The 288,358-nt window shown below is 37.2% G+C and overlaps 2 protein-coding genes and 1 pseudogene across 5 annotated transcripts; 2 read left to right on the plus strand and 1 right to left on the minus strand.

The window, feature by feature from the left end:
- The first annotated feature begins 7,775 nt into the window (after nucleotides 1–7,775).
- On the plus strand, nucleotides 7,776–9,261 carry LOC104670919 (annotated as a pseudogene).
- Nucleotides 9,262–23,328: 14,067 nt separating this feature from the next.
- On the minus strand, nucleotides 23,329–25,163 carry C2CD4A (C2 calcium dependent domain containing 4A). The gene is made up of 2 exons (XM_010374224.2): nucleotides 25,052–25,163; nucleotides 23,329–24,559 (listed from the first exon to the last, which is right to left on the minus strand). Exon 2 carries the CDS (start codon nucleotides 24,528–24,530, stop codon nucleotides 23,421–23,423), a length of 1,110 nt encoding a protein of 369 aa, XP_010372526.2. The 5' UTR covers nucleotides 24,531–24,559; nucleotides 25,052–25,163; the 3' UTR covers nucleotides 23,329–23,420.
- A 6,718-nt stretch (nucleotides 25,164–31,881) lies between these two features.
- On the plus strand, nucleotides 31,882–221,948 carry VPS13C (vacuolar protein sorting 13 homolog C). Of its 4 annotated transcripts, none has more exons than XM_010374226.2 (83): nucleotides 31,882–32,068; nucleotides 45,166–45,209; nucleotides 48,196–48,238; nucleotides 54,490–54,585; nucleotides 56,328–56,429; nucleotides 66,331–66,440; nucleotides 69,624–69,683; nucleotides 71,933–71,992; nucleotides 72,808–72,888; nucleotides 73,745–73,802; nucleotides 75,338–75,465; nucleotides 77,168–77,274; nucleotides 78,454–78,625; nucleotides 80,272–80,334; nucleotides 89,023–89,152; nucleotides 89,748–89,842; nucleotides 94,899–95,041; nucleotides 95,892–96,084; nucleotides 97,472–97,586; nucleotides 98,234–98,370; nucleotides 100,933–101,056; nucleotides 102,764–102,881; nucleotides 105,482–105,611; nucleotides 106,276–106,354; nucleotides 107,032–107,171; nucleotides 110,293–110,446; nucleotides 111,384–111,463; nucleotides 113,016–113,075; nucleotides 114,285–114,447; nucleotides 115,188–115,304; nucleotides 116,282–116,385; nucleotides 116,597–116,764; nucleotides 117,247–117,551; nucleotides 122,053–122,200; nucleotides 122,928–123,036; nucleotides 127,239–127,375; nucleotides 129,281–129,437; nucleotides 130,225–130,304; nucleotides 130,828–130,887; nucleotides 131,616–131,778; nucleotides 133,941–134,057; nucleotides 135,155–135,258; nucleotides 135,686–135,853; nucleotides 139,397–139,701; nucleotides 140,667–140,814; nucleotides 144,670–144,823; nucleotides 146,736–146,848; nucleotides 149,809–149,978; nucleotides 151,297–151,544; nucleotides 153,142–153,371; nucleotides 154,906–154,998; nucleotides 157,385–157,750; nucleotides 158,122–158,208; nucleotides 159,503–159,652; nucleotides 159,819–160,083; nucleotides 160,698–160,858; nucleotides 161,892–162,013; nucleotides 162,522–162,816; nucleotides 164,131–164,520; nucleotides 166,762–166,866; nucleotides 167,568–167,732; nucleotides 169,253–169,381; nucleotides 169,966–170,099; nucleotides 171,708–171,834; nucleotides 183,255–183,490; nucleotides 189,479–189,620; nucleotides 190,923–191,063; nucleotides 191,843–191,924; nucleotides 192,040–192,109; nucleotides 192,719–192,830; nucleotides 192,950–193,063; nucleotides 194,905–195,044; nucleotides 196,611–196,692; nucleotides 197,835–197,948; nucleotides 198,746–198,821; nucleotides 200,287–200,450; nucleotides 201,679–201,724; nucleotides 204,044–204,167; nucleotides 204,877–204,991; nucleotides 210,169–210,257; nucleotides 217,561–217,684; nucleotides 219,096–219,179; nucleotides 219,813–221,948. In XM_010374226.2, the coding sequence occupies exons 1-83, from the start codon at nucleotides 31,969–31,971 to the stop codon at nucleotides 219,912–219,914; spliced, it is 11,136 nt and encodes a 3,711-aa protein (XP_010372528.1). In that variant the 5' UTR covers nucleotides 31,882–31,968; the 3' UTR covers nucleotides 219,915–221,948. The 4 variants fall into 4 exon arrangements, 2 of the variants coding, with proteins under 2 accessions (XP_010372528.1, XP_030785908.1); XR_749202.2 differs by having other exon boundaries at nucleotides 31,884–32,068; nucleotides 205,704–210,257; XR_749201.2 differs by lacking the exon at nucleotides 210,169–210,257 and having other exon boundaries at nucleotides 219,813–219,958.
- Nucleotides 221,949–288,358: the final 66,410 nt, after the last annotated feature.

The raw sequence follows: 288,358 nt of genomic DNA on the forward strand, positions 1-288,358 counted from the left end.
CAGAAACAAAATGGTACTTGAATAGCTAACAACTTTAGTTAGATTTTCTTTAATATCTGATATAGCATCATGGCCCTGTTGAACACATTTTGACTTGGCTTTGTTCTTTTATGACAATGGAGGGGGGGAAATACCAGAAATGTGAAAGGACATCTATGCTCTACTCCAGTGACCTACAGGAAAGAAATCATCCAGGCAGTTGCATGGTAACCTAAATCCTTCCTCCCTAATTCCTAAATGGCTGAGCAGTTGTAAGATCAAATTATACACCACTAATTAAAAAGTTAATATGGACATGGGTCACTTTATTACTTCACACAATTCATGTTTCCTCTACTTCTGCCAAAGGCTGTCCCTCTTTTATTGATTACTTCTCAGGTTATTGGAATAGAATATAGCCCACCTGGGTAATTATAATGCTCAAAGAGATCATACATCAGTTTTACCAGTAAGTCCAGAGCTGCTATGAAAGAGATTTGATCAGTCCGGTGTGGTGGCTCCCGCCTGTAATCCCAGCACTTTGGGAGGCTGAGGTGGGCAGATCATCTGAGGTCAGGAGTTTGAGACCAGCCTGGCCAACATGGTGAAAACCTGTCTCTACTGAAAATACAGAAATTAGCCAGGTGTGGTGGTGAGTGCCTGTAATCCCAGCTACTCAGGAGGCTGAGGCAGGAGAATTGCTTGAACCCAGGAGGCGGAGGTTGCAGTGAGCCGAGATCGTGCCTTTGTGCTCCAGCCTGGGCCACAGAGTGAAACTTCATCTCAAAAATAAAAAAAAAAAAAAGCTTTGATAATTGCCAATCTTTCCAGCAGAGGCCTCAGAAGCTTTTGTCACAATCAGCAAAGATAAAGACCTGTCACAATAACTGATAGTCCTTTCACATCTGTCTTCTTTTTAGTCGAGAGGATGGGAAGGTCTTTGTCAGAATTATACATTATAAATCTATGGGGCTGTTGTAAGGTCAAACGAAAGTTTATTTTTCAAACGTTTCCTACAACAGAAAATTTGTCTTTTCTTCTATTTACCAGACTCAATGTTTTTAAAACCCTTTTACTGTAAATACAACATGTATAGAGAAAAGGGCAATAGCACAAAAACGTACAGCTCGATGACTAATCGCAAGGCAAACTTATATGTCTACCCCCTACCCAGCTCAAGAAATGGAACATGTTTTCACAAAAACTAATGTATGCTTACTTACAGTATGTCTTCATGATCACCAATGTCCTTCAATTAGTGAATGAATGAACAAGCTGTGGTATGTCCATACCATGGAACACTGCTCAGCGATAAAACAGAACTGTTAATATTGGAAGAATATTAAAGTGTTTATGGGAGGTGAAAGAAGCCTGTCTCAAAAGATCACACACCATAGGATTCCATTTACGTGACATTCTTGAAAAGACAAAAACTCTAGTGGTGGAGAAAAGATTAGTAATTGCCAGAGGTTAAGGGGTGGGAGAGGGTGTGTTGTAAAGGCCAGCAGGAGGGAATTTTCTTGGTCGTCGGAACCCAAAACCCCCCTGTGTGGGTGATGATTATACAAATATATATACACATTAGTCCATTCTCACACTGCTGTAAAGAAATACCTGAGACTGGGTAATGTATAAAGAAAATGGGTTTCATTGGCTCATAGTTCTACAGGCCATACGGGAAATATAGTGGCTTCTGCTTCTGGGGAGGCCTCAGGAAGCTTCCAATCATGACAGAAGGCGAGACACTTCACATGGCTGGAGCAGGAAGAAGAAAGAGAGAGCGGGGAGGTGCTACATACTTTTAGACAACTGGATCTTATGGGGACTCGCTCACTATCAGGAGAACAGCACCAAGAGGGATGGTGCTAAACTGTTCATGAGAAACCACCCCTATGACCCAGTCACCTCCCACCAGGCCCCACCTCCAACACTGGGGATTACAATTCGATATGAGATTTCGGCGGGGACACAGATCCAGACCATATCAATACATGTGTTGAAATTCATAGAACTGTAAGGAAAGTAAGGAGAAAAGAAAGAAAAAAAGTCAATTTGACTGTAAGATAATTTTAAAAATTAAATTAAACAAAAAGAAATAGGACATGGCCAGCACCCCAAAGCCTTGCTGTTCCCCTTCCCAGATACTGCATCTCCTCTGCCTGAAGAGGTCATCATTTATTCATCGACAGTTTAAATGTCTTACTTCACCTGTTTGGCTTATTGCCTTAAATCCAGTCTGATTGCCATCAGGTGTCTGGGATTAAGTTTTAAGTCAAGAGACCACCCAACAAGTCATCAGAGTTCCAGGGCTGGGAAGAATGCTGACTTGTTTGTGCTTCCTACTCCAACAGCTTTCATTCAAATTGGTAAAAATAACATAGTAGAACCTCAAGAAATATTTAGGGAATCAAATAATCAATATTTGACAGATGGTACCAGAAATATTCTCGTTACCTGTATTACATGACCACTTTACCCCAAATTGTCAAAAAGATAAATTATTTGCAAATTTGCTATGAAAGCATTATATACCAAGAAATGAGTTTTTGGAAGCATATTCTTTACAAATTTTGTTTCTGACAACTTGCATCCCTGTATCTGTAGCGGAATGTTTTCTCCCTTCCCACATAAAAACAAAATGGCTTAAGGAACTCCATAGGACAAGAAAATGTAACATGACCACAACTTAGAATAAAAGCCTAGGAAGCTGAAAAAATAAAGTTTTAAAATTAACAATAATCTGATTAACATTTTAAAATATAATTTGTTTTATATATCTATTGGCAGAATATATATGTATGATATATATAAGGCTTATTTATATATGCTTTTTTGTTGCTTTTGGTTTTAAGCTTCCAAGTTGGTTTATATAACAATTTTTGTAAATCACAAAGAATGTTATTTGGTTATTAATAGAGTGATGTACTCATGTGTGGCCAAAGCAGCTTATTTTCATGTACTGAGAGTGAGTGTTGTAGGACCAACATCTGTTGTTTTTGTCTTGGCAGCACACCTGTCCTCTCTCTTCCAGGACAGCATTCCCATCCCCTGAGGAGCTCCCCTCCACTGCCCGGTGAGGTTTTGTTCAACAGCCAACAGAAGTACCCCCTTCCCTTTGCCACTGTGATTGGCCCTGGGAGGGTCCCATGATTACGCTGGGCCAGTCAAAGCTTCCCTAGAGATTCTGTTGCTTTTCTTTCCTCTGAGGTCACTTAGGCTAGTTTGATATAAGTTGGAAATGTTTGCAGCATGGCCTCTGCCTAACAGTCCCTCCACTTCACAGAAGACGTCTGATGACAGTAGACTGGAAAGAGAGAGAGAGAGCGAGAGAGAGAGAGAGACAGAGAGAAACAGCGACTTGCTATTGCCAAGCACATTTTAAAGATCCAACTTCTTGCCCTGCTTGACAATACCCTTGTGCACCCCTGTTGCAAGTGTGAAGGTGACAGTTGTTCATATCCTATACCCAAATGTAAACAGTAAGAGTAATAACAATAACAGCAACTACTTACTGAGCTTATACAATATAATACTAAGCTATGCTAAACCTTTTATCCCCAGTGTCATATTTTGTTTTTACAACACTCTAGGATTTTTGTAGGCTCAATTACAATACCCAGTTTATAGTTGAGGAAAGCAAAGTACAGAGAGGTTAAAAAGATATGTCCAAGGTCACAAAGTTAGCAAGAGGTAAAGCTGGAATTCAAACTGAGGAAGTCTGATCCCAGAGCCTCAGTCAGGTTTCCAAACTTTCAGTGAGAGAGAGATGCAAACACAGGAATTCGTGCCTCCTCCATAGTGCCCTCCCTCATTACACAGGCCATATTGATTTCCCTGTGTGCACAATAGGCACTTTGGGTTAAAAACTTGTGGGTGAAACCTGTCAGTGTCTCCTCTTGCGAGCTTTATGAATGATGCATCAGGCAAAAATGCGTATTTGAAATTTTGCTTCTTATACCCTACATTCATCAGATGTGTGCCAGTGGAAACCAGCAACTAAATGTTTCTTCCCTATAAAGATCAGAAATGCAGATCTAAAAATTTGGCACATTTTCTGGAGAACTTTCCACTCCTGACTCAGCATTTGGGAACCTGATTTTTCCCAGCAACCACTCTGACAGGAGGTGGCTTGGGGAGCAACAGGGAGGGGAGGAGGCTGGAGAGGAAATGTGGGCTCTGAGAAAACAGTCATTACTTTCAAAATATCACGGCAGTATGAGGCACATCACGTCCAGCTGACATTTCTATTTTATTGAAGAGATGCAAACAAATGATTGGGTAAGGGCTTTGGCCTTTATTGAATCAGTGTTAATTGCCCTCGGGGCTTTACTTAGTGAAATCACAAAGATCACCAGGCTTAGGCTACTAGAGTCATCTTTGAGATGAACAGCTTCATCATTTGTCAGCTGGTGACATCCATTTGTTGGTAATCTCCCCTTTACAGGAGGCTGTGTTTGAGCTGAGAGGTCCCATTGCAAATGTTTAAAAGAGGGAAAGAGCCAGGTGCTGCAGGTGGGCAGAACTGGATTCAGAACCTCTGTCTGCTACCCGTAGCAGTGTGACATCTCAATCCCTTCTCTGGAAAATGGAGATAAATCATACATACTTGCTGGGTTGTGGTAAGAATCTGACATATTATATAGAAAGCACCTAATTGTGCCTTGCAAATAGTGGGTGCTCAAAAATAACTTGTATGATGCCAAAAAGCAACAGACAAAACAGCTGGGCTGAATGTTACCAGATTTGCATACAACAATTCCTAACAACGTTACCAGATTTGCATATAACAATTCCTAACAAAGCAGATTTGGGCCAGGCTACCTCCAATTAAAGATTCAGGTACATACTTAAGAAATAGAGTTTACTCTTTGAGACATACAGAACATATGAATGGATATTCAACTTGCTTCATTACTGGAACTCTTCCTGTTCATGTTTGTATTTGAACTGGCACCTTCTGAATACAGGGACTTTTAACATAAAATAAAAGCTTAAAATAGGGATAAAATGTATTAAAAAATTTTCTCATCCTGTGGCCATAGCAGACATAACTAATCAAATACAGTTCTTTTTTGTTGATGTTGATTTTGTATGTTTCTTTTCCATCCTCAACACATTGTTCCAGACAGACTTTACTAATTGATCACATTTGGTATTTGAGATAAATCCTATTCAGCATCCTGGCCTAAATTTGGATGATTCCAGAAATAGAAGCCTATGGGAGGAGATAATTTAGGTAGGTGGGCCCTCTGTGGCCCTCAGATCGTATCACAGGCAGCTACCTATGAGATTTGGCTAAAGTGAACAGAAACATACATCCACCTTGCAACTCTTTGCAATTTTGCTGTTCATAATATTGTTTTTATGTGGAGTTATTGTCACGGATTTGAATCAACACTACCTATTTCCTTTGAGAACTCACTGTATGTAAAATCCTAAGTTATGAATATCACAGTGCAGACAGCATAGAGGTCATCTTGTGGAGGGATTTGGGTCTTGGGGTCCCAAGAGGATGCTCATCTCTGTCATCCAGAGAAGAGAGTTGAACATACGCATAAGGAAATGACTGCACATTTGAGGCCTTCACTGAACTTCTTGCCTGCAGCCAAAACATGAGGCCAGAACGGCTGGTGTGAAAGTGGGCTTGGGATAGAAACTGATGATGATTTATAAGCTAAAATATTTCTCATTATTCAAAATGTAAATGTTTTGGTTGGAAAAAAAAATTAGGCCCAGCAGATCATGCCATCCTCTTGTAGCTCCTTGAACATTAGTGTTCTGGATCCCCTTGGAGCTGGAGTCCAGAACCTGAAGGGAGACTTGCAGGTCATCAGACCCATGGATTTGCAAACTGTGCTCCTGGAAGTCTCAGGGATTCCAGGAGGTCCCCAGAAGCAGCTATGGGAATGAGGAAGAGGCTGAGGGGTGGGCCTTGAAACTATATCCAGACCCTTGATACATTTCTCACTGCCTGTTACTGCTACTACCCTGGTGTGAGCAACCTCACTTCTGGCCTGAATCAGACACTAGCCTCGTAACTGGCCTCTTTGCTTCCCTTCTCATAACTATCTAGTCTATTCTCAATACAGCAACAAAAGTGATCCTGTTAAAACGGAAGTCACATCAGGTCTCTCCCCTGCTCACAACTATGCAGTGTTCTCCATGTCACTGAGCATAAAAGCCAAATTCCTGACAAGACTCTGCAAGGTCTTGCATCATCCAGCCCCCCGGTTCCCCTCTACTCATCTCCCATGACTGATCTCCTGGTTCACTGTACTCCCGCCATCCTGACTTCCTTGCTGTTCCTCCAGCGCACAGATATGTTCACGTGGAAAGCCTTTGCTCCAGCTGTATCCTCTGCCTGGGAAACTCGTCTCCCAGATATGTGCTTGGTAGTTCCCTCACCCACTTTTCAGGTCTTTGCTCAAACCTCACTTTCTCCCTGAGGCCTTCCCTGACTCCCTTCTCTATAGCATTTACCTCCACACCAGCTGGACACTGTGGACTTCCCTTCCCCTAGCTTACTTTCTTTATTCTTTTATATATATCGCCTTCTAACTATCATAGAATTTGTTTGCTTACCATGTTTATTTACCATCTGCCCACCCCCCACCCCCGCCACCATGTTTCCCAGGCAGTAAGAATACTAAAAAAATTTCCAAAAAAAATTTATTGTTTTGGTGTATCTGTGAATGAATAAATAGGTTTCTGGGTCTGCCATCTCATCATCAATCAGAGCAACTTCATCTTTAAGATTAGAGTGTGGTGCAGTGACACACACGTGTAATCCCAGCTACTCAGGAGACCTGAGACAGGAAGGTTGCTTGAGCTCAGAAAGTTCGAGGCTGCAGTGAGCTGTGATCAGGCCTGTGAATAGACAATGTACTCCAGCCTGGACAATATTGCCAGATACCACCTTTAAAAAAATAAAATTACCTTTGATGTAGGGCTTCTGTGTAAGATACCACTTAAATAAAAGGTTCAGCAACAAATTGAAAATCACTAGAAACCACCACTCTGGTCCAATCCTCCCTTTCCACAGATGGGGAGAACCTGGGGCCAGAGGATTCGCACATCTGGTTAAAGCATACAGATAAAGCATATAGATAAAGCATATAGAACTGAAAGATAACTTATCTCTCCTGATTTGTATGCTCGGCCTTCTTCAGTCTTTTTCACACTCACCCTCCCTACTTAAATGTCTTTCTCCTTTCCTGCCATAAAGGTTTACGTCTGCTTTTAAAGAAGCAGTATTTTACAATTAGCCTAAACAAGACCGTCACTGCTAAGAACTAGTAACAGGACTTTACCCTGAAAAGTCCCTCTCCCTTTTTAAGTTCTGATTACCACAAGTGACAGGCTTGTAAGAATGTGATAAGCTGGGTTTTCTATTTCCAGCTCAACCACCCCAGGTGTGATTAGGCTTATTGATGCTGTTATTTACTAGTAATTAGCTTTTATGTGTTTTTTTCCTTCTGGCAACACCCAGTTCCTAGAAGTTTCGCAAGCATTTCTCACATATGCAAAGGTGAATGAAGGAGTAAACATCACCATCTGTTCTGTATTTTCCTCCCCAGCAGGTATTTTTTCCCCTTTATGGTATATTATGGGGAAAACAGTTGGCCAATCATCCAGCCAGAGTCACAGACACACTTTATGGACTTTGTCCTGTTTCCAGATTTAAATAAGAGAGAAAAAGAAACCGGTATGATTCCAACCTGTGCAGCTGTTCTCTGGAGCAGTAATCCTTTATCTCCACTCCCCTCCTCTCCCATCTAAGTGTGTGCCGCCACCCTATGGAAGATTTGATGGACATGTACTTAAGCCTCCTAAGGCCCAGAACTATCCTTTTAGTTGGGAACTAAAGGGTGACAAAGGTTGTCACTTTAAGGTGGATAATGATACAAATGAGCACCAGTTATCTTTAAGAACCACCAGTTTAGGGGCCGGTGCAAAGGATGAATTGCACATTGTTGAAGCAGAGATCATGAATAATGAAGGCAGTCCAATTAAGGTAACACAGGCAACTTTGAAAACATCTGTACAGCCAACAGTTTCCCTTGGGGGCTTTGAAATAACACCACCCATGGTCTTACCGTTGAAATATGTTTCAGGGCCAGTGCATATGAGTGGACAATACTTAGTAGCTGTGGAGGAAGCTGCAGAGTCAGAAGACAAAGAGGAGGAGGATGGGAAATTCTTAAGTATATCTGGAAATCGATCTGCCCTGCAGGTGGTAGCAAGTTTCCGCAGAAAAAAGTAAAACGTGCTGCTGACAAAGATGATGATGATGATGAAGAAGGTGATAATGATGATGATTTTGCTGAAGAGGAAACTGAAGAAAAATCTTCAGTGAAGAAATCTACAGGAAGTATTTCAACCCAAAATGCAAAACAACAAAACCAGAATGGAAAAGACTCAAAACCATCAACATGAGATTAAAAGGTCAAGAATCCTTCAAAGCACAAGAAAAAACTTTTTTTTTTTTTTGAGACGGGAGTCTTGCTCTGTCGCCCAGGCTGGAGTGCAGTGACCGAATCTCGGCTCACTGCAAGCTCCGCCTCCCAGGTTCATGCCATTCTCCTGGCTCAGCCTCCTGAGTAGCTGGGACTACAGGTGCCTGCCACCGCGCCAGCTAATTTTTTTTGTATTTTTAGTAGAGACGGGGTTTCACCGTGGTCCCGATCTCCTGACCTTGTGATCCGCCCGCCTCGGCCTCCCAAAGTGCTGGGATTACAGGTGTGAGCCACTGCACCCGGCCTAAGAAAAAACTTTTAAAACACCAAAACGACTTAGTTCTGTAGAAGACATTAAAGCAAAAATGCAAGCAAGAATAGATGAAGGTGGTTTTCTTTCTTTTTTTTTTTTTTTTGAGACAGAGTCTCGCTCTATCTATCGCCCAGGCTGGAGTGCAATGGCCGGATCTCAACTCACTGCAAGCTCTGCCTTCCGGGGTTCACGACATTCTCCTGCCTCAGCCTCCCGAGTAGCTGGGACTACAGGCGCCCGTCACCTCGCCCAGCTAGTTTTTTGTATTTTTTTTAAGTAGAGACAGGGTTTCACCATGTTAGCCAGGATGGTCTCGATCTCCTGACCTCGTGATCTGCCCGTCTTGGCCTCCCAAAGTGCTGGGATTACAGTCTTGAGCCACCTCACCTGGCCGATGAAGGTGGTTTTCTTCCCAAAGTGGAGGCCAAGTTCATCAGTTATGTGAAGAATTGCTTCCGGGTGACTGACCAGGAGGCTATTTGAGATCTCTGGCAGTGGAGGAAGCCTCTTTAAGAATAGTTTAAACAGGTTGTTCACATTTTTTCATCTTATTTCATTGTGTAACAGTTGATATCTGGCTGTCCTTTTTATAATGCAGGGTGAGAAGTTTCCCTACCATGTTTGAGAAATGTCTGGATTCCATCGCCGAGAATGTGTTGTCTAAAACACCTGTTTAGTATTTAAAGGTAGAACTCTGCCCTTTGCTTGGTTTTAAGTATGTGTGAAATGTTACTACGGGACGTGGTAGTAGTGATGGTCAGACATGGAAATCGTGAGAAGACAAAACTAAACATGTGGAATACACCCAGTATTTGAAGAAAAAATAAAGAAAAGCTTTCACAAAGACGTAGCTAATGTTTATTTCAGTGAGATTGGTGTTTAGGAATGAACAGTTTGACACAGAAGGACTGGTGACAGGGAAGAGCACAAAACCTTTTCTGGTACCAGTGGTCAGGGCATTCATAGTGATGGTTCTCTCTGCCTAGATGCTCTGGCCCCAGGCCTGGCAGAGTGGCCCTGAGCTGCCTAGCATGAGCTCCATCTACTGAGACAGGCCTTGCCTGACCCCCAGTCTCCATCATCTCAGTCTCTTGTATTGTCATCATGTGACTGCACGTGAATTTCCCTTGTTTATCTTGCTTTATGTTTAGACTCTTCATCTTTTTTTTTTGAGATGAAATTCCATTCTTGTCGCCCAGGCTGGAGTGCAATGGCATGATCTTGGCTCACTGCAACCTCTGCCTCCTGGATTCAAGCGATTCTACTGCCTCAGCCCCCTGAGTAGCTAGGATTACAGGCACGCACCACCACGCCTAGCAAATTTTTGTATTTTCTAGAGACAATACAAAAGAGTATTGTAGAGACAGGGTTTCACCATGTTGGCCAGACTGGTCTCAAACTCCTGACTTCAGGTGATCTGCCCGCCTCAGCCTCCCATAGTGCTGGGATTACAGGCATGAGCCACCGCGCCTGGCCTACACTGTCTATCTTTAACCCTACCTAGGATGTGGACCCCATGAAAGCCAGGGCCTCATTTGTCTTGTTCCTTCCCATAGAGCAGTGCCTGAAAGAAGGCTTGTCATGAGTTGAGTACACATTTTCATTTCACCAATAGTTTATAAGCTTTTTGCTCACCTAGAGCTATTAATCTGTGGGTTACCTCACGGTCCCTTTTGTGCTGTCACAGTCCTTCCAACCCTGTGTAAGCAATTCATTCTATTGACTTTGTTTGAAATACCCAGAGTGGTTTCTGTTTTCATGACTTGACCTTGTCAAAGGGTGATGAGACCAGCCCTCAATATCTGGGGTGAGTGGGAAGTAAATGTATTGCTTACTATTGAAAGGGAGAGCTATGTTAGTCAGGCACATTCTCTCTGAGCAGAACCTTCTGCTAATATTATATAAGGCTCTGGGGAAGCATGGATTTCAGGGATTGGAGGACATTTAGAGACATAAATGTGTTGACAATATCTGCAGAAGCACTCTCTGAGACTGTTGTTGATTGGCACTCAGAGGCATGTTTATTGAAATGAGTCCATCCTGCCTGGCTGACATGTAGAAGTGAGGGTTGACAATGATTGGTTGGCTTGCAAAAGCAGTCACTGAGACAAGTCGTTGATCAATAGAACAGGTTTAAAATCAGTTTTGGTGACTTCTCGTTACCATGGTTATATAGAAATCAGTCTTTCTGAATTAGTGAACACTTACTTTGTTTTTACGTTCAACCCTGACTGATAGACCTACCTTAGTCCAGGTTTGGACTCTAGGTCTTTTATAAACTATGCCCCTTATTAACTTTGTGACATTTCTTGAATAAGTCACTTAACTTTACTAAACTCCTCATTTATCAGATAGGGCCAATGATGCCTACCTCTCAGATTATTCTGAGATTAAGTGTTATAATGGTTATGAACACCATAAATTACAAAACATTCTGAAAGCATAAAACACATTTGAAAGCCTCTTAAACTCTAAAGTGCTATATAATTATAAATATTTACATTATCTTTTCAGTATTTAGTATTGTTTTAGTACTCATATTATTATCACGCCCTGGTCTTAAGTCTCAGCTGAAATGTTTTTTTCCTCCAAGAAAGTATCCTTAACTACTCAAGTCTTTATTGATCTTCTTTTTTTCTGGTTTTGATATTTATCATATTTACTGAAAAAATTAGCCCTTATACTTATTTTATCTTGATTATTCACTGTAATTTGTGGTTATTGGTCTTATCTCCCCAACCCAGATTTTAGGCAAGAATTTTGTCTTCATTAACGTCAACAAATATCAGAGCTGCTGAGTTCATGAGACCAAGGTCAGTAAGTAATAGCACATGTATTCCCGCTCCATTGTGAACCTATAGAGACGTAGCTATGTTATTGAAGAGTGTTGTCCTCCTAAGCCCACACATTGCCTTAGGATTATTTTCATCACAGCACTCCAGGCAGTCACTATAAGTTCAGTGGTATTATATCTGAGATAAAACCTACCGGCTATGGTGGATCTATGTTAATCTTCTCATTTTCCAAAAGAGGAAATTAAGACCCAAAGAGGAAGTGATTTACTCATGGAGCACAAAGTCAGAATGATAACTCATGTCTCCTATTCCTTGTCGTCACTCTTTCTTCAACATCATGAAACATGCTGCTTGTCAGTCTCCCCAAGGTGCCTGACGCAGTGGCTGAGGTCGTACTGAGTGCTCAATAAACACCTGTGGCTAACTTTCTTAGGGCTGAATTTACTCTGGTATTTGGAAAGCAGAGCGTTTCCACAATACTGTTGACATTGTAATTTAATATTGTTGGGTCTGCCTCGGTGGCAGCTTAATTCATGATTGTGAATTATCTGACCATTTACTTCAAATTTGTAGTATTCAAACACTTTTTCTTCTATGACGATGTCCACAAAGGATATCCCAAATCTGCTAGCATGCATACCCACTCCTCCACCTCACTGCTTGCCAAAGTCTACAAGTTATACAAATGGAATCATAATTGCACAAAACCTTCTTGGCTAAATATGGTAATGGAAAATACATTAATCACATTCATAATGAAAATTCAGTATAAAAAGTGTAAGTCTAAAAATATGTTTGCATGAAATTAGTTTATTCTCCTCTCAGTAATTTAAGACTGAGTTTGATGCATTTGAGCGAAATTTTCCTCTCAGTTCTCTCTCCTGGGCATTTAACTGGGCACCTAACAAACCAATTTTTAAAGGCAGTATGTTTTTTAAACCCCAGTGCCAATAGAATTTTTGCTGTTTGGAGGTGGTTGTTGTAAACTATATCTCGATGTCTTGAGAAAGGGAGTCTTTGCTCACTAAAAGTCCAGACCACCAAATTCCTTCAGATAGAGTTCGTAATATGCATTAATCCATAGCAATAATAGCTGTTACTTACCATTGTAACCAAGCCAGCCTCACTCTCTTTCATTTCCTATGTTATCTCTGGGAAAATAGTGGGTATTGTGCCTTCTACAAACAGGTTCAGGCCCGTGAAATTTAGAATTGTACCCCCTACTCCCACAAGTCCTTTCTTACCACATTTCATTTCGTAAAATAAAATGTGACCAACTAGGAAAGCCAATTTATGAATACTCTAATAGTAATGTTCATAGGGGCCATAGAAATGTTTATAGGTTTTGAGACTGAAATTTCATCTCCTAGAATTTATTCTAAGAAAAGTTCAGGCTGGGCATGGTGGCTCACACCTGTAATCCTAGCACTTTGGGGGGCTGAGGTGGGTGGATCACCTGAGCTCAGGAGTTCAAGAACAACCTGGGCAACATGGTGAAACCCTGCCTCTACCAAAAATACACAAAATTAGCCAGTCGTTGTGGTGCATGCCTGTAATCCCGGCTACTCAGGAGGCTGAGGCAGGAGAATCACTTGAACCCAGGAGGCAGAGGTTACAATGAGCCGAGATTGTGCCACTGCACTTCAACCTGGGTGACAGAGTGAGACTCCGTCTCAAAAAAAAAAAAAAAAAAAAAAAAAAAAAAAAAAAAAAAGGAAAGAAAAGAAAAGGAAAGAAAAAACTCAAAAAAAGGAAAAAAAATAAAATTGGGAAAGTGACAAAATGTCCAACTATAGGAAAATAATTATTCATTATATGTCTACCTCAAGGGCTGTGACACCAAAGGCTAATAGCAACGTAAACAGCTCTTACATTACGGTCATAAATAAAAAATAGAAAAAATAGTATATAGATGTGTATTATTGTTCAGATCATATAAATATAGGTATGAGTGAAGACTGGAAGGTAGTGAACAAAGACAAAAATGATTTACATCAGAGTGGCAGGAGAATGGTGGTGTTTTGGTGGTGATCATTTTTAAAATGTTCTTTAGTAATGCAAAAAATTAGTAGTATACCAGTAGAGTTAGTATTATGGTATATGAAAGCAGAAAGAACACTAGTTTGGGAGTCAGAAAATGCTACCAACTGGTAATGTAAACCTGGAAAGTTATTTTGCTCTCTGATCTCATGTTTTTCATCTATAAAATGAGCAAGTTAGACCGAGTACAGTGGCTCACGCTTGTAATCCCAGCACTTTGGGAGGCCAAGGCAGGCAGATCACGAGGTCAGGAGACCGAGACCATCATGGTCAACATGGTGAAACTCCATCTCTACTAAAACACAAAAAAAAGTAGCCAGGCATGGTGGCACATGCCTGTAGTCCCAGCTACTCAGAAGGCTGAGGCAGGGGAATTGCTTGAACCCGAGAGGTGGAGGTTGCATAGAGCCAAGATCACACCACTGCACTCCAGCCTGGGTGACAGAGCAAGACTCCGTCTCAGAAAAAAAAAAAAAGGAGCAAGTTATTTCTAAGTTATGTAGTTTTAAATTATATTATATCATCTTTCATGGATTTACTTACTTCTTTAAGTTGTTGTTTAAAAGTGTTTGAAGATTTTTAAGGATGGTAAATATTTGTTAAATTTCAGGGTCTTGGTTCCAGTAAAGAAATTCTCAGGTTTCAGTTTTAAGCTTAGCAAAATGGGTTACACAAAATAAAAAGCAATATATCTGTCTTGTCTCAAAACCAGTCTTTTTTTTTAGCTTAAGAATTTGTAAGAATTTGATGTACCCACTTTTCAGAAAAGCTCATACTTTTAACCTGCTACTGATTACATAATTAACCAGGCAGAAAAATGTCTTTGGAAGATGGAGAAATAGTATTATTCAAGGACAATCGGATAGTGTGAGTGAATAAATGGAAGTTTGACTGCCCTCTTCTAATTGCTGCAAGACACAGTGATATGTATATTTTCATTTTATGTGCTAACAAGTCAACAAATAAAGATCCCCTGTAGTGGCAGTATGTTCATCAACAAAACCTTCCCTAGAAGTGCTACTTGGAAGCTGTTGGGTGCCTAAGAATCAGTGTTAAGAACACATTTTACTTAGCTTGGCTCCAAAACTTAGTTCCTTTTCTAAGGCTGCCCTTCTCCCTTTCCTCTGCAGATGCAAGTCCAACCCACCTTTTGGGTATCAAAGGCCTAGCAGAGGCTTTGTGGTCACATCTACATGGGTCTAAATCATTGCCTTCCCCTCACCAGCTGTGTGGCCATGCTCTTCTCTGAGCATCATGATCTACCTATCAAGCCCTTCCTTACATAGCTGTGGCACAGAGAACTAATACTTAATGTCCTGGTATAGTGCCAGGAATTTGGTGAGTATTAAATAAATGTCGAGGCCGGGCATGGTGGCTCATGCCTGTAATCCCAGCACTTTGGGAGGCTGAGGCAGGCAGATTGCCTGAGGTCAGGAGTTTGAGACCAGCCTGGCCAACATGGTGAAACCCCGTGTCTACTAAAAATACAAAGATTAGCCGGGCGTGGTGGTGGCGCCTGTAAACCCAGCTACTCAGGAGGCTGAGGCAGGAGAATTGCTTAAACCTGGGATGTCGAGGTTGCAGTGAGCCAAGATGGCGCCACTGCACTCCAGCCTGGGTGACTGAGCGAGACTCTGACTCAAAAATAAATAAATAAATAAAAATAAATATTGAGATGTTTCTCATTTTCTGATTCCCTCTTTTAAGACTCCTTGTCTATAGTACTGTTTGTAACATTTACTTTGGCACCACATATGTTTCTCAAATGACTCATATAACTAGTCTACTAACTCTCTTTGCTATAGGATCTGGCTCTAAGATAAGCATCCATTGAACATGCTAGAAGCTTGAAGAGAAATCCAGTAACATCATCTATTATGAAGCAAAAGGTAGAGCTAATATTTACTGAGTGGTTCTAAATATTAGCCACTGTGCTGAGGACTTCTAATGTATTATCTCCTTAAATCCTTACAAAAATTTCATGTGGTAGGTAATATTTATTACTCCTCTCTACTAATGAAGAGATGGCATTTAGAAAGGCTAATTCATATGACCAAGAGACACAGTTAATAAATGACAGCTGAGATCTGTAACCCACATTCCTCTGATTTTGAATTTAAACTCTCTTTAAGAAATGAATTTGTTATCGACAATGACACTTGTAGAGTTGCTACAGAGTGCCCAAGGGCCCACAATCCAACTCCAGATTTGTAGATGGAGTGGTGCCTTTGACTAATGACTGTTCGAATCTGGCTCTGCAGCCGTATTCTAGCTCTGATGTCACTACATGGCTCATATTTCTGCTCCACCAGCTGCAGGATAACAAAGAAAGGAAAGGAGGGATTGTCGGCTCCTTGACAAAAGTGAACTCTATTAACCTACCTAGAAGAAAAGCAAGAGAGTGTCTAAGCCCCATCTCTAGTCAGACTTTTCTCAGATGATATAATTGTTATCTCCTAATTGACTTTCACAAAATTTGATCCTGCTCTATGATAGATGTTTTTTTCTCTTATATCTGTATTGGTTTTGTTTCTGTTTAGACGGAGTCTCACTCTGTCGCCCAGGCTGGAGTGCAGTGGTGTGATCTTGGCTCACTGCTACCTCTGCCTCCTGGGTTCAAGTGATTTTCCTGCCTCAGCTTCCTGAGTAGCTGGGATTACAGATGCATGCCACCACGCCTGGCTAATTTTTGTATTTCTAGTAGAGACAGAATTTCACCATGTTGGCCAGGCTGGTCTCAATCTCCTGACCTCATGATCCACTCGCCTTGGCCTCCCAAAGTGCTGGGATTACAGGAGTGAGCCACCGCGCCCGGCCTATCTATATCAGTTTTAAATGGCTAAATTAATGACTTTTGGAAAGAAACACAGTAACTCTTACTGAACACTAAAGCTACTGAATCATCGCTGAATATTTAAAAATCTTGATATTCCAGGTTTCTTTAATGGACCCACATATTTTCTGAATATTTTATACCAAGATAATGATGATTATATTACATGAAAATTCGAAAGTAGTCTCTATTGAATGCATATCGCTTGCACACCATTGTGAAGTCAAAACATTGTTAAGTAGAACAATTTTAAGTTGGGGACCATCTGTATGTTTCCTTCAAAAGTTCCTTATATGTGCAAGTGTTGGTGAGGGTGTTGAGCAACCAGAACTCTTACACCTTGTCGGTAAGAAAGTAAACTGATACAACCACTTTGGAAAAGAGTGTGTCAGTTTCTGAGAAAGTTAAATATACGGCTACCATACAATGACCCAGCTGTTCCACTCTAGGTATTCACCCAGGAGAAATGAAATCATACATCCATGCAAAGTCTTGTACATGAATTTTTGTAGCAGTTTCATTCATAAAAGCTTGAAATTGGACATAATCTAAATATCTATTAGCAGGAGAATGGATAGTGATTCTGGAAGCCTAACTTCCCGAATGGGGTCAGCCTCCCTTCTTTAAGCTTTTCTTATAATGAGCTCCACCATGTGAAGAGCTTGAAAGTTGTCATTCTCATTCTTACAATAAGAAAAAAAAAATGAACAAACTAAAAATTCATAACTGTTCTTAGACCTGTCAGAAATTTGATACAGCAAGGCAAACCACCGCCCTGAAATCTGGAGGAACAGGCTGGCACGGAGAGTTGAGCCAAGATCAGCTTACCTGGAGCAGAAGCTACTGAAGCCATAAACTGATGGGAATACTAAATAGTTATTTTGACAAATTCCTGGAGGCTGAGTATGGACTAATGTGAGCATGAGATACTCCTGGGATCCACAGTCTTGGGGTTGGGGGGAGGCTATTGTAGGTGGTACACTTTCATGGGTTATTCCCAGAAGCCCCACGAGGTTCTCATGGTGAAGAGCTAAGAGAAAACTTAGCAGTAATCATTTTGAAATACTCTCAAAGCATTTTTCCATAACAAAAATCTACTCTTCTTGAGAAAAGGACTTTACCAGAGTCTTATGAGCTTAGGAGAGGGGCAATTCCTCAACTTAAGCCCTGCTGTCCTTCCCGTCTCACCTGGAGAAAAAAGGTTAAGAAACATTTGTGAAGGTCTCAACCCAGGGACAATGGTCCACTGCTAGACTGAGATTTAATCATAGCGTTATAGACTGCTTTCCCTTCCCAACATTTACACCATATCAACAGCGGTACAGGACATCAGTGGCTAACAGTTGAGAGTTTCAAGGCAGATAGTTTATGTCAGAAGGTGCTCTTAGGGATACTCAAGACAACAGAGGAGATAAAAACATGGACATTAAAGGAAACTGGCCACAGATACTTACAGCTATAGCAAAGAGCAACCACAGCATAACTTCTCCAGATAAACATAAAGCCTCACATTTACCTCATTTCCTAGTATCGGATTATTCATGTCCAGCTTTCAATAAGGCACACTAGGAGACAAGAAGAAAACAATCTGAAGAGACAAAGCAAGAGAACCAGACTCAGATATGACACAGGTTTTAGAACTGTCCGACCAGGAATTTAAAATAACTATAATTAATATGTTAAGGGCTAGAATGGGAAAAGCAGACAACATGCAAGAACACATGGGTAATGTAAACAGAGAGAGGAAAACCTTAAAAATGAATCAACAGGAAATGTTGAAAATTTAAAATGGCTTCATTAAAAATTGGGCATGGCCAAAGAAAGAACTAATGAACTTGAAGACATGTCCATAGAAATTTCCCAAACTACAATGCAAAGAGAAAAAAAAAGAGCAGAATATCCAAGACTGTGTGGTGATTTCAAAAGATGTAACATACGAGTGACTGGGAGGAAAAGAAAGAGAGAACGAAGCAAATGAAATATTTGAAGTAAAAATGGATGAAAGTTTTTCAAAATGAATGACAGACACCAAAGAACAGATAAATTAAATAAATTACAATGTGTTAAGGGAAGGGAGGGAGGAATTGGGAATACCCTATTATAATGTAGCTACCTGCCCATGAAGCAGTACAGTGTGGGAGTATCCAATCTTTTGACTTCTATGGGCCACATTAGAAGAATTGTCTTGGGCCCCACATAAAATACACTAATAATAGCTGATGAACTAAAAAAAATAAGCAAAAAAAAAAATCTTATAATGTTTTAAGAAAGTTTACAAATTTGTGTTGGGCCGTATTCAAAGCCATCCTGGGTTGCATGCCGTCCATGGACTGCAGATTGGACAAACTTGGTATAGTGTTAGTTGAAAGGGATTTAGATTACTTGCAAATGCATAGTGCAAACACTAGGGCAACCACTAAAGAAGTTTTAAAAAGAACTATGATTGATATGCTAAGAAGGAAGGTAAAGTAAAAACCTATGAAATGTTCAATTAAAACCAGAGAAATCAGAAAAAGAGAAGGGAAAAAAGAAGCAAATAATGAGTGCAAGGAAAACAGTTACAGACAAATAAAGGGATAAAAGAATTGGGGTTTAGTCATTCAATAGTCCTATCCATTCAGCAATATAAAGAATGAACTATTGATATAGGCAACAAAATGGATAATTCACTCAATAATGCTGAGTGAAAAGAGCCAGATTCCCCCCAAAAGAATACATACTTAATTTTTCCATGTATATAAAATTTTACAAAATTTGAACTAATCTACAGTAATAGAAAACAGAATCAGTAGGGCCATGGAGAATTCCTAGCTAAGAATTGTATTATGGGCCTATAATGACTATGACATTAATTTGATGGGATTTTGCTATGGGCATGTACAGAATAGTAAAACTTGGGTTTGAAAACACCATGGGCTGTCATGCATCTGCTCTATCTGTGAACTCAAAAGCCTGGAGGCAGAACAGTTTCTTACATGCCATGGTTAAACTAAGTCTGTGAATTGTTGAGGTGTGTATAAAAGAAAATTAGATTCAAAGAAATTATCATCTGGGAATATCTGAGCCATACTGAAGCTAGTATTTTAGGTGTAGATTACATTATCTTTGTAAAACCAGTGGACAATGCAGTGTTAAAATTTTTACTCAACTGATGCTATTTAAACTGGCATATTCTGTTTATTGTGTAGGTCTTTTCTTTGAATATGTTCAAAGAAAAGATATTTAAACCACAAAGGCAAGATCATGCCATATCATTTATGGAGAAGATGTGAGTACTAAAGCTTGATGAGAAGAAACATGAGAACTTTTAAAAGCAGTTTTCTATAACATGCCATTGCCACACACTCCCAACTTCATTATTACTGGAAAAAGTTTTCCTCTCTTTATCTAAATCTAAAATATTTTTGGCACCTTGTGCTCTCAGATAGGTGTATTAAGTTACTTTGCAATGTGAATCTTCACTACAATCTAATACTAGCAAAGATCTTCAAGAAAATAGGGACCTGGCATTAGATTGACCTTTAGTTGAAATGGTCTAATGGTAGAGGTAGAGCCAATTGACCAAACACTTGAGGGATCCACTAGAGGGCAGTAAAGTGTAAATGAAATTTAAATTTGCCCCAGAAAGGCTAATGTTATCACAAACATTTGTATTGCAAATAAGATTTCTTGAATGCAGAAACATTAGATTAGATTAGTGATGTACAGTGTTTCTCTTTTCCTGGAATTAGTAGTCGAAGAGTCATTAAGAGCAAAATGAAAATCAAATTGGTTCTAGTCTCAGCTCTTTTTACTAATTGTGTGCTTTGGGGCAATCTAAAATTTGCTTCTCTGGTCCACTTCTATGATATAGATTTGCACAAAATGATTATTTTAAAATTTTTATTTATTTATTTATTTATTTTTTGAGACACTTTCACTTTGTTGTCCTGGCTGGGGTGCAGTTGCGCGATCTTGGCTCACTGCAACCTCCACCTCCCAGGTTCAAGTGATTCTCCTGCCTCAGCCTCCTTAGTAGCTGAGATTACAGGTGCGCACCACCACGCTGGCTAATTTTTTTGTATTTTTTAGTAGAGATGGGGTTTCACTATGTTGGTCAGGCTGGTCTCAGACTCCTGACCTTGTGATCCGCCCGCCTCGGCCTCCCAAAGTGCTGGGATTACAGGCATGAGCCACCGTGCCGGGCACAAAATGATTATTAAAGTTCTTTTCATCTCTAAAATTTTGTGATTTTATAATTTATGATTCTATCTCAGCCCCTTTAAAACCTTTTTGATGAGACTCAGATTATTTGATCAACCATAATTTGCCATTAATGGAGATTCTGTCTGGAAATCACCACCAGTATTTCATAAAAAATTTAGATCCCTCAAATGCATTGATTTACTTTCATGAAAAAAATCTACTTAATAAAATGACACGTATATAATCTAGTGACAATAGTTATTGCAACATCTTCTGGAATAAAAACTTGTGCTATTTAAACTGTCAATGCAATTTTTTATTTTAAAAACAAAAATTAAAACCCACAATGATATTATACGTAGCCAAGTTGTTTTCCTTCTCCACTTATTTTCCTTTTAAAGTGCTACATTTGTGAAATTATTAGTAGTTACCCTACCAAAATTCCAAAATAATGAAGAAGGTTATACATAAAAAATGAATGTTGGCTTGAGGGCCAAGGAAATATGACTGATTAGATAGAAGAGCACATGATAGATCTGAACTACTGTATGTCATCATTCATTTGGTTAACCACTGCAAGCTTCTGGATGTGGCTGATTTTGATAGAGTTATAGAATTCACAGTATTCACATTTGTTTAACGGTCATCACTATAAATACACATCACAATAACCCCAATTTGTGACTGAAACAGAAACTCTTTTTTTTCTTCGAATTTTGTATAATATTTATTTTATCTTTTCTAAATAGCATTTTTAATGAAGATGAATGGATAAAACTGTGAGCAATTTTAATAAAAGCAGAAACTGGCCGGGCATGGTGGCTCACACCTATAATCTCAGCACTTTGAGAAGCCAAGGTGGGATGATAGCTTGAGTCAGGAAGTAGAGGCTGCAGTGAGCTGTGATTGCAGCACTGCACTCCAGCCTGGGTGACAGAGTGAGGCCTTGGTTCTAAAAGATAAAATGAAATAAAATAAAGCAGAAACCATTTCTGAATCCAGATAGATAATGGAGTCATATTTAACTCCATCCTGTATATTTCAATGTTTTCAATTTTTAAACCCTCATTTAGGATGCATTTTCCTATTTGCATAAAGAAAAAAAAATGCCCTGCTGGCAGTGAATTCAAGGGATGAGGAAAAATCATCCTCTAAAACAGGATTGTTAAATCTGGAATTATTATCAGAAGCCAGATGTAAAACCATGCAATCTGTACACTCTCCACTGTCTATTCCAGCAGATTAGCTCACCTGGTTACAACAAGGCTGGCACCCATTTCTGTGATTCTGAGGCCAGTTAGCTTCCTCCTCAGACCCTTAGACACATCAGCTCATCTCAATGCCTGACGTTATTAGCATGAGATAATAAATTACTCATTTCAAACAATTTTCTTTTTCACCAAAAGCAGGATGAGGAATGCAAGTAGACACGAACTTCAGAGTCAACAGTTTCAGAGAGAAGCTGCACAATTCTCGCAACTTTAATAGCGAGCCCTTTAGACACTGTGGTATTACCTACGTAGGAGAAATGAGTGAAATACTGATTGTCTAGGTTCAAATTCTGACTCTACTCTTTGTGCCTCAATATCCTCATCTGTAAAATGGGCATAGCAGTGCCTCCTTTTGGGGACAGACATTAACAAATTAACACTTGTTTTTTTTTTTTTTTTTTTTTTTTTTTTTTTTTTTTTTTTTTTTTTTTTGAGGCGGAGTCTCGCTCTGTCGCCCGGACTGGAGTGCAGTGGCCAGATCTCAGCTCACTGCAAGCTCCGCCTCCCGGGTTTACGCCATTCTCCTGCCTCAGCCTCCCGAGTAGCTGGGACTACAGGCGCCCGCCACCTCGCCCGGCTAGTTTTTGTATTTTTAGTAGAGACGGGGTTTCACCGTGTTAGCCAGGATGGTCTCGATCTCCTGACCTCGTGATCCGCCCGTCTCGGCCTCCCAAAGTGCTGGGATTACAGGCTTGAGCCACCGCGCCCGGCCCAAATTAACACTTGTAAAACTATTTATTATTATTATTATTTGCAGACAGGGTCTCACTCCGGTTGCCCAGGTAGGAGTGCAGTGTCACTATCTCGGCTCACTGCAGCCTTGACCTCCCAGGCTCAGGTGATCCTTGCCCCTCAGTCCCAGAGTAGATGGAACTACAGGTGCATGCCACCTCGTCCGGCTAAATTTTCTATTTTTTATGGAGACGCAGTCTAGCCATGTTGCCCAGCCTGGTCTCAAACTCCTGGGCCTCCCAAAGTGCCAGGATTACAGGCGTGAGCCGCCAAGCTTAGCCTATTATAACTATTATTTAAGCGTAGAACATTAAAATGGTTTCATTTTCTCCAGTGGTTTTCCAGTAAGATACAGCTAGGAGTATCAGACTGGAGTTTCAACTAATACTTCACTGTTGCTCTTGGACAAGTCACTTCACCTCTATTGCCCTCATTTTCTTATCCGGGGTCTTAAAATGCTTCAAAAGTAAATGCTCCAAGATGGTCTTGATGCATGTTGTGGAATGCGCCAATTTTAAAATGAGGTGATCGGGGCAAATAGATCGCCAAGACACTTTCTAGTTCTAACACTTCATGTGATTCATTATTTCCCAGGAGTGTGTGGTACATATGGTATGCAAATAGCTGTCTAAAGAATTCTGGAGATATCTATGGAAAATATCGTATCTTTTACTGGGATAGTTAATCTATAATCGTCTCTGCCAGTGTTGGACTGAAACAGGCCTGATGAGAACAACAAATACACGTTTATTTTGTACCACGCGGCTGTCAGTGTCCGGAGTCCCCTGGCAGAGCGCCCCCGGGAGGGCTGAGCCCTCAGATCAGCAGGAGGGCGCCCAGGGACAGCTCACCCTGGCCCAGCAGGCGGCCCCGCTCCCGGCCGCCGCCTTCTTCCCAGGCCTTGACGCGAACAGCCAGGCGGCGCACCTCGTCCTCCGAGAGGCCGTCGAAGCAGAAGTCCTGGTCAAAAGAGGCCTTGCGGCTGCGCCCCACCACAGTGCTGCATTGCCGACGCGCGGTGCCCGGCGGCCGCAGGACGAGGCTGAGGCGGCAGCGGATGGCGCGGGGCCCGGGGACGCCTCCCGCCAGGCCCTCGGCGCGGAGCAGCCGGAGACGGAGGCGCCCGGTTCCCGGACAGTACTCGGCGACCAGGCGCAGGGCGTCGCCGGCGCGTCCCAGAGCCACGGTGCCCTCGGCCTCCAGGCGCTCGGGAAACGGGACCCGAGACAACGGCGGGCTCGCGGAGGGGGCCCGGGCCGGGGACTGGGAGCCCGCGCGGCGCTCCTCGTCCTCGTTCCCGCTGGAGACGGAGCGGGCGCGGGCCAGGCGGCGACTCCTCCTGGCCCGCAGCGCGCGGCTCAGCAGCCCGTCGGGGACACGCAAGAGGCGGCAGCCGCGGGGCCGCGGGGCGAGCGCGTCTTGGGGAGGGCGGGGACCGCCGGGGGCCGCGGGGGTGGCCGGGCCCTGAGCCCGCGGGAAGCTCAGGGTCCCCAGAAGGGCGTCCGGGCCGCCGCCGACGCCGTAGGTGTGGGCCCGGGGTCGGGGCGCGGGCGCGTCCCCAAGCAGGAGCGACTCCTTGCGGCGCGTGTGCGGGCTCTCGAGTAGCACGCAGAAGCCATAGGCGGTGCGTACGCGGGGCAGGTGCGGCAGCGACAACGCGGCCTGCGAGCGCGGGTCCCAGTCCGTGCGGCCGGCGCCCTCGTCCATCTCTGCTTCTTCGACCCAAGAATTCCGGAATGCAGCCAAGGTCAGGCGGGGCAAGAGCCGCGGTGGGATGCAGAACTCGGGGATGCGGTCCGGAGTGAGCACGTTTGAGCACGCGGCGGTGGTACGAGACTTGGCTCTGCGCGCCCGAGGCGGGAGAAGCCAGTCTCCGCTCCGCCGAAGGCACTCAGGACCGAAGCGGAGTCGCTCCAGGCACCACATCTGGCCACACTCTGCTGGAGCTTGTCTGCCTGCAACGCACAAAGGCACAAAGATCGTCAGAGCGAGCCCCTCGGGGTGCAGTAATTCCTGTCCCTTTTCTTCTATTAATACTTTCGGGGTGTTTCTTCCTGCCTTTCCCGAAACAAGTCAAACTGCTCTGCATGCCGCTGTTGCAAACTATTTTTCAGTGAGCGAAAAACAATTGTTTTTCTCTTGTCCTATCTCAACGCCGTTGTAATACACACTTTGGAGCTTGTTTTAATCTCTATCCGCCTTCGCTGGCCCAAGGCAGAGATTCACAAAATACTGGATTGTAACTTCAGTCGCTCTGCTCTCTGTGCCAACGATTGCCTTGCAATCGTTTCCTGACTCTGGACTATAGCTGTCTAGTCCTCAGCTAGAATTAAAATAATTGTTATTCCTTCCGGGAAACTGTGGCTTGTTCTCCCCTTGCAGAGGCAAAGAGCCTCAGACGAATTCCCCGGGGAATTAAGAAAGCCGATGGGTCCCTCCTGAAATACCTGAAGTCCTGCGTCAGATGGGTCTCTGCACCTTTCTGCCTGGGACACCGACCAGGAGACGCGCTTAGCCGTTGGGAAATTCAAAGCGCGCGCGGCAGGGTTCAGCACCAGTGTTCAAGGACAGCCGGCCTGAGCTTTTATACTTGCTGCCGGGAGCGCGTGCCAGTGGGCCGAGCAGAGGGGCGCTGCCTGGTAACCTGACGCCAGGCCCTCCCCTTTCCCTCTGCCACGTGGCTGGATTTGCTTGAGCAAGGCCTGGAGACCCAGTTCTTTCTCTCTCTGGCTTCAGGTGGAGGTGTTTTCCTCGGAAACCCCGAACAAGTTTCTGTTTCCTCACATGCAAAATGGTATTAAGTCTCTACTATACCGCAGAGTCATTGTGAGGATCGACGGGCGTAATGAATGTGAACACGTAGAAGTACTCTACACTCACCATTAAAATGAAGACAAGACCGGTTTGTCTTATTCTTGCCTAATACCCTTCCCCAAATCCAGCTTCCCAGTTGCCCAGCTTTCGAAGTTCTTTACTTGCTTTCCTGTTGTCAGTTCTGATTTTAGATGTTCTTTTCTGATTACAAACCACTCTGGGTTAGGAGGAACATTTCATGTCTTGATCGGGGTGGAGTTACAGAGGTGTAGCCATATGTAAAAAAAATCAACTAGTGTACACTTAAGATTAGAGCACTTTATTGTGTGTATGTTATATATCAATTTAAAAAATCACAACCTACTTCTTAAGCCATGTGTGCTGATTTTTCATTGGGAAAATGTACACTTGCATGCATCTGGGCAGTTGGAATCATCCTTTGGAGACGCTCTGACCACATCTGGCCTTTCTAGGCTGTGCCCACCAGAAAGACCCTTTTCCTTCCTTTTGAAAACTAACCTGTGTTCATTTTGTAAGAGTTGCTTCCAGTTAGCTCAGGCTGAAAGAGATCTGAGGCATTTTGTTCAGCGTTCAGGCAGATGTTTCTGCCTAAGATACTGCCTTGCAGATTATTCACTTATCTAAATAATGTTTAATGAATTAAATTGAATTCATGCAAAAGTGATTTCAGGATAGGGCATGTGCATTTTGTTTCCAGGACACACAGGCACTGTGCTAGATGATTTACATATAGTCTGTAGAACTGTCACAGAAACCCTGCATATTCCGATCATCCTTCTTTTATAGATGAAAACTGAGTCTCAGAGGTCAAGTACCTTATCCAAGTCACATAATGATGGGAAATGGAGGAAATAATACCTACTACTGGGTATAAATGAGCTGTTTGGGGAATTAATATAATAAAGTAAAATACTTTGCACCATGCCTGTAACATGGTAAGTGCTAAATACATAGAACTGATTATTATTAATAAAAATAGAAGGAAAGGAAAGTTGTAAAGTATAGTGGTTAAGAAAATTGGATCTGAAATCGGATCTACTGTTAATGCCAGAATAGTGGCTATGTGACCTTGAGCAAATTACTTAACCTTTCTAAACCACAGTATCAAATTTAAAATTCATAATAGTGTCAACCTACAGGGTTATCATGAGTATAAAGATAATGAATATGAAGAGTTTAGTATAGGGCCTAACATACACAATGTCAGATATAATATTATTATTACAGAAGACAGCAAATGCTCATTAGTTCATTCATTCAAAGCAATATGTACTGAATGTTTTCTGGGTTCCAGCCACCATGCTAGGCAAGTGGATACAGGTTGGCTGTAAAAGATCATATCAGCTATGTAAATCCATAAATGATGGAATAAAATGATGAGGATAAACTATTTGAATTCCATCTGGGTGAGGCAGGCGTGAGAAGAGACTACTGAACTTTATTTATTTATTTATTTATTTATTTTGAAGACAAGGTCTCTCTCTCTTGCCCAGGCCGGAGTGCAGTGGTACAGTCTTGGCTCACTGCAACCTCTGCTTTCTAGGCGCAAGCAGTCCTCCAACCTCAGCCTCTCAAGTAGCTGAGACTACAGGTATGAGCCACCACACCCGACTAACTTTTTTTTTTTTTTTTTGGAGAGATGGACATGTTGACCAGGCTGGTCTTGAACTCCTGGGATCAAAGTGATCTGCCCACATCGGCCTCCCAAATTGCCAGGATTATGGGTGTGAGCCACCGTACCTGGCCTGAACATTACTTACATGTTTCTAGTAGGGGGCAGGATTAATGGTTCTCTGGATTCACTGTGCCCTTGACTAGCTATGCCATTTTTTTTTTCTTTTGAGATAGGGGCTCACTCTGATGCCCAGGCTGGAGCGCAGTGGCGCAATCAGGGGCACTTCAACCTCAACTTCCCAGGCTCAGGTGATTGTCCCATGTCACCCTCCTGAGTAGCTGGGACTACAGGCATGCACCACCACCTGGCTCATTTTTGTATTTTTTATAGACATGGGATTTTGCCATGTTGCTCAGGCTGGTGTGAGCCACTAAGACCAGCCTACTTCTTTGTCTTGAAATCACCGCTACTCTTTGCCAAAATTCTTGGGCCAGGGCTAAATCTATGGGAAAAGTTTTACCAAATTATATACTTGAGGGCCATGTGCATGTGTTCTGACTCAGCTTTTCTTGTGAGAAAAGATGTTGTTAGCCCTGTTGAGAGCCCTTGTTTAAAGTGATTAGGAGCACATATCAGAGTTTACAGTCTGAGAAGCTGGCTGAAAAGTTGTTCAGCAAGTTAATGAACCTGTTTGAGCTCAAGTTATAAAATGAGGGTAGTAATACTGACCACATAAGATTGTTATGGGGGTTAAAAATATATGCATGAAAATGCTTGGCTGGCAGTTAAGCACTGGCTAACAGCTATTATTATTACTATCATTATTTTATTATGAATGTTTGCTTGGCCAGGGATTAGCTGATTCACACATGGATTCCTTTAGAAACATTTTTCTCCTCAGGCAAGCAAAGCAGATTTACTTTGTTTTTATTAATGATTCACCTTCTTTAGTAACACCTTAATAGCATTTCCTGTACATGATTTCTTGAAAATAGCAGAGATTTGCCGTTGCGTGGCTGGTCCCTGTGACCCTGTTAAGCCTTATGTTTTACTTAACTCGGAAGCATGAGCCAACCACCCAGTACTTGGGAGATGGTGTAACAGGGTGCCCGAAACACACAAATCTACTTAGAGGAAGACAGTCGCTGTTCCAAGCTCCCAGCTGTAGCTGTGGGAACATCCAGTATTGGAGCTGGAAAACAATTCTGTAAAGTGAGCATAAATAGATCACATACCATTGAGAACAGAGGTGCTTTAAGAGTAAAAGGAAATTAAACATTTTACAAAATATAGGAGGTTGAGTGTCAAGGAAAGCAAGAAGAGAGATTACAACCAATAAAATACCAGTGTTCTGACTTATGCACCTTGTTCAACACAACTAGTATGGAGTACTGCAAAGAATACAGAGCAGGGAGTCAGGACACTTGGGTTTGGGATTTTGCTCTGACAGTCACTAACCTGTGGGACTTTGGGCAAACCCTTAATTCTCCCTGGCACTCAGTGTCTCCATCTGTCAATTGAGGGGGTTGGATTAACAGGATGATCCTCCCTCTGGCACTAACATTTTACAATCCACTCCCGTGCTTTCTTCTAGTTAACCTCCCTAACTTTTCCTGCAGTCCATGGTGTCATGGCTTATACTCCAGCTTTCTCCTCCATTTCCTTTCCCCCAGATTCTTTGTGCTTTTCTCCAAAAACTCTGGGGTTAGGGAATAGGGTATGGGTGGTGGTTAGTGTGAAGTTTTTTTTTTTTTTTTAAACATTTTTCAGTTAATTTTTAAGTGTCCCTAACCTATATTTTTGTTTTTAACAGAAGTAATATTTTGCTCATCTGTTTTTGTTTAGTCCCTCATTGAAGTTTAGTCTTGTAATTTCCTTTGTTGTCATTCACATTGTTCTTAAGCCAGAATGAAGGCAAGAACTAGAATTAATTAGAATGCTCATTTTCTTTAACCTCTGTATCCAAATTGTTTCTGATATAATGCCATACATAAGGGTGCTAATGGTGTTTCTTGACATTGGTTATAGTTTGTTTTAAATTGGGACTGTATATTTCTGACTTGTTAAATAATGGAAGATTTGGGGCATTATTGAATGCACATAATCGATCCCTTAAAACATGCTGAAAATGGAAAATGGTAAAATTTAAAGCTTTTTATACTATATGGGACTAGCATTTTTTTTGTACCAAAAATTTAGAGCCAAATTTTCCACCAAGATTTATTTTTTCTGCCATGAACAGTTCAAAGTAAGATCTCTGAGAATGGCTAATAGCCCAGTGTTGATGAAATTGTATAATTACTGAAAGAGAAAAGGGTGGCAGTGCTCAGGGAAGCAAAGGAGATTAATATCTGCCGTGTGATTTTGGGTAAGGCACTTAACATTCCCGAGCTTAAGTTTTCTATAAAACGAGGACCATACTACCTGCATTATTTACCTCACAGATCTTATCTGAGGATTACACGAAAATGCCTACCTTCGCATGATGACATGACGCCTTATGAAGTGTAAATGAAACATAATAAAATTTAATGATGCATATGAAAGCACATTTACACATTATTCTTTCAAAATTATAAAGTCATACCATAGAACTGTAAGGAATTACTTTATTAGACAGAGCATTAGTGTTCCTCACTTCTCCCGAAAGATTGTGCCTGTTATTTCACCTGCTTGACCAAGCTATGTTGCCTGTGCCATCTTTCCTATCATCTTATACTGTTATTCATACATCCTTGGATTGGTTTCTTTCTTAACTTTGTATGGTACATGCCTTACGTCAACCAGAACATATTGCTTCTTTACATTCCTCTTGGTGCAAAGTCAGTGTGAATGTAAAAAGGAAGCGGGATTGTTAGGGTGTATGATGAGAAAGAATCTGGAGAAAGTTTGAAGACAGTGTTCTAAACACTGGGAAGTTACTGGATGTTTTTGAGCAGGTGACCAACTTAAGCTCACCTGTGCTTTGGGAAACCAAGTTTGGTGTTCATGAGAATAGACTGGAGGAAGGAATAACTGGAGGGTAGGAAGTGAGTTTCAAGGAGATGGCATGGTCCGGAAGAAAAACATGGAGAATTTAGGAAGGATGGCGAAAAAAGAGGCCGGGCGCGGTGGCTCAAGCCTGTAATCCCAGCACTTTGGGAGGCCGAGACGGGCGGATCACGAGGTCAGGAGATCGAGACCATCCTGGCTAACACGGTGAAACCCCGTCTCTACTAAAAAATACAAAAAACTAGCCGGGCGAGGTGGCGGGCGCCTGTAGTCCCAGCTACTCGGGAGGCTGAGGCAGGAGAATGGCGTAAACCCGGGAGGCGGAGCTTGCAGTGAGCTGAGATCTGGCCACTGCACTCCAGTCCGGGCGACAGAGCGAGACTCCGCCTCAAAAAAAAAAAAAAAAAAAAAGAATAGACAGGTTGGGCTGTTACTTGGTTGTGGATGGTGAAGAAATCCAAAGTACTTACTAGTATTTTGTCTGTGTGACCAGCAGGAAAAACAAACGGTTAAGGATTTATCTTCTTAAAGAAGACTACAGTATGCAGGAGTGGGAGAGGAAAGTGATCTCGCTCGTTAGAACTGACTGCGTCTTTCTTTGTACCTTAAATTTTATTTAATACACAACACCAATTGTAGCCATTTTTATTTTCCTTCTTCTCCAGTGGACCTTGAACTTAAGATTTTTCTTTGTGATCCTGTGCAAGCCTAGGTTGTTTAAGAAAAATACATGAATATTTTCTCAGACACTTCCTCGTCGCAAAGCACTTAATAAATGCTTGTGACTACAAATAATCAGCATTTCTTAGGTTTCTTTCTGTTTACTGTATCTCAACAACTTTTGGAAGTATATTTTAGGAAAAAATGTCCAGTTCTCTAAAGAGGTGAGTGTCAATGGGTGGTTAAATTTCACAAGGGTTGAAAGACCTTGTGGTATAAAAAGTTCTGCTTTTAAGGTCGTGCTACATCAAAGACAGTTCAACGATAGCATGGAAGAAAGTGACACATAAATAACAAGTAACTCATACTTAAAAAGGCACTACTACGTTTTGTTTTTTATTTCTGTAATGAGATAGGTAACTAGTCAGTGGCTAGTGAATTAAAAGCGAATCTTAGAGAAAGGGAAAAGAATTGAGTTTCCCACAAAACGCGTATATTCAGTTCTCATTCTATGATATCTGCCATTTGATGTGGTTCTGTTCCCCTCCTCCCACTTTTAAATTATTTGTCGCGCGCCAGTGGTCCCAGCTACTCGGGAGGCAGAGACAGGAGGATCCCTTGAGTTCAGGATATCAAGTCTGTAGTGAGCTATGATTCCGCCACGGGATTCCACCCTTGGCAACAGAGCGAGACTCTGTCTCGAAAAAACAAAACCAAAAACCTATGTGTTTCAAAGAAGCAGAGACCAAGCCCCAGGCGGAGTCGAAATCTAGCAGCACAAGAACGCAGTCGGTCCTTTTCCCCCACCTGATCCAGAGGTACCAAGGGTGGTTGCCTAGGTGACGCTCAGCGCACACTCCAGGCCCGGCGGCTCCGGACACAGCGCTGCGGCCGGAGGTCAACAGCAGGTGACGGCGGGAAAGCAGAGCGGCCACATAGATGACCCTGTGCTTGGTAACTCTTGCCCTCCCTTATTCTTCTCGAAGGTCCTTTTTTTCTCGTGCACAGCTCAAGCTAACTTCCCCTGCGCGCCTCCGTCGGTCCCCAAAGGGCCGGGGCTGCGACGCCCACAAGGCCTCGGGATCACCACAGGGCCTCCGCAGCTACCGGCCTGGCGACGGCGCGCCTGCGCACAGGCGGGGTCACGCGCGCGGCGCCGGGGTGGGCCGGCGCCGGAGGGGCTGTCATTCGCAGCGCTGGTCGCCGCCCTCAGCTGCGCCGGGCGGTTCCGGCTCCTCCCTCCCAAGCTGCCTCAGCCCCACCATGGTGCTGGAGTCGGTGGTCGCGGACTTGCTGAACCGCTTCCTGGGGGACTATGTGGAGAACCTGAACAAGTCCCAGCTGAAGCTGGGCATCTGGGGCGGTAAGCGAGAGGGGCGCGGCCGGCGGGCTGCGGGCCCTGAGGGCCCAGCCGAGGGCTGCTCGGTCCGGGATCCTGCCCGGGCCCTGCTCCCTCTGCCGCCCGAGACTCCCCCTCCCGGTGCGGCAGGTGCTGTACGCGGGAGCCTCTGCCGCCCGCGGATTCTCGGGGTCCCAGTCCCGACCCCGGCTGGGGAGATGCGGCGGGATCCCGCCCGCGCTGCCAAAGTTCCCACCTTTCTAGTCCTCCGAGGCCAAGCCCTGGCCCTGCTGTCCCCGCCCTGCCCCTGCTGTCCCCGCCCTGCCCGTCTCTGTGGTCCTCTCGCTGCACTCAGCGTGGCCCGTTTGGCCCTACAGCATAAAGACAGAGCCCTTTCTGTTTCGATACCGCGTGGAGTGAGCATGGTTGTCTGGTCATATACGCTCGAAGTGGCACTAAGGAAAAAGAAGAAGGAAATTGCATTTCGCAGTTATCTTCACTATCATTTTACAGGGAGCAAGAACTGGGTTCCTTCTCTTTAGGATTACCGGGTTTGGAGAGGAGTAGGCAGATCTTTAAGAAAGGCGTGTGCTTAGGGATTCTTACTCTTAATGCTTTCAGCTCCTGTGAAAATGATTTCTTCCTTTAATATTTACTTTTCCGTCAATACGAAGAGGATTTTGAATTTTGTTTTGGAGCAATAGAGAGAAATTCAAGCCTCGACCAACATCGTCATTAATTAGGTGTCTGCTTGGTTGTATGCCCAGGAATTTATGCCAAAGTTTTTATCCTGGAGATTAAGTGTATAGAAGTATTCAATAAATAGTGTACTTAAACATGCACTCTTCAACAAGCTTAATCGTTTGCATGAATTACGTGTTAAGCTTTGAGGACTTTGGGGCTTTCTCACTCCACAAAAGATGTGGGAACTTTGTCAGCTTTGGAGGAAGATTCAAAAAACGACTCAAACGTATGGATCTACTTTTAATTCAAGGAGCAACAAATAGCTATAGACTTCCCCTGTCCACTAGGGTAACCACTAGCCACTGTAGCTGTTGAGCACGTGATATGAGGTTAGTGCTAATTGAGACGTGCTGTTAACATGAATTAAAACATCGTTTTGAATAAGTGTTACTCCTAAAGAAGTAGGAGAAAAAATATAATACCTCTAATTTTTATGTTGCTTATGTGTTGAAATATTTGAATATATTGAGTTAAATTAAATATAATATTAAAATGTATTTCCTGTGTTTTTTAGTTTTACTTTTTTTCTTTTTAAACCTGGCTTCTAAAATTTATAATTACATATATGGAACATATAGGGTGCAATGCTGTTTATAGAACCGTGAGTGATACCCTGAATTGCGGAAGAGCCTGTTTTTTTTTTTTTCTTGTCTTTTTGAGACAGGGTCTTGCTCCGTTGCCAAGGCTGGAGTGCAATGGCAAGATCATAGCTCACTGCAGCCTCCAACTCCTGGACTCAAGTGATTCTCCTGCCTCAGCCTCCCGAAGTGCTAGGATTACAAGTGTGATCTGTAGTGCCTGGCCAAGAGCCTGTTTTTAATAGGTGGCTGATCATTTGATTGGTTCACTGTGGTTTGCCCAACAATACAATAGTCCCTTGGTATCTATGGGAGATTGGTTTCAGTACCCCTGACCATACCAAAATCGGAGGTTGCTCAAGTCCCTTGAGTAAAATGACCTAGTATTTGTATGTACCCTATGCACATCCTTCTGTATACTTTAGGTCATCTCTGGATTACTTATAATACCCAATACAAGTAAATGCTATGTAAATAGTTGTTCTATTGTTTTTTAATTTGCATTATTTTTATTGCCGAATTTATATTTTTTATTTTTTTCCCCAAATATTTTTGATCTGCAGTTGGTCTGCAGTTAGTTCAATCCGTGAATATGGAGGGCCTACTGTACATACTTTGTTTATATCTCCCCACCACACTCAATACAATGTAAAAGAAAGGGAAGTAAAGAAAGATAGATTTAAGGAATTAAATGACCAGCACCTTCTGCAGAAATCAAGTGTTTCTTCAGAATACTGGCAATATCATTTCCAGTGATTCCTTATAGTTTGTAAACATTTGAAATTTGAAAATGCACTGGAGTTGCAAATCTGAAATCTGAATAGGCCTAGTGAATGGTGTGCTGTGTTGGACAAGCCACTTAACTTATTGGGCCTTAGTTTCTTCATCTTAATTTAAACTTTTATAGAAAAAATATTTTAAATTCTGAAAAGTTTATATATAATAATATTTTAAATAATATATTTTAAATAAAAGTTTAAATAATATAATATTTTCATGTAATTACTCATATTTTAATGTTATATTATGCCATATTTACTTTAGACATTTTCTTTTTAAGAAGATAAAACGTATGGATATAGTCAAAGGTTCCGTTGCCATCAAATGTTATTCTCCTTTATCTTTAAAATTGGAGTTTGGAGTAGGTAACATCTAAGGTGATGCCAATATTCTGTTCTTCTAATAATGGTTTTACGATGACATTGAGGAGTATACTGCTTGAAGATTTTGAAGTTTTTTCACAACTGAAATTAAAAATGTTGTAATTTTATGTTATTTTCCCTTTTGTCTTTTTTTGGTGAAATCTAGAAAAGGAGACTTTCTTTCATCTCATTAAAAAATTTTTAGAATAAGGTATTCTGCCAGTGGCCAACATTAACTTTATAATAGGTCTGAGCAAATAAACCCATTTCTTTCGCATGTTATGTCCAGTGAGCATCCAGTCAGGGATTCTCCTAGCTTTATCAGCTCACAGCTCTGCCTCTATAAAGTTTTGCTGCCTTTTATTTTTGTGGTTGCTATAAAGAAAACTAGAAGTCACGAGCTTTTATCGTTATTGCACAATCTGTTGTTGATAACCCTAATTTCTCAATAAAATTGGAAGGCAAGATTTCTGAGTTGATTTTGCCTGTTCTTTCAAAATATTGCTAAAGAAATTTGTCTTCAACTTTTTTGGGTATACAAATGGGAATATTAATTTAATAAAATAGCTGATATTTTATGATATCCATGATGTTGACAAGTTTTACAAAAAATTGAAAATTCTATCTAATCTTGTTTGACAACTATTTGCTTTAGCAGATAAGGTTTACAGTTCACAGAGTTTTTTGTTGTTGCTGTTGTTGATTTTTCAAGTCTTGAGAAAGGGAAGAATAATTCATCTTGTAAATATTTTACATACCTGATCTTACTATTCTTTAGAATCAATTGATAAACTACTTTGATACATCTTAACTGGAATATCTAACTAGCCTAAAGCAGTGATTTTCAACGGGAGGTGACTTTGTACCCAGGGGATATTTGACAGTGTCTGAGACATTTTTGGTTGTCACACTGAGGGAAGAAGTGTGCTATTGGCATGTAGCAGATAGACCCTGGAGTACTAAACATTCTACAATGCAGAGGACAACTTCCTGCAACGAAGAATTGTCCAGCTCAAAATGTTAGTTAAGAAACCCTAATCTAAGGAGAAGACTGAGATTGTCTTCTGCATTTGTAAGGGAACTCCTGGGTGCTGAAAAAATTGTAGTAAGGAGTTGAAAAGGACACGGAAGAAGTAGGTTACTCTTATGAAATCTATAATTCGAGAGAGAAATTGATATCTTAAGTGACTGAAAGGTATCATGTCAATAAAAATACATAATCTTTGCTTGGGTGATATTTGGAAGTAGTTTTAAGAATTGAAATATTGTGTTAACATGATTTGGAAAAGATCATACTGTGCATATATTCACATATATATATATATAGACATTCATAATGAAATTTACAATTAAAAAAGGTTGAGAGGCTGGGTGCGGTGGCTCAAGCCTGTAATCCCAGCACTTTGGGAGGCCGACGTGGGCAGATCACGAGGTCAGGAGATCGAGACCATCCTGGCTAACACGGTGAAACCCCATCTCCACAAAAAAAAAAAAATAACAAAAAATTAGCCGGGCGTGGTGGCGGGCGCCTGTAGTCCCAGTTACTCAGGAGGCTGAGGCAGGAGAATGGCATGAACCTGGGCGGCAGAGGTTGCAGTGAGCAGAGATTGCGCCACTGTACTCCAGCCTGGTGACAGAGCGAGACTCTGTCTCAAAAAAAAAAAAAAAAAAAAAAGTTGAAAAGGTTGGGGAAAATTACTGGAATGTCCAGAATCAGGAAGTATACTTTAGATGTTGCCTTTAAATTTGAGAAGCAAAGCAAATAAACATTGTCTTTCTGTTTCTATTCTTTATAGATTTAATGCCAAGCAATTCTTATGTATTTTTAAAAGTAATTTAAGCAGAATTTCCTTTTAAAAATCCTTGCCACTGTGGATAATTGAGACCTTGATTATTTATTAGCTGTGGGATCCTGGGCACAACATTTCAATTCCCATCTCCTAATCTGTAAAGTGGATATATAACACTCAATGTATTTGTGAGATAGATTATGTCAAAATCTTTTGTCATTGTTGATGATATTATAATAATAATGATTAACAAACCTAACTGGGTGATGGAAAACAGTCTTTGTTTTATTTTCATAAGGATGTTTCTTCTAACTTCAGACTTTTAGAGGTATTAATATTCTTCTTTTTTTTTTTTACTTTTAAGTTCTGGGATACACGTGCAGAACGTGCAGGTTTGTTATATAGGTATACATGTGCCATGGTGGTTTGCTGTACCTATCAACCCGTCATCTAGGTTTTAGGCCCTGCATGCATTAGGTATTTGTCATAATACTCTCCTTCCCCTTGCCCCCACCCCCTGACAGGACCTGGTGTGTGATGTTCCCTTCCCTGTGTCCATGTGTTCTCATTGTTCAAATCCCACTTACGAGTGAGAACATGTGGTGGTTGGTTTTCTTAGAGGTATCAATCTTCTATTGAGTGATAATTTTGTGTAGAGCTATCATTACGTATCTAAACATTTCTTATTTTCCAAACAAATTTCTTTAAAATAAAACCCCTATTTGCCTTTGAATTTATGCTTATACTTTTACAGTATTACCTGCCAGCTAATTTGTAAGTCAGGCTTTCAAGGTTCAGAAAAGTGCCTGGTGCGTATGTACTGCCTACGTAAGTAGGAAGGTTCATGTAGATTTTTGTTCGCCACAAACTGGTACCAAGAGATAAATTGCATAGCCCTTAGCTATTGAGATGTGTCCAGGATATAATTGTTTTAAGGGTAACATATTTGAAAAGGTATGTTGAAATGCCACATCTTTTGCAATTTGATTTGAGTAGTATTGCTGCAATGTAGAACCTTCGTCAGTTTGATTTTTCAAAATGATTTTCTGTGCAGTCAGCAGGAAAATCCTCCAGAACTCAGAACTCTGTTGTTGTCAATTGCACTAGACAGGTGGAGTCAACATAGAGGCTGTGATATATTAGATACCAGGGTGACTCTGGTGACCAGGAATAGAAGCCAAGTGCAATGCCCTCAGAATCTGTGGCCCTGCAAACAGGACTGAACCTGTGCTGTTTACTCTGCTGTCCTTTATCCCACTCCTGACACTTCCCCTTGAGCTGCCAGGTATTGTTGGAGCAGCGCGGCTTAAGAAAGGAGAATGAGCACTGGACTGGGAATGAGCAAACCTCTTTAATCTTATTCCATCTCTGATTCTGTCTAGTTGTGTGGCTTTTGGCATGTCTCTGACAAGTGGCCCTTGGCTGCTTATCTATAAGTGAAAAGGTTGGACAAGGTCATCTCTTCTGTCTTTAAACTTTTGTGATTTGAGCAAGGCAAGAACAATGTGAGATCCTTCATTGGATGAGTGGTACCGCCACTTCCTCCACATTCATAGTGAGAAAAGGTAGTTAAATAATGTATCTTTATCTTTCATTTTGCTCTTCAACCAATATTGGTGAGTAAGGAGCCACAGTCAATGACAGTGACAAGATAAATGAAGTTCCAGGCCCATGCTAATATACTGTATATATATATCTAGTATATATTAGACTATTATATATATTAAGTATATATTATATATTATATATATGAAGTATATATACTTAATTAAAGTATATTAGATATATACTTAATATATCATATATATAGTGTAATATACTGTAATATATTGTCGTAAGAGGTACCTACCTGTAGGGCAGCTTGAGAATGAAAGAAAAGGCAGCTCTTTTTGCTTTTTTTTTTGGCTTTTACACATAAAAGATGGCAGTATCTAGGTATTTCTAAACCTGTAGAGGGATTTTCTTTAGTTTTTTCCTCCCAGCCAACACTTAGTGTAGTGGAGGCCACATTTCTCATTAGCTTGTCCTATAGCATATACAATACACAATAATGAAAAGGTCGATAGTGTAATATATATTTAGGCTCAGTTACTACCAGTTAAAGCAGTGCGTAAAAATTTAAATTTAAGCACCTTTTCACATACGTAAGTAGCATTACTAATTAGAAAAATCACTCCTTTTCTAGAACTAGAACTGAGAATTGGTGCTTTGGTAACCATTCTGCTAGGAAGCTCTACCACACTACTCAATATTATGGGATCCCTGAAGTGAATTGAAAGGGAGAAAGTTCAGTGGTGATGTTGCAGCTTTCTACCTTTCTTTGCCAAAACTTCCTGTTTCAGTAGGGAAATGGGAGGAGTGAGAGTCAAGAGTTGTTTCCTTTCTTTTTCCTGTCTTCCTCTCTGAAGACAAAGTCACTGTGAACTCGTTAAAAGGAGTCTAGATTGGTTAATTTGGGTTGACTAGCTAGATTCATTTGAAATGAATAGCTGTAATATTTTCTTTGGTATTCTTTTTTTTTTTTTTTTTGAGACGGAGTCTCGCTCTGTCGCCCAGGCTGGAGTGCAGTGGCCGGATCTCAGGTCACTGCAAGCTCCGCCTCCCGGGTTTACGCCATTCTCCTGCCTCAGCCTCCCGAGTAGCTGGGACTACAGGCGCCCGCCACCTCGCCCGGCTAGTTTTTTGTATTTTTAGTAGAGATGGGATTTAACCGTGTTAGCCAGGATGGTCTCGATCTCCTGACCTCGTGATCCACCCGTCTCGGCCTCCCAAAGTGCTGGGATTACAGGCTTGAGCCACCGTGTCTGGCCTGGTATTCTTTACTAAAACATAAATCATTAAAATAATTTGATTCATGCTTTAAAAAACTGTTCAGTCATCTACTTTAGCTCACCTCCTTGGAAAATGAATGTGTCAGAACACTTGGATATGCTTTCAAATAAATAATGTTTATCTTATAGATACATAAAATCTTAAAAAATAAGTACATAGCATTCTTTGTTTCACTATTCTTTATATGCAAAGCTAGTTTCATGGAATATGGCATGGTGTTTGTTGGATGGTTTTTGTGTTTAATTGCAGTTTTGGATTAACCTCTATGTTTTATATTAAGAATGTTAACCTGGGAGTCGGGAGACATAGATTCTATTCTTAGTACTGCCACAAAAAAAAATTGTATAACCTTGGATAAACTACCAGATCTCTTTAGACTTTAATTTCTTCGTGTATAAAGTGAGAGGGGCTTAGATTTGAAAGTCTTTATGGTCCCCAGTAATTCTAAATCATAACTTCAGAACTTATGTCTTTTGAGAAAAAAAATAGATTTTTAAAAAGTACTAAAATGACCATTTTGTAATACCATCTCCTGCATCTGTTTTCCCCCATGGCACTATTTTTTCTTCTGGTTATGCTCTGAACATAACCCCCTTGACTGTATCCTGCCTTTCTGCCTGTGCCCTTGTTACACTAATTTTAGTTATCCTTTTTGTTTTGGATTTTTTTACATCTCTTTGAAAATACAGAAACCAAAAGTGGAACCAACAACCACACTGGCCTGTGAATGCTGAGTCTGATTCTTTTATGGCATTTTTGTTTTCCACGGAGGTAGAATTACCTTCTAAATTAAAATCCTGTACCCTTTATGCTCTGCTATTTGGGAGAACAGTGTTATTCTGAACACAGCATTGAGTGTTGTAAGATTTGGGCCTTGGGACTACCACTTACTATTAGGTTGCCATAGAATTCTTGGGCTAGTCTTTTAACCTCTCCAAGCCTCAGCTTCTATTGCTTAATATATACAACCTGTTTCTTGCCTAGGAGGCTGTGAGGATCAAGTAATGCTATATATCTGAAAGTGTTTTCTAAAATATAAAGATTTATGATCTTATTGTAGTTGTTTCCACCCCAGTACAATATGCATTCTGAAGTCAATATTTATTGAGTACCTACTCTGAGGAGAATCAGTAAGAAGTTTATAATCAGAGTGGGGATTTATATAAAGTTAAGTGTTAAGTACCATAAGAAAGGTATTGCCTGAGTTTCTGCAAAAGTTTAGAGAGATTATTTCTGGTTGGAGGTATTTAACAATAGGACTATATTTCTTACATTTATTTTGTAGGCCATTATTTAAAAAGCCATTCTTGGACTTAGGCAGGCTTTTCCATATTGTGCCAGTACCATTTGATTTTTGTTTATAAATATACTATGGTTGTTCTCTATAATTTAGCAACTATTTCTACTTTTTTTTTTTTGCGATGACTCCAACTCTTCGTGTCATTTGCTAATTCCATTTTCATCTTCTGGTTCATTGAAGAAGAATACTAAATTTTGATACAGGATTTACCCTTTTAGTTTTTTTTTTTTTTTTTTTTTTTTTTTTGAGACTGGGTCTTGCTCTGGCTCTGTGGCTGAGGCTGGAGTGCAGTGGCATGATCCTGACTCACTGCAACCTCTGCCTTCCTGGTTCGAGTGATTCAGCTGCCTCAGCCTCCCGAGTATCTGGGATTACAGGTGCCTGCCATCATGCCTGGCTAATATTTGTATTTTTTAGTAGAGACAGGGTTTCGCCATGTTGGCAAGGCTGGTCTTCAACTCCTGGGCTCAAGTGATCCAATCGCCTCGGTCTCCAAGTGTTGGGATTACGGTCATGAGCCACTGCACCCGGTCCTTTTAGTGTATTTCTTAAAATATCTTCCAAGATTGGCCTTGAAACTATGGTGACTTTCTAGCAGTGTATGCACATCCAAAATATTTGTAGTTTATTAATGAGAATCATATGGGGTCTGTTCTGAAGCACAGCCTACTTACTAAGCGTATTGTCTACCCTCCTCTCATGGGCCTGTCAGTCCAGCATAAGGAGATCACTTCACAGAATTTCCTTGTCTGTCACTTTAGTCTGTTTAGACTTGGCAAGATTAGAGCCACTTGATTGTGGGATTGGCTTTAGAGCTTTCCTTGCTGGCAGAGTTAAGTTTATTCATCTCCAATTATTAGTCACCATATCCCTGTTTTTTTTTTTATTTTAAGATTAGACATAAATATTTACCCTTCCTTTAGTTTTTTTGAGAACTTTCTATGACTCCTACGTGTTCTTAGCCCTGATCTGGCTATAGCAGTAAAGTTATTTACATTGTATAGTATTATTATGTTGTCTTAAGGTAGAAAAGGAAAATGAAATCTTTTTCATCGGTGTTCAGTTAAATATAAAATGGTTGATTTTTAGGGGAGATCTGGTTTAATCTTGGTCTTATAAATTCTTTTTCTTTAAACAGGATTTCTGGAATTCATAGGATATGGAATGACACTGCTGCATATTTGTCAGTCAGAATAGCATGCAGTTTAGTGGAGAGTACTTGTTAGTCCAGTGCCTTACCAAGATAAGTGCTCATCTACTGGTTGCATGAAGGAATGCACTTTTACCTCTTTACACTGGTGCCACTGTTAATCTGAATTATGCTGCTTATTCTTTCCCTATTCTTTGTATTAGAACCAGAGCTCCTCCTTCAGTGCAAATAACTTAGAGAATGTATTATGCTTATTTCACTGTTATAGTTACTGTTTGTTAGATAACATTCACATTTTCAAAGAGGAAGTATGCATTTGTCGGACTGAGTGGCAGAAATAGATACTTCTTTTTTTGTTTTTTTGTTTTTTTTTTTTTGAGATGGAGTCTTGCTGTCGCCCAGGCTGGAGTGCAGTGGCACCATCTCAGCTCACTGCAACCTCCGCCTCCTGGATCAAGTGATTCTCCCGCCTCAGCCTCCCGAGTAGTTGGGATTAGAGGCTTATGCCACCATGCCTGTGCCCGGGGAATTTTTGTGTGTTTTTTTTTTTTTTAGTAGAGACCGGGTTTCACCATGTTGGCCAGGCTGGTTGCAAACTTCTGACCTTGTGATCCACCTGCCTTAGCCTCCCAAAGTACTGGGATTACAGGCGTGAGCCACCGTGCACCAGCCAATATTTCTTTGTTATTCTTATGTGTCTAGGGGTAAGGCAATACTAGATATAGAAAAAATTTATATAAAAATATTTAAATCATATTGACATGTGAATTTACTTTTGTTTTATTTCCGCATTTTCCTTCTTATAATTTCCATAATAATTTCATGTAAAAATAATATCTACTCATAAAAACTAGAAAATACTGAAAAACATTAATAAAAAATCTATCTTTAATTCTACCACCCAGTAGTAATAATAAGTACAATGTCTTTTTGTCTGCCAGTCTGTCTAAATATACTTGTTTAACTCTGTTAGCCATATTGGTAGTTTTCAACATTTCACATCTTAACTACCACCTGCTCTCCTACTACTTGATCAAACAAGTAAAGTGTCACTGCAACAGAAACAGCCCATTTTTTATAAGTATATTTATATTTTTACAAACATTATGTTAGTGCCTTAACAATTGTTATAAAGACTTCATCCCCAATGCAGATGATTTCTGATCACTCCTGGTGACCCTTGGCCCACCAATTGAGAATGACTAGGTAGAACAGTCAGAATTTATGAGCAGGGTTGAAAGTCTGCATATGGGCCTTAGATCTTATTAAACTAGTTTGGATGGCTTCAGATAGGCACTACCATCTGTGCAGATTACCCTGTGGGCTAGAATAGACTTCTCAATTGTAATTTTGTGTCATTCATCATGTGACAGATTTGAATCCAGGAATATTTGTCTTTATGTAATTTTAGTGCATATATAATATGTAAGGACTTTTTCCCCCCTGGTTGCTGAACACACTAGTCTTCCATGACTACTTTATTATTCCTACATCTGGGCAGTGATGATATCCTGTCAATTCTGCCTCCAAAATAACTCTTTACTGTGACTCTACCTCTTTGATCCTGAAGTTACTGCCTTATTTTAGGTTTTAATTTCTTTTCAGTGTATTATAGAAGTTTCCTGACTGCCTGTATTCTTTCATTTCCCTCCTACTATATACTATAGTATTTTCTTACCATTTGTGAAGTTTTTTCCTCTTTTCTTCCTTCATTATAGTTTTTGACAATTTATTTTAGAAAATTTGAGAACTGTACACACACAGAAAATGAACTTTATTACATAGAAATAACCACTGTGAGCATTATGGCATCTTTTTTACAGTTTTTCATTTTTTTCTGTGTATGTGTGGAATGCACACACACTGTGCATGTATAGATACTTTTAAAATTAGGTCAGTCTGGGCATTCTTTTACTTTTTAAAAAAACTCAATATTCTATGAACATTTCCCCATGTCTTTCTACTTTTTTTTTTTGTTTGTTTGTTTGTAATATAGATGTATTGTGAGTTACGCCTTCTTGCTGGACATTTAGATCTTTAGGTCCTTCTTTCCTTCCTTTCCTCTCTCCCTCCCTCCTTCTGTCCTTCCTTCTTTCCCTCCCAATACTGAAATATCCTTGTAGCTAAATTGCTTGGACAGATCAATAGTTACTCCTTAGGACAGTTGAGTAATGATTCTAAAATAACATAATCTCTGTTATATATATTTTGTCTCTTTGTTTTGGTGGGTCTGGAATTTTTTATCCTGAAAGCTCTTCATTAGTCTGGCCCTTGCCTACCTTTCTGAACTTATCTTGTATCCTTTTCTTATACCCTCCAGTTATACCAAAACATATGTGCTTTCTAAAGTATGCCTTACTCACACTTAACTATTTGCCCTCTTTTCTTATCCACCCAGTAAATACTACTTAAGCCTTCCAGCCTAAACCTGTGTGTGTTCTTGATTTCCCTAGGCAGTTAGGTGGCTCCTCATTTTCGTCTTGTGTACGCTTCTATTGGAATATTTCTAAAATTTTAGAGAATTGTTAGGTTGGTGCAAAAGTAGTTGCAGTTTTGTCATTAAAAGTAATAGCAAAATCTGCAGTTACTTTTGCATAGTCCCCTCTACTAAGCTGTTTGAGTGCCTTCATAGCAGGGGTATTGTTCTAGTAATCTTTCTGTTTCTAGCACCTAACATATAATGGGTGCTTAATAAATGTTTGTTTAATAATTTTGAGATCTGGGAAAAGCAGATCTCTAAAATGACATAAACAAATCAAATATACTTTTAAATTCACTCCAAAATACCCGGAAGAAAAAGTTACTTGATTGAAAAAGATTAATGGGGAGTATAGCTACTATAGGTTTTGAAAAATAAATATGTCATAAATGATTAAGAAAACAGATAACAGTAATTTATGCCTGCATTTAATGTTGAAACTATAGTTTTATTGGCCTTAACATAATTTAAGTGAAATGAAAACTTTTTCCTTAAATTTTTATGTGAGCATGAATATTTAACTATTGTGTATCAACAAATATAGGGATAGTGTTTAAAATTTGAGTCATGTAATAGTATTTTTATAACTTAGCATATGAATATAATAAAAGTTGGACTGATTAAGAATATTAGAAGCACATACAGTAATCATTGGGAAGGTAGAATGTTTGGAGACATGAAAGACTAACACCATGTTTCTGAAGAAAATGTTAATTGATGCCATATTAAATAACCCAGGATGATTGATCTGACCTTGTAATCATCTCTTTATATCTTGAGATTTTGGCTTAATCATTCAAAATGATGGCTACTTTCTTTGTCTTAAAGTTCTTCTGTCCAAAAAGCTCCCACTTCTTTCCCATTGTTAGCTAGTTTAATATTTTATAATTTCTTTTACACTGGATTAACCTATAGTATGCTACAATTAATAACTCGTGAGCATATATAGCAACTGTTTTGTGCTGGGACCCTCTTAAGTCAGCTTTGTTTATCATTGTATTCTTAACACTTAGCACAGTTTCTTAGTGCTTGGCACTACATTATGATAGATTTACTAATTAGTATGTTATTGTAATATTTTTCTCTTTTTCTTTTTTTTTTTAAAGGAAATGTGGCTTTAGATAATCTACAGATAAAAGAAAATGCCCTGGTAAGTTTTTTTAAACTATGCTAATAACTCACTTAATTTGGTAAGTTCTTAGAAACCTTTGCTTACTAGGCATCTGATACCAGGTACTAGATAAAGTGATGGAATCACTCAAAGGATTACTTGTTTAACTATTTGCTGTTGGAAAATCTGAGATTAAAGATTTATAAATTGTTTCCCCTAATAATCAAAATAGTATCTCTTGGAAACGGAGTGTTTCTCCTTAATCTAATTTGACTATGTAGTTTTGTAGTTGACTTTTTCCTTATAGAAATATTTTTCTTCGGAAGTATCTTTACATATTTTTGAGATAAATGAGGGCTTGATTTTAAATAACATAGCTAATAATTATATTTTGGAAATATATTGACAGTCTGGCCTTATTATAGTAATATTAAGAGGTAAAATAGGATTTTCTGGACTCCAGCTCCAGAAAGTAATTTGTGTCATTTATTGTTGAGTTGAAAACAAGCAAAACAATGCCCTCCCCCGCCCAATTAGGTTTATATTTAGCTTATTCGGCTAAATGTGAGTTTATGAAGTCACTTAATGAGTTTATTGTTTAAGTTTTGCAGGTTTCTAACCTCTTATTTTAATTTTTTAATTTTGTGAAATGGAGTGTCAGTCTGTTGCCCAGGCTGGAGTGCAGTGGCATGATCTCAGCTCACTGCAACTTCCGCCTCCCAGGTTCAAGCAGTTCTTCTGCCTCAGTCTCTCTAGTAGCTGGGATTATAGGCGCGTGCCACCACACCTGGGTAATTTTTGTATTTTTAGTAGAGATGGGGTTTTGCCATGTTGGCCAGGCTGGTCTCCCAACTCCTGACCTCAGGTGATCCACCTGCCTTGGCCTCCCAAAGTGTTGGGATTACAGGCGTGAGGCACTGCACCTAGCCTAACTTCTTAATTTCTTTGATCTTTTAGCATGAGTTTAATCATCTATACAGTGGAGTTAATTAAAAAGCAATTTAATATCTCTGTGTCTTTGTGGCTTGAATAAGATGAGAAGCAGAGCCTGGCCCATAGTAGGTACTCAAAATATTTAAATATTTTTCTCTTTTTTATATAGGGTGCTACAACTTTTTAATTTTTTTTTTTTTTTTTTTTTGAGATGGAGTCTCGCTCTGTCGCCCAGGCTGGGGTGCGGTGGCTGGATCTCAGCTCACTGCAAACTCCGCCTCCCGGGTTTACACCATTCTCCTGCCTCAGCCTCCCGAGTAGCTGGGACTACAGGCGCCCGCCACCTCACCCGGCTAGTTTTTTGTATTTTTAGTAGAGACGGGGTTTCACCATGTTAGCCAGGATGGTCTTGATCTCCTGACCTCGTGATCCGCCCGTCTTGGCCTCCCAAAGTGCTGGAATTACAGACTTGAGCCACCGAGCCCGGCCAACTTTTAAAATTTTGAACAAAAATTTAGACTTTCTTATTCTGTTGTTATAGATTGAAATAGAGGTTTTATTTTTCTCTATTTATGACAATATAAATAGAATTGTAGTGACAGGATATATATCTAACATACTTAGGAGACAAATTATTTGAACTCTGTTTTAGCCTAATTCAAGTTTTGGTTATAATTAAATATAATAAACTATTTTGTAATTTATATTTTTAATTCAAAGTAGCTTCTTTCACCAGTTAAACCAAATTGATGAGTTTTTAATTTGATATGGGTTCTTTACATTTATTTTGTGTGAAAATTATTTCAGGAGGATTAAAATGAGCATGAGACCATGTTTTTGTAGTTTGCCGTTTGTATCCTGTATAATGCGAATTCCCTTGAATTTATCTTTCCTGTCCTCCCGGAGGACAGAGCTGCTCCTATTGGCAGCAAAGAATTTTTTTTTTTTGGTCTAAAAAAGACTTTTTATCTAAAACTGTTATAATAGTATTCTGTTCAATTCCTGTTTACATAGAGTTCAGATGTAATCAGATGATCAGGTAAATTGATTATTTTAGTTAATTATTACCTATATTTTGGTGGTCAGATTTTTATAGTATTAGTATATATTAAGTTACAGCTAACAGAAAGGCTGTACTGACTGGTTTAATTTTTAATAATTCTAAAGACTTAGATGATCATTATGGATATCAGTTATTGTTTAGTATTCTTTGAACAAAAAAAGTTATTTGAACTTTCTAGTTGTTTGGAATATAGGTAGGTGAAAGTTTATTATTATTTGTTGATACGTGTCTGTAACTTATCTAAATGTAATGCTAATTTTGTAAATAATACATTGGGAATCTAGCTTTTCTTTTTAAGATTTTTTAATTTATTCATTTACTAAATATTTGAGAGAGAACTGTTGTTCAGTATTGTTTTCAACTAGTTTATGCAAAAAGACTCTCTTCTTTTTTCTGTTCTAGAATTTCAGATAAACATTGTCCATGTGTTTAAATTCATTTGATTTAATTTAATTTCCATTTGATTTGGTTTACTTAAAACAAGTAACCAGTTTACCTGGTTATTTACAAACTTTTTCTATTTTTCCTATTTATCATTTTGTTTCTCTTGTGAATTCTTTCTTTAAAGTCAAAGCTTAAGTTATAAATTATTTTTTTGAAACAGAGTTTCGTCTTCTCACCCAGGCTGGAGTGCAATGGCGTGATCCCAGCTCACTGCAACCTCCGCCTCCTGGGTTCAAGCGATTCTCCTGCTTCAGCCTCCTGATTAGCTGGGATTACAGGCACCTGCCACCCCACACCAGGCTAGAGATGGGGTTTTCCCATGTTGGCCAGGCTGGTTTCGAACTCCTGACCTCAGGTGATCCACCTGCCTCGGCTTTCCGAGTGCTGGGATTACAGGTGTGAGCCACCACACCAGGCCTATAAAATGTTTTTTTGGGCTATAAAACATATCTTTTATGAGTTACTCAAATATAGAAAAAAATTTTTTTTTCTTTAGAGATGTGTATTTAAATGATCACACAAAAGTGATTTTTGGGTTGGCTTAATAATTTAAGATGTCCTTTACATTTTCTCTTTCTTCTGAAGAGTGAATTGGATGTTCCTTTTAAAGTCAAGGCTGGCCAAATTGGTAAGTACTTTAGTCTTCATTTGAATTATTCTTAGTCCTTTCCGTTTTCTATTTTGCTTATGTTATTTAACATAAAAAAATTTGACTAAAAGTGTGAGAGATTTTTTTTTGCTTATGTTAATTAGAGCTTGTAGAGTTCTGAGCCTAATGTATATTATATATAAAACGTACATGCTTCTTATTTTTTTATGACCAGGTAGAAAATGGAAGGATATTTGAACTGCAATTGCATTCTTCAGGCTTTGGTTCCACCACACAAAACATACCTTCGTTTTCAAATTAGATTTCCAAGTTTTATGTGCTTTTTCTTTAAATGTGAAAGTAGTATACTTTGCAAACTCTAGCAGATAAACTGTAAATGTAGCTTATTTCCTTCATGTTTTGTTCAACCATTTTCACTTGATATATTATGCAGCAATGTGGTATGGAGGATATGTTTTGGTAAGTACAAAGTCTCTCTCTTTGCAGTTAAACTCCTACACTAAGACCATCTCTAAGTAAATATATATCTTTGTTGAATACATTTTTCAATAGGAAATGTAATCTACAAAGTCTTCCCATCTAGTCCATGCTATCTGGTTTTTATTTTTATTTATTTATTTATATATTTTTAAATTTTGGATTTAGGTTGTTGATGTGTATGTTTGTTACATGGATACATTGAGTGACAGTAGGGATTGGGTTTGTAGTGCATCTGTCACTCAGATATTGAACTTTGTATCTAGCAGGTAATCTTTCAACCCTCACCCCCTTCCTTCAATCTCTACCCCTTTTTGGAGTCCCCAGTGTCTATTATTTCCATTAAATTTTTTTGTTTTTAATTTTTGTGGATGCATAGTAGGTATATATATTTATGGGGTACATGAGATATTTTGATACAGGCATGCAGTGTGTAATAATCACATCAGGGTAAATGAGGTTTCTATCACCTCAAAGTGTTTATCCTTTCTTTGTGTTACAGATAATCTAATTAATACTCTTTTATTTTTAAATGTACAATCAATTATTGTTGACTGTAGTCACCCTGTTGTGCCATCAAATACTAGGTCTTATTCATTTCATCTAACTTTATTTTTATATTCATTAACCATCCTCCCCTGTTACCCTTCCCAGCCTCTGGTAACCGTTGTTCTACTCTCTGTCTCCATGAGTTCAGTTGTTTTAATTTTTAGTTCCCACAAGGAAGTGAGACCATGTGAAGTTTGTCTGTTTGTGCCTGGCTTATTTCACTTAACATAATGACCTCCAGTTCCATCCATGTTGTTGCAAATGGCAGGATCTCATTCCTTTTTGTGGCTGAATAGTACTCCATTGTATATATGTACCACATTTCTTTAACCACTCATCTATTGATGGACACTTAGGTTGCTTCCAAATCTTGGCTATTGTGAATAGTGCTGCATTAAACATGAGAATACAGGTATCTCTTCAATATACTGATTTCCTTTCTTTTGGATGTATACCTAGCAGTGGGACTGGTGGATCATACAGTAGTTCTGTTTTTTTTTTTTTTTTTTTTTTTTTTTTTTTAAGATGGAGTCTCACTGTATTGCCCAGGCTGGAGTGCAGTGGTGTGATCTCGGCTCACTGCAAGCTCCGCCTCCCGGGTTCACACCGTTCTTCTGCCTCAGCCTCCCGAGTAGATGGGACTACAAGCGCCTGCCACCATGCCTGACTACTTTTTTGTATTTTTAGTAGAGATGGGGTTTCACTGTGTTTGGATGGTCTTGATCTCCTGACCTTGTGATCTGCCTGCCTTGGCCTCCCAAAGTGCTGGGATTACAGGCATGAGCCACCGTGCTTGGCTGGTAGTTCTATTTTTAGTTTTTTGAGGAACCCCCAAATTGTTCTTCATAGTGGCCGTAATAATTTACATTCCCACCAACAGTGTACAAGGTCTTCCTTTTCTCCACATCCTCGCTAGCATTTGTTATTGTCTATCTTTTGGATTGAAGCCATTTTTACTGAGTTGAGATGGTATCTCATTATAGTTTTGATTTACATTTCTCTGATGTGATGTTGAGCACCTTTTCATATACCTGTTTGCCATTTGTATGTCTTCTTTTGAGAAATGTCTTTCAGATCTTTTGCCCATTTTTAAATCAGATTATTAGATTTTTTTCCTATAGAGTTGTTTGAGTTCCTTATATGTTCTGGTTATTAATTCCTGTCTCTTGCTTGCCCTGGCAGTGTCTCTGTGGAGCTCAGTGTACTGCAAAGGCCACTATGCATCTTTATGTCTGTGTGTACCCATTGCTTAGCTCCAACTTACAAGTGAGAACATGCAATATTAGATTTTCCACCTTTGACTTGATTTACTTAAGATAATGGCCTCCAACTTCATCCATCTTGCTGTAGGGGACATGATTTCATTCTTTTTTTATGGTTGCATACTATTCCATGGTATATATGTATCACATTTTCTTTATCCAGTCAATTGTTAATGGACGCTTAGGTTGGTTGCGTGACTTTGCTATTGTGGATAGTGCTGTTATAAACATATGAGTGCAGGTGTCTTTTTATATAATGATTTATTTTCTTTTGGGTACTCAGTAGTGGGATTGCTGTTTCTATTTTTAGTTCATTGAGATATCTCCATACTGTTTTCCTTAGAGGTTAAACCAGTCTACATTTTCACCAACAGTACACAACTGGTCCCTTTCCTCTGTATCCATGTCAATATCTGTTATTTTTTGGTTTTTTAATAATAACCTTTCTAGCTGGTGTAAGATAGTATCTCAGTGTGGTTTAAATTTGTATTTCTCTGATAATTTGTCATGTTGAACATTTTTTCATGTGTTTGTTGGCTGCTTGTATTTCTTCTTTTGAGAAATGTTTGTTTATGTACTTTGCTGTTTTTAATGGGGTTGTTTTCTTCTTGTTCAGTTGTTTGAGTTCCTTGTAGATTCTGGATATTTGTCCTTTGTTGGAAGCATAATTTGCAAATATTTTCTACCTTTCTATAGGTTGTCTGTTTACTGTGTTGATTATTTCTTTTGCTGTGCAGATGATTTTTATTTTTACTTTTTAAAAATTAATTAATTAATTAATTTAGAGACAAAGTCTTGCTGTGTTGCCCAGCCTGGAATGTAGTGGCACAGTCATGGCTTACTGCAGCCTCAACTTCCTGGGCTCAAGGGATGCTCCCACCTCTGCCTCCCAAGTTGCTGAAACGACGGGTGTGTCACCATGCTTGGCTCACATTTGTGTTTTTTGTAGAGATAGGGTTTCATCATGTTGCCCGTGCCATTCTTGAACTCCTTGGCTCAAGTGATCTACCCGCCTTGGCCTCCTAAAATGCTGGGATTACGGGTGTGAGTCAGTACGCTTGGCCTAGAAGCTTCTTAGTTAAGTCCCACTTGTTTAATTTTGTTTTTCTTGCATTTGCTTTTAGGGTCTTTGTCATAAATTCTTTGCTTAGGCTGATGTCCAGATGAGTTTTTCCTCTAGGAATTTTATAGTTTCAGGTTTTATGTTTAGGATTTACTTTAAAAAATATATAAATTACAACCCAAAATGACTTACTCTTATAATTTTACTTATGCTACATCCTTTCTCCCAGCTTCATCACCCTGCTATTACACCATATCACTTTTATTCTTTATTCAATATTCTGTATTATAGGAAGGCTTTGTCTTTCACTACTCTAGCATCTCTTAGCAATTGTTTGGATAATTCTGTTTGGGTCATTTTATATGACATATATGTTTCCTTTTAATATATAAGAATATTTTTATGTTTTTGTCTCTTGAAACAGGATAAATTTTCTTAGATGAAAAGCATGTTTAGGCATGTGTCATCTTTTTTGTTTGTTAAATAGCTCTGAATGTGGTGGTGATGTGTAGCAGTGCTCTAGAAGTATTGTGGCCCTATATGCTTAACTGAAATCCTAGAATATAGAAGTTGTAGCCATTCATTTATTATTTTACTTTTGAAATATTTATGCACATGTTATGTACAAGACTATGCAAGTGCTGTGAGAGATGCAAGGATGAAGGTGATATCTTTGTCTTCAAGGAAGTTATAGACATCTAAAATTAGAACATAGATGAAAATTGTATTTCCAGCGTCTTAGATGAATTATAGCTGACTAAAGAAATTTTGCGTTACTTATTATATTCTTACAACTAGATTTATATTTTGGAGGAGGATTTCTATTGGTTCAGAATTTGTTCTTTTTGCTTTTAAAGTACACAAAGATTTAATGGCTTCCTTCAGTGTTACCCAGTGAGTTAATGAGAGATCCTTTACAAATAAGTATGCAAAGTATATTGTCTTTATAACTATCTTTTTTTTGGTTTACAGAGCATTTATATTAGTTGTTAAATTTCTCCTTAGGTTAAAATATTATACCTAACCTGTAGGGTCAGTGTGGCTTAATGAAGCTCAAGGTGATTTGTTTTTCTAAGAGTTAGACATACTTGTGGGTGTCCTTGAGTTATCCTTTTTCTTAAAAATTTAAAACATTTAAAAAGTTTCCTGATCTGTAATAGGAGGGGGTAATATATAAAAAACTCAATTCTAGGACGTTTATGAGAGCTGGGGGGATAATGAGTATAAATGTATAGAAGAAAAGGTTTAGGGAACAGACAGTCCCTTTCTGGTGTGCTAGTTAAAAGGACATTTCCCACTTTTTCAATCTTATGCTCACCAAGAAGGCAATCAAATAAATTTTGTTAGGAGATTTTGAGATAATTACAAATGTAACAGTACCCATTGTAAATATAAAATCATTGGACTTAGAAATGACCCGGAACGTTGTAGACTTCCCTTGACATGCAAGCCATTTAAGAAACTCAGCAGGTTTACAAGCTGAAGAGAAGTGAAAATCTAAATGGAGAAATCATTTGATATTTTAACCTTGGAAATAGATACCTGGCAAAACTGGCTTTCCTACATATCCATCTAGGTGACCTCAAATATTCTGTCTTACATTGCATTATTTTATTTTCTCTTTAGTTTGTTATACTGTTTTTCAGTTCTTTGAACTTTGAGCATTTTCATTTAAAAATGATTTTACATGAAAAACCACCAGTGATTCTGGTGGTGTAAGCGACTTAATTACTCACATACAAGCATGATTTAGTTGAATCAAATTCTTTTCTTCTGAAAATCTTGATTAGTATCTCTGAGAGATCTATAGATTTTAAATATAATTTTAAAAATTATGATGAAGGAAGGTATTTTATTTTGGAACATGTAAAACTTATGTGTAGGAAAGGTTTGGATAGAATTGCTATAGTAAGGCAGATTGGGGACATTTTGCTGCCTGGAGACCTGGAAAGAGGGAATACTAGAGATTAGGGAAAGAAACATGGAAAGATTTGATAGGTTTTGCTTGTTTCAAAATTTAACTGAGAGCATGTCCCTTTGGTCTTCTCTTGTCTGCCCTGAACTGGCTTTTCCCCCATAAAACCCCAAACTTGGGACAGTAATATTAGGGCCATAGTTCATCTGTGTCATGAGTGAAAGTTTTTGTGGGCTCACCTCAGGAGGACCTGACATGAATACCATTGTTTCCAAGAGAGAACTTGGAGTTCTGTCTTCTAAGTGATTTATAAGCAGATATTTGGAATATAACTGGTCTGAGTTGCCTGTGACTCATAACACTATTCATAATACAGTATGCCTTGCCTTTAGAGCTAGCCTCTTCCTGTTGTGACAATTTGGTATGCTGTCAAAATTCCATTTGCACAAAGTTCCTTTGCATCTCTTCTCTGTGTTACTGCTTCAATTCCTGGTAGCTTGTGCAGATATTATTTTACTGTTGATGTGTAAAGATTTATTTGTTGATGTGGATAGAAGAGCATGTGCAATATTAAGACTATCAACTGTTGTTGTGCACCAAATCTGGTTCAGCATCCTTACTAATAATCTCATCACTGCTTAACTCACTAGATAGACTTAAGCAATTAATTTAACTTATCTAGGGCCGACTGTGCTTTTTTTCAGGATTGAAATAATAGCTGACTTATTCATTTTACAGTTTTTGAATATTAAATGGATAATGGTTATCAAAATATTTTATATTGAAAAATAGAAATTACAATGTGAATATTCACTTAATAGTAATATTATGTGGAAAAGACCTTTGTAAACTTTAGTGTTGGAGTTTTTTCTTTTTTTCTGAGTGATATACATACTATACGCATGAAGAGTTTTTTATGCTTTTTCTCTTAATGGAAAGTGAGAAATTTATGTCTTCTTGAGCAGTCAAATAAGAATTTAAGGTTGAAATTATGTTTCTTTAGATAAATTAACTTTGAAGATTCCTTGGAAAAACCTTTATGGAGAAGCAGTTGTTGCGACTCTAGAAGGATTATACCTGCTTGTTGTCCCTGGAGCAAGTACGTTATTTTAGGTTATAACCATTCAGTAACATCACATTGAAATTAAATTGTTACCTGAGTTAAGTATTTTAATACATGTATTTATTAAGATAGAAGGTAATTTAAATAAATGAATCATACATAGATGCACATATATGCATACATTTTATATATGTATGCACATATATCTTACCACATTTGTGTATAAAGTAGTTTTGTTGTTGAAAATTTAATTCATTTTTGCAATTTATTCTATTTTCTATGAGTACTTGTTTTGCAACTAAGGCTTCCTGTTGAGCTGCATTAGGCAGATTTACTGATAATAAATGAAGTAAAATAAATCTTTTTTTTTTTTTTTTTTTGAGACGGGAGTCTTGCTCTGTGGCCCAGGCTGGAGTACAGTGGCGCAATCTCGGCTCACTGCAAGCTCCGCCCCTCGGGTTCACGTCATTCTCCTGCCTCAGCCTCCCGTGTAGCTGGGACTACAGGCGCCCGCCCCTACGCCCCGCTAATTTTTTTTTTTTTGTATTTCTAGTAGAGACGGGGTTTCACCGTGTTAGCCAGGATGGTCTCGATCTCCTGACCTCGTGATCTGCCCGTCTCGGCCTCCCAAAGTGCTGGGGTTACAGGCGTGAGCCACCGCGCCCAGCCTAAATAAATCTTTAAAAATATCCTGATGTGTTAATCTCCAGATTTCAAGATTCAAAAATTTATTTTTTTTCCTATTTTGTTGCTTCTGATTTTGAGTGAATGTTCTCTCAAAAATGTGTAAAATTGGTAATTTTTTCCTTAGAAATGATAGTATTTTAATTTTTAATGTTTTAAAGTAGTGATGTTTAATATCTTTATTGTTATTTTTTCATTTATAGTAACAATTTAATGTTAAGAAAAGTTTGGATGTTTTAGGGAAAAATTAAGAACGTACAATTGCTCAACCATTGTATAAATAAAATTTTTATTTTTACATTTTGCTCTTCAGTCTTTAGCTTATGCATACCCGATTTTCAGTAGCTGTTACCACATTATATATACAACATTGACTTGGCCTTTTATTATATACATTTTTGATATGTTTCACAGTTTTCATGGTGACAGTGACAGTTTTGAAAGGCTTTATGGTATTCTGTTGTGGGCTACCTACTATTTTTTGCTTTATAGTTAATACTAAAAATACTAGTAAATACTGTAGTCAGTAGTATAAATGTGTCATTGTAGTCAATACTATAAATACGTCATTATAGATCTTTTTTATTCTTTTGTGTTATTTCTTTAGATTGCATAATCAGAAATGACATTACTAGATAAAAAGGGCTTATATATTTTATGATTGTTGATGCATATTCTGAATTACTTTCTGAAAGTTTAAAAAATCAATCTAAATTGATCCCAGGTAGTATTGGATATTAAATTATTTTGTAGTTACTCAAAATTTACCACTGACAGAGCAATATTCTGGTGTACTTTCTGTCTTCCTTCTGTTTTACTTCTTATCTTTGTTCTCACCCTTCTCCTCTCTCTCTTTTTCCTACCTGTCTTTCTACCTGTAATTTCTTTTCCTCCCTCCTCCTTTTTGTATTTAAGTTTTTTGTAAGTGAATGGAATAATTTGTGTTTAAACATTTCATAAAACTAAAAATGTGAAAGTATTTTTGTATTGCAGCAAGATTACATACTTACATAATCATAATGCGGCTGAACTTTTTCCATTTGTTTATTTATGAATTCCATTTATTTTTGTGTGAATTGACTATATATTTTTAGGTATTAAGTATGATGCTGAAAAAGAAGAAAAATCCTTGCAGGATGTTAAACAGAAAGAGCTATCCCGAATTGAAGAAGCCCTTCAAAAAGCAGCAGAAAAAGGTAAAAAGTTTGTTTGAGATAAACTTAGACATACCTGTATTTTAGATATATTTAATATCCTTTAAAGAAGATGCTTTCATAAGCCTTCATAAGTTGAAGTTCTAAAGAAATAATTTTTTTTTAAATCTCAAAATATTGGTTATATTTTCATGGCTCACTTTTAGGAAAAAGTAATTGCCTTTTTTCTGTAAGTGTTTTATCATGTTGCTAATTTGATTTTTCCACTTTTCTTAATTAGTCATTTTTATTGTGCTACTTTAGGAGACTTTCCAAATTTTCTGTATTTGCACATCTGTTTATTTTGGGCAAATGTTAACAGTTTCTTTGTGTGCATGTTTACCTGTGTTCTTGCTGGATAATGAGGTTAAGCATAATGCTATAGTGAAATTATGTTTAGAGGAAATGCTGCTGTAATTCTAGTCCTAGCTATCTCCCTTCACGTTGTACAGGATATTAAAGACAAAACAAAACAAAACAAAACAAAACTTGATTCTTCAGGTTTTAACAATTTAACATCTTGTCTTACGTTTACATTTTTGTTTTTATCTAAAAATAAATCTGATGACTTTGATTTGGTTTATAGAGCAAGAACAAGGATATGATGAAAAAGAGTAGTCTATAGAGTGATGAATTGAAGGACTTTTCCAGACATTTAATGTTTATCTCTTTTAAGTCAGTTAGCAATTGCTGATTAGGATTTATGAGTTATTAGCATTTTATATAATTTTTGTGTTGTTTGGTGGCATGTGTATGTATTTTTATGATGAAGATGATCTCTCTCGAAAGATAAAGCAAATATTGAGTTAGAAATGATGTTAATTATATTTAGATATAATAAGATTTCTTTTCCTAGATTAAGCTGTTGTCATTTAATTGAATCAATTAGAAATCTTTTTTAAAAATAGCTTGTTCCTCAAAGTTTTTAATCAAAGTTTTAAATTCTTGCTCCAAGTATTTTTTTCTTATGCAGAAGTATTGATTCTTTTATTAAAAGTTACTAAACTATTTAAAAATACAGAGGTTACCGTAATGGAAGAAATTTTCTAAAAGCCTCAACATTTTTTTCCCTTATTTTCACACATAAGCTTATTTTGTCTTCCTGCTGAAGCTTAAGTATCTATATTTTTAGGAAAACAGTTTTCTTTATTTGTATTACTTTTGCATGGCAAAAAAGCAAACTGAGAATGGTTTTGTTTCATGACAATTAAGTGTGATTTTTTTCTTTATATTCAGTTTTGGCTAATATATGTAAAAGTAGTCCTATAAAAATGAAGACTGGAGCACTAGAATTTCATTTTTTTCTTGAAACTATTCCGATTAGGATATTAACATACGTATATTCATCATTAGGTATATATTGATGTATACTTAGATATATTGATATAACATATAATTACGCATTTATCATTTACAATTACATAATGTTACATATATTATTTAGAAACAGATCTTAAATTCCTCCTTTTTTAAAGATGGAGCATAGCTTGTATTTGTTTAAAAAATATTTTAGTGTTTTCAGTCACCTGTAAGAAAAGGCGTGGTATGTAGTCTCGTTTGTTTTCATGATTGACTGTTTAATTGGTAATGTGATTATTATGCACACATTTTGTACTCAGACTTAGGAAATTTTGACTCCTGGGTCTTCAGTGCTGAGAAAACAGACATTTGGGTCTGACAAAGAGGCTATTATGAATGGTTTGATATAAAGGATGTACATCTGTAGTATTAATTTTGTATAAATAGAACTGTTAGGCGTATGCTGTATATAGTAATGACATTGTAGCTTGGATGATAAAATTTAAGTTTTTTTCATATAGAATTAAAATTCAAAAAGTAAAACTTTTAACACTCAGTTTTAACATGTTATATTTGTCAAAAAAAGTTTTGAGACTAAAAGATGAATTCAGGAATTGGGAAGTATATTTAAATTTTCTTTCTTAACTGTTAAGAAACACATTTAATAATGTTGCAGTATTCTTTTCTCATTTCTATGGATATGAGTCATATCTTCAAATAATATTATTCATATGAATGATAGAGGACAACCCTGACCTTTATATATTTCACATTTTACCATTATTAATAGTTATTATTTATACTTTATTTTTCTACTTGTTTATTGATATTAAAAGCACAAAAACACCATTGCACATGTATAGGGACTCAGAGAGGGAAGGAGAGGTGATGATTCAACTCTAAGCAGCAGATGATAAAAATGAAAACAAAATTATCTTGTTAATCTGCTCATAAAAAGGATTTTGACTTAGCTTGTTTTATTTGGTAAAAATATACCATTTCCCACTATCATATAGGAATAAAAATTGAAATAAAACTATGAGTTCATTTCTAGAAAATTTGCTTAAATGTAAAAATAAACTCTGATATTTTTATCCTTTTATTTCACTGGAGTGAGTTTATTTTTCTGGAAGGCTATCATAAAGAGAAAGATTAAATTCCTAGTAAGGCCAAAAGATTCGCAAATGCTAGATTCTGTACTTAAGGTGTTGGATTTTATCAAAATAATATGTACACACACTTGAAAATCAATAGTTTTGCGAAAAGGACACAATAAAAAATGGCAGTCCCTTGTTTCATCCTTTGCTACTCTCCACACCAACTCCTTTGAGTTAGTAATAGTTTTTACCAATGTTAACATTGTGTCATTAATCTAGTTCATTAATATAGGGCATTATCTAGGACTTCCTGTTATGGTAGTACAGGAGTATACTTCTCTTGCTATCTCCTTGCACCCTGAATTCTCCTTCCCATTTTCTCATAATATGGATACATCGTAATTTTTGGCCATTTACTAGTCACTACTTAGATTACTATGACAATGCGATTATTTTTCACTGTGCAGGTCAGATGATGTATGTGTTAGGCAGTTTTTGCATTGCTATAAAGGGATACCTGAGACTGGATAATTTATGAAGAAAACAGTTTCAATTGGCTCACAGTTCTGTAGGCTGTATAGGAAGCATGATGCCAGCACTTACTGCTGGTGAGGGTCTCAGGAAGCTTTCAGTCATGGCAGAAGGTGAAGTGGAAGCAGGCATGGACCCACCCCCATGATCCAGTCACTTCATGTCAGGCCCCACCTCCAACACTGGGAATCACATTTGAACATGAAATTTGGAGGGGACCGATAGCCAAATCATATCAATGTACTACGACTGTATTTTCTTTCTTATACAACCTTTTGTTTTTCTTGAATTTGTAAATGCTGCTTTCTTATTTGCTTAGTCTTCTATGTAAATTTATCTTTCATTCTGTTTCACATGCTACATGAAATTTGTCTGCTATATGAGTATTGATAGTGTTTTCCAATCGTGTAAACCCATCTGTTGGTACTTTCTACCACCCTGTTGTCTCTTGGAGTTCCCCCTCTGAACTGATCGTTTTTTAGACCAGCTGCACAGTTGTCATCTTAGGACTGGTCTTAATTGCTCGTCTATATTTAATTCCATGTTTCCTGGGCCCTTTGCCTTTTTTGCTTCCTTAGTTTACTCATTTGTTTTCCTAGAGTTTCCTAGAGTACTTCTAGAAGCTTTTAAGAATGGATGCACTGGATATAATTTCGAAAATTCTTTCAAGGCTGAATGTCTTTGTGTTTTACTTCTACACTTGTTTGCTTTGTCTGGGGTTGGAATGCTAGGTTAAATATTAGAATTTTGAAGGCAATGTTTTCTAGCTTCCAGCCTCTTTTGAAAAAAGTCTGATGCCAGTCTGCACATTGTTGGAAGAAGAAAAATTAGAGACTCCTTGGACCCTCCTGTCAAAGACCTTACATTTTAATTGGGCAAATAAGAAATTTGCATAATAATAAGCAAGAGAAAGTGTTGAGTCCCATCAAGGAGGTACAGACAGTTTTATGGGAGTTCAGAAAGAACATGTCATATTCGGCCAAAGAGATCAGGGTAGACACTGTGAAGGTGTATATTTCAACTGGATTTAAAGGATGGATCTGCAGAAAGAAGAGAAGGCATAGGTAGAGGAGACAGTGAAGGTGGGAATCATAGAGCCTCTGTGGGATCAGCTAACAGTTTGGGAGTGTGATAGAGAGTAGTTGGATGTAGGGTTGGAAAGCTAAGTTTAGGTCAATTTTAAGAGATTTGCATGCTCTGATGATGTTAATGGTAGTGACAGTGAAAGTAGCTGACGTTTATTGAGCACTTACTATTCACCAGTGACTCTTCAAAATACTTTATATGAATTAAGTGAAAGTTAAATAACTTGTTCTAGGTCACACAGTTAGAAAATAGTAGAGCTAGAATTTGGACCCAGTCTGGCTCTAGATCTTGTATTCTTAACCCTGTACAATGTGAACTTTGATCTATAGCCAGCCGGGGAGTAAGTATTCCTTTTTCTTTCTTTAAGAGTCCAAGGAATGACATGATTAGAGCTATGATTTAAGAAAGTTAAACTTGCAGTGTTATCTAGAATAGACTGGATTTGGAGAGCGAAGTGGAAGATGCTATCTAGCCATCATTAATGAGAATGGATATAAAGGATTCAGACAGTGTATCTAAAGGGACCAGATCACGCTAAAGTAAGATGAGGTCATTTCAGCCGACTCTAAAATTAGTGTGAAGTGTCACAGTAATATTTTATTCTGAAAATGAGCAAAATGGCATGCAAAAAGAGAACAAAAATAGCAGACTTTGCACTGTTTGAAAACTTGTCAAAAATTTCAGTGAACCATTAGCTGTAATTGATATTTACCTACCTCACATAATTTGAAATGATTACTATAATTTTAATTCTTAAGAAGTTTGTGTGTTGAAAGAACGAAAATGGTGTCACTGTGAATATTTCCTTAGAAATAGTTTTGGTGTCACCAAATTTTAATTATCCCGTTACATGATTTCTAATTATTTGAAATTAAATTTAGGTTTATTTTACATGTGAAATTAAAGGTGTCTTTAAATTGCTTTGCATTTTGGTTATTGCTGCCATGTGGATGCAGGCACACATTCAGGGGAGTTCATATATGGCTTGGAAAACTTTGTTTACAAGGACATCAAGCCTGGTGGGTATGCATGATTAATTATATTCAACTATATAAACATATTCTTGTGTATGCTTGTACTTTTGGTAGAGTCCATTTGATGGCATGCCATCCTTTTAGAAAATATGGAAATGTAATTTGTGTTTTCCCCCTTTACCATTATTTCCTTTTCCTCACCTGTAGTCATTTATTCATTCACTAAATATTTGAGTGTCTTCTTGTGGCAATCACTGTGCTGGATGATGCTGGATGTTTGTAGGGTAAACAAACATGATTCACTGTTCTTACGAAGCTTAGAGGATGATCTACAGATAACTTTCAGATTTGGGTTACCCTTTTGACTTTAGTTCTAGAGTTCATTAGTTTCTGAATTAAGCAGTTCCTCTCTGATAGTGGTGGTTTTGGAATGTAAAAAGCAATAAAGTGGATTTTTTCTTTTGAATTCAGAACCTTGACAGGAGATGTTCCTCTGAGCTTTGATTTGTTTCACCTCTGTTGTAGCTCTGGAGGTACCTCTAGACTACTGTCCTGTACAGCATATTGAAATTTCAAGCTTCGCAAAAGGCAAATTAAAGGCTTACTGTTTGTATTAGGATTTATAATAATGATTCTTTTATATACTAGGAAATATACCAAATACATTGAAATAATACTCTTTAGTATTTTACATAATCTGATTTGTTAAACTTTATGTTTTATATCATACTTCAAGAGCTTGTTATATTCACTCAATCACACTTAAATTTGTTTTCATTAAATGGCAATTGGGTCTGTATCTTGAAATTTATAAACAATAAGCATCATGTTAGAATTATCTCTGTAGCTGGGAACTTTAATATGTTGATTCATGTGACCAATGGTAGAGAAATTTTCATGACGGATTTCACAGCATTAGGTGAAATTACCCTGAAAGCAGTTTCCGTTCTAATAAACCTACTCCTTTTGTAAGTGTGCTTGTGTTAATTTGTCTTCTAGTTACCTTGCTTAATATAAAAGATAGCATGGAGATACTCATGGCTCACTGTCCAGTTTTGTAGGTTATAATCAAGCCAACTTACTGTAGTCTGGACAGCATTATTAAAAACAGCAGACTATAACAGCTGTCACTATAAAAGAAAACATCATTGATTCAGTTTTTTTTAAAAGGTACATTAGTGTAGATAAAAAATGAGTTCCAGAATGTTGGTGCTTCTGAAATGAGAATAGTTTATTATGTTGATGATATCTTCATTCAACTGGCTAGGACTTAACGTGTGTTTCATGATCATTTCCTCCTTTCAGTTTCTGAGTGTATATTATTTCCTCATTTGATGTTACTTCTTGTTTTTGTTTTATTCTAAATCATTGGTTCTCAAAAAGTCAAAATGATTTTCATAATAATACTAAGCATTATTTGATTTTTCCTTTTGTTGACATTTACATTGCTGGTGCAAAAGCAATGGTGGGTAGGAATAGCTGGCTGCCTTAGCATGATTCAAGGCGGTGGCACCAGACTGTAGTAGTAGTCACTGTGTTCTTCACTACCATGCACTCACAGTAAGCAAAATGAAACAAAAAAATTGCCAGTTTTTACTTAAGAATTCCCTTGATGAAGTAGGAAGTTTTAAATTTTAATGAACTTCAACCCTTGAGCATGTCTCTTTAATATTTTGTGCAACAGCCGAGAAAGTATACCTGCAGCATTTCTGCATACTGAAGTAGGGTGATTGTTTCAAGAAAAGTACTTGTGCAGACGTTTGAGTTGTGAGCTGAGCTAGTTGCTTTTTTCTGGAAAACCATTTTTACTAGGAAGAATCACAGACTATCATTATTCAGATTTGGTTGTTTGGTAGACACTTCAACAAAACCACTTCAAGGAAAAGCAACCGGCAATACTTGTTGCCAATGATAAAATTTGAACTCTTGAGTAGAATTTTGGAAAACTTGTATTTGTCACTTTGAGATCGACAGCTTCCCAGTAGTACTTTAAGACTTTTCTGATGAGATTGGTGGTAATATTAACAGATGTGAGTTTTGATATTAAATAATAAAATGACTTGACATTTGGAAGATTTGCATAATTCAATAAAGCAATATTTCCAATGGATGATAAAAGACATACATGTCTAAAGGGTTCATTTAAAGTGCAAGATGGACTAATTGATTTTAATTTGTATGAAAAATTCATTGATAGGGTTTCAGATTCCACGATGCAACTATCTTTAAGAAACCTCCACTTGTTGACTTTGATATAATACCTATAATTTCATGAAAAGGCAATGAAAATGCTCCCCCCTTTTCCAATTGTATATCTATAGTGAGATCAGATTTTCATCATGTACTTCAATTAAAACAAGGTATCTCAACAGGTTGAAGGCAGAAGCAGATATGCTAATCCAACTGTCTTCTACTAATTGAGACGTTAAAGAGATTTGTAAGAATGTAAAACCATGCGACTTTTCTCACTACAACTTTTTGTTTAAAAATATAGCTATTGTTATAACTATATGTTATGTAATGGCTTATTATTTTTAAATGAATTCATAATTTTTTCAGTTTTTATTTATAATATGGCAAATGTCAGTAGTTATAACTCACATAAATCAGAAGTTCTTTAGAGTCCTCAAGTTGTAAATGTTAAATGGGTTGTGAAACCAAAGTCTTTGAGAACTGCTTTAGTTTGTGATTGAGAACCATCGATTTATTTTTTATTGGATTAATTAGAAACTTTCTCTAAAGAGCTATATAGCACTAAGAGTAGATTTAAACTGTTTAAAGAGGTTTAAACATGATGTATCTGCCACTGAGATGAAAGACAGAACATGGGGCTAGAACAAATATGAAACCAGAAAGATAATTGGTCAGGTAAGAAGAGAATTTAAACCGAGGCAGCTGAGTCTGTCTTTGAAAGCTGTTCTAGCCAAGTGAAATGGTTTTCAGGGCTAGTCTGGCTTTCTTACTTGTTTCTTTTCAAATGGTATTTCTTTGAGAACTCATTCTTTTTATATATGTTTGATTTATGAATAGAACAGAGTCAGACGTTCACAGTGGCAAGAATTATTGGTATAGCACTATCCTGATTGTGTTACATTACTTATTAAATGTTTTCTTCTTGAAACTGAGGGTTTTATTTTTTGTAGTCCAGGATTTGTTTCTTAATTTTTGTAGTGGCAGAACAATTTGCTTTTAAAAATCAAGGAAGAACAAATTAAAAGTTTCAAGCTCAATTGCACATATATTCTCTCAACTATATATAACATTAATTTAGTTGGATCTGGATTTTTAAAATTCATTTGAACAGATAAGTATTGTATGCTTTGTGCCCAGATATAGGATAATTTCTGACCTAATGAAGTCTCCTGTCTGATGGCAAGACAATTGAGCAAACACTTCAAATATGGTATAATCACTGTTTAATGCAATTCTCTGTAAGGTACAGGCTCTGGGGCTACTTGGAGTAGTTTAAGAAGGCTTTACACAGGCAGTAGTGCTGGACCTGAGATTTAAAAGCTGCCTAGGAGTTCGCCTGGTGAAGAACTTCAGGGAGGGCGACACAAGTTCACAGAATTACATGTGTAGAGGCATTAGGCATTAGAAAATGTGGCTTATTTGGGAAAGTATAAGTATTATTTATGTAGTATCCAGTGCAAGGATGCACAGCAGGAGATAGAACAGGACAGGGACATAGGGGTCACATCATAAAAGGACTTTCTCTATTGTGTAAACACATTTTAATTATGTCTGGGAGGTTGCAGAGAGCCTTTAAATAATTTTGAGCAAGAGATCAACAGGCTGTGATTAGTATTTTAAAAGACATCAATCTGGTAACAGGGTAGAAGGACCTTTAGTAGGAGCTGAGGCTGGAGACTAGAAATCAGTAGATAATACAGAGACTGCCTCAAGAGTTCAGGCTGGAGGTGATGCCTGATAGGAATTTGAGTATGAAGATTTGTAAGTTGAGTAATACAGGTATTGGTAAATGCCAGAATGCAGTGAGGTAGTGTTGAAAGAGAATGAGGTTTTAAAGGAATTCCTGATTGAATTCAGTGTACAGTCCAATGTACATGTTATGCCCACTTAATGTTCTTTATATCCTTGAGTCATTAAATAATTTTGCTCGTGAAGTGTATCATCCAGAGGAAGTCATCTGTGGGCAACTTACCCTTTCATTTCATTTATGTGTCTGTGTTCCTACCATGTGTTTATCAAAACCTACTGAAAGTTTTATATTCTGTCATTGTTACATTTCCAATATTTTGGTAATATTGAAATTAAAGTGTAACTTTGTGAAGTCATTAATGTTATAAAAAGCATTGGGAATGGAGATTTTATCCAATTTTAGTATAATTACGCCTGCCAATTTATTGTCTAGATTAAAGAAGGTTATTCTTTACTATAGAACGTTATTCTAGACTAAAGAAAGTTTGTAAATTTGTCTTTATCTTGAAGTAACAGGTCAGTTTAGAATAAGGTAAGGTGAGTTGTGCCAAAATTTGCTGTTAGGAAGAATTCTCTTGTTTTCTTTTCTGTCCTGTAGTCTGCTAACTTGAATTTTATCCTTTTCTCACTAAAATGCTTCCACTGAGAAGGACGTAAACGTAAAAAGCACAAAAAACATTTTAAGAAACCTTTTAAAGGTCTTGATCGTTCAAAAGGTAGGTAAAAGTAGTTTTATGCCATGGTGTTGTTTATACACATTGCCACTTTATTTCTGACTTGGAATGTGAAATGAATGTCAGATAACAGTGTAAATTCAAAAACAAGTTTTAAGTTGGACATGCATATGAAAATATAAATAAAGACACTATTGGCTGTAATTTCCATTGAGTAGTGCCTTAGCTGTCCTTTGGTTATTAATTTTGAGGTATATGAGAATTTCAACTCTTGAGCTTGTATTTTTCTGTTTTTTAATAGATAAGCCAAAAGAAGCCAAAAAGGATACATTTGTGGAAAAATTGGCAACTCAAGTAATAAAAAATGTACAAGTAAAAATCACAGATATTCACATTAAGTATGAAGATGATGTAAGTAATTTTTATTTACTAAGTTTAAGTTAATAATTAAATACATATTTTATAATATTCTTGACTTTTCTATATATGGATTATCCCATTTTTAAATCCAAGATTGATTTTTTTCTTATGAGTACACTACCATATCTTCTTGTGTTAGGCTAGTTTTATTGGGCATTTACGTACGTAAATATACTGTAAAATTATCATGTATTCCTTTCTGAAGCTGATATAAGAGGTTTCTGGATTGTCCTCTGTTATTTTTTTTAAATTTTATTTTACGTGTTAAGACTTACTCTAACTTTAAGAAACTAATTATTGCTTTATGCTGACAAGTTAATTCTAAAAGGTGATGAAATAACTAATGGTATTGTTAATTGGCCAAAAAGTGACTTAAAACTCTGATCACGGCCGGGCGCGGTGGCTCAAGCCTGTAATCCCAGCACTTTGGGAGGCCGAGACGGGCGGATCACAAGGTCAGAAGATCGAGACCATCCTGGCTAACACTGTGAAACCCCGTCTCTACTAAAAAATACAAAAAACTAGCCGGGCGAGGTGGCGGGCGCCTGTAGTCCCAGCTACTCGGGAGGCTGAGGCAGGAGAATGGCGTGAACCCGGGAGGCAGAGCTTGCAGTGAGCTGAGATCTGGCCACTGCACTCCAGCCTGGGCGACAGAGTGAGACTCCGTCTCAAAAAAAAAAAAAAAAAAAAACTCTGATCACTTGACTTGGTCTCATTCTCTTTTCATTCCACTGAGTTGGATTGAACACCCACAACTGTTCACACACATGTACAACAGTAGTTACACGGAGGAAACCAAACTTCACTCATAACCAAAAGTGTAACATCAGCTGATTAAGAACTGTTTAACTGACTAATTTTAATTAAAGTACAAGACATATTTTGAACAATATGCATTGCTTTGTTTAAAAGTTTGAAACATGTAAGAACTTAAATTTTTTCATTTATCTGGGAACCTGGAAATGTTCATTGCTTCTAAAAATGAGTTTAATTATTTTTGCTTTAAGTTTGAATTGAATTAAAGCAATACTGACATTTCCAGAATTTCTTTTTCTTTTCTTCGTAAGTTCCCTATTTAACTTGATAGTCAGCAAGACACATTTGTAGATTTTCAAAAAATACCACCTCTGTCTTATGTTGACTTTATTTATGGAATCATTAAAATGAATTGTGTTAACAAATAAATGTCTTAAAAAAACCTCACTCATAAATGCCTTTGTTAATAACAAACTTAAGAAAATAAAGTATACTCAACACATCATGAAAGGGGAGGAGTTACCATTAAAATCCTATGTGGAGATAAGTGAACCTGGGTACACTGTTGGTGGGAATATAAATTACTTCAGCCATTTTGGAAAACAGTGTGGAGATTCCTCAGAAAACTAAAAATCCAATTACTGTATGATCTAGCAATCCCATTTCTAATTTGTAAAATTAAACTTTATCATAAGTATGTATATATAGGAAAAAACCTAGTATATTTAGGGTTTGGTACTATTTGTGGTTGCAGACATCCACTAGGGGGCTTGGAACATACCTCCAGAGGATAAAGGGGAACTGCGGTATATAGCCAAAGGAGTTGAAGTCAGTATGTCAAAGAGATGTCTGCATTCCCTTGTTCATTTCAGCACTATTCACTATAGAGAAGATTCCCCATCAGTGGATGAATGGATAAATAAAATGTATATATACACAATGGAATACTGTTCAGCCTTTAAAAAGAAGGAAATTCTTTCATTTACAAAATTATGTATTAAGAAATGGGTGTAGAGAAAATATAATAATTTATCATAAAGATGCTCACTGGGTAAGAGCTGTGGTTTATAGGTAGTACATTAGCAACTGAGGGTTGTCTTTAATAAAACAAATGGGTTTCTTCAGAAAGAGCTGCAAGTTATTTTGAGCTAGGTATCTCTAAGTGTAAAAAGATGAGTGTGAGAATAAAGGAAAATATTTTGCCACAAGTCATCATATGTCTGATGTTAATTAAAATGACTTATAAAGCTATTCGTTCTTCTCAACTATACCACATGGATTTTTTTCTGTTTAGAAAATTGTATGTGACTAAACTCTGTAGTCCCAGTTGAACGATTTAGAACATTATCCATTTCCCTTCTCCCTAGTTTCCTTAATTTCTGACCAAACAATTCTATAAGACTATAAGACTATAAGACTATAAGACTATAAGACTATAAGACTTTTCTTTAAGATGTCTAAAATAGTGATACTGTGCACATTGTGGTATAGTTTAAGCACCGTGGATTGCAGCTTACATATTGAAGATCAGAAATAGAACAAAAACTTAATGTTGACAGATTTTGGATATAGAGACTAAAGAAATTAAATATTAAGGATCTAGAGATTTTCCTAGAAGCATTTTGAAGTGTTAGACAGTTCATAAAGTATGAAAGCCTTTTTTTTTTTTAATGTGTAAATTTAAGGAGTGCAAGTACAGCCTTGTTACATGATACACTGCCTAGTGGCGAAGTCTGAACTTTTAGTGTCTCCATCACCCATAATATACATTGTACCAATTAATAAATTTCTTACCATTTACACTACTTCTCACCCACCTGATGCTTTCAAGTCTCCAATGTCTATAATTCCACAAACTGACCATGTGTATTCATTATTTAGCTGCCACTTATAAATGAGAACATGCAGTTTGTGTTTCTGCTTCTGGGTTGTTTCACTTAAATGATGGCCTCCAGTTTCATCCATGTTGCTGCAAAAAAACCCAAACAAACATGTTCTCCTGTTTTTATGGCTGAATAGTATTCCACTGTGTACCCTAAGTGTTATTAAAATGACTTCACAGCAGTGTTATCTGTAACACCTTTTGAAATTTATCTGTGAAAACATCTTCGATGATACACATAAGAAGATTATTCCTTTTTAACTGTCTAGAGAAAAGTCTTGTTAGTCATAGTTAGTGAGTCATCTTCTAGTATGAAAAGAGTTCCACTGGGAAAGGATCTTACTGGTAGCATAGAAGTGTTATGTCTACAAAATATGGATAATCACAGCCATGTTACTACTTGCCTCCCCTGTGTTTTCCACATATCGAATTGGGTTGTAACCTGTAAACACATTTCCCTCTGCTGCCTATTGTAAAGGACATGGATTTGCCTTCACCATCAGCATATTTTACTGTTATCTTTTCTTCTTTGGTAGGTCACTGATCCAAAGCGGCCTCTTTCATTTGGTGTCACGTTGGGAGAGCTCAGTCTACTGGTAATGTTTGCTTTATTTAAAACTTCTGTGGAATCTGTAAAGTATTATTCTGAAGTCACAGGGTGAATTGTCTAAAATCAACTATTCTACAAAGAACTATAGTTTTTTAAATGTACTATCGTGCTACACAACTTTCTAGAAGTTTAACATTAGTGATGCTATTATTACATTTTAAAATTATTTTTAATTGTCTTTCCATGTAACAAGTATCAAAATATCATCATCAAATAATTTGAAAGAAATAAAAGCTGTATCTTAAACATGGGGAAAGTAGGGGAAGATGAATTTCTGTAGAGTGAAAGATATACATTTTTGATATAGGTAGATGGAATTTCTAAATAGCTTATATATGTACATATGTTTATATATGTGTGTGTATGTGCGTGCACTCATCTCATTGGGCTATATGTAAATTATTTTGATTATTTTATAATGAATTTTTCTTTTAATGGTCTTTAAGGGTAGACAGTTGTGTGTGTGCGTATCTATACACACACATATATATATATAGGCAGGACTTTTTTTTTTCTATTACAGGCAACTAAGTAGTAGGAAACATGTTTTGGGGCATGTAAGTGAAGACAAATAGCTGAATTAGGTTTTGCTACAGAGAAGAAGATGTGGTTCACTTCGATACTTTTAAAGTTAAGGACTGAACCATAAATCCTACCAGACAAGTTTGCCTTATGACTACTTATATGGAGGGGGCCTCAATAGGGAAAGAAGAGGAAGAAGAATGGAAGGGTGGTAGACTGGCAGAAAAACAGGAAAAGAAGGACATGGTTATGTGGAAGGCTTAACAATGTTATGGGCATATAGAGAAGTAGAGATACACACGGAGTTGAAGAACAGAGCCGAAACAATAAAGAAAAAGAGCTAAAGAGACAAAGGAAAGGGAATGAAGGAAGCTAGTGTTTAATATACTGTTTATCCTTTGCCTGTTTCCAAAATGAATTTGAAGTAGCTTTCGACCACAGAAGTATACAGTAACACCTTTAAAGAGGATAGAATCTATGTTCTAAAGGATAGAGAGAGAATTGTTCCAGAAAGCTGTAACTAGTGATAGTGGTCATAAGGGAGCATAGTAACTTTGAGCTTCTAGCAGACAATGTAAAAAATACAAACTGGTCATATATCTCCTTTTGTCTGATAACAGATATACTGTTGCACAAGAATATGTAGTTTCCTTAGTGTTTGCTGTTGTTTGTCCCTTTGTTTCTTTGCTCAGACTCTTCATTCTGCTTTAGTTGTCTGTATTACTTTCTTCTCTTTGTCTGCCTGGTGATTCTACTTAAGTTTTAATACTTATGTGATACATGACCTTTCTTTCTCATTCTTTTTCATTTCCTTCTTAGAATTTACCATTCCCTCTTTTATGCTTCCTATTGTATTTTATCAAAGACCTGTAAAATATTATTGTATTGGTTACCATGTTAATCTCCTTCTGTCAAGACCACATTCATTCACTGAAGTAGTACCTACCTTTTAGTGTTTTTGTGATGATTAAATGAGATGGTTTATGTAAAACATTTGGCACATTATCTGGCTCAGTTATTTCCTGTTTCAACTATCACAGTGGCTATTATAACAACAACAGCAATAGCAAACCTATCTCTTTTGTATCCATACCATTTGTTTTTCTTTGCAATTACATTCTAACTTTTAAATCTAAAGTTATCGTCACACCTCTGATCTGGATCTCATTTTACCTATCTGCCCATTGTACTCTCACTCTACTACTCCACTGTAACAGTTCTTAACAAGTTTCTCAAAAACCCCCTTGCTGCTAAATAAGTTTAGTATTTGGCATTGCTGAACATGCTGTCCTTGTAGAAACATGGTCATGCTGTAATTTCCATACCCTCCTGGTTTTCTTCCTATTACACAACAATTATTTGTTTTTTTTAAAAAGAATGTGTACCATTTTCAATAGTGTATAGGTTGGCTGTCTGTTTTCATTCATATCCAATTCTTTCCACAGTTCAAATTCAAATACGTATTAATCCAGTAATTATTTTCTGAATGAATGAACTCAAGTTAGAATCACGTCAGTTCTCTTTTCATTGTTTCTTTGATTTTGTCTTATAAATATATGTAAAGAAATAGATAGCTAGTATTAGCTAACATTAAATTAGCTTAAAGAAAGATGTCTTTTATTCCTAAATTATTTTGTTACATTTTACAAGTATTAGAGCACCATTATATGACATCCATAGCACATTTCACAGGTATTCTCTTTTTTATTTTAGACTGCAAATGAACACTGGACTCCATGCATATTAAATGAAGCAGACAAAATTATATACAAGGTATTATATTGGAATAAAAATTTTTGTTGGTTTCCTAGGTGCACTTAATTTATTTTCTTGAAGAAACATTGATGGAGCAGAACATGCCGTTGGAGTGTGATTTAAAAGTCTAGCATCTAGTTTTGGCCCTGCTACTTAGTGTGTGACCCTCTGTAATCACTTACTAGTTCTGAGATATAGGTTCTTTAGCTATCAAGTAAAGATACAGGATACAGTTAATAGTTCCCAAATGGTACTTTATGAACATTAGATATTGAGATACTTTTAGATGTTATAGAAAAAATATTCTCTGATCAAGTAAGATTATTGATTTAAAGTACTAAGCTATACATAATTAAACAGATATGTTTCATTTTATTTTAAACTATAGAGCTTTAAATATGTTAACAAACACTGAATCTCCAAGAGGGATATTTAGTATGTAGCTTTCCCACCTTCTTGACCATAGACTCCTCTGCTACCACCTGTTTTCAGGAAACAGATATTTGTATCTGCTGGAAGGAACATGTCTTTTTTTTTTAGCAAAATGTTTACAGGGTTTGTTAAATACTAAATTCTCAATAAATATTTGATAATTGAATGAATGAGTTCCTTGGAAATAGTGTTCTTGAAAGCACAATTTAGCAAATGCTAGACTTAATAAAGTCTGAATAACATGAATATATTTTCCCCTCATTTTTTTATTATTTTCTTTCCTTTAAAAATTCAAAATGGCATTTGGGTAATTTTGGAGTGGTGAACAGAATAATCTTTTAAAATTGATTCATAATTTCAGTGTGTTGATTGCTTGATCTCTTTTCATTTTTCTCTTGTAGCTTATACGACTTGATAGTCTTAGCGCATACTGGAATGTAAACTGCAGCATGTCTTACCAGAGATCAAGGGAACAGATTTTGGTAATGTTAATGTATACTTGGAAGAGCTAACTTCACTCCCGCTCCCTAAATTTGTTTAATATAAGAGGGCGTTCATAGGACAGGATATCAGCCATTTGTTTAACTTGTATTTCGCTAAATCAGAAATATGAAAAACATCCTTTCAAATCCACTATGTGTCTTCAGAAAAGCAGTTTTGTTTTTGAAGATCTTTGTGAAATCATTCACTGGACAGTGACATCAGAGTCCATGGTATTAAATTAAAACTGTATTTATGCTTTTTTACATTCTCATTTTGATGATATTCTTGTCACATTTTGATTTCATATTATAATGATTAAGAATATTATAAAGATAATATTTCTCAGATATAAAACATGTATCTTTGACAAATGTTTTAGACATTTGTTATGATGATTTTCTGAATAGTAGAAGATTAATTCAAAACTTCAGTATGCTAAATCAGTCTTAGCCATGTTTATTTGCTTAGAGGATAAAGAAAGAACAACTGAATTTTTAGAACTGGATAAATTTCAATCTTCCATCTCATATTTCTCAGAAAGATACTGTAACATATGATTTGCCTTTGACTGGAATGTGTCTGAAATCCCAGTGTATGCATATACATATATGTGCATTTTTTCAGAGTCAGAGGGGAAATACTACAAGGTTGTTTGTAGACATACCAAATTCTTAAAATTATCTGTTTCTGTGTCTTTATACTTGTAAATAATGTTCAGTGTGTTTTTCTTATTGACTACTAGTAACAGAGAAACAAAGATATTGATATAAGAACCAAGTTTTGTGTGTGTGTGCATGTGTGTGACTGAATATATGTGCATTTTCGTTTTCATTCTCATTCAAATTTTTTGTTTAGGATCAGCTGAAAAATGAAATTCTTACAAGTGGAAATATACCCCCAAATTATCAATACAGTAAGTAATAGTAAAAGTTTATTTCATGTTATAGGAAGAAACATAGAAGTAAATACATTATTTTAAAATACTTTTCTGATAATATTACTTAGTCAAAGAATATTAATTTTATACCTTGCTATTATGATATAGCATGTTTGGGTTATAATTAATTATTTAGGAATAGATCGCAATACACACACCACTGGAGAATAGCAGATAGAGAAGGGCAGTATAACTGTAGTTCATTCCCTACAGCCAACTTTCTTTGAATTCCGTGTATTCTTCTTAGCTTGCTGTTTTATTCTTTGTTTTAGGATTTAGGTTTTGTTTCTTTCTTTTTTCAAAAAGTAACCAAATCTCTGAGATTCTGGTATTCAGGTCACCCTTATGTTACTACTGCAGTGTAAACGTAATCCTGCCACTCTAGAGAATTCTTTTTCTGAGCTTTTCTATTTCTTGGCAGCCTCACCTTTATTTTACAACTAGATCTCTAACACAGCTTCCTGCTTATTTGTTTATTTTTTCCATCTGTTTTCTTTATTTTAGTTTCATGCTATTGAAGTTTTATTTTAGTTTCATGCTGTTGGGTTTGTTTTTATTTAGTATACCCCTTTATGGTTGTTCGCAGCTTTTATACTCATGTTGTTCCATATTACTCTGGTTCACTGTTCTTTTCTTCATGTTCTTTTATAACTAACTGAATTGACGCTATAATAGTTGGCACTTATGTTACATAGATCCCTACATTTTATGATGATAAAACTTTCAAGTGCTGCTAGTTTGTGAAAGCATTTGGGTTCATTGATATAAAAAAAATAGTTAAGGAAAATCTACAATTTCATTCTTAGGCATTTTCCATTTATAACTAGCCTTTAAAGCCGTTGAAAATTTTGTACAATCTTTTGCAAAGTGTAATTACCATAAGATATCACAGGTTTTATAGTTTTGATATTATTCATAGGTAAAATTTATCACCTTGCATTACCCTATCATCTTCCCTAACACACCTTTTTATATTACTTCTCAACCTGAAGATTATTTTCTTTAGTTGATTCTAAGGTTATGTATGTAATGATCATTTTGAAAATAATAGAGATGAGCAGATTCTTTTTTTGGAATGAATTTTATTCATGATTGTGTTACTAAATTTTGCTAGTGATTAAATAAGACAGAAATTTATCAGATCTTATTTCCTTTTTGTATTAGTATTTTTAATGAATAATAAAATCACTAAATGTCTTGCAGCAAGGAAGAGAAGTCTAATTTTATGCAGACTGTAAATAACCAAGAGTAGATTATTGTCTCTTTTATACATTTCTTACCTAGAAGCATAGGGCTCCAATTTCCTCCTTGGAGATTTCGCTTCAACCATTGAGCTTATTATTATGCATATAAGTAGAAGCTTAAATTGCTTAAATATTTTTTGGTAGTGATTTTGTTACACACGTTTTTGATCATTTTTCTTCTAGAATAACAGTGTTCTCATAATTATTTACACTTGTTTATATGTAAAAGCATATAAACATATCTTATGTCTTCCCATGTAATACAAGTTTTCCAGCCAATATCAGCCTCTGCAAAACTCTACATGAATCCTTATGCAGAATCAGAGCTCAAAACGCCCAAATTGGATTGGAACATAGAAATACAAAATATTGCCATTGAACTGACCAAACCTCAGGTATGATTCATGTGGACATTTCCAGCTTTGATTGACCTTGAATCTTAACTGCTTTTATTTGTGATTATTAGTTCTCTAGTGGTTGGTGATTTTTTGGGGTTCGTTATGTTGAGATTTGACTGTTTAAAAATTTTCTTTTTAAAGAAAATGAATTTCAAATTTAAGAAGTAGTTTTTAAAAATTTTATTTTATCTTTTCCTAAATTGTGGAGAATCATATCAAACTGTAGGGAATGACATTATTTCCATTTGGCTCACAATTGTTGATGGAATATTTTTTTTTTTTTTTTTTTGAGACGGAGTGTCACTCTGTCGCCCAGGCCGGAGTGCAGTGGTGCGATTTCAGCTCACTGCAAGCTCCGACTCCCAGGTTCACGCCATTCTCCTGCCTCAGCCTCCCAAGTAGCTGGGACTATAGGCGCCCACCACCACGCCCGGCTAATTTTTTTGTATTTTTTAGTAGAGACGGGTTTCACTGTGTTAGCCAGGATGGTCTCGATCTCCTGACCTTGTGATCTGCCCACCTCGGCCTCCCAAAGTGCTGGGATTACAGGCGTGAGCCACCATGCCTGGCCTGTTGATGAAAGATTTTAATGTGTTTTTCCCTCCTCAGTTTTTAATGGAAGGCACTCTTATTAAATATTGTTTATTTAATTTTTAGAACAGCAACGTTGGCAGCTTTTTCCACTATTTGTTTCCCAAGCATGGTTATGTGCCCCGAGAGTTGGGGTGACAGGCTTGGTGAACTGGAAGTGAAAGGAGGATAGGAGATTTAGCTAATTGAGCTTTTTTGTACAATTCTGTTCAATAAAAATGTAATGCAAGTTGTAATTTTATATTTTCTTGTAGCTGTGTTAACACTGTAAAAAGAAAAAGGTGAAATTAACTTTAATAATACATTTTATTTAACTTAATATTTCCAAAATATTAATCATATCAACGTGTAATAAATGTAAAAAGTTGTAATGAGACATTTTACATAAATTAAAATACATTTAAGTTCAGACTAGACACATTTCAAGCGATGAACAGCCACATGGTGGGTAACTTTTAGTTAGAACTGCATTGGGAAAAATTAGAGAGGAGGAAGCTAGACTCGCCCCTTTTTAAAAATCTTCTCTGGTTTCGTGCTGCCTCTGGGTGTATGTTTCCCTCCATTTGAGCTGTTTGTCAGATCTACACAGAGTTGCTGTGTTGATGGTAAGATGGCTGCTTAAATAGCTTTATCTTGCTTTGGTCATGCAAATAATTTTTGCAGTAATTTCAAAATCAACTCATAGATAACTACTGCTGAAACAATGGTCCAGAGGAAAAATATATAGTCTTAGAAACAGGCATATTTTATATCATAATTTACAGATACCATATTTCATTGTTTCTAAGATGTTCATTTAGTTTACATTTTAACATCTGAAAATAGGATGTATATATTGGTGATAACACAATTTAATTAACAGTTTTCTTTTGTAGTAGAACCTAAAATTATATTACAACTTAAAATTGATAGTGTCTTAAATTTGATGAACTGTAGTATACTTATAATTGATAGCATCTTAAATTTGATGAAATATAGTATATTATTGGGCTACCAGGCAACATTGTTCAGGAAATTTAGAGTCTCACTAGACTGAAAAATAGAATGAAATTTAGTCTTTATTTATATGTACAATGTAGTAAATATAATTTTATTTTTGTTTTAACAGTACTTAAGTATGATTGACCTTTTGGAGTCAGTGGATTATATGGTTAGGAATGCGCCTTATAGGAAATACAAGCCTTATTTACCACTTCATACCAATAGTCGACGATGGTAAGTTAGAATTTGTTTTTTGTTTTGTGAGGAACATATAATCATATATTTAGTTACTGTCAGAGTTAAGCAACTTTCAAAAGCCAAGTAATTCAGCCACTTTAAAAAAAGAGACAAGAGTATTAAAAGATAAATAGTAAATATATTGATTACTTATAAGAACAGCTTTCACTTCTTTTGTATGTCCATATTACTTTTTTCATATGAACATCCACTTATATTTCTGCTCCTAGGTTCCCAAATTCCTTTTTTTTTTTTTGAGATAGAGTCTTGCTCTGACCCCATGCTGGAGTGCTGTGGCGCGATCTTGGCTCACTGCAACCTCTGCCTCCCCGGTTCAGGCGATTCTCCTGCCTCAGCTTCCCCAGTAGCTGGGACTACAGGTGTGTGCCACCACGCCCAGCTTATTTTTGTATTTTTATTTTTTTGAGACAGAGTCTTGCTCTGTTGCCCAGGCTGGAGTGCAGTGATGCGATCTCGGCTCACTGCAACCTCCACCTCCAGGGTTCAAGCAACTCCCTGCCTCAGCCTCCCAAGTAACTGAGATTACAGGCGCCCACCACCACGCCCAGCTAATTTTTGTGTTTTTAGTAGAGACGGGGTTTCAGCATCTTGACATCTTGAACTCCTGACCTTGTGATCCACTCTCCCCGGCCTCCCAAAGTGTTGGAATTACAGGCGTAAGCCACTGCACCCAGCCTAATTTTTGTATTTTTATTAGAGATGGGGTTTCACCATGTTGACCAGGATAGTCTCAATCTCTTGACCTCGTGATCTGCCCACCTTGGCCTCTCAAAGTGCTGGGATTACAGATGTGAGCCGCTGCACCCTGCTGGTTCCCAAATTCTTAACATTCAAGGCATTCAACATTTTTACCAAAGTTTTATTGCTTATCAGTTACCCACGTAGACTCAGTGTTATAACCATACTGGATACTCTTTCCCACATGTCATTTTGTGCCTTTTGGATTTTGCTTTGATAAACTCTCTTCCTTAAATGTTTTCTTATATCTAAGTCTATTTAAGTCAGACAATTTTACTGGGAATTGCTGAGCTCTTATAGGAAGAGAGTTAAAAAGAACAAAAAATTTGACAGTGTAAGTTCTAAAAAGTCAAGACTTTTCCTGTTTTGTGTTAAACCATTATATTCACATTTCTGTTAACAAAATTTGATTTTCAGGTGGAAATATGCAATTGACTCTGTTCTTGAAGTTCATATAAGAAGGTATACACAGATGTGGTCATGGAGTAATATAAAAAAGCACAGGCAGTTACTCAAGAGTTATAAAATTGCCTACAAAAACAAGTTAACACAGTCTAAAGTCTCAGAAGAAATACAGAAAGAAATTCAGGTATATCTTGCATGTATATTAGTGAGAACTATTATTTGTCTAATTGTCCTTTAATATTCTTCTGCATGTAATTTGAATCAAAAAATAATTTTAGGAAGAACAGGATTCACCCCTTTTTGAGAGAGAATTATATGGGAAAATGCAGAATTTTTTTTTTCCAGTTTTTCTTCTTTAAAAAAACTTTTTTCCCCATGCCAATATCAGATAAGATAAGGTTACTGTAAATGATTTGGGAAACGTGTCTGGTTTTTATAATAATGTTTAGAAAGTCAGTATCAGAGCTGTTTAAATATGTGTTTATTAGATAGCTATATCTTGTTTTGTTAGTAAACATCCTGTATTTATATGGTAGTAGCTTTTCAAAATGCTTCAAAATATTATTTATAAAAAACTTTTACTTCTTGGGAACGAAGAGGTCTTATCTACCCCTGTTTAAAAGGTAGAAACACGGCTGGGCGCGGTGGCTCACGCCTGTAATCCCAGCACTTTGGGAGGCTGAGGTGGGCGGATCACCTGAGGTAGGGAATTGGAAACCAGCCTGGCCAACATGGTGAAACCCTGTCTCTACTAAAAATATTAAAAAAATTAGCTGGCGGTGGTGGTGGGCGCCTGTAATCCCAGCTACTCGGGGGGCTGAGACAGGAAAATTGCTTGAACCGGGAGGCGGAGGTTACAGTGAGCCGAGATCCTGCCATTGCATTCCAGCCTGGGCAACAAGAGCAAAACTCTATCTCAAGAAAAAAATAAAAGAAAAAAATATAAAAAAAGGTAGAATCACACTGGATACATAATTTGCCTAATGTCTTCTGATTTCAGTTATAGAACTATTTCTACCAATGATTCATAATGTGAAAAATGAGTTGAATTACTATTTTTATGAGTTGAATTACTATTTTTCTGCAATAGTATGAAATATTAGAAAAAGTGTAGGTATTGGAGTCAGATGGATTTGGGTTCATGTACTGACTTGGATATTTACCAAGTGTCCTTCTGATTATGGACACAAGTTTCTGAAACTCCCAGGTCTAGTGTTCTCATATATAAAATGGTAACAATATCTGTCTTACAGAGTTGTGAGAATTGTATGAGACAGCACATAAAGCACTTAGAACACAGGTCACCTGGTTAACGTACTTTTATATAAATGCCTCAAATCAGTTTCTACTGTAGCCTACTTATTGTTTTGCAGAATTTTACATTCTTAAATATTATGTGTTTTGTAATGGCACCCTTAGTACAATGGCTATATAATAATAAGAATGGGAGGAGTAAGAAGTAAGAATCATAAGAATGGTATGTAAAACAAGTCCCCTTTGTAAATATTCTTGTTTTCATGTGCATTTATGTCTATGTGTTAATTATAATGTTCTCACATAAAAATTATTTTCATACTGTATTTAATGAGGATTTATTTTCTTGGAAAACTTATTTTCTTACTGTAAAAAATTAAAAAACTTAAAAGTCTAGAATACATTCAGATTTATACTAATACTATCATTAGGTCACAGGTACTGATAATGGACTAGATATGCCTAGAAATCATAAAAGAAAAATTTCTTTTATCTAATGATAAAAGAATGATTAAATTTCTTGCTTTATCTAATGGTTAAATTGCTTGTTTACAAGTGCCTCTCTGTTTTTTACAGGACTTGGAGAAGACTCTAGATGTTTTTAACATAATTTTAGCAAGGCAACAAGCACAAGTTGAGGTAATCATTTTTATTAGCTGATTTTATGTTTTAAACATGTTAATACCCCCTTTTAAACCTAGGATCAAGAAATTGAAGTTTCATGAGTTGAGGTTTTTATTGCTTAATTTAGTCTCAGGAGAACAGAAACTGTACTGAAAAAAAGCCACTAATATGAAGGAAAAAAAAAAAACTTAATTTTTTTTTTTTTTGAGATGGAGTCTCACTCTGTCTCCCAGACTGGGATGCCGTGGCATGATCTTGGCTCACTGCAACCTCCGCCTCCCGGGTTCAAGTGATTTTCCTACCTCAGCCTCCTGAGTAGCTGGGATCATAGGTGGGTGCCACCACGCCCAGCTAATTTTTTTTAGTATTTTTAGTAGAAACGGGTTGTCACCATGTTGACCAGCCTGGTCTTCCTAACCTCAGGTCATCTGCTCACCTTGGCCTCTCAAAGTGCTGAGATTACAGGCGTGAGCCACCGCATCTGGCCACTTACACAATTTTATAATGAAAAATCTGAGAAACTCTAAAAAAGAAAGTAAATAAAAGACATCTATAATCCTAACAACTTAGAATACTACTGTTATCATTTTGGCTACCAGTTTTTCTCCCATGCTTGTATACTTGCTTATTTATGCTTTTTTTCTCTCTCTCTCTTTTTTTTTTTTTTTACTTTTCCTTTGTTCCTCTTCCTTCCCTTCCTTCTTCCTTCTCTCCCTCTCTTCTTTCTTTTCTCCTTTCTTCCTTCCTTCCTCTTTTCTTCACTTTCTTCCTTTTTTTCCTTTCTTTCTGAAATTGGAAATGGTCTACTGATAATGTTTTATAACTGATTATTTATTGATGCCTTGTGTGCAATGTTCCATGTCATTTCTAAGATTCTGTAACATGACTTTTTGGTAATCAAAAAAATAAATTGCAAATGCAATATAACTCATTGTAGAAAAGTTAGAAAATATAGATAAAACAAAAACAATCATCTCATAAACTAAAAGTAACTACTGTTAATACCTTTCTGTATATCCTTTTAGTCCTTTTTATAGTTATAGATGTCCATATACTTACTCGTACTTTTAAATGAGATTAAGGCATATACAGTTGACCCTTGAACAACCTGAAGGTTAGGGATGCCAAGCCCCTGCACGATTAAAAATTTGTGTATAACTACCTTCACTTTTCTTTTTTTTGAGATGGAGTCTTGCTTTGTCGCCCAGACTGGAGTGCAGGGGCGCAATCTTGGGTCACTGCAACCTCGACCTCCCAGGTTTCAAGCCATTCTCCTGTCTCAGCCTCCTGAGTAGCTGAGACTATAGCCATGTGCCACCATGCCCGGCTAATTTTTGTATTTTTGGTAGAGATGGGGTTTCACCACGTTGGCCAGGCTGTTCTTGAATTCCTGACCTCAGGTGATCCACCCACCTCGGCCTCCCAAAGTGCTGGTATTACAAGCATGAGCCACTGTTCCCGGCCTGTGTGTAACTTTAGATTCTTCAAAAACTTAACTACTGATAACCTACTGTTAACCAAAAGCCTTATTGATAACAGTCAATTAATACATATTTTTAAATGTTATATGTATTATACACTGTATTCTTACAATAAAGTAAGCCAGAGAAACAAAAATGTTGTTAAGAAAATTAGAAGGAAGTGAAAATATATTTACTATTCAGTAAGTAGAAGTCAATCACTATAAAGATCTTCACATTGAGTAAGCTGAGTAGTTGGGGGAGGAAGAGGAGGATTGTATCAGGGGTAGCAGAAGCAGAAGAAAATCCTTGTATTAGTGTACTCGTGCAGTTCAAACCCATGTTGTTCAAGGGTCAACTGTACACTTGTTCATTTATTCTGTTATGCTTACATTATAGCTAAGAGTATAGACTTGGGAGTCAGGTGGTCTGGATTCTGATCTCAGCTTTGCCATCTACTAATGATATGATTTTGGGCTATTTGACCCTTCTGTACCTTAGTTTCCTGATTTGTGAGATGAGATTAATTAGTAATACCTACATCTTAGGATTATCATTAGGAGTACCTGATAATTCTTTTAAAACACTTAAATTATTATGTGCACATAGTGATTACTAAATACGTGATTTTTTTCATTGTCATTATCGTTTGCATTAGCCCGCAGAAATGAACAAAACAGGCAAAAATCTTTTATTTATATTGTAGTAGGGGATAAGGTTAATAAGTACTTCGATAAAAATAAAGTAGGAAAGAATACAAGGAGCGCTGAAGCTAGGAAGTGATGATGATTTGCAGTTTTAAACAGTGTTGTCAGGAAGAGCCTCACTAAGAAGGAAACATTTGAGCAAAGACCTGAAGAACATGGGGCAGTCAGCCAGAAAGATATCTAAGGGAAAAGTATAACCAGGCAGAAATAATAAAGTGTAACTGCTTAAGGGTTTTGGGGTTGGAACATACCTGACTCATTGAGGAAACTAACTGGAGTCCTGAGAGAGGGAAAAGTGGTGGTTAATGAGGTCAGAGAAGAAAGGTAGCAGAGGAAAGGGAGGGCTGCACATGGGAGTTGAGGAGATTGCCAGATTGTGTAGCAGCATCTTATGAGCCATTATGTGGGTTTTGGTTCTTATTCTGAATTGGGAAACCAATAGTAGGTTTTGAGTACAGGATGATATGATCTGACTTAAGTTTTAAAATTCATCCTGGCTGCTTTGAAAGCAGACTGTGGGAAGGAAGGCAAGAGTGAAAACAGGGAGAACAGTTAGGAGACTATTGAAATAATTGAGATGAGTGGTGACAGTAGCTTTCCTGAAAATGGTTGCAAATAAAGGTGATGAGAAAGGGTCAGATTCTAGATATACTTTGAAGGTACAGCCAGTATTTCTTGACTGACTAGATGTGAGTTGTCGGAGACAGAGTAAAAAATGCCTTTAAATATTTTGACCTGGAGCAGTTGGAAGGATGGATTTGCTATCAAATAAGAGGGGGAAGATGGGAGAGAACAAGCTTGAGTGATACGAGAGAAGACCAGGAGTTCAATTTGGGACCTATTAAGTTTTAGCTCTTAGACCTCAGAGGGGCAATAGAGTAGGCAATTATGTGGAGTTCAGAAGAGGAATCTGTGCTGGATATAGAAATGTAGGAAGGGTCAGCACATGGATTTCTTTAAAGCCATGAGATTGGGTGAGATCACCTCGGGAATTAGAATAGCTAGAGAAGAGGAGGGTTGCAAAGATCCAAAGCATCCATTGTTACAATCAGAGGGATGGGAAAGAACCAGCAAAGGTGACCATAAAGGGATTGCCAGAGTTGTAGCAGGGAAGCTGTATGAATGTAACACCTTCAAATTTAAGTGGAGAAAGAATTTCAAGGAAGAGAAAGTGATCAGCTGTGACAGATGCACCTGATTTTTTAACTAAGATAGGACAGAATTGACCATGAAACTTACTAAATATGGGATATTTAAGCTATGACATTTTTCAAGTAATTTTTTGGCACCAATTTCTTTTTATTCTCTTCTTTTGCACTCTTAATTGTTTGGACTCTTAATTTTATATTCTATGCATATATATATAAATATATAAAATATATAGGCAAAGATGAAAATACCCATATATATTATATATATATATATTCATACATAAGAGGTGTGTGTGTGTGTATATATATGTGTATATATATGTGTGTATGTATATATATATGTATGTATTTAGACCTTTTGGTGATCTGTTCATTTTTTTCCTGCAATCTTTTTTCTCTCTCTAAGGCTAGATAATTTCTGTTGATCTATCTTCAAGTTCTTTCTTCTGTCGTCTTCATTTTGCTGTTGAACCCATCTTGGGAATTTTTGATTTCAGATAATATATTTTTCAGGTCTGAAATTACTATTGAGTTTTTTTTTTTTTTTTTGTATAGTTTGCATTTCTCTATTGAAGATTCCAGTCTTTTTAGTAATTTCCAGTGTGTTTGCCTTTATGTCAGGTAACAGTGGTTCTCTGATAGTTCCAGCTATCAGACATTGAAGTTATCTGATTGTTGGCATCTGATGATTATCTTTCCCTTGAGAATTAGTTACATTTCCAGTTTTGTTTGTTTTCATATGTCAAGTAATTTTGGATTGTATTTTTGACATTGTGATTATTATATAATGTCTGGATCTTGTTATTATGCTCTGGAAAACGTTGACATTTTGTGTTAGTGTACAGCCTAGTTAGGTTCTGAATCTAAGTTGTGTTTGCCTTCTGTGGATGGTGGTTCAGATTTCAGTTCAGCTCTTTAAACCTTTGGTATGTAAGTTTGAGGTTGTTTTACTCATGAATAATACAGGGGTTAGTTTGAGACTTGCACAGGTGGTTCATATTAGTTTGGGTGGCTAAAACCTTTGCTACTTTGGTTTGGGTTAGTTTCACATATGTGAAGCTTGTATTAGACTGAGATTTGGACAGGTTCGTATACAGAATTAAGAGATAATCCCCTTCTCCAGCTTTTTCCCTGCCAGGGTTTTCTCATATACATTCTGGCCTTCATGAACTCCATTTACTGGTTCCTTGGCCAGAAATACGGAGTTTTTCTCAGGGTTGTAGCTGCTGGTACAACTGTGCTCCATGTTCCTCTGCTCTGCTCCATGGTGAGGCCCTTGCTCAGGGCAGAGCCATATATAGTAGTTTTCTATGCCTATATAACAAACTTTGTGACTTGAAACAACACATAGCTGTTATCTCTGAGTTTCTCTGGGTCTAGGGTCTAGGTATGGGTTAGCTGAGTCCTCTGCTTAAGGTTTTAAAATATTGCTAGATGTTGGTTTGGGACTATGGTATCTGAAACGTGACTGATGGAGAATCCGCTTTCCTTGGCAGAATTGAGCTCTGTGTGGCTGTGGGATGGAAGGCTTCAGTTTTTTGTTGATTTCTGGCTAGAGCTGCCCTCAGCTTATAAATATCATCTTCAGTTCCTTGCCTAATGGGCTTCCTGACATAGAAACCATAACATGGCAGCTTTCTTCTTCAAAAGAAGGGAGAAACTCCAGCAAGATGGTCGCTGAAGTCTTGTATACATAACATATACATTGTACACAGAATCAAGTATATTTTATTACCTTTGCCGTATTTTATTGTTTAGAAACTAGTTGCAAGTCATGCCCATGCTCAAGGGCAAGAACATTAGAAATGGGAGATTATGGTGGTGGGGTGGGATGGGATGGGTACACCATATGAGAAAAACAAACATCATGGAAAACTCACTCTTGTGCAGGTCACTTCTCCAAATTGTGACCCCTTCTACTGTTTGCCTGCTTTACTTACTTTTCAAAATCTCGGTAGATCTTTTTTATATTTTGTTCAGAAGTTTTAGATGGTTTGAAGAGGGCTTATGCCACCATGGAACTACAACTTTCACTGAAATTAGTAATAAAGAAGTCACTTAAGAGCAATTTTTATAGAATAATGTGGGCAGAAACTTGATAGGAATGGGAGACAGTGAGTAGGAACAGTATGATTCTTTGCTGTAAGCAGAGCAGATAAATGGAACAGTAAGTGGTGGACAATGTGGAGTCAGGAGAAGGTTTTGTAATTTGCTTTTCTGTCTTTAACAATATTATAGTGTCCATTTTCAATGCCAGCAGAACCATTTTTCTGACATCATTTAAGATAGCTGAATAGAGGCTGGGTGTGGTGGCTCAAGCCTGTAATCCCAGCACTTTGGGAGGCTGAGATGGGTAGATCACAAGGTCAGGAGTTTGAGACCAGCCCGGCCAACGTAGTGAAACCCCATCTCTACTAAAAATACAAAAATTAGCCAGGTGTGGTGGCACATACCTGTAATCTCAGCTACTTGGGAGGCTGAGGCAGGAGAATCGCTTGAACCTGGGAGGTGGAGGTTGCTGTGAGCGGAGACCACGCCATTGCACTCCAGCCTGGGCGACAGAGTGAGACTCCATCTCAAAAAAAAAAAAAAAAAAAAAAAAAAAATGCTGAATAGTATTCCATTCTGTGCATATACCAGAATTTGCTTCACTATTTCTCACTGGTTATATTTAATTGTAAGTCACTCTACAATGAATAGCCTTATCTCTACATTTTTTCAAACATCCCTTATTTTCTCATAGGCAAATTCCCCAAGGTACAAGTTGTTAGGTCAGAAAGTATGACTGTTTTGAAAGGTATTTGCTGTTGCTGGGGATTGTTCCTATGAAAGAGAGGAATGAATCAATTTAATTTTAATCCTCCACGACTTAAGTTGCTTTAGCTTAAATGTGTATTCTTAATATCAGCTACAGTTGCTTAAAAAGTGAAGAAAGAGTACTAATTATGAGATGCAGTAAACAAAGAATGATGGATGTAGAAGAGAATACAATTAGATCCATCTAACATTGATTTTTTTCATTGTAATGGAAAGTACGTAGGGCCAGAGTTTAAAATGCAGGCAGAGGATTGGCTGAAGTTATTTACCATGGGCACTTAGTTGAACAGAGAAGGAAGTGAAGGCAACAAGGGGTAATTGAGGAAAAGGGAAAGGGCTCTGCATTCGTCTTCATATTAGGTCTCATTTGTATATTTTTATTTATTTTTGGTCTCCCATATATGTATATATGTTTTGAAATAACTATAGATTTATAATAAGTTGCAAAGATAGTTCACAGAGGCCCTGTGTACCCTTCACCCAGTTTCTCCCAATAGTTACATCTACGTAATTATAGAACAATACCCAAACCAAGAATTTGACATTGGTATGATGTGTGTGTATAGGTCTGTGACAGCTTTCATATTTTTAAATGTTAATTCTTATTTATTTTTAAGTGGAGATTGACAAACATAGGAAAACTTTTCTTCACTTTTCTTTGTTACTTCATTTTCTTCATAGCCTTTCTTATTGTTTGAAATTAGTATTTTTGATTGTGTGCTTTCCTACTAATTCATCTCTTTTTCTCTTTATTATGTCTAAAATTTTCAGTTTATTTAGATTTTATAGCATTGAAATCTTAAAGGTGTGATCAGCACACTACAAATTTCAATGCTAATGCTAATAATGGCTTTATCTTTCTTTTAAAGGTTATTAGATACTTAGAGATTTGGGAGGAAGTTGAATGTTGGAATTTGTCGCCATATTATCTTGATGTCTCTTATCAGGATATTTTAAAAAGGTTAATTTTGGTTAATTAATTTTTTCCAAAATAAAAAGGCTTCTTTCCCCCAAAGTGTAAAAAAATGTATTATCTATTTTTATAAAGAATAATTTTTATGGTAGCTAAGAAGATGGTAACAATGAAAAAATACAGTTTAGTGCCTGCCCTTTTAAAACTTAAAACTATCAGTTTGGTTAAAAGAGATGTTAACAAAATATCCAAATGCTTTATAGCTTTTTCTGCATTTAGATTTATAAAAACTATTTATAAATTCATCTATTTATTAAGTCTCAGTATCTAAGAGGGGTTTAAATTTGAAGTCTCTGGTTGCATTTTCCCTAAAAGAATTCATAGAAGATTCTTAAAAGCAGAAACACTCAGATATACATTTAATTGGGTGTCATTTCCAAAATAGCTCGGTTTCATCTACTTGTGAAACTGTTGAAGCAATTAATTTTCTGTATCATGATCTCTGCTGTTGAAGGAAACTAGTTTGTTGTCATCTCAGTGGTTCTGAACCTTGGCTGCATGTTAGAATCACCAGGGGAATTAAAAAAAAAAAAAAAAAAAAAAAAAAAACAGTGCCTACCTAGAACCCACTCTCTCAGGATTTGATTTAATTGTTGTGTGATGGGGCTTTGGTTTTGGCATTTTTTCTCATAAAGCTTCTAGATGATTCTTTTGTGCAACAAGGATTGAATACCACTGAGCTGTGGTATCCACAGTAGCTGATTTGTCATTCATTTTCATCTTGCAGTTTCAAACAGGGCTTGAAAATGTACACACTCATTCATAGCTTGTGACAAAAGTTTAACATTTTGCCCATCCTTAGTCTATACATTCACCAATCAAACCTATTCTCTTTACTATAGAATTCAACTCTTTACTTTCATCTTCTCTTTTGTATTATTCCACTTTTTATTACACACAGAGGCTTACAATATGTTATCCATTCACTACCATTTTAAAATACTTTAAGTGGAAAAGTTATTGAAATTTACTTATTCAGGGAATGAAAACATAGAATCTAAATTACTTATCCCCTTTATTTTCTTTCTCCCTGTTTTCTGCCTTTGGTTATTCATCTATATTTCTCTGAAAAGTGGGAAAGAGAAGGATCGATAGAAAATCTAGTCAGGATTTGTTGAAAAAAGAGAGTGAAATGAGATTCAAGGACTGTTTTAATTTATATCCCTCCTTCTGCCATTGTCTTAGCAAGCCAGCAATATATATGAATTCTGAAATATAATTGTTTCAAATTAATACTTTTTTGGGTGTGTTCCCTTTCAAGGAACTTTTCATTTTATAAACATGCAGTTCTAGTGGCTCCTTAACTTAAAAATTTGGAAGTAACGTTGCTTAGAAATATTCTAGTTGGAACCTTAACTATATAGCTCATAACATGCAGCCTCGTCAAAATGCTATCAGTTGGTGTGAGAAGTATTAATAAACTAACAGGGGGACTACACTTAACTAAATTATGTTGTGAGCATCATTTAAGATCTTGACTGATTCAATCTTACGTAGTGTTAAAGAAAAAATGAACCATTGTTTTTTTCCAGGCTATACCTGAAAATGAAGAGGGCAACATTCTTCAAGTAAATTTTTTAATTTTTATTTTTTAGGTGATTCGGTCTGGGCAAAAGTTAAGGAAAAAGTCTGCTGACACAGGCGAGAAACGTGGAGGCTGGTTTAGTGGGTTTTGGGGTAAGAAAGAGTCTAAGAAAAAGGACGAAGAATCATTGATTCCTGAAAGTAAGTTCCAAGTCAAATAAGTTATTGTACAGTGTTAAGTGAAAAATAAAAAAACAAAAAACAAAAAAACACTATGTAAATTATATCTTCCTGTTGAATTTTATTTTGAAATACATTTGAAATAAATTAGCTTGGTATAGCAAATATATAAGCAGACACATCAGGCTGGTATATTCCTATGTTTATGTAAAATAAAACTTAGACTAAAAACTTTGATTTTTTGTTTGTGGAATAATATTTATGTCAGATATAAAATGTTTCAATTTAGAGGTCTCAACATTTAGCATTTTTTGTTACCTTTTACACAGATATTTAATTACAAGTTTCACTTAAGTTTTAAAATACTTAGGGAATTCTGAAATCCTTACATTAGAACTGAATTTCCTTAATGGTGTCTCTTTGCCTTTTCTTGACCTTAGCAAACAAATAGAATATGTTTTGTCAAAGTTGTAGTATATTAGCAGATATTACCTGGCTAATTTTGCTTTAGCATTTGTGTCTGTTGATTTCAGGATACTTGTTAGTTTGGTTAGTCTTTTTAGTTATATCTGTAAAATGGAAGCAATTAATTTCTTAAAATGTTGTTTTTTCATAGCTATTGATGACCTTATGACTCCAGAGGAAAAAGATAAACTCTTCACTGCCATTGGTTATAGTGAGAGTACTCACAACCTAACTTTACCTAAGCAGGTAATTATTTAAGTGGTTTAAAGGAATTTTGTCTCATTATACTATATTAGATTCAATTGGGTTAGAGTTACTGATTTTTTTAAAGTAATAAAAATGTTTTCAATTCCACTCTGCTACATAATGGTTAAATGCTTTCAGTCAGGTTCTCTCTCCAACTTTATTTTATTTTTATTTTTTTGAGATGGCGTCTCGCTCTGTCGCCCAGGCTAGAACGCAGTGGTGTGATCTTGGCTCTGCCTCCTGGGTTCAAGCGATTCTCCTGCCTCAGCCTCCTGAGTAGCTGGGATTACAGGCACCCACCACCCCGCCTGGCTAATCTTTGTATTTTTAGTAGACACGGGGTTTTGCCATGTTGACCAGGCTGGTCTCGAATTCCTGACCTCGGATGATCTGCCATCCTCAGCCTCCCAAAGTGCTGGGATTACAGGTGTGAGCCACTGCGCCCAGCCTTCAACTTTAGATTTAAGTAGTTTTAGTGAACGTAAGAATAACCTGACAAAAGTACTTATTATAGTGCTAAATAGAATCTTAAAAAAATTTTATCCTAAGAAATTTTTTTAAAATTGTGAAGCATAACATATATAAAAGAGAAAGCAAAACCAAAATATCTTGCCTATTTGATTGACTAAAAAGGGAACAGTGTTTAATTATTATGAAGGTCAAGATTTAGAATATTGCTGTCACCTTAGAAGCCCATATGTCCCCCATCATTGCTTCTCCAAAGGTAACCGTTATCTTGATTTTTATGGTAATCGTATCTTTTATTTCTTTTTGTTTTTTACTACCAACACTGTTATTTTGTTTTCATTGTATGAATATACCGTAATTTCTTATCTATTTCCTGTAGATATATATGTTTGTGGTTTCTGGTTTTGGCTATTGCAGATAACACTGCTATGAATATACTTGTACAAGTCTTTGGTGGAGATACGTTTTTATTTCTCTTGAGTTAAATATCTGGGAGTAGAGTTGCTGGGTCATAGGATAAATATGTATAACTTTCCTAAAAACTGGCAAACACTTCTCTGAAAGTTGTAGTATTTTATATTCCTACCGCTACTTCCATATGCTACATATTCTTGCCACATTTGATATTGTCAGGCTTTTTAATTTTAGCCATTTTAGCAGATTTGATATGTTCCTCGACTATAGTTTTAATTTGCATTTTCCTAATGACTAATGATGTTGTTATGGTTAGGCTTTTGTGTCCTCACCCAGATCTCATCTTGAATTGTAATCCCCATAATCCACCCCTCTCCACCATCAAGGGAGAGACCAGGTGGTAATAATTGAGTAATGGGGGTGGTTTCCACCACACTGTTGTGATAGTGAGTTAATTCTCATGAGATCTGATGGTTTTATAAGGGCCTCTTCCCCCTTCATTCAACACTATTCCTTCCTGCCACCTTGTGAAGAAGGTACCTTGCTTCCCCATGGCCTTCTGCCTTGATTTTGTTTCCTGAGGCCTCCCAGCCATGCTGAAAGATAGTCAATTAAACCTCTTTCCTTTATAAATTACCCAGTCTAGGGCAGTTCTTTATAGCAGTGTGAAAACAGACTAATACAGATGTTGACTGTCTTTTCATGTCTTATTGGCCGTCTCTGTTTGTTCATGTGTGATTTTTGGTCATTTTTAAATTGAGTTGTTTGTCTTTTTATTGTTGTTTGTGGAAGTTATTTATATTTTTGCATACAAGACTTGTGTTTGTGTATAGATATAGATATGTACATTTTGCTATAGGTGCATGTATAAATATTTCAATTTGTGGCTTGCCTCTTGATTTTCCTAATGGTAGTTATTTATGAGAAACAATTTTAATTTTCTACTGGTGAAGTCTTTTTTTTTATGGTTACTGCTAACATTAGATCTATTCAAGAAACCTTTGCCTACCTCAAAGTCACAAAGATACTCTCCTATGTATTCTTCCTAGAAACTTTATGGGGTTCTGGGTTTTATCTTTAGTATTCATCTTAAAATAATTTTTGTATTTGGAGTGGCATGTGGGTTGAGGTTTATTTTTTCCCTATGTTTATCCAGTTGTTTGAGCAGTATTTTAAACAGACTTCATTTTTTTTCTTATTGAATTGAGTTGTCCCTTTGGTTGAAAATAAAGTGACTTTATATATGTGGATATAGTTTTAGACTCTCATTGAACTATTTGTCTATTTTTACACTTATGGCCCCAATCTTGATGCTATGGTTTGGCTGTGTCCCCACCGAACTCTCACCTTGAATTGTAATAATCCCCACATGCCAAGGGTGGGGCCAAGTGGAGAAAATTGAATGATTGGGACCGTATCTCCCATTCTGTTTTCGTGGTATTGAGTAAGTCTTGTGAGATCTGATGGTTTTATACATGGGAGTTCCCCTGCACAAGCTCTCTTGCCTGCTATGTAAGACATTGTCTTTGCTCTTGCCTTGCCTTCTGCCATGATTGTGAGGCCTCCCCAGCCATGTGGAACTGTGAGTCCATTAAACCTCTTTCTTTGATAAATTATCCAGTCTCAGGTATATCTTTACTAGCAGCATGAGAATGGACTAATGTACTTATTATTATAGTTTTATAAGTCTTAAAGTAAGACCTCTGACTTGTTTTTCTTTTTTTTTGAGACGGAGTCTCGCTCTGTCACCCAGGCTGGAGTGCAGTGGTGCAATCTCAGCTCACTGTAAGCTCCGCTTCCTGGGTTCATGCCATTCTCCTGTCTCAGCCTCCCATGTAGCTGGGACTACAGGTGCCTGCCACCACGCCCGGCTCATTTTTTGTATTTTTAGTAGAGATGAGGTTTCACTGTGTTAGCCAGGGTGGTCTCGAACTCCTGACCTCGTGATCTGCCCGCCTCAGCCTACCAAAGTGCTGGGATTACAGGCGTGAGCCACCATGCCTGGCCTCTTTTTTTTTTTTTTTTTTTTTAAGAGTGTTTTGGCTATTTTAGGCCTTTTCCACTTATATGTACCTTTTAGAATCATCAGTGTTTTCAAAAGTACATGCTGCTTTTGTTAGAGATTATATTGAATCTGTAAATTATTATGGGGACAGTTGTAATTTTAGCAATATTGAATATTCCAGTCATATAATTCCTTTTTGTGTCTCTGACCATCTGTCAGTAATTTTCCTTCTACTTGAACAATGCCAATTATATTATTTTGTTAAATGCAGTTCTGCTGGTGACAAGTTTTTAAATTTTTTGTTTTTCTGAAAATGTCTATTTTTCCTTATTTCTTGAAGGATACTTCTGTGTATAGAATTCTAGGTTGTTAATGATTTTCTGAGTTTTGAAGATATAATTTCATTGTTGTTAGGCCTGCATTTTCTTTTGTGTATTCAGCTGTTAGTCTTACTGTATCACTTTGAAGGTAATTTCCACCCATCTCTCTCATTTTTCTATTTTTAAGAAAATCTTTTTACCTTAGATTTTCAGTAATTTTACTGTGATGTGACTAGGTATGTATTCATTTTTGTTTATACTGTTTGGACTTCTTCCTGTTTGGACATCTTGAGGTTTTATCAATATTGGAAAAAAATCCTCACTTCTCAGTTTTATTTCCCATCATTCTTTTATGCTTCATCCTTTGGGACTTCTAATGTACATAGTAGGCTCTTTTCATAATATCATGTGTGTCTTTATTTTCTCTGAGGTATTTCCAGGTTCTTTATCTGTTTATTCTTTGGCTAGTTTCCTCTTAATTCTCTCTTCAGCTCTTTGTATATTACTGTTAAACTCATTTATTGAATTCTTAATTGGTTTTTGTCTATTTCAGTTCTTGAATTTCTATTTGGTTCTTTTCTTATAGCTTCCAAGTTCTTGGCTAACATGCTGTTTTATCTTTTATGTTTTTGACCCTAATAAATCTAGTAGTCTGAGTAAGTCTAAAATTAGACTCTTGATGTCTAGAGCTCCTGTGAATCTATTTTCTGTTGTTTCTGCTGGTTTTTGTTCCAACTAGTCATGAATCTAGTGAGCCTGTGTGTGTGTGTGTGTGAGTGTGTGTGTATGTGTGTACGTGCACCAATCATTGTTACTGTAGGTATTGACATGATTTGATGCTGTGCTGCCAGATCATGGGAGTTTGCCTGCTTCCAGTTCACCTTTACTCTTACAATATAACCTTTTAGGGTCCCAGGCAAAATAATGTGTTTTATCAGTGCTTTTACCTTTTGATGGGACCTGGTTTCCAATTTTGACCCTGCTAGCCTAGCTTCACAGCCCCTAGGCTGTCCCCTCTGAAATTTCCGAATACCTCTAGGAGAAGCAGGTCCCCAGATTCCAGGATCATCTCCCTGGTTCTCTGTTTTACCTTCAATCTTGACTCAGTAATTTTGGGGTCACGATTTATTTTCTCAGTGTCTTACTGACTCTGCACAGCAGTCAAGCAGATGTTTTTCCTTCAGCCACAGGATTATTCTGAAATACTTAGTTTGTTTCAGAAAAAGCTGCTGAATTGAATATGCCACAAAATGTTTTGTAATTGTTTCATTGTTATAACCTATAAAACTAAGAGAAGGCTGGGTATGGTGGCTCTTGCCTGTATTCCTAGCACTCTGGGAGGCCGGGGTGGGCAGATCACCTGAGGTCAGGAGTTCGAGACCAGCCTGGCCAACATGGTGAAACCCCGTCTCTACTAAAAACACAAAACTTAGCTTGGCATGGTGATGGGCACCTGCGATCCCAGCTACTTGGGAGGCTGAGTCAGGAGAATCACTTGAACCCGGGAAGTGGAGGTTGCAGTGAGCTGTGATTGTGCCACTGTACTCCAGCCTGGGCAACAGAGCAAGACTGCGTCTCAAAAATAAAATACAACTTCAGAGAAATGAATTTCTAGATCTTTTGTAAGCATCCTATTTGAGTGGAGAATTTTATATTGAATTTTCTAATTTATAGTGCATACATTTGTAAAAGAAGAATTTTTCCTTTATGATGAGCATATGGATGCCAGAACCTACCATGCTCTATTTGTTAGGTTGCTTTATAATTCAACAAATTTAAAGAAGAAATTATTAAATAAAGTAATAATTATTTAAACTTTAACAATTTTAATTTTATTCTTTCTGTATAGTATGTTGCCCATATAATGACCCTGAAGTTAGTAAGCACCTCTGTTACGATAAGAGAAAACAAGAATATTCCAGAAATACTAAAAATTCAGATAATTGGGCTGGGCACTCAAGTATTTCAGCGACCAGGAGCACAAGCACTTAAGTAAGTTTTTAAATATTTATTTCAATTTTTATTTTTAGTTATAGTTTTAGGCAAAAAATGTGGTGTGTTATTCAGGATTAAAAATGATTAATGCCAGCTCTTCTTTAATTTCTCTTGCATGTATATGTGAAGATAGTCTTTTTATATTTGCTTTTGTTTTGTTATGGCGCTGTATGGATATTTCATCATTTGTTCTGCCCTCCCTCCTTTCATTTGTGCATATTTATTGGATAGTATTTAATTTATAGGCTCAATACTGTGAAAGCTATGGACAAGTACAATAAGTTTTTGTTTTCAAGAAATGTATGCTATAGCTGATAAAAGGTATGCAAGAAGTTAATAATTCGAGAACTATATGACATTAGACGGCTCTAGGGTGAGAAGGTGTTGTAAAATTAAATGCCTCATAGTTAATGCTACACAAGCTTAGTTGTGGAAGAGAATAACTGAGCTAGGAGAAGGTCTAGGTTAGCCGAATGGAAATGACTAGGAGAAACTGGAATGGAGTAAGAGGGTATTAAGGGTGGCATAGAAGTAGGGAGAGGAGTTCATCAATGTCATGTGATCTTTTATTCATACAACAGTGATCAGAACTTTTACAGTATTCTAAAGTTGGCTAAAGTGAGTTTTTCATGTAGATGAAAGGAGTTAATTAAAACAACAAGAGCAGCAAACCAGATTGTGTGTGAGCAATTGAATGCCTGGCTAAGAAGGCTGAGCTTCAGCTTTGGATAATGTGCATGGATGGTCCTGGTTCTCAAAGAAGTGTTTAAAGGGAAATTTGTATTTTAGCCCATTAGATTACAAAAGACCTTATCTGTATCTTTCCTTGTTCTTCATTGGATTATAGGGTAGAAGCAAAATTAGAACACTGGTATATAACAGGTTTGAGACAGCAGGATATTGTACCATCACTTGTGGCTTCAATTGGTGACACTACATCATCCTTGCTTAAAATTAAATTTGAAACCAATCCAGAGGATAGTCCTGCTGACCAGACTCTGATTGTTCAGTCTCAGCCTGTGGAGGTCATCTATGATGCTGTAAGTGCAAGGAGAAAGTAACTCTTTGTTTAAACCATCTTATACTTCTGACATATTCAAAAATAAAATGTAAGCATCCTATTTGAGTGGACAATTTTATATTGAATTTTCTAATTTAAAGTGAATAAATTTGTAAAAGAAGAATTTTTCCTTTATGGTGAGCATATGGATGCCAGACATCTTCTTATTTCTCCTCTTTCATATTTAACATTTATTTACTTAATAGGTAAGTTTCCTAATAGGTTTTTCTTGTTTCAAAAGCAGTACATGTTCAGGAGCTAATTTTGATTTTTTCATATGCAATACATTTTTCCCTACTGCAAGGTTTATTTATCTATGCTTATATTAAATTTAAAAAATCTAATATACTTTAAAAAATTCTTGTTTATTTGCCAAGTACTCCCAAATTGTTACATGTTGACTTCCTACTCCAGTTCTTTTTTGTGTATTTTCTCTTTTCTTTCGATGTTTGGAACAAACTCAAAGAGCTTTAGGAGTGATTAAAAGAATTTTAAATATTGTTAACATGGATAAAAGCATTGGTGTTTAGATGTTATTGGAAATGCTGGCTCAGGTTCTGTATCTATGGCTTTACCTTTTTCAGGCTATCTTACCCACCATCTCAAGTTAGTCAGCAATATGGATATGGTTCACTACTCATTGCATCACTTGTAGTTTCACCCCACCTTGTTGAGATCCGTGATGTAATTTTACTTTACAATTGAAAGCTAAATTCACAGTGTGTGTGTGTGTGTGTGTGTGTGTGTGTGTGGGTCGGCGGAGGGGAGGCAGTATATAAAGACTGCAGAACTCATTATATTTTATAATTAAAAAATTTTAATTGTGGTAAAATACACATAACTCAATTTAACATCTTAACTGTTTTTAAGTTTGCAGTTCAGTAGTGTTAAGTACATTCACATTGTTAAACAACCAGTCTCCAGAACTGTTTTCATCTTGGAAAATCTCTGATTTTTTAAAAGTTTAAATTTGGCATGTAGGTAAGAGCTAAATGGCTTTCTTCCTCTTTTCTAAATTTCAGAGTGCAAGGGAATCTAATTACAGTATAGAGAAGTAGAGTTTCACCTTCTGACTGATTGGAGGCTAAAACTAGAAGTAATGTCTGCTGCTACATCCATATGACACTATAGAACATACTTTACACCTTAATGATATATGCACATTTGTTGCCTCTCCAGTAAGCTTGCTTAGGCTCTTCCTTTCTCCAGGTTCTCTTTTACTCCAAGGGGAGATGTAGTTGGACAGAATATCTTTGGAGTTCCACAGTTCAAAACTACAGCTGTTTAGAATTGAGGTGAGACTTTAAAGTTTACAACATGGAAAGAACTATGTGTAACTTGGTTATATTAAAAAATTTTTGTTATAGAAAACTATCAATGCAGTGGTTGAATTCTTTCAATCAAATAAGGGTTTGGATCTTGAGCAAATAACATCAGCAACATTGATGAAGCTGGAAGAAATTAAGGAGAGAACAGCTACAGGTAAAGAATTTGAGTGTCTACATAAGCATCAGCTAAGCTTTAAAAGTTTTGTCTACTTTAATGTAAACATTGTGTTCCAAATATTATGTTGCTTTTTTTCTTTATTTTAAACTCAGACTGTATTACAGTATAGAGTGGACATGGCTTACTCAAAGTCAAATATACCTGTTAGACTGGGTGAGAAAGAGCATAATATGGGGTACAGACGATTCTTCCTGCCATTACAGTCAAGAAGTCGTGCTTCAGAATGAGCTTGAGGTGGAAAACAACCCTCCATCTCAGTTCTTAAGAAACTGTTCATCACACTGTGTGTGAATATAGTTTGAAAGATACTTGCTTCTGTATAACATGGCCTCAAAACTCAAGCCAACTATTTTATCCAGTTCCTTAACCAAGGAAATAATAAATTCTTCTATCCTACGTAAAATACTAGCTATGTTGGGTTTACTATACTGTGCTACAATAAATTGTTTCCTATTGGCTATATACAATTTTCACCTTACATGCTGAATTGAGAATCTGATTTGTGAGAAAAGCTAATACTCCTTTGTAATACTTTTCAAGTAAAATTCTTATTCTAGTTGTTAATAATATGATTACATATTTCAACTTGACCATTTAATGTCATTATTTCTTACCTTCTTTAGGACTTACACATATTATTGAAACTCGAAAAGTCCTTGATTTAAGGATAAATCTGAAGCCTTCTTATCTAGTAATTCCACAGACAGGTTTCCACCATGAAAAGTCAGATCTTCTGATTTTAGATTTTGGTACATTTCAGGTAGGTATATATGCATTTTTTTGTCTGCCCATCTTTAACCTGTTTGCTAGCTAACTCTCCAATAGTTTGCTGTTTTTTTCTTCAGAGTTCACTAAACTAAATGTAGACTTATTTTTTTAACCTGTTTTTCAAGCCTAGCTTGGAGTATTTTATATATGTTTTATGACTATTAAAACAAAAAACCTCCAAGTTTTCTGTAATGGTAGGTGATTTGACAGTAAGGACTGGATTACCTCTGTCTTTTCCTAATTAGAAAGAGGCATTTCTGTTTTCATAGCAGGGCTTAATTGTACAGTGTTATTCGTTGCCTATATATTTTGACAAGAGGAAATTGTACATATATGAATATATGTTTATTAAACCACTGTCGGTAACTAAGTAGAGCAAGATAACTTTTGGATTTTGGATTTTGAATCTCGTAGAAATCCAAGCCTCCAGTAAAAGGTGACAATTTCAAATATGTGAGGGGACTTTGAAAAGTTTGTGGAAAAATGAAATTAAAAGATAAAAATAAAAAACATAAACTTTGTTTTTCAACATAAGATCCGTCAAGTTCAAGACACCTTTGTAAGTGATGATACCAGCCGTTTAGTCCGTCCCTCAAGGATTGAAGGTCCTGGGCATTTAATCATGTCATTGTAGTCTTTTCTACATTACTAATTGAGGAAAAATAGGTGCTGTTTATAGATTTTTTTTTTTTAAGATAAGGAAACCAAAAAAAGTTAGAAGGAGCCAAATTAGGACTGTAAGCTGGGCACCTAATGATTTCTCATAGAAAATCTTACAAAAACTGCCCTCATTTGATGAGAGGAATGAGCAGAAGGAGCATTGTCGTGGTGAAGAAGGACTCTGGTGAAGTTTTCCTGGGTGTTTTTCTGCTAAAACTTTGGTTGACTTTCTCAAAACGCTGTCATAATAAGCAGATGCTATCGTTCTTTGGCCCTCCAGAAAGTCAACAAGCAAAATGCCTGGAGCATCCCCAAAAAGTGTTGCCATCACCTTTGCTCTTGACTACTCTACTTTTGCTTTGACTGGACCACTTTCACGTCATGATAACCATTGCTTTAATTGTGATTTGTCCTTAAGATCATACTGGTAAAGCCATGTTTCATCTCTTTGTTTTTTTTGAGACAGAGTCTTGCACTGTCGCCCAGGCTGGAGTGCAGTAGTGCAATCTTGGCTCACTGCAACCTTCATTTCCTGGGTTCAGGTGTTGCTCTTGCCTCAGCCTTGCAAGTAGCTGGGATTACAGGCATATGCTACCACACCTGGCCAATTTGTGTATTTTTAGTAGAGACGGGGTTTCACCATGTTGGCCAGGCTGGTCTTGAACTCCTGACCTCAAGTGATCCGCCCACCTCGGCCTCCCAAAGTGCTGGGTTACAGACGTGAGTCCCCATGCCCAAACCATGTTTCATTTCTTATTATAATTCTTTGAAGAAATGCTTCTGGAATCTTGATCCCACACTTGTTTTTAAAATTTCCATCAGAAGCTCTACCCTTGTCTGTGGCTGATTTGAGCGCAGTGGTTTTGGCTTCTGTTGATTAAAAAGTTGTCTCAACTTTAATTTTTCAGTCAGAATTGTGTAAGCTGAACCAGTTGAAATGTCTGTGGTGGTGACTGTTGTTTCTGCTGTTAATCATCAATCCTCTTCAATTAGGGAATGAACAAGATTAAGTTTTTCCTCACAAATTGATGTGCATGTTCTGCCACTGTGGGCTTCATCTTCAAAATTGTCTTGACCCTTCTTAAAATTAGTTATCTATTTGTAAACTGCTGATTTCTTTGGGGCACTGTTCCCATACATTTTTCATAAAGCGTTACTGATTTCACCATTCTTTCACCCAAGCTTCAGCATACATTTGTTTTTTGCTTCAATTTTAGCGGAATTCATGTTGCTATGATGGGGGGGTCCTTTTCAAGCTGATGTCTTAATCTTCTTAGTGACTCAAACTAGATCCTGTTCAGTCATGTTATAAAAAGTTAGTTCAAGTTTCTTTTGGTACAAAACAGTTTTGAAATTCATGCATAGTTTTTTCATAATGGGCATTTTCCATCGACTTTTTGAAGATCCCTTGTATACTCCTCAATTGATCCTTGCTTCTACCAGGAAGGAAGAAAAGGCAGTACAATTTGGGGCTGAATTATAGTGGTCTAATTATTCCTGTAGTATAGTGCAGAGAAGGAACAAAACGCTGCTATTTAATTGTGAAGAGTGTAGGGTGGGGGTCAGGGGAGCTGGACTATAAACGGCAGTAATTTCCTGAGATCCAGGAAGAGGAGGAGTTGTACATCTAGACAAGTTATTTGCAGCACATAGCTCGAACATGAAAATGTGCTGAACACCTATTTCTCAACTTTAATAGAGATGTATGCTGAAATATTCTTAATTGTTTACAAATAATTATCTGAAAATTAAAATGTTTATTCATTAAGGGCAATATTTTCATTTTGTTAGGTTTTAACTGACTAAATGCAAGATTGAAACCTAGCTAAAGTATGTTGATGTATGTGCTTTTCTGTTTTGGAAAAAAAAAATTGAGATTTGTCTTTCATTTTAGCTCAACAGTAAAGATCAAGGCTTACAGAAGACTACTAATTCATCTCTGGAAGAAATAATGGATAAGGCTTATGACAAGTTTGATGTTGAAATAAAAAATGTACAATTACTCTTTGCAAGAGCAGGTAAACCATTATTCAACTTTTAGGATCTTGGGATTATGTTGGGTAGTTTGTGTAACATACGTGTATGTATCTGTGCCTATATATCAACCCTGACAACCATTTTGCACACATATTCTTTTGGCCACTTAAACCATGTAGGACACTATCAGTGTAAATTACCTCAACATTTATAAATAGAAATGGAAATTTGGGTAGTCATCTTAGGATACCTAGCTCCATTTCTATCTAAGCCTATTCATAGCCTATATTTTTGTAATGTGACTATAAAGCTGCTTAGAACACAAAATGGAAGTTGCAATTGATTCATATTTTTCTGTCTTACTGCTTTTGGGATGACTCAATATGATTTTCCTTGCTGCCTTCATTATTAACTCTTGACTATATTGGCCTAGTCTTTATTTCAATAGTATTACTAGTATTATGCTTTCTACTTTTGTAGATATCTGAGAAATATATATCTACAAAGTAGTAGATACAGTCTTAATATCTTAAAGATAATTAACTTAATTATTTTCCAAAAGCTTTGGTGTTTTCTACGCTTAAGTAAATATTTTTTTTAGACTTATTTAGTTTCTAGAAACAATACATATTTATTAATTATTCCTGATCATAGTATCACTTTGTGGTAGGTCATTAGAGGAAAGGACAGTTATAGTCTCTATGTGCAGAGTTTATACACTAGTAGGAGTGTTGAGACTTATTAAAATGTAAATACATAATGCTCTACTTACTTTTCATGTGTTAAGAGCCTGTTAATTCCTTGAAGTGGAGTATTTACATAGACCATTAAAACTGCCTTTTCTTTTGTATGTACTTAAGAATAATTGAATTATGGCCGGACGCGGTGGCTCACGCCTGTAATCCCAGCACTTTGGGAGGCCAAGGCAGGCAGATCACGAAGTCAGGAGATTGAGACCATCCTGGCTAACACGGTGAAATCCCAGCGTGGTGGCGGGTGCCTGTAGTCCCAGCTATTCGGGAGGCTGAGGCAGGAGAATGGCATGAACCTGGGAGGCAGAGCTTGCAGTGAGCCCAGATCATGCCACTGCATTCCAGCCTGGGTGACAGAGTGAGACTCTGTCTGAAAAAAAAAAAAAATAATAATTGAATTATAAGTGATAAAAGATTTTCAGTCATTACCATCAATAAAGATCTGCATAGTTCTCTATTAGTTATTGGAAAATCTGTTTTTGGGACCTTCTTATTTGAAGAAAAGTGATTATTATACTTTTTTGGTCATGAAATTTTGTTCGCTAAAACTCATCTTTGCTTTGGAATTGTGTACTAAGCTGGGCGTAAATATTGTACTTAGGAACCCCGTAAACCTCTTTTTTTCTTTTTTCTTGTTTTTCCTCCTCTTTTCACTGTAATTATCAACCTTGGTCATTAATTCTGGAATTAAGGTAATAGATCCTGGGCTTTGTTTTTCCTGTTTACTTTGAAATGCAAGATGTTATGTGAACATTCTCCAAATATAATTATTTTATATCACAGTCTTTGATCCTGTCAGTCTGTATTTAAAAAGCATAGGTTATTTAACTGATATGCTAAAAGAAGTAAAAATTGGTAATCATTGACTCTGGATTAATTTACAGTGATTTTCCATAGAATGTCTGACAATTTAAAATAATATTCATTAAAAATAATATTTATCCATGTTCCATGGCTGTTTGTAAAAACCATAATATCTTAAATTATTTTTTAAAGAGGAAAACTGGAAAAAGTGTCGATTTCAGCATCCATCAACTATGCATATATTGCAACCCATGGATATTCATGTTGAGTTGGCCAAAGCTATGGTAGAAAAAGACATAAGAATGGCCAGGTAATGTATGAGCTTCTTGTATATTAGAAAATTAGCAGGTGAAATATGTCTGCGTCAGTTGCTAGAATTTAAGGAAGCAAAGATAAATTTCTGTGGGAGACAGAAAAAAATAATGATTATTCCTTTTTGTAGCAGAAGTGTATTTTTAGGAAAATGTATATTTGAATTATACATCAACTCTTACTTCAGAAATATTTGGACTTTTACAGTCTATAAAAGTTGATGGTTCATGTTTTTGAATGAATCTAATCCAACACTTAATATCAACAAAATAAAATCTTCAAAAACATTAGAGACTCTTTTGATAATGTACTACCATATAATCCTGAGAAAAAATAGAAAATTAAATTTGAATTTAAATAGTTATGAAATGTTTATACTCTCAAAAAACAGATTTATTGAAATATAATTGATGTTCAATAAGCTGCATCTATTTAAAGTTTACAATTTGATAAATATTGCCTTAGCTATATAGCCATGAAACCATCATCACAGTTAAGATAATGAATACATCATCTCCAAAAGTGTCCTTGTTCCCCTTTGTATTCCTTTCTTTCCTTCCCTACTTAAATTCTCTTCCCTCAGTCCCTGGACAACATTCATCTGCTTTCTGACACTATAGATTTGTTAGAATTTTCTAGGATTTTGCATAAATAGAATCTTAGACTTTTAACTTTTTTGTTTGACGTGTTTAATTCAGCATAATTAATTTGAGATTGATTCATGTTGTATGTATCAGTAGTTCATTGATACCCTTTATCAGGTGGATGTTAAACCAACTTTTCATTACTGATTAACCTCACTTAGTAATGATGAACATCCCTAATCCAAAGACCAAAAATTTGAAATGCTCCAAAATTTAAAACTTTTTGAGAGTCAACGTTATGTCACATATGGAAAATTCTGCACATAAATTCTTAACACAAGCTTCATTTCTTGCACAAAATTATTAACATTTTTAAAATAAAATTACCTTCAGACTGTGTGTGCAAGGTGTGAATGAAACAAATCAATTTCGTGTTTAGACTTGGATCCTATCTGCAGGATATCTCATTATGTAATGCAAGTATTCCAAAATCTGGAAAAATCAAAAATCTGAAACACTTCTTGTCCCATTTCTGGTAAGGGATACTCAACCCATATGTATTATTCTTTTAAAATACTTTTAGACCTGTTTTGCCGAAATTTTATTACCAAGTTTTATATTTGTGTTAATGAGGGATATTGGTCTGTGCTTTTCTTGTTTTGGTATCAGGATAATGTTGGCCTCATACATTGAGTTTTCTGGAAGATACTGTGTAGAAATGGTATTATTTCTTCCTAAAATGTTAGGTAGAATTCACCAGTAAAGTCATCTGGCCCTGGAGTTTTCATTTTGAGAGGTATTTAACTACTAATTCATGTTTTTTTCATAGATATAGGGCTAGATTATCTATTCTTTTGAATGACCTGTGTGTTCCAAGTGTTTTGTTTGTGTGTTTTAAGGAATTTGTCCATCTTAGTTGTTGAATGTATGGCATAAAACTGTTCATATTGCTTTCCTCTTACCTATTTAATACACAAAGAATCTGTAGTGATGTTATTTCTCTTAGTCCTGATGTTAGTAACTTGTGCCTTTTCTCTTTTTCTGCTGATCACTGTGATCAGAGGTTTATCAATTTTGTTGATCTTCTGAGCGACCCGGCTGTTGGTTTCCGTTATCTTCTCTCTTTTGATTCTTTTTTTCCCCCTGATTTCCACTCTGATGTTTATTATTTCTTTCTTTTGTTTACTTAGGATTTCATTTTCTTTCCAGTCCTGGTTTCTTAAGGTAGAAGCTGAGGTCACTGATTTGAGACCTTAGTTTTTTCCAGTATAGGCATTTAGTGCTTTATATTTCTTTCTCTATAGTGCTTTACTGTATCCCAGTGTGACATCTAGCAATTAGGCATATGTCAGCTTGAGCTGTTCACAGCTTAGTCAGGAAGCCAAAGATAAACAACAACCAAGAAGAGCTTTATGACCAGCACATAGCTGCCACAAGGCTATTAAGACAAATAAACCTGAGGCAATTACATTGAATAGGGAAACAGAAAAGAAGCCCCTAAAAGTAAGCAACTGATAAAATCACAATGGTGATTCAGTAGCAAGTAAAACAGATGTCCTCATGGAGCTGACATTTTAATTAGAGGAGACATAAACAAATATAAATGTGATGTCAGGTGCTGCCGAGTGCTATATATAAAAAGAAATAAAGCAAGGCAATGGGATAGAGAGTGATGAGGTAGATACTCTTTGATGTTGATAATAAGAAATCTTTGATACCGGGAAGTAGTGTTTTGGTTTTGAAAGGTAGAGAATTGTGTTTGGAAAGATTTTCATAAAAATTAGTTGAGTTAAAAAGGTTTGGCTACTTAAGAGGGATATATTGAAATTATCTGGAAACTTAGCTAACATAGAACTTTCAATTTCTGACAGTGTTGTCTAAATGAGGCATTAATGTAATTAGATTAAAACATGTCAAAAGTTTAGGCATGTTTTAATCTAATTACATTAATGCAATTCTTTCCCTCGTTTGTAATATAGAGATACTGACTTAAAACCACTGAATTGTATCTTAGATTTAAAGTGTCCGGAGGACTTCCTTTGATGCATGTGAGAATTTCTGACCAGAAGATGAAAGATGTGCTATGTTTGATGAACAGTATACCTTTGCCACAGAAATCATCAGCCCAGTCTCCAGAGAAACAGGTAAATAGATACAATAAAATATATAAACCTATTTTTACCGTTGTTTTAGAGCAGTGATGAAAAGTCAGTTTCAGGGCAAGGTTTATAAGTGAAAGGACGAAAAGTACAGAAATGAAAGTAAAATGTCTTTCAAATTTATAAAATGTGTTTTAAATAAAGCTTGAGGGGGAAAAAGTAAACAAAAATCTTTAGAATCTCGCAAATAAAATAATTGGTATAAAATTTCCTTATATGTTAGACTTACAAGTTGTAGGTCACTTTAATTGGAATTGATCTTTACACAGTAGAAATGTTGGATTTCTACTTTGAAATGAAATTTGATAAAGCCAGCTCATGGTGATACCATGTGTCAGAGACCTATAAAAAAGATGTACTTTAATATTGTAATAGAATGTAAATGATATACAGTACTAATAGACTAACTTACTAGAGGTACACTTAGTTTTGTCCTGGTAAATATGGGCGGTGGACTTAATAATTTGTAAATTGTAGCCAACTATTAGTTGATTACACAATATATCTTGTTGGAAGATTTGTATATTGTGTTATATTGTGTGTATGTGTCTTTCCATATCTCTTTATTACTTTTTAGTCTTCCTTCATTTATCACATTTAATCCTGCTGAGTCATCCTTTTTAAGAAAACTTTTTGTATTCTTTGCTAGGTATCCTCAATTCCAGTTATTTCAGGTGGGACAAAAGGTCTACTTGGTACTTCACTGTTGCTAGATGCTGTGGAATCAGGTAAGGAAAGTAAAATACTCTTTCTGTATTAAATTAAGCCTATACATTGTTATACAGAGATAACATTTTTAGAAAATAAGGGCCATCTGAAACTGCTGTGGTAGTTTACTGGTTTTAGTTCTAGTTCTGCTACATTAGTGTGACTTTGAGTCCCTTATCTTCTTTAAGCCCAAGTTTCTGTCTTCATTGGATAAATGAAGGGATTTTTTTTTTTTTGTAGTTGACAATGCTTACTTAAGATTCTAAATAAACTACTTTTTTTTGGCCCCAGTCTCTGCATGAGCTTTTCTCTAGCTCTGAACTAATTGATCTGTTTTAATTTTGAACTAGAATGTAAGCTTCATCAGGACAGGACTATGTCTATCCTGGTCATTCTGGTATCCTTAGTAGCTGACACAGCCTGATACATGGTAGATAATACCCAATAAATATTTTGTTGAATATTGAGTGAATGAACTATAGTGAAAAACAGAACCATTGAAGAAAAGAACATAGTGCTATTTGATTTTAAATATGATTATTACATGTCAGGTTGAGTCACTTGGTGGAAGTTTAAAAAAGGCAGATATTCTGATGCTGAATATGAAGATTATATCTAATAAATGAATAGATTTGAGTGTTTCATGCAGTTTTCAGTGTACATTGTCTCAGATCAAATAAACGTCTTTTTCCTTTAGAGTCTGATGATGAGTATTTTGATGCTGAAGATGGGGAACCACAGACTGGTAAAAGTATGAAAGGATCAGAACTTAAAAAAGCTGCAGAGGTCCCAAATGAGGAGCTCATTAATCTTCTGCTCAAGTTTGAAATTAAAGAAGTGTGTGCTTTTTTGTCTATAAATAGATATATTCTGGTTGTCACTATCTTGTAAGCTATCCTCAAGCTAGACCCAAAAATGTGGTACTCTTGTCTTTCCTGCTGTCCAACACATGTGCACATGCACACGTTCACACACACACTCTATTTTACACACAAAAAGATTTTTAAAAATGAAATGCTTTTTAAAAAATTGATGTAAGAATTATCTGTGGCATATCTAATTTATTCTGGAAGTGCTTAGACTTTTAATTAGGACTTACTTTTCTGCAGAAAATTTTTATGACATGCCTACTTTAATTTTTTAAACTTTTCACTTTTAGCTAAATAATGCTCAGTATCATGTTTATGATTTGGAAAAATGTAAACAACCTAAGTTTCTAACATACGTTTACAGCCTTTAAAAGTCATGTGGTAAAAGGAAACATGGAGAGATGTTCACAGTATGTTATTGTTTGGGAAAACAAAAGGATTATAATACCAAGGATATTATTATTCCATTTGAAGTTACATTTATATGTTTTCTTTGATAAATGACAGACAGTGTTCATCTCTGGGTGGTGAGATTACAGGTTTTTATATATGCCTGCTTGCTTTTCCATGTAGTCCAGATTTCTATAAAAAGTTTGTCTTGCTTTGATAATAAAACAAAAAGGATAGAAAATGGAGGTGTTCCTTATTGACTGTTTGATATACCAAAGTGAGAGCATGTCCTAAAATATAATGTCAGAAATACTACATTTTAGCTGTGTGTACAAACCTAAGTATTATTGGTATTTGTTTAGAGACAGGTATGTTCTTTACCATTAGCCTTCTACAGCTTCTCTCTTTCTCCATACTACATCCAAAATATCATTAAATCCCATGACCCTAACTTCAAAATGCATTCATATGATTGCTCTTCCTTTGTGCTGCTACTGTACTGTCCAAGTCACTGTAATCGTCTTGCCTGGATTATTTTGCAATAGCCTCTTAACTGTCTTTGCTTCCATCAGGTACTCTGTTCTGTCATTTGCCAGAGTGATCCTTTAAAAGTGAATGTCAGGCCGGGCGTGGTGGCTCACACCTGTAATCCCAGCACTTTGGGAGGCCAAGGTGGGTGGATCATCTGAGGTCAGGAGTTTAAGACCAGCCTGGGCAATATGGTGAAACCCCATCCCTACTAAAAATACAAAATTAGCCAGACATGGTGGTGGGCACTTGTAATCCCAGCTACTTGGGAGAATTGCTTGAACCTGGGAGATAAAGGTTGCAGTGAGCTGAGACTGCACCACTGTACTCCAGCCTGGGTGACAGGGAAAGACTTTGTCTCTAAAATAAAATAAAGTAAAATAAAAATAAAAGGGAATGTCAGATCATGTTACTACTCTGCTCAATATCCTTCACTGACTTCAAATCTCACCAAAAGTAAAGGACTAAGTCCTTACCATGGCCTACAAGGCCTTACATGTGTGAAACCCCATATGACTGGCCAGTTCTTTCCTGCCTTGCTCACTCTGCTTCAGCCATATTCCATTTATCCCTTCAATAGGTATTGATCATGTGCCATTATTACTGGACATTATTTTAGATACTGGAAAATAGCAGTGAGTAAAGTTCTTGCCGCATGGAGCTTACACTTGTCTTATGTTTTTCCTTCTGTATACCAAAGCCCATTCTTTGTGCTTGCTATTTCGTTTGCCTGGAACACTCTTTTCCTGCATGGCTTGATTTTTTTTTTTTTTTTAAACTTACTTTAGATATTTGTTCAATTGTCATCTTATTGGAAAGATCTGACCAACCAAGACAAGATAGCAATCTTTATTTTCTCCAACTTTCCCTAGAATATAAACTTCATGGTGATAAAGAATGTCTTAATTTGTTTTCTGTTACCATAACAGAATACCTCAGCCTCCCAAGAGGCTGGGATTACAGGCACATGCCACCATACCCAGCTAATGTTTTGTGTTTTTTATGGAGATGTGGTTTCACTATGTTGCCCAGGCTGGTCTTGAACTCTCGGGCTCAGGTCATCCGCTTGCCTTGGCCTCCCCAAGTGCTGGGATTACAGGCGTGAGCCACTGCACTTGGCCTTTTCTTTAAGTATTTTTAAAGTGTTATCTAAGTATGTAATTATAACATCTGCTAATAATATTATTTTTTGCCTTTCTTCAGTATTTATATTATTCTGGTTATTATTGCTGCCTATCAAGTTAAATAGCTTAAAACAACCGTTTTATTTTGCTTACAGGTTTGTGGGTTAGGAATTTTGGAAGGGTTCAACTGGGTAATTTTGTGTGTAGTGTTTCATTTGGTTGCATTCTGATGTTGACTGGGGCTTCTGTCATCGGAAGCCTCAAACTGGATGTCCATGTGTCTCATTTATGAGGCTTGCAGTTGATACTGGCTGTTGGCTGGGAGCTCAGCTGGAACTGTTGACTGAAACACCTACTTAGGGCCTCTAAGCATGGTAAAAGCCATGGTAGTCTGAGTAGTTGAACTTTTACATGGTGGCTGGCTTCCCCCAGTATGAGTGTTCCCAGGTGGGAGTTTCATGGTCTTTTTTGACACCAGAAGTCCTTATAGTATCAATTCCTTTCTACTCTATTGATTTAAGCATTCACAAACCTGCCCATATTCAAAGGGTGGAGACAAAGATCTACACCTTTTGATTAGAGTATCAAAAGTACTTCCGTCTTTTAAAAATTACAGTGTTTTTTTTTTTATTGGCTAAATATACAGGCTATCATTTCCAGAGTTAACTTATGATAGTGAACATCTTGTCTTACTTCCTACTTTAATGGGGATGCTTTTAAAAAATTAACTAAACGAGATTTTTGCTTTGAAATACAGGTTTAAGAAAATCATATTAAGGAAGAATCGATACATTCCTATTTTACTAAATTAGAAAAAATAAACAATGAAGTTAAATTCTGTCATGATTTTTTAATAAATGTACTTATATTCTCAAGAATCAAATTTAAGTTGGTAATTTCCAATTATGTTAAATAGCTATGGTGGCAGAAGCATATGAGCAAAATTACTATTCTTTTGGTGATGTGTATGGAGAAAGATTTTGTTTTCATTATTTTAAGTATGATTCAGACTTCTTATCAACTTTTCATTGGCTCTAATTCTTTTAGGTGATTTTGGAATTTACTAAACAGCAGAAAGAAGAAGATACAATTCTAGTATTTAATGTTACTCAGTTAGGAACAGAGGCTACAGTGAGAACATTTGACTTAACTGCGGTATCTTATTTAAAGAAAATCAGCTTGGATTACCATGAAATTGAAGGTAATAGCCATAAAAATAGAAATAATAACCTATAATAAAGATAGCACTTTGGAGTATCTGAAACACTTTCATTTATATTGTATTTATAATAAATAATGGCAGCAGTCTTCTAAGCACTTTACAAGTAATAATATTTATACTATGGGTTGGAATCCTTGGATACAGAACACTGACTGTATAAATACCTGTGTTTTATAACTTTTTAATAGTTGCAACTAAAACAAATCTCAATTTAGAAGAAAAATATTTTATGTGTTAGTAATTTCTATAGGACCTGTGTTAAGATAAAGTTTACATTATTGTCTTGAGGGAAAAAAATATAAATAATAAATTTTCTAAGCTATTTTTTCCTTAAGTGAAGGTTATGCCCTTGGAAGTCAAGGGAAAATTTTGAGATCTCTCAGAAGCAAGAGTTAAAGAACTGCAAATAACAAAAGATGGATAAAATGGTGGACAAATTACTTCTCCCTCCATAGCTTTTGGAGGCAGTTCCTTGGTACATCTACCGAAGGATCTAAAGGACATCTGGTACTACCTGTTGTTTTTAAGTTAAAAAGGAGTTTAACAGTTCTCTTTTAAGGAAAAAAAACAAAAACAAAGCTTTCCTCTTTTAAGTCATCTCTCACAGTTTAAACAAAAGGAAATTATTTAAATTTCTTTAATAGAAGTAAAATAAATTATTTGTCAGAATTTTAGAAGTCACCTGTGAAATCAGGTGAAAATAAATGTGCGTGTTTTTAAGTAAGTTGGATGTCAGAGGTAACAATTTGGATTGGTTAATTTCTTGAACAGTGATGGCCTTTGTATTTAATAACTATGACAACATGCAAAGATTTTCTTTTAGAGCTTAATTAACAAATTTAAAAAAATCTAAAAAAAGTTTCAAATTACAAAAGAGCAATTTATTTGAAACACCTTTTTTTTCCTTTTTCTTTAGGATCAAAAAAGAAGCCCCTTCACTTGATTAGCTCTTCTGACAAACCTGGCTTAGATCTTTTGAAAGTGGAGTATATTAAGGTAAGGGCTATAGAATGATTATATATTTATTGTGTACTCCAAAAGATATCTCTGGACAGAAAAATGTGACAGTAAGTTACTAATGGCTCTGGATGTGTATCACAGTTTCTAATTATAGGGAAATCTGTTTCTTTTTTCATTTGTACACCTTCTTTTCTTTCACTTAAGTACAGGGCCATTATACAAAGTCAGTAAACTTCTTGTTGCCAGAGATGGAAGCCTGGGATGAAGTAGGTACCATTTGTCCTCTAGGGCACACCCACATACCTATACTGATTATAGGTCATATATAGGTGACATTTGGCTGAGTATCTTGCATCAAAAACGATAAAGTCATATTAAATTGGGTTCAGAAGAGAAATGCCAGGAATAGGAAGGGCCACAAAAATATTTCATATGAGAAACACTGAAGGAACTGATGGTATTTAGCTGACTTCAAGATTAGTTGATTTGTTTAATCGGTCAACAGCTATTTATTGAATACCTCTGGATATGTTATTGGATGTCTGTACTGTTAGGCGCTTGGGATACAGAAATGAAAAACATTGCCTGTTCTCAAGAAAATTGTAGATGAGTAGGGAGATAACACAAGTAAATAATGATTAGAGTAAAATGTGATTGATTCTCTAATAAAGAAAAGCACAAAGCATTATTGGAACAGAGAGACAGGGAATTGGCAAGGCCAGAAAACTTCTCACAGGAGGTAAATCTTTGAGTTTGAATTTGTTTGTGTTCCCAAAGGATAGAAAGAACTAGGACCAATGGTTAGTTATGATGGGAGGTAGATTTTTGACTCAGTGTGAAGACCTCATTAAATAAAAGCTTTCTTTTTTTTTTTTTTTTTTTTTGAGACGGAGTCTCGCTCTGTCGCCCAAGCTGGAGTGCAGTGGCCGGATCTCAGCTCACTGCAAGCTCCGCCTCCCGGGTTCACCCCATTCTCCTGCCTCAGCCTCCCGAGTAGCTGGGACTACAGGCGCCCACCACCTCGCCCGGCTAGTTTTTTGTACTTTTTAGTAGAGACGGGGTTTCACCGTGTTAGCCAGGATGGTCTCGATCTCCTGACCTCGTGATCCGCCCGTCTCGGCCTCCCAAAGTGCTGGGATTACAGGCTTGAGCCACCGCGTCCGGCCAAATAAAAGCTTTCTAAAGATTAGATTTGTAAAGAAACAAAATTAGATTTGTAAAGAAAGGTTTGTTTTACTGGAGATATAAAAAAAAAATAGACTTGCTAAAGACTTTATGGAGGGATTTAAGCATTAGGTGATAGATGGGCTACGTGACCTTTACACCTTACAACCTTCAGAGTTTGTCATTCTGATTCCTAGCTGCAGTTTCCCAGAAGTGAATTTCTCCCATGTTTGAAGAGAAGAACACATTTGAGCTATTATAATAAATATATTATTTGGATGTAACTTTAAAATAATGGCAATAAAATTAAATATACAATGTATGTAAAATACATTTATAACTATAAATAACCAGAGATCATAAATAAGTGATTTATTTACTTTGATCGTAGTACCTTCTTTAGAACTTCTATTTCTTTTTTCAGGCTGATAAGAATGGACCTAGTTTTCAAACTACTTTTGGAAAAACTGAACAAACAGTTAAGGTAAGAAATTCTGTTAAAGGAATTTATCCTGTTTGAAAATAACCTACTCTTGAAACCTCTAGTATCATTTGAAGAGTATTGACTGGGTAATTTGATGACATAATCAAGGACCAGTAAGAGTTATAAATAACCTCATCGATACGTACCATACTCTGTGTTAATGATTCAGCTTAGTAAAGCTGTTGTTTTATTATATCACATCCTAACGTCCTTAAAAGTTTCAGTATTATTTCTGAATTAGGGAATGCTATAGACAAAAGAACTTTGATGTACAAAGAACTAAAAGGTTTCTAAACTAGCCAAACTAGATAGCATTGTTTGATGTACAGGTGAAAAAATGTATAAAATATAAGGAGAGATGTTGAGCAGTTTTGAATCCATACTACTTACGTAGTAACTTAGAGTATGAGGAGCAAAATGTACCTATGGGTAACTAAAAAGAAAAGGAGAGAGTTGAGTTTTAGCTCACACTTTTTTGAGAGGTGGGGGAATCTGTTTTTATATTGTGAACCTTTTATTATTTTTATATTCATTTAATGTTATGAGAAAATAAAAAGAAATTCATTTTTATAAACAGCTTTTTATTTTATATTAATGAAAACTACCCATTCTTGAAACCAATTTGTATTGCTATCTTAGCTTTCTAGAGTGTTTGTTTTAAAAAAAAGTAGTACTTTTTCCCTACAGGTTATATATTGTGTTTCTTTTTAAATGATGAAACCATTATTGTGATTTGAAATGGGTCACTTAGTAACCCATTCATAGCTGTCCTTTTTATATTTAAATCTCATGGATGCCACCTTTGAAATCATTTCTAGATGTAGTAGCACATGGTGGTTCTGGGATTTTGCCTTTTTACTTATAGTTTTATATAATAATAATTGTCCATTGAAGATCCAAGATGCCATACACATGTTGAATATCAGGATAGTCACGAGAAGCGGAGTATAGATTTCATAACCATTATGGTTGGGAAATGGAGTAATTAGGTTACTGTAATATTCTGATGTACCTCTGAAGTGTGTAAGTGTAATTTGTCTCCATATAGTCCCTGTTTAAGGGGATTGTGAATCTTCCTCTCTTTACTCTTCCTTCTAAGTGGTGGGAAGCAATGATGTAAGCCCACCTGAGAATCTTTTGGGTCTATCGTGGAGACTACAGGTTATAATTGACTGTGGGAAACTAATTTTCTCTTTAAAACATTTTTAGGTGGCCTTTTCATCTTTAAATCTGTTGCTGCAAACACAAGCTCTTGTCTCTTCTATTAATTACCTCACAACCATTATTCCTTCTGATGATCAAAGCATAAATGTTGCCAAGGAGGTACAAATTTCAACTGAAAAACAACAAAAAAATTCAACTCTGCCAAAAGGTATGAACCATACATTTTTGTTTTTTGTTAGCAAGGGTTTTAGAATTCTAAAGCTAAATGAGGAATACTAGAGGTTATCTGACTCAGTCATTTAAATACCATTTTCCCCTTTTCTTCAAATTAAATTATATGCGAGCACCTGATATATAAGGCACATGTAATCAATACTGTTGTTTTTAAAAATGTTTATTTTTGTTCTTATTTTGGTGGTGGCATAGGAAGCCTTTAGGTAGGTAATAGGGGGAGACGACCCGTATTTATACTGAGCTCTTCCCTCTCAGTGGCTGCTGAAGGGGCTTTATAAGGAGTGAGTCTTTCTTTTCATTTTACACATAAGGAAATTAAGGCTCAGAGACACAAAGGTAGGGAAGGGTTCAGGAGTAGCATCTAATTGGCCAAGAGCCCAGATTTTGGATCTGGAAGAACTCAGTTCAGATCCTGATTTTGCTACTTCAACCATGTAACCTTAGGCACATTAACTTTTCTGAGGTTCAGTGTCCTTATTTATTTATTTTAGTTTTTTTTTCTTGCTTTTAAATTACAAAACTAATATCTCACTATTAAAAAAGCAAACTTTACAGAATATATAAGGCAAAAAAAGTATTTGAATCTTTAAGAGTTAGAGAATGTTATAATTTTTTTTAACATAGCAGTGGCTCACTTAATATAGCAATTAACGCTTAATAGAATGTAGATGACTATAATCTCACTGTGTGATAGATGCTTTGTTTTATTTTTAGTGATTGTATCCTCCAAAGATAGTGACATTATTGGCTTCAGGCTGTTTGCACAGTTGAATGCTTTCTGTGTCGTTGTTTGCAATGAAAAGAACAATATCGCTGAAATCAAGATTCAAGGTAAAAGTTCACACGGTATTAAAACTTGGCGAAAAAATAAACTTTTCCTTCTTGTTTTTTCTTTGCAGTGCTAAAGAATGTACAAATAAAGGGCTCTGAGCTGTGAAAACTGAAAAGACATAATTGGATTGTATGCTTTCTTCTCTTTGGGATATAGATATTGGTCAGAATCTGACCATCCCAATTGAACTCTACACATATCCTGGTGTTTGGGACCTTCCTGAGAGTTATCTAGAAGTGGAAAAGGGATACTGATGTCAATGTAGGGATGGTATTGATGGGCTAGGAGAAGTCTCAGTCTAGATTTTAGGTGAAGGTCTATGGACATGCTTTGTAGTAACTTTTTAATCTTTTTTTTTAATATATGATTTTTATATATAATATAGTTACGTATTTGTCTTTATTTGTCTTTCCTTATGAAAAGCAATCTTAGAATGAATGACGATATCTGTGAGGCCATTATGTTCTTTTAGGTAAAAGCTGCCAGAACTCATCTAGCTTTTCCTCTGGCTTACTTTTACTAGCTGGTTGTGACCTGGTAAAGAATATATTGAATATGTTTAATGAAATTTTTTAAGAACCTAAAAACTAGAAAACTAGGGGCTTTTTTTCTTTGTTCTTTCCAAAATGGCAGTGCATCTACTAGTCTGAATTTGATTTGTGAAACTTTTATAGTTTCCATGTAAATGACTGGATGTGAGGTATAAAGGATAATTTACTTAAATTCTGAGATAATCTATTTGTGCTAGATGTGTTTCTTCCCCTGATTGAAAATTCAGATAATTATTGTTTAACACATTTATAGGTTTTGATGTTTATATAACCAAAAATCTCTAATATTGCAACTTATTTATCCATTGGGAGTTTAAACATTGCTAAATTTAAAAAAGTCACCCCAAAATAAAATAATGTAATGGAAAGAAAGATCTAATTTATGGTAGATCTGTAGAAATTATGATAATGCACTTCTTTTTCAGGCCTGGATTCCTCCCTTTCTCTCCAGTCAAGAAAACAGTCACTTTTTGCCCGACTAGAAAATATTATTGTCACAGATGTTGATCCGAAGACAATTCATAAGAAAGTAGGTGATTGTAAACAGATAGTTAATATTCTTTAATGACTGAATATGAGATTCTATTGTAAAATGTATTTTATTTTAAAAACATTAATAAAATATACTTCAATAGAAAAATGTTTTTATAAAGATTAAAATATAAAAACCCTTTTGTAAATGGGGTTTTATTTTGTCATTACCTTCCCGGATAGAGTACATTCAAGTCTCTGTTTTTCAGGCTGTGTCAATAATGGGAAATGAAGTTTTCCGTTTTAATTTGGATTTGTATCCAAATGCTACTGAGGGAGATTTGTATACTGACATGTCCAAAGTGGATGGTGTGCTGTCTCTGAATGTTGGCTGTATTCAGATCGTCTATCTTCATAAATTCCTTATGTCACTTCTGGTAAAATAGTTATTTATATATTGATTTTTCAATTTTGAAATACTTTTAAAAGTGTGATAATTATGATGGCAAATGTTATAAACCTTGGATTTTAGAGTGGGCATTATTTTAATTATAGATGGTATTTATGCATGAATGTAGAGATCAAAAACCCCATTTAACAGTTGAAATCTGAATCATTTAATGATTTTTGTCTAGAACAAATTATTTTTGCTACAATATAATGAAGCCAAATTCATAGTAAAAAAATTATTGGAAAAAAATTTCTCTGTTCCTTAACCATATAACATTAGCTCAGTTCAGGCAGCTCATAGCTATAGATGGATTATCAGTAATTTCTTACTACTACCAGAAAAATAGGGCTCAACGGAAAGTTAAATATTGGAAAAAAAAAGTTACCACTTGTATGAAAAGAAGATAGTGTTATTATTGATGTGCCTGTATTTTCTTTGAATTTCTCTTTTTATGCTTTGTGTCCACAGAACTTCCTGAATAATTTCCAGACAGCCAAAGAGTCTCTGAGTGCTGCCACTGCCCAGGCTGCAGAAAAGGCTGCCACAAGTGTGAAAGATCTTGCACAGAGAAGTTTTCGTGTTTCCATCAATATTGATTTGAAAGCACCAGTTATAGTCATCCCACAGTCTTCCATTTCCACCAATGCAGTAGTGGTAGATCTTGGGTTAATCAGAGTTCAAAATCAGTTCAGTCTGGTGTCTGATGAAGACTACTTAAATCCTCCAGTAATTGATAGAATGGATGTGCAGCTAACAAAGCTTACACTTTATAGGTATGCTCTTTCAGTAGTTATGGATTTAAATATTATATTCATGATTTCCATGAAATTTTGTGATTTGAAATTCCTACCCAACATAGTTTATTTAAATAAACTGTTCTGTTACACAGAACAGGTTTTTTGGTTGTTGTTGTTGTTGTGTGTGTGTGTGTGTGTGTGTGTATGTGTGTGTCTATGTTTTGAGTTGGAGTCTTGTTCTGTCACCCAGGATGGAGTGCAGTGGCGCAGTCTCGCTCACTGTAACCTCTGTCTCCTGGGTTCAAGCAATCCTTCTGCCTCAGCCTCCCAAGTAGCTGGGACTATAGGCATGCGCTACCATGCCTGGCTAATTTTTTTTGTATTTTTAAGAGAAGTGGGGTTTCACCATGCTGGCCAGGCTGGTCTTGAACTCCTCACCTCAGATGATCCACCTGCTGTGGCCCCCCAAAGTGCTAGGATTACAGGCGTGAGCCACCACCCCCGGCCCAGAAGAGTTTTTTATTTTGTTTTTTGAGATGAAGTCTCGCTGTGTTGCCCAGGCTAGAGTACGATGGTGCCATCTTGGCTCACTGCAACTTCTGCCTCCCAGATTCAAGCGATTCTCCTGCCTCAACCTTCTGAGTAGCTGGGGATATAGGCACGTGCCATCATGCCTGGCTAATTTTTTTCATTTTTCATTATGGAGACAGGATTTCATCATGTTGGTTAGGCTAGTCTCGAACTCCTGACCTCAGGTGTTCTGCCCACCTTGGCCTCCCAAAGTGCTGAGATTATAGGCATGACCCACCACGTCAGGCCACCAGAACAGTTTTTTAATCAACTTTTGTTTTTCAAAAATTTCAGACCTACAGAAAAATGGAAAAAAATAGTACTGTGAATGCACCTACATATCCTTCATCTAGATTCACCAATTGTTTATATTTGCTTTAACCTATCTATAAACATATATATATTATTTAAAACATTTTTTGCTAAATCATTTGAGAATAGACATCTTTAACTTTTTTTCCCAAATACTTTATCATGTGTCTCCTATAAACAAGGACATTCATTCTCTTACATTAACCATGATATAATTCTAGAAATTTAATATTGATATAATACTATAATCTGAAATTCAGTCAATATTCAGATTTTATCAGTTGTCCCATTATAATAATTTCCTTTATAGGAATGTCCATTATAAAAATTTCCCCTTGATTCAGGATCACCCATAGCATATAATTGTATTCTGTACCACTGAGGAAGATTTCTATACTGACAAAATTTCTTTTGGAGTAGTTCTTTAGCTTTTCTTTGTCTTTTTATGACTACATGACTACTACTGTAGTTTTGAAGACTAGAGTCTGGTTCCACTCACCTCTCAATTTGGTTTTGTCTGAGTGATTCCTCATGGTTTGATTGAACTTACACATTTTTGGCAGGCATGTTGTGTAAATTATTTTGTATCTTCAGTGCTCATACCAGGTGGCACATGAAATCTGTACATAATTCGTTTTAAAATTATTTTCTGCATAACGTGCAGGTTTGTTACATATGTATACTTATGCCATGTTGGTGTGCTGCACCCATCAACTCGTCAGCACCCATCAATTCATCATTTATATCATGTATAACTCCCCAATGCAATCCCTCCCTCCTCCCCCCTCCCCATGATAGGCCCCAGTGTGTGATGTTCCCCTTCCCGAGTCCAAGTGATCTCATTGTTCAGTTCCCACCTATGAGTGAGAACATGCGGTGTTTGGTTTTCTCTTCTTGTGATAGTTTGCTAAGAATGATGGTTTCCAGCTGCATCCATGTCCCTACAAAGGACGCAAACTCATCCTTTTTAATGGCTGCATAGTATTCCATGGTGTATATGTGCCACATTTTCTTAATCCAGTCTGTCACAGATGGACATTTGGGTTGATTCCAAGTCTTTGCTATTGTGAATAGTGCCGCAATAAACATACGTGTGCTTGTGTCTTTGTAGTCGAATAATTTATAATCCTTTGGGTATATACCCAGTAGTGGGATGGCTGGGTCATATGGTACATCTAGTTCTAGATCCTTGAGGAATTGCCATACTGTTTTCCATAATGGTTGAACTAGTTTACAATCCCACCAACAGTGTAAAAGTGTTCCTATTTCTCCACATCCTCTCCAACACCTGTTGTTTCCTGACTTCTAAATGATTGCCATTCTAACTGGTGTGAGATGGTATCTTATTGTGGTTTTGATTTGCATTTCTCTGATGGCGAGTGATGATGAGCATTTTTTCATGTGTCTGTTGGCTGTATGAATGTCTTCTTTTGAGAAATGTCTGTTCATATCCTTTCCCCACTTTTTGATGGGGTTGTTTGTTTTTTTCTTGTATATTTGTTTGAGTTCTTTGTAGATTCTGGATATTAGCCCTTTGTCAGATGAGTAGGTTGCAAAAATTTTCTCCCATTCTGTAGGTTGCCTGTTCACTCTGATGGTAGTTTCTTTTGCTGTGCAAAAGCTCTTTAGTTTAATTAGATCCCATTTGTCAATTTTGGCTTTTGCTGCCGTTGCTTTTGGTGTTTTAGACATGAAGTCCTTGCCCATACCTATGTCCTGAATGGTACTACCTAGATTTTCTTCTAGGGTTTTTATGGTATTAGGTCTAACATTTAAGTCTCTAATCCATCTTGAATTAATCTTCGTATAAGGGGTAAGGAAAGGATCCAGTTTCAGCTTTCTACTTATGGCTAGCCAATTTTCCCAGCACCATTTATTAAATAGGGAATCCTTTCCCCATTTCTTGTTTCTCTCAGGTTTGTCAAAGATCAGATGGCTGTAGATGTGTGGTATTATTTCTGAGGACTCTGTTCTGTTCCATTGGTCTATATCTCTGTTTTGGTACCAGTACCATGCTGTTTTGGTTACTGTAGCCTTGTAGTATAGTTTGAAGTCAGGTAGCGTGACGCCTCCAGCTTTGTCCTTTTGACTTAGGATTGTCTTGGCAATGCGGGCTCTTTTTTGGTTCCATATGAACTTTAAAGCCGTTTTTTCCAATTCTGTGAAGAAACTCATTGGTAGCTTGATGGGGATGGCATTGAATCTATAAATAACCTTGGGCAGTATGGCCATTTTCACGATATTGATTCTTCCTATCCATGAGCATGGTATGTTCTTCCATTTGTTTGTGTCCTCTTTGATTTCACTGAGCAGTGGTTTGTAGTTCTCCTTGAAGAGGTCCTTTACATCCCTTGTAAGTTGGATTCTTAGGTATTTTATTCTCTTTGAAGCAATTGTGAATGGAAGTTCATTCCTGATTTGGCTGTCTGTCTGTCTGTTACTGGTGTATAAGAATGCTTGTGATTTTTGCACATTAATTTTGTATCCTGAGACTTTGCTGAAGTTGCTTATCAGCTTAAGGAGATTTTGGGCTGAGACAATGGGGTTTTCTAAATATACAATCATGTCATCTGCAAACAGGGACAATTTGACTTCTTCTTTTCCTAACTGGATACCCTTGATTTCTTTCTCTTGCCTGATTGCCCTAGCCAGAACTTCCAACACTATGTTGAATAGGAGTGGTGAGAGAGGGCATCCCTGTCTTGTGCCAGTTTTCAAAGGGAATTTTTCCAGTTTTTGCCCATTCAGAATGATATTAGCTGTGGGTTTGTCATAAATAGCCCTTATTATTTTGAGGTATGTTCCATCAATACCGAATTTATTGAGCGTTTTTAGCATGAAGGGCTGTTGAATTTTGTCAAAAGCCTTTTCTGCATCTATTGAGATAATCATGTGGTTCTTGACTTTGGTTCTGTTTATATGCTGGATTACATTTATTGATTTGCGAATGTTGAACCAGCCTTGCATCCCAGGGATGAAGCCCTCTTGATCATGGTGGATAAGCTTTTTAGAACTTAAAGTATAATAAAAAATAATAATAATAATAATTAAAAAAAAATGTTCAGTTAAACAGTTAGATCAGCCGTCTGTATTATTGAATGCCTTTAGATGACTGATTTTATTATTCATATAAAAGCATGTTAATAGATGCCATAAAAAAAAATTATTTTCTACCCCATCCATGAAGATTTAATTATGTAGAATAAGAAATTAATGACTATAAGGCAAGTCTAGAAAATAATCCTAGAGAAAAGCTTTATGAAATGCCTTAGAAAATGCTCACTTCTCCTCTTGTTCACTTTGCCATCATTTTCTTCAGTCTCTGCACCAACATACCTATTAATCCTTGAACAACTGTATATGATGATCTTCTGTTTTCTTCAACAGTGTGGATTGCTCTTAAAAATTTATTCAATTTTTCACCTATCTACTGTTTAAAGAAAAAAGTTTTCTTAATGAGTCATTGTATATCACCTTTTAATTTGTCCCTTCTAGTGGGTTATATATTAATTATAGATTCAGTTTTGAAAATACTTAAGCCACGCTGTTTCAAATCAGTATTTAGAGCAGCAAATAACTACCTGACTTTGCTTTTTTTAATATGTTGCATTTATACCCTATATCTATGCATATGTAACATTTCTATTTTTCATAGGACGGTGATCCAGCCAGGCACCTACCATCCTGATATTCAGCTGTTGCACCCAATTAACTTGGAATTTCTTGTAAATCGGAATCTAGCTGCATCTTGGTACCACAAGGTGCCTGTTGTGGAAATTAAAGGACATCTTGATTCAATGAATGTAAGTATATGAGTGACAAAAAAGACTTCATTGTTGAAATTTTAAACTCCAAAGACTTTTAAAGTAGAAATCCAAATGAAATGAAGAATTTTTTTGCTGACTAGTATAAGAAAAATTTCAGTGAGACTTTGTCCAACAAGATCATTATTATTTTCAGTAGAATTTAATCTTTAGTTAAGATTTCTTAACTTTAAAATTTGCTATACATACCTATTGGTAGGGATCTGTATATAAATTATGTATTAGCATATTATACTGTCTCATATATTATATATGTACTTTTTTATTTTTAGGGATATCTAAGTACACCTAAGATAATTATAGCATTGAGGGAAATATTTTTCTTTTTATATTTAAGACAACCTTTTTATTTCATTGGAATTGTTATTGTTTAAAAAGTAGAATTATACGTTTTCTGAAGTTGTCACTTTTAAAAAAAGATCAGATTTCTTTGATCTTATTTAACTTTCAGTAAACATCAGTCAAGTCATTGGAGCTAATACTGACTGATGAATTACATTGGTTTTCTGTAAACATCTTATTGTCTTTGAATATAAAAATTTTAACATGAAATAAGTAGACAGTACTTGAGTGGATTGTGATTGTACGTAACTTTTCAGTATTAGGATTATTCTGTCCCTGGTGTTGCAACTGGAAATTTATTTTCTGTATGAAAATTGTTTCATTTTAAAATGTAATATAGTTTTTTAAACATAATATTTTACAGGTTAGTCTAAATCAAGAAGATCTTAATCTCCTATTTAGGATACTAGCAGAAAATCTCGGTGAGGGTACTGAAGACTTGGATAAAGTGAAACCAAGAGTACAAGAGACAGGTAAGAGGCTAACAGTAAGTGGCATAATACATATGTGTCTATTTATTTATGGTTTAGTAGGCAATCAGAAAATAAAAAGTAAACAAATATATGTTTACAAATTGCAGTTTATATTATCAAGAGAACAAACAAGATGCTATTGAATGAAATCATAGTTGGAGATGATTGACTCTCTCTTTTTTTTTTTTTTTTTTTGAGACGGAGTCTCGCTCTGTCGCCCAGGCTGGAGTGCAGTGACCGGATCTTGGCTCACTGCAAGCTCCGCCTCCTGGGTTTATGCTAAGTTGTCAGTTATAGTTTCAGACTTTTTTGTAAGTTGTGTGAATTGAGAGGAGGCCATAAAGAAGGACTTCAAATCAGTGGTAGATTCTTGAAGTAATCATTGAAATTGCATGTATAGAAGAAAGCATTTTGAGTTGGCAGTAGGTTATGGTAGCATAGTGTATCTGATTTTTCAATAAGGCTTGGTAGTAAAATATCTGCAAGAATTGAAATGGTTGATAAATTTTCACTTTCCAAAGATACTGAAGAGATTATACAGCAGTAAAAATGAAAAGAGAATTCAAATTATTAGTTACCATGGCCCTTTTGACTAAAGGAAAAGTAACAGCCTTATTTTTTAAGGTAATATATATGTATATGTGTGTGTGTGTATGTATATATATAATGTATGTATAAACACGTAAATATATAATCTTTAGTTTTTTTCAAACAAATGGTATCATCCTGTATGTGTACATGCATGTGTGTGTTTGTTCACTTTGCTGTTTTTTAAAAAATATTAACAGTGTGTCTTGGTGTCTATTCCATATCTGTAGATATGTATAGATCTGCTTCTTTCTTTGTAATGACTGCCTGGTATTAAATTCTGTTGAAACACATAATTTATTTAGCAAGTTCCTAGTGATAGTCATTTTTGGTTGTTTTTAAACTTTCATTATTACCATGTTGCATTGAATATCCGCATACATATACTTTTACAAGTATATCTATATCTATAGGATAACACCAGTTAAAAGATATGTAAAATTATTAATTTAATATAAATTTAATTGACAATTAGGTCAGCAAATAATTTCTGTAGACTAATTTAAGATTTTGACAGATCTTGCTGATTGGCCTCCATAGAACTTTACTGACTTTGCATTCCCACCAGGTTGTTTTTCTATACCTTTCTAACACAGTATATTACCAGATTAAAAATTTTTTGTTCATATGCTAAGTGAAAACTGGTATCCCACTGTATTTTTCATTATTAAAAAACTATTTTACTATATTTTAATACATACAGTGAAGTATACAAATATTCAGTGTATAATACACCATGATCAAGATATAGTACATTTTCAGCACCCCAGAAGGCCTCTCTCTTGCCCTTTCTCAGTCACTGCCAAACACTGTGCCTGCAAATCCACCCAGAGGTAACTACCATTTTAACTTGTAATAGATAGATTAGTTTTGCCTCTTCTTGAATTTCATATAAATGGAATCATACAGAATTTACTCTTCGATGTTTGGCTTCTTTTACTCCGCATTTTGTTGGTGAGATTCATCCATGTTGTTGTGCATAGGAGTAGTTTGTTCTTTTTATTTTTGTGCACTATTCAGTTATATGAATGTATCAAAATTTATTTTTTTCATTCTATCTTTCATGGACATTCTGGTTGTTTCCAGTGTTTAGCTATCATGAATGAAATTGTTATGAATTTTATTGTGTGTCTTTGACATAATTATATAAATTTTTTTTTGGATATATAGGTAGGAGTAGAATTACTGTGTCATATGTGAGATTTACATTTAGCTTCAGTAACTTGTGCCAGATTATACCAAGAAGTTTTCCAACTGGTTGTACTAGTTTACTTTCCTAGCAGCAATGTATGAGAGTTCCAGTTGTTTCACATTCTCCCTAGTACTTGGCATTGCCGATCTTTTTAAATTTAGCATTCTGATAAATATTCAGTGGTGTCTCACTATGGTTTTTATTTGCTTTTTGATTACTAGTGAAGTTGATCACCTTTTCATATGGTTATTGGCCATATGAAATAACTTTTTTGTGATGTAACCATTCTATCCTATTGACAACTATTTTTATTGAGATGTTTGCCTTTTTTCTTATTGATATGTAGTTTTTAAATTCTGAATATGAGCCCTTTGTTGGTTATGTGTGTTATATATAACACATATATATATATGCATATATGTATAGAAATATCTTTTCCCTATCTGTGGTTTGCCTTTCACTCTCTTTTTTTCCCAACTTTTATTTTAGGTTCAGGGGGTACATGTCCAGGTTTGTTACATGGGTAAATTGCGTGTCACTGAGATTTCATCTAAAATGATCCCATTACCCAGGTAGTGAGCATAGTACCTGATAGGTAGTTTTTCAGCCTTCCCCCTGTCCCACCCTCCCCCCCAGTAGTCCCTAGTGTCTGTTGGATTCCCATCTTTATGTCCATGTGTACTTAATGTTTAGCTCCCACTTACAAGTGAGAACATGTGGTATTTGGTTTTCTGTTGCTGGGTTAATTCACTTAGGATGATGGCCTCCAGCTCCATCCATGTTGCTGAAAAGGACATGATTTCATTATTTTCTGTGGCTGCATAGCATGCCATGGTGTATATGTACCACATTTTCATTATTCAGCCCCCACCGTCAGTGGGCATCTAGGTTGATTCCATGTCTTTGCTATTGTGAATAGTGCAGTGATGAATAGGTGAGGGCATGTGGTCTTTTTGGTAGAATGATGTGTTTTTCTTTGGTTATGTACCCTGTAATGGGAGTGCTGGGTCAAAGGTAATTCTGTTTTAAATTCTCTGAGAAATCTCCAAACTGCTTTTTATAGTGGCTAAACTAATGTACATTTCTACCTACAGTGTATAAGTATTCCCTTTCTTCTACAACCTGGCCACCATCTGTTATTTTTTGACTTTCCAGTAGATATTCTGACTGGTGGCCTTTTACTCTTTTAATGGGTCTTTTAATGAATAGAGTTTGTTAATTTCAATCAACTTAAATTTACTAGTTTTTTAAATGATCAGTATTTTTTATTTTCCATTTGAAAAATCTTTGCCTATTCAGGGAATTGTTTTGTAAAAGTAAAAATATTTGCTGGAATCAATTCCCCTGGTTCACATTATGTTTGGAACAGTGCTGGAGTAAGATGATAGTTAGGAAACCTTGCCCTATGCAATGCTTTGTCAAAGGTAATGATTAACAATAGCGGCTTTCAGTATGGAATTCTGGTATAGCTTACACTACGTGGTTCCTGTGTGGTGTATTAGTGGTCAAGATAATGTCAACCCTAATAATAGTAATAACTAATTTAATGATACTGAGGGACAGTGGAGAGTGAAGACTGTAAAATCAGACTGATGAATTTGGGCTCTGCCATTTGTGCGACACTGAGCACAAATGTCTGAACCTCAGTTTGCCCATTTCTGAAATAAAGACAATAAAGTTCTTACCTCAAAACGATGTCATAAGAATTAAATAGAACAGTCTATATACAGACCTTAGAACAGTGTCTGCCACACAGATGAGCACTTAGCAAGTGATAGCTGTTATTATTTTTTATATTACAGCTTAAAAAGCAATTTTATTTCATTTCAGGGTGTGCGAATTTCAGAAACACAGCATCATAATTATATAGCTTTACTTTTGTTTGTTAGTATGGCATGAGAGACCCTGACCTCCCACTCCCTTTTTTCTTTTCTAGTCTTACCTCTTGTTGCCTCCCTTTTGATTTAACCATATCAGACTCCATTCTGTTTGCAAGACCTATCATGTGTTATCATTCCCTGGTTTTGCTCCTTTCTGGTAATGTCTCCACTATGTGAGGAGGTCCTTTGCTCTGCTTGAATAATACCTCCTCTAATAGAACCTTTCTTGACTTCTGTATAACAATGTCACACTTTGTTCTGTGCTTTCAGTGCATTTTATATAGAGTCTATTAACATTTGTTCATTTAATGTGACTGGGTGTGGCCTGCTTGTTTGTTTGTATTTTAAATGTATCTTTGTTTGTGTTTTAAATGTATCTGTCTCTTCCACTAAACCAGGAGTTTTCCAAGGGCTAGGGCTGTTACTAATTTGTGGAGTTTCATTGCCTCTACCAGGTCCAGAATACTCATATAAGTCCACAATAAGTACTTGTGGAAGAAATTTGTGAATAAAAGTGAATGAATTTCTTTTAAACATTTCAGGTGAAATTAAAGAGCCCCTTGAAATCTCTATATCACAACAAGATATACATGATTCAAACAATACTTCAGCAGCTGGAGTGGAAGAAATTAGATCTGTAGACATCATTAATATGCTGCTGAATTTTGAAATTAAAGAGGTGTGTAATTCTCATCTGTTTTTGTAAAGTGCGGTGAATAAGTAATGGATATTGGAATTACCTCTACTAAACTTGTAAATAATTGACACTGATGAAAAAAATCTGTGTGGGCTGTTCACATGTAGCAGTGATGTTTTAAAAATTGAAAGTTTGTTAAGGATTTGGGAGTTATAATATTTCATAGAGAAAATGACAGCATGTTCTGTAACATGCTTTTTAATGCTTTTAGGACAGTAGGAATGTCACTTGCTTTGGATGTCATATAAGAAAGGCAGGAAAGGGCAGTAGTGTCAGATAAATTCTTTTCAAATGTTAGAAACCCTTGATAGAATAAAACACAATATGCCTGCATTTTAAAAAATGTTACATTCCTAATACGTTTGCCATCTGCATATTCTTGAGGAAAGATGGAATACATTTTCTTCTTTATTCACACATCCAACAAATACTTATTATATGTGCCCAGTGATAAGGGTAGAGGTAAAAGGCTTACAGTCTGAACTCATGCAGGAAAACTATTAAAATTTTTGTAATTATTTCACGAAATCTCTGCTGAGGATACTATTGGAGCTTGGGGTGCTGATGGTAGGGAGTAGGCATTTAAGCAGACTGAGAGGGTCAGAAGAGATTTTCTGGAGGAGGACACATTTGAATCAAGTTTTTAAAGAGAAATAGGAAATTATCTGAGAAAAGGGATCAGGAAAGGGTCTGGGGCAAGGCGGAAAGAGGAACAGGCATAAAAGTGTGAGTATGTGAGAAAGCATAGTGGATACAGGGACTTGCAAGGACTTCCTCTAAAATCTGTTTTATCATTAAATAGTTATATAGAGGTTATGTTTTTTCTCTGAGCTAAAAATAATAAACTTTTAAATAGGCTGGTTGCAATAGCTTATGCCTATAATCTCAGCACTTTGGGAGGCCAAGACTGGAGGATCACTTGAGTTCAGGTATTTGAGACCAGCCTGGGCAACATAACGAGACCCCATCTCTGCAAAAAAAAAAAAAATGTTTTTTTAATTAGTCAGTTGTGGTGGCATGTGCCTTTAGTCCTGGCTACTTGGGAGGCAGGAGGATCACTTGAGCCGAGGAGGTCAAGACTGCAGTGAGCTCTGATTGCGCTACTGCACTCCAGCCTGGGTGACAGAACAAGACCCTGTCTCTAGCAATCAGTCAATAAACAAACAAACAAACAGACTTTTAAAGGAATAGGCTCTATTTTTAAGAATCTGAAATACATGCTTTGAAGCCAATTTCTTTATGTTAAACTTGGATGTTTTTCTGGTTAATATCAGAGTTACTGAAGGTTTTTAAGCCTTGGTAGTTGAAACATTGATAGATGAATCATTCTATTTGCAGATATACTTAACACACACACGCATATATAAAACCCATAAGACCTTTTACATATTATTTATGATATATATTATGATTGTTCTCTTCCCTTAGAACAATGATTGGGTTGAAGGGGAACAGTTTGCATTGCTCCGCATGGATAATTTGGCATTGTTTGAAACCCATTTTCTGTTGCCATTATCTGAGGGGAGAATACTAATGACAATTGATAGGTAGAGGCCAGGGATGCTGCCTCATATCCTACAGTGCATAAGACAGTTCCCACTACAAAGAATTACCAGCTCAAAATGTTAATAGTGCCGAAGTTGAGAAAGCTCACCTTAGGAATGATGTAAAAATTGGCTGTTGGTCTCACAGACTTTCAGATGAAAGGCTGTCTATCAGACTAGGACTTCTGGGAATTAGGCCAAACTGCAGGCACAAATAAAAGTAAACATCTTAACGTTGTGTGAATTTCTTGCTTATATCACTCTGGATACTTACTAAATTCTTGATTTACCTTCATTGTGTATTAATGAAATAGTTGGTGGTAATACTGGTACCTTCTTTTAGGTTGTGGTTACTTTGATGAAAAAATCAGAAAAGAAGGGAAGGCCTTTACATGAGCTAAATGTCCTGCAACTTGGAATGGAAGCTAGAGTTAAAACCTATGACATGACTGCTAAAGCTTATCTAAAAAAAATTAGTATGCAGTGCTTTGATTTCACTGGTAAGTGTGAAATATAGTCTGTGTAAATTATTCATTAGGCAGATGATCCCTACCTTTTTATCAACATTAAACATATTGATTTGTGTACAGTTGTGTTAATTTCCTAGTACATTAACTCAACTTTTCAACAACAGTCCCTGGGTACAGTTCTAGGGGACCCATTTTGAAAAGTTGGGTTAATTTACTAGGAAATATGATGTATTATTTGATTTTTAAATTATGTGAGTTTTAACATTTCATTTTAATTATGTTAATATATATTTGTGAAAAATGAAAATCAAATACAAAAGTATATAGATGAAAAAATTAATATCATCTGTAGTCTCATGTCCTTCCCTCAGAATAAATACTATCGTTAGTGGGTATCCTTGACCTTAAGTTCCTGCGATAAGCTAACTTTTAAAGTTCTGTTAGTGCTTAAAGTTTATAAGAACTCTATGGGATATCTTTAAGTAAAGTAAACTTGTATTGAGAATAATCCCTACTTTATGTATTTTATAAGTTCTTTAATATACCATGATTTGTTTAGATGACAGTAATACAGTAGTACCATATGTTATACCAAGTGTAATTGGTGAGTACTAGTATTTTTGTTCTATGGAATTTGTTTCTTTTTTTTCAAAGCCAGGTTTGTTGAGGTAAGATTTATACACAATGTACTTCACTCTTTTTAGTGTACAGTCCTGAGTTTTGACAAATGTACATTTGTGTACATTTGGCTGGTCCTGTCTTAAAACGTGTGAAATGGTTAACTTGATGGATCAACCTTGTCTTTTTTCTGTTTTAGATTCTAAAGGAGAACCTCTTCACATTATTAACTCTTCTAATGTGACTGATGAACCCCTTCTGAAAATGTTACTGACAAAGGTACCTAGTTTCATTACTAGGATTCTTTAATATTTGAATATATAAAGTTATATATATTACCCTTGTATTTAATATTCCAATTTTCTCTCCCAACATTTTTCTATCTAAATTGATTGGTGTGGTGAATTTTGCAAGCATCTGAAAATCCTGGATACTTTCATTAACCTGTGATGTTGAATAAATGGTAATAATGTAAAGTTCCACTGTAATCCAAAGCAAAGTGGGTTATAATCTAGCACTTTTTCCTACTTTTTGGATTAGTGTACCTAATCTAGATATACTAGCATTTCCTCCACAGTAGGATAAGGAATTAGAGTTTTTGCTTGTATGGAATGTAAGGAATGCTTATGTGGTCAGTTTGGTTTCTTTCTTTTTTTTTTTTTTTGAATGGCCTTCTTTGCTTTTAAGAAATATCTTTTTACTCTTTTAATAGCATACTTAGAAAAGTAAAGAATATGTATATTTTCAGTGTATGAATTTTTAGTGTTTGAAACTCAGTGGTGTAATTCTCCACTATTTGTAGGCAGACAGTGATGGACCAGAATTTAAAACTATTCATGACAGTACCAAACAGACACTGAAGGTAAATCTTTTATAATTTACTATAAGGCTGGGTTGTGTTGATTACATTTATCTTCATAGCCATTTTCAACTGTGAGATTGTTAAGTTCTAAAATGAGAATAACAGTGGCAATAATAATATTCCTAATTTATGGATAAAGTGAAGTATAGATAATAAAATTGGAATAAAGTTCTTACAAAAAGTTGATTTATGTTCTGAAAAGATTGTTTCCCAGTTTTGACTTAGATTTCTTGACAAGTATGTGAATAATACACTCCAAGGGAATTTTGTTACTGATTTTAGTCGGCTGTGGTTTTTTGGCCTAGCGTTGATGGAAGCATTAAACATTTGAATTATGTATTGGCGTTAGGAATAGAATAAGATTAAGGGAAGCATAAAGCATAGCCTGGTACAGACATTGCTCACAGTCCATTTGAACATGCATAGTCAGCTTGGAACTGCCTGAAATGTGGTTTAAAGCCTGATAATATTTCCTGTATCTTTACTTAAAACTCTTCCAGTTCTTTTGAGTTAAAATTGTGGTTGCACTTGGGAGTGAGCAGAGAGTTGATTTACTATCTGGCGAGGATTAACATTTTGATAGTGAGTTAATAATGAGTTCTTAAAAAAATAAAAATTTTAAAAAGGCCCTTAATTGAGCTATTCTTGTGCTACTTATATCTGTTGAACCCTGATGTAAAAATGTTGCTGCATCTGAAATCTGCCTCTCCAATTGTTCATTATCTTAGGTTTCATTTTCATCCTTAGACTTAGTACTTCATTTGGAAGCTTTACTTTCCTTCATGGATTTTTTATCATCTGCTGCTCCGTTCTCTGAACCTTCCTCTTCTGAGAAGGAATCCGAGCTGAAACCGCTTGTGGGGGAGTCCAGAAGTATCGCTGTCAAAGCTGGTAATAATTTTTGAATCACGATCTAATACTTTGAACTTCAATAATCATGTAACAACTTGTTTTTTCCAATTAAGATCAGTATTTAGCATGTTGACATTGCTGCTCTGATAGATTAGGTTAGTTTCAAAAGAAAGAAAATGTTATCTGTATGGGATTATAGAGCAGTTTAGTGAGGAATTTTAAATAGATGTTGTTTAATATTATGTATTTATATTTCAATTCACTGTCTAGCTTTTACATAAAATAGAAATTGTATGTACTTTATATTGATGTGTCTTTGTAGTCTTCAGTTCAATGAAAATGAGAAAAAAAGAAGTTCAGTTATGGATTCAGTCATACAAGGTAACAAAGGCCCATTTCAGTTAGTCAGGTAGACTACCTGGTGCTCAGCAATTTTAAGTGCTCGGTGGGACACTGCAGGGAAGGAGCTCCTGGAATAGACACACTCACATTGGTTTCTAACCAAAACTATATTTAGATCACACAGATATGGGCACCAGGTCCTCAGGCATATGACTTATGTTATGAAATGTTAGATACATATCCTGAGTGAATAAATAACATTTGCTTATTTTTAAGCCAAATATCATTTTAATTATTTTTCTTTCATGTTATATAATGTCAATATTTAACATCCAGTAATTCAATTTTCAGACCATTATGAGTTTGAGTTTTAACTATATTACTGGCATGTTTGTTGTAAAACTGTCAGTACTGTTAGATCAGATACAAGGATCTGATTTTTTTTTTTTTTTTTTTTTCTGAGATGGAGGTTCACTTTTGTTGCTCAGGCTGGGTGCAATGATGCGATCTCGGCTCACTGCAACCTCTGCTTCCCAGGTTCAAGCGATTCTCTTGCCTCAGTCTCCCAAGTAGCTGGGATTACAGTTGCTCACCACCATACCTGGCTGATTTTTTGTATTTTTAGTAGAGATGGGGTTTCACCATGTTGGTCAGCCTGGTCATGAACTCCTGACCTCAGGCGCTTCACCTGCCTTGGCCTCCCAAAGTGCTGGGGTTACAGGTGTGAGCCACCATGCCCGGCCGGATCTGATTTTTTTAAACCATGGAACAGAGCAACAATTTCCTTATAAACTAGAGTAAAAGAGCTTTACCCTCTTTGCCTTTAATGTACTTGTCACATTAACAGCCTCAGAAATATCCTTGGAAATTCCTCTACTTTATATTATATATACATACAAAACATATACAACACAGTTAAATAAATGAAAAAGAAATATTTGAACTCACAATAAACTAGAAACACTATTAACCCAAAGAAAGTCTTCCAGTTTTGCTATATTGTTGGTCTTTGTGGTTTGATTATGCTACGTCAAATATTAAAGAAAACAACATTATGCTACATTAAATATTAAAAAAAAAAAAACCTCTCATACTGGTGATTAAGGACAGATACTCTCCAAGCTTTTGCAATTTCAATCAGAAGGCTCTATTTCCTTCAAGCGAGACGGATTTTTAGGAAAATGTATCCTAAATTTATCAGTCAGGATCTGGACTAAAGTGGATATAGGGAGCTAGTTTGATTGTGATTCTTATGCACACATACACCGGCATGCACATACATTATAAAATTTTTTTTTGTATTTTTAAAGTTTGGCCCTTTATGTTCATTTCTCATAGAATTTATTTTAGGATTCTTGATGGAGCAACAGGGTATAATCTGGAGAAATTTATTCTGTAGTTAATAACATGTAAGTGCCATAGTAAATAATATGTATTTTATTAACTGTGTATCACTATTGCAGTTTATCATGAATTATTCTTCCTTAATCTAATATATGATGTGAAAAGGAGTTTACAATCAAAACTTTAGACCAAGAGAATTCTAGAATTCTAATATAGAATGTTTTCTTTATTCCCAGAAAAAAAAGTTAAAGTTTCCATCTAGTAAATTGTACTTTCAAGGTGCTGTTAATATTTAGTTGCCTTTATTCTTAATTTGAAGGGGAACGTGCTGATTTTTGTATGATGGAATTTGATAATTAATCCAAAATTTATGTTAATTACATATTATCCTAATGGAGGGCGTTTTGGTTCCTCAGAGTGCATTGGGTACTTTTATTTTGATGGATTTGAAGTTATTGTATGTGTTGTATTATCTTTGCCCTTTGCTAATCAGAAGGTTTCCATTATTTTTTTAGTATCCAGCAACATTTCCCAAAAGGATGTGTTTGATTTAAAGGTCACAGCTGAATTAAATGCATTTAATGTCCTTGTCTGTGATCAGAAGTGTAACATTGCAGAGATTAAAATACATGGTAAGTAGTTATTTCTTGTTGTAGATATTTCTGTTTCTTTACATAACTAGGAAAAATGAGCTTGTCCCTGGTAGATTTCTCATGAGTATTCTTTTGGTTTACTTATATTGAAGACTTGGCAAACTTTTCAGAGATGTGCTTTAAAATGTTACAAGTAAATTTATTATGATTCATTGCTGACTTGAGAGATTCCTTATGCATTTTGCGTTATCTACATTTTTATGTAATTGTAGAAATCATTATGCCTTTAGAAACTGAGAATGACAAATTTTTTTTTGGAGGGAAATCTTAGAAGACTGTTTTCTAATACAGTTTATTATAGAAATAAGAGTATTCATTAAATACTGTTCATTTATTTTTAGTTATTGGAGTAACAGTTTTTTTTTTTTTTTTTTTTTTTGAGGTGGAGTCTTGCACTGTTGCCCAGGCTGCAGTGCAGTGGCATGATCTTGGCTCACTGCAAGCTCCGCCTCCTGGGTTCACACCATTCTCCTGCCTCAGCCTCCTGAGTAGCTGGGACTACAGGCACCTGCCACCACATCCAGCTAATGTTTTGTATTTTTAGTAGAGATGGGGTTTCACCATGTTAGCCAGGATGCTCTCGATCTCCTGACCTCGTGATCTGCCTGCCTCGGCCTCCCCAAGTGCTGGGATTACAGATGTGAGCCACTGTTCCCAGCCCAGTTTTTAATAATACAGTAAATGTTTGTAAGATCACTGTTTTAACAAATATTATCTTACTAAATGACCACTGCTGATCTTGCCAATGCAGAGGATATTTAAGTTTGGAGAAATGTGATTAATTTTCTAAATTAATCTAAATTTCTTTGAAACTTGGTGGTTTTTTTTTTTTTTTTTTGGTTTTAAAATTTCCACAACTTTTTTGGAGGAGATGCCTGTATCCCTTAAAGTTATTATTTAAAGGTATTATTACCTTTCTTAGGTATCTCATACATGAAAGTTGATGCCATTAATATGTTTAATAATGAGTAATTTTTATTCACTTTGTATCTTGTCAGTATATTACTGACCTTAAAAACCGCTGACTTAGTCATGTGGATTGGGTGAAAAGTTTATAAATGTTATGTTTCCTATAGGAATGGATGCCTCTGTTTCTGTGAAGCCTAAGCAGACCGATGTGTTTGCCAGACTTAAAGATATTATAGTTACGAATGTAGATTTGCAGTCCATTCACAAAAAGGTGATTAAAAAATAGATTCTTATATTGGAATTTATTTTGTTCTTTGGATTTGAGATGCAATTATTTATTTGCACAGTATACATTTATTGTCTGTCATGTACCAGGCACTTTATTAGGAATTGGAGATGAAAATGGTAATAGTCTGCTTTCACATTATGTATAGACTAGGCCTCTTGATACCCAGTGATTTGTAAAAGTCATTTCTGAACAGTTAAGTGATTGATATTTTTACTGATAAAATTTTTTTATAGAAATACAAGAAGTTATTGTCATGTAAAATGTTTGCAGCTAATAATTTTTAAGATTGAATTCATATGCTACTGCTTCATATATCAAAGATTCTCTAATAAGAGAACTTATTTATAATACATTGATAAGGGCTATACAGCTCTTTTAATATAATAACCAGTTAATCTAATATTTTTAGGCTGTCTCTATTTTGGGAGATGAAGTCTTTAGGTTCCAACTGACTCTTTATCCAGATGCCACAGAAGGAGAGGCCTATGCTGATATGTCCAAAGTAGATGGCAAACTTAGTTTCAAAGTGGGTTGTATTCAGATTGTTTATGTTCATAAATTCTTCATGTCTCTTTTGGTAAGTTTTTTTAAACATATTTATTTCTCACTGAGGCCTAAATATCTTTGCTTATACAACTGAACCTAGATAGTAAAAATCTTCACTGATAGGGCTGTAAGATGAGCACCTGAGTGCTGAACAGAATGTTATAGTTAAAGAAATCCTTTTCATGATGTTAACCAAATGAATTTTTAAAATTATTGTTTTGAAGATATAGACTATAATTCTAGAACATTTCTATAGGTATACATTTTAAATGTATATTTTATGTTTTAATTTAGGGCTTTCCACTGTAACTTGTTTAATGAAATATATTTAAGATTACTTAGTTAAAACAATTTTTTGAGGAAGTTCTTCAGGCATATGGAGGACTCATATTGGAACTTACAGCTTTTGGTTATGATTGTGATCAACAGCGTCATGAAATGCTTTTCTTTTTATTATTTATTTTCATGTACCTGTCATGGTGTATTAGTCCATTTTCACACTGCTATAAAGAACTGCCTGAGACTGGGTAATTCATAAAGAAAAGAGGTTTAGTGCACTCATCATTCCGCATTGCTGCGTAGGCCTCAGGAAACTTAACAACCATGGTGGAAGGGGAAGCAGGCACTTCTTACATGGCAGTAGACAAGAACAAGCTTAGGGTGAAGAGCCTCTTATAAAACCATCAGATCTTGTGAGAATTCACTCTCACGAGAACAGCATTGGGGGAAACCACCCCTGTGATCCAGTCACCTCCTACCAGTTCCCTTCCTTGACACCTGGGGATTACAATTCGAGATGAGATTTGGGTGGGGACACAGAGCCAAACCATATCACATGGGCTGAAGGATTTAAATCTGCCTATTCTTCTTAGTGGGACTGCCAATCAGAACTTTTTAAAATCATAATTTTTTTTTTTTAAAAAGATAATTTCAGCTTTTTTGGACTTCAATTGTTAATTTCAGTTGATAATTTCAACTGTTTAATTTCAGTTGATAATCCAACTATTTTAGATTCAGGGCATACATGGACAGGCTTGTTACATGAGTATATTGCATGATGCTGAGGTTTGGAGGTATGATTGATCTCATCACCCAAGTACTGAGAATAGTTTTTCAAACTTTTTCTCCCTTCCTCCCTCTCTGTAGTAGTGCCCAGTGTCTGTTGTTCCCATTGTTATGTCTGTAAAATACCCAGTGGTTAGCTCCCACTTATAAGCAAAAGTATGTAGTATTTGGTTTTCTGTTTCTGCATTAATTTGCTTAGGATAATGACCTCCAGCTGCATTCATGTTGCTGCAAAGGACATGATTCTATTCTTTTTTATGGCTGTGTAGCATTCCATGGGGTATATATGCCATGTTTCCTTTATCTAGTCCATTGTTGATGGGCACCTAGGTAGGTTCCACGTCTTTGCTGTTGTGAATTGTGCTCTGATGAACACGTGAGTGCATGTGTCTTTTTGGTAGAATCATTTATTTTCTTTTGGATATATACCCAGTAATGAGATTGCTGGGTCAAATGGTAGTTTTGTTTTGAATTCTTTGAGAAATCTCTAAATTGCTTTCTACAGTGACTGAAATAATTTAGATTTCCACAAGTAGTTATATAAATGTTCTCTTTTCTCTGCAGTCTCCCTAGCATCTGTTATTTATTGACTTTTTAATAACAACCATTCTGACCGGTATGAAATGGTATCTCATAATGGTTTTGATTTGCGTTTCTCTAATTATTAGTGATGTGGAACATTTTTTCATGTATTTGTTGGCTCCTTGTATGTCTTCTTTTGAGAAGTGTCTGTTCATGTCTTTTGCCCAGTTTTAAATGGGATTTGTTTTTCGCTTGTTCACTTGTTCACACTATTTTTTATAGATTCTGGATGTTAGACCTTTGTCAGATGCATAATTTGCGAATATTTTTTCTATTTTGTAGGTTGTCTGTTTACTCCATTGAAAGTTTCTTTTGTAGTGCAGAAGCGCTTTAATTAGGTCCCACTTGTCAATTTTTATTTTTGTTGCAGTTGCTTTTAAGGACTTAGTCATAAATTCTTTCCCAAAGCTGATGTTTAGAATGGTGTATCCTAGGTTTTCTTGTAAGATTCTTATAGTTTGAGGTCTTACACTTATGTATTTAATCCATCTTGAGTTAATTTTTGAAATGGTGAAAGGTAGGGGTCCTTTCACCATAGAATAAAAGGTTGTTTCATTCTTTTGCATATGGCTAGCCAGCTATCTCAGCACCATTTACTGAATAGGGAATCCTTTCCCCATTGCCTATTTTTGTTGACTTTGTCAAAGAACAGGTGGCTATAGGTGTACAGCTGTATTTCTGGGTCCTTGATTCTGTTCCCTTGGTCTGTTTGTCTGTTTTTGTACCAGTACCACGCTGTTTGGGTTACTGTAGCTTTATAGTATAGTATAAAGTCAGGTAATGTGATGTCTCAGCTTTGTTCTTTTTGCTTGGAATTGCTTTGGTTTTTTGGGTTCTTTTTTGGTTCCATATGAATTTCAGAATAGTATTTTCTAGTTCTGTGAAAAATAACACTGGTCGTTTGATAGGAATAACATTGACTCTGTAGATTGCTTTGAGAAGTATAGCCATTTTAACAATATTGATTCTTCCAATCCATGAACATGGAATGTTTTTCCGTTTGTCTGTATCATCTGTGATTTCTTTCAGCAGTGTTTTCTAGTTCTCTTTGTAGAGATCTTTCACCTCCTTGGTTAGATGTATTTCTAGGTACTTTGTTTTTTTGATGGCTATTGTAAATAGGATTGTGTTCTTCATTTGGCTCTCAGCTTGGATGTTATTGGTATATAGAAATGCTGCTGATTTTTGTACATTGATTTTGTATTCTGAAACTTTACCAAAGTTGTATGTCAGTTCCAGGAGCCTTTTGGTGGAGTCCATAGGGTTTCCCATGTGCAGAATCTCATGATTTCTTAAAAGCATGAATTTCTACTTAAACCATCATGCTTACTTTTCTAGAGAGTAATTAATTTGGAGGTGGGTGCCAGGGAGATTAGGTTTCTTTTGTAATATTAATGGATGTACACCAAGAATATCATTTCTAAGAATGATCTTATCCTCATTGGGAAAAATTTTTCTGTTTTTAGTTGAAATTGAGATGAAATACATCTTATTATAAATAAATTTTGACTCTTACTAATGATTACAGGATTGTAGGCAATTAACTGTCTTTCCTCATGCATGAGTACATTTAAAAAAAAAAAAAAAGAAAGAAAACCTCTTCAGAAATAAGCAGCAGAAGCTTAGTTTCTAAGACTAAACTTCATTGCTGTGACCTAGCAGTACAGAATTGAACCTACTTTTGGAGAAGTACAGTACTGTCCTTCTCCCTTTCATTTAAATTCGAATTTAAAGTAAAAAGCATTCTTAATAAACAGGAGATTTTTAAAAGAATTGTTGCAAAAATTTGTCATGTGAATGAAATAATTCTCACATCAAATGAGAGAAAGAGCTCTTTCTTCCTAGAGTAACTATTGTTACTCTTTTTAAAGTTTTTTCATTTAAAAATAAATACCTTTTTTCCCTAAATATCTGTCTCTTCCAACAGAACTTCCTCAACAATTTCCAAACTGCTAAAGAAGCTTTGAGCACAGCTACAGTCCAGGCTGCAGAAAGAGCTGCTTCTAGCATGAAAGACTTGGCTCAAAAGAGTTTCCGCCTTTTGATGGATATCAATTTGAAAGCACCAGTTATTATTATTCCTCAGTCTTCGGTATCACCTAATGCTGTTATAGCAGATCTGGGTTTAATCAGAGTTGAAAACAAGTTTAGCTTGGTTCCTATGGAACATTATTCTCTTCCTCCAGTCATTGATAAAATGAACATTGAACTCACTCAGTTGAAGCTGTCAAGGTATAAATATATAATCTAATTGTGTGTTGCTTACTAGAAATAGGATTTTCATACAATTTTTGCCTGAGGTAAAATATTGTAATAATTTGTGGTTTTCATTCCTTATTTCTTCTAATTATGAAATCTTGACCATTGGCTTCTTGGGTCAGTGGTTAATAGTCATGTATGTGCCTCACAGAGTCTATGTTTTCCCTTACTACATTTGTAATATGATTTTTTTTTCATTTTATAAAAATTAGCTGTTATAAAATTATAGTTTAGTCAGTACTTAATTTAATTTTTTTATTTTTCTCACTTTGCACATAGCTATTTCCTTTTTTTTTTGATGGGAAAAAAACTTTGTAAAATGTAAAATTTAAGATTTATTTCTCATTTTCAAACCTTGTCACATTTGGGAATTTTCAGTGAGTTATCTAAAGGATTAGTGAATCCAGATGGGACAGTGTTGGCTCTTTTGAGTGACAAGAGCATTTATTTGATTATGCAAATGATTGTTGGCAGGCAAGCTAGAATGACTATTACCATATGTTCGTTTAACTTTTAGATTAGTTGAGTTTTCCCCTTGAGTCTAGAGAAGTACCAATAATATATTAAGGGCTAAGTATGAGATCACTTTCTTTATCTTCCAGTTTTAGGAGGATGTAACATTTGTTTGCATGATAGTAAACTATTTGCTGTATCAACAGCCCTTGTGAAAAATAATAAATAATGCAGTAGTTATATTGTATGAAAATTATGTCTTTGAAATCAGTGTTATATGGGTTTGGTTTTGGAGAGCTCTGGATATAAACTTTATTCTGATTTAGATTGATTTTAAAAATGTGAAAAGAAGTGTATTCTAAAAGACTTCTGATAGCAGCCTTTAGCCTTTATGAAATGCAGTGTGGAATCTGTTACACAATAGGATAGTCCTCATTTTAAAATGTAAATTTGAAGTAAAAAGTAAATTCTTGTTTTTCTTTCAGAACTATTTTGCAGGCTACCTTGCCACAAAATGACATTGAAATTTTAAAACCAGTCAACATGCTTTTGTCCATACAACGAAACTTAGCAGCAGCATGGTATGTGCAAATTCCAGGGATGGAGATAAAAGGAAAACTAAAACCTATGCAGGTAAGTAGCTAGTATATAATATATGAAAATTTCTTGATAGATCATAATACAGTTCTAGTGGATATCAGAATGTAGAAGATGCTACATTATTGATAAAGCTAAACCAGTTTTCTCTTAGTGAGCATTTGTCTGTTGTATGTCTACTTTTGCCTAAGTAATAAATTGAATAGACTAGATTTTGTTTCCTATTCAAAAACAACAAAAATAAATAAACAAAAAATATGCAAATGAAATCATCCTTGTTTCCCTCACTTTTCTTTGTTTTCATTTTAGTTAGGTATTTGGTAAAACCAGCAAGGAGTCTGAGATAAAATCTGCTGGAGTGTGCTAAAAATATTACTCTTAATTTTGGAAAATTCTATTAAAGTTTTAATGCAGTTAAATTGTAAGACAATGCAAAGTGATGTTCAGACACTACATTCAAAGCAACTTAGTGTTTTTAATGTGTAGAGGGCCTGTTTTAATTAGAAAGATGATATCATTTTGAATAGGCAAATGTGTATATTTGATAAGCATATAAATACACCATTATTTTTAATAGTGTAGTTTGTAGAGGCCCTGTTTTAATTAGAAAGGTGATACCATTTTGAATAGGCAAATATGTATATTTGATAAGTATATAAATACAACTTTTTTTTTTTTTTTTTTTTGCGGCGGAGTCTCACTCTGTGGCCTAGGCTGGTATGTGGTGGCGTGATCTAGGCTCACTGCAACCTACACCACCCAGGTTCAAGTGATTCTCCTGCCTCAGCCTCCTGAGTAGCAGGGATTACAGGCACTGGCCACCCACTCAGCTAATTTTTGTATTTTTAGTAGAGGTGGGGTTTCACCAGGTTGGCCAGGCTGGTCTCGAACTCCTGACCTTAGGTGATCCACCCTCCTCGGCCTCCCAAAGTGCTGGGATTACAGGCGTGAGGCACCGTGCTTGGCCACAGCATTATTTTTAATAGTGTAGTTAGCAGGTTGCATATCAGCTCAGAGGAGGAGGTGAGACTGGTTGAAGGTAGTTGTGGAAGTATAGGAATCCTGTGATTCTTGTGTGCCTATGTGTGAACCTGTTGAAACCAAACAGCTGAGGGTGGGATAGGGATGAGAGAAACTAAACGAAACCAAACAAAAATTTAGCAGTTTAATGGGTTTTCATACCTGTGATTATTTCAGAGTTGGTTCTAACATAAGATAGGAAGGATCAAAGGAGCAGAGTTCTACTAGGGAAGAAGTTAAAATCGAAGCTTGTTGTAGAAATGAAGGATTTCTGTTCATATACTAGTGGATATATTGCATGAAGAACAAATTATATTGAATTCTGTCTGTTTGGACATTCATAGGGTAGGCTTTATTCCAGAGTATGGGTACCTTCTTTTAATTTCTGTCTTTCTGCTAAGAGATTAAATCTCAGGACTAATATTTGGCTCTCTCTTTCAAAAATTAGATCCCAGGACTAATATTTGACAATCCCTTTCAAAGATTCTGTGGTTATAGGTTTGCTGAAAGCATAAGTAAAACCTGAATGTCTGTTGGTAGCAGAACATGGATAAAATTATGGTATCTTTACATAATGGATGTTGTAAAGCAGATAAAGTGAATGAAATAGAACTATATGAAACAAAATTAATGTATCGAGCATAAAAATAAAAAAAGTGAGTTGCAAAATGATAGTACAGTTCTATCAGTTTTATATAATTTCAGATTTTCAACAGGCAATATAATACTATTAATAAATTTTTTTTTTTTTTTTTTTTTTTTGAGATGGAGTCTCGCTCTGTCGCCCAGGCTGGAGTGCAGTGGTGCGATCTCGGCTCACTGCAAGCTCCGCCTCCTGGGTTCACGTCATTCTCCTGCCTCAGCCTCCCGAGTAGCTGGGACTACAGGCGCCCACCACCACACCTGGCTAATTTTTTGTATTTTGTTTAGTAGAAACGGGGTTTTACCGTGTTAGCCAGGATGTTCTGGATCTCCTGACCTTGTGATCTGCCTATTATATATTGTTTATAAGAGATGCAGTAGTGATAACTTTAAGAAAAGTATTCATGGAAATAATCTCTAAATTAGGCTAGTGTCTTTCTCTAAGGACAAAAGGAGAAGGGAATAGGGTCTCAGAGAAGTACATATGGGGCTTCCGCTATATCTGTAATGGGGAAACAAGATCTGAAGGAAATACTGCAACTTGTTAAGATTTGACAAAGCCAGGTGGTAGATTCACAGGGGAAGATTATAGTATTCGCTGCCCTTTTCCTTTATGCTTTTTAAAGTGTTTTAGAAGAAACAAGAAAAAGTAACATCTGATACTTTAGCATCAAAGTATGATAATTACTTTAACAGAAAGGATCCTTATTAACTCAGGAATGCAGCAACAGTGGATGAGGCCACCACTGTCTAATTTGTCACCGATCCAGGTCTCTCTAAACACCCACTCTTTGGTCATAGTCTATAGTTTTCCTGGGCCTGGGATGCAGCCAAGAAAGGGTATCAGGCAGGTGATACTAGCAGGTTGTTTCCCTGGCCTGGATGCAGCTCAGAAAAAGGGTATCAGGCAGGTGATACCAACAAGTTGTTTTGGGTGGATCGGTTTGACGGTTTTTAAAGAACTGTGGGGCTGCCTTTCAAAATTGTCCTTCATACTTGTTTTTTTTTTTTTTTTTTTCCCTCAGCAAAGTGAAAGAGGGGTGAACTTAGTTGCCCTTCAGGAAGCTGTGGTAATCTTGGTTGGTATGAGAAGTGGGGTGGGATACACAATGAAATTCTAAGGCATTAAAATTACACCTGTTATATGAAGCCTGGGGCTTAGGACAAGCCATAAATCCCTGGTCATTATCTTGTACTTAAATAGCTCTGTATTTTCATTTAAACTGGGAACTAGGCAATTTCTCTGGTGGTAGGGACCTAATTTGGGGAAAACAGGGTACTGTGGTATTCAGAGGAGATTTGCTATTGTGTGAATTTGTAAGTACTTGAAACAGGCCTTTTGAGCCACTGTGTCTTACACAAGGTAGTAGAAGGATAAGAAGATTCAAAGAAAGTACTGGTTTAATGGATTTTAGCAGCCAGTAGCAGCTTCATTTGTTTTAGTTGCTTTATCTTGTTCTACAGCCACCTGTGAGAAAGTTGGTATTATGCCTATTTTAGAGATTAAGAAACTTGAGTTAAGGACATTAAGAAACTTTGCAGACAAGACAGCTTGAAAGTGGTAGAGTTGATACAGATCTGCCTGACTCAAAGCCCTGGCTCTTTTTCTTTTTGCCACACATACCCTTTTATGAAGGTAAGAGATAATATGCTACCTTCCTATTTTTTGTTCTTTAAACATTCTTTGTAGATACATTTGTTGTTGTTCTAAGTGGTATTATTCTTGATAAATTAAACAAACGTTTTATATATGTCCAGATGCATATGTACTGAAATTAAGAGCTATGTAGCAGGAGAGCATCTTTTTACTTTTTGGTAGAGACTAGAAACTGAACAACACTATTCCTGTATTGAGTTTCGAGGGGAGTAAATAATATAGAAGAAGAAACTGGTACTGGGTGAGGTGAGATAGAGACAGAATGGAGATGGGAAGATAGGGAAAGGGGACAGATAGGCACAGGTCCAGGAACAGGAAGACATAGTAACAGATAAGCCATAGAGAGTGTTGGAGTACCAGAGGCAGGGGCCTGGATATGGGTGAAGGCAGAAGTGTGTGTACACACAGTAAACAAGGTGAAATACTTCTCTTCTGGTATTTATAGTCCTAACTCTAACTCTCTCTTTTTTAGTAGATGAACAATTAATTTGAAAAAACCACAAATTGAGATATAGATATGATAGTCTGCATTTTTTATTAGTTATAGTTAACAAATTATTGGTGGTTTCTAGGTTGCTCTCAGTGAAGATGACTTGACAGTTTTAATGAAAATTTTGCTGGAAAATCTTGGAGAAGCTTCCTCACAACCAAGCCCTACACAGTCTGTGCAGGAAGCTGTAAGAGTGAGAAAAGTTGATGTTTCAAGTGGACCTGACCATCTCAAAGGTATAAATTGATGATATTTACTTTATGGAGAAAAAATTAGTGTTAATGTCATATTTATATTTAGTATTTTTCTGGTTGTCCGGCACAATGTGGTATGAACTAATTCAGTATTGTACTACTTATTGTGGAAATTTGGCTGAGGCTGGAATGTATGTCTGTTGTCTGCTACAGGGGGAAGGGTCACTTATTGGTATGTGCTTGTTTACCCTTTACTTGTGAATGCTAAATTTGCTGAATTCACTACGCACTGAGGTGGCGTATCTTGAGAGAAGAATCAAACTAGATAGGCAGTGTAGTAAGGTCCCAAAATAATTAAGAGAAAAAAGGACCTTGGTGTCACATATCATACTCAGGTAATTGAACCATGAGAAAGGAAGGTATTCTTGTAACAGCTTTGTTTATCTGGACTTACTGGAGCATTAGGTATCAAATACATAAGATAATTTTTCAGATCATTACTTTGAACCTATTAAAAGCAGTGAACCTTTTGAATTCAGCCATTTTAAAATAATTTTTCTAAAATATAAGATTTCTTAAACAGATTATATTAAATATAATTTCACTATTTTTTCATAATTTAAAGCCATTGATGTGAATATTATGTTTTATTAGACTGTAAATAGGTTAATATTTTCATGGCTGGAAAGAGATGAAGTACCCCTTGCCCATATAATAAATGGTCCTGGCTGCTGTGCTTTTCTAATGCTCTCATACCGTCAGCTATTACTTCAAATGACAGTAATTGATAAAACTACCAGTTGATACACCATATCAACACTGCTTCTCCTATAGTTAGGCTAGGTGTGTTTTGAAATCAGACAAGCAAATGACTAGAACAGTGTGCAAGGTTTCTGGTTTAAGTGGATAGTTTTAAGTATTGCATAAGCTTGATGAGGTCAACATCTCCCCAGGTGAAGTTTGTGCCTCCATACAGACAAATGCTAGGTAAACAGGCTGTTGTTATAGTTAAACAGGAACTATGTAGAGATGAATAAACTATTAACAGGCAAGCCTTACGTGATTAATGATCTCATTATGTTCAGCCATGATCACGGTCATGTATCTGGTTCTTGCTATATGGACACCATGTCACTTGGGAAAATTTGTGAATTCAAATGGAAGCTGCAAAGATGATGAAAATTAAAATATAAATTATTTCCAAGAAAAATAGAATTTTCTAACTTGGAGAAGGCTTATATGGTTAAAGTTATGCAGTATTTGTTTTTCCAGTAACTTGTAAAAACAGACTGTTCTATAGAATGACAAGAAATTAGAGTCAATATTGAAAAAGATTATAGAATCTGTCCATAAGAGTGATTGAAAGCAAGATCTATTCAGTCTGTATGCTCTATCTAAAGATGAGGGAAAAGACTAACTTCCTGAAATCTCATTTGTCTCAAAATTCCAAAGCACCCACTCCTTTCCCCTGCATCATATGTGAACTCTGTTTGATTTTGCTATTGAGTTTTATTCTGTTCTTATAAAGATAACGGATTGGGTAATATAGGTAATTAGAGATAGTGAGAGGTGCATTAGGCTAGCAGAGAATCTGTTACTAGCTGTCTAATATAAGGCAAAGTATTGGACTGTTCTGTGTCTCCAATTTCATAATGTCTTGAAAATGGCTGTAGCCAGTAAGTGCCTTGAAAATTAAGTCCCCCTCTTTAAAAAAATTTTTAACGTAGTCTGCCTGTGCCTCTTTGTACATTTATACTAAATATATATGGAATAGTCATTGCCATTTTTAAAATTTAACAGTTGGAATGTAATTGCCATTTTTATTAATTGTCTCAGTATGATTTACAGAATCCCAGAAAGCATCATATAAATTTAGCATAAGAAATTATCTCATATTTAAAAATATTTATAAAATTCTGTACCTACTTAAAAGGTTTTAAATTTTCACCATTAGAACAAGAAGATTGGACAGACTCAAAGCTTTCTATGAACCAGACTGTCAGTCTCCAATTTGACTTTCACTTTGAATCTCTTTCCATTATCCTTTATAACAATGATATCAACCAGGTATGTAATACATTTCTGTAATTAGAAATAAATCCTTAACTCTTGATAGTCAGTTTTAGAGTGTTGGCCTTTTTTTGTGGGACTTTTCATTGAAACATTTAATATGTCTATAAAATTCTATTTGGCCTACAGAATATGCATTGGTCCTGCCCTCTTTATTCACTTTGTTAGTGTTTATAATCTTACAAGGCTAAGGCAAAGTACTCAGGGTTTTATTTCTTTCCAAGTAATATCAGCACAAAAACACATTTTGATTTATTAACAATAGAAGAATTTTATATATGAGTGATTATTTGTACAGTTTTATTACATAGCTATATATATATGTATATATAATGACTTACGAATAATTTAGTAGTGACTTTGGAGCTTTACCTGATTATTTTTAAATTAACAATTATCCTTGATATATAAGCATTCATTGTGTTTCTATTAAATAAATGTTATATGTAGTAGATAATGTGTTAAGGATACTAATTAAAGAATTGAAGAACCAAGGTCTTATGCCATGATGATTTGAACTAAATAATATGTCAATGGTATTTTAGAAAGATATTTTTTATTATGCAGATATTTCCTTCCAGTAAATATTTTTAATTATATTATGTCATACATTAATCCCTATAATACATATGACATATTTTAATATCCATATTCTGTATTGATTATAGATTCAACAGTGAGCATATACCCTAATTGGGCAGTGAACAGTATACTCAAATGTACATTAACAACAGATACAGATTATGGGTATTATATCTGTTAATGTCTATTTATATGAAATATGTTCATTCATATTTCATTTACTACAAATTATGCAATATTCATACATTGTTACTATTGAATTTTGGGCTTGTATCTGTCATTTATGCGATGAACTACCTTATTTTCTAATGTTTAATGCTCTTTACAACATCAGAAAATGACCTTACTGAAAATGAACAGTTATTCTTCATGTTACTTGGTACCTTCATTCTGCTGGTTCGGCAGTCTTAGAATCTTGATGTCTACTTTTATTTCATTGCTTGTATACCTTCCTTATTCATTGAGATGCTGAGTACTGTCAGTTTTTTCTTTGAATAAACATTTACTTTTTTCTGTCAATTCTCACTGCTGCTTTATTTGAAACTCTTCTTACACTTGTAGTACTGCAATGTTTGATTTTGCTATTGTTTGATTTTTTACCTTTCATCCATCCTAGATATTGGCACAAGTTCAGTTTCCTAAATGAATCTCACGTAGACATTTCCACCTTCCCTTTCCATTAATAAACATTGTGTTATATAATATGAATTTCATCTTATGGAAAGAAATTCAGTGGCTCCAAATTGTCTACAAAAGGAAACCATATCAATAATCCTATCAGGAAACATTAGTGTGTTGTGATCAGTAGATGTATCTCAGGTCATTTCTATTAATGGTTACAGAATAAAAGTTTGTGAATTATTTCCATTTTCGTAAGTTAAAGACATTCAAAGTTTACCAGTAATAATGTCATTCTGATCCAATCGCATGAACATACTATCTTGAGTGAGAGAAAGGGTGGAGTTCTAACCAGTGTGCTGATGATTGCACATACCCAGCACCCCTATTATCAATGCCAGGGTCTCTAGTAAGCAATGGTGATGGATGTTCATCACTTTCCTGAAGGTTTTTGTTTGTTCACTGGCTGGGTTTTTTTTTTTTTTTTTTTTTTTTTTTTTAATTTTGGGCATGCTGAAATAATTTGGAATTATATGTTATGGTAGAATAAAGATCGAGGTCTGTTTTTCTGTACATGAAAATTTAAATATTTAGTTTGGGATCTGAGACTTTAACTAGGCCTCTGTATTTCTTTCTAGTTTTTTCTCTACCATTCTTTAATCGGAGTATCCAAGCCCAATCACCCTGTATCCTGTGTCCTCAGAGCATCTTGAATTGTTTGTTCATGTTTTTCCTTCATGTAGAGTGTCTTCTGCCACCCTCTTAGCCTATCTGATCCCACTCAGCCTCTGAGGCTCTATTGAGTTCTCACCTTCTTCATGAATTTTCTCCAGCCACAGTGATCTCTTCAACCTCTCTGAGCTTTTACTATTTATACTCTTTACCTAACCACTAAATGGCCTTTGTGAAATGTGAGAAGACATAAATATGAATGAATAAAATACTGTATGTCATAAAATATTTAATCATTTACAACTAATAGCATCTTATTGTGATGTTCCTTTTAGTGTATTTCTATTTTGTTTTCTCAAGGAATTAGGGTGTATGCTCACTCACATCGTCTACCATGCCTTACTGTTTCTCGTAAACCTCATAAATCTTATTACTGTTTTTTAACAGAAGAGCTCATTAAATATTTATTAGTTAGAGGCCGGGCGCCGTGGCTCACGCCTGTAAATTCCAGCACTTTGGGAGGCGGAGGTGGGCGGATCACGAGGTCAGGAGTTGAAGATCAACTTGGCCAAGATGGTGAAACCCCATCCCTACTAAAAATACAAAAAAAAAATTAGCTGAGCATGGTGGTGTGCGCCTGTAATCCCAGCTAGTCAGGAGGCTGAGGCAGATAATTGCTTAAACGCAGGAGGTGAAGGATGCAGTGAACCAAGATCGCGCCATTGCACTGCAGCCCAGGCGACAGAGTGAAACTCCATCTCAAAAAAAAAAAAAAGAAAAAATTTATTAGTTTAATTGACAGAACTCTTTCCTAATTATTTTTATTTACATTAAACCATAAATCAGATAAAATTTTCTATACTAACCATTGTTGAATACTCACACATATATGTATTTATTTGTATGTACAGGTATACTCACAAACATGCATATTATTCTCTGTTCCATTCAGCTGTTTTAGCACTCATACTTTTAAAATTCATGAGATCAGTTTGCCTTTAAGCTTTGAATTAAGTAATGTGTTTAAAAATAATTATATAATATTTAAAGATAATTGATTCTTTTGCTTGAAAAATGTACCACAGGAGTCCGGAGTTACATTTCATAATGACAGTTTCCAGCTTGGTGAACTCAGACTACATCTTATGGCCTCCTCAGGGAAGATGTTTAAGGATGGCTCAATGAACGTCAGCGTTAAACTTAAGACATGCACCCTTGATGACCTCAGAGAAGGAATTGAGAGAGCAACATCGAGGTTTGTCAGCTCTGAATTTGCTATACATTATTTAAGGTTGACATTGCACCTGGCATGGCTGCCAGGTGTTGCTAAGCTAGGGATCATCAAAAGAAGATCTCTGGCTTTTCGTCATACTTCTTGATTTGAATTGCATTAAGAAGTAGTGCTAATATCAGATTAACCTGCTTTAAAGGTTAAGTTAAAGGGAAGTTTATAATAAAATGGACCAACATCTTTAGAATGGGAACTAAGAGAAAATGAGTTTTAATAGTTAAATCCACATGGGGTGATATATTTGGTGATATATTTTTCTAAATTCTTCCCAGTAGGCAGAATTTTGTTTTAAAAAAGGCCTCAAGCTATGGATTTTGCCTTCATCGTGTTTATTTTGTTCATGTTTTTTAAAAATAGTTATGCAAAATTTCTTTCAAAGTTTTAATAGAAATAGAATCTCTAGTGCATTCACATCATCAAGCCATTTTTGAAAGGGTGACTTATAAAGTGGGAAATATGTAATTTTCAATAGCCTAATTATGTTTTTATTTTTTTCTCAAGTAAGGATACTATCTGATTTTTTTTGTTGTTTTTGAGAAAAACTATGTTGCTACTTAAACTTGGACTCCACTGAATACATATGGGATACTTGTGAGCCCTTGGTTTTTCTGAGAGATGAATAAATGAGGAAAGAGTGCTGTCATGCACCCAGCTTTTCTAGTTTGCAAATTTTGTGTCTGGAGTAGCTGTCCACAGCTCTCTAGGCAAGGGTGATAAATGCTATCATCTGTTAGGTAGCCTGCTTTTTCCAGTTCATGGGAGGATGTAGGGGAACTATAGTTGAACACACTTGATACACACTTGATGATTTGAATTGTATTGAATACTTTCAGACTCAAATTTTCATAGGATGATCTTTGAAGATAAATTCCTTCAGGGAGGTTTTATTTCATAAACTAATATAAAAAGGCTGCCTTATATTTTGTGTGACTACAGTGATGTGTTTTGTTAATTGCCCAAATTCCTTTCCGGCCATTATTGGTTTGTTTCTCTAGTATTGCATTGTAATGTAATACTCAAGAATTGCATTATAATGCAATAACATATATAATTCTATTATAAGTATAAAATATTCAGTAATTGCTTAATAACATATATCTTGCTTTGGAGATTAGTAGTCTTGTTTACTAATGGATAATAAGATTCTGTTTAATGTTGACCTGTTTTCTATACAGATTAGAGACTGAAAGGTGAAAGAAAGGTTTTTGAGATATATAGGAAATACTTCATCTTTTTTATTGTTTTAGCAAGAATAAAATAATGAATAACATTTTTTTTTCAGAATGATTGACAGAAAGAATGACCAAGATAACAACAGTTCTATGATTGATTTAAGTTACAAACAAGACAAAAATGGAAGTCAAATTGATGCTATTCTTGACAAGCTGTATGTATGTGCTAGTGTGGAATTCCTGATGACTGTGGCAGATTTCTTTATCAAAGCTGTGCCTCAGAGTCCAGAAAATGTGGCAAAAGAAACACAGATTTTACCAAGACAGACTGCCACAGGGAAGGTCAAGACAGAGAAAGGTTAGCAGAATTTATCTGTCATAGATGACAACTTGTATATTTTGACAAGAATTACAAACCAGAAAAAAGAGAAATGAAGAATTTAAGAATGTAAAATTAGTCTTTTAGGTTTAAGCATATTCTATATAAAAACTTTAGCTTTTTAGTTTTTAAAAACCTTTTAAGAAATATTTTAAAATGGAAACATTTTTAAGAGAGAGGTATAGTAGAAATTGGACCAATGGCCAGGAAACTCCACTTTGGTTCCAGCTGTGCCATGGACATTTCTTTACTGATCCAGAAATGAAGTTAATTTGGGTCAGTGGTTAGTGGCCTATTTTATAGGTGGGAAATCTTATTCAAAGAAAACATGTTGAGAATTCTAGCACATTGAAGAACAATTGGAAACATTAAAGCAGAACATGGGGACTTTGGAGGACCCAGCAGGACTTCCCTGGATGTCACCTTAACTCCTTAAACTCTGGAAGAGTTTGCATGTCAGGTCTCGGTGTATGCTGAAGCCACTTTCAGCTCTATACTTCTTTTATTCTAGCGTTATCCGGTAGATCGGTGATTTTCTTTCTTTTCTTTCCCTTTCCTTTTCTTTCCTTTCCTTTTCTCTCCTCTCCTTTTCTCTCCTCTCCTCTTCTCTACTCTTCCCTTTTTTTAAAATTTTTTTATATTTTAAAAATTTTTTTGAGATGGGCTCTCACTCTGTCACCTAGGCTAGAGTGCAGTGATGTAGCTTGGCTTACTGTGATTTTCGCCTCCTGACGTGAGTTCAAGCAATTCTCCCACCTCAGCCTCCTGAGTAGCTTGGGTCCACAGTTGTGCACCACCACACCTGGTATTTTTTTTTTTTTTTGGTAGACATGGGACTTCGCCATGTTGCCCAGGCTGGTCTCAAACTCCTAGGCTCAAGCAGTCCACCCACCTCTGCCTCCCAAAGTGCTGTGCTGTGGATTACACCTTGCCCCTGCCAGATCAGTGACTTTTCTATGTTAAATTATAATTATCTAAGGTCAGATATTTTTCTCTCTAATATATAACCCAGATTGGAAAACTAATATATCCTGGTAAGAATGCTATTTTTAAAATTTACCTTTAATATTTTCTAAATAGTGATCATATCTGGTATCTCTATATTTATATATGCATTGAATATATTTATAGTATAGATTATATGATATTGACTATGGACTTTTGGGTGAAATTGAAAGAAACAATAATAATCTCTTTTATCAGGGTCTCTTTTCCTCTTCCTGATATTCTTCTTTCCAGTTTTCCTCTTCCCCTGCAATATAGTATATACTTATGCCTGTGTACGTGCACATACTTTAATTCTGAAAAAAAATAAAACTTCAGAACAGGATTATTCTTCCTGGGTCAAAGTGGTAATGATATTCTTGGGACAGGGATCAGATTGCCTTACCTTGCTCAATCTGCAATTGTTAATAATCATTTAATACTTAGTATTAATCAACCAATTAATATTGTCAGTTTCACCATATCTGTTATGGAAAAACATTGAGAACAACTTAACAACTTGTAGATAACATGTAGTCAAATGAAAAGACTTACCTTAAACTTTTCTGGTTCCTGTCATTTGTTTCTTCAGATGACTCTGTTAGACCAAATATGACTTTAAAGGCCATGATCACAGATCCAGAAGTGGTATTTGTTGCCAGCCTGACAAAGGCTGATGCTCCTGCTCTCACAGCCTCGTTTCAGTGTAACCTTTCTCTGTCAACATCCAAACTCGAACAGATGATGGAAGCTTCTGTGAGAGATCTGAAAGTGCTCGCTTGCCCTTTTCTCAGAGAAAAGAGAGGGAAAAACATTACCACAGTAAGAATTACCTTGTGTCCTAATCTTGGGTTGAAGAATGGCAGAAACGGTTGATTCATAGAGTCCTGGAATATGAGATCTCTGCAGGGACTTTAGAGATTATTTATTGTGAACTTGGGGTTTTACATATAAAGATATTGAATTCCAAAGATGTTAAATGACAGCCATGGCTGCTAGTGACAGAACTGGGGACTACCTCCAGAATAGTTTTATTTTCATTATACCATCTTCTGTTGAGTAGTGTTTGAATTTTAGTACAAATTAATATTCTTTTTCAACTGTTTCTTTTGTTTACCAGAGTATAACTAATTAATGAATGAGTGAATATTTAGGCTTAGAATGAAAAAAATTAGAGTCATCTCGCCAAAAGTGATGGTGTTCTGTTATTAAAAGCGAATGTCAATTATGTTTTCACATTATTATTGAAAAATATGATTTTAGTCAGTTAATTACCACACCAATTATTTTGTAGTATTGATAATTTTATGGTAAGAGAATCATTATATTATGTGACTTATTTGCAGTGGTATTTTAAATTTAAAAATATGTGGACAAAGTGACTTGCATAAAGAAAGTATGAAATCTATATGTTATCATGAAATATTCTTTGACAGGATAGTCTTTATACATGTCACCAAAAGCTTATATCAATTAGCTTTTCCTAATTCTTTCTCTTTTAGGGACAAGGGTCTCACTCCGTCACCCAGCCTGTAGTGCAGTAATGCTATCTTACCTCACTTCAACCTCAAACTACTGGGCTCAAATAATCCTTCTGCCTCAGCCTCCTAAGTAGCTAGGACTACTAGCTGGCTAGTTTTTGTTTGTTTGTTTGTTTAAATTACTTTTTTGTAGAGAAGGGGTCTTGCTGTGTTGCACAGGGTGGTCTTGAACTCCTGGCCTCAAGCAATCCTCCTACCTTGGCCTCCCAAAGTGCCAGGATTATAGGTATGCACTACCATACCTGGCCTTATCCTATTTTTTTAAAAACTGGCAATTATGCAGTACTAATTGCTCCATTCAGTTCAGGTACAAGCTTATTTATTCATTTCCTTAATGATATAAAAGAATATAGCTTCACAATTTGAAGATTTGACTTTTATTCTAATAAAGGCCTTATATGATATTTCAGACTGACCTGTCAAACATCTGGAAACTGTTTACTTACCTACCTTACCACAGTCTTTAGCTCACTTTTATAGTTATTTCAAAGGTACATTTTATAGAGTCCATAATTTAAAAACTATTTTGGCAGAAAGAAACATTTTAAACAGTAAATGTGCTTTATTACTTGAGGATTTGGCATGATAAATTCATCAGAACTGCTTAAAGTGATTTACCAGTGTTCACAGATTTCTCATAGTTCAGAAGAGTCTTCACAACGGAGTCTCAGCTAATTTATTTTTGCTTTTTTGCTTTTAGTGTAATAGCAAGCTATAGTTAAAGATCCCAAGTTAAGTAAGACATGGTTCTTGTAAGTGTGTTTTACATATATAATGGATCTATGGAAATGTGAATTTCGTTTATCTGTTTATAGGTCTTGCAGCCCTGCTCTTTATTTATGGAAAAATGTACGTGGGCTTCAGGAAAACAAAATATAAATATTATGGTTAAAGAATTTATAATTAAGGTTAGTACTTACCATATTCTTTGAGTGAGAATTCTTGTTTTTCTTCACAACATTGCATATTTGCAGTTGAGACAGTATCTTTTGATGTCTCTCATAACTCAAGCATTATGTAAGTCACATATTCAGTAATCTGTAACTTCTAACGTGAAAGTATATTTTTCTTTAATGCAAATGTTTCTATTTTCTTCAAAAGAGTACTTTTTAATATCTACAAATGATTGGGGTAGTTTTTCTCTATTATATTTGCATGCGTGTGTTGGGGAGGTTGAGTTGGAGGAGGGAAGAGATGGGTGGGAAGAGAAGGGAAGAAAGGTTGGAGAGAAGAGGTTGTTATTACTTTATTTGTAATAAGTTCTTTTTAGGCTTTTATTTGATATATAAGTTGATTGAATTTAATAACTCTATTATTTGGCTTCACGTATTTGTAGTGACAGATGTACACTAGAAATAATTATTAGAGTTTACTGTTTTTTTCTCTGCATTTAAAGTATTGAAAAACAATAATTGTTTTCCAATGGTATTCAGGTTCTTTAAGTATGAGCTCGTGCCCAGTCACGAATAGAAGATATAGAATACTTTCTGCAATCTATTTCTCTGCACAAAGGATACAAAAACGAGTCCTTTTTTGGTTGATTGCTTAATTTTTGGTTAATTGGTTAATGCCAGTAATGGTAGTAGCTTTACTTATATAGGTCCGTGACCAACAGTGATTGAACTAGGGCTCAAACTCATTTCATTTGAAGTACCATGTAAATATCAATTTAGTTTTTTCTCAATATTTTAAAATGCTGGATAGTCTTAGAATATATATTGTTAGTGGATTTACTTTTAAAAATATATAAAGTAGTAAATGAGGGGGGAAAGTCCTCGAATTTGCATGTATTTTCTCTTAAGGTACTAGGTTAGGTGCTGGTGAGAATTTCCATTCTTTGTACATAAATTTATGATTGATTCAACAAACGTTTTTGAGCTTTTACTGTGTATATTAAAAAAATGTCCTTTACAAGGCAGTGGGGATATGTAGCCCCTGCTGTCAAAAAACTTAATGACATATGCGGGAGAAAGAAAGAAATCGGAGATTACAGCTTTCAGTGCTAGAGGCACGGCCAAGATTTAGTTGGGAGCACAGGCATGGGGCCTTTAATTCAGACCAGGACATCAGGCAAAGCTATGTAGAAACAGGACTATTTGATGTGAGTGTTGAAGGGAGATTAAATAGATGGAGAGCATGGAATGGTTAATCCAGACAGAACTGATAATATGCAGAAAGGCAGAGGTGTGAGAAAATCCTTTCAGATTTAGAGGGGTTGTCACATATGGCTGAAGAGAATGGTGTGGTGGAGTTGTAAGACTGGAAGCATTAATTATAAATGACATTAATAAGACAAGGAAAAAAGTTGACAAGTTAGGAAAGCAGTACATACTAGATCTTGCTTTTGGTTATATAATTATATCACTTTACATTTTAAGTAAGGATTGTGAGAAGTGAACAATAAAGGGATACAGTTAACTTATTTAACTTAGTATTTCACAAACTTTGGGAGAATTCTGGCTAGGTGGTTGAATAGGCACTAGGCCACAAAGAGCTTTGCACATTACGCTAAAGAAAGTCTGATTTTTATCCTGTGGGATAAAAAAGTTATGGGAAGTTGATGAAGATTTTGAACATAAGAATGACATACTCAGATTTGGGTTGTAGAAAAATTATGCTGGTGGCAGTGTGGAGGGTAGGCTAAGAAGGTGTTGGACATAGAAGATATCAGTGTAGAACTAAGGTGCAGTAATAGGAGGTGGGGGAAGTGAGCAAAGAAAGGCACTATCCAAAGATAATAAGAGATTTACAGATCTTGGGGTAAGTTAGAGGAGAGCTGTAATTTCCAGTCTTCCAGTTTTAATAAGGCAAATTTATATCTTTTTCTCCCTTTTCTTTTTTTTTTTAAAGATCTTGTTGCGTACCGATATTTATGTGTATCTTGACAAGGGTCACACACTTTGGCTTAGTTCATGTAGCAGATTTTAAAATGAAGAATTTGTTTATGTTTCTATACTTGTCTATTTGCATAACACTATTTTGCTCTGAATTGATCAGTTTAACTTTAGATTTTGACTACTGACATACAACATTAGTTACTTAATTCCAGATAACCTGAGTAGAAGTCAGTGTTGCGTGATTACTTGGCTTGACACATAATTTTGTGTTCTCTCTTGTTTTTCTTGGTTACCAATTTATTCAAAATTTAAATTAGTTACTTTAATTTAAAATTAAAATTTATTTAATTTAAAAATGTCACTTATAAATAATGTATGTCACTTAAAATCATGTATGTATATATTCTCATCTGGGAAATAATTTATTATAAATATTTTTCTGTTTTCTTTTTTAAAGATTTCACCCATAATTCTTAATACTGTGATGACAATCATGGCTGCATTGTCTCCAAAAACAAAGGAAGATGAATCCAAAGATACATCTAAGGAAATGGAAAATCTTTGGGGTATCAAATCGATTAATGATTATAACACTTGGTTTCTTGGTGTTGACGTGGCAACAGAAGTAACGGAAAGTTTCAAAGACATTGAACATTCGTTGATAGAGGAAAATTGTGGTGTTGTTGTAGAATCCATTCAAGTTACCTTAGAATGTGGCCTTGGACATCGAACTGTACCTTTATTATTGGCAGAGTCTAAGTTTTCAGGAAATATTAAAAATTGGACTTCTCTAATGGCTGCTGCTGCTGACCTGACACTACAGGTATGGCCACATCACTTAAAACCTTCAGAGACAACTTCCTGAAAGTGCAGTTTTGGAATTAAGATGTATACACTTCTCTTGTTTGTGCATGGCCACCATGAGTACATATGTGAATACATATTTTATTCTGACATTTAATTTGTCGATGTATTTTTTTGATAAATTATTTTTTAAAGATTGATTTGCTAAATAATTTGTTTATGACAATAGAGTAAGAGAGTAAAGGAAAAGACACTCTATATATTGTTAGATGGGTTTTTTAAATGGCTAATGATATATAACATTAATTACTTAATAGTTTTCCTATTGATTACCGAAATATGTAATTAAAGCCAAAAGCCTGTCTTATAATTTTGTGTATGTCTCTCCAGGTGCACTATTACAATGAGATCCATGCTGTCTGGGAGCCCCTGATTGAGAGAGTGGAGGGGAAGAGACAGTGGAATTTAAGACTTCATGTAAGGAAATCTTAAAATATCTTTGGATAGAATGATACTATGCATATTCATTCATAGTTTTTGGTTCAGTGATTCTTAAGATGTGGTCTAGGATCCTTAAAGCCCTTTTAAGGGCTCTATCCATGAGGTCAGAACTCTTTTTGTGTATCATTTTCATTCTCATTCTCTTGCGAGTGTATAGTGGAGTTTTCCAGAGACTACATGAATGTGATATTGCAACAGATTGAATGCAGAACAGAAACGAGAATTTATCTGTCTTCCCTTAAGGCAGGCAGTAAAGAGATTTGTGTATGTTCCTCTTCTCACTGTATTTTTAAAATTGTTATTTTTGATTAAAAATGTTATTTATAATAGCATGTAATTTTTATTTTTAAATTAATATTTAATTTTTTTCAGTTTTAATTGTTAATAGAGTACATATTGCTAGATACAACATAAATGAAGCTCTTCAGTATAATCAGTGATTTTTAAGGGTGAGACCAGAATATTTGAGAATTGTTAATGAACTCTTTTGTATTATATTTTTATGTTATTTTTTGAGAACACCTCAGAAACCTAGATACTGAAGCACATTTTTTCTTGATTAAAAGGAACTAGAGTCATATATTGTTAAGAAATTGTCATAGCATACTTCTTTGGGGCAGCCTTACTAAGGAGTCAGGCACTGAAACTGACTCCACATACTCTTTTGTTAAAGATAAGTCATTTAACCTGTGTTCCAATTTCCTCTCAATAAAGAAGTAATGCTTTTCTGACCTGCCTTTCTCTGGCATAGGGAGGCTAACAAAGAATGTTTTACAAGGCTTTTGAAATGCTACTAGAACAAAAGCTGATGGAATCTGATGGCTAGTTAAGTGTTTATTATATTAATATTACTTATTTGAAGATGTTCCTGGTTTAAAAAACAGAAAGAAACATTTCCAGGTGTCACCTCTAATAGGTACCAATTTAGACTTCAGGGTCCTCTTAGATTGCTCATCAACACATAATCACCAGTTGGGTGACACTGAATAAATAGTTGTGCTCTGAGAAATGCATAATAGACAAATACTGTAGCTGGCTTTGAGTAATTTCATGGCATAATTCTAAACTTTTCCCCATGCTTGGACTATACCCTGAAAGAATGAATGCTGATTTTCATGAAATCAAAGTGAAGCATGGTATATTTTTGAAAATAAGACTTTTGTGAAGCATTACTATAAAGTGATCAGTTTAAGAGAACTGAACTCTAGGTTTTTTATTTTATTATCAACTGGCTAATAATTTAAATTTGCTATGTTATTTTTCTTCATAGGTAAAGAAGAACCCAGTTCAGGATAAAAGTTTGCTGCCAGGAGATGATTTTATTCCTGAGCCACAAATGGCAATTCATATTTCTTCAGGAAATACAATGAATATAACAATATCGAAAAGTTGTCTTAATATTTTCAACAATTTAGCAAAAGTATGTCTGAATCTTGCTTAGAATATTTCAAGTGGAATTTTAAAAATGAAACGTAATTTTTTTGTCATCAAAATTAGCTTCCAAAAAATGTGTAATTATGGTATAGGTTTTGGAAATAATGTATACTTTTCAAAAAATTTAACTGTGATGATATGTTCCTTTTCAGGGTTTTTCAGAGGGCACTGCTTCTACTTTTGACTACTCTTTAAAGGACAGAGCTCCTTTTACGGTAAAAAATGCTGTAGGTGTTCCCATTAAAGTGAAACCCAATTGTAATCTCAGAGTAATGGGCTTCCCAGAGAAAAGTGATATTTTTGATGTTGATGCTGGCCAGAATTTGGAACTGGAATATGCCAGCATGGTACCTTCAAGTCAAGGGAACCTATCTATATTGAGTCGTCAAGAAAGCTCCTTCTTCACTCTGACCATTGGTATGCTATATTTATTTTCTTTTAAGGGCGTCTTAGCAGTTGTTGGTATGGGCTTCTTTTTAATAAAATGTGAAAAAACATTTTGCTGCAGATATCTGGAGATACAACATTTGAAACATGTAATTGCTAACCTCTTGTTTCTTGTTTTCTAAACTTGAGAAAATTAAACTTTATTAAGAAGTGCTTTACGAAACTAGATTTTTATGCCCTTAAATAACATATATATAATGTATGTTATATTATATATATATAAAATGTGTTTTTAAAAAGATAGGAGTTTAATGAGGAGAGAAAATAGCTATATTCAGAAGTCTTACAGTATTGACACTGTGACAAAGAAAAAGATTGCTATATAATTGAGAGAATAAGAAATAAGTTGGATTTTGTTTTTATATTCAAAACCCCAAGAAAAATTGTTTTCGGTCAAAAATTTTATAACAGTAACTAGTCTCCTTTTTTTAGTTTGTGTGTCTTAGAAAAGCAATTTGTAGTGATCGTTTCTAGTGATGAAGAAAAATACTCATCATTATTTTGAGGTACTAATGATTATTCTGTCATAGAGAAACATTGGCAAATTAATATTTGAAATTCTTTTCACTTATGCACTGCCTTAGTACCTCATGGATATACAGAAGTTGCAAATATCCCTGTGGCCAGACCTGGACGGCGATTGTATAATGTACGGAATCCCAATGCCAGTCATTCTGACTCTGTCTTGGTACAGATTGATGCAACTGAAGGGAATAAAGTAATTACCCTTCGCTCTCCTCTACAGGTAATACTTCAAAGTGAATTGTATCCCTTTCAGTGTATCAAGAAATGTTAAATCATTTAACTGAATATAGGAATATAGTAAAACTTCATTAGGTCAATACTGATTATTCAGAAATAAATAGTAATTATTCAGAAATAAATAGTAAATGGAAATGGCTTCTTTTTACTGTCCAGCTTGCTTTGGTAATATTTATTTTAAATGTCTATAGTTTTGTTTACTTAAAGCTCATTTTTGTTGTCTGTCTTTTAAGATAAATTTAAAATTAATAAAGGTTTTTTGGTATATTCCTTTAAATATTCAGAACTGAGGATTATTGTAATTGTAGGTAGGAAACATTCCATTCTGTCTGTATGTCACTTGGATTGTATTTTTCAAGTATGTATGAAGGCATATTGGAATGATCTGTTCCTCTGAAAAACATTTTAGCATCTTAATCTGTGTAAATATTTTTTCTACTTTTAAGGTTTTATCCAAAGTTTTTCTTTTTCTGTGTATTACTACAGGTTTCGGCATATGGTCAACAAAAGAAAATTTTTTTTTCCTACCTGTAACATCAGATAAAAATGAAAAGGTTTCAAATTTTGGACATTGTTATCTTTTAGTTTGTTATTTGTTCCAATGCATAACAGACTGTTGTCAAGAAAAGATAGTTGTACTATTTTTCTCATGATTTTTTTGCTATCCATTTTTGTTTAGTTTTTACACATGATGCATTGAGAAAAGATTGTCTTGGAGAAAAAATGGCTTAAATCTTCAGAGAATAATACATATTTGAAAGATAATATAGACTAATACTAAATATAAGCTTATAATATATGGAGCATTTGAATATCTTAGTTTTCAACTGCCACTTAAACATTATGTTTAATATATGTAGCACTTAAATACTCTAAAATTTTTCAATTGCCAATAAAAGTATCTTCCAATATTGAGTTTGAAATTTTTTAGATCTAAAAATATTTGTTTGTGGCTCTCATTTTTCTTTCGAACTTACATATCTTTAAAAAAACTTGTATTTGTTTTTGTCCAACAGATCAAAAACCATTTCTCCATTGCATTTATCATCTATAAATTTGTTAAGAATGTTAAGCTATTGGAGCGCATTGGGATAGCCAGACCTGAAGAGGAGTTCCATGTTCCTTTAGATTCATACAGGTAGATAATTCTTGAAATGTATTGAACTTTAAATGTACTGAGTTGGGGATTTATATTCTGGAAAATAACTTCATATTTTTATTATCTAAAGATGGGTAAAAGCCAGTTTTAAGACATAATTTAGTCTTCCATTGAGATACACATTTATATTATCATTGAATTTATCAGGTGAAAATTCCTTATTGTGTATTTGGTATCAGAATTTTTCTGAGTATTTTTATTAGATCGCCTTTGTATTTGAAATGAAAAAATTTTTTTAAGTTGTCTTTGTTTACAGAGGTTTTTTTGGTTTGTTTGTTTTTTGTTTTTTCTTAGGAAAGTTCCTCCATAAGTTAGCTATGTGATTTTGGGTGAATTTCCTAACCTAAAGCCCTGGTTTCCTCATCTATACATCTGTAAAAATAGGAATAACAGCACCTATCTTGTAGAGTTGTCAGGAAGATTTAATGAGATTTTTTTTTTAAGTTCTGGATCAAAACATTATTGTCACTGTTTCCTCCTTCTGCAGATGTCAGTTGTTTATCCAGCCAGCTGGAATCTTAGAGCATCAGTACAAGGAATCCACCACTTACATTTCTTGGAAGGAAGAACTTCATAGGAGCAGGGAAGTCAGATGCATGTTGCAGTGTCCATCAGTCGAAGTCAGCTTCTTACCTCTCATAGTGAATACAGTTGCTCTGCCTGATGAATTAAGCTACATATGTACACATGGGGAAGACTGGGATGTAGCTTATATTATTCATCTTTATCCTTCTCTCACTTTGCGGAATCTTCTCCCATATTCTCTAAGATATTTACTTGAGGTGTGTCTCTTGCATTTTGCTTGATTTTTATTGTTGCCCAGAGTAAATTCTGATTTTGTTTTATGGCATTTTTGATTGAGGTCAATGTTTTATATAGCGTATGTGTAATGTGTAATGCCTTCATAATATTAATGATAGCAAAAACTGGCATAACATTTACTATGTGCTAGGAACTGCTCTGTGTACTTTACATGTACTAGCTTATTTACTGTTTATAATAACCTCCTGATGTGGGTACTGTTGTTAGGCCCATTTTACATATAAGAGAACTGAGTTGAAATGGGTTAAGTGACTCGCTCAAGATCTCATAGCTAGGAAGTGGTAGAGCTGGGATTTGAACCTAGGCAGTTTGGCTTTTTGATCCCTGCCTCTTTACTGCATCTTCCTTAAATTAAGAAGCATGATCATCTCTTTATTAATTAAAATTCCATTAACTAAAATAGAGGAAAAAAATGAGAAAATATTTCATCTTAGTTTAAAGTTTTTATTTTAAAGTCAATATTGTGATTATGTCTTCAAGGTTCTGTTGAAAATAAACCTTGGAAAATAAAAAAAAAATTACTGTCTTAAGAAGTAATAAAGATTTTTTAGTAATGTTGTATAATAAATATTTTAAAATTTCTGTATGGCAGTATATTTTAAAATACTAAAATCTGGAAAGTGTTTGGAACCTACATTTTTTTTTATCTGACAATGAGCCATTCCTGAGTTGTGGAGACAAAAATTAATTAAACGAATTAAATAGTATTTATATAAGAGTATTTTGTAAGAATTAAATAGTATTTATATAAGAGGGGTTTTTAATAAGGAAACCTGATTTATATGTTATTATTCATTTTTCAAGTAGTTCCACCTTACTTAGATAACTTGTCAGAGTAATTTTTTACCTGACAAGTGAATAAGAATAGTTTTCTTATTCCATTCATATGGGAACCATTAGGCATGGTCTATAATTAGAGGATAAAACTGAAGACCAGGCAGTTAAGTGGCTCATTTAATGACATAGCTCTCATGGACAACAGCCAGGCTTTCTGAATTTGGTCTTTGACTCTTGATGTAGACCTGATTTTTTCACAAAACTAATGGCTATTAGCCTCCTAATGGCCAAAATCAGTTTCTGCCTTTGGCTATGGGGTAGTATTTTGTTTTTAGTCCTTAGTGAGTACTGGACATTTGTAAAATGTAAGCGTGATACCTCACAGAAGACTGCAGTTTACCTGCATCTGGTAGGTTATTTAGCGTTTGTGAAAAATATGAATTTTGTTATTTCAGAGGTTTTAAAAAGTTACTAAGCAAATTTTTGTTTGTTTTTAGGGAACAGCAGAAACTCATGAGCTGGCAGAAGGCAGTACTGCTGATGTTTTGCATTCAAGAATCAGTGATGAAATAATGGAATTAGTCCTGGTGAAATACCAGGGCAAAAACTGGAATGGACATTTCCGCATACGTGATACACTTCCAGAATTCTTTCCTGTGTGTTTTTCTTCTGACTCCACAGAAGTGACGACAGTTGACCTGTCAGTCCATGTCAGGCGAATTGGCAGCCGGATGGTGCTGTCTGTCTTTAGTCCCTATTGGTTAATCAACAAGACTTCCCGGGTTCTTCAGTATCGTTCAGAAGATACTCATGTGAAACATCCAGCTGATTTCAGGGATATTATTTTATTCTCTTTCAAGAAGAAGAACATTTTTACCAAAAATAAGGTGTGGTTTTGTTTACATAATAAGTTAAAGCAGATAAATTCCTAATCTAGAAACTTGAGAGTCATTTGCTTTCCCTAAAACCATGCTAACTTATTTGCTAAATGCCATTGGTGTGAATTAGGTTCAAGGAGACTTAAGAAAAGCATAATCAAGTGGGATATTAGGAACCAATAGGTTTCCTGAGACTGAGTTGTCTTTTTCTCCAATGCCTAGTTACCTCTGTTCTTGAAGAAGTAGTAGTAGTAGTGGTAGTAGTAGTAGTAGTAGTAGTAGTAGTAGTAGTAGTAGTAGTATAGTAGATAGAATAGCTTGAATTTATTTACTTTACCGGTGATGAAATGGCATTTCTAAAGAAGTTACCATTGAATTTGCTGTATATTAGATGAGTCTTCCTATGTGTGAAGCACTCAGACAGGCCTTTGGGAGAGAAACCTAATGCCTAAGCCTCGTCGTTTATGCTCTGGTCCCTTTTTTCCTCTTCAGGCTCATGTTTTGGTATCCCTCACCACCCACTTTCTCAAGGACTTACCTCTAGGCTTTTGTATATGCTGCACCCTTTGCTTACAGTGCCTCTTCCCCTTTTTCCCTCTTTTTCTGTCTTCCTCATCATCCCTGATTATCTGCTGTTCATCCTTTGTCATTCTGCTCAAGCCTGATATATATATGAAGATTTTCTAACCATTTAAAATGGGCCTAGACTTCCCATCCATGTTCTTATAGGAATAGTGGTTCTCAAATTTCAGTGTATATTAGAATCACCTAAAGGTTTTTTTTTTCTTTTTAATGAGATGGAGTTTTGGCCAGGCTCGGTGGCTCATGCCTGTAATCCCAGCCAGCACTTTGGGAGGCCGAGACTGGTGGATCACCTGAGGTCAGGAGTTCGAGACCAGCCTGACCAACTGGTGAAACCCTGTCTCTACTAAAAATACGAAAATTAGCTGGGCGTGGTGGCAGGCCCCTGTAATCCCAGCTACTCAGGTGGCTGAGGCAGGAGAATCACTTGAACCTGGGAGGCAGAGGTTGCAGTCAGCTGAGATCGTGCCATTGCACTCCAGCCTGGGCGACAGAGTGAGACCCCATCTCAAAAAATAAAACAAAACAAAAACAAAAAAAGAAATGGAGTTTTGTTCTTGTTGCCCAGGTTGGAGTGCGATGGCGTGGTCTTGGCTCACTGCAACCTCCGCCTCCCGGGTTCAAGCAATTCTCCTGCCTCAACCTCCCAAGTAGCTAGGATTACAGGTGCCTGCTGCCACACCCTGCTAATTTTTGTATTTTTAGTAGAGATGGGATTTCACCATGTTGGCCAGTCTGGTCTCAAACTCCTGACTTCAGGTGGTCTGCCAGCCTCGGCCTCTCATAATGCTGGGATTACAGGTGTGAGCCACCGCACCCGGCACCTGAAGGGTTTTAAACACTGATTACTGGGTCCTGTCTCTACAGTTTGATTCAGTAGGTCTGGGTATGGTTTGAGACTTTGCATTTCCAACAGGTGATGCTTTGGGAACTCCACTCTCTTTGAGTGTTGGTTAACACATGGTATTGTAATTGCTTGTTTATGTGTCTGACCTCTAGTTTTCCTCAAGTTTTTTACAAACTAATTGGGTGGATGAGGGTGAGATTAATACAAGGGCACAGTTTGATCTCTTCTATAAAATTTTATCTAAATCCCAGAATCAGAAGTAAACTATCCTCTCACCTCGATAGCATTTTTTGCCTCTTGTATGGCTCTTATCCCATTGAGTCTTGTATCATAATTTTTAGTATGTATTTCCTAGTCTCTCTGTCTCGTTGGAAGCTCATTGAAGACAGGAACTGTGTCCTATTGTCTTCCATTCTGCCTATCACAATGTCTTTAATGTAGTGTCTGCTGAATAATGTTAAAGACATAAATTCTCTATATGTTAAGGCTTTAAAAATTTGTTAGCTCTGTATCATAAGTCTATCACTGGAAAACATCATTTTGCATTATAATAATTCTTAAAAACAATACAGAATCTCATTGGTATCTAGGTTTACTATACTCATTGCATAGGTGAATGAGAAAGTCAGAACTATGTTTTTGTTTTATTGTTCCCTAGAGTTTTTTGTGGCTCTGTTACCTGTTTGCAGTATGGCTTTGATTATATTTTTCTGTGTCCCACAGTACTAAAGAAATTTCTAGTAGTCCAGCAACTTTCTCTCAAATAAAATTATTAAAATGTTTTAGTTTTCTTATATGACGATATGTGCTCTCTGGTATAGGTACAATTAAAAATTTCAACTAGTGCCTGGTCCAGTAGTTTCTCTTTGGATACAGTGGGAAGTTATGGGTGTGTGAAGTGTCCTGCCAACAATATGGAGTACCTGGTAAGATTCTGCTTCCTTATTTACCTTTGATTCCATTCACCTTTTCTACAGTTCAACAAACAAGTTGGCTCCTAAAGTGTACAGAAATTTGAATTTAAAGTGATAATGTGGAGGGAGGGCTGTTATCACTACAAGTATTTATGGTTACTGATACCAGAACAAAACCTGAATTTGTCTAAGTTTAAGACAGTGAGTTTAATCCATCCAAGTGAGCAACTTGGTAAATATTCACAGTATGCTAGAATCCTTATTCTATACCACCCCTTGCCAGACATTTCTTAAATCTTAAATTTGACTAGTATGAAAATTTTAATAATTTGATGCCAATTAACCTATTTTATTACTACTTCAAAATTTTTATTTTACTAATAACAGATAAAGCTTGTACACTAATTATAAAGCAATTTATGTTTGAAATTTTAAAAAGTAGAGAACGCTAGACATACTAAGTCTGTCATTGCAAGTCATTAAATTACTAATTGATATTTCTTGAATTGTTTCTGATGGAGCAAAACTAAGGAACTAAAATTTTTTTTTCTTAGACGATAATCTGTAGTAGAATGTAACTTGTAGTTGCTTTATTTAAGAATTATTATTTTAAAATATGTTAAGAAGTTTGTGTGTGAATGTGAATGAGGGGATGTGTGTATATTTCAAAGACATTGAATAAACTGGAAAATAAGCTTGTTTCCTTTCCACAGGTTGGTGTTAGCATCAAAATGAGCAGTTTCAACCTTTCGCGAATAGTTACCCTGACTCCCTTTTGTACCATTGCAAACAAGTCATCGTTAGAACTAGAAGTTGGCGAGATTGCATCTGATGGCTCAATGCCAACTAATAAATGGAACTATATTGCTTCTTCAGAGGTAACATTTTTCTTTATTACAACTGGTTCCTAAAATATACAAGTAAATATTGACATCTAAATAAGAATTGTATATACCTCTTTTTCAGACTCTATCATATTTATGTGTTGAAATATGACAGCCAGCTTTTAAATATTTTTTTCATACTATATTTTTAAAAAAAGAAGAAAAGTTTTGATAATACTTACACTAGCCCAGTCTAGATCATTAATAGTTTTTTCTAATTCTTCCTATATGTGTAGAATGTAGCTATGTACTGTAAAAAGTACATAGAGATTATGTGCTATATGGTGTCTCCATAGTCAAGATAATGTCTCTATATTCAAGAAGCTGTTATCTTAAAAGAGTAGTAAAAGTCAGCACATGGAGAGATAGGTAGCACATGCTAAGTTATAGGTGGTTATAGAATTTCTGAATAGGTGAGCTGGAAATTTCTTTGAAAATTAGCTACAATTCCGCCATCTCACTTTACTGAAATGGAGACTTTTCCAAGATCGATAAAGTCATTGGTCGTTGAAATCGTGGTGTTATAGATCAAAAGATAAAAGTTTCACAGAAAAGGTGGGATTTGAACTAAGCTCTTCATGCTCAGTAAGATTCCAGGAGGTGAAGCAAATGGGGGAATGTGTGCCAGAACAGGACAGGTGCAAAGATGAGCACTGGTGCTTGATCTTGACTGAGTTTTCAACCAAACCAGCTGACTCTCCGGATAGATGAAGGTCACTTTCTACTGTTTAAAAAAGTTTCTAAAATTATTTTAAAAATATTTAGCAAAAGACTCAAAAGGAGGGATTCTAATTACAATATAAACAAAAGGCTCTAAGAGCATGGTGTGTTCAAGACACTTAGAATGATCTCCTTAAACTCAGCAACAAATAAATGCTTTTTTTTTAAAATCTTTGCTGTGGGTTTGATTATGATAGTATTTTTTATTCAGAAATAGAATTTACCTAGTATTCTATAACAGAAGGACATTTTATGTTAGGAATGAAATGTTCAGTAAAAACTGAGGCTTAAAGAAGTAAGTGTATGGTCTGATTAATATCAGACAGCTAGGAGGATGGTGTCAGAACTTCCAGCAAGGTCTGTGGTGTTCTTTCCTCTGCTTTCAATTGTCTTTCTGGTTTATCTAGGATAAGACACTCTGTGAAAGAATTCATTGTGTATTAGTGAATTAAAGTGGATATACACAAAAGCAAATGAGACTATAATTTTTAAATACAATTTTAAAATAATAATGAATTTTATAATTCTTAATCAACAGGCTATTCATTTTCTCATACTGCAATTATACCATAAATACATATAGACTAATATATCTGTATTCTCCTGATGCATTTTCTTTGGTTTCATAGTCATTATATTGTCAGTAATCTTACTAAGAGATGTGGAGGACATATTTTTAGAAGCTTCATAATAATTTAATAATAATTCAGAATCAGAATTGAAAATTTAATTAACGTCTTATTTATTATATTACAGTGTTATCCTTAAGCTGATAATAACTTTTATATTTTTAGTGCCTTCCATTTTGGCCTGAAAATTTGTCAGGCAAACTTTGTGTGAGAGTGGTGGGCTGTGAAGGATCTTCCAAACCGTTCTTCTATAACCGACAGGATAATGGCACTTTATTGAGCTTAGAAGATCTCGTAAGTTTTAATATTTTAAAATAAAATGTCTTTGATTTTTAAAATTTGCTTTGAGATATTTCAGTAAACCATGCTATCAAAATTTACTGGTAATTATTTGAAGGTCCTGCTGTATCAATATGTAATGCCAACATATATTTGTAACAGATCAGAGCCAGTTTGCTTTTCAGTAAGAACTTAAGAAAACAGGCAGGGTGGGAAGCTCACGCCTGTAATCCCAGCACTTTGGGAGGCCAAGGCAGGCGGATCACGAGGTCAGGAGTTCGAGACCAGCCTGGCCAATATGGTGAAACCCCATCTCTATTAAAAAGTATAAAAATTAGCTGGGCATTGTGGCACATGCCTGTAATCCCAGCTACTTGGAAGGCTGGAGCAGGATAATTGGTTGAATCTGGGAGGGGGAGGCTGCAGTAAGCTGAGATGGCGCCACTGCACTCCAGTGAGACTCTGTCTTGAAAAAAAAAAAAAAAAGAAAAAAGAAAACAAAACTTTTGTGTTTTACATAATATTGAAATTCCATATGTAAGTGTAGATTAAACCAGTACATCAAACATACTTTTTAAAATTTTTCTTTCCTACAACAGAATGGGGGTATCTTGGTGGATGTAAACACTGCCGAACATTCAACTGTCATAACTTTTTCTGATTACCATGAGGGATCTGCTCCTGCCTTGATAATGAACCATACACCATGGGACATCCTCACATACAAACAGAGGTATGAGAAAAAAGGGTTAATAGGAAATACTTTTATTGGTTCACAGTAACTAATGGGAAACACTTTGGTTTCATATTCAGAATGTTTTTAGATTTTAGAAAGGTGATATGAAACACATGGTGTTAATGTCTAATATCCTTACATGTTTTGAGATAACCCTCTGTAAACACATTAATATTTCTGCAGCAAAACTGATGAATATTCACGTCAAATGGGATAAATAGAAATTATTAATAGTTTCATACCAATTCAGGTCAGGTTTTGCTGCCAAATGAGTTTTGACACCAAATTTCCAGAAAAATCTTTGGGGTTTTAGAGCTTTTTAAATTTCAAAATGGCAGGTAAGGGAGTGAACCTGTTTGAGTATTCCCTTTCCTGGTAACTTGGTAATGCTCAGTGAACCTCTTCCTATAAATCTGTATTTAGTTTTTTTGGGTAGGGGTAGTAGAAGGTTAAATGAGAAGATGATGAGTAGATAGTGGTGTTGAATGTATAGCATTGGCTGATAGGAATTTCATTGTTCTTGCCTTTGCTGTCATTTGGTTTGGATGATGTCATTATTTAATGGTAGAGAATTTAAGCCCTTAAAATATCTAATAATTTTATTTATAAAATTATATAAATTTGTATTAACATATGTATATATGTATATATATTTATACATATATATACACATATAAATGTATGTATATATGTAAATTTCTTAAAGATTTCCCTAGTCTTGACTCTAATGGAGTGAATCCAGTGAGAGATTTAAAAGTACAGATTAGGATTAAAACCTAGTTGTATTACTTTTTTTCTCCCAGTTCTCTGGAATATTTTTTGCATTAAATGGACAAATACTTTACTTAAACTGTAATAATCATTTTTAAAGTCTCCTGGGAGTCTTGTTAAGATGCAGATTTTGATTCAGTAGCTTTTGGATGGGGCCCAGGACTTTGCATTTCCCACAAGTCCCCAGGTAATGCTTATTCTGCTTGTTTACAGACCACACTTTGTGTAGTAATGGTATGGACATAATTTTTTTTGTTGCTGCAACCCATAATATATCTTAAGTATTTTATTTGATTAAAAAGCTTAACTGGTCACAGTGATGTGTACCTATAGTCACAGCTACTTGAGAGGCTTGGGTAGGAGGATCTCATGATCCCAGAAGTTTGAGAGTGTAGTGCAATATGATCTTGCCTGTGAATGGCCACTGCATTCCAGCCTGGGAAACGTAGGAGACCCTGTCTGTAAAAAATATGTTTAAATTTAAGCACTGAGTGAAAGTTCTGCTACTAAAGATATTTACTCTTCACAGCCATTTCTACAGGTAGACTCTGATCTGGCAATCTGTTTACCCTAATGAATTCCATTGGTATGATTCCACTTGGATCAATTCTGAGTACACTGAAGCTTCAGAAAGGGCAATATTCTCTTTCCCCAAGCTTAAAAACCATTAATTTATTAGACATTTTAGGGTACTTGTTTTTAGGTAGAGTTGTGTTTTATTAACCAAAGGAATTGCATAGGACTTTTGTGCTAGTCCTCTCCTCAGTAAACTACGGGTTTGGATTTCTTAACTCCAAGATAATTCTGATTTTCTCTCTGTTCATTTTGTTTCAGTGGGTCACCAGAAGAAATGGTCTTGCTGCCGAGACAAGCTCGACTTTTTGCGTGGGCAGATCCTACTGGTACCAGAAAACTTACATGGACATATGCAGCAAATGTTGGGGAACATGATCTGTTAAAGGTATCATTTGATGTGAATGAGTGCTCTATGAGTTACCTGCCAGTGAAGGAAGTAGAGAAGCTATCTTCATTGACTCCTTGTCCTAACTGAACTAAAAGTGAATTGGAAGTATTTCCAGCATAAGTAGCTTTTGGACTTTAGATGGCAAATACTGTAGTTCAAACCACTATATTATCTTAGATCAATCAAAGTCATTTATTTACAATTAAAAAAATAGACCTGCTTTATCTTGTCCACCTAAAGACCAGTAAAGCACCTTTTTTATTTACCAATTTTAAAAGGAAGGAATTGTAAGACTAAGTTGAAAACAACTTTATTTTGAGCATACCTCTCCCACTTTTGGCTATGAGTTTTTAAAGGATGTTTTCCTAAGCACAGCTATATATTTTGTTAATTAATGGAGTCTGATAGTATGCAAATTATTGCCTGTAAGAAATTTAGTGAAATATTTATTGAAACAATATTTAGGTAGCAGAGTTGATAAAATATGTTATTTTTTAGACTCTTAGCCTCTGAAAGGGCCCGAAGAGTTCGTATACCAGCCTCCCATCTGATATAGGAATTGCTCCTGCATTAGTAATAGATCATCCAGTTTCTATATGAATATATTCCATGATGAAAGAGTTTATATAGTGTCATTGTGCATTGTTCATTGTCCAATAATGCCAGCTTTTAAAAGGCTTTCTTGACTTTTGCTTTAAAATGGTAATTGGCCAGCAGTTATTGAATTATCCTCGTTTCTTCTCTCCTCACATTTGATACTACTCAGCAACTGTAGCTCCCAGTAAGTAGCATATAGATACTAGAGAGAAGGTGGCAATGACCTTCTGGAGGAAGATATAAAGGTCTGTATAGAAGCAGATCCAGGCAGCATTCTGTTAACAGCATGGTCAGGGATTTCAGTTTTTAATGTTCCTCTTCTGTTTGGTGTTAGAGAATGAGACAGTAGGAAGAGAGGGTGATTCCACCTCAGTCAGCAGATAGTCTGCCACGTATTGAAAATTGAGCTATAAGCAAGGAAATTGTTCATGTCCTTGTCCACTCAGTCGATCAAAGAAGGGAGTTCTTAGGCCCAAGTGGACATGACAGGGGAGTTCAAAGAAAATCATACATTGTTGGCAAACACTAGGTTTACACAGATCTTTCCTCGTTTAAGTATGATAAACAGAAAAAATCCCAACATGGGCTTTATGAAAAAAATACTTCATTAGAAAAAGGTAGTATTATCCTGTTGATTCAGAGGGTAGTTGTACCTCTGAAAAATTTTTTACTACAGGACCAGAAGAATCATTTCAAAATGTATGCCTGGCATCCTCAACTAAGTTATAAAGACATGACAACTATGAAATAAGAGAAAGCAAGGTGAAATAAAAGACAAAGACAGCAAAATAAAGTGTTAGGGGAGAGGGGAAACTATATTCTATGCATACTATATATTTATATCCCATTTAATCCTAAATTTTATTGGAGAAATGATAAAGATTATATCTTTTTAAAAAACCTGTCAATTAGTAGAACTCAAATCAGTGAGAAAGGAATTTCAAAACAATGAGAAAATGAAAATAAGTAAAACTTTGCCATTACAGTAAAAGAAAGAAACCTAAGAAAGTATATAATAAATGACATATATTTTATTGAGGACATAACATATATTGATGCTTTTTATATATTATCACTAATTCTTATGATAGGAACTTTGAACTGCTGGTTGGAATTCAAAATCAGATCTGTCTGACTTCAAAGTCTGTGAACTTTTTCTACTAGACCATGCTTCCCATCAGTTATGTCAGTAAATGAAAATGGTTTAAATTCTATTAAAAGATAAAAACATTCAGATTAAATTAAAAAATAAGATTTAACTGTAAGTTGTTTACAAGAGTTCTGTTTCAGCCATGCTAACAGAAAATTATAACCATGAAGAGAGATGGTAGAGATGTAACAAGCAAATGGAAGTAAAAACAAAGTAAATTTGTTGATTTTAATTTCTTTCTTTTTAAAAATTCATACATAATAGTTGTACATTTTTGAGGGGTACATGTGATATTTTGATACATACATAAAATGTGCAATAATCAAATTGGAGTAATTGGCATATCTACCACTGTAAACATTTCTCTTTATGTTGGGAGCATTCCAAATCTTCTCTTCTAGCTATTTCGAGCTATAGAATACATTATTGTTAACTATAGTAACCCTACTGTACTAGCTAACACAAGATCTTACTCCTTCTGACTATATTTTTGTACCCACTAACCAACCTCTCTTGTTCCCTCCCATCCCCTTCTCATCCTTTGGTAACCAACATCAACTCTCTATCAAATAAAATACACTTTTTTTTTTAGCTCCCACATATGAGTGAGAACATGCGCTATTTGTTTTTCTGTACCTGACTGACTTCACTTAACATGTGACCTCCAGTCCTATCCATATTGCTGCAATATTTGACAGGATTTCAGTCATTTTTATTACTGAATAATATTGCATTCTGTATATGTAGCACATTTTCTTTATCCATTCATCTATTGATGGACATTTAGGTTGGTTCCATATCTTAGCTATTGTGAATAATGCTGCAAAAAATATGGGACTGCAGATATCCCTTCAATATCCTGATTTCCTTTCATTGGGATATATACCAAGCAATGGAATTGCTGGATTGTAGTTCTATTTTTAGTTTTTTGAGGAAACTCCATACTGTTTTCCATGTAGCTCTACTTACATTCCCATCAACACTATACAAGTGTTCCCCTTTCTCTACTTCCATGCCAACATCTATCTTTTTTTTTTTTTTAATTAAAGCCTCTAACTGGGGTGAGATAATCTCATTGTGGTTTTGACTTGCATTTCCCTGGTGTTTAATAATGTTGAACATTTCTTCATAGACATGTTTGCCATTGCCATTTGAGATATGCCTATTCAGATCTTTTGCCTGTTTTTAAATCAGGGTTTTTGTTTTTTGTTTTTTTTTGTTTTTTTAAGGAATTCAAAGACCTCTGCCAAGCTTGTGGAGTATTTTGAGTTCCTTATATTTTCTGGTTATTAATCTCTTATTAGACAGGTAGTTTGCAAATAATTTCTTTCTTTCTGTATATTTCTACTCTGTTGATTCCTTTACTGTGCAGCCTTTTAGCTTAATGTAATCCTATATGTTTGTTTTTACTTGTGTTGATTGTGCTTTTGAGGTCTTATCCAAAAAGTCTTTGCCTAGGCCAATGTCCCAAAGCATTTCCCCAATGTTTTCTTTAAATAGTTCTATGGTATCAGGTCCCAGATTTAAGTCTTTAATCTATTTCAGTTTTATTTTTGCATATGGCAAGAGGTAGGGGTCTAGTTTAATTCTCCTGCAGCACCTGGTTATCCAGTTTTCCCAGCACCATTTATTGAAGACACTGTCTTTTTCCAGTATATTCTCGTGCCGCCTTTGTTGAAGCTGAGTTGGCTGTAAATGCATGGATTTATTTCCGGGTTGTCTATTCTGTTCCATTGGTCTGTTTTTATGCCACTACCAAAATGTTTTGGTTACTATAACTTTGGTATATTTTGAAGTCAGTTAGTGTGGTATGTCCAGCTTTATTCTTTTTGTTCAGGATTACTTTGGCTATTCAGGTTCCATATGAATTTTAGGTTTTCTCTGTTTATGTAAAGAATATCATTGGTATTTTGATAGGGATTGCATTGGTCTTGTAGATCGCTTTGGGTAGTAGAGACATTTTAACAATATTAAATTCTTTTAAACCATGAATAAGGGATATCTCTTCATTTTTTGGTGTCTTATTTTATTTTTTTCATTAGTGTTTCATAGCTTTGTACATTTTGGTCAAATATTATTCCTAGGTATTTTATATATTTTTCGTAGCTATTGTAAATGGTATTGCTTTCTTGATTTCTTTTCTAGTTTGTTTGTTGTTGGCATAAAGCTATGCAATTGTTTTTTTTTTTTTTTTTTTTTTTTTTTTTTTTTGGGAGACAGGGTCTGTCTCTGTCACCTGGGCTGGGCTTCAATATCCTGATTTCCTTTCATTGGGATATATACCAAGCAATGGAATTGCTGGATTGTAGTTCTATTTTTAGTTTCAGTGGTGTGATCATGGTTCACTCCAGTCTCAACCTCCCAGGCTCAAGTAATTCTCCCACCTCAGTCTCTCGAATATGAGGGACTACAGTTGTGCACCATCAAACCTAGCTTTTTTTTTTTTTTTTCTGTAGAGATGGAGTTTTGCCATGTTGCCAAGGCTGGCCCCAAATTCCTGAGGTCAAGCGATCCACCTGCCTGGACCTCTGAAAGTGCTGCGATTACAGGCATGAGCCTCTGTGCCCAGCCATTTGATTTTTATATACTGATTTTGTATCCTGAAACTTTACCAAATTTATCTATTTGGTTAGGTTTTGTTTTGTTTTTCTTTTTTTTTTTTTTTAATGTGTGTGGAGTCTTTAGGTTTTTCTAAATATAATATGTTGTTTGTGAGTAAGGATAATTTGACTTTTTTTTTTTCCCCAAATTTGGATGCCTTTTTTTTCTTTCTCTTGCGGAAGGGCTTTGACTAGGACTTCACTATGTGAAATAAAAATGGTGAAAGTGGGCATCCTTGTGTTGTTCTAAATCTTAGAGGAATGGCTTTCAAATTTTCCCTCTTCAGTATGATGTTAGCTGTGGGTTTTTTTTTTTTTTTTTTTTTTTTTGAGACGGAGTCTGGCTCTGTCGCCCAGGCTGGAGTGCGGTGGCCGGATCTCAGCTCACTGCAAGCTCCGCCTCCCAGGTTCACACCATTCTCCTGCCTCCGCCTCCCAAGTAGCTGGGACTACAGGCGTCCGCCTCGTCGCCCGGCTAGTTTTTTGTATTCTTTAGTAGAGACGGGGTTTCACCGTATTAGCCAGGATGGTCTCGATCTCCTGACCTTGTGATCCACCCGTCTCGGCCTCCCAAAGTGCTGGGATTACAGGCTTGAGCCACCGCGCCCGGCCAGCTGTGGGTTTGTTTTATATAGCCTTTATCATTTTGAGATATGTTCCTTCTGTACCTAGTTTGTTGAGAGCTTTTCTCATGAAGCAGTATCAGTTTTTTTTCAAATGCTTTTTTAGCATCTGTTGAAATGATCACGTGGTTTTTGTCTTTGATTCTGTTAATGTCATGTATCATGTTAGTTTGCATGTGTTGAACTATCCTTGCATCCCTAGGATGAATCTCACTTGATAATAGTGATGGATCTTTTTAATGTGTTATTGCATTCTGTTTGCTAGTATTTTGTTGAAGATTGTAGTTGTTGTTATATCTTTGTCTGGTTTTAGTAATAGGTTAACGCTGGCCTTGTACAATCAGTTCAGAAGTATTCCCTGCTCTTCAGTTTTTTTTTTTTTTTTTTTTTGAAGAGTTTGAGTAGAATGGTTATTAGTTCATTTTTTTTAAGTGTTTGGTAGAATTCAGCAGTGAAGCCATCAGGTCCTTGGCTTTTCTTTGAGGGAAGACTTTTTGTTATTGCTTTGATCTTGTTACTTGTTATTGGTCTGCTCAGGCTTTGTGTTTCTTTTAAAATAATTTTTAAAAATTGACACATAATAATTGTACATACTTATGGGGTACATAATGATATTGTGATATATCTGTAATGTATAGTGATTAGATCAGGGTAGTTAACATATTCATATCTCAAACATTTATCATTTCTTTGTGTTGGGAACATTCAGCATCCTTTTTCTACTAGCTATATGAAACTATGTAATAATATTGTTAACTATAATCATCCTACAATGCTGTAGAACACTAGAACTGATTCCTCCTATCTTGCTGTAATTTTGTATCCTTTAGGAAATCTTGGCCGGGCGCGGTGGCTCAAGCCTGTAATCCCAGCACTTTGGGAGGCCGAGACGGGCGGATCACGAGGTCAGGAGATCGAGACCATCCTGGCTAACATGGTGAAACCCCGTCTCTACTAAAAATACAAAAACTCCGCCTCAAAAAAAAAAAAAAAAGAAAGAAATCTTTCCCTATCCCCACTTCTCCCTATCCTTCCCAGCCTCTAGTATCTGCTGTTCTAATTTTTACTTCTATGAGACCAACTGTTTTTTAGCTACCACATATGAGTGAGAACATGCAGTGTTTAACTTTCTGTTCCTGGCTTATTTCACTTAACATGATGTCTTCCAGTTAGGTTTTCTGTTTCTTCAGGGTTCATTATTAGTAGACTGTATGTGTCCAGAAATTTATCTCTGTCTTCTCTGTTTTCCAATTTGTTGGCAGATAGTTGTTCAAAATAGTCTCCAATGATCCTTTTGTATTTCCTTGGTATCAATTGTTATGTCTCCTTATTCATGCCTGATTTTATTTATTTGAGGTCTTCTCTTTTTTTGTAGTCTAAAAGTTTGTCCATTTTATCTTTTCAAAAAACTTTTTGTTTCTTTGATCTTTTGTGTTTTTTAGTCTCAGTATTATTTATTTCTGCTCTGATCTTTATTATTTTTTCCTTCTACTAATTTTGGTTTTGGTTTATTCTTTTCTAGATTCTTAAGGTATATTGATAGGCTGTTTATTTGAAATCTTTCTACTTTTTTGATGTAGGCATTTATTGCTGTAAAATGCCTTCTTCATGCTGCTTTTGCTGTATCCTATAGATTTTGATATGTTGTGTTTCCATTTTCATTTGGTTTAAGAAAATTTTATATTTCCTTCTTGATTTCTTAATTGACTTATTGTTCAGGAATATATTATTTAATTTCTATGTGTTTTTATACTTTACAACTTCCTCTTGTTATTGATTTCCAGTTTTATTCCATTATGGACAGAAAAGATACTTGATATAATTTCAACTTTTTTGAATTTTTTGAGACTTGTTTTGTGGCCTACCATATGGTCCGTGTGCTGATAAGAAAATTGTATATTCTGCAGCAGTTGGATGAAATGTTTGGTATATGTCTGTTAGGTCCATTTGGTCTAAAGTGTAGTTTAACTCCAGTGTTTCTTTGTTGATTTTCTGTCTGGATGATCTCTCTATTACTGAGAGTGGGGGTGTTGAAGTCCCCTATTAATATTGTATCTCTTCCTTTAGATCTGTTATTATTTTCTTTATATATTTGGCTGCCCTGATGTTGGGTACATATATTTACAACTGTTATATCCTCTTGCTGAATTGACCTCTTTATCATTATGTAGTGACTTTGTCTCTTTTTACAATCTTAGCCTTGAAATCCTTTTTATCTGATATAAGTATAGCTACTCCTACTCTTTTTTTCTTGATTTCCATTTGTGTGGAATATCTTTTTCTATCCCTTCACTTTCAACTTATGTGTGTCTTTATAGGTGAAATGTGTTTCTGGTAGACAACATATAGTTGTGCCCTATTTTTTTTATTTACACAGCCACTCCATTTCTATTAATTGAAGAATTTAGTCTATTTACATTCATTGTTATTATTGATAACTAAGGACGTACTACTGCCATTTTGTTATAGGATTTCTGTTTTTTGTTTGTTTGTTTTTTGTTTTGAGACAGAGTCTCGCTCTGTTGCCCAGGCTGGAGTGCAGTGGTGCAATCTCAGCTTACTATAACCTCCACCTGCTTGGTTCAAGCGATTCCCCTGCCTCAGCCTTCCCTAGTAGCTGGGATTACAGGTGCACACCACCACACCTGGCTAATTTTTTTGTATTTTTAGTAGAGACAGGGTTTCGCCATGTTGGCCAGACTGGTCTCAAACTCCTGACCTCAGGCAATCCGTCCACCTCAGCCTCCCAAGGTGCTAGGATTACAGGCATGAGCCACTGCTCGCAGCCTTTCTGATTCTTTTATAATGCCTCTCTTTCTTTCTTCTTTTCTTACTGTCTTCCTTAACGGTTAAGTGGTTTTTCTCTGACAGTATGTTTTTAGTTCATTGCTTTGTATTTTTTGTGTATTTATTATAGGTTTTTGCTTTGTGGTTACTATGAGGCTTACAAAAAACATAGTCACAATACATTATTTTAAACAAATGACAACGTGACTTTGATCAGAAAGGAAAACAAGGAAACCAAAAAGGAAAAACTAAAAACGCTACACTTTTAAGTCCATCCCCCATACATCTTGATATTCTGTTGTCTCAATTTATATCTTTTTTATATTAAGAGGTTGCTGTAATTATTATTCTTGATACATTTGTCTTTTAGTCTTCATACTAGATATATGAGTGGATTATACACCACAATTATGGTGTTAGATTATTCTGAATTTGTCTGTGTGCTTAGTTTTATCAGTGAGTTTTATGCCTCCAATTTTTTTTTTTCATTTTAGCATCATTTTCTTTCATATTGAAGAACTCCTTTTATCATTTTTAGTAGGATGGGTCTGGATGTAATGAATTCCTTCAGCTTCTGTTTGATAAAAACTTTATCTCTCTGTCATGTTTGAAACATAGCTTTTTTGGATACAATATTCTTCATTTGCAGGGTTTTTCTTCCCCTTCAACACTTTGAATGTGTGGTCCCACTGCCTCCTGCAGGGCGTGGTTTCCTGAGAGGTCAGTTGCCAGAAAAATTGCAGCTTCTTTATATATTATTTGCTTCTTTTCTTTTGTCACTTTTAGGGTCCTGTCTTGGTCACAGGTCTTTTAGAGTTTGATTATTATATGCCTTAGGGTAGTCTTATTTGGATTGAATCTGTTTGGTGATCTATGACCTTTACTTGTATATTTCTATCTTTCTCCAATAGGGAAAGTTTTTTCTTATAAATTCTTTAATTAACTTTCTACCCCTTGCTCTTTCTCACCTGTCTCTTGACCACCAGTGACTCTTAGATTTGCTCTTTTGAGGTTATTCTCTATATTTTGCAGGCATTCTTTGCTCTTTTTTATTCTGTTTTCTCCTCTGTATATTTTCCAATAGCCTGTCTTGGAGCTAACTGATTCCTTCCTCTATTTGACCCAGTCTGCTGTTGAGAGCCTGTAATACATTTTTCAGTTCAGCAAATTTATTTAGTCATTCCAGCATTTCTGTTTAATTTTATTATTTCAATCTGTTTCAGTTTCTCTGATAAATTTCTTAATTGTTTTTCTGTGTTGTCTTGGAAGTTGCTGACTTTCCTAGAATTGCTACTTTGAATTCTTGATCTGAGAACTTACACGTGGCTGTCTTATCAGTTTGTCACTGGCACTTTGCTTTGTCTGTTTGGGGAGGCCATGGTTCCCTGCTTGTTCTTTCTTTTTGTGGATACGCGTCTATGGCTTTACACTGAAGGATTATTTATTTATTCCAGTGTTTGTTCTCTGGCTTGTTTTGGTCTTTCTAGAGTATGTTTGCTTAGAGGTCCTTTGCAGTTGCCTATGGGTCTCCTTTATCCTAGATCACTGCTTCCTATTATTAGCACTAGATGGTGGCATAAGTCCTGGTTTGCTTCAGTTCTCAGAAACATTTGGCAGTACTGTCTCTAGTGGTGGGGAGGGGGTTGCATCTCAAAGGGGATATCCCAGCTATATAGGAAGGCTGCCCAGTGGTTCCTCCTCAGAAGATTTATGGACTGTGCCTCCCACAATGTTGTGCTGCTGAACAGCCACTCTGAATAGGCATCTCCTTTGGCTGAAATAAAGAGCAGAAATTCTTGGGCTGGAGTTTTTAATCCTGCTTCCCATCTTTGCCTGTAGCTTCCACTGGGGGTTTTTCTTCCTAAGGCACTTGTGATGCTTCCCATGGGCTGAGTCAGGAGTGGTTTTCCTGCAAGAAAACCCAAGATGTGGGAAAGCTGGCTTTCTGCTTTGATCTCACTTTATCCAGTGTAGAAATTGTGAGCCAAAGAGGAATTTCCTGCATGCAGTGCCAAGCAGATTTGGGGAGAGGCATTGTAGGTAGAGAAATTCATTTCTCTTACCATCTGCGTGGAGCCTTTCTCTTCTCTGTGGCTCCAGGAATTGTGTCAGCCTCAGGTTCAAGTTCTGGGATATTGCTGGTGATAATCTTGGCACTAGAAGTTTATGTTTGGTTTTCTGTGATAAAGAGTGAAGCCACATTGCTTCTACTCTTCCATTTTGGAGGTATCACCCTCTGTTGATTTTAATTTCTGACCATTTCAAAGCAAAATTATTAAATAGATAATGATAATGTGACAAAGAAGGAGTGATAGCCATAAACCTTCATGCAATGAATAGTATTGCATCAACATGTAAAACTTAAAATGCTAGAAATTAACTGAAACACTATCACCTGGGGATATTTTATTGTACTTCATTTAATTTTTAACACAAGAAATAGATGAAAACCCAGAGTCAAATAATATTGGAAGAATAACTGTGAACTAAGATACATAGCACATTTTGTAGTTTACAGATATAGAATTCACCTTCTTAATAGGTATGTTTGAAAATTTGATCTCTTGTTAGAATAAAAAAACTGGGCAGGCTTCTTTGATTGTATAATATACCTTGAAAGTATTAGTAAATTTTGAACGTTAGTGACGCTCAACTGTTCTTATGCTCGTGGTAACTTCAGTTGTTTTTGTTTTTTGTTTTCTCCCCTGGAAAGCATGGAATGGAAAGTACATAGTAGGTACTTGTACTGCTTATTGAAATGAGCTGTTCTATTTTCATTAAACCTAGAAGGAAGTGGAATTTATTATTTTAACCTCTGAAAACACTGACCAAATCAAGCCTTATATTTTTAAGTGCTACATACATTTTAAGTGCGTCACCAGTGTGATTCACATAAATATTTCCTATGTTATAGATCATGAAAACATAAAAATAAGCTAGGCTGGTTTTGTCTGAGGTTACATTTCTTTTTTTCTTTTTCTTTTTTTTTTTTTTTTTTTTGAGACATAGTGTTGCTCCCGTCGTCCAGGCTGGAGTGCAGTAACGCTATCTCAGCTTACTGTAACCTCTGCCTCCTGAGTTCAAGCAGTTCTCCTGCCTCAGCCTCCTGAGTAGCCGGGATTACAGGCGCCCGCCACCATGCCTGGCTAATTTTTGTATTTTTATTAGAGATGGGGTTTCACCATGTTGGCCAGGCTGGTCTCGAACTCCTGACCTCAGGTGATCCACCCGCTTCAGCCTCCCAAATTGCTGGGATTATAGGCGTGAGCCACCACACCTGGCCTAAGGTTACATTTCTGATAAAACTTCTGAACCATTCTGTTCTCCAGCTTGGAGACAAATAATCATCTTATTGCATTGGTGCCACCAAAGTATCCTCTTGAAAATCCTGCTCTGTGCCCTTTCAGCACTCAATTGGTAATTCACACTAAGATATTAAAAAACTATGTACTATTAGTCTTAGTTTTTGAAAATAATTCGTGAGTATATTTTAAAATAGATTATAACTTAATTTAATTTATGTCATTTTGATGGTTAGAATTTTTCAATTTTAGTAGTGCTTCTTAAACTTTTTCAATCTTTCTCAGTTATTATAGTTCAATTTTATATAATAAAAAGTTACTATGTGTGGGTTTAATGAAAAGTCTTTCTTTTTCCCAGGATGAATGTGGACAGTTTCCATATGATGCAAACATCCAGATACACTGGGTATCATTTCTAGATGGGCGCCAGAGAGTTTTGCTTTTCACCGATGATGTTGCCTTGGTTTCCAAAGCACTACAGGCAGAAGAAATGGAACAGGCTGATTATGAAATAAACTTGTCTCTCCACAGTCTTGGGCTTTCACTGGTTAACAATGAAAGCAAGCAGGAAGTTTCATATATTGGGATAACCAGGTATGCAAGAAGGAAAATAAGACATCCTAAACCTTTAAAAGGCATTGAGTTGATAATAGCCCATTTGAGGAAAGTAAAAAGATACCTGGTTTGACTTTCGTATGCTGTATATTTATTCAGTAAAACTTACTGAATAATTCTTTGAACTGTTTGTTGAAAAGCCCCGAGGATATAAAGATGACTAAGATGCTGTCTTTGTCTTCACAATACTCATTGTCAGTTGGTGGGGAAAAAAGTGGTTTGTTTCTTTCCTTGTCCTTGTGTGTGTGTGTGTGTGTGTGTGTGTGTGTGTGTGTTTAATGAGTCGCAAAAATAGAAAAGGAAAGGATGTGCAAAGAAGGATGTACGTGTGCAATGGAAATACAGAGGTATAAGTGACTAGTTTGTGCAGTAGAGGTTGGAGAAACTGTCAAGAGTCAGAGGAAACAGAAACAAATTGAAAACAAGGTTCAGAGAGGAGGCAGTATTTGATATGAGTACATAATCTTTAATGGGTGGCCATTTAGAATTTTGTAATAGTTATGGGACCAGTTATTTTCTGTAGTTCTATTTAAATCTGTGTAAGAAAAATATTAGAATATTTAGTTGATTTTAAAAATCACACTGAATTTGGTAAAAGGCTTATTCTTTTTTGGAGGCTGATGGGTGGAATGGTTGACGTGATACCAAATATAACCACGATAGGATCTATCAATAAGCACGTTTGGGGAAAGAAAAGCAAATTAAGGAGAAAAGTAAATAGATAATCTATGTAATGAACTTTGCACAACACCTGACAAACTAATGATTATAAACGGTATCATACATACTATTAATATAATGTTAATATATTTATATGCATATAGGCAATGCATTCTTTGTTATATATTTCAGTATTATATGGTATTTTTAAACTAAGTATGATAATCATTTTTAGTTATATAGGTCCAGTTTTCCGTTTTGTTCTTTGATAAAGCTTTTTACTTTAATATTGTATATGCTGTCCTAGTTTGTCAGGTGCACCTTTATAAGAACATTTAAAAATTTATCTAAAATAACTTCATTACCTTTTTTATGACATGGTACACATTCAGTGAAATCTAGATTTCCAAAGGAACAACAGCAGTTACATAATTTTAAAAAACAGACTTTTTTTTGAGCAGCCTTTTGTCTAGAGAAAAACTGTGTAAAATAAAGAGTTTTCATATACCCACACTCTTCTTTCCCCTGTTACTAACATCTTGCAGTAGTGTGGTACATTTGTTACTATTGATGAGCTAATACTGATACTACATTATTATCTAACTTCATTATTATCTAACTTCTGTATCTAATGTTAAGTATTACTCTCTGTGTTGTACATTCTATGAGTTCTGAAAAATGCATAATAAGCTGTATTCACCATTACAGTATTATATAAGATAGTTTCACTGCCCTAAAAGTCTCTCAGCTTCCTCCTGTTAATCCCTCCATTCCTCTTCTAAACCTTTGGAAACCGCTGATCTTTTTATTGTCTCCAAAGTTTTTCTTTTTTCAGAATTTCATATAGTTGGAATCAAACAGTATGTAACCTATTCAGATTAACTTCTTTCACCTGGCAATATGCTTTTAAGGTTCCTTTGTTTCTTTTCATGGCTTGACAGCTCATTTCTTTTTACTAAATAGTCCATTGTATGAATGGACTATTACTCCAGTTTGTTTATCCATTCAACTATTGAAGGAGATCTTGGTTGCTTCCACATTTTGGCAATTATGAATAAAGCTGTTATAAACATTCATGTGCAAGTTTTTGTGTAGACATATGTTTTTCTCCTCTTTGGAGTAAGTGCCAAGGAATGTGATTGCTGGATCATATGATAAAAGTATGTTTAGTTTTGTAAGAAATATCGAATTATCTTACAAAGTGGCTGCGTCATTTTGCATTCCCACCAGCAATAAATGAGAGTTCCTGTGGAAGAGTTTGGAACTCTTTGGCAAAGAGTTCCACATCCTTGCCAAAATTTGGTATTGTCAGTGTTTTGGATTTTAGCTATTTTAATAAGGATATATAGTAGTATGTCATTGCTTTACTTTGCAGTTTTCTGATGAGACATGATGTTGAGGATCTGTTCATATGCTTATTTGCCATCTATATATCTTCTTTCCTGAGCCACCTGTTCAAATCTTTTGTCCATTTTAAAATTAGGTTATTTTCTTAATGTTGAGTTTTAAGGGTTCTTTGTTTATTTTGGATACTAATCTTCTATCAGATATGTGTTTTGCAAATACTATTTCCCAGTCTGTGGCTTATCTCTTTATTCTCTTAACTGTTTTTAACAGCAGAAATTTTATATTTTACATCAGACTTATCAATTATTTTCCTTCATGGATTGTGCTTTTGGTGTTGTATATAAGAAGTCTTCACTATACCCAAAGTTACCGAGATTTCCTCCTATTATCTTCTAGGAGTTTTATAATTTTGTGTTTTTTATTTATTTATTTTTATGTATGTATGTATTTATTTGTTTTTGAGACAGAGTATCACTCTATTGCCCAGGCTGGAGTGCAGTGTTGTAATCACCGCTCACTGCAACCTCTGCCAGCTAGGCTCAAGCAGTCCTCCCACCTCAGCCTCCTGAGTAGCTGGGACTACAGGCACGTGCCACCATGCCAGGCTGATATTTTTTATGTCTTTGTGGAGATGGAATTTCACCATGTTGTCTAGGCTGATCTCAAACTTACATTTAAGTCTAATCCAGTTTGAGTTATTTTTTGTGAAAGATGAAAGCTGTGTGTCTAGATTTGCTTTATTGCATATGGATGTCCGGGTGTTCCAACATAATTTGTTGAAAGACTTTGGTAGTTTCCTCATTTAGATCACATACACTTTGTATTAGATTTTGTTTATACCTAAGTGTTTGTTTCTTTGGTGCTAATGTAAATGGTATTCTGTTTTTATTTTAAATTTTAATTGTTTATTGCTGGCATGTAAGAAAGCAATTGACTTGTATATTAACCTTATATTTTTGCAATGTTGTTATAATTTCTTATTAGTTACCAGAGTTTTTGGGTTGATTCTTTGGGATTTTCTGTTTAGACAGTCATGTCAAATGTGAACATAGGCACTTGATTTCTTCACTCCCAACTTTACTTTCTTGTCTTACCACATCTTGGACTTCAGTACTATGTTAAGGTGGGAATAGTTGAGAGTGGACATACTTGCCTTGTTCCTAATCTTGGTGGGAAAGCATCTGGTTTCTCACTGTGATGTTAGCTATAGGTTTTTTGTAGGTGCTCTTTATCAAGTTGAGGAAGTTCCCCTTTAAGTTGTCTCAGAGTTTTTATCATGAATAATGTTGGATTTATATTGTCTATAGTAGATATTTTATTCAGTGCCTTCATCGACTGGTATCCTCTAAATGCATTTTATAGTTAGAACATTGTTAACACTACCATTGACTAATATAAACAAGCTATGTAAAGTAAAGTATTATAGATTTTAGTATTCTCTAATTCAGGTGCCAGCAAAGTTTGGCCTGTGAGCCAAATCTAATCCAGTGCCTGTTTTTGTACAGCTTTTGACTTAAGAATAATTTGTTTTACATTTGTAAATAGTTGAAAAAAATTAAAAGAAAATAACACATGAAAATTATGAAATTCAGTTTATTTCCCATAAATAATGTTTTGTTGGGACACAGTGATTTCTGTTATTTTGCATGGCTACTCTGACATTGCTACTCAGTGCATTGCAAATCACAGCGTGTTTGAGTTCATGCATATTGTTCTACAGCATTTTTTTTTATTACTGATATATATCCATCATACCAAAACAATAGAAAAGTGGACTTTGAATGTTATTCTTTTAGGGCATAATGAAATGTGGATTATCTTCTTATTTAAAAAAGCATTATTTTACTATGTTATGAAACTACAGCTGTGCTGAAGTAATACAACATATATTGACAATATAGTTTCCAAACTAAGCCCTTACCATAACATTTCCAAATCACAGGAAAGCAATGGCCAGAAAAATTAGAAAATTTAAGGCAAAATATATCATCACACAGAATATCTTCACAAATATAAAAAACAATAATGAGGCTGCAAGCAAAGTGAGTTTCTGAGTAACTTATTTGTTAGCCAAGCCAGGAAAGTCTTTTAAGTCTTTTACCAATGGTGAGTTACTTGAATTATGTCTGATTGCAGCAGCTAAAGAAATGTATCCAGAGAAAATGAACTTGTTTAAGGCCATTAGCCTTTCGGTAGGAACAGTTGCTTAAAGAATTGAAGACATTCTGAACAACATCAATAGTCAATTTAAAAAACAAGGCAAATAATATTGAGTGGTTTCCCTTGGCTCTTGATGAGTCAACAGATGTTACCAATACTGTTCAGTTGTATATTTGAGAAGTCAGCACTGAGTTTGAAGTGACTAAAGGATTAACCTCTATAAATAGTTTGCCTAGGACAACTATAAGTGAGAATATTTTCAAACAAGCTGATGAAATACTGATTCAGTATAACCTGAAGATAGATACAACTGATTATGGGAAAAATATTTGTGGAACAGAAAAAGACTTAGTTGGACAAATTCATAAAGCTGGTGAAAAGGTAAAGCATTTAAAGCCTATTGTATTATTTGTGAGCAGGTACTTAGTAGAAAATATTTCAGTCCACCTTTTGTTATCAAACCATTAGTGTCAAATAGTAAACTTTATTAAGTCTTGTGGACTTAACTATCATCAGTTCTGTGAATTTTTGCCGGAACTAGAATCTGAATGTTCTAACTTGGGTTACCACATAGCAGTTTGATGGGTTAGCAGCAGTAACTTTTTATTGTACTCTTTGAGTTCTGGGCCAGGATTAAAATTTTTTTGAACAAAAAGAACCACCCTCAACCACTATTATTAAACACCAATAATAGTGGCTTTGGAAATTAATTTTTGTTGCAGAATTAATGATGCAATAATAGTGGCTTTGGAAATTAGTTTTTGTTGCATAATTGCAGAACTGATGATTTTTTAAATGAATTTCAAGCTAAAATTGGAAGACAGTGCTTATGTGAAAAATTTATACTACAGTATAGTCAATTTTGAAGACAACTAATGTTTGAATCTCAAGTAATATCAAGATATTCCATGTACTTCCTGTGCTGTCCAAAGTTAAAACATGAAGCAAAATCTCCACTTCCGCATATATTTGGAGAGGATATATTTTATGGCCTGCAACTCCAGTTCCAGCAACATTTTTTCTGACCTCAATGCAGGTGTAAGGAAATTTCCTCATTTCACAATTCGTTTGTGCAATTGAGGAGCTTCTACCTAACTTTAAATTGGAAGTGATTGACCTGTAATGTATTAATATACTAAAAGGCAAATATCAAGAGAATAATTTAATAGAATTTTATAAATGCCTTCCAAGTGATATATATGCTCAAGGAAAATAAATTCTCATTGATCAATGTCAGTATTTGGCAGCACCTATCTGTGTGAAATGGTATTTTTAAAGATGCTCATTACAGATTACCATTAATAGATGAACATTTGCGATAGATTTTGGTAATAAATAACACTAAGTGACATGCTACTTTCACAAAAGAAGTTTATTTTTTCATTAATAGACTTGTTTTTAAGAATTGCTCTTAATTATTTTATATTCTAAATTTCATCAATTAAAAATTTATGGGAGTTTTTTCTCTCTTTTGTATCTAAGTTGCCTATCTAATAACTTGAATTTTGTCTCAGTCCAGAAAACCTAAAATATTTACTATTTAATATATGGCCCTCTGCAGAAAAAGTTTGCCAGTCCCTTAATTGATTGATGTCAACATTGATAGAAAAAGTTATTTTCTTGCCTGCCTTTTTTATTTTTGTACTCTTGCAACACAGGTATAGTTCGTTACTTTAAGAAGTTCCTTATACCAATGTAATTTTCATAGGAAAATAATAGTTACAATAATCTGGAGTTGCATAAAGTTCCACAGATCTAAATACATATTGCTAATTTAATTTTTTTGTGTGAATTATTCAGTTCTGGTGTTGTTTGGGAGATGAAACCAAAACGGAAATGGAAGCCATTTAGTCAAAAGCAGATAATCTTATTGGAACAATCCTATCAGAAACATCAAATATCAAGAGACCATGGCTGGATTAAGCTAGATAATAATTTTGAGGTATACCAAAATTCTTTTGTTTTGATTTTTATATGTGTATTTTCCTGGTGGTGGTAGTAAGTAAAATTGTAGTGCCCAAGTAAAGACGTGTGCAAAAATGAACTTATTAGTAGATAAACTTTTATTTCTTAATAGGATTGGTGTGACTGATACACATAAGTATATTTTTAATTAAAACATATTGTTGTTTAATCATATACTGTGAAACAGGATTTAAATCGGTGTTTTAATAATTTTATTGCATTTTTATATTTTTATAATTCTATTAACAAATCAGATAGTCTTATGGAACTTGTTTTCAGAATTATTAGGAAGAAGATTGCTTCATTGAAATTTTTTTTTAATATTTTGAATGACACCAATACATATTGCTAAATAAAGACTGTGTAAAATTACATGTTTCATTGAGGAAATTACAAAAACCTGCTCAAGTAAATTCAATAAATGTGAGTGATTGTTGGACATGAGTAGGCATTCACAAATAAAGATGCACTCCACCTGGGCCCTTACACAGTTAAAACTAAAAGTCACCTATGCTCCAGGAAGGCTGAAGAAGCTTGACTGCAATTTCCAGCTTGCTCTGGTTTAATCATGCAGTTTGGTCACTCTTTGTCATTGTTGTCTGATGGTTTGGGTAGCACTGTCACCAGTTACATTCCACACCACCCCCATCAATTTTGGCCATACTTAAATGATAAAAAATATATAATTAGTGTCAGACATGACTAAGCTATCAATTATTGGTTGCAAAACAGATTTGTTTAGAATTATCTTGGGGCCAGGTGCAGTGGCTCACACCTGTAATCCCAGTACTTTAGGAGGCTGAGGCAGGAGGATCACTTGAGGCCAGGAGTTTGAGACTTGCCTGGGCAACATAGTAAGACCTTGTCTCTACACAAAAAAGATAATAAAAATTAAAATTAGCTGGGCATGGTGTCACATCTGTAGTCTCAGCTGCTTGGGAGGCTGAGGCAGGAGGATCACTTGAAGCCAGGAGGTTGAGGCTGCAGTGAGCTGTGATTTTGCCACTGCACTTGTGACAGCAAGACCCCGTTTCAAGAAAAAAAAAAAAAGAATTATCTGGAACTATTCATTATTTGAAGAAGGTTTCTTTTACATAAAGCATGTTTTGTAAACTATAGTTTCTATACTTGAAAAGTTTCACAATTGTTGTCTTGTTAAGATCTGTTGGTGAGACACAAAGATAAAGATTTTTTTCAATTTGATCAATAAACATATTTAAAATAGAATAGCTACTGTGCTAATATCAGCTCATCACAAAACCATGTGCTTTTTTTCCAGGTCAATTTTGATAAAGATCCAATGGAGATGCGCCTCCCTATTCGTTGCCCTATTAAACGAGACTTTTTATCAGGAATTCAGATTGAATTTAAGCAATCTTCTCACCAGAGAAGTTTAAGGGCCAGGTTGTACTGGCTTCAGGTAACGTTGTCATCCTCAAATAAGTATTTATCATCACTTTGGGAATCTTGGGAATGAAATTTCTTTTTTACAACTTCATAGTTTACATGGTAATTGGTATCTTTTCTTTGTATGTTTTTTCCCCTTCTTCCACATATCCTGTTTATTCAACATCTTACATATAAACTTCGTGACTGTTAAGACTAATTTTGATCAATTAGCCTGCAAAAGGGTTTTCTTGCACTGAGATTGTTATTTTTAAATGTTCCTTTGAATTTGTCATGGGACCCCCATATAAGATTTTCCTTTGTCATTCTTCAGGGCAGAGAGCAGAACTTTGCTGGAGGTTCCTTTTGGATGCTTGCTTGCTCCCTCCCAGCATCCCTCCCTTCCTTCCTTCCTTTTAGCTGTTAAGTACTGTTTAACCTACTTTCATTCTTTTTCTTTTTACCTTATTCCCTAATTTCATATTCAGTTTCCACTTATATTTTATTTAAACCGTAGAGAATTGAAATCTTGCGGGATCCATAGATACAAGTATTTTCATTAATGATGTACATATTGCACACTGTTAATACAATTATGAGAGTATTTATATAGTCCTTTATTTAAAGCCTTACCCTTGCTGAAGTATATAACGTTTACAGGTTTAAAATGAAACTTCTAATTACACCATATATACACGCAGACACTAGACACTTAATTATGATGAAAGTAGTGGCCTCTTCTATAACGTTATCTTTGAAACTAAAAGTTTAAATTATTTGAAATCTTGCTAAGTTGGTTTTCTTTTCTTTCAGGTTGATAATCAGTTGCCAGGTGCAATGTTCCCTGTTGTATTTCATCCTGTTGCCCCTCCAAAATCTATTGCTTTAGATTCAGGTAAAAAGAAATAAGTTGTGACATAGATATAACTTATTTATAAAAGTTAAATAGGCATTAGTTTGACCTAGTATAAAGCATTATTTTTTTTTCATGTGTTACTTCTTCCTCTTAGAGCCCAAGCCTTTCATTGATGTGAGTGTCATCACAAGATTTAATGAGTACAGTAAAGTCTTACAGTTCAAGTAAGTAAAGATTCTTGCTGTTTCTCTAAAGGAATTTAAAATGAGAATCTACTCTGAAAATAAATCTCACTCTTTTTGAAAGTGACTTTCATGTAAAAAGTGTTTTCCAACTGAACCTTTTAATTCACTTTTGGTCAAGTAATCTTTTATGCTTCAACTTATTTTAGTAGTAGTCTCTACATATTTTAAAGTGTAGAATTTCTTCAAGTATCTTCTTCCCTTTATAACTCCAATTAGAATATAAAATAGTAAGTGAAATCTAAATGATATGTATTTGTGAGCTGTGTTCTTTAATGTAATCGCTGTGAACTTTAAAAATTGGATCATACATGCTACATGATCTAGTTGTATTTGTTTCATCTGTGACGTGATGAATGTAGCATTTGGGACTGTAAGTGCTAAGTGTTAATGCAGCAATATTACCCTGAGTGAAGCTTTCACTCCAGTGAAAAGGTCTCAATCTGAGAAGACTTTGATCTTATTAACATAATTTTTAGGAGATGAAGGAACAAGATATAACTGTGGCTTTTCACTAAAATCAAAGTTTTAACATCAAAAATTAAAAGATTTGGTAGAAATCCTTTTCCATCTTAAATTTTTTTTCCTTAGGTATTTTATGGTCCTCATTCAGGAAATGGCCTTAAAAATTGATCAGGGGTTTCTAGGAGCTGTTATTGTACTGTTTACCCCAACAACAGATCCTGAAGCTGAAAGAAGACGGGTAAAAATTTTCATTTCTGGGGAAAATATAAAATTAAAAAAATTTAAATCAGCCTTTTTTGAGCTAACTATAATAGAGAAAAAAATTAAAATAGAAATTCTTGATTTTATTTTTTTCAGACAAAGTTAATCCAACAAGATATTGATGCTCTAAATGCAGAATTAATGGAGACTTCAATGACTGATATGTCAATTCTTAGTTTCTTTGAACATTTCCATATTTCTCCTGTGAAGGTTTGTTGTAATTATTGATTTGAAAACTTAGTGAAGTTATTGTAGAACTTTTTAAAGGGTCTGTGGACCATCGTAGATTTTAATTTGTTGCATCATGTATTTGGTGGGAATTTTATTTGATTAATCGAAATAATTAAGACAATTCTCTGTAACATATGCACAGCCATAATTCCACAGAGAAACCACCAGAGCATGTTTCCAGTCTTGAATTAATAACCCCCTTATTCAAAGAAGAAGCTGACAAAGGCATTTTTTAATTAAGCGTAGAAGTGCTTGCCAACGTTTAATGTTTTGGTTGCACTTTGTAACTACTATCACTGTCTAAACAGAGAGCTATAATAGGTGCCGTAACCAGAATGCAAAAACGCTGAAGTAGGTACTATACTGTTGATGTGGTGTTTTCCCCCCTTCCAAAATTTGATTGTAACTAAGGGAGTGGAAAATTGGATACCTTTCATTTGCCTGATTTTGTACTTTATGAACTCATTTCTTTTTTCCCTTTTGTTGTTCTTTTTAGCTTTTATAGGAGAAGGTGACTGCTTAGTAAATTCACAAATGCTATCAACCATAATGCTCTAAACTTGTGTAATGGGCCAGATTTATAATTAAGTAACTCTTTAAAATATTGATGATCCTTTACATTCTCAAAAACTGTTTACAGCACATTACTTTCAATTGCATTTACCGGTTCTTCAGCTAAATGAATGGATTTCTAAAATGAAATTATTATTTTAAATTGGTATATCAGTTTGGTGATATCAGACATTGATAGTGTCAGGTTTAAAATTGATAATGTTTTATGTGATAGGTAATATACCATTTCTTTTTCACTTTTAAGTGAAAATCAGTTATTTGTGGGATTGAATCACACCTGAAACAAATATTTACTGAATGCTTATTATGAAAGTTGCTGTGGAGGTATAAAATAGCTTCATGGATATTGTATTCTAGAGGGATATTAATGATTGATAATTTACCTATTTGTGTTCTTAGGCACAGTGGGAATTGAGCCATGAAGTCTAATGGTAAAGATTATGAACAACAATTATTTTCATAGCCCATAGTGACGATGCCCTAGGGAAAGGCTGGATCACTGTTTACCCGTGGTTACCTTTCCTGGATCCCAACACTCCCAGACTCTTCATGTGGGCAGAAGGTCACATGAAAGAAAAAAACAACCACAGGCTTTCCTGGCCTTGCCCGAAGTCCACTTTACTTGAGCTCTATATTAGTTAGTTAATATGGCTAGGAAATGACAAAATGAGAAAGGAAATTCATCTACTTTACACATGTTGAATTACTTTTTGCCTGTATCTTCTTGTGCTGTTGCACTAATGATGGTTCAGTACGAAGTAGCAGCTAAATGAGGATCTGAAATCTCATGTTTAAATACTAAGTTGGAGGGTCTGTGGAAGCTGAAAACCTTATTATACTTTTAAAAACTTAACAACTTGCTAACTTACCTTAATTGTCATGTTATTGTTATTATCTGTTTTGACTGGCAGATTACTTGTGTGCCAGTTGACATGTTTTTCTTCTTAAAATGATTATGACATTTTTGTAAAGTGTGTTGGTCTCCTTCATATGAATACAATAGCATTTATATACATTGCAAAAATTAGAACTCTATTTTTGGATCAGACTAATTTGTATTTTTTTAAAAAGCAAAGAGAATCAAGTGTAAGTGGGTTGTTCTGCTATAATGTATAGTATCAAATAATAGCTTTCACTAGGACTCTAATCGAAAGACTTTTTTTGGTTTGTTTCTGGACTACCTGGATCCTAAATATGTAAAATTTTCACTTTTAGCTTTCATTTATTGAACATTATTTTTCTTTTAGTTGCATTTGAGTTTGTCTTTGGGTTCCGGAGGTGAAGGATCAGACAAAGAAAAACAGGAAATGTTTGCAGTTCAGTCTGTCAACTTGCTGTTGAAAAGCATAGGTGCTACTCTGACTGATGTGGATGACCTTATATTCAAGTAAGACTTCTGTTAGAGTACATTGGGAAGCAGGTGTACCAAGGTCATGTTTCTGGAGATTAATTCTCTCCACTTGTGCGATGTTAGCTTAGGAAAAGGATAACTTTACTACTTACATTTGGAGAATTTGGTCCATTTGTGATTATACTCTTTAGGAATGCTTATTGTATTCATAATGATAAGGTGAAGAGTCTTGTTTTCTTTGATTACTCATATCTAGATAATACGTGGATATAGAAAAATAATTGAATTTTTAAGTCATATATTGTAAATTGACCATTTTTAAAACATGTTATATTCAGAGATACGTAATGCTAGATATGTATACATTAAATAAATTGTTATTGAATTGCAGTTCAACAATGGTATTGGAACAAGTAATTATCTGGGTGAAAAAAAAATCCCTGTAGATCATTTTTACCTTACATGTACACTACTAAATTTCACAGAAAACGAATGATAAAATATAAAACCTAAACTGAAAAGACAAAAAAAAAAAAGAAAAAAAAAAGACATCTCTGAATAGAGGATGTCTTTCTAAGTTTAAAAGCAATGGAAAACATTTCAATGGAAAATAAAAGATATATTTAACCACATAAAAATCAAATACTTTTCAACAAAATCAATGAAAATAATTAAAAACAAAAGACTGGGAAAATATAATGACAGAGAAAGGACTATTATCTTAATATTAAACATTGATAAGAAAAACCTAGATTCTAATGGTATAGTGGCCAGAGAACAATAGGAGAAATTAGCAAAAGGGAAAACACAATGATGGCATCATTATTTATCAAAGAATACATGCAAATTAAAGCAACTTATCAAAGATTTTAAAATATGAGCGATTCCATTTTAAAATCCTATTTAATACTAGTCAGGGGTGGTTCTAAGAAATAGGCACTTTTTAAATACTGTTGGTGTAAGTGGAAAACTACATTTGTTAGGAGCCTTAAATGTTTTGTTGCTTTTCATTCAGTAATTCTCTTTTTGGAAATTCTTTCCAAAAAGTAATCTAATCTTGAAGTTCAACCAAATAGTTATATTCAACATACACATGGCATCATTAATTATTTTACCAAAAATTGGAAATGTCTGACAGTGGAAGAATTGCTTGTTATGACACTGCCACATGGTAACATGTTATGCTTCTGTTTAAAATGTTTATGTAGAGTTTTAAATAACATAAAAGAAATACTTCTCCACAATTTTGAGTGTAAACAGGGCATACAAAATGTTTTAAACATTTTATCATTGCATATAAAAGAAAAGAAAGAATTCAAAGTGGGAAATAAGAAAATAAACCTTTAAAATCCACTATGCGGTGGGACGATGGTTGACTTTTAAAGAATCTCCTCACTCTTTATGCATATATGAAAAACTTGTGCACTGTTTTTATAATAATTTAGTAACCATTATTAAGACAATCATAAATTGTTATGTGGTAAATGTACAAAGTAAATTGTGAAAGAATAGGCTATGATTAGCATTAGCTGTCATTCAAATTTTAAGTCCCCCTTTTTTTTAATATAAGTATCTTTGAATCTTTCCTTTTTCTCCTCCCAGGCTTGCTTATTATGAAATTCGATACCAATTTTACAAGAGAGATCAGCTTATGTGGAGTGTTGTTAGGCATTACAGTGAACAGGTAATTTCCTATCAGTATTTCATAAGGAATATACTTCATAAAATATCAAAACATTTGCATGTGACTGTATAGTATGCAGTAATGTTTATATAATTTACCTCAGTTTGAAATCTCCTTATTTAGTGGTTTTCTTCAATGATTAATTTCTATTTCTTTAGTTCTACCCCTCTTTATACACCTTTTGAAAATTTTCCTCCAGTTCCTTTTTTGACTTTGCAATTATACTTTTACCACTTTGGGAAAGAATAGTGACTTTATGGTCATTACACTTGATTTCTTCAGTGATTATAGTTTCTGAATATAATCTAGTGAATTGCAAGCAGAATTCTAAGCCCGTTTCCTCCCTGTGCCTCAGTTACTCTGTGGTTCAAGTATGTATGCATAGAGACAGTCAGTAGTTGTTGCAGGTCAGTTTGGTACAATTGCTATACCATGGAACTGCAGGGTGACATTTCCTTTCCTTCCACTGCTGGAATGTTCTTTCTCCTGTGACATATACAGACATTATGAAAGTTACATGTTAAAATGAGGGTATGTTTTCCCTTATTTTTTGTTTTGGTTAATTATTTTCCATCTAATTTATTAATAATAATGATGGTAAAGTAATAATAAAAACAACTAACAGTTACTGAATTATGTATTCATTTAATATGCATACTCACCCATGCAAGGACAGTGTAACTTCCCTTTTTAAAAAATTTTAAGTTTTTATAGAGACAGGGTGTCACTGTGTTGCCCAGGCTGGTCATTAACTCCTGGCCTCAAGTGATCCTCTCATCTCAGCCTTCCAAAGTGTTGGGATTACAGGCATGAGCCACCACACCCAGCCTAACCTTCCATTTTATAGATTAGAAGACAGGCTGTTAGATACTAAATAACTTGTAGAAGGTCACATAACTGCTACGTGGCAGCCTGTGTGTCAAACCAGTTCTGTTTAATTTAAAAGCTGTTTGTAAAGTATTGGCATAGTGCCTGGAACAGAGTAAAAGATCAATTAGTGGATGTTGTGGTGGTTATTCCCTACAGCTTTCTTTTAACACAAACTTAATTTTATCAGTAAATCTCTTTTTTTTTCTATTTTATTATAATGTTTCTTAAAACAGTTGTGAAGGACTTAATTTAATTTTTTTTTTCTTTTTTAGTTCTTGAAACAGATGTATGTCCTTGTATTGGGGTTAGATGTACTTGGAAACCCATTTGGATTAATTAGAGGTCTGTCTGAAGGAGTTGAAGCTTTATTCTATGAACCCTTCCAGGTATTGACCTCTTACTTATTTTAAGGATAGGTGTAGAAAAATGGATGTTCTCTTTTTTAATAACAGATAGTAATTTGCATTGTAATTGTATCTGGGAATTGAATAATGTTCAAATCACAAAAGTATATCAATTTAATATTTTTATTTAAAGTTACATGAGATAGCACTGGATGATTGTTTAGAATTTAATGAGCACTGCCCACATTTGCCAGGATTTAATGTAGTTGTAAGAATATTTAGAGTGCTGGGTAGATTAAGACTTTCAAGACTGTTCCACCATTGCGGAAGGGACTAATAGGGAACTGAAAGCAAAGTTTGTTTCATATTCAAGCTTTCATCTAACCTATTCCCCTCCATTTAAAGGGTCTAGCAGCCAGCCCAGTGTATGAGGGTTTTAGAAGAATAAAGCAGAGAAAATAAATGGGAGAATAAGACAGTAAAAAAAATCTGTGGACTCTCCTACTCTTATCATTGCAACTTGTTTTAGCAATCTGATGAAACTTAGTTCTGGGAGGCCAACTTCAAATTGCAATTGAAGCCAGTGGTTTATACCTATCCAATTTTTGACTTAAAGAATTTGCTAAGATCAGGTAGGTTGAAAGTATCTTCAAACACAATAGATATTCTATCCATATTTGGGGTAGAGGTGAAAATTGATTCATCACAGTGTTTATAGATTTTTACAGATTTGGATTCTTCAGGCAAACCCTGAACTACTAAATTAAAAGTCTTAAACTTATTTAAATTTTAAATAATAAGATTTTTTTTTTTTTTTTTTTTTTTTTTTTTTTTGCCAGGGTGCTGTTCAAGGCCCTGAAGAATTTGCAGAGGGGTTAGTGATTGGAGTGAGAAGTCTCTTTGGACACACAGTAGGTATGTATCACATATTTGTGTATATGTGTATTTTTTTAATTATATTGTTATGAAATATGTTGTTATGAAAAACAAATGCTTTTATTTAATAAAGGAGGGATCACTTTCTTAATAATCCCTTTTAAAAGACATGTTTCCTTGTTTTTAAATGGAAAATAAGTTAACAGTGGACTGCTGGTTTTTTAATATGTCTTTGTAGTGTTGAATAAATGTACTTTAAATAATTTTATTCCTTTTCTTGTTAGATGGGAAAAATTAATTTCTGCATTTTTTGTATGAGGCAGAATTTTAAGCACCTATTAGTTTAAACCAATTGCATGCTGTATATTGTGATAATGCTGTTTATATAAACAGTGTAACTTCTCTGAGCCTTAAAAATTTTTTTATTTTATTTTTAATTGACACATGATTGTATATGTTTATGGGGTATAGAGTGATATTTTGATACATGTATACACTGGGTAGTGATCAAATCTGGTAATTAGCTATTTATCACCTCGAACAGTTACCATTTCTTTGTGTTGGGAACATTCAAACCCTCTCTTCTAGCTATTTGAAGACATACAATAAGTTGTTGTTAACTATAGTCACCCTACAGTGCTATAGCACATTAGAACTTATTCTCCTATCTGGATGTAATGTTGTATCCATTAACCAATCTCTCCCTATCCTCTTCTCCCCCTACCCATCTCGGCCTTTAATAACCAGAGTTCTACTCTCTCATTCTATGAGTTCAACTTCTTTAGCTCTCAGATGTGAATGAGAACATGCAGTATTTGTTTTTCTGTGCCAGACTTATTTCACTTAACATAATGTCCTCCAGGCTCATCCAAGTTGCTGTGAATGAAAGGATTTCTTTTTTTTTTTTTTTAATGCCTGAGTAGTAGTCCATTGTGTGTGTGTGTGTGTGTGTGTGTGTGTGTGTGTCACATTTTCTTTATCCGTTCATCCATTGATAGACACTTAGATTGATTGTATATCTTAGCTATTGTGACTAGTGCTGCAGTAAACATGGGAGTGCAGACATCTCTTGATATACTGTTTTCTTTTCTTTTGGATATATACCCAGTAGTTGGATTGCTGGATCATATGGTAGTTCTAGTTTTCATTTTTTGAGGAGCCTCCATACTGTTTTCCATTAATAGCTGTATTAAGTTATATTCCCACTCTCAGGGTATAAGCATTCCCTTTTCTTCACTTCTTTGACAGCGTTTGTGATTTTTTTTTGGTCTTTTTTCTAATAACCATTCTAACTGGGGTGAGATAATATCTCACTATGGTTTTGATTTGCACTTTCCTGATGATTATTGATCTTGAACATTTTTTCATATACTTGTTGGCCATTTGTATGTCTCCTTTTGAGAAATATTTATTCAGATTGTTTGCCTATTTTAAGATTATTTGTTTTCTTGCTGTTGTTTGAGTTCCTTGTATATTCTAGATATTAATCCCTTGTCTTTGATAGGTGGTGCAGCAGGAGTTGTATCTCGAATCACTGGTTCTGTTGGGAAAGGTTTGGCAGCAATTACAATGGACAAGGAATATCAGCAAAAAAGAAGAGAAGAGTTGAGTCGACAGCCCAAAGATTTTGGAGACAGCCTGGCCAGAGGAGGAAAGGGCTTTCTGCGAGTAAGTTCTCTGCTGAATCTAAGAAATCTGCAACTAAAAAAAAAAAAAAAATTTATTCTAGCTGGTTGTGTGAAACTTAGAATGCTACTTATGAGTTTAGGCCTGTCAGAATAGAAATAACGATAAATTATGGACTTTCCAGTTTCCTTTTTGCTCCCCTTCCCCATTGTCACCACCAGATCTATCCCCTGAATTGCCAGATTTCGTAAAACTGTAATGATGACAAGTTAGCACTGGTGTAGAAGGTGAGGAAGTGAGAAGCAGAGATACATGGTACCGATGGAAACTAGAGGGAGAAGGAGCTCTTCAGGTCATCAGTGATTGACTTTCTGTGGAAGGGATGTGTGAAAGTTAATTGTTGATAAACCAGGAACTGCCTTTCATTACTTTCTAATATGTTTAAAATTATATAGGTAATATATGAATACTGCTTAATTATACAGGTGATGTATGAATATTCTTGTAAATAATTATAAGAACTTAAAAGTTATTCTGTTAATAAGTAAATAAAACATGAGTAAGGCTAGAATACTCTTTAATCACCTCTCATCTGTTTCCAATTTAAGTGTGTATCCATCAGTTCCCTTTCTGTGTGTTTATAGAATATACAGGTAGTTTTACTACCATTACTTCACAATGATTAAGAATGTATTAGAATATTCATGTTTTAATTTTGGAAATGATTTCAGGAAACTGCTGTGTTTTTGATAGTAATTTGTAATGTTGGGTGTTATAGTCACTAAGGCACTTTGTTTGCCAGGTTATTACCTATCCTTGGGAGGGCCCTTTATTTTCAGTTTTCTGCACTTCCACTGAGTTACAATGTAATCTCCTTAAAATGTATAATTAGATTGTAAATATTATTTGGCTCGACTCACTCATTTTGCTGATGTGGAAACTGAGACTTAAAGAGATTTTATCAACTGCCCGTGGTTACATAGCTGATTGGGATCACAGCCAGATTCAAAATCCTTTTATCTGCTTTACTCATGTTTCTTTTATAAAATTTTATTTCCGCTAGGAATAAATCATTTAAGATTTGCTGTGATATATTATTTGAAAAATCATAGTGCTAACTTATATGTGTATGTTGTTTACATTATCAAGTTAAGTCTTCAATTTTTTTTGTTGTTGTTATTTCCAGTATGTCTGTAGAGACCTCTAGTGGTTGGTTTAAAATTAAACACCTTCCATTCAGTCTAGACTATATGATTGATTTCTCTTTCAGGGAGTTGTTGGTGGAGTGACTGGAATAATAACAAAACCTGTGGAAGGTATGTTGAAAATATTTCCTTCCTTTACAATATCTGAAGACTTGATACTTAGTAAACATAATAGATGTTATTGCTGCTGATACTTGATTGAGAAAATTACTGTCTGAATTTTATATTCGTAGCCTTAAGTTGCTCAGTGAACATATTTTCCTCAGAAAGTAGAGAGGTTAAGTAGTAGATCATGCTTCAGACTTTGAATGATATTTTTAGCAGGGCCAGAGATAAACTGGATTTGTTTGGGCCCTCGGTAGCAATTTACTCATTTTTGCTGTTGTTTTTATCCCATTAAAAAAGCACATTGCTTATTCAATGCAATCCCTATCGAAATCCCAGTTTGTTTCTTTGCAGAAATTGACAAGCCAAGTCCAAAATTTATATTGCAATTCCGGGGATCCAAAATAGCCAAAAAAGTCTTGAAAAAGAACATGGTTGGAGGACTTCTACTTCCCAAATTCAAAACTTACTGTAGAGCTACAGTAACTAAGACAGTGTAGTACTAACATAAGGATAGACATATAGAACAGTGGGATACAATCGAAGATCCAGAAATAGACTCTTACTTATGGTTAACTGATCTTCGACAAGGATGTCAAGATAATTTAATAGGAAAGAATCGTCTTCAACAGATTTGCTGGGACAACTTCATATCTATGAGCAAAAGAACAAAATTGGACCCCTACCTGTACCATATATAAAAAATGAGTTCACAATGGATTAAATACCTAAATGTAAGAGTAAAACTGTTAAACTCAGAGGAAAATATAGGAGTAAATCTTCATGACTTTGGATTAGGCCAAACTTTGCTAGAAAAGAAGCATAAATTGGACTTCATCAAATACATAAATTGAACTTCATCCACATTTAAAATTTTTGTGCTTCAAAGGACAACCATGAAGAAAGGGAAAAGACAGCCCACAGAACGGAAGAAAATTTTTGCAAGTCATATACGTGATAAAAGATGTATCTAGAACATATAGAGAACTATTAAAAATCAATAATAAAAAGACAAATAACACAATTTTAAATGAGCAAAAGATATGAATAGACATTTCTCCAGAGAAGATATACAGATGGCCAATAAACACATAAAAGGACGATAAACATCATTAGTCAATAGGGAAATGCGAGTCAAAACTATAATGAGATACCATTGCACACCTACTGGAATGGCTAGAATCAAGTGTTAAGAGGATGCGGAGAAATTGGAACCCTCATACACTACCGGTGGGACTGTAAAATAACAGTCATTTTGGAGGAAAATAGTCTGTCAGTGCTTCAAAAAGTTAAACACAGAGTCACCATGTGTCCCAGCAATTCTACTCCTAGGTTTACACCCAGAAGAATTGAAAACAGGTGTTCAAACTGTGCACAAATGTTCATAGCACCATTATTCAGAATAACCAAAAGATGGAAACAACCCAAATGTCCATCACCTGATGCATGAATAAACAAAAGGTGATATTTCCATACATTAGAATAGTAGTCATAAAAAGGAATCATGTACTGGTACTTGTTACAAAATTTGGATGAACCTTGAAAAAAAAGTCACAATACACCACATATTACATAATTCCATTTGTCTGAAATGTCCAGAATAGGTAAATCCATAGGGATAGAAAGAATCTCTAGGTGGTTACCTAGTCTGGAGGTGGGGAGGGGCAGGGAGGAATGGAGGTACACTGGGTAGGATTTGGTGGGGAGAGGTTGGGGGAAATAGGGAATGATTGCTAATGGGAAAGGGGGTTTCTTTTTAAAATGATAAACATTTTAAAAAATGGATTGTGATGATAGTTGTGCAAGTCTGAACATACTAAAAGCTAATTTATCCTAAAATTTAATTTGTACATTTTAAGTGGTAAATTTTATGGTATATGAACTGTATTTCAATAAAGTTGTTATATATATTTTTAAAAGCACACTCCTTGAAAAATCTGATGGTCAGCATTAAAAAAGAGAACGTTTTCTGGTCCCTTCTTACACCTGCAAGTTACAGGTACTGATGAGACTCCTAGATCAGTAGCTCTCAAACTTGAGCATGTGTCTGGATCACCTGGAGTGCTTATTAAAATATAAATGCTGGCCCCGCCCCCAGAGTTTCTGATTCACTAGGTCTGGGGTGGGGCCCAAGAATGTGCATTTCTAACACACTTTGAGAACCACTATTTTATCACATTAGGATTACATTTAACTTCTTTAGAAAGCCAAATTTTTGTAACTTCCTGAGTAAAACAGTTCAGTATCTCACCCAGGTTTTGGTTGAATTCAAACTTGCTCATTTAAAAATACCTTTATCCATTCATTGTCATTGGTTTTCTGAAGGTGCCAAAAAGGAAGGCGCTGCTGGATTCTTTAAAGGAATTGGAAAAGGGCTTGTGGGTGCCGTGGCTCGCCCAACTGGTGGAATCATAGATATGGCCAGTAGTACTTTCCAAGGCATTCAGAGGTAATTGATTACATACTGTGTGCAAGGTATGTGTCTGTGTGCTAATTTTTACAAGGAATACATAAATAGATTAGATTATTTGAGTGCTTCTAAGGATCTTAAAGTCTAATTGAAAGCTGTGGTAGCTTTAAACATAGAGTGCCACCAGAAAGGAGTAAGAAAAGACATTTTTTGTGAACATGGTGAAACCCCGTCTCTACTAAAAATACACAAATTAGCCGAGCGTGGTGGTGGGCGCCTGTAATCCTAGCTGCTCGGGAGGCTGAGGCATGAGAATCGCTTGAACCCAGGAGGCGGAGGTTGCAGTGAGCTGAGCTGAGATCGTGCCACTGCACTCCAGCCTGGGCGACAGAGTAAGACTTTGTCTCAAAAAAAAAAGAAAAGAAAAGACATATTTTGTGGCTGCATTTCCCCTTTATTCAACAAATGTTTATTACCTACCATGTGCCAAGCACTGTGCTAGACACCAAGGATACAAAGAGTAGATGAGCTAGGCCCTGCTTTTATTATTTTGATATTTCTTTTTATTTTAGAGAAGGTTGGGGGACTTGGAGTCAGACAGACTTGGTTTTAATACTTTTGCGTTATTTGGGAAAAGTTATTTAAAATTAATGATTGTTTTTTGTGAAATATTTATATATTTATCAACACACATTATTTTGAAAGACTCTCACATAATTTCTTACACTTACTCTGATGCCTTATTCAGGGCAGCAGAATCAACTGAGGAAGTATCTAGTCTCCGTCCCCCTCGCCTGATCCACGAAGATGGCATCATTCGTCCGTATGACAGACAGGAATCTGAGGGCTCGGACTTACTTGAGGTAAATTCTGTTCTTCATGGTCACGAGTGAAGTGGAATTTTAATGATTTCTAGGCCCAGGATTTCATGGGTGGTTCTTAAAGTTCCTGATTCACGAACTTCTTTAAGTATTATACAGTTTGTAGGTAGAATTTGATTATTTGTTTTTCATTTTAGCATGTGTTAAATGGAAAATACAGATGATTTTTTTTTCTACTTAGGAGCAAAGCTTTTGTCGTGCGCAGAAAAGATAATGTTAAGTCATAGGCTATGTCACTATTTCTGTGATAGCTCATTTAGTTAACATTGTTAATTTTGGTTTCCTGCTTTGTAGCTAATTATTGGAGCTTCATTGCTTCCATTTCTGCCAACCAAATTAATTTACTTGCACTGCTTTGTAAATCTAGATTTATTCCAGTAAATAGAACTAGATGAGAGAATAAAAGATTATATATAATTAAGATCTTGTTAAACCTTGAAGAAAATTTAAGAGCTTTTTGACTTTTATTTTAGTTTTAACTTGATTATATTTCGATAATATATACATATATAAATTGCTATTCTCCCATGACAGGCTTTCCCCCAAAAGAAATTTATTAATATTTTTCTACCTTGACTTTAAAATAAAATGCCTCTTAATTGTTCTTCCTTTGGTTTTTATTGTATATGATTACATTTTATCTATCTTTCTGCATGCTTCTAACTTTATTTTCTTTGTTTTTCTGCCTGCACAGCAAGAACTGGAAGTACAGGAATAAATGTTTCCTAAACTACTACTTGATTTCATCCTTAAAAATCAAAACAAACTGTGGTATTAATTGACTGTGTCTGAATTCCATTGTCAATTTTAATGAAATTTTCTTTAAAACTCTCACCTCCATCTGAACTTTTCATAGTAGTGGCTTGACTACAGATAAAAACTTGTGATATCCCTGGTAATACTGTACTGAAATAAGAGATTAGTATAAAATATTAAAGGATGCAGAGAATCAACTCTCTTCTCCATTTAATAGATGAAAGACTATATTGAGCTCAGAAACAGATATTGTTATTATCATTTCAAAAATTTTATCTTATGGTGTTCATGTGCATTTCAGGTAAAATTGAAAAACAGGACAATTATTATGTCCAATTTAGTGAATATGTCTATGTTTGTGAGTCGTGATGATGGAATTACGTAGCTTTCTGTTTCACAAATGACTCTAAATTTACTTAAGTTACAGGGCTATTAACTGGAACATCTGCTTTAATAATTGAATTGTCAGTTGCTCTGGGCCTGCCCTTAGACCTCAAATAATAGTTGGCACGTTAATTTTGAGGATGTTTCCTCATCCCTCTTTTTCCTGTTTAACCCCTTGGTACTGTTGCTAAATAAATGATAGTCATTTTCTAATTATGTTATATACATTTTCAGCGTTTAGCATTTCTGCTTTTCAAATATTGAATCTCCTTGTTGGTGATACTTGTTTCATAATTATTAGTTTTAATTAATGTAGATAGAAGTTGAATATGTAATTATGCAGATTGCTATATGGCACTTGAATACATAGATTTCTTTATTTTCAAAAACCAACTTTTTGCTTTTAAATCCTTAGAGAGGTTTTATTATCTTAATGAGAGAAAAAATAATTATAAATCATTATTTTTGAAATTAGTACCCTCTTAGTTCTCAACATAAGTTATGTTTCAATTTCTTTTTTTGTAACAAATGATGGAAATGTTTAATTTAACAGTGTCTTATCTAGCAACTTTCATGTTTCACCTCAGAAACAAAGCCAAAGTATAAACTTAGATTTAGTGTGTTGTGTATTTGAAGAGAATGAAACTATTAACATATAATTGTTCAGTTGGATTATGTATTTTAAGGATTGCAGTTATCAAAATAATAAATTGAATGTTTTATGTTTAAAATAAGCACTTTAAAGAAGAAAGACTGACATCCAAAAACCAGCCTGTGCTAGATATACAAAGGAAATTACTTCTGTCCTTAAGGGACCAAGTATAACAAAACATGTAAATGTTGCTGACAAACCTTTCTTTTGCCTAATTTAGCGATGGCAAAAATGTCACCACATGCAGTTTTCTAGGAGAGTCAAGCACAAATAACTAATTCAAGGTGCTGACTTAAATCATCTCCAATAGTTACCCTTCCTGAGATTCTAAAAGTAACAATTTTTAATTTTACTGGTTGTATTGCTATTTTAATGAGACTTACTTTTGAGAACTCCTGTAACTTAAGATTTTTTCTTAATTGTTTTGTTTAGCTCTTTATTAATTTTTTCCTTGTGATATCTTTTTATAACTCTGTAAAAAAGCACAAAACTTCAAGAAACTTTTAATTATTTTGTCTAAATATATAATCTTGTCTGATTTCTTAGTTTTAATTAAGATATCAGACAACTTTTAAAACTTTAATGCATTATTATAATTACTGGAAGAAATAGCATGATTATACACTAATGAGAGGACTTGGTAGTTTTTGCCATGGATGTCAAGTGTGGGCATGGATAATTGAGATATTTAGGCTATTTCATTCTTTGCCCATCTTGCTGTGATCAGTCAGTTGGGTAAAAATATTTATTGATTATTTAGACTGTACTGGATACAAAAGAAGCCTTCTGTCCTTAAGGGACCAAGTATAACAAAACATGGAAATATTAAAGAACATTAGAGTATAAAATTATATCCTTTTAGCCCTTTGTAATATGGCCAAATTCTAAATAATTTATTTGGAGATCTTTTGATCCTTTTTCTCCTAAGTAGTACTCTGTATTCTTCAATACGTAGCTTTGGGAGTTACTAAATCATATGTTTTCATGAGATGTACTATTCTACTTATCCTCTAATCTTCATATATATTTATACACACACCCATATATACACACATACATATATACACACACACATATATACACACATACATATATATACACATACACACATATACACACATATATACACACATACACATATACACATATATACATATACATATATATACACATATACACAATACATGTACACATACACATACATGTATACATACATACACATATATACACATATACACACATATTTACACATATATATACATACCATACATATATACACATATACACATATATACACACATACATGTACATATATACACATACCATACATATATACACATATATATAGATACATTATATGTATGTATGTATAGTCATTTAATACTCATTTTGGTTCACATACTTATGATCATACAACATTTAAAACCACATTTCTTGCTTTTTAGTTTTAGTTGTGTTTTTCCATGGTCTTAGAAATGCTTCATTAACATTTTTAATTCTTGTATTACCATCTATTGAGATAACATTATTAACTCCTCTTAATACATGACATTAAATTTGTTTATTATTTTACTAACAGTAATAATGCTGTAATAAACATCACTATACATTTTGGTTTTTTATATCTTGTTTGCTTTTTCATATTTCCATAGAATTTACTTGAAAAAATTGAACTACTGGGTAAAGGGCTTTTGCAAAGTATTGTTAAATTCCTCAAGTTGCATTTTTGGGAAGGGGACGTGAATATTTTATCAACTAATTTGGTCTCCTGCTGTCATTAGTGACTGAATGCCTTAATCTGAATCTCAGAGTGTAGTGGGTTTTTAGTAGTGCTGAGAACAAGTTTTCTAAAGTGTATTGTGGTGATAAATTATATTTTAAAAGCTCTCAATGGCTTGAAGCACAGTAGCCTAATAAGTAACAAAAATGCCTACAAGATAGAAAATGGGTAGTATTTCTTGTACTTGCATTTCACATCTAAATATTTTAACATATTTAAATTTCAAGCTGATGATAAATGCATTACATTATTAAATTCATTTCCCATTTTCTCTTTGAAAAAATTAAGGCATAAATGTTAAAAGATTTTAGCTAATTCGCACAAGTGAATTGTGAAACAAGTAAGTATTGCTGTGAAATCTGCAGTCCTCTCTGAGACTCATTCTGAAGATGAGATCCCAGTTCTTTGTGGATTCCTCTTCCTTATTCATGGCTTTTTGCAATTGTCAAGGAATGACTAGGTACCAAGCAACTTTAAAAAAATGTATATTTAAGCATTGAAATAATATCAAGTGTGATTTCTCTGTGGTTATATTGATTATATTATCCTTTTAATAATATTGGCATTATATTCTTGGTCATAAAATGTTAAGGTCTTATTTATTCAGTATATTTATGTTCTGTATTTTCATATATATTATCTATTTTCAACCATGCATTATATATAATGTCAGTAATAGTATTTCATTAGCATTCATTATTAAAAAAACTTTTGTTTTTAATATTTGACTAATTCAAGTCACAATACTGTTGAGATAGCTGAAAAGGAAAATAAATGTGTTTTAATGTGCTACTACTTATACTTGAATTACTTTATGCTCATATTTGTTTTTAGAAATAAATTGTGCCAGCTATTTTGAAATCTTAGAAATTGTTCATATTAATATTGTCATATTTTCTTTTCTATAAGAAATATAATTTGATAGATAAATATACTTCTCCATGCATGTTTAACCTATGAGATCAAATGTTTGAAGCATTAAACATTACTTATCTTGGAATTTTATTATGTGTATAATATCTATTAATAACTGTCTGTAAACCAGTGGTTCTTAATCTTTGAGAGAGATCACAGACCCCCCCATGATTAAAAAAAAAAAAAAAAGAACTGACAAAAAATATGAACTGTGCTCTGAAAAAAGTTTTAGAACCACATTTTCAAAATTTTCTATTTTATGTTAGGTAGTTCAGAGACCCACCCCAACATCCTACCAATGACACCTATTTCAAAGCCCCTGTAATGTTAATGTAGTCATTTTATATTAGCATATGTTTCTTAATTAAAATGTGTGATAATTCCTGGTAGATATTTTAATATTTCTAAGTTACTACAGAACAAAATATATTTTGCCAGAAGACCACTTGGTAAGCATTTAATACATGTTTTTCTTTTAAGGCTGCAGTGGAGGTTAACTTACAAACATGCTGTGAATATTTTTCTAGCTTCATGTACCAATATGTAGAATTGTGCTTTTATTTTTAATAAATGTTTTCCTAACACTATTATTATAATTAGATAATATACAGTATTGTAAATACTACTGAAATGCATATACTTCCCAAATCTAGAGCCTGGTTTCCTTTTCAGAATCATATCAAAAAGTTGGAAGGAGAGACTTACCGATACCACTGTGCTATTCCTGGAAGCAAGAAGACAATCCTTATGGTTACAAATAGGTACTGACTTGAAGAGACATTTTTCCAAATACTACTTAGTTGCATAGGTCACAAGAATTTTGAAGGCTAAAATGGCAGAAGATTTGGAGAATTGTACTGGAAATTCTCCAAAGTGAATGGCAAAATGTTCATTTTCATAGAATCGCAACAATACAGATCTAAATACGTCCTTTGAGATTTTCTGTTCCAACCTCCTCATCTTAAAGATGCTGAAACTGAGACTCAGTGTGGCTTAGGGACTTACCCAAGTTACACAACTACTGAGAGAATCTAGAATAGGCTTTATACCTGTAATAGTGATACCCTTATTCTTGAATTACAAGTCCAATTATGGAGGATTAATTCATGAATCACTTTTCTTACTAAGTTTTATTTTGAGTGATTAGCATACCACTTTTAAAGGATGACATTACTTCTATATGTTTATCTCAGCTTTTCCTAAGCATTTGGTTGTGGTAGATAATTTTTCTAATTACAAGAACTTAGACTGAACTACGAAGCTTATTTTCCTGGGATTTATCCTAGATAGTAAACTTATCCCAAAATGACAATTATAGTTTAATAATTTTCAGAACTTTCTTAGTGATGAGCTTTATAAGAGTAAGGCAGAGTTCTTACAGTAGGCAAAATGTGCATTAGATTCCTCATGACTGCATTTAAATTTATTTGAATGGGAAGAAAGGAAAGCTGAATGACAGGATAAGAGGTTAACCAGTCATGTAAGAATCCTCATGTAAGAGAGGATTCTCCAGTCATGTGATTTGCTCATTAGTTGAGAGGTAAAAATATTCACAAAACAATCTAAAAAGCAGATTTTATGACTTTGACAAGTAATCACTTATTTTTTATGTCCATAATTTTATGTCATCTTCAATAGATTAAGCCAAAACAATGTTTATTTGTCTTAGATATTGTATTTAGCTGTTGCAATGTGTTAATTCATTTTAAAATTATATCGCTTTTATATAATTCAGTACTAGGCAATGAGAATCAATTTGGGGGTTTTTTGGTAATACGTATTACTTTAGTACTTACTTGATTTAAGCCATTCTATGGGTGTATTACTGTATACATTATATATTTGATTTTTCTTCACGTACATTGAAAAATCATCATCATTTAAAATTTAGTTACTGATGGAGTTGTTTAGGAGGTAATTAGTAAAATATACCTGACCACTAAATACTATGAGTTGGTTTCCTTGCTAACCTTACTTAGTACTCTTTTCTTTTCTCTTTTCTCTTCTTTTCTTTCTTCTCCTCTCCTCTCTCCTCTCCTCTCCTCTCCTTGTGTTTTCTTTTTCCTTTTCTTCCCCCCCCCCTTTTTTTTTTTGAGACAGGGTCTCAATCTGTCACCCAGGCTGGAGTCCAGTGGTGCGATCTCAGCTCACTGCAACCTCCACCTCCTGGGTTCAAGTGATTCTTGTGCCTCAGCCTCTCCAGTAGCTGGGATTACAGGCATGCACCACTATGCCCGGCTAATTTTTGTATTTTTATTAGAGACAGTGTTTTGTTATGTTGGCCAGGCTAGTCTTGAACTCCTGGCCTCAAGTGATCCGCCCACCTTGGCATCCCAAAGTGCCAGGATTACAGGCATGAGCCACAGCACCTGGCCTTAGTAGACTCTTTCTAACAAGAATTTATTTGATTGAGGTAGTTATCATTATGGTAATCAGTTAGACCTTTAATGATGATATTAAAATAGTAGCATTTCTTCCAAATTTAGTATTCTTAAAAATAACATTTTCTTTTTTAAAGATATGGCCAGGCTGGACTCAAACTCCTGACTCAGGTGATCCTCCAGCCTCAGCCTGCTGAGTAGCCTGGACTATAGACATACATGCACCACCACATCCAAAATAATTTTTTTTTTTTTTTTTTTTTTTGAGACGGAGTCTCACTCTGTCGCCCGGGCTGGAGTGCAGTGGCCGGATCTCAGCTCACTACAAGCTCCGCCTCCCGGGTTTACGCCATTCTCCTGCCTCAGCCTCCCGAGTAGCTGGGACTACAGGCGCCCGCCACCTCGCCCGGCTAGTTTTTTGTATTTTTTAGTAGAGACGGGGTTTCACAGTGTTAGCCAGGATGGTCTCGATCTCCCGACCTCGTGATCCGCCCGTCTCGGCCTCCCAAAGTGCTGGGATTACAGGCTTGAGCCACCGCGCCCGGCCCCAAAATAATTTTTATTGCTAAAGTTATGGCTGTTCATTGTAGATAACATAGATCAGGAGTCAACAAACTTTCTTTAAAGGGACAGATAGTAAAATTTAGGTTTTAAGGGCCATACTATATTTCTCAACCTTTTATTTTTGCCCTTATAGTAAGAAAACAGCTATGAACAATATGTACAAGAATGCCATAGCTGTGTTCCAGTAAAATTTTATATATTAAAACAGGTCTTGGGCTGGATTTGGCTTGAAGAGCACAGTTTGGTCACCCCAGTATTGACAATAAGGAGATGAAAATAGGCTGGGTGTGGTGGCTCAAGCCTGTAATCCCAGCACTTTGAGAGGCTGAGACGGGCAGATCACCTGAGGTCGGGAGTTTGAGACCAGCCTGGTCAACCTGGTGAAACCTCATCTGTACTGAAAAATGCAAAAAATTAGCTGGACTTGGTGGCGCATGCCTGTAATCCCAGCTCTCTGGGAGGCTGACGCAGGAGAATCACTTAAACCTGGGAGGCGAAGGTTGTAGTGAACCGAGGTTGCACCACTGCACTCCAGCCTGGGCACCAGAGCAAGACTCTGTCTCAAAAAAAAGAAAAAGAAAAAGAAAATGAAAATAACTAACCATACATACATTCTGGTTTGCCTAGGACACAGTAGGTTTGCTTGCACGTTTTGTCCCTATGAAATTATCAATAGCTATTCCTTTCATTCTTAAAAACATCCTGGTTTGAATAACAGATTATATGATAACCTCTAAAAATATCCTTTACAAGCAATCTCAGCACCCAGAGATAACCACATTAGCTGGCACATTTTATGAAAACTATGTACAAAAAAATGCATTATTACATTTTAGTCTTGTTAGTTTTTCATTTTCAGTATACTGTGATCATCTTTCCAAAGCATTAAATATTCTTTGACAATGTGATTTTTAATGACTGCATAATTTTGTATTTGTGGATATACTATAATTTATTCAAATACTCTTTTGTTATTGGACATTTTTTCCCTAATATCTTATTGTTATATATTTGTAACCAAATATTTTTTCTATTATTTTATTAGAATAAAATTTTAAAAGTGGGATTGCTAATTTAAAAGTTGTGAAGAGTTTTGAGGTCCTTTCTATATATCGCCAAGTCATTTTTCAGAAAGGTTGTATTGGTTTTTTACATACCACCCAACAATATATGAAGTGTTCTTTCTCCTGTGTTTTGCTGAGACTAGGTTTTATCATTTAAACTTACTTTTTGCTAGCTTGATGGGTAGAAAATAATTTTTTGTTTTAATTAGCATTTCTTTGATTACTGTTGAGCATGAACCTTTTAATATATCATCATCTATTTATATTTGCTAATTTGTGAATTACTTGTTCATATTCTTTGCTCATTTTTCATTGGTATGTTAGTCTTTTTCTTACTGAATTTAAAGAACATTTTGCAAATTAATGATATTAGCCCTTTTTGTCAAATGTATTATTGACATGTTAATGATTACTAATTGAGTTTCTCAGTATATAGCTTTTTTTAATTTTGAAATTCACCCAAAACTTAGTCCCTTAATGTTTTTTTTTCTAATGAGTTTTTAAAAACAAAACACAAGTTCTCATGTCCTAAATTTCTTAGACTATAGCTTCGCTCGTTGTTCCTAACTCTGCTTTGTTTATTTTAGTAATCTTTATTGAGAAATTGATTATTGAGCAGATTAAAAAAAAAAGCATCAACATATGACAAATACAGGGACACAGAGATAAAGTTACATCTCTGTCCCTTCCCTGTTTTAATGGGTGGGGGGCTACAAATTATCGGTGACATCACAGTATGATAGGTGCTAAGAAAAGCGATAGACAGAGTCTCTGAGGACATACGGAAAACTGTTGGTACAGTAAGATGCGGACCACAGTATCATAGGAAAAGTGTCAGGGAGGCTTGTATAGATGAGGGAGTGCTTGAGCTGAGTCTTGAGTATGTAGCTCTTGCATAGGTAAACTAGAGGCAAGCGGAGGCATACAACAGTATGGCACTTTGACCAGTAAGATCAGTGTGGAATGGCTGGATGGTAGGATGTTAGTGTTGGGAGATGAGTCATAGGTAGCAGCTCATAAGATTTTAAGGGTTTAGGTTGTATCATTAATGTGATGGAGAATCACTGGTTTTTGCTTAAGGTCTAGTTTGCTATTTTGTTTTTTTGAAACAGGTTCTCATTTTCATTGCCCAGTCTGGAGTGCAGTGGCTCGATCGTGGTTCACTGCATTCTTGACTTCTCTGGGATCCGGTGATTCTCCCACCTCAGCCTCTCACATACTTGGTACCACAGGCATGCACCAGCTAATTTTTTTGTAGAGATGGAGTCTCACTATATTGCCCAGGCTGGTCTTGAACTCTAGGCTCAAGCAGTCCTCCTGCCTTGGTCTCTCAAAGTGCTGGTATTACAGGCATGAGCCATCACACCTGGCTATCTGTTGTTTTTTTGTTTGATATCACTTGTAGCTTCTCACACAGAATAGTACACACATGAGTAATCTCTCTTTTTTGCTATCCCACAGAAGGTTTGTAAGCAAGTAATATGATGAGGCTTGTAGTTTTAAAAGATCCTTGGTGGTTTGGATGTTATACTGGAAGAGAATCAGTCCGGAGGCAAGGAGACCAGTTAGAGACTGTATAAGTTTTCTGTTGCTGCACAACGAATTACCACAGAATCCACTTCAAAGCTCATTTGCTATTGTTGGCAGAATTCTAAGATCCCTGTTTCTTTGACCTCTGTCAGCCAGCAGGCTGCTCTTAGCTCCTAGAAGCTACCCTTATTCCAACCCAGCAAGGATGCTTTGAATCTCTGACTTCTTGGTCTCTTACCCAGATTTAGAGTCCATGAACTTAGGTCAGGCCCACCTACATAAACAATTTTGGCTTAAAGTCACCTGTGCCTTATAACAAAACCTAATCTTGGAAATGAAATCCATTATATTCAAAATCCAGGGAACTGTACAGAGATATATACCAGGGTTGGGGAATCTTGGGGACTGTCTTAGAATTCTGTCCACCACAAAGACCGTGGCAGCTATCATAGTAGGAAGTGGGGAGGGCCTAAAGAATGAGGATTTGACTTACGAGACAAGGCTTGGTGACTGAGTGGAGGTAGAGGAGAAGGGAATACATGATAGGGAGGGAGATTAGATAGATAGATAGATAGATAGATAGATAGATAGATAGATAGATAGATAGATAGATAGTTGGAGTCTGGATAAAAATCTGGAGTTGAGATCTTTCTGAGAGACCATTCTGAGAGAGTGTGTAAGTGGAAGACCAAGATTTGAACCCAGGCAAACATGGTGCAAGAGGGAGAAAATGAAGGAGTCATTCTAGGTGGTAGGAGAACAGTGGTATTATTGGGATGGTAAAGAGAAGAGTTTAAAGATATTTGGAATAATGAATTGTGTTTGGCATGAGGATTTGTAACAGCCATCCTTAGCTCTATCAGCGGATTATCAACTGGGGCCAGGAGTGTAGGTGGTGGAGACTGTTTGCAAATGTATGGTGGTGTTGGAGATTGCCACAGTGATTGCAGGACACTACTGCCACTTACTAGGCTGGGGCTAGGGATGTTCAACTTTGTCCAGTGCACAAGGCTATGCCATGCAAGTCCACAATTTCATAGCACCTCTGCTGAGAAATATAATGCCAGGGATCTATTTTGGTTCTCCACCCTCCATTGGTCACCATGTTCATTCATGTTTACCTTCTAAACATCTCGTATCTAGCCCTTTCTTCTCACTTCTCAGAGCCACTGCTACACTTGAGGCTTTCATTGTCTCCTGATTGAACTATTGCCGTTAACTTCTTACCTTGATTGTCTATTGCCACTCTGTTTGCCACCTCCCTTCTGTTTACCACCAGAACCATGAATCTAAAATAATAAACATTATCATGTCATTTCCTCTTCATTAAAAGTGAAACAACATTATCATGTCATTTCCTATTTCATTAAAAGTGAAAAATGTTATAAAAGGAAAAAAAAATAGCCCTTCAAGGTCTGGTGCTAAGCTCATTTTCTCGCCACTTCACCTTGGTATCTATCTGGTATTCCAGCTGCAGACCTCCACATTCCTCAAATAAGTCTTTCGTTTTTTATACTCCTTTATGTGTCAGTGTGTTTCCTCCTTTTGTCTGGACTGTCATTTCCCTTACCCACGTAGAGAACTCCTTCCTTTCAAGAGTCAACTCCTATGTCACCTACTTTACCAATACGATCTGTTCCTCTCTCTCTCTTGCTCCAAAAGACTAATCTGCACACTCTGTTACAGCCCTTGTCTAATTGTGCTGTAGCATTTATTTACGTGTTTGTTTCTCCTCTAGCCAGTGAGCACCTCTCAACAGAATTATCTTCCTTGTTTCTCTGGCACCCTAAATATGTATTGAATTAATAGTCCTTCTCTTCTTTTGTAATTTTGCTTTCTGTAATAGAAGCTTAATTTTAGGTATAGTTGTATGAGTAATCAAAATGAATCACACACTGAGAAATCAATGTGGATGCCCTTTAAGGGTTCTGTTATTTTTTTTAATTGCCATTGAATAAAATAAGATACTCTATGATAAAGTATATTAGCATTAAAGTGTTCAAATCTGATCTTTATTAGTAGGCCTCAAGTGAATCTTTGCTGACATTTAAGGTTTATGACATTTCCTTCACGTTCATTCTTGACTGGAAGGCATAAATGGCTGACAGTAAAGAGCAATTAATAATTTTCCAAGTAAAACATTTTCAGGAGCTTCTGCCTTTATTGCTCCCCCGATGAGAACACAGCCTGTTTCTTATGTGTTGCAAAGATGATTTCCCTATCAGCTTTTTTGGTCAGTTAACCAAAAAAGAAAACAAAAAAGAAAAAGAAAAAAAAAGTTTCACTTTTCTGAATTCTGCAAGACTGACAGAAGGGGAATTTTTGAAAGTCTACTTTGTTACTTGGTAGGTGTCGTATTTGCTCTTTATTTGACAGTTATCTCGACTTAAAAACAATGAAGCAGGTTTTTTTTTAGTGCCAGTTTGTATTGTTTTCTAAGCAAGTGCTCCCTCTGCCATCCAACAGGGTGAAATATTGGCGAGAATAAACTGTCTTCATCATTATTGTTTTCTTTTTCAAAATAGGCGAGTGTTGTGTATAAAGGAAGTTGAAATCCTGGGCCTTATGTCTGTAGACTGGCAATGTCCATTTGAAGATTTTGTATTTCCTCCTAGTGTCAGTGAAAATGTGCTAAAAATTTCAGTTAAGGTAAGAAAACATGTCACACCTTTAGAGCTAAGAATTCATTGCTTTCAGACTGTTTTGCAGTTAACTACAAAAAATGTTTGAAGGATTAGTGTCATTATTACTACTATATGCTGAGACGTAAAGAAAGATGTAATCAATTTATTTGTATAACTGTACTTTATTTTCTGGCAGTCTTGATTGCATAGAGTGAAATATCAGTCTGCCCACCCAAATAATTAAGATTCTGATATGCTGATATTTTCTTTTTTGTAGAATTAAGCATTAGTAAATAGGAGAGTTTTTTTTTTTTAACTTCATATGGACACCCATATTGCTATAATCTTAGATATTTCTGGAAAGATTCCCTCTTTTTAGGTTTTTAGAAGATTATTAAGTGATTTGATAAAAATAAATGTATCCAAAATTCCTATGTTTTGTAATATTTGGCATTTATGGAATGCTAATACAATTTAAGTGTTTAATAATACTTTTATGTCTTTTCTCCCATCATTTTGTAAGGAAGCACTTTTATTTTAATTACATAGTAATTTGTAAAAGTGATACTCCATCTTTTGCGTAGTTCTTAGACTCAAGTACTTAACTTTCTTTGAAATATGTTTGTTACATTATATATATTATAAATTTATTTTCATGCCTTTACAAAACTATAAATTGTTATTCTAAATATGGTAATTTCTTTAGTGTATTTGTTTTCCCTAAACAATGTTATTTCTATTAGTGAAACTATCTGCAAAACGTTTACCGTGAAATTTAGTAGCCAGAAGAACATTTACTGTGAAATTTAATAGCTATAGATGTGAGTACTGGTACCCTTTAATTTATGTTTACTTATCTTTTCATGGAAATTTATAAATAAAAGGAAATACCATGTTACCCTGCCATTTTATATTTCAGCATTACTGCATTGTAGAGTGCCAAAATTTAAGGAATGTCTTGGTGTATGAAGTACAGTTTTCAAACTAGGAAAGACTATGTCACTGTGCATATATTTTACAGTTTCCTCAGTTATCACTTTTTCTTTCACATCAATGGTGAGAATTGACTCAATGTATTTTACATTATACAGAAATTTTATGTATCAGCCAAAGAAATGAGGGAAGGGTTTTTTTGATTTCTCAGATGTGATGAGTTACCAAGTGGTGTTTCTGTAGGCTATTTATCATAGCCTGCAGAAAGCCATTATTTTATACAGATAGATGTATGCTCATCCAATTTTATAAATTCTAACAACTCACATATGGAAATACTGTCCTTGTTCCAAGATGATGTATTTCATGTCTTACTTGAATATGTGTATTTGGTTAGTCTACTTGTTTTAAAATAGAGTTGACGTTTAAGTATACAATTAAAAGTTAGGATTTTTTTCTTCCTCAGAATAATTTCTTTTCTATCATTGTTTCTTTTGAAACAGGAACAGGGTCTGTTCCACAAAAAAGACAGTGCCAATCAAGGCTGTGTTCGAAACGTTTACCTGAAGGACACCACCACAGCAGAGGTAAACAATTTAAAGAGCACGCCTCCATTTTTTTTTTTAGCTGAAATACCTTTTTAAAAGCCTCTTATAGGCTGGGCGCGGTGGCTCAAGCCTGTAATCCCAGCACTTTGGGAGGCCGAGACGGCCGGATCACGAGGTCAGGAGATCAAGACCATCCTGGCTAACATGGTGAAACCCCGTCTCTACTAAAAAAATACAAAAAACTAGCCGGGCGAGGTGGTGGGCGCCTGTAGTCCCAGCTACTCGGGAGGCTGAGGCAGGAGAATGGCGTGAACCCGGGAGGCGGAGCTTGCAGTGAGCTGAGATCCAGCCACTGCACTCCAGCCCGGGCAACAGAGTGAGACTCCGTCTCAAAAGAAAAAAAAAAAAAAAGCCTCTTATAATGAATGCCATTATTTCTCCCAAAGCTCTCCCAATTATAACCGTGGATGGATATATAAACTTAAAATAATATACTGTGGACTCAGTCGGGTACAAGGGTCTTATTTTTATTTGACATATCTGGACTCTATCCTTGGTCCTTAGCTATTGGTCCTGTTTGGAGAGCTTCAGCCCTTGCTTTCATACCTTTCCCTTCAATTAAATGAGCCTATACCTGTCTTTACAAATCATAATAAGTATTTTACTTTACAGAGAGCATGTAATGCCATTGAGGATGCACAATCAACGAGACAGCAGCAAAAATTGATGAAGCAGTCATCAGTGAGACTTCTCAGACCCCAAGTGCCATCTTAATCACAGATCCCAGGGGCTACAACAGGGGGAAAAAACAATCACTGGTCTTGTCTATAAATCACTCTGCTTTATCTTGCTAAAGACAGTTTTTCAAGCAATCCTTTAATTTTTCTAGAATAACTAGTATTGGGTTTTCTAGTTTTTTCACCTTTTGGTTTTTACTCTAATTTTGTAACCATGTATATGTTAGCAGTCCAATTCTATGCCGCCACCCAAATGGGTCAGACCCTTGAAGAAACATCACTTCAAACTCAGAATGAAATTTTCATTAATATTAAAATTGTGAAGCAAAGGTCAGTAGGCTTATATTTAATTAAAGCCTTACTGAAGAATAAGAAAGGAGCTTAGGATGACCAGTGGTCTTTGAAAAGTTTTTTTATTTTGTTTTTTTTTGAGACCGAGTCTTGCTTTGTCACTCAGGCTGGAGTGCAGTGGTGCGATCTTGGCTCACTGCAGTCTCTGCCTCCTGTGTTCAAGCAGTTCTCCTGCCTCAGCCTCCTGAGTAGCTAGGATTACAGGTGCATGCCACCACACCCGGGTAATTTTTTTTGTATTTTTAGTAGAGATGGGTTTCATCATGTTGGTCAGTCTGGTGTCGAACTCCTGACCTTGTGATCCGCCTGCCTCGGCCTCCCAAAGTGCTAGGATTACAGGCATGAGCCACCACAGCTGGCGAAAAGGCTTTAAGCCATGGACAAATGTTGGACCCTGACTTTGTTTAAGGGCGATTTGTTCAATAATTGAACTGAGTTAACATTTTTTTGTAAGCCAGGTAATTGAATGAAGAAAAGCCACTAAAGGGAGAAATGACATGTTTTCTACTTTCTTTTCATGAAAACACTGTTTTTCCCTCGAATAAAGCATATTTTACTTTGGTGCTTACTTTTCCTCCTTGCACTCTAATAAAAAAATGTGGACAATCAAACCTTAAAATATCTACACTCTGCCCTCCGTAATGTAGCATTTATAAAAATTTGGAAGCTATTTACATGCTCTTTCAAGATGAGCTTATATGACACAATTATTTGCTGATACATGAAAATATTGCACCTTAAGTTTCTCAAGACTCTGAAATATGTAAAATTCAGTATTTTTATATTCCCAGAAATTGTTTCTTACAGGTTGAAAGACTTAAGGGAATCACAAATTAACATTTACTCCTAATGCACACCTAGAATGTACTTTAAATACTTATTAAGAAGAATGAAAATTCTTTGGTTTTTTATATATAAATAAGGCCTATATAATGACACTGCATTCCTTGAGGGAGCAGGCCCTGTGAGAATCACTTCAGTACAGTATTTTTTTTGTCCTTTCTCCATCCTTGATCAGAGATAAACTATTAAAACTTTAAAAAACACTCAAAAATATTTAAGGTTTTTGGTTGAACCTTTAGACTTGCTAATAATGTTTAACATAACAACATTTATTTCAAATCACTGAATTCACGAAGATGTGGACGCACTTGGTTTGCTCTGTTTTTGTTTATGTATGGTAGTGGTTCTGTCATCATCATTCATGTTTTTTAAGGCCTGGTCATAAAACTTTAAATTTTACTGGTGTTACTTAATGTATATTCTAAAAAGAGAATGTAGTAACTAATGCCCTAAATGTTTGATCTCTGTTTGTCATTACTTTTTCAAAATTTTTTTTTTCTGTAAAGTACAATATGTAAAACTTCTTGCTTAAATTGAATTTCTGTATTAGTGGTTAATTGCAGTTTATTAAAGGGATCATTATCAGCAATTTCATAGCAGGTGTTCTAGTATTTTGTGTTTTTAAAACAATTAGGAATTTGAGATATCTGATTGTATTTTTCATATGAATCACAGCTGTTGACAATGTCCTATGTATTTAAGAAATTATATTATACTGATACTATTTGTAACATTTTTATTTGATTTAATCTCCAGGGACAGAAATAATTCATTGGTAAAATATAATAATGTGTTTTTTTTTTTAAATGTTTTGAGAGTCAATTACTTGCATATGAGAGAAATAAAACATTTGGCACATTGTTTACAGGTGTGAAAACTTTGTGGGTTTGTGTTATTCAAGTAACATTTGCTTTATTTTTTTCTTTCCCTTTTCCTTTTCCAATCCAATAATAGTGAGAAGTTATATTAATAGTTATGGAGGACTTTACCAGATACTAGTCAGATAAGCTTTTTCTCAGGGGTACTGAGCCCCTTTATCACACTGGAGATCTGTGGCACAGACCTCCAATACCGGGGGATTACAGAGAATGCTGTTGACCTAGGGGCCCAGCTGCACTTTGGAATCCATTGCGGTATTTGCACTGAGTCCATGCCTTCTGTAGTTTCTCTCAGCGATTAGCTGAGTATGGCAATTATATTAAGACATACTTAGTCTAGAAATTCTAGGAGACACAGAACCCCTCTGACAGCCAACTCTGGCTTGGAGACTTCAGTGGCCTTGCAGACCTTCTGAGACTGCATAGCAGTCTGGGATGGTCTACCATACTGCTCTCTTTCTCTTCTCCCTCTTGCACATGGGGCTCAGACTACACGTTTGGAAGGCTCACCCAGTGCTGGATTATCCAGTAGGAAGAATAAGTTCATGCTGAGGGCTGTAGCAAAGCAGGGGCATTAAAAAAAGAGAAAAAACAAAAACAAGCAAACAAAAAAAATGTACCCAAGCTTTCTAAGAAAAATTCCATACAGGGTGGACTTCCTTCCATCTGTTTTCTGATTTAGTATTGTTTTCATTTTGAATTATGCAGGAAGGAGGACACTACCATCTTTTTGGTGCTTTGGGTTTCTAAGTATGTTGATCTGGTGCTGCCTGGATATCTATTTTTAACAAAGTTCCTTGTGTGTTTCTAATGTATAGCCAGGACTAAAAATTAATGCTCTGGACTTAAAATGATCAAATTCTTAAAGGGCTCTACAGATCTCAATGCCAGTTAATATTAAGTTGCAATTATTGCCAGAGCTAGAAGAATCATCTTTTTATTGGGGAGAAAAACCAAAGATTCTTAGAGGATAGAAGATTGCTCATAATGGGGTCATTTGTCTTCTGGGGACAAGCCCTTGTGGTTGAGAATCACTGCCAGAATGACCATGAGTACTGATGAAAGTGGGTTCTGTGCCATGTGTGTCAGCTCTAAGAAGAAGCCTAATGTGAATGATGAGTTAATGGGTGCAGCACACCAACATGGCACATGTATACATATGTAACAAACCTGTGCGTTATGCACATGTACCCTAGAACTTACAGTATAATAATATAATAATAAAAAGAAGACAGGATATGGAGATGTAATCTCTCAGGAGGTTTTATTTTTTTAAAAAAATCAGACTCACTGGAGGAGAGGGAGTACGTTTCTCTTGGTAATTGTGCCACTAGTGGGAAAATTGAGGCTTACTCTTGAATTCATGCTTGAAAGTATCTTCAGTTATAAGTACGTATCATTCAGTCAACTGTGGGTCTCTTTGAGGTGAAAAAGTCTTCAGAAAGACTTCTGTTTTGTTTTTACAAACCACAGACACATAGTTCCTTATTCAAAATTCAAAAATTCAAAAAGCCCTAAAAACCAAAAGATTTTGCAAAAGTTTGAAACAAAGACATTTGGCAGCAAAATCTGAACTGAACTGACATGAGGCTATTCATGGTCTTTTATTCTATTTGGTGTAAATAATTTGGCTGGAGCAAAAGTACTTTATTTGGTTATGGGGCACTGCTGCAGATTTCTCTGGAGGCATACAAGCTGTATGTGCTATATGAACCATATTGTCTTTCTTTTTTCTTTTCTTTTTTTTTTTTCTTAGAGACGACGTCTCTGTCGCCCAGGCTGGAGTGGCGCAATCTCGGCATGCTGCAACCTCTGCCTCCCAGGTTCAAGCGATTCTCCTGCCTCAGCCTCCTGCGTAGCAGGGAGTATAGGCACACACCACCACGCCTGGCTCATTTTTGTATTTTTAGTAGAGACAGGGTTTCACCACGTTGGCCAGGCTAGTTTTGAATTCCTGACCTCGTGGTCTGCCCACCTCGGCCTCCCAAAGTGCTGGAATGACAGGCGTGAGCCACCACACCCAGCCCATATTGCCTTCTTAAATGTGAAGTCCTGTATTCTGAAACACATCTAGCCCAAGGGTTTTAGGTAAGATATTGTGGAGCTATATACCTTCAAAATTCTCAGTTTATTAAATTAGCTTCTCAAATTTTAGAAAAAATCATAGACTATAGGAGAAACTCTAAGAAACAACAGAATTGTCTTCCCTCTCAGACCATACCAATGTTTCATTTTACAGTTAGTGCTGGCAAATTGTTTTGACAAAAGTTTCAGAGTAATTGGTGTCAACATATATGTTGCCACATGATTGTGTATCACAAGGATGACACTTGAGAACAAGTATGAAACATAAGCACATCAAAATGATTTTTATCCCTTTTGTACATTATATATCTGCTGGATGAAAGGATTTTAAAAACTGACTTCTAGTGGGGAAAAAATTACAATAGTAGTGAAATATATATAGCAACATGGTCCTCAATCCACTAAGATTATAACAACACTACAAAGAAGATTCAATTCTTTAGCATTCTTTTAAACTTGAAGAAAGATCAAGCAACTTCCCCAGAGATTAACTACAGTACCTCAAGTGGTTTAGATACCTTGATAAATGATTTTCACCAAGAGTAGATTTCAGTTCTTGATATTTGGATTTTGTTTGTTTTTATAGAAAACATTTACCTTATGATACCAGTTTTTCTCTTCACCCACTTTTCTCTTTTGCCATCATTTTAAGTCTTCCTTCTCTATGCATCATTTTATCTTTTCTTCTTATGGCACCTCTTTAAATATTAAGTTATCTTTGTTAAGTGGATATTATACTATTGCTTGGCAAACTACAACCCACAGGCCAACTCATCTGTTCTTAACAGTTTTATTGGAACAACCACACCCATTTATTTGCATTGGTTATGGCTGGTTTTGCACTACAGTGGCAGAGTTGGGTAATTGTGACAAAGACAATATGGCCAGCAAAGCCTAAACAATTTACTATCAGACCCTTTACAGAAAAGTTCATTGATCCCTATGTTATATCATATAATTGATCTTACAGTGGGACAAACAGATATCAAATGACTTACCGAAGGCCCTGTGGTGAGATAGGAACTGAAATTAGGATCCAACATCACCAACTTCCCTATCTCTACTTCTTCCTAAAAACAATAACGTTGATGTTGAATGAATGTAGCTACTGTTGGCCTCTTGGATTTCTTCTAGAACCTTATACCCTTAACCCCAAATTTTATCTGTTTTCTCCCTATCTATGTTTTACACCTAACTGTGATATGGCATTTCCCACAGTAACACCCAAATCTAAGGCAGCCCGTAGTTAAACATTTTTTTTCCTGGAGAATTCTTACATATGGTATAATATTACTGTGACAGTTGACTAGCATATGTAGCTTTTGAGGTGTACAAATAAGGAAATAAAAACTTTGGATATGAGACATAAAACTTGTGTCTATTCTACAGCACAATCAGAACTAAAAATCAAATGCATGGGGTTCTACCATAAACCATTATAGAGTTCTACTGATATCAGGAGTAGAAAAGCCATGCCCAAGATACACACTTTGTCATAACTGGCTAGGGACTTGCCAAAGTAGAAATGATATTTTTGAGCATGGCACATGACATTATAGAGTAGTAATGTAACAAATGAGCAGGTGTTCAAAGATTGCAATTTGAATGGAAGCTATAAAATTTTAGCTTCACCAGAGGATGCTGCTGCAAATTAGTTAAGCAAGCACTTATTGATGGTTTAAATTAAGCAGCCACTCTGGAACAGGGCACATTTCCTTTCCCTGTGGAGTACTGTTAGAGAGGCTTAACCTACTTTGACACTTCTGATCAAATCTTCCCACTTCATTCCATTCACAGTGATTCATGCTCTCAAAAATAGTAAAAACGGAAAAAAAAAAAATAGGGCATGAACTAGAAGATTAACAGCATTCTTAACTTTTTCAATAAAGATTTCTTGGACTATGCAGTCAGTTGAATAATCTATCACTGTGTTACAGAAGTAGGTAGTAGGTTTTTTTTTTCTTTACACCAAGATAAGGGAATCATACTCCTGAAGAATTCTGGAATAGTTGTAAGGTCTATAGGACATTTGAATATATCTGGAATTATTGACAGCAGGAAACAACTGCTTTCTTGTGCAAAAGATTCCCATGGTTGAAACTGAGAGACCTGGAAAGCACCCCTTTTGAGTTGGCCTCAAATGAACAGAATAGAAATCTTGCATGACTGTTATTACAATCCAGATGGTAAATGGATACCATTGAAAACACTGTTTAGTAAAGGCCATAAAGACTGAGTACCCATGACTTAGACTGGTGAATAAGAATATATTTCCCACACTACCTAAAATTAATGCTCAATTGCCATTGAATTATAGTGCAACTCTTTCAGAAGCACTAATGATGCTTATTTTGCTTGGAATGGATTAACTTTAATCATTTTTTTGGCAAAAATAATTCACTTGGGGGCCTTGGTTTTAGTTGTACTTATTCATAGAAAAGTTAATGGTTGGGAGATCCTTATATTCAGCATAGATCTATTCTTGTAGCTTCCATCCATTGAGCCCAAATCCTTAGGGCTATCGGAATAAGAATGGCTCTTTCTGTATATGGAAGCCCAGCTATGGGAGCACTTACCTAGCAGAATTGATGGCTGGCCTCATGTCCTATCATTTATCCAGCAAGCATGTAAGTTTTATTTTCAAGTTCTCCTCTTATTCTTTCTAAACCATCCCTAATGAGACAAAACTTCAAGTCATCCCACAATCCTGGTGGTACTCCTTAAACAAACAAGTTCAACCATGTTCCTCTTAGGATATAGTGCACTGATCTGCAGGAATATACCAGGAATCAACTAAGGCAGATTAGTGCTTTGACAATTCCATATTTTCTACTGCTTTTCTAACAGTAGTAACTATCCCAGCCTATTAAAGCAATTACTTATGTAAGGTAACATTTCCCCATTATCGTAATTTATTAATCTTGTAACTTTTACTTATTTAAGAATATTGTTGAGTTATTCTTTTCACCACTTTTGCTAACAGTAAGGGTACATTTATATGGTACTGTAGATTTAAAAATCCCTTTACCTCTCTTGGCCTCAGTTTCTTCATTTGAAAATAAGACCTTTGGACCAGACCTGCCTTTTTCACAAAAGGAGTTGAAGACTGGCCTCATGTCCTAAGGATCCCTTTAGATTTTACAAATATTGATAAAATGGCCAGTTGTAGAATTGTTATTTTGAAAAGGTGAGATGTATTGCTTGCAGGAGTTTTTTCCTCTTTCTCACAATATTCCTAAATATATTAAATGTGTATTCTTAATCATTAGTGAGTTTCTTTTTTAAAACCACAGAACCTTTAACAACACTACCATCAACACAATCCGAAGAGAAAGTGTGGGAGATTGTTGCTAGTCCTTACATGGAGAAAAGTCTGGATATGGAGACTATAGATAACTGAGTCCCAAAAGAGAGTCCCTGAAAGAACTGTGGGCAAGAATGGCTGAGTTGGGAGCCAGGTCATTGCTGTGAAAATGGGATCCTGCTCTTCCTTCTCAGATGCACACCCTCAGCAGCACCTTTTAGTTCTCTAAGGACCAGTGCTGTGTGAGGTGGTCGTGGATCACACTATGCGTGATCTGGGCTCTTCATAAGGCATCATCCACTCAGAAGACTTCTCTGCTGGTCAGCCCTGTCATCTGAAATGTGTTGGAATCACTGCTTTGGATAATGGAATGCAAATGTTAACTATCTGGATTAAATAGTTAATTTGCATGGATTAAATTACAAAATCAGAGAAAGGTCATTTTAACTAACATACTAAAGAGCTTTACAGTTTGTAAATCCATACTTAATCTTTTTACATCTTAATAGCAACCCCATATGGCAGGTCATGATATTTCCATTTTGTAGATGAAGAAACATGTTTGTAGAAGTGATTTATCCAAGTTCATATAGGTAGGAAGTGTAGTCTCAGGAACTGGTTGAAATCAAGTTCCTTTTCTATCGCACTATGCCACCACTTTGTAAGTACACCAGCCTGCAGAAATGGACCACTATCAAGCTCAAGGAAGCAAGATAGATAAAATTATAACTAATATGGATGCAGCTCTGAATGATTTTGATTCTAGTTACACATGCATGCAGATGTATTCCTTATTCTTTTGATCCCCTTCTTGCTTGAGGAAATGAAAAGACATTCTGTAGTTCCTTGTGGCTTGGACTTCTCAGAGTTACCATCCTTCTTTCATAGGAATGCTTCATATTCCCTGGGCTTTTATATCATCTGGTCTTTTCTCGTATTAAGGTTAGTACATATATTTTCACAGACTAAATACAGGTTCCTCATGTGCCACTAAACCAGTGATCTGGCTAAAGCTTTGAATCCCAGTTGAGATGAACTTAGGCTCACCTTTGTCTTTTAGACTGTTACCAATCAAAGGTAGGTTTACACCATGTTATATCCATTAGCATATTTCAGATGCAAGTAACCGAAAACTCTCATGTAATTCGCTTAACCAATAAAGGGATTTATTATCTAACATATTGAAAAGTGACATAACAAGACATAGATGACTTCCTGTTTTATGAATTCATCAGCACAACACTACCATCCAAGAAGGCAGCATCTTTCCATCTTTCTGGTTTGCCGTCCTCGGCTTGGTGGCTACCTCATGGTCTCTGAATGGCCATGACAGTTTCAGACAACACATTTTGAAAACAATGCACTTGCAGAAGAAAAGCTTAACTCTGCCGCTTTTTTTTTGTTTCCTTGAAGAGCCAGGAAACATTTCCCAGAAGTCTCCAATGGACCTCCCTTCAAATTTCATTGTTCAGAATTGGAAACACATCTTCCACATCTAAGGCAAATGGTATTGCCAGGAATGACAGAGAAATTAAGATTTACCCCTGAATTACATGAGACAGGAGTGGAAATCCAAACAAAAATCAGGTAGCTTCCAGTAATAAAATAAGGCAGAATAGCTACTAGGTGAACAACCAATAAACATGGCCCACCACAATTAGCTTCAGCCATTTTCAGAAATTCACATTCATGTTCTTGCGTCTACTAGGGAACATTGGACTGTTTCCTCTGATTTACTATCAGCTTGGTCATAATCAGTAATAGAGATGTGGGATTTCCAGTCAAGATGGCATTATCCTTTGGGTCCTTCACTGTGGTTCAAACATAAAGTAATGGTAGATGAACATAAAGTTTAAAAATAAAAAAGACTCATTAGTGCCCCTAAACAGGAAAACCATTTGTATGGAACAGAAATAGGAGAAAAACGATTAATGACAATATGGAAGACTAAATATCTAAAAGCGTTCCTCCTACAAAGCACCTAGAAATACTAGATAAAATATAATATTCTCTGAAATAAATAGCTGAGCTCAAAGAATATAAGAAAATTCCCTCTAGGGCAAAGTGTAAAGGGAAGTTAAAACTAGATCAATGAACATATGAGGGGATATTACTGCAGCCCAGAATGATGAAGGTTTGCCAATTTTATTAAACACTTTTATTAATCTCAAGGCTTGGGATTTAATATCCAGGAGATTAGGTCTTCGACCCTTGTAAGTTGAAAAGTAGGAACCTAGAAACCCACATAAAATCTATACCCTACTTTAAGATAAAATGATAGACAAGAAAAAATATTCCCACTGGCATAGGGAAATTACAAAGAAAGTTGTTTTGACCTGGGTTCTGAATGAAAATAAAGTTCCCCCCTGAGAATGTGTAATCATTGCCTCTAACACATGGGTTTGCAAATTGAATCAATTCCTATGTGGTCCTGGAGCATCCAAGCAAATGAACTAACATTAAAAGAATCTGGAGACAGCCTGGGAATCTGACAAAAGCAAAATCAAACATCTTAGCGGGGATAATCCCTCATCCCAGGTTGTACTTGCCTCCCACTGTTTACTCTCATGGAGGATGAGGAAACAAGTCATCTTGAGCAACAGTCAGCAGATTTAAAACTGTTGGAATTATATTGCCAAGAAATTCAGGTAGAACTACCCAATAAAAATATTAAATATGTATGATTAAAAAGAAGAATTCAAGACAAGATACTATATAAAAAAGAAGAGGCAGATTTCGATAAGAACTAAATTGTTTTTTTAGAAATTAAAAAATCATTAAAATAAAAAGTCAAGGCGGGGCGCAGTGGCTCATATCTGTAATCCCAGCACTTTGGGAGGCCAAGGTGGGTGGATCATGAGGTCAAGAGATGGAGACCATCCTAGCCAACATGGTGAAACCCCATCTCTACTAAAAATGCAAAAATTTGCCAGGTGTGGTGGTGGGCACCTGTAGTCCCAGCTACTCGGGAGGCTGAGGCAGGAGAATCACTTGAATCTGGGAGGTGGAGGCTGCAGTGAGTTGAGATCGTGCCACTGCACTCCAGCCTGGGAGACAGAGTTAGATTCCATCTCAAAAAAAAAAAAAAAAAAAAAAAAAAAAAAAGTCAATGGACAGCCACAAAGTACATTAGACATAACTGAAGAAAGGATTAATGGACTAGAACAATAGAACTGATCAATACATTTCCTGGAACGCAGCACAGACAGAGATGGAAATATGAAAGAGAAGTTAAGTGGCATGAAGGATGATAGATGAGTGTACCGAACGTACTCTAATCCAAGTCCTATAAGAATAGAGAAAAAGGCTGACTTGATTCAGAAAGACATGACTTGATAGATGCAAGAAACAAAATGAACCCAGAACAGAATAAATAAAAACAAATTTAAACCTAAGAGACACTGGATTGAAACTATCGCATAGCAATCACAAAGAGAAAAACTGAAAAACAACTAAAAAGAACAGAGAGATTACCGACAAAGGATCAACAATTACACTGAGAGAAGAGTTCATAACAATAGCATCCAGGGAATAACAGGATATCTACAAATCGTTGAGAGAAAACCAGCTGTCTATATAGTTGTCCTTAATCAACTAAATTATCATTCAAGAATGAAGGTTAAATAATCCTATTTTCATAATAAAAAAGAGAAAGTTTTCCACTCTCAAATTCTTTCTTTAAAAACTACTTCGGGATGTCCTTCAGGAAATAGAACTCAGAAGGAATGAAATATAGAAATCAATGGCAACAAAGAAATTGGTAAACTGTAGAGTTAAAACATAAAGTAACAACAAGAGTGTACAGGAGGAGGTTCATCAAAACTTTGCAAGACATTTTTAAAGAAAATTATGAAATTACATTGAAACAAAGTTTAAATTTTCTTAAATATACAGAAAGTTATATAATGTTCATGAATGGCAAGACTCATTAAAAAGTAATCATATTCAAATTTATCTGTAAATTCAATGCAATTTTAATCAACATCCTATTAATATTTTTCATGGACCTTGACAGGCTATTTCAAAAATTCATGTGAAAGACGAAAAGGCCAAGAATTATCAAATAACTTTAAGAAAAAAGATCAAGTGTAGGATATATTTTGCCCTCCCAGATTTTAAAATTTACTAAAAAAACTGTCATAAGTGAAACAATGTGTTATTTTCAGAGAAAGAGATTAGAAGATAAATGGAACAAAAGAGAGTAACAACAGACCCATGAATATATGGAAATATATAATAACAAGAATAGTGACTATGGCTTACATGGTTTCTGCTGTGTAACTTTTAGGCATTGTTCTAAGCACTTTACATATTTTAATTCATTTATCCTTAAAGGTGACATTGTTTCAGTTAAGCATAGCTGTATTGTTCATAATGGGCAAATGTATGTAGATTAAGATATAAGGGGATAAACAAATTGTGGTATATACATACAATTGGGTATTATTCAGCTATGAAAAACAACAAAGTACTATATGCTATAAGACAGATGAATCTCCAGGACATTATGCTGAGTGAAAGAAGCCGTAATCAAAAGGTCACACCTTATATGATTCCTTTTATATGAAATATCCAAAATAGGCAAACTGTAGAGACAAAGAGCAGATGAGTGGTTGCTAGGGGCTGGGAGAGAGGGCGTGATTCCTTAAAAGATGGGGTGTTTGCATGCTCTCACTTATAAGTGGGAGCTGAACAATAAGAACACATGGACACAGGGAGGGGAACACCACACACTGGGGCCTGTTGTGGGAGGGTAGGGATGGGGAGAGCATTAGAGAAGAGAGCTAATGCGTGTTGGACTTAATACCAGAACTTGAAAAAAAAAAAAAAGAAAGAAAGAGAAGAAAGCAAGGCAATGATTACCATAAAAAAAAGTTATGGGGCGTTCTTTTAGGATGAAAAAGTTGTGGAACTAGAGAGAGGCAGTGGTTGCACAGCATTGTGAATGCACTAAATACTGCTGCATTGTGTATTTTTAAATGGTTACTTGTTAATGTGAATTTTACACCTCAATGAAAAAATTTGCAGTCAGCAAGGATAGACAAATATTGCTCAGGAAATTAATTTATTCGTATGAGAAAAAATTGGATTTCTGTCTCATAATACACACTAAAATAAATACCAGGTATATTAAAGACCTACATGTGAAGCAATTCTTTAAAATTTACAGAAGGGAATATAAGAGAATACTCTTATGCTCTTGAGAAGCTAAAACTTTCTATGACAGAAAAGGCCATTAAAAAGTTAAATGACAAGCCACAAACCCGGAGGGAATATTTGCAACCAATACAACAGCCAAATGGTTATTATCTGGAATATATGAAGACCTCCTTTACCTCAATATGAAAAAACAACTCAATAGAAAAATGGGCAAATGCTATGAACAGACAATTCACAGAATAAGAACATTGGAAATGACTCATTGACATGCAGAGTGAAACAATGAGCTGCCCTGTTACATCTGTCAGATTGGCACACAAATGGAAGTTTGAGAACAGCTGATGTTTCACAGGATGCGGCAACACGCCCACGGGAAAATCCTGCTGATGGGATGGAGAATCACTTCAGAAACCAAGTTGGCAAGCCCTCCCCCAGCTGAACACAGGCATACAAACACAGCAGTTCCACTGCAGACACCCAACCTAGGGAACTCTCATGCAGTCTAAGCAAAAAGAGAAATAAGCATATGAGAATGTTCACTGCAACACTTTAAATAAAATTTTAAAATGTGGAGATGGTCCATCAACAGCAGGTTTTAAAACATGCAAAAGAATATGAAAATAGCAGCCATACGAAATGAACTCTCAGATTTTGAGTGAAAACAACAAGTTGCAAAAGGATATAGATCATGTAATGTGAGCACATAACACATGAAGCATACGTGAAAATTATATATGCCCACTCTAGAAAAACGATTATTTCTGGGACGAGAGGGTGAGAGAAGGAATGGGGTAGGGGAAGGATGGGCTTTAGTTATAAATTTGGAGGCCAGGAGTGGTGGCTCATGCCTGTAATCCCAGCACTTTGGGAGGCTGAGGTGGGAGAGGACCACTTGAGGCCAGGAGATGGAGACCAGCCTGGGCAACGCGGGAGACCACCATCTCTACGAAAAATACAAAAATCAGCCGGGCATGGTGGCACATGCCTGTAGTCATAGCTACTCAGCAGGCTGAGGTGGGAAGATTGCTTGAACCTAGGAGTTCCAGCCTGCAACCTGGATGACACAGCAACACCCTTACTCAAAAAACAAAAAACAACAACAAAAAGATTTTGTACATTTGCTGTACATGAAACATTTTATATTTAAAACAAAGGAAGGAAGGGAGGGAGGAAGGGAGGAAGGGAGGGTGGGAGGAAGAGAGGGAGGGAGCGGGGAGGAAGGGAGGAAGGGAGGGAGGGAAGAAGAGAGGGAGGGAGTGGGAGGAAGGGAGGAAGGGAGGGAAGGAGGGAGGGAGGGAGGGAGGGAGGGAGATGAGAGGCCTCATTCATGGTCAGGACGGTGTTTGAAGAGCTTTGTCAGCGCAGCCTGGTTGTTGGAATGTTTCTTCTCTTCCACAGCTGTGCCAATCCCAAAATGCAGAGAGGGTGTCTCTCACAGGCCAGAGCCCTGCAGATCTCTGAGGGACTGATCTTAAGGGAGGACTCTCAGTGAGGGAGGAGGCTGTGAGAGGAAGAGAGCAGGTGCTGGAGTGACTCTGGGTCTTGACAAAAGCCAACGAGGGAAAAATGGGAAGAGAGGCGAGGGTCAAAAGACATAAGGAATTCCACCCTGTAGGCATCAGGTTAAAGGAAGCAAGATTCCACCCTCTCTGTGTCTGCACTCTGCACTCTTCCCAACCCCTGCCCCAATGCCAGTGGAGGAACACAAAGGTAAGCACGGTGGATGAGACGTCAACAACACCGAGGGGAGGAATGACTGCAATTGACTTGGCAAACTGGATAAAGCTGGAACCCAGAGGAGTTGATGGGGGACGCTGTCGATAATAGTAAGCTTCTGAATGCTACACTCTCATAAAGAGAATCCCGAGCGTTGCATGGAACTGAAAACAAGGGGATTAACTGAAAGTCTTAAGATGAGTACATTTAAGACATCCCCAGCCTTCCACAGCCAACTAATATCCCTTCTCCTGAATTGGCAGGAGATGGTGGCGGAAAGGGGTAAGTGTGGGACAGTGGCAGTGGGAGACCTGGGACGTCAATCAGTGCCCTGCAGAAATTGACCCAGAGAGTTTCTGAGCTCTGGGACACAGGCCCTGTCATGGGCAGTTTGAGGAGCTGCACTGAGTGTGGGGGGAAGCCCCAGAGAAATGAGCATTCTGATTAAGGAGGCCCCAGCCCTCTGCTTTCCTCACACTCTCCACTCAGCCTGGCAGTCAGGCCGAGAAACCAAGACAAAAATATAGATTTGTTTTCTTTGGAGAAACTGATTTGCCTAAGACATTTTTGGCGTTTTGAGGTTTTGACGTTAGAGATTTTGGACATTTGAGTCCACATGTTTGCACCAATGCAGCGGCTGGTTAGTTTCAGGTGTCTGATGGCCGCCGGAGCAATGGGGAACCAAGTGCCCTCAGAGTGATAATGAACTTCAGAGACAGGGACCCTCGTGTTACAGAGGGGCCAACCGAGTCCCAGCGAAGCAAGGGGTCTGCCCGGAAGAACACTGGAAAGAAGTCAGGCTTGAGACGGCTGCAAATAATGCAGGTCTCTTTTCCTCTAAGATAGAAATGCTATAAATATAGTTAAAAACAATACAATGCCAGTCTATGTGGAAGGAGATTTCTGAGGCAATCCCATTCTCTTACTTTCAGGTACAAATTGTTTCCATAACTTAAACTAGGTTGTCAAAGTATGGTCTGGCCGGGGCTCTGGGGGACCTGCTTTAATGAATTAGAGAAAGTTGATTCATATCTCATATACCAAATGATTGTCAATTGCTTCTTCTAAGGTAATTGAGAATGCTTGAAAGGTAATTTAAGTGATGCTTTATACTATTAATTAGCTCTATCTAACTTTTATATTTCATTGATAGAGCAGAGGCCTCACCTGAATTACTTTGCCAATCCAAGCTACTAAGGTTTTCTGGGTAAGAGAATGTTTCTGGATGTAACGTGCACTGACAGAATCTGGTTCAGATTCAGAAAGCTTCCGACCTTCTATGGACATTCATTTAGCATTTATAGCAGACTGGCCCTACACGTATCTTGTTTAGCCACTGATTACACATTTTAATTGGAAATTTCCCTCTTCTAAGCCAGAAGCCCGTATCTGAAACACCCATGTCTGAGGGCTGATCTGATTCATTAACTAACCAGGGCTTTGGACAGTTACCTTGTTGCTTCTAGAAACCTTTGCTTTTGATGCAACATCTCTGTCAAAACAAAGATAAACAGGGATAAAGTGACCTAGGGAAACGTAAGCTCCCACTCATCTCTTCTTTGAGAATGCACGCCATGTCTTTCATCCTTCTGGTGAGACATTTAGGGAGTGCTTTTGCATAAAGAAATTCCTCATGGATTCCTCCAGAATGACTCTTGTCTTCACGGGGCTGGGAATCCCAGTGGGAGACCCAATACAGCACAGCAAGCCTGTATTGAAGGGCCTGGTTAGGGACCTGCACAGACATATCTCCCACTGCTTGCATTTGATTCTGCATTTTGATTTTCCCTTCTGTTCCTCCAAGTTCCCTTTCTTAACCTGCCCCCTTTTCCTTGTTCCCAGCTGCCAAGGAGGAGGGACTCCAAGCACACCTCCAATGGCATCAAGCGAGGCCCACGGCATTGCTGCCATGTTTGCCTGGGCCACCCCACTCTGAGAATGTGACAGGTGACTGGTCATTGTGGACAGAAAAGAGATATTGTTGTTTATCTTGAGGTAGCTGTTTTGTAGTTGTTGTTTTGTTTATTTGCCATGTGGGCACCGTGTGAGGCCTCAGCTCCACAGACACAAGAGAGCAATAGCAATTTTGCAGTCAGAAGGCCTGGGTAAGGGTCTCAGGGATGCCCTCACCTCTCTGGGTCTGTCTCCTTGATGCAAACTGAGTAGGTTGGTTCTGAAAACACTTCCAGTCCTTTAGTAGGTTGAGTAGTTTGAACTGTGAGTAAAAAGCCCAAGTTGCAATAGGCTTAGAGCTTTTTTTAAAGGATACAGGTATGTTTGTCCTTGGTGAAATGTAGAAACCTTTCTAGGGATCAAACTTGTACCCCAGGAGTTGCTAGCACAGATCTGCTAAAGAAACATTCAGTGAGTACCCACCATGAGCCGGACACTGCACTAGGCTGGGGACACAGACGCAACAGTCTCTGCTTCTTTGGGCCTTTTGGGCCTAGGGAACACCAAGGTGAGAGAGAAACCATCACAATCAGGTCTAAATGAGCTTGATCATTTCATTGCTCTTGAAACCGGGAAGATACAGTTTTCTTACTTTAATTATCTTGCAATAAACACATTAATATATATGTAATATATTAATGTGTGCATTATTATTAATCTGAACACACTGGAATTGTATGCTTCAGAATTAAATTATGAAGCCCAGTCTCATTAATGCAAAAGGAAAAATGGACAGGCATACTGACGGATTTAGTTACCTTTTATAAATGCTGAATTGGCTTCTTGAATTAAAATAATCATATATGACTCTTGAAAAGATATTTACACTGACAGTTTATAAATGATAATTAAATTCTTTCCAGACCAAGCAGCCAGGTCCTTAGATTGGAGGCATTTAATTTTAGAAAAGGTGAAGTTTAAGATTAATCATGGCCGGGCGCGGTGGCTCAAGCCTGTAATCCCAGCACTTTGGGAGGCCGAGACGGGCGGATCACGAGGTCAGGAGATCGAGACCATCCTGGCTAATACGGTGAAACCCTGTCTCTACTTAAAAATACAAAAAACTAGCCGGGCGACGAGGCGGGCGCCTGTAGTCCCAGCTACTTGGGAGGCTGAGACAGGAGAATGGCGTAAACCCGGGAGGCGGAGCTTGAAGTGAGCTGAGATCCGGCCACGGCACTCCAGCCTGGGTGGCAGAGCAAGACTCCGTCTCAAAAAAAAAAAAAAAAAAAAAAAAAAAAATTAATCATTTGAAGTTCTTTTTTTTTTTTTTTTTACATTATTTATAATGTTTTGGTACGTGCCAAAGTCTTACCAAAGAAGAGACAAAGTTGTCTTGTGCAGTAAGTGTCTATTTTATGTTTTCAAATCTGTTATTCAGAAGCTGTGATTTTGGTAAATTTGTGTTTTAAATCTTTCTGGGATTACGTACCACTGTTTTGTGCACAGTTTGATTTTGGTCTTCAAGTCTTCAAATGTTTTCATGTAATTTAGACTGGAGACACTGTTTAGAATTACATTTCTTTTCTAACAACATCTTTGTATAAAAGCCTTTTGCTGAATATTTATACTACATTGTTTTCCTTTCAAGCATTTACTTAATTTAACCTTTCTGTTTTGAAATTCTTTTTGTCTTAAATGTTTTTCATTCGGTCAGCATCCTCTGGTTTAAGTACTTTAGAAGCGGGTTATTCTTGCCAGTACTTATGGCACTTACACAGGCGGCAGTAAAGTGAACCAGGAAGATCATAGACTTTTCAATCAGAGGCGAGTCCCTGTTCAGTCATTCTACGTCTCTGTTTAGTTTTCTTAATAACAGAATGGAAATAATACTACCCACTTCATGGAGGTGTTAGGAAAATTAAATGAGATCATGTGTGTAAAGTGTCTGGCATTGTTCTCAGTGCTCAGAGGAACCAAGTAAGAGATATCACAACCTAATGTTCTTTGATTTTGTAATATTTGATCCAAAATTGCTGCTAAATATCCACATTCGAATACTGTTATGATGTTTAATAAGTTTTATCAGTATGTAAAGCCACAGAACAATTAATTGCAAAAAGTATATCATAAACATAATAGTAACCCTTGTGTGGTGCTTAAATAACTCCATTTACATGTCATTTTTTTTTTTTTTTTTTTTTTGAGTTGGAATCTCTCTGTGTTGCCCAGGCTGGAGTGCAGTGGCGCTATCTTGGCTCACTGAAACCTCTGCCTCACGGGTTCAAGCGATTCTCGTGCCTCAGCCTCCAGAGTAGAGCTGGGACTCATGCGCCACCCTGCCCGGCTAATTTTTGTATTTTTAGTAGAGATGGGGTTTCACCATGTTGTCCAGGCTGTCTCGAACTCCTGACCTCAGGTGATCTACCGGCCTCGGCCTCCCAAAGTGCTGGGATTACAGGCGTAATCCACTGCTCCTGGCTAAATATCAATTTCTAATTTACAATGTTTACAATTTTTAAATGTAGGCCCACCTCTGTGCATGCCACAAAATAAGACTGTGCATCTGCTCGAAGCATTCTTGGAATGTAGTTTGTTCAAACGGGTGTGTGCTGCAGAATGGATTTTATATTTTAAAGAGACTAATAAAAAGACCAAATGCTTTGGAAAAGAAGTGAGGCATTTTAAAAAAGAACAGTCACTATTTGTCTTGGTTTTCAGACCTCCTACTTGAAAGAGATGTGCATGTATTTGATGCCCAAACTTGAAAGCTCCCTGAACCAGGAGAATCATGTGTGAAACACATCAAGGGAGGCAGGCGGCCCAAACACCAAACTTCATTATTTTTCTTGGAGGTGGAGAGAGCTGCTGTTCAGAAAAATTTCCAAGGTTTCTGTGATTTGTTATGAATTGAAGGTCGTTCGCTAGACTGGGTCATAGGAGGCACTGAAGCCTGCCTACCAGTCAACGTGGAAGCAGATGTGTGCTGGCAAACCTGAAGTAGGGGAAAGAAAATTCAGAAGAAATATTCACTTGGCTTGCTTGGTGAGTTTCATTTTGCATCCCTCCAGGCTGTCTTTTTCTGATCTTCCACTAGAGGGCGCCCAGCCACCAGCTGTGCCCGTGCTCCAAGGAAGCCTCCTTTCTGATCCTGCCCTCTGGGCTCCGGTGTGGGGTCCCAGGAGAGAGTCCTGGCCAATCAGAGACTCGGGAGGATTCCAGCTTCAACCCCGAAACAGGCGACCCTCCGACTCCCTGGACAGGTTGGCCACTGTGAGAGAGTCCTTCACTTCAGGACTGGGATTTCAGAGACCCCAGTGAGGGTTTTTCATTTATGATGGTTTATGTCTCTCCCATTCAAAAGGGTGCTGCGAGCATGGGGTTCTGGGGCTATATTTCCTGAACCCCAGCTCTCAGACCCTGCAAAGCACATGTGTCTTTACTGGGGCAATAGACGGGAATGTTTGAAACCAGAACTCCATAAAATCCAGAACAGGTGGCTTCCATGATCGGGGCAAGCTCTGTGTCACAGAGCACCCGGGCCTCCCTGCCCTGGCCAGAGTAACTCCTGCACTGGCACTCTGTGGCAGAGAGGGTTACTGTCGGCTGAAAATGCCAGTGACCAGGTCACTGGTTCGTGGTTTGTGGGTGGCCCGTTCTCAGCGTGCACTGCAACCCCCGAGCTAAAGCAGGGGGGTGTGATATGTCTGGTCCACCTAACTGGCACCTTCCCCATTCTGTGTCCTCCTAGCTGTGTCAGAGTTTGAGGACCTCATTTTGTGCAACCTGCCCCTCTGTGAATGTCTTCTGACACCTTGGAACATTTGATGAGAATAACCCGGAGCCGCATTCCCACCGCACTTTAAAAGCCTTACAGTGGGCTTTTGCACACGCGAAGCCCCTACAACCTTAGTGCAGGGCAGGAAGAATAACCCTCACCCCTCCACGTCACAGATGAGAACAGAAACGCTCACAGCAAGTAAATCCTGCAATTAGGACTTGAACGCACATCAAATTCAGCAGGGTTGCTCATACTTCTTCAGGTCTTTGCAGCAGTAGGATTTTGGGTTTCACTTTAGAGAAAACCTTCTGAGCCCCTGACCTTCAAACACATGGGTGTGTGTTCTCAGGAGATTGTGACGCTGCCTTCAGTTACTCTTCATAAAACGGCAGCCACGTGTGTTCCCTGAATGGGTTGAAGGGCCTCCTTCCTTGAGGCAGGAGGATGAACTGGAAACCTGGGGGTGGTTTCTAACCACACTGTTTTGGAGAACAAAGCACCCAGAAATAGATGAATTGCTCCCTTTAAACACAGGAACACTTGTGAACAATTGTATGAATGAGGGCAATTTCCAGTCCAATTAAGAACTATTGTAGGGTCTTTGAGGAGGTGCTCCTAAAAGGTGCTATTACGAATTTAAAAATTGTGTGCCGCTTGTGAGCTCATTGTTCCAGAGCCGGGCCTCTGTCCCGCGGGAAGCGTGCAGTTCTCCTGCTGGCCACAGGGTGGCGTGGTGACTTAAGCTTAGTGCCTCTTTCAGTCTCGGGACAGAAAGCTCAGTTCAGCCAAAGTGAGCAAAATGGAGCATCTAACAGTTTGTTTAGAGTGGTGTGGACTTCACGTTTGTGAAAACTTTAAATGTCAGTGTTGGGAGGTGGTGAGGAGAGGGGATACTGGATTCTGAAGTAGAGGGGGCTTTTCCAAGGAGCACTGAGTGGCCATTCAAATCCATCCATAGGGCCAGGCAAGGTGGCATGTGCCTGTAGTACTAGCACTCTGGGGGGCTGAGGCGGGAGGATCACTTAAGGACAGAAGGCTGAGGCTGCAGTGAGCTGAGATCGCGCCACTGTGCTCCAGCCTGGGTGACAGAGTGAGACCCTGTCTCTTAAAGCAAAGGAATGACCATGATGACCTCATTAGCTGGCAGATGCTGAGTGAACTCTGTCCTTTGGAGGCTCACCTTTGGGAACAGCAAAGCCATTGCCACTTCCCCCATCTCTATCTGAATTTCCTTTTATAGATTGTTTGTCCTCATTGTTTTGCTCTTTTTTTTTTCTTATAAAAGGAATGGTTTAAGTGTTTGTATACATTTGGGAGGAAATAATGTCTGATGAGGCAATGATTCATTTTTGAACCCCATATTTGGATATATGTTTCTAATGTGCATGCTGTATTTAGGGTTGTGGTGAGAGAAAATATTTAAATTTGGGAATAGTTTGGACCTCCTTGGGTGTGCAGGCACTGTGCGTGCACACTCACACACACGCACAAAGACAGCATAGCTAGACCTGCAGGAGTGTGTGAGCCGTGGTTAGAGACACTGAGGACCTTATCAAGCTCCAGAGTTAGGTAGAAAGGGCAAGAGCCAGGACAGATCCCACTGTTGCCCATGTAGAAGCTCTGGGCTCTCACCTCCTGCACTTCTGCCCAAACCCTTGGCACCGCTGCATAAAGACAGTAGAAGTTTAAATGGTATTAGTGAGATTAGCAGAAGGAAGATTGAATTGCAACGTGGGTACAGTTTTGAAGCACATCTTGGGGGATAGAAAATCCTGTAATTTTTTTTGTAGAAGTAATTAATATTCACTTTCTCAAACTTGAGATCATAGACGTGTGTGGTATGTGTGTGCCTGCATGTTTTGTGTATGAGACACACACACAAAACATACACCATGAAATTGCTGATAATGCTTCAGAACAGACTGACCATCTTTAATTTTTTTCTTCCTTCAATATTTGCTTTTTCATTGACATTGATGACATTCATTTATTAATCTTTCATAGACATTTACAGATCACCTACTGTGTGCCAGGCAATTAAGATGAAACAGAGTCATGCTGATGTTTAGAAAAAGACAGATCCCTGGAAATCCATTCTTTTTTGATAGGGAAACAGCAGGGTTCTACGGTTGGCTGAGAATGTGGCTCCGGGATAGGTGGGCTGGGTTTGAAACCAGGCCCAGGCTCTTCCTATTACTCAGCTTCCTCCTCCTAAAATATGGATAATAATATTACCCACATCAACACATTGTCATCAGAACTAAATGAACTAACATAAAGGGCTCTCCACAGTACACACAGAAAGAAATCAAGAAACATGTAGCTCAAGGGATATATTACTCCTTTTCTTTATCAACCAAAGCGTTCCACAATCCTCTTCTAACAAATATCTCTCACGTGCTCATAGACCAGTTACTGTAGGAAATAAAGATGAGCTGGACAGTTATTTCTGCTCAGGGAGCTGGCAAGAGCTGGGAGACATGTCCCTGTGGCCTCCAGGGAAGGGGTAGGTGGTGACAAAGCTCAGAGATGAACCCGTCGCTCTGGGTCCATGAAGATGAGGGAGACGTGGCTATGGCCTCTGGCTCAGAATGGGCTTCCTGGCTGGGAGCAGTGTTCACCTGACATACAGTTCCTAGGTCTTTTCAGAAACTGCAATCCCTGAAGGACAGCATGACCTTCAGAGACACAGAAGGACCCCGCTTCCATCAAGAGTATTCTAGGGCATAGGGCAGTTGTCTTTAGAACTGACCTGAGCCCTCGTTTGTAGGAGCCCCCTGAGCTGTGGAGCCATGTGTCATTCTTCAGGGCCTGGTGATTAAGACAGGTCCATGCTGGTGCCTCGGGGTGCAAAGGAGGCCTGCCCAGGTACTATCTGCTCATTTTAGCTGGGGCTTCCTGGAGCTGTGCCTTACCCCAGGTTTTTGCCACTTGATTGATGAAGGTGTGTGGAGGGGAAACTGTATTTATTAATAGCTCCCCAAGCCTCGAGTTCCCTGGGGGAGAATGAGTGAACGCTGGACTCTCAGCAGAGGTGGAGCAGTGCCCCAGGGAGGCTCTGAAAGGCTGAGAGCCAAGACCCACTAGGGACTGACGGTGCCCTGTGCCCCGCCCCAGGGCTGGTGGACCTTATGGGCCACACAGACAGGGCCTGCGCTCTATTCGCGGTGCCTAGCTTGTGCCCTCCACAATGGGGCACCCTGTAAGCATCTGCTGGGAGAGAGATGGAGAGAATGTGGGCGAGCGCCCACACCTCCACCCCAGGAGAGGCGTGTGATGCCGAGGAGAGAAGGAGCAGGACCAGGAATCTGAGGCCATTCTCTGTTCCTCTTTGTTAGCCAGGCCACCCTGAGCAGATTAGTTCACTCGTCTGGGCCTCAGTCGAGAAATCTGCAATGCAAGGAGGAAAGGCACTGCTGCTGCCTCCCCTGCTGGGCTCTGCCAGTGTTAGCGGCTGCCGCTGGTGTGTCTGGGACCTGGCAGTGTGTGCAGAGAGCCTGCTCTGGGGACTCAGTCCATCACCAACTCTGTCCAGTAGCTCCCAAGTCGTCCCTTTCCTGCCCCTGTCACCGAGCCTCTCCCCTCAGGTGAAGAGCAACTGGCAGTGTCAACACATTATCCGTCCTCACCACAGGGCCATGACATCCCCTTTCAGGAGCGAAGTCCACATGGGTTTTGAAATCAGTGGGCTCTGACCTCGCAGGCCTTCCCCTTCCTTAGTCTCTTGTTCCCAGGGGGGCCCAGCGGCTCCCCTAGGCTGCGGTCACTGTGGGGTGCCACACTTTCCTGACACCCTTCCCTTCACCCAAACCACAGGTTCCTTGGTTTCTGTGAGATGGCCATCTAGCTGGTTGGGCAACATAGACAGCGTGGGTGGAAATGCCTCAGTGGTGTCCCTACCCCACCCCCCCAAACCAAATGCACTCCCGCAGTGCCCCACGGCAGGGCCAAGAGGGCCCCAACTCCTCCTGCCTCCTTGGGCTGCTCAGGGCTTTGCCCTGGCCTTGGCTGCCTGTGGTTCAGTCTCAGCATTCTCCATTTGAGCTCCAGGTGAGGACACTTGCAGCGTCCCCTCCCCACGGTGTCCCCTCAGCCTGCACTGGTGCCCACCTCCCCGCAGAGTCAGCTGACACAGTGAGATGCCTCCTGTTCCAGGCCTCGGCTGGGGCCAGGGCTGCAGCGGTGACTGAGATGTGGTCGCTGGCTTCTCAGAGCTTCCAAGCGAATTGGGGCAGTCAGATGGGTTTTAGATCTAGGCCTCCTTGGTTTTCTGGGTCCCTAGGCTGAGTGATAGCGACCATCCCTGGCGTCCCTCAGATCTGCAGGTGCCTGGCTGCCCTTCATTCCCATCAACAAGTATGAATCAGGCACTTCCTGGGTTTTGGGTGCTGGGCCGGAGGCTCCTTGTGTCTGTCCTACGGCGTGTGAGGCTGCTGCTTGAGGACGGCTGGACTTCATCTGCGGGATGCACCTGTCCACTTATTTCAGTGCCCTCAGAGTCATAACTAGGGTCGCTCCAGATGCAGCGGAGAGAAGTTAATTCACCACTTACTGTGGGTGACTGAGGGCCCGGGGGCCTAATGTTAACACTGAGTTTCTTCTTTTTGCTGTTTCTTTGTGACACATTCTTCCATTTTCCATCTTCTTCATATTGGTTTCTCTAGCTTCCTGCCTCTTCTGAACTTTTTATTTTTAAACCTTTCTTCTTAAACGATTTCCTCTATCCTTCATCCTCCTTCCTGAGCATGGCGGGAGAAATAGGAGTCCAGGCCAGGGTGGGGCACATTCATTGGTAATGGGTGAAGATTCTGCTTGACTTGGAAATCTACACGTGGAAGGGGTGGGACCTAAGATAAAACACACGTTGCCATATGTAGCCCCACCAGGATTTTTTTCACGTTAACCACGAAGAAGAAAATCAAATTCAACAAATATTTGCATTCCCTCTCCTCCCTCCACAGTGGCCAGCTTTGCTATGAAAACGCAATTCTCTGTCCTGTCTCACCTACATGCAGCTTTTCTGTCCTCCCTTTAAAGTGTTTTAAATGTAGTTTTTTTGACAGATAATATGTGTGCATGGCCCAGACTCGAACAGGTTCAAGGGCACACAGGGGAGAGGGTTTCCTCCTGATCAGCTCTTTCTTGATGCAGGTGGCATGACCGAGAGCTCAGCATTGACAGGTGAGGTGGAATGAACTGGCCCTCCTGGATGGTGGAAGCTGGGTCACAATGGCGGCTGGGCAGGAGGAGGCAGTCTGGCTGATGGTGGCAGGTTTTACGGACCGACCGTAGGCACAGAGGCTCTGGTCTTGCTTGGCAGCAGCCCGGGGCCATTGCCGTGTCTCTTTTCCCTGCTGCCTCCCTGCACCGTACCCCACTGCTGCGGGCAGTGACCTGTCCTCCCTGTAGCCTGTGAGTTCTCTGCCCGTGGGTGCAGGGGTTGGATGCCAAGGAGATAGGCAGGATTTTCTCCTAAAAGTGTCCAACCAAGTTCTGGCACTAGTACTAAGAGGGGACTCGGCAGGTTGAAGACAATGATTTGTTATTGTTATTGTTTAATATTCATTAAGTGCCTGTAATGTGTTGGACGACATTGAGAAAGATTCGTGGCTGGTGAAATTAAACTGAGCTCAGAACTGGCCTTGTGCCTCGAGGTCCCTGGCAGGCCAAATTCTGGTTTATTCTGTTTGCCCATAGGAATGACCTCACAAACCAGGAATGAGAAGCCCCCACCAACAAAGGCCTGTTGATAATTCTTCTGAGAAAAGGCATTGATTCTCTTCTCTTCCCCGACCTTGGGTTATAGAGTGGACAATAAAGCTGTTGCCTTCAAGAATGAGCCAGAGAGGGAAGGTGACCTGAAAAGGTGACAAAGCAATCGGTGCAAACTACATCGTTGGGCCAAATCTATGACGTCAGCAGAGCTGGGCTTCAGTCCTTGCCTCCCTTTTCCCCTGGTCAGGGTGCTCCTCCCCAAGACAGGAGGCTCCTCATCCTTGCTCCCTTTCAAGACCACCTGCTGGGCAACCACCATTTACTCATTCATGCTAAAGAGTAAGTGGCTGATAACCAACATTATGATATTCTCAGCACACGTCAGGCATTGTGCTAGGTGTTTTCACCTCTATTATTTCACTGAATTCTCCCACAGCCCTTGATGGTAAATGCTGTCATTCGCCACATTTACTTGAAGTCATTTACTTAATAGGTAGCAGGTGCCAAAGTGCTTGGTCACGACCCTAGAGCATTATATTTACCACACCTGGGCTAGTTTAGTCTTTAACAAAGCAGAACATGGCCAGGCACGGTGGCTCACGCCTGTAATCCCAGCACTTTGGGAAGATCTGAAGTCTGGAGGATCACTTGAGCCCAGGAGTTCAAGGTCAGCCTGTGCAACATGGTGAGACCCTCATCTCTACATTAAAAAAAAAAAAAAAAATAGCTGAGCGTATTCCCAGCTACTTGGAAGGTTGAAGTGGGAGGATGTCATGGGCCCAGAAGGTGGAGGCTGTAGTGAGCTGCAATGGTGCCCCTGCAAAGCACAGCAGGTTTAGGCCCTGCGTTTATTCCTGGCCAAACATCTGAATCACCTGGGAGCTTTTAAAGGCTGCCAATGCTGAAGCTCCTCTCCTGAGATTTGGATTTAACTGGTCTGGTGGGGTGGGAGAGGGGAACCAGCGTTGGTATGTTTGAAACACCAGGTGCCTCTAACGGGAACCCAGGGCTGAGAACCCCTGCTAAGGAGGAAGAACAGTGAGGGGCCCGTGCACGCCAAGCACCGGGAAGAGGTGAGGTGAGGGATGCATCAGGAAAGATGGCTGACCAGGCTGGAGGCACGGGGTGGCAGCTGTGACTGTGCTTACTAAAGAAAGCTGGTCTTCACCCCTGGGAGGTGGTGCATATGTGCTTCCCAATGGGAGGCTGGATGTGGCTGGGTCAGCTGATATCCTGGAGCCCAGGGACCAACCGCCAAGGCCGCATCCTCAGGGTGGCCTTCAGAGGGATCTATTTCAGGGAGTGACCCAGAAAGTCGGGACTACTGTAACCCTTGCTTTTTTTTTCCCCACCAGTCGTTGGCTGGTTTGACTGAAGGAGACGCTTTTGAAGGGCTCTGAGGTGCCTAGGAGGGACCCTGGGAGCCAAGCCAGGAGGAGAGTTTTGGGGAGGCTGGGGTCGGGAAGGGCACAAGAACAAGGTACAGGAAAGACCAGGGAAAGATAATTGGAGCCCTTGGAATTGGGCTGCCAGAGACAGCCTCCGCCCATAGCGTGGAGAATGTTGAATTCCCTGGAGGCAGAATTCATCTTTGGGGTTACCCATCCATAGCATGTGGCCGGTGTTTCCACTAAGACGAATCACAGCAGGGGAGGTTGGTTCTTCACCAGCGTCCTCATTTGCATCATAAGGAGACCTTGAGGTTTGAGAGTGTGTTTGGTTCCTCTTCATACCCTTTCTCCCCGCAACACTGCTTAGCAAACAGCCAGACACATAGCAGGTACCCACAAGGGGGACCAGCTGTTTGGGTTTGCATGAAGCAGAGAAGGTTCCTGGGATGTAAAACTTTCAGTGCTAAAATGGGGGAATGTCTTGGGCAAACTGGGACAATTTGGTTACCTTAGTGCCCACGGAAACCTCAGAAGCAAGAGCCCAAAATGGTGGATGGTTGGTTGGCTTCACTAGGGCCCCAAAGCTGCCATGGATAGTGTTGGCATAGCCTCTCTGGGGGCGGCTGTCACCCTAAAGGGTGTCTCTGATATGGCATAAGGAGCCTGCCACAGTCATTGACCCCATCAGTTGTTTCCATTTCTTCTGATACACAGGAAATAAATGCCAGCTGAAGGGATGTGCTCCATGTGGGTGATGGGGGAGGGAGAAGGGGAGTGAAGTCCTAAGTCACAGAGTCTTCATGGGAAGGTGGGAAATTCACCTCTGCTTCCAAATAAGAAGAGAAAAATGTTTGGAAAATAAGAACTGGCTGCAAGAATGGGACACAAAGGGAATTGTCCAGGGCACAGCACATCATAATGGTCAAAATAATGGCTACTCTCTTTTGATCATTTGTTTTGTGCCAGGTATTGTAATAAGTGTTTTTATTTAACACATTTGTTGAAAAATAGAGAAAACCACAAAAACGCTGAAAATGTCCCGTAGTCCCACCACTATTCTAGGGTGGTGGGGTAGCAGTCTGGGGGGCATCCTTCCTGAATTTCTTCCACCTGAAGTGGGTGCATCTATGTCTATATAGGTATGTCTTTACAAATGGAATCAGTCTATACATTTGGTCTCTAATGGATTTTTTAAAAAATGTATATAAACATTCTTCCTTCCAGATCATTGGATATTGATCTTCTTTATTCTTTAACTTCTGCATAGCATGCCATATGAATGCAACATAATTTTTCCCTTATTGGTAATTTACTCAGATATTATTATTTCCATTTTGTTGTTGCAACGCCTCATTAAACCTTTTTTACATATCATTATGCGTGTGTACAAACGTTCTGTTGAATACCTCCTTAGAAGTGTCTGAATCACAATTCACAATTTTAGCTTTGTAAATATTGCAAAACTGATATCCAGAAATTTATTTTTCCAACTCCTTTTCTCTACACCCATGCCATTACTAAATGCTATCTTTTTTTTTTTTTTTTTACTGGACCTTTCAATGAAAAGTTGTATTTTGTTGCTTCACTGTGCGTCTCACTAACCATCTTTTTGATGTGAATTTGAGCATCTTTTCCTCTACTCACTGGCCATCTGAATTTCCTCTTCTGTTCATATCTTCTGCCTAGTTTTCCTCTAAAGTACTAATAGTTTTCTTCTAAATATATTACAGTTCTTTTGTGTAAGAGATACACTTTGAACATTATATCCTGTTATTCTTTTTTACTTTTTCAAATAAGGTTTTAATTTTAAGATCTGTTAAGTCATTTCGGTTTTTTCTCCCTTCAGAAGACCTTCCTTATAATGTTACAAAACTGTTCTCAAATGCAATCTAAAATGTTATGCTTTTTAGAAATGCTTAGTTTTTTTTTAAATCCATCACAAGACAGGTATCTAACATTTTTTTCTTTCAGAGGGATATCCCATATTCCCAAGACTTAAAATGCCACCTTTATCATTTATAAAATTCCCACAAAGACTCACATATTTTTCTACCCTCTTTCCTTTTCCATTGATCTATTTATTTATTACAGTGTCATTATTGCTTTGATTAGAGCAGCTGTTGGCTGCATTTGCCTTTTAAAAGAATGTTTCACCATCACTTGTCTTCTTGTTCAAAAATTTCTTGACAATCCTTCTGCAAAATTTTATTAAGGATTGCAACATCCTTGTTAACTTCTTTGCTCATCCTTTTACCTTTAAATTAATGGTGACAGCAAAAATCTGTAGGACCTTGGAGATACCAGTAAATAGAGATTGAGTGACAAAGTGAAAAAAATCTAACAAAGGAGAGACATGTATTCCATAGGTATTGGCGAGTGGTAGTCTGGGCAGCTTGTATCACAGGGGAGGTTAACACACAGAAAGCCTCCATCTTTTGCTTACCTTCTCTATTCACCTTTAGGCCTGAAAAGACTAATTTTGGAGAATATGTGTTGACTGTTCCAGCTGTGAGCATGCTTCCTGCCCTCCCTCCAGGCTGCCCAGCAGTGCCACTGCTGCAAATCCAGGTGAGCTAGAGGTGCTCAGAGACAGAAGGGGCCACCTTGCATGGGAAACATGAATTTCTAGCCACTGAAGGTGTTCAAACCTCCTGATGGGGTTTTCTTAGAGAAGATGGGATCCCAGGGTCTGATGATCTGTGCTAACCCTGAAATTCCCTGATTCTGGGACTCAGGAATTGAATATATTAATGGGAAGGTGATATAGTTTGGCTCTGTCCCCACCCAAATCTCATCTTGAATTGTACCTCCCATAATTCTCACATGTTGTAGGTGGGACCTGGTGGAAGATAATTGAATCATGGGGTGGTTTCACCCATACTGTTCTTGTGGTAGTGAATAAGTCTCATGAGATCTGATGGTTTTATAAAGGGTTTTCCCTTTTGCTTGCCTCTCATTCTCTTTTGCCTGCCACCATGTAAGATGTGACTTTGCAACTCCCTTACCTTCTGCCATGATTTCAGGGCCTCCCCAGCCACATGGAACTGTGAGTCAATTAAACCTCTTTCCTTTATAAATTACCCAGTATTTCTTTATATGTGTGTCTTTCTTAGCAGCGTGAGAACAGACTAATACAAAAGGAATAACATATAATGCATTTAACAGCAGTAGAAGTGGAAATCATAGAAGGGGGATGGGAGTCTATCAAGTTTTCACTGGAATGCAAATCTCAACCTGGAGAGAAGGAGAGTGTGGGGAGAGCAGTGGGAGTCCTATTTTAGGAATGGATGGATAATACTTTTTAAAGGCAAAACACAAAACTGGCATGAGGCAAGATTCAGGAGTAAAGGAAGACTTCAACCATCTGGGCATCAGACGGAGTCTCAGGCTGCTAAAAACAGATAAATTATTGTTTGGCCTTGCTGACAATCTTATGTCCAAAAGACGAGGAGAAGAAGCAAAGAGAAAAACTGGTCATTGGGACCAGAAAGAATTTATTTGGGGGTAGGAAAAGACAGAGATCCCAGAAGAAAATGGCCTTCATCTTAGAATCTATCTAAGAAGGAAGCAAGCTGAGAATGAAGTGAGGCATGTTCTTTACACTCAAGGAAAAACAAGTCGAAACGAGGCAAGAGAGGGGGGAATAATTCTTACCTCTTGAAGTCTTCAAAGCTTATATGAGTTACAAGGACAGTAGACTCTACAATGCCATTATTTATGCATCATCAATGACCCAAAAGAAGGAGATAAGGCATAGCCCTGCAAAAGATGGGAGGAGGAGTGGATTAGTCAGGGTTCTCCAAAGAAACACACCAATAGGATGGACACATTTTAAGGAGTTGGCTCACATGATTGTGGGGGCTGACAAGTCTGAAATCCGTGGAACAGGCCTTCAGGTTGGAGATGCAGATAAGAGTTGCTGTTGCAATCTTCTGTTTGGATTCCACAGGGCAGTAGGCTGTAAACTCTGGCAGGGATTCTGTGTTGCAGTCTTGCGGAGAGTGCCTCTATGTCAGGGAATCTTGTTTTTGTTCTTAAGGCCTTCAGTGGATTGGATGAGGCCCATTCACATTATGGTGGGCCATCTGCTCTACTCAAAGTCTACTGATTTAAATGTTAATCTCATGTAAAAAATACCTTCACAGCAACATCTGGACCAGTGTTTGACCAAGCAGTTGGGCACCCTTACCTAACCAAGTTGACACACAAAATTAATTCTCAAAAGGAGCATGTGGCCAAGGGCAAGTGCAAGAACATGGTGATCAGGAAAGGTGAGTCCCAGGAAGGCTGGGAAAGCTGAGAAATGGCTGAAGAATCATCTAAAGAACATGGTGGGGACACTTAAAAATTAGTGTGCAGTAGATGGATGGTGACTTTGTGTGAACTGTTAAAACAAAATACCATAGACTTGGTGGTTTATAAACAACAGAAAGCTATTTCTCACAGTTCTGGAAGCTGGAAAGTCCAAGATCAAGGCACTGGCAAATGTGATGTCTGGTGAGGCCCTTCCTGGTTCATAGATGGCAGTCTTCTGGCTGTGTCCTCACATGGTGGAAGAGGCCAGGAGCTTGCTTGAGCCTCTTTCCTCAGGACACTAATCCTACTCATGAAGGCATAGCCCTCATGACCTCATCACTTCCCAAAGGCCCCACTTCCAAACACTGTCATGTTGGAGAATATGTTTGAACATATGAATTTTGGGAAGACACAAACATTCAGATCATAGCAGATGGGGTGTCCAGTAGAGTAGGGTCAGATCACTTGTCTTTCCCCTTGATTGATCAAGGTGATGTGTCTCTATCCTGGGCTATATAAAACATAAGCATAGAAAAGAGATGTGAAGCTGAAGATAAGAGAGCCCCCAAGCACCTTTAAATCTTCAAGGCTTTGGGCTGAGACCACTTGCGGCTCAGGGCACTGAAAATTCCTGGAGATGTGATCACTGAACCCCTGTCTGAAATTTTAGAACACGGAAAGCCAGAGGCGGGTCAGAGCATTGCAGACTAGCTATCTGGCTTTTCATAAAAGGAATATACTGCATATAAGTCCCTGGTCAATTTTTAAAAGAAATTGCAAGCCAGTGGTAGCATTTAGAAATAAAGGGTTGCAGTGAGAGAGCCAGCCTGGGGTAACAGATTTAAGATGTTCTGTGCACCTGTGTCTTGTGTGCCTCATCCCAACCCTGGGCCCAGCCTCGCCTTCCTTCACCATATCATCCACACTCACAAGTGAGCAGAGTCGGGGGTAAGGGGTGTGCCCAAGATCCCACAGCTGGAAGTAAAAGAACTCAGGTCATTAGCAGAGCTCGTGCTCTTTCTTTTACTGTACAGCAGGGGTTGTCGAACAATGGCTGTAGGCTGAATCTGGCCCACCAGCTGTTTTTATAGGTTCTATGAGCTAAGAATGGTTTTTTACATTTTTAAATGGTTAGGGGAAAAAAACACAAAAAGGGAATTCTATTTTGTGACCTGTGAAAATGATATAAAATTCAAATTTCAGCGTCTGTCAATAAAGTTTTATTGGAACACAGCCATACCCACTAGTTTATATATTGTCTGTGGCTCCTTTTGTGCTAGAATGGTAGAGTAGACACCATGACAGAGACCCTCTGATTTTCAAAGCCTAAAATATTTTGTCTACCCCTTTACAGAAGAAGTTTTCTGACCCCATCTCTTTAGCCCTTGGTCAGTACTTCTCAGGCTCCTATGTTAACAGCTACTGGAAAAAGATAATGGGGACATGTCAGAACCTGGGAACCAAGGATATGAGAAACATTTTTCATATTGGCATGGCTTGAATTAGGTAATCCCATGGAGCATGGGAAGAGAAGGGGAGACAGGACAAGGCAGGATGCTGAAAGATCCTGGAATTTCATTTAATTCCATTCAGTCTGTTAAATGGTGGGTCTGGCTTTCAGCAGGGCATTTGTGAAGACTCTCATGATATCCCTGACCTACTAGAGAAAATGTGGATTTGATGATAACAATTAGATATGTGTGTCATGGGCCAATCAACTTGTACCCATAGGATTTGATTAATGAATTACTGGCAACCTAGGGTCTCTAGTAATATACTGTAGGGCCATATTTTTTAGCCTACCCTGTCTAATATTGACATCGAATGTTTATATAAAGGCACAGAGAGCATGCTTATCCACTCCAAAGTGAAATAAGGCCAAGAGCATTAGCAGTTCAAGTCAGAAGACCTGGGAGTTTCACATTAACAGGAAGATTAGAAACCGAGAGCATGAGATGATGGAAAATCAAATGCATTCCTAAGATAGAAGAGCAGTATAGTGCTGAGATCAAAAAAATGACAGGACTTGCATTGCATTAGATAGAGGTGCTGGGAGCACCGTCTCCTGTCCTAGGCTTCAAATCTTAAGAGAGAACTTTGAAAGTGAGATGGCCACGGAGAAGCTTGGCCAGGGTAATTCTAAGTCTGGGACTATCACATCAGAAATAGGAGAAGGCATCAGGGATGTTGGGCTTGGGGAAGAAAACTGAAATATGGCATTGTCTTGTTTGGGCTCCCCAGAAACAGACTCTGGGACAAGCACTGGGTCCAGGTGTTTTATTTGAGAAGTGAAGCGAACACGGGAAGAGGGTGGGGAAGGGAGCCAGGGCAGGGAAGCAGCTAGTAAAGGGTGTGTTATCCAGCTAGCTCCTGCTGTGATTAACTGGGGCTTCACACTGTGGAGAAACTCTGGGAGGTGGTATAGAGCATGCTTCTCCGTCATCTCATTCAGGGCATGAGGGACTGGGACACTTGTATGTCAACACCCATCCATCATTGACTGAGGGCTATGCTCAAGGGTCTTTCCAAGGCTTCTGAAGGAGCCCAGACACAGAGATGAGGACACTGTAGTGGGAAGGCTATATCATACAGACAGGACACTAACCCATGTGCTACGGGCACCTGTCCCCAGATATTGGAAGAGCTGTTATATGGTAGTAAATCTTGGGTGAAGAGAAATGAGCCTTTTCTAACTTTGTGGCTCCATGAATTGATGGCTTCACAAGGTGATGTGAATTCCAGCAGCAGAGCCTGAGGCAGATCTCGGATATGCCATGGGGGGAGTCTGGTTTCGAGGGAAATGTTGAAAAGGATGGCATGGCATCCCTTTACAGGCCAAGATGCTCCGATTTTATGAATGAAATTCTCCTAGGATATAGAGGTAGTGAGTGGAAAGCTTGGTGGTGAAGGCGAGGGTCTGGAGGAGGAAGGCCACCACTGGTCATCCCCAGCCCACGAACCGTACCACATATTCCATCCAAACTCAGTGGAGACCAGCCCTGGATAAGTGATGGGGGCTGCCAGCCAATTCTAGTCCAGGACTTTGATCCCCCGACTCCCAGCATTAGCATTGCTGAGCAAAATTGAAGGGCACTTAAAATAAAGCTTGGGTTCAAAAACATCCCCTTGGGCAAAAACATCAATGCAAGACATTGTGGATCCTGCTTGTTCACCAGCCCAGCAGTCCCACAGCTTCGTTGCAGAGGCCTTTAGGCTCCGTGGCTCTGTGCCCCCTTTGAGCCTTCCCTCCCAGACCCTCCGCGTGGGAGCTCAGCAGCTCACGACAGAGGCAGCTCATTATTTTGCTGCAGTTGACTTGAAATCTGAAATCAATCGGGTATCAAATATTCAGTCCTCGGTTTGATACTGTTTTTCAAAGGTGCAATAACGTTCAGAAATGACACCACATTTCCTAATTATGAAATTCTGTCGTTGCTGTTCAGTCTAGAATGACTTGGCTGCAGGGTTTTTTCTTTCTTTTTTGGGGGGGTTTTTAGCATACAGTACGATTATTTTAAAATTGCTTTGGAAGAATGTATTTCATCAGCAAACTACAAGCATGCTTATTACCGAAGTTTGGAGGCAATTTGAGAGGAAGGGTAAATTAGCACAGACTCTGGGGGCCTCGAAGCGTGCCCTCCCTCATCCTCCCTGCTCCTTCTCCCCGGAGCTCAGGAAACCTTTCACTCTTGGTGCCTCTACACTCCTGCCTGCCTCACTCACGTCCACCAGTTAAGGTCATTAATGATTTGGGGATGGGGATGGGCTAATGGGGAAATTCCTGCTTCCCATGAGAACCACAGCACTGCTGAGAGGAAGGATGCAGAAGGGCAAGAAGTTAATCCAAGAGCTCCCTACAAATCTGGGATCCTGAAAGCCAGTGTGAAGAGGAGCTGCTGTAGATAGCAGAGCCTGTGGGAAACCAAAGGCTTCGCTTGCTCAGGGACACAGATCCCTTTGAGAGACGTGGGACTATCGAGTGAGCTGCCAACATTTAAACGGTGGTCAGATGCTGGGTGCAGTAGCTCACACCTGTAACCTCAGCACTTTGGGAGGCAGAGGTGGGGGATCACTTGAGGTCAGGAGTTTGAGACCAGCCTGGGCAACATAGTGAGACCCTGTCTCTACACAAAATTTAAAAATTAGCCAGGCATGGTGGCATGGACCTGTGGTCCCAACTACTTGGGAGGCTGAGGCAGGAGGATTGCTTGAGCCTGGGAGGTCGAGGTTTCACTGAGCCATGATGGTGTCATTGCACTCCAGCCTGGGTGACAGAGTGAGACCCTGTTTCAAAAAAAAAAAAAAAATCATAGAAGGTGGTTTATAAACAATAGAAATTTATTTCTTACAGTTCTGGGGGCTGGTAGTTCAAGATCAAAGCACCAGCAGATTCAGTGTCTGGTGAAGGCTGCTTTCTGGTTCACAGCAACCTCTCCCACTGTGTCATCCCATGGTAGAAGGGGTGAGGGGCCTCTCTGGGGTCTCTTTTATAAGGGCAGTAATCCCATTCATGAGGGCTCTAATCACCTCCCAAAGGGCCCACCGCCAAATACTACCACATTGGGAATTAGGTTTCAGCATTTGAATGTTGCAGGACATGAACATTCAGTCTTTGGCAGGAGTGAATTACTGACGACAGCATGGTGAATCTCAGAAATGCTACATTTAACACAAGAAGCCAAACAAGGCCATGCTATATGAGTCCACTGATGTTACCATTCTAGAATAGGTGAAACTCATCTGCGGTAAAAATATCAGAAACATGGTTGCCTCTGGTGAGGAGAAGATTGACTGGAAGAGGGCACGAGGGAACACTGTGTAGGGACGGAAAGATTCTGTATCCTGATCAGGGTGCTGCTCCATGGGTGTATATGTTTGTCAAAACAAATTGAACTGTATGCTTTAAAAAAGTATCATGGTGGCTGGGCGCAGTGGCTCACGCCTGTAATCCCAGCACTCTGGGAGGCCGAGGCGGGTAGATCATGAGACCAGGAGATCAAGACCATCCTGGCTAACACAGTGAAACCCCATCTCTACTGAAAAGACAAAAAATTAGCCGGGCATTGTGGCGGGTGCCTGTACTCCCAGCTACTTGGGAGGCTGAGGCTCTCCTGCCTCAGCCATGAACCCGGGAGGCGGAGCTTGCAGTGAGCTGAGATTGCGCCACTGCACTCCAGCCTGGATGACAGAGTGAGACTCCATCTCAAAAAAAAAAAAAGGTATCATGGTGACTTACCACTGCCATAGATGAATGTAGATAGAAACTCATGGCCAATCGTAGCCACATGCAAACCAGCAGGTGACTCAGCTCCATAGGATGGTACCACCTCAAGGGCTTACCCTTTATCTCTGCTAAGAAACTGAGTCACTGCAGTCTCCTCTTCTTGCTTAGGGGCCTGCCCTCTTATCCTAGCCACGAGTGAAATGTCTAAATACTGCCCTACTCTCAGGGGAGGCAGCCTTGTTTTCTGAGTAATATATTCAACCTAGAGCCCATACTATTCATATCTTGGCGAGAAAGTGACTGGCAGGGATTGCATTAAGTCAAGTGCTAGAGGACAGAGGCTGATGACACGTGTGTGCCTCCTGGGGCTGGTGTGAAGGGAGCTACCTCATTCGTATGAGATGATAGTTCCTAAGGAACTTTTTCGTCTTCCTTTCTGTCTTTCCTTCTTTCTTTCTTTTTTTTTTCTCGGTGGCAGAGACCTCTTCACATTGACAAATTATGAATATGCAGAAAAGATGGTGTGAGACCACTCTGCGTCTCTGAACTGAGGCCAGTTTAATTCCTAGGACTCTAGTCACTGGTACTTTTCCTGCATTTTCAGCAGCACCTGAAATAGATTTTGCTTCATATGAAATGCAAAACACTGCAGAGTAGAAAGCTCACCCTGGTCTCTGATCCAGGCGAGTGTTCTCAAGCCTGGTGTTCATATTTTTTTCTCTCTTTCTTCAAAATACTGCCTTGCTAAGCCCACAGATGGGGATCATAGGATAAGTAGATGCATAATATATTACCCAAAATATTCCACCAGGCATCTTCTCTTACAGGTCAGGAGGACTTGCAAATGGAGCCTTCTAGGTCACCGCATTTCCATCTGAAGGAAAGTCTCCCTCATAATTAAGATTATGTCAGCATTTTCCATTACGGAATCCAGTGGTAAAATCCACTCTGAAGTGCAGCTTGGTTTTAAAGCTCTTGGTCTTGGAGAGAACTCTTTATCTCTCTGACAATGGATTGCCTCACTTTTTACCTTGGAAACTGGGGAAAGAGAAATGCACAGTAAGTCAGAAGTAGGGGGCTATGCTGCCCTGCGAAGCCTCCAGTGGCCCTGACTATTGGCCAAGGAGTTGGGAAGAGGAGGTGCGGGGCCCCCGCGGTGTCCTGGATGGCAGACCAGTGAGGCAGCAGGAGCCTCTGCATCCCAGCCAGGGTTCCCCAGGCTGTCCCCTGCTGATCCTCTCTATCAGAATCACCTGGGCAGAGCCTGTTCTCAGTCCAGATTCTTGTCCTCCTGTGGCACTGTCTACTTGCCCCACCCAATCAGAATAGCTAGGGCAGGGCCTGGGAATCTGCATTTCCTAACTATGTTTTCCAGATGATTCCTTTTCCCAGGAAACCTGAAGTTGCACGGTGTACACTTTGCTGTATTGTTGCTGGTGACCTTGGCCAAATCTCTTCACCTCATTATTATGCCTTATTTATAAAATAACAGCTAACATGTATTGAGTGCTTACCATGTGTCAAGCATGTTCCAAGGATCTCATGAATTAACTCACCTAATTCTCACAGCAGCCCTATGAGGTGGATACTATAATTATCTACACAGAGAGGTTGAATAAGTTGCCCAAATCACACAGCTAGTAGAGCCATAGCGTGGGCTTTGAAGCCAGCGCCTGGCTCTGCCGTGCCATGCTGCCTTTTGGAGGATAATTATAGTTCTCACTGTCCTGGGTTGTGAAGGGGCAAATGGAGTGGGAGATGTAAAGCTGCTTTGTGGCCTGCGTGGTTATTTTTATGGTATTTTTATCTTAGGTTCTCTTTATCCGGCTCCCTATTTAAGGCTGTCTTGGTCCTTCCCAATCTCCTCTTTCATCCTCTCTTCCCCCTTCCTGGTCCCACGCAAATCTTTGATTTGTGAACAACTAATCTCACTGGCTAATTTACACTCCAGTGTTCATAAATGATGATAGCCTAATGCGATTGTTTTTCTCAGATAACACTCTTTCATTTTAGCTGAAGTTTTAACTCAGCATTTCCTAATCTGTGGACACCAGGGACCCCCTTGCTATCTTCCCCCTTACCAACCCTGCGCTCCGTGAGGTGTTTCTGAAAGAAGCAAACTTCATTAACTAATTAGGAATCTATTCCATATATACATCTTTATATTTTGTAAAATGGAAGATAATCCACGGGTATTATTTCTGGGGCTTTTCTGAAATCTTGAAAACTCCAGGAGACGTCCTCCTCATTACCATCTTAATGGGTTGCCAAGTGTCTGGGGACCTCTTAGAGGAAGCCATTTTCAAAGTCTGTTGTTTGTGGTTGTAGGGCGTACGAGTTTGTGACATGAGGTGTCCTGCCCTGGCTTGGGGTCAGGCTGGTCCAGCTTCCCAGGACTTTCTTCCCTAACGGGTTGCTGAGAGGACGGACTGCTCACGGACAGCCGCTGAGGTGCAGAACCCACAGGCGGGGGACAGGCTCACTGCCAGCTGCCACCCATGAAAGAAGACGTGGCTGGAAGTTGCTGTGAAAGGTGAGCATGTTTGCACGAGAGTCATACTGTCCTTTTCCCCTGCGTGAAACTGGTCTTGTTCTCTGTTTTGTTAATTTATATATTCTCTGTGCTCGGTATGTGCATATGTCACGCAGCAGTGGCTGAAAAAGTGCTGGGTGCGGGATGACTTGTTGGCCTGTGGAGTGGCCTGTGTCACCTCCTCCTCTCCCCATCATCCATGCTCCTCCAGCCACACTGGTCTCCTGTGGTTCCTTGAACACAGCAGCCACTTTCCTGCCATGGGCCTTTAGCTGGCCTCCCTTTCTTAGGGTTTTGGTACCGGAAGCCTGACATCCTAGGAAGCCCTTCAGTCCTGGGAAGGCAGAGGCAGTTGGTCACCCTGCATGTCTCCGAAACACTTTCCTCTGAGACACCAATCAGCAAACTCCACCCCATCAGGCCTTTTGCCAAATCTTTTCTTCTCAGTGAGGCTCACTGCATCCATCCTTAACACTCCCCACCCCCTATTTTGCTTATTTATTGTTTGAATAACACTTGCCACCTTCTTTTGTACTTTGTTCTTTATCTATTTATTAGTTATTGTTTATCTGTTGCCACTAGAATTAAGTAACATGAGGGCAGGGATGTGTGTCTTTTTGTTTCCTGATTTATCCCAAATGCCTAGAACAGTGCCTGGCATGTAGTAGATAATAAATATAGGATGGATGGATGAATGACAGTTCATATATTCTGTGCAAATTTTACTAGATATTACCGGTGGGTTGGGGGATTTAAAAAAGCATGAACTATATAGTCCCTGCCTTCACACAATGTATAATTTAGTGGCAGAAATATAGCGAGAAGAGGCAGCCAAGTCTTTCCCATCTGAAAAAGATTCATGACTCACCTTGGCTGGATCTCAACAGTATTATATGCCTGATTCCACATCTCTGTCTCCAGCTCTGTGTTCAAGCTTCAGCCCCATCCACCACTGCCTACCAACTTCTCCCTCGTCCCATAGTCCAACAGAATGAACCACCAGCAATTCCTAACATGCACTGCTTCCTGTTTCTGCTGTTTCATTGATAACACTACCACCTGGCTAGTCAAGCTAGAAATCTACTTTTTTCTCACCTCTCATATTCACCAAGTCTTATTAATTTTAGCCCCAAAATGTTTCTGAAAAGCACTTTCACTCCATACCAACAACCAACCACTCCCCACCCCCTGCCCAGTCCAGGTTCTGTTCAACAACCTCCCAAGTCTTCTGGCTTCCAGCCTGGTCCCCTCGGCTCAGGGTCCATGCAGTTGTCATTCTTTCTCTATTGAACGTCCAACACAGGCCAAGCCTAGCGATGGATGCTGGGGATACAGCAGTGCAGAAGACAGACAAGGCCCCTGTTCTGCATACTTCAGTGGGATCCACATTAATACATTGTACACTGGCCCTCTCTGGCTTAGAACCTTCAAACCTCATCCTCATTATCATTAACCTGTTTGGGTAATGAATCTTTTTTAGAATATGATGAAAGCTAAATTTATGCACAAAACTTTCCTTACAATGTCAGGGGAGAGTACAGTGGACTTGGAAGGCAACAGATTTCAAGAATCCTTGACTGCAAGGTCAAGTTTCCCCCTTTTGTAAAATATACACGGCCATCATGGCTGGACCTGTCATTCCTCTCCCCACCTTGCCTCTGGTCATGCCCACTTGTCCCACTCTTTGGTGTCCCAGCAACATGGGACTTCCTGGAACTCCCCACATGGATTATCCATCCATCCAGTGACCATTAATTAAGAAAAAATATATATATATTTCTGAGACAGAGTCCTACTCTGTCACCTGGGCTGGAGTACAGTGGCATGATCTTGGCTCACTGCAAACTCTGCCTCCCAGGTTCAGGTGATTCTCCTGCTTCAGCCTCCTGAGCAGCTGGGATTACAGGTGCCCATCACCACACCTGGCTAATTTCGTATTTTTAGTAGAGACAGGGTTTCATCATATTGGCCAAGCTGGTCTCGAACTCCTGACCTCATGATCCACCTGCCTTGCCCTCCCAAAGTGCTGGGATTACAGGCATGAGCAATCACGCCCAGCCAAGAACATAAACCTTTAGATTCTGAGTCACCAGAAGCACAGAGGCAAAAAAATAATATGACAACTGCCTATCTGGAATTTACATTCTGACTCCATGGCTTTCTCTTGCTCAGGGTGTCCTTCTCCTGGAACCCCTAGTGTCATTTCCTTCCCTGTTAACTGACCAGTGTCCATTTTAAAGTTCAATTCAGGCATCCGTCTTCCTGGAAGACTTTTCTCGATGTAACTTCCCTGTTCATATTGGCTTTGTATTGAATTCCCTCTTTGGGTTCCCATATTTCCTTGTAAATATCTGTTTCTCTGCCCTTAATACAGTACATTATAATTATCTGTTTATGCAGCTATTTCTTGCACTAAACTAGGAGCTTTTAAAAGACAGTTTTATTCTTGACTGTTTATCCTCAGTGCCTTACATCAATAAATATTTATTGAATGAATGAGTAAATGAATACGAAGGATGAGTAAGGCTAGAAAGGCTGGATCATGTCTTACCAAAGGACAGCCCTGAACGCTCACCTATCAATTCTGTTCTTTCCTGGGTTGTGTCTGAGTTGGGACAGCTATAACAAATTACAAATCGACTTGGTGGCTTAAACAGCAAGCATTTATTTCTCGTGGTTCCAGAGGCTGCAAGTCTGAGATCAGGGTGCCAGATGTTCGGGTGCTTGGTGAGGGCTCTCTTCCTGGTTTGCAGACAGTTATCCTCTTGGTATATCCTCACATGGCAGAGAAGGGGAGAGTGAGAGAGTGCGCTCGTGCACACTCTGGTCTCTTTATCCCCTTATAAGGACGCCAATTCAATTGTGGGGGCTCTATTCTCATGACCTCATCTAAACCTAACTACTTCCCAAAGGCTCTATCTCCAAATACCATTGCATTGAGGATCAGGGATTCAACACACAAATCTCAAACATTCGGTCTATGGAAGAGCTTTTGGAAGTGTTGGGCAAAGAATGACAGGGTAAAGTGAGTCTTTGTGACCACAAATCTGGCAATGGCTTCCAGGACAGGTTGGAGGGTGGTGAAGGACCTCTGCCCATGGCGGGCTATAAGCATGAGTTTCACGAGCAGAGTGAGAGGCATGTGGGGAGGGTGGGAAGGACTGATGGAAAGACCTGGGCCCCAGCCCTGCCACCGTGGAGCTGTTCGATTATTTAGTGGGCACTTCCCTCTCCTGGCCTTAGTTTTTTGACCTGTTAAATGAGGAGCTGTACTAGATGTATTCTGGGACCCTGTTTTATATTTTTATGTCCTTCCTGCTTGAAATTGCTTCTGTGCTGCAGGCCTGAACCTGCGGTTTCTTTAAGAGCTAGAGATTTAGTGGGCTGGTGCTAGAAATGGCCCCTGGAGGCCACCATAGCACCTCGTGCCTTGCTTAATTTGGATGCCTGGATAGATAACTCCAACTTGGATGGCATCCGAGGGCATTTCAGGGTTGATAGGGATCTCAGATGTCACCAGGGCTTTGAATGCCGGATAATTAGGCCCCAAGCGGCAGCTGGCTACATCTTCAGCCCCTTTGTCCCATGTCGACGTGGCTCTAGTTCCCTCATTTTCTCTTGGTTTCAGAAGCGGCTACTGCCTGTGATCTTGCTGCCGGGGATCAGTCCCTTATCAGAGCTGGACAAGGCTCCCCTTAGAAGGAACCTGTGAGGGTGGTGTGAGGGTGGGTGGGGCCTGCGTGTGTCCACTCCTGCCCCTCACACTGGCTACTGCTTTAAACCAGACCCCAAATCCTCAAAGGAGGGCAGAATGGGAGGGAAATGGTGTCTCCCAGGGCGCACCACAACCCCACACCCACACATGGGGGCCTCTGGGCTGGCATCCCAGGGCCTCACCATGACTTTGACAGGCAGCTGTTTCCACTTCCCTCGAGAAATGAAGGAATTGGGCCACAAAGGGGTTGAGCAACTGCCCCAAATCTTTGAGCCAGGCTCTTTACCACTGGAGTCTGTGCGCCCTGTAACCACCCAGGTATAGAGAACTAGCACCTTGAGACCGCAGTTCGCCCGCACTGGGACTTTCTATTATTGCAGAAGAAGGAAGGAAACTTGGAATCCAAGAAGTGGGTGTGAGTTCTGGCTCTACCAGTTCCTGTGTGACCTTGCAAATTACTTTACACTTCTTTCATTTGCCCTATCTGTTGCTAACCTGAACTCGATTCGGCCTGAGGATGCCTGCATACCTTGAATCCTTATGTAAAGAACTGCAACCTAACTTGGTACAGGAACTTACTGAAAAGCCTAACAGGAGTGTATTTAGGAGCCGAGCTTCGATCCATCACAGATGGGCAACTCATCAGGCCATGTTCAAATAAGGCCAACGCTGAGCCCTCACCAACGGTGGTCTCTGTGCCTCCCATGGGTGCTGCCCGCCCACCTCGCTGAGCCAAGCTCTCTGAACTGCTTCTGGTTCTGAGGTCTGCATCACTGGCGAATCTTTCTTTGCTCAATTAAACTCTGTTAAATTTAATTTATCTAAAGATTGTCTTTTAACACTGTAAAATGGTGGGGGGGAGGGGGGCTTCACCTACTGTGCAGACTCGTGAGGAAGAACTGGGATACTACACATGCTAATTCTCCTGACTCTGATTTTCGGTGGTGATTTGTGGAGGGCGGGAGGGCAGATGGTCAGCAGGTCTCCCCTTGACTGTGGGAACTGCGCTTGCATCCTGGGGGCTGTCCTGCCCCTCAGGCCCATGCGTGAGCCCTCAGAGCGGTCTTCGCAGCAAGGGGTGACAGGAACCCAAGGGAAATGCGACTCCAGGCTTCCCAGAAAGTACAAGGCTACTGTAGGAGGAAGAGGGGAGGGTGTCTCCAGGGCACCCTTTGGCCCTGCCTTTGGGAGTACTCTAGTGTTACAGGAACTGGGGCTGCAAGGCCTCAGGGTTTCAGGGCAGGGGATGGTGAGAGTGGTGGGAGGCATGCTGGAAGACAGTGGCCTTGGGACTGAAGCCCAGCTCTGGCACTGGCTGGCGGTGAGAACTTGGGCAATGTGCTGGCCTTCTCTGCACCCGAGTCCGCATCTCTGACTTTCTCAGTGTACCTCATAGGCTGTTATACAGATTTAAAAGCAGGGAAAGAGAGGCTCAAGGGTGAATAAAAATACTGAGGTTGTGAAGTGTTTTAAAAAATGAGGTTGCTGGTTCAACATGAATTTCTTTTTCTGATTTGTGAATTTATTGATATGAGAAGTCTTACAAAGTACAGACATAAATTGTATTTTGGTCTAATTGAATGAGTAACTTTTGTTTCAAAGACTAACAGCACTTGGAATTTTGCTAAAAAAAAAAAAAAAATCACTGTCGATAAGGAATCCTTTTTATTCTTTTTTCCTAGTGTCCATTGCAGGAGGACCTTGGTAGAGATCATGGCCAAAGCAGCTGGGAAAAACAAAACTTTCCTTGTCTCTTATCACTATTTTGAGCATGCCCACAGAAAGTGCTTTTACCTGTTGACTCTTACTCCCCAACAAGGACAAACACCTTCTTCCCCACATGCCTCTTTCTTTCCATTCTCAATATTTATTCTCTCCAAGATGCCCTTTTCTGGAAACCAAAATGAGTATTTACTTGATTATAAATAATGACACAGTACATGGTCTGGGGCTAACACAGCACACCAATTCAGGCTTGATGTTTCCTTATTATTTATGGTGCTATCAGCACAGCTTCTCAGTTCAATCCTGGTCTTAAATCAGGGATCCCATCACAGAACCTAATGTGAGAGAAAATCAGATGTACCAGGAGCCTCCTTTATTTTTTCTCCCTGGCTTGTCAAGCAGTCAGAAAATGGAGACTCGACATTAAAAGGTATGTGCTGAATAACTCTGTCTGGTTGCTAATGATACTGTGATGTGGCAAAACAGCAGCTACTGCTGAGGCTCCTCTGAGCAGATCTGTATTCTAGAGGAGTCAGACCCAACTCCTTTGTCTAATAAGACATTTGGCATTTAGAACGTACAGCCAGAGCACCTGAAGGCATTTACATTTTATTGGAGTCTTATGGGAAATACAAAAGGGTCAAGGAATTAGGAGAGTCGTATGAGCTTTGAGGTTGACTCAGTTGGTTAAAATTCACTGGGGACATTGCTCAGAATACCTGGATGTGGTATGACTCTGGCCCCTGATGAGGTGCATCTGGGTCAGATGGGTGTTATCTCATTGAACACACACAATTACTGAGTACCAACTACAGACCAGGCATTGGGCTGCATTGTGGAGTCAGATGGCAGGGGTCACAACCCCTTGGTCCCTGCCTTAATGAAGCCTATATCCTCTCGAGAGATGGGCAAACAAATAATTGCAGTTTCTTGGTAGAGCTTCTTCAAGGCTCCCTTCGAGGGAAACTGGATGGCTCTGGGGGTTATTTGGACTGTGGACTTTGGAGTGTTAGTTCTGAGACATGTTCCTGAGCCCTCCCTTCTAACCTCTATCTTTTAGGAAGTAGTGGTAACCCCAAGTTTCCAAGAGGGTGACTTTCAAGGGTCCCCTTTGTTCATTTCCTCGCAATAATTAACTAAAGGGCCAGGAAAGCTATTTCAGTGAAAGAAAGAGGGCGTTAGGTGAGATCCTGGATAAGGTCTTATGATGCAAAGATAGGTATCTCCCTCTGGCCCCCTACAACCAGCAGTGAGGCAGCGTGGTACAATGGAAATGCCCTGTACCTTTTCCTGTCTGCCACTTGCCAGGCATGGGATCGGCAACATGCTGGTAAACTGGTTCTCAGAGGGGGACACAAAAGCCCTGATTTGTAATGTTTTCCAATTTCCGTGGCATAAATACTCCCATCATGGCCAATTTAAAACTGTCAAAACTGTCAATGGCTTAAAAACTAGCTTGGAAAATTCCTGAAAATTTAATAGGCTCTGGTGAGCCGCAGAAGCTGGCTTCAGCACACCATTGCCTGGGACCCAGCTTCTCCCTCATTTCCCCAGAGGTAACCATTTCTGACCTGGCGTCTCCAGGGCTTTGGTAAATATGGGGGTGAAGTCGGTCTTTTGACTGTCACAGTGGTGGCGCACAGGAGGGTCTCAGTAAACCTTGGTTCCCTGAACTCTTCTCCACTCCAGGAACAGCAAAGTGGTGTATGTATCACCACTCATTCATTTATTCATTCATTCAACATTTATTGAGCACCTAGCAGTTTCCAGCTAAGTAGTCTCAGACATGAGCCTTGCCTAAGAGCCCTCTACCGATCAATTGAGGAGACAGGGTAGTAGATCAGAGCCATGGCTGGGAGCTCAGTCTTTAGTGCTATGAACTAGCTGTGTAGAGGTCATCCTAGGAACAAAGAGAAGGGGCAAAGAGGAGTGGGAAATCAAGGAAGGCTTCTTGGAGGAAGGTGTATTGAGTTCTGAAGAGTGAGATGGTTGAAGAAGGGGAGAAAGTTACATTAAACTAGGGTAGACTTGTGATATTTTTTTCATTACTGCTCCCCTAAGGAGCCTTTGTAGACATCTTTTTCCCTCATCATTTCCTCCTTGCCCACCATGAAAATTTTAAAATATGCTGCATACTTAATTATGTACTGCATGTATATTTGTGCTTTTTTACACAAAAATGTAAAATTTGTTACTCCCCCAGAACCAAGGGGGCACTATTGCCCCTTGTTGAGGCTGTATGCTGTAGACGAACAATCCCAAGGGGGCAGAAACCACAACTCTTCTTGCTAGCCATTAAACACATAACAAGCTGTTGATAATTCTTTGCAAAATAAATGAATACATAAACAAATATCACTGCCAGTAGAATAAATAGTTCAAGAAGCGGGATAGGGAATAAAATTGCACAGGGTGAATGAGGAAACACAGTGCTTTGTTCCCATCTACAAATAAGGAAACTGAGACTCGGTAAGTGATAGGGTCAGAGGCGTAAGTTGGGTCTGGTTGGCAGGTCCTCAGCAGCCAGGCTGAGATGTCACATCCCAGGCGCTGTACGAGATTCTTAATCCCCCAGCTCACAAGGAGGCGCAATTATCATGTGACTTTCAGGTCTCTTTGTTGCTCCCCCTGAACAATGTGCCAAGAGGGTCTGTGCTCTCCAAGGCGGAGATGAACAACCACTGGCTAACTCATTACGCTCCAAAGTTTTAATGAAAGAGCTCCAATTACCAAGCTCTCTGCCTTTGGCACTTGAGAATCCATCTCAATTTCCCCCTTCTTTCTGAAGCGACAGTGATTAAGGATTCATTCTGCACATAAAACAAGTGATCAATGGCTTCTGGCAGTTGCCATTGTCTCTCTCTCCCCCCATCAGTAGACAATGTATCTTGGGGAGCTGCCGGGGCTTGAGAAAAATGAGTTTGCCAGACACAGTTCTATTTTGATTTAGATCACAAATAGCTCAGCTCAGTTTTTACATTGATAACACCGAGATGGGTTCCATTTCCTGAGCTCTGTAATCCGAGTAAGTCCATCCCTGTTGAGGGAGAGAGGGAGAGAGGAAGAGAGACGGATCTTTTTGTGTGAGTTGTAATACACTGGACCTGGATTTTTATGTCAGGCTGACTCACAAAGCACCACAGTCTAACTGGCATGGCCCCTTTCCTGGAACCTTTGAGATAGGTGGGGTCTGGTCTCTGTGGGGTCACCAAGTCTGGGGCTGTGGTTCTTCCTTTGCCCACCCAAACCAGTCCTCACTGGAGGTCAGTGCAAGGCACCTGCCCTGGAGGGGAGGGTAGAGAAACTGTTGGCCTGTGGTTGTAACATCCAAGGGACTTGGCGTGGGGCAGGGGCAGGTAAGTCAGAAAGAGCAAGTTGGTGAAAAAAGAGACGAACTTCTATTATCTTTCTTTTTTTTTCTCTTTTTTTTCACCTTTTTTTTTTTTTTTTTTTTTTTTTTTTTTTGAGGTGGAGTCTTGCTCTGTCACCCTGGCTGGAATGCAGTGGAGCAATATCAGCTCACTGCCACCTCCACCTCCCAGGTTCAAGCAATTTTCCTGCCTCAGCCTCCTGGGTAGCTGGACCTGTAGGCATGCACCACCACACTGGGCTAATTTTTGTATTTTCAGTAGAGATGTGGTTTCACCACGTTGGCCAGGCTCAAGAGAGCCACCCACCTTGTCCTCCCAAAGTGCTGGGATTACAGGCATGAGCCACTGCACCTGGCCAAACTTCCATTCTCTTTCCTGGGAGATATTTTAGATAAATAGACAGATATGTGAAAATAAGTAATTCAGAACCTAAGCTGTTGGAACTCTAAATAAATTTGAGCCTTACAGGAATAATTTTGGGCCTTAGGCATGTGACAGGCAGCCGTAAGTTAGGCAGCTGTAATCTTTGTTTTCTTCTCATGATGGATTAAGACTTCTTCCTTACCTGTGTTGTTTTATATTAATTAAAATGTTGTAAATAGCTGAAGGATGCCAGGGAAGACCCCTTTCCTCTTACTGTTGACTTTCATTCTAGATTAACTTCCTTCCTACCTTTCTCATACAAGACTTCATGGCTATCATGTTATCTTAAAAAGGAATGTTAAATACACTCTTTTAAGTTGAAAAAGAAAAACCAACTATAAAGAAAACCTATAGGGAAAAGAAAATAGACTGTAACCAACTAATTTGTTGTAATTCTCAAACCAGCCTTGTATTGAAAATGTAATCCTGTTAAATTTCTTTGTTTTGTGCCTATATAAGCAAGAACTTAACTTTTAACTTCAGAGCACTGATCCCGTTTCTCTGGAGTCTTTCTCTCCTGGATGGCCATTTTCAGCTATTTGCTTAAATGCACTCTTAAAAACTGGATTCCAACCCGTTTGATTATTTCAGGCTGGCATACTGATTGGTCCATAGATATCATCCTTTCAAGAGGAAGGATGGCTACTTGAGGAGAGGAGAGTCAACCTCCTACCCTACTCTCTCCCCAAATTACCTCCCTCCATCTCCCTTCTCCTGAAGGGGAATAAATACTGAATTTGAACCCAAGGAACCAGGTTTAGGAGCAGGAGCCAGTCACAGGAACAAAGGGTTTTTCTGTGGGATCAGTGCTTATCATACAGAAATATATAACCCTGAACACCCTAGTCCCGAATGTTGAAATCCTGAGAGATCAAAATCTCTACAATCGAAACCCCTAACATCTAAAATCCTAAAAATCGCAACCCTGACAGATTAAAACCCTGCATTTGAAATCCTGAAACCTGAGTTCTGGGGAAGGTGTTAGTGTCGTCTCAGTTATAAGCAGGATAGTTGCATCATGTTAGAGGCATCATGTTAGATGGGACTATTACCTTGTTACTGTCTTCATTTGGAAGTATGGTTTAAGGAAATGCATATGGTGCCAAATTGACAAGGGGTAGATTTGTGGACCTAATTTTAGGTGTCGACTTGACTGGACTAAGGAATACCTCAAAAGCTGGTAAAGCATTATTTGGGGAGTGTCTGTGAGGGTGTTCCCAGGGGACATCAGTGTGTGAGTCTGATGGACTAGGTGGGGAATATCTGTCTTCATTGTTGATGGGCACCACCCAATCAGCTAGGAACAGAGAGAAAATACAGAAGGGAAATTGGTCTTTTTGTAAGATCTGGAACAGAGTTTCCTTCTGCTGTTTTGAACATCAGAAATTTGACTCCACTAAAGTGAATTATCACAATGTTGACTTTATATGTAAACCTTGGTTGTGTACGTTAGAAATGTTGAAACTTCTTCAGTAAATGAAGAGATATCCTTTCTTTACGTCTGCATTTGTGAAAAAGAAAATTTCTCAAGATCTCAGCTCTTTGGAGATCTCAGCATATGTGGTGGTGACCCACCATGTTTGATCCGTCTCGTCAAAGGACTTAGATCGTCTGTCATGGAATTTCAGATGACTGCAGTTATAAAGCTGGGTGCACACAATTACCAGCTATACCAATATGTGCTTACACATTTTTCTTTTTGTCCTACTTTATGAATACGGGTTGTCTGCTCATAACCCCTATACCCATGCGATGGTTGCTAATACGCCTGAATGTGTATGCTTGCAAAAATGTGTGTGTTGTCGTTTTCTATCTTACTGTGTAAAGTGGCCTATGAAGTGTTCTGTCATGTTTCTATTTATTTCTCAAATGAATCCTCCTTTAAAAATGCAAATAGATGTCTTTTAAGTAATTTCTTAAAAATTATTTTTCTATTATATTTTCAGAATTTTGATATTTCAGGATTTCAACATTCAGAATTATGGTGTTCAGAATTGTGTCTTTTGGGGTATGGCCCAAACCCCTATCCTTATGCCAGCACCTTATGCCACACAGTTTTAATTATGCAGCTTTGTTGTAAGTTTTGAAATTGTGAAGTGTGAATCCTTCAACTTTGTTCTTTTTCAAAGATTGTTTTGGCCCTTCTGGATCCTTTGAATTATTACGTGAATTTTAGGATCAAGTTGTCAATTTCAGCCCTACTGGGATTTTGATGGGGATTGCATTGAATCTGTAGATCAATTTGGGGTTCTTAATTTTAAAGAAGAAAGTGGTCTGGAAGTGAGGCAGTATGGTATAGAAGAAAGAATGAATGGAGGCTTCAATGTCAGGTAGACAGGTGGCTGTCAGTTCACATCTGACCTCCCAGCACTGACTGGTTTTGAGATCTTGGGCTCGTCGATCTTCTTCGAGCCCCAGATTCCTCATCTGTAAAACAGGCCTAAGGATACTCACTCCAAAGGTGGTCTGAGAAATAAATGAGTTTGCCTATGCAGGCTGTAAGGGCAATGTCTGGCACATAACTGTAGCTACCTTCATTTCCTGAAGGCATTGAAACTCACCCAAGTAATAGGAGAAAAAAGCATCAGAGTAGAAAAATGTAAAGGCTGGAAAGGACCTCGGTGATTAAATTAATGCATGTTGAATTTTCATTGTCTGTGACCTGAATCTTTCTCTTGCCCCTAGAATACTTTTCTCCCCACAACTTTGATAAGATTCCACCTGCCTCTGTGGCCTAGTTGGAAGTAATCTCTTTTCTGAATGCACCCAGCATTTTTTCTTCTTTGACAGCATCTAATTCTGTTTGCCTGTTTTCTACAGATTTGGGTATGAGTTTTGACCTCACTTCTAAACTGTAAGCCTATAAAGGCAAGATTCAGCTGTGCCTTCCTTGACATGTTATTGTGGAGGGCTTGATAAAGCATGGCCCATTCATGTGCCTACAACATGGGTGTGTGTGTGTGTGTGTTGTCTTATTTCTCTGTACTTTTCTTCCTACCTTCTCCAAGCACACACATCACCTGCCTCGTGCTCAGTCAGGCTCTGCTGACCAGTGAAATGTTTAAGGATACAGGTGAATTGACTCTGAAGTCTGCAGAAGAGAGGTTTCTTCTGCCTTGGGTATGGGTGATCACTTCAGCACCCCACCTGGCACAGCTGGGCGGTAGCCAGAGACCTCTCCAGCTGGGAGTAATCTTATTGCTTTTAATTTTGCCAGTTTGACAGATCAAAAATAGTATTCTGTCTTGATTTTTATTTCTTTCATGACTGCTGAGGTTGAATTTTTAATGTGTTTATTAGCCGTTTGTACTTGCTTTTTGATTACCTTTTCCACCTGAAGTGTTTCAACATTTGGATTTGAACTGATGAGGGAGAGACTGGTGATGAGCAGGCAGTGCAGTTCAGCAACTTGTTTGGGGCTGATCAGTCAAGTTTGAAACTGGCTCAACATGGGGCATGTGTGCCTGTGTGTGTGCATGCGCATGTGCCTGTGAGTGATGGTTTGTGTGTGGGGTGTGAATGTGTGGGTTCATAGGTTGAGACACAGCCTGGGAGACTTGGACAGTTACCACTGACCTCATTCTGTGCCACTGTATGTCATGATAGTACTTTTTTTTTTTGCCATGTGCTCCCCATGAAATGCAAATTTTAGCAGCATAGGCCTCTACATAAGCCCACAGCTGAGATCTGTTTCTGTTAATTCTTTCATTCAAGCTCCCTTGCTGACTTCAGGCGTTGGCATCTCTTTCAAAACATCTCTTATGTGTGGACAAGCTTCTGATCACTTCCCTTGGAAAAATAGAATTGAACATTACACGTCCCTGCTGGGGTGAGATACTGCTTTTTTGTATCTGTTGCCCGTTGCCAGTTAATTACCTAAATGTTTGATGAAGACTGGAAGTAGGGCTGGGGCTAGAGGCTGGAAGGGAATCCATGTGCTCACTGGCTGTGTGGAGGGCTCCTGATGCATGGAGTGTGCAGCTGGGGCATGATGGTCAGAAGAAAGTCAAGCAAGGCCAGTGTTGAGGCCGAGGGTGAGCTGAGACAAAGAAGTCAGCACCTCATCCTTGCTCAGGACCCAAGAAAGAGACTTTGTGGATGGTTTCACAGAGCAGGAAATGTTGAGACTGATGGTAGGTGGCCAAGGGATGAACATGCTGTAGGTGTTGGGGACAGACTGGATCAACCTGGTGCCACCCAAGGGCCTGACCTGTGGGAAGTAGCAGGTGATTGAGAAGACTAGGGCATGGAATGTGGATGGTAGAGGTGAACATTGAGGGTGAAAAACTGACCCTGGGTACCCAAAGGAGGTGGTGGACTTTATTCTATAAGAGATGGGAACATAAAGGTGAGAGGCTCAGTCAGAGCATCAGGGAGAGAATCAGCTGCCCGTGTCAACTGATGAGCTGTGGGCTGAGTGACAGGACCAGACAGGGCTGACTCTGGCTTCTGGTTAGGGAGCCTCGGTGGGTAGCATTGGCAAGAATGTGATATACACACAGGAATGTAAGTAATGAGTTCAGGGTGGATCATGCTGAAATGGAGGAATCCATGGTACATCTAAGAAGATGGGAGTTTGGGAGAAAGATGTGGGCTCAAGATAAAGGTAAAGGTAAAGGTTTGCCAGTCATCAGCCTTTGGTGGTAGTTAAATGTACAGTTGTATGTCACGTTGCCTGGAGAGAATGGTTCGTGTGAAAAGATCAAGTCCCAATGAGCACCAGGACTCATGGGTGGAGCAAGGAGAACTAGTGAAGGTAAGTTCACACCAGGGTATTGTCCTGGAAGCATGAGGAGGAGGGCTTTCCCAGGAGGAAGACACTGGTGATAGTGTCAAATGCCACAAAGAGATGAATGCTAAGACAGATTTTGCCATGTAGCATTCGACTAAGGGTGTAGGCTTTGGGTTGAGATGAACCTGGCTTCAGATCCTGATTCCAGCACTTAGTATCTCTGGAGTCTTGGAGATGTCATTTAACCTGAGCCTCATTTTTTGCATCTATAAATTAGAGAGATGATAACAGAAGTAAATTCATAGGGTTTGTGACAATTACATGTTATATTGAAGGTGAGGTATATGGCACAGATCCTGGCACACTGTGAGCAGGAAAGAAGTATCACTATTATAGTTATGAGAGGTAAAAATGGTAACAATATCTACTTACAAAACTTCAGCAATAATTACCTTAAAAATGCACTAAAGTCATGTCCTTTGTCCAGTCCCAGATGGGTGGGGGTAAGAACTTCTGCCAGTGAAAAGACATGAGCTGGGATCAGACCAGGAGGAGTATGGTGTGGGCTTGTGAGAGGCCTGGAGTGTGGAGTGAGTCTGGACTGAGTCTGGTGTCTGCTTCCTAAGGGCAGAAGTATTAGACTCTAGCCAATGCAGGTGGGACCCTTATCCATGGGGTCTGATCTGAGAAGGCTGGCATACTTTGAGACTAATGTGATAGTATTAGATGGAAGTCCAGATTATTTTTTAGTGAAGATCTGAAAAATAAATCTAGATAAGAGTGGGTTAAAAGGATCAGGAGAGTGAGGCTTTTAGGAAAGGAATGAACCTCAGCTCCAGTCCCATTACCCTCAGGGACTAGTTGGGCAGTGTGGGCTCAAATGCTGGGTGCTTGCTTTATGAGGGAGGAGCTGCAGCCCAGTAACCTTGTGGGAGTTCAGGGGCTGGTTCCACACTGCACAGGCATGGAGAGTGCAGACTGTTCACAGACCCTGCTAGCTCATGGGCAGGACTCTGTGTAGTCCCAGATCTGGCTCTCATTGGTCCATGACCCAAGTCTGAAGAGTTGAGCCTGCAGGTGACAGGGCACACTATGGGGATCTGGGGATCTTTATATAAGGACTGATTGGTGTTAAGAAAATGCCTAGACTGGGACTTTAAGTCAGGACGGTGTTCAAAATCATACTTTAAAGGAACCTCCTGTCTTCAAATACATTGCAATGATAGATGAAATGTTCTGGAAAGAATTCAGACGTATCCACATTCAACAACAAGATAAACACCTTTGTGAGCTAGAAACAAATCAGTGGTAGATGGTGATTGAGGCCATAGACTTGCTGAGCTCCAGGATTTCAGAATAGGCAGAAGTGTGGCTGTTGTGGGAAGACAGGGATCAGAAGCTCTAGATTCATGACTGGGGCCTGAACCTAGGGTCATTGCGTGAAACTGGGGATTGTGGCAGGTACTCATGCCCATCCCTTCAAAAGAGGCTGGAATAAACCTCAGCCAGTGCTTGGAGCTGCAGCATGTTATAGAGCTGAATGGCTGGGTGGAAGGAAGGAGCAGATGAAGCCACACTAAGGACTTCAACTAGCCACCTGCTGGCTCAGTGATCAGATGTGTGACTTTTCCAAGATCACCCCGGACCAAGAAAACATCGCTATCAGACCCGGCCCTGGGCTAGGTGTCCTAAAGAAGAAACTGAACAACTCCCACATAGGGAGTGGTGAAAAGGAGAGAGAGGGGCTACAGGGAAACAGAAAATACTCACTGCAGATGAACTTGCTAATGAAAGTTCCAAAGCACACGAAGAAAATGAATGCTAAGAAAGACAGCCAACAAGCTCAAAAATTGGAATTCACTCCCATTGAAATGGGAATAATAAAACAATCTGAAAATGACTTTAAAATGTGTGTGTTTAATATCCTTAAAGATGTACAAAAGGAATAACACCTAAAAAGATTAAGAAATTGTGAAACAAAAACAAGCAGATAGAAATCAAGAACAGATGTGTATGCAAATAAACTAATTAGACATTGGAAATGAAAATATCAAGTAATAGTGATTAAAATGTTCATGAAGCCTCTTTTGAAGGCTTCATGTTCAGAAGACAAGATCAACTCTAGGCTAGATATGCCCAAGAGAAAATCAGTAAATTGGGGGAGGATACTGGAGAGTTTACCCCAAATGTTACACAAAGATAGATGAAAATATGAAAGAAAATCTAAGAAACATGGAGGACAGATGGAGGGATTCCAACACAGGTCTAATAGGACTTCCAGAAATGAAACATCGAGAGAATGGGAGAAAAGCAGTTTTCAAAAAGTTGAAAGCTAAGAAGATCCTGACATTTTGAAAAGACCAAGCCCTCAGATTAGGAGCACTAAATGCTAAACAGGAATAAGCCTAGCCCAGTGTCTGGCAAATAGTAGCTGCTGAATAAATATTAGTTCCCTTTTCTTCCCTTCTTTCTTCTTTCTAGAAATAATTACTGAATATCTGGTATGAGCTTGACCCTGTCCTGGGTTTTGGCATATATATGATAAATCCCCCCACCCCGACAAACAGCTGAGAGTTGGATCAGGAAGAAAGACATATAAACAAGTGCATGTAACAAGGTTATAGGGTCTGTGGCAGAAATCTCTATAGAATCCAGAAGGTATAAAAAAGAAGTAAAGGTATATGTGTGTGCATGAAGCTTCCTAAAGCAGGCAGTGCCTCAATAGTTTTGTGAAGGGGGATGAGTGAAGGTGAGTGGCAGTATGGGCAAGAGCACAGAGGCCCATGCTCCTGTGTTTGGAGAAACTGGTCATCTCACTGTATTAGAGTGTAGGGTTTGAGGAGTGAGCATCTAGCTTACCTTTTGTCATCCCACATATTGTGAACTCCTCAAGGTACTTTGCCTCTGTGGGGGCCCATACTTTCCCAGAGCACTTCCTGCAGGGTCCATGAACAGTTGACCTTTAAAAAATATTTTTCTGACTCACTTGCATAGACATAGATCTGTCTTAGTGGATGCGTTTTATACCTAGCCTTCTGGAGAACAGAGACTAAATGCCTCCCACAGATGCTGTGTTGCTCCTGCTCAGGCACAACTTTAAACCCAAATCCCTTAGCTAAGGAAGCACTTTCATTTATTAAATAGGAAATCCTTTCCCCATTTCTTATTTATGTCAGGTTTGTCAAAGATCAGATGGTTGTAGATGTGTGGTATTATTTCTGAGGGCTCTGTTCTGTTCCATTGGTCTATATCTCTGTTTTGGTACCAGTACCATGCTGTTTGGGTTACTGTAGCCTTGTAGTATAGTTTAAAGTCAGGTAGTGTGGTGCCTCCAGCTTTGTTCTTTTGGCTTAGGTGCGGAGAGGATGTGGAGAAATAGGAACACTTTTACACTGTTGGTGGGACTGTAAACTAGTTCAACCATTGTGGAAGACAGTGTGGTGATTCCTCAAGGATCTAGAACTAGAAATACCATGTGACCCAGCCATTCGATTACTGGATATATACCCAAAGGATTACAAATCATGCTGCTATAAAGACACATGCACAGGTATGTTGATTGCAGCACTATTCACAATAGCAAAGACTTGGAACCAACCCAAATGTCCATCAACGACAGACTGGATAAGAAAATGTGGCACATATACACCATGGAATACTATGCAGCCATAAAAAAGGATGAGTTCATGTCCTTTGTAGGGACATGGATGCAGCTGGAAACCATCATTCTCAGCAAACTATCACAAGAACATAAAACCAAACACCACATGTTCTCACTCATAGGTGGGAATTGAACAATGAGAACACTTGGACACAGGAAGGGGAACATCACACACTGGGGCCTGTTGGGTGGAGGGAGCGGGAAGGGATAGCATTAGGAGATATACCTAATGTACATGATGAGTTAATGGGTGCAGCATACCAGCATGGCACAAGTATACATATGTAACAAACCTGCAGGTTGTGCACATGTACCCTGGAACTTAAAGTATAAAAAAAAAAAAAAAAAGAAAAGAAAATGCTTCCACAGACCCCACGGAGGTGGGGAATGCCTTGGAAAGAGGCCGAGCTGCCCGAGCGAGCGAGTGCTGCGCTGATTCGCTGGGGAAGAGCTTCACAGCGTCTCTGTTCTTCTATCTGTCATGGAGGAATGACAACGCCTGCCACTTATGTGTTTCACAGACATGTTGTTATCAGGAACATTGGCAACGCTTTGATATATGGAGATGAAAGATGCTGGATTAATTCAAAGCTTTATTTGTTGTTTTTTTACTATTATTAATAGTTAAATTGCTGAACACATTTTTGACAGTCTTGTCAGAAGCTCTTCGATATGTTCTCTTCCCTGGAAGAGTAAACATTGCCTTTAGAGGCTCAACTACTTTTTTTTTTCTTTCTTGGCAGTAAAAAATGACTTCAAATCACAGTATTTAGGATGATGATATTTTTGATGTACTCTAGCCTCTTTCAAGCTCTTATTCTACTCCTCACTCCTGTGTAAAAAATGAAAGGGCAGAGAAAAATTCAGATATTAGCCTTGCCTTGGCCTCCAGAGCTGCCTCAGGGCCCATGTGAGTAGGCGGACATAGGAGGGATGATGAGGAAGGGTGGTCGCCCAGAAACACAGATGGGCTGGGTGTTTCATTTCCTTGCATGCATTAGAAGGGTCTATACAAGGTTCTGGTCTATATGTCCCAGTATTGCTGTCTCCTGTGTCACTGTGGGCACAGATTTGCCTTCTTTCCTAAATGATGAGCTTGAGAGCCTGGATTTTGTACTACCATCTCTGTCCTCTGGGTAGAAAATAATTACTTCAAAGCTAGTGAAATTTACACTTCAGATTCCTTCATCTCAGATCTCGAGGCCTGAGGAAAGGAAATTAGCAAAAGTATGATATTTTAACCGCAATCTGTTAAGTAAGATCAACTCTGTTTGCAATCCAGCTTCTCCTCCTTCATACTTCTCTCTGTGTCTGGGTGGCGTGAAGCACCCACAGACATTTGTTGGTGTTCTACGAAAGGAAAGTTGATTGGAAATATGCCGTTTTTTTTTTTTTTCTTTTCTTTTCCCTGAGATGGAGTCTCCCTCTGTTGCCCAGGCGGGAGTACAGCGGTGTGATCTCAGCTCACTGGAACATCTGCCTCCCAGGTTCAAGTGATTATCCTGCCTTAGCCTCCCGAGTAGTTGGGACTACAGGCACCCGCCACCATGCCCGGCTAATTTTTGAATTTTTAGTAGAGATAGGGATTCACCACAGTTGGCCAGGCTGGTCTTGAACTCCAGACCTCATGATCCACCTGCCTTGGCCTCCCAAAGTGCTGGGATTACAGGCGTGAGCCACCACACCTGGCCAGCAGTATGCCTATTTGACTGCACTTTGGAAAGATCATTTGGAACATAACAATAAAACAAGTTGGAAGTTACAGAGTCCTGATATGGACCTATACAAAGAGCACCTTCTTTTGTCATCTTTATTTATAAAAGAACTGGGAGAAAATTCAGATGAAGATTAATAGACTGTGAAATGAAAGCAATAAGATGAATGATTAAATCAATAAAATTCTTCACTTCCTGATGTCAGATTGTAACAAAAATTTCAGATTCCATTAAAGCAGCAGTTCTATAAGAAAGAGGTACATTTTGGAAGAAATATTGAATAGGGCTTTGGATTGTTTGCTAATCCAATTAATGATATGGAGTGAGTCATATGAATGCTTTGGAAAAAGATTTAATTTTTTTGCTGATTTGATGTGAAATACATCAACCAAGATAATAAAACTCATATATCACTACAACAAGGACATTGATGGAAAAATGGTGAATAAAGTCATCAATTAAAAAGGCATTTGATTAGCTTTTCCAGAGAAAACTTGAAAGGCACCAAGATTTTATAGGTTATATATGAAAAAAAACTGGCTTTCCCAAATGTTACAGCAATCTTAAAAGTTTATGAGACCTTATCAATTGAGCAGTGAAGCAGGAAAAAAACTCACTTATCTAAACTTTCAATAAAAAGAAACAGATGTGCAGATGGTAAGTAAGTATATGAAAAGATGTTCAACATCATTATTATTAGGGAAATACAAACTGAAACTCCAACCTATTACAATGGCTAAAATACAACCAATCTGCCAATATCAAGTGCTGGCAGAGCAACTAGAACTCTTACATTCCTAGTGAGAATGCAAAAGGTTACAGCCCCTTTGGGAAATTCTTTGGCAGTTTCCTATCATGTTAAACATATGCTTACCATAAGGCCCCGCAATCCCACTCTAGGTATTTACCCTAAAGAAATGAAACTTATGTTGACAATGGAACCTGTATTTGAATGTTTATAGTAGCCTTATTCACAATCACCAAAATTTGGAAACAATACAGATGTTTTTCAATCAGTAGATGAATGAACAAATTGTGGTACATGTGGTATATCATGTAATGGAACAGAATGCTACTTAGCAGTGAAAAGAAGCATGACTCACACGACATGAATGAATCTTAAATGCATTTTGCTGAATGAAAGAAACCAAGCCCACATCTTGGTTTCTAAATGTCACTCTCCAATAAAAGGAATTGGATTCCTTAAGGAGTAGATTCCAGGGCTGGAGTAGGGAAAAGACAAGATGATCCTAGGACATCTTTTGATGCTAGAAAATAAGGAAGTGCAAGAAAGACAGAAAGGAAGGAAGGAAGGAAGGAAGGAAGGAAGGAAGGAAGGAAGGAAGGAAGGAAGGAAGGAAGGAAGGAAGGAGGGAGGGAGGGAGGGAGGGAGGGAGGGAGGGAGGGAGGGAGGGAGAGAGGGAGGGAGGGAAGAAAGGGAGCATGTGAAAAGGGCAGAAGAACCAATCTGAAAAAACTTTCAATGGCCAAAACTAGAAGAATTTGAGCAACAAAGTAAATTCAGATAGTATTGGATTATAACCCAAAGAATAAAATAAATGTTCATGAATTCAGACTCATATGAAAAGTCACTGAAAAATGAATGTAGAAGAAACAACTCTTCCATAACAGAAGAATCTACTTAATAAAATGTAGAGGAATGAGGGAGATGGAAAATCACCATTAAAACCACAGTATTACTATAATAATAATTGCTACGAACACGCTCTACGAATGGATAATAAAATTAGTAGATGAATATCTCTCCTGAAAATATGTATTAAGTACAAAGGGAGAAATAATAACTTTACAAGGGAGAAATCTAGCGGTTGCTACCTTGACCAAGTAATCAAAGTTAGCATCAATAGCAGCAAGACATAGTGACATATGTCCCCCTGTTATGTGATATATGTACAGAGGGTATCTCACCTCTGTGGAATTCTTTCCAGTAATACATAAGCCCAATTTAATCATGAGAAAATACTAGAAAGCTCAACTTAGGGGACATTCTGCAAAGCATCTGACCAGTAGTACTGTTTAAAAGGGTCAAGATCATGAAAGATGAGGAAAGGATAAGGAATGTCATAATTCAGAGATGACTGAGGAACCACAACAACCAAATCCAGTGTTCTTTGGATCCTGTAACAGAAGGAACATTAATGGAAAAACTAGTAAAATCCAAATAAAGCCTACAATCCAGTTTATAGTTTTGTAGCAATGCTAATTACTTCCTTTTGATGATTGTACTGTAGCTACATAAGATGCTAACATTAGAGGAAGCTGGGTGAACTCTTCGTATTATTTTTGGAAATCTTCTGTAAATATAACATTGTCTTAAAATTAAAAGTTTTAAAATTTTCAGTTAACCATACCAGAGGAAAGACTGAATTATCTTTCTAATTTGTAGATAGAAAGCATTATATATAGTTGCTACATGAAGAGATAATGAAAGAGTATGCAGTCAAAAAGGTAGGAAAAATAATATTATAGAGATGTGTAAAGAAGTTAAGTCCGAAAAACTTTTTTTTCTGGATTTTGTGATGCTTTGTATTTGACAGCTTCTTCTGTTTGTAATTCTTGGTGGATTTCCTTATTTTACATAAATATTTGTGTTTGTACTTTGTATTTTTAATCATGTGTTAATAAAATTATGTTTTGAGCCCCTGAGCCTGGATTGGTCAGGAGATTGGCCCAAAGCCAGACACTGAGGGAGTATCTGTTAAACATGTTGGCTTCCTGTCCCATTTTTTCCATCTCTGCTGGCCTGGTGGCTATGAAAAGGACAGTTTTCTACAAAGGTTTGCCCCTGCTCTCTGCATAGTTGTGATGCCACCAATCTCCACTGATAGTTTTAACATGGTCATGGTGTCTTTAAAAGACACAGTGGTAAAGTCCTTAGCATATTGTTTACTCTAAAACTCTGCTCCTAAATTTCTGGCTTTCTGTCCAGTGGCCCAAACTTACATCTCGTTCTGCATTTTATCTTCCACTTTGATTGAGCTTTATTATTTGCAGTCTCCAGTGATGAGAAATATATTTGCATTTACTCTTTTTTTTAGATTAGTATTTTCTGTTCTAAAAATAAATATTCATTATTTAATAATTTGAAAAAATGAAAATTTTTCATTTTTTCAAAAAGAAACCAGGAAAAAGAAACCAAGAAAACAGTTCAGTTTACAATAGCATAAAAAAAAGGAATAAATTTCATCAGAGAGGTAAAAGATATATATGCTGAAAACTGTGAAACATTGACAAAAGAAATGGAAGAAGATACAACTAAATGGAAAGACATATTGTGCTCATAGATTGGAAGAATTAATATCATTAAAATGACCACACTGCCCAAAGCTACCTACAGATCCAGTGCAATGCCTATTAAAATTTCAATGACAGTTTTCACAGAAATAGAAAAAACAATCTGAAATTCACACAAAAGACCCCAATTAGCCAAAGCAATCCTGAGCAAAAAGAACAAAGCTGGAGGGATCACATTACCTAATTTCAAAACCTAACACAAAGCCATAGTAATCAAAACAGCATGGTACTGGCACAAAAACAGAGATACAGAATAATGGAACAGAACAGAGAGCCCAAAGATAAATCAACATGTTTCTAGCCAACTGATCTTTGATAAAGGTGTCAAGAAAACACAATGGGAAAAGAATGGTCTCTTTAATAAGTGGTTTTGTGAAAACTGGATATCCACATGCAGAACAATAAAAGTGGACCCTTATTTCACTTCATATACAAAAATCAAGTGGAACTGTAAGACTACTAGAAGAAAACCTAGGGGAGAAGTTTCTTGACAATGGTTGGCAAATATTTTTTGGAACTGACCCCAAAAGCACATGCAACAAAAGAAAATTAGACAAACAGCATTCCATCAAACTAAAAAGCTTCTGCATAGCAAAGGAAACAATAGAGTGAAGAGACAACCTATGGAATGGGGGAAGATATTTGCAAGCCATATAACTGATGAGGGGTTAATATCCAGAATAGAAGAGACTCAAACAACCTAGTAACAAGAAAAAAATACTTGATTTAAAAATGGACAAAGTACCTGAAAGGACATTTCTCAAAAGAAGACATACAAATGGCCAACATGTATATTATTAAAAAAAATGCTCAACATTACTAATCATCAGAGAAACACAATTAAAACCACAATGAGATGTCACCTCACAAATGTTAGGATGATTATTATCAATATGACAAGAGATAACAAGTGTTGGTGAAAATGTGGAGAGAAGAAAATCCTTGTACACAGTTGGTAGGAGTGTAAATTAGTGGAGACATTATGGGAAACAATATGAAGGATTCTCAAAAAATTAAAAAGAGAACTTCCATGTGATCCAGCAATCCCACTTCTGGGTACACAAATAAAGGAAATGAAATTGTATGTCACAGAGCTATCTGCACTCCCATGTTTATTACAGTACTATTCACAATAGCCAAGATATGGAATCAATCTAAGTGCTCATCAACAGATGAATGGGTAAAGAAAATGTGGTCTGTATATTAAATACATAATGGAATACTGTTCCTTAGAAGGAAATCTTTTCATTTGTGATGTGGATAAAACTGAAGAACATTATGCTAACAGAAATAAGCCAGGCACAAAAAGACTGCATAATCTGACTTGAATGTTGGATTTAAAAAGGTTGAACTCATAGAGGCAGAGAGCAGAATGGTGGTTACCAGAAGCTGGAGTGGGTAAAAGAAGGACTGGGGAGATGTTGGTCCAAGGATACACAATTTCAGTTAGATGGGAGGATTAAGTTCAGGAGATCCATGGTACAACATAGTGAAGTAGATATTAACAATGTATTATATAGTACTTGAAAATTATTATACAGTAATTGAAAATTATTAAGAAAGTAGATTTTAAATGTTCTCACCACAAAAATAACAGTGAGGTAATGGCTATATTAATTAGCTAGATTTAACCATTCCACAATGTGTACATATATCAAAACATCATGTTGTACAACATAAGTATATGCAATTTTTGTTAATTAAAAATGAATTGATTAAAAAGATAATTCTCTCCAAGATATTCTACCTATATTAACCATTGTAAATATTTTAGTATAGCTCCCTCCTGTCTTTGTCATGTGCATGGATATGTGAGTGTGTATATTTTAAAATATAATTGCAACAATGCTATATGTACAACTTTGCTTCCTGCTAGCAGCACAATGTAAATATTTTCCCACAGTGTTTTATGCAGTCTTTATATATATATATATTTTAATATGTGTACTTCATAAATATGTCAATTACTGCATGTTCTTACTGCATATTCCCCTGTTGAATAAGTACTATGGTTTACTGAGCCCTTTCTTAGTTGTTGAATGGAGTGAAAAACTTGATTCGTGAAACTTTTGTGTGTGTGTGAGTGTGTGACTTTTTGGGAGATGCAATAAGGAATGCAACCAGAAAACTTCAAACAGGTGTAAGCAATTTAGATAAGAGCAGTGTCTCTACTGGGTTCTTAGAGTAGACCATTAGAGCCTGTAAGAAGTAGGGAGACAATAGCGATAGAAAGACAAGTTTTGGTCTTAGAAAGGGTCTGGAGTTCAGCCTTTTGGTTGAGCTAAATGGTTTTCTACTTCTAGGATGAGTGCCTAAGAAGATGCTTATTAAGTGCCAGGAGAAATGAAAATGTCTATAAGCCACTAAAGCCCAAGGAGGACAAGAATGAGACATTGCAGCAGAGAAGAAATGCAATCCATAATGATGGAGAAAACAGCATGTGTGGAGACTTCCAATGAAGACAGACACTAGCAGCGTAATTAAATCAGATCCTTGGACAGCTGAGAGACAGGGTTGTTAATATGCTGAAGCCCACTCGGCAGCAGAGGAGGCTGAAGATGCATTAGAGATTAGAGTCTTGGCTTCTGATGCCTGTGGAAGCCACACTGATCCTGTGGCCCAGTATCTCAAAGAGAATAATTGTGCTAATTAATAACATGAGCGATATGGAGGGCCCTGATTCTGTAGATTTGCCTAGGGTGATGGAATGCAGATGGTCATTTATTTATTTGGAAAAACCAACAAATTTTACCAAGGGAGGAGATTATTCCATTAATACAATTTTGACCCCTGATAAAAGGTGTAGTTTGCCTCCTAAACAATCCACATACTTTGAAAGATATTGGTAACATTCAAAAGTCCAGTAATGCTTGGCATGGAAAAAACAATGGGAACTTGATACACATCAGCCTGGCAACTCTGCAAAAGCCAGTGTTGTGCCTAGAAGCAAGCTGGTATTGGAGATAGTCAACAATCTATCAGAGGAATCCTAGGGATTACAGAGGCTGCCACTCAGCTCAGAGAAAGAGCTTTGTATCAGAAGCCACAGTCCTTGCCATCCATGCCTTCTTGGTGGCCACAATTTCCCACAGATGTTTCCAAACAAAGCAAAAATGCTCTTCTACATGCGTCAACAAACCCTGCCAAGTCAAGAGAGCCAGGATTCTCTCAGGGGTCTGCTCAGCTGCTCAATGGAGAAGAGAAAATAAAAGAGGGGAAATTGTTCTTTTGCTGGCTGCAGAATGGAGTAAACTGAGGTGATTCTCTGACAGTGTCGGTATCTGACAGGATGGGAGTTTTCTCTGAGCCAAACTTAGAGGAGATGTCATTGCCCTTTCAAATGTAACGCTTTTGTTTTTTGTTTTCTCCCCCTAATGGAGGAAAAATCATTTTGTGGATTTCTTTCCAATAAGGCAATAGTTTTCAGAAGTGAAAGGTAATAAATCCCAGTGACAAAAAGCAGTTTTGGATTCTGTTTCCTTCCACTCACAGGACGATGTCCCATACTTTGGCATAACATTTAAGGCCCTTTGTAATCATGCATTTCTGCCCCATTTTCCTGCCTTATGCCCCAGCTACCCTTGTGGTTTCTAGACCATGTTAGGCTCTTTTTCAGCCTTCCGGGTATGAAATGTCGATAAAGTAGATGTTTTCTCTGGCATATGTACCTTCCTCTGGTGATCTGTACAATGCAACTTGACATTCATCCCCCCCATAGCGACGTTGTATCTCAGAAAAGGCTTCAAAAGGAAACAAATAATGCACTCATATTTCTTCTTTAGTCTTCTTCTTCTGGAGGCCATTAATGAAGTTACCAGTAGGAACAATAGAGCTACCATTCACAGAAGAATTGGCTGAGTGTAGACCTGTTAGCGCCCCTAGTTTCAAAGAGATGAGAAAGGGGAGAAGTTACCAGAATTCAAACCCAGAAGAAGAGAGTCATGCATAAAAGTTCACCTGTGGGAAGTTGGGTGCAGCTGACCAAATTAATATTCAAGATGCTCTCTCTCTTGCCTTCCTCTGATCTCCTACTGGAGCTCTCCCTTAACCACACCCAAGCAGAAGCCAGAGGACATGAGAGTCTTGTTGTTGAGACCTAAATGGACCAGCCCAGGGGCAGAGAGCAGGGCGGGGTAGAGAAAGGAGAAGAGTGGATCTGGAGGAGAAAATAGAAAATATTCAGCACAGTCCACCCCTTTGCCCTGTAGAATCCATTCTTGTCCTTTGTCTATGTAAAAATTCACATTCTTCAAACAGCAAATACCAAAAAGCTATTTATTTGGTTTTCCTTATATGGGAAATATAACCTACTAGCCACTAGTCATATTCTTTATGTAAGGTAGAAGGAGGCAGGGGGAGAACTTAAATAATTAAGTAACATAGCAAACATAGTCCTTACTTCTGTAACTAGCCTTGAGGCCCAGGTTGATAATCACAGCTATTTTCTTTCACCACCAGATCTATGCTTCCTTTACCTGCTACCAGCCCCATAGGTTAGGTGGGATTCTTTACTTAATTTCTGTATTGCTGAGGATACTGAAAGCTCAATTTCTGAAAGATTAGAAGCCATAATGGTTTTGATTTTATTGCCTTTCATTGATCAAGTCAACTGGACAAAGGAATACTTACAAGCATTCCAGTGAGTATTTGAATTTCAAGCCTAGTCCTTATTTGTACTGGGGATCAGCAATCCATTTCTGCTTGGTAATTGGAGTCATGCACATGCATACCAGCCAGTAGAATGACTCCTTTACATTCCTTTTTAATCAATGGTATGAGAAGCCCAAAATGGTGAGAGGGCAACCTTGGCTTCTAATGATTGGAACAATGACTTCCAAACCCATGAAGCCCAAGGCCATGGGGATGGAAAGCAAATGTCTTATAAGTGAGTTGTTCAGAATAATAATCGGAGGAACCACTCTCAACACCACTACCACTTTCTTGAACCCAAGCATTTGGCTATGGGAAAGATGAAACCTAACAGAGGCTGCTGTTTCAAGATATGTTTTGTATCCTGTTAGCGCATAACCTAACCTCACAGGGACTTTCTTCAGTTGATTTTGCCACTAAATCTTCAGCAGGCTATTGTATTGTTCTATAAAAACAATTACCATCCGAGGATAGTAAGACGAATTAATTCCCCGTATGAGCCTAGGTCTGACCCTCCTTTGTTGCAAAATGTGTCCCCTGATTGGAAGCAACATTAAATGAGATAACACAGTCTTGGATAGGATATTCTGTAAGTCTGTGAATAGTGACTTTAGCACAAGCAGTTTGGATAGGAATGACAAATATATATGTGAAATGTATGCCTAGTCCTGTAATGAGAAAGCACTGCTCACTCTGTGATCAGAGGAATCTAATTTAACCTTGGGCTATTTCTCCTTTTAAAGTGACTTTTTCTTAACCTTGGTGTGTGGAGAGATTTCAAGGAGTTCATGAACTTAGGAAAAAATTGTATCTCCATTTTCACTGATACCTTACTGAAAACAATTTCCTCCCTCCCTTTCTCTCTGTCTCTCTCACCCTCTTTCTCTTTCTCTCTTCCTCTTTCCTCAGAGTTTTACTCTTGTCACCCAGGCTAGAGTGCAGTGGTGCAATCTTGGGTCACTGCAACCTCCACCTCGCCCGGCTAATTTTTTTGTATTTTTAGGAGAGACGGGATTTTGCTATGTTGGCCAGGCTGGTCTCGAACTCCTGACCTCAAGTGATCCACCCGCCTCAGCCTCCCAAAGTTCTGGGATTATAGGTGTGAGCCACCACACCTAGTCACATTTCTCTAAATTATGAATGTAGTCCACAAACCACAGTAGTGCTATAATACCTGTGACTTTGTCATAATAGAAATCACACAGTATTTAATAACACAGTTGTTTGTGAATACCTTGAAATGTCATCCATGCATCACTACATTGAAAATACACCAGTTTTTAGGCATGTTGCTGGAAGAAACATGCAGTCTCTCTGTGTGCTTGTGCAAGGGTACCACTAAAGGTAGAGTTACTTATTCTTACTTGGGTAATGCACGTACTATGTTACTTTTCAGTATTTCCTGTTTACCATTGTTGATACATTTGTGAAAGTAGGTTAGCAGTTTTCAGAGTTTGCTGAAAGTTCAAAAAAGGGGATGGTTCAAATGAAAAATCTTAACTCTGTATAGGATACTTCCAAGTTTGTATTTGTCAAGTGAAAGAAGCCCCACACTGCTAAAGAGGTGATAGCAAAGCCATAGGTACTAGACAACGTGGGGCTGGTCCATGGACAGGAGCAGAAGGAAAGGGCTGGCAATGGCACCTTTGTTAAATGGTGAGATCTGGTCTGGACTAGCTGATTTTTAGAAAGACATTCTGAAGTCTGTCTTTGGGAGTTGGCAGCTTTGCCATTCCCACTCAGTCTATGGTGGGATGCAAACAGACATTTCTCATTGTAGCCAGCTCCCCACTTTTGCTCCCTGTGTGCACGCTGATGCTTTTAAAGAATTCTTATTTTGTGAGTCCCTTATGGAAACTACGAAGTCCTGCAGTATTTTGGAAAACAAAACTTTGCCTGGAGATAAAAGCATCAGACACTGCACAGATGGTGCTTCTATAATACTTGGTGATGCATCTACTTTTGGTATATACAGAAAATGGAAGCTTCTTACGTTGGTGTCAC

Source organism: Rhinopithecus roxellana, chromosome 5 (genome assembly GCF_007565055.1).
Source record: "Rhinopithecus roxellana isolate Shanxi Qingling chromosome 5, ASM756505v1, whole genome shotgun sequence".
Lineage (NCBI taxonomy): Eukaryota > Metazoa > Chordata > Mammalia > Primates > Cercopithecidae > Rhinopithecus > Rhinopithecus roxellana.

What these genes read in the sequence shown, in the direction of transcription:
- C2CD4A (XM_010374224.2), bottom strand. Translation starts at nt 24,530, where the DNA reads ATGTGGTGCCTGGAGCGACTCCGCTTCGGTCCTGAGTGCCTTCGGCGG.
- VPS13C (XM_010374226.2), top strand. Translation starts at nt 31,969, where the DNA reads ATGGTGCTGGAGTCGGTGGTCGCGGACTTGCTGAACCGCTTCCTGGGG. An exon ending in ACCCCCAAATTATCAATACA is followed by an intron (nt 73,803 to 75,337) that starts GTAAGTAATAGT and finishes ATGTAATACAAG; the next exon opens with TTTTCCAGCCAATATCAGCC. An exon ending in GAGGGAAAAACATTACCACA is followed by an intron (nt 153,372 to 154,905) that starts GTAAGAATTACC and finishes ATCTGTTTATAG; the next exon opens with GTCTTGCAGCCCTGCTCTTT.